The 288,358-nt window shown below is 39.7% G+C and overlaps 3 protein-coding genes across 7 annotated transcripts; all 3 read right to left on the bottom strand.

Annotated features, from left to right (window-relative positions):
- Positions 1-5,162: 5,162 nt before the first annotated feature.
- On the bottom strand, positions 5,163-14,638 carry otx1 (orthodenticle homeobox 1). Of its 2 annotated transcripts, XM_059323857.1 has the most exons (5): positions 14,555-14,638; positions 12,345-12,903; positions 9,562-9,751; positions 8,523-8,674; positions 5,163-6,977 (listed from the first exon to the last, which is right to left on the bottom strand). In XM_059323857.1, the coding sequence occupies exons 3-5, from the start codon at positions 9,656-9,658 to the stop codon at positions 6,228-6,230; spliced, it is 999 nt and encodes a 332-aa protein (XP_059179840.1). In that variant the 5' UTR covers positions 9,659-9,751; positions 12,345-12,903; positions 14,555-14,638; the 3' UTR covers positions 5,163-6,227. The 2 variants fall into 2 exon arrangements, with proteins under 2 accessions (XP_059179840.1, XP_059179841.1); XM_059323858.1 differs by lacking the exons at positions 12,345-12,903; positions 14,555-14,638 and adding an exon at positions 11,569-11,897.
- A 1,838-nt stretch (positions 14,639-16,476) lies between these two features.
- ehbp1 (EH domain binding protein 1) lies at positions 16,477-168,693 on the bottom strand. 2 transcript variants are annotated; one of them, XM_059358967.1, is made up of 26 exons: positions 167,883-168,693; positions 167,297-167,773; positions 152,064-152,121; positions 151,870-151,965; positions 147,887-147,940; positions 126,191-126,372; positions 124,720-124,859; positions 122,836-122,949; positions 121,076-121,213; positions 119,661-119,925; positions 117,004-117,244; positions 99,021-99,199; positions 97,589-97,637; positions 89,452-90,252; positions 87,704-87,745; positions 87,276-87,422; positions 72,350-72,500; positions 68,585-68,842; positions 65,060-65,214; positions 58,987-59,125; positions 58,475-58,575; positions 54,657-54,780; positions 29,305-29,404; positions 28,175-28,248; positions 18,024-18,138; positions 16,477-17,631 (listed from the first exon to the last, which is right to left on the bottom strand). In XM_059358967.1, exons 2-26 carry the CDS (start codon positions 167,398-167,400, stop codon positions 17,541-17,543), a joined length of 3,918 nt encoding a protein of 1,305 aa, XP_059214950.1. In that variant the 5' UTR covers positions 167,401-167,773; positions 167,883-168,693; the 3' UTR covers positions 16,477-17,540. The 2 variants fall into 2 exon arrangements, with proteins under 2 accessions (XP_059214950.1, XP_059214951.1); XM_059358968.1 differs by lacking the exons at positions 68,585-68,842; positions 122,836-122,949 and having other exon boundaries at positions 168,353-168,693.
- A 28,822-nt stretch (positions 168,694-197,515) lies between these two features.
- Positions 197,516-224,148, bottom strand: b3gnt2b (UDP-GlcNAc:betaGal beta-1,3-N-acetylglucosaminyltransferase 2b). 3 transcript variants are annotated; one of them, XM_059359312.1, is made up of 3 exons: positions 223,885-224,148; positions 209,876-209,958; positions 197,516-202,449 (listed from the first exon to the last, which is right to left on the bottom strand). In XM_059359312.1, the coding sequence occupies exon 3, from the start codon at positions 202,422-202,424 to the stop codon at positions 201,231-201,233; it is 1,194 nt and encodes a 397-aa protein (XP_059215295.1). In that variant the 5' UTR covers positions 202,425-202,449; positions 209,876-209,958; positions 223,885-224,148; the 3' UTR covers positions 197,516-201,230. The 3 variants fall into 3 exon arrangements, with proteins under 3 accessions (XP_059215295.1, XP_059215294.1, XP_059215293.1); XM_059359311.1 differs by having other exon boundaries at positions 209,939-210,038; XM_059359310.1 differs by having other exon boundaries at positions 209,876-210,038.
- Positions 224,149-288,358: the final 64,210 nt, after the last annotated feature.

Below are 288,358 nucleotides of genomic sequence, written 5' to 3' on the forward strand. Positions count from 1 at the left end.
TCGGAGTACTGCTTCAACTCTAATAATATGAAATCAGGACTTTCCTGCAGAAGAAAATGAACTAAAGAATCTGGACCTCACAGAGAGACGATGTGTCCTCTGCTCAACTTAACCCTGCAGTATGTAAACCCACGAGGAATGTCATGAATGCTCTTAGTGCCTCGGTGGTATCGGAGGGATGACTAACCTGCTTTCACTCCACCTGGACCCAACTGTGAAATCCCCTCATAGGAACCAATGGCACTCTCACCTTCTTTATGTGTGGATGACAGATTCAAGAGGTTGTTGCCGGCTTTATTATGTATATGTTGGACCAGGAAATGCCTTAAAAATGTACAAAATAGACGGGAAGATCTGGAGCTTTATGTGCCCAGAGTTGATACTAAACAAAACAAGATGCGAGAAGAAGAAAAAACCGGAGCCGGTGCCCTGGACTCCACCCATGTCGGTGTACAGTTGACCCCAGATTAACCTCGCAGGTAAATATAATCCTCCTCTGTATCACCTCGCGCTCCTCGTACCGCCCTATGAGCACACAGGGATGCCAAGGTCTGGCGACAGTCAACAGCCAATGAAAGACAAGTTTGTCTGTTCCTGTCCTGCATGGAAATAGAGGCAAACAGTCCCAGCATGCAGGCGGCTATCAGTGCATCTGCTGGTCCCTTCCAATCTCTTTTCTCTCACATACACACTTTAACTTAACAAATACACAAGGTTTCTGTGTCTTTATCTGTCTTGTCTGTCTCTGTTTTCTAGATATAAATCACAACCACTCATGCAAAAAAAAAAAAAAAATTGTCCAGCTCAGTTCCAGTTCATCTCCTGGACAAGTGTGAACAAAATGTCAACAGTTTCCAGTCCAGCCACATTCAGAAAGCGTCAGCGGAGCAGGCGAGAGGCCAAAAGGTCAACAGCTGACAACAGGCGACGCGCTGCGATCGATCGTCCTATTGAACAGAGAGTGAAAACCCTCAACTCGAGTTAAAACAACACTCATCACACACTCCTGCACACAAGTCATGAACTGCTCTAGTAACATGCTTTTTAAAAAATTAAGTATCAGCTGTTTCCTGGAGTGCAGCTGCAGGAAAACCCTTTATATATTTAATCAGATTTTATATTTAGAGGCTTTAATGAAATGCTGATAAAAGTGATTACCTTTAATTCCTGCTTAAATCATCAAATTGGAAGATTTTACTTTCTCTAAACACAGTATCCTCAAAAAAAACCATGCTGCTTGAACTCTGTGTTCACTCAAAAAATGTGTTGAACAAAAGCAGAAACTATTTGAGTATTGGATTATATCATCATCTTGTAAACCTTTTTAAGGTAGAGGTGAATCTGATAAAAACACACACTACTATTTGATACACTACTAGTATTAAAAACAAACTCTATAACTATTCAAAACAGCTGCAAAAAGTAATGAATAGTTAATATTGTTATTACTATTCTCACGTTTTACATTGCAGGACTAGATGTTCTTTGTTGTTATAATCGCTTTTAGTACACTAGATGCTTTTGAATGTATAATTAATGGAGATTGTATAATTTTATACACATGGTACTGAAAAGAGTATTGAAATATTGTTGCTTTTGACAACCTTTGTGTCAACACATGTTTTTTTTGTACTTTTAAAATCTGATCAGGAAACAAAACAACCTGATGAATCAGGGTAGAAGTAGAGTCTGAGAACAAAATTGTGTGTTTTTCTTTGTGATAAAATGTTTCGTGCATCTGTTTTTGTTTTCATCTCCTACATCTCCACAGAAGGTTGATAAATATTTCTGTACAGTTTGTTCAAGATCTTTTGTTGATACCTGTTGATTTGAACTGCAACGATTAGTCGACTAATCAATTAGTCAATATGACAGGAAAAGAATTGGCAACTACTGTGATCTGAAGTAATTGTTAAAGTACTTTTTCATGCAAAAAATTGTTTCTTACTCTTTTTATAACCGATATTAAATTAAATATCTTTGGTTCTTTTAGACTTTGTGAAACTGGGATAGACATTTTACTATTTTGTGACATTGTATGGACCATTGAACAAATAAATAAATAATAAAAACAATCTTTAGCTGCAGTCCTATTGTTGATTCAAGGTGTATTTTAATCCTTTACATTGTAGTGAAGTCACTGGAGGTAAATGAAGCTGTGGTGTGTATCAATTTGTAAATTATTATGAGTGCAATCTCAAAAATATTTTTATTTCAATAGAACTATTGTTCTACATTGGCATAAATCATTATTTAAAAATGCATGAAGTATTATGTGTAAAAAATGTGTTTTCAGGTTGTTTTCTTTTATAATGAGGATGTTGCTCTTTGTTGTGAAGTTAATTGTAGCTGTTTAGAGTTTGTTTTGCCTCAAATTAGGTTTAATTCGTCTTTATCAAATTTTCCATTGTTTTTCTATTATATTCTATCTATATTCTCTTATCTCTTCGGGGGTTATATTTTGTCTAACCCTGACAGTAAATACTTAACATCCAACAGCAGCTAAAGCATGTTACAAAAGTTAAGTAAGGTGAAGCTGATCTTTTAACTTTTAAGGGTAAAACATGTTAGATGCAAATAAGCTGTCGAAGTATTTGAATAAAAGAAACTGTTTGCTGCACAAACAGCTGCAGGAAACCGCGATGAGAATTAAATTATTTACCTGCTGAAAAGTAGTCGGTCATGCGGTTCAAAGTATTACAGGGTATTTAACTCTTTAAACACTTTTAAGTGCAGCTTTATTTTGCATAAATAATACATTTTGCCTTATTTTTCTTTTGTACACACTTTTGTAGTTTGGTGCACTTTCTTCCTACATGCTGTAAACATCAGCCAAATCCTTCACAATAAAAGCCCATTTAAACAGTGAGCAGGATTACATATATTTCCAAGAGTATTTTAGCCTTTAAGTTTATTTCGTGTGAAGGCCTGACCTTCTCTCATCCCTGCTTTCATCGTTATTTATCTCCAGAATAGGCCTGTCTTCACAAGCCAGCAAGAAAATCTGCGTTTTGTTGTATTTTTCTACTTTCATTAACATTTTTCTTTTTAATTATCTAACTCGTGTCCTCCTGCATGTGTGTCTACAGCTTCACATCCTCTGAGGAAACATAAAATAACGGATCTGTCCTCCTTTCTTTCAGAAACGCTTCCACCGTTTGAAGGTGAGCAGCTGTCTCCTCACAGACCTGTGTGTCTCTCTCTCAAACCTTAAACAATCCCACAAGATTTTGGTCGCAAATGTTTGTTTGATGCAAATCCGAACAAATCCGCCGCTGTCCGTGGACACTCGCTGCGGTGTTTGCGCGTCTTGGCGCAAACATGTTTAATGTCCTGGTCGGCAGATATTTATTCAGCTGCTGCGAGATTCATTTACATAAAGAGAGAGAGAGAGAGGGGAGGGAGGGAGAACAGACGCTGGCTGCAGCTGAAACAGGCTCTGCACAGGCAGCGAGAGGCCTGCGACATGTATCGACCACTGATCAGCTGATCAGGTTGTCATCTGAGGGATTATCGACAGGATATATGACAGTGGTGCCCACATTTTAGGCTTTAAAATGGCAAAGTTTAGACCCCTCACTACAGGCTGCAGTTTGACATTGTTTTATTTGGAGGATTTGAAATGACCGATGCCATTAAAAAAAAAAGATTAATTTTGCGGTTTTTTTTCTCCTAACGATCAGTTAATCATCTAAACATTTTTTAGCTTGAATTATTTCTACACAATGCTATGATGAGCTGTATTAAAGTCCCGGAAAATTAAAATAGGGCCTATTTATTTAAAAGCACAATGTTTCTCAATGATTAGCTGTTTAAACCCCTGAAAGATAAAAGCACTTAAGTTGTCATATTTCTGTATGATGAGCTGTTATAAAAGTGAAATTATTTATTTAAAATATTTCTATAGAATTTTAAGTGTTTTAAAGCCCCGAAAGTAAAACTAAATGTATCAAATACATTTAAAAAAAAAAACGAGAACGTGTTTCCTTTTCTTGTGAGCCTTTCTGAAATGATTAGTTGATTAATCGATTAGTCATGCACAGAAAAATAACTAATAACAAATATATCTTGCTTTTCTTATGTGATATAGTGAATATTTGGGGGGTTGGATTAGTTTGGTTATTTTATTTTATTTTTACATTTTATAGGCTAACCTATATGCAAAACAATGATGATTCTTAACGGAAAAGGTTTTTATAATCAAAGTATAATATGCCCTAATATAATGCCCTTTATCTTGACCCCGAGTCTAATAAAGTTTTAGGATTTAATCAGAATAAATAGTTATCTGCAGCCCTCATTGGAACATATATAATAAATAGTGTCCGACTGTTATTCGAAATCATTTTTTAAAAAACCTCTTAATTAAAACAACAGCAGCTTCTCTTTTTGGGGGTAATTTCTTTTCTTGCACAAGGACGTCATTTTTTTTTTTTTAATCGGGGCATTTTAATTTGCATGCAACTTTCCTCTCTGCTCTGTGCGGCCTTCACTGCTCAAAAACATGCTCGTCCAAAACAACCTTGCCAGAAAACTGACGCGATATTTTCTTTTAGCCCCCACACCCCTCCTCTTCCTCTTTTATAATGCGTTTATGCCTGCGAGCTTCACACACACACACACACGCACACGCACACGCACTTACATCTGACCCCCTAACCTGGCCCCACCTACGTAATTACCGCATCAGAGGCAGTGAAATTCCTGCAGGTTATTTTGGAGAAACCAACTCAGGGCGCAGGAGTAATTATCACGCCATTACAGCGCTGCATTCAATTACGCCTCGATCAAATGTCTCCCGGCTCAATATTTAGGGCTTTTTAACGCCGCAGTTTAAAAAGACACTTGGTCTCCCTAAAGCGAGGGGAGATGTTAGTGTTTCAATTTAAGTCAGAGACAGAGAGGATTAAAACTGGCTGCTCTCTAAAATGGAAATGCGGGGCCTACACGCGTTCACGGCTTGTATTAATTATGGGCTAATTTGCATTTACCCCGTTATAATTAGGGAAAAAAACATTCAACAAGCTTTTAAATAAAAGTGTGACTAATTCAAATGAGAGAAAACAGCAATCTGGAGTGTAATTTGCTGGTGTACATGCATCTAAAAAAAAAAAAATAATAATAAAGTTGACTCCCTGTTGGGAGAAACTGAGACAGGAAAATAAATATGACTTAACGGATCTTTATTGGATGAACATGTATGTAAGGGTGGTTCGCCTTTAAAGATACATTCAACATCTTACTTTCATTTTGGAGCACATTTTTCCTCTCCAAAAAATAAAAATGCTCTGACTCCAATATCAAGCCAAGTGCTGCGGTTCAAACATGTCCAATATCACGACAATGCCCAAGAGAGGAGGTCTGCTTTGAAAATGTATAGAGGTTAGAATAATAATATCCGGAAAACAAACTGTAACCTGGACAAAACGCCCAGAATAGTTCTGCATCTATAGTTTTTAGATTTAGAGTTTTCCCTCCCAAGACATTTCAATTTTTAAAACAACGTATATAAAAGCTGAACTTTATGGCCAATTTTTGTTCTCTTTGGAATATTTGGAAAGATTTACATACAGGTTTTTCTTTTTTTTCTTTTTTTTACTCCCAAAGTGGTAATAAACAATTTCAAATTCAGAAAAAAAACACCAACTAAACATGGTCACTGTAACTGACCCAAATACATATTTACATATTTCAGCCCCTCGACGTAGCTGACTAAAAATCTCTGTCATCCTAAAATAACAAATTTCAGAAATAAAAACTATACAGGATTTGATTGGGTTGGAGGTAAAGAGGGCACACTGCAGGCAGTTCCTGTCGGTGCACCAGAGGGGAAAATATTCCTCCCATCCAGAGAGCCAGAGAGCTGGTGGTCAAAGGAGTTTGGTTGAAATGACTTTTTTTTGTAGTTTTGAAAAACAGTTTGGTTTTCTTAAGGTCATCCAAGAATGAGCGTCTTAAAAACCCATCGTCAGGAAACTGCTCCTGATGTTTCTCTTCTCTTCAGGGACTGTTTCTCTTCTTTTTTAATTTTTTAATTTTAAAAAGATGTGGAGGACGAGAGGGAAGAAAAACAAAGTCCGATTGCTGAGCATTCCTGCTGCTATCTTGTTTATATGGTTCATAAACTCTTTTTTTGTCTTTAAAAACAAGCAATATGCTAATCTGGAACGTAAAAGAGGGAGCAGACGAGCAGGGAGGGAAGGAAGGAAGGGGGGAAAAAAGCCTGATCACAAGACTTGGAACCTCCAGGAGGCCTGGTCTTTGTAGTCCAAGCAGTCTGTGGTGTTAAAGTTGAGCTTCCACGAGGAGGCTGCAGTCTGCTCTTTGTAATCCAGGCAGTCAGAGGAGTTGAAGGCCAGGCTGGAGCCGCCGTAGGCCTGGTGGTGGTGGTGATGGTGGTGGTGGCCCGACGACTGGCTGATGTGGTGGTGCGGGTGGCCTGACATGGAGGAGGCCGTCATGGGGCTGAGCTGGTGGGGGTGGTGGTGGGAGTGCATGGGGGCCAGGTAGGAGCCGCAGTCCACCCCGCTGAAGTAAGAGCTGGACGGGGCGGGGTAGCCTTGGCCGTAGCCTGGCGTCTGGTTATATGACATGGGATAGGAGGTGGCGGCGGCGGCGGAGCCTGACATTGAACGCTGCATACAGGAGGCGTTAGAAGGGGGTCCTGGCTCGGGGAGCGGGGCCACTGCGGGAGCAGGAGCATTTCCAGGGGAGATAGCCGGGCTCCAGATGGAGGAGACGGTGCTGATGGAGGTAGAGGTACTGCTGAGTGCCACCGGGCCCGTGTGATTGGTGGAGGAGGACGAGGACGAGGATGAGCCCGTGCTGGAGACGGCAGGAGGCGTGAACTGGCCGCTGCTCTCAGAGCCGGTGCTCTCCCGGGCAGGGGAAGACTTCTTCTTGGGCGGCCTGGCTTTGGCACTGCTGCCGCTCTGCTGCTGCTGGCGACACTTGGCCCTCCGGTTCTTGAACCACACCTACAACCGAGAGCCAGAAGTTAGCAACCACAAACAACACAGCATTTCATACAAAAAAAAGAAAGAAAAAAAAAAAAAGAGATACTCCCAGGGCCATGCTGGGAGTACATTATGGAGGAAAATTGAGGGTTATTAGCCATCAAGGTTCATTTCCACCCCGGCCCCTTGGCTCGGACCAGCCAGGGGTCTAATTTCATACCTGGTAGACGGCTCTAAGATAACAGGCTATTGGGTTTCACCACACAGTAGGGTAACTCTAGAGCACAGAGAGGGTAGGATCATGTAGAGCATTTTGTTTCACACACACATTCTGAGAATAACTCAAATTGTGTGTGAGAGAGGCCTGCCTTGGTTTTCCCCTAATGCCTCTCAAGAGCAGTATTTGTCCAACATCGTAGTACACCAGTGAGTTGTTTGGTGAGTATTTGCAGTCTTATTCCTCGCCTCTTCAGTACAGATCCCACATTTCAGATCAAATTACAGAGCCCGCAGTAAGGTTGCATTAAAATAATAATGAAATAACGACCTGATCCACGTGAAAAATAAGCTTTTCTAATCTGAAATGCAGTTTTGTTTACATCAATGTGTACAAACTGTTTAATCTGATGGATCAATGTGTGAATAAATGGTTAATAGAGATTATATAAATAACCACGACACTTGAACGCAACCATCCCGCTAAACTGCCCCTCTTCACCGTTCAGCGTACTAACGCGTTACAGTTACTTTACTAGTAACTAATTAATGTAACCAAACCAGTCTGTTTCATTACAATAACAGTCATAATCATAACATTATAAAAATAGATCAATATGTCCCTCATAATTCTCTTCAAAATCACTGAAACAGTGAGCCAAAGTTGAGACCTAAAATCTTACCATTTATTTCTCTTATGGATTAATTATACAATCTTCCAGTTATATTGCACAATAAATGTTTTTGGTAATATTAAATAGTAGCTATAAATACCACAAAAATATGAATATTAACCGGATTTATCGATGATATTTGACGCACAAGTCATTTAACCCCAGCTAGCCAACAGTTAAGTTAGCTAACGTTAATAACAGTTAATTGGCTTCAACACAGACAGCAACGGTCAAACTAAACGAACATTTAAATCCGCGTTTTAAACTATTTTTTTGCTCTTAAAAAGTGTAAAAAGCCAAGAAATAAATCTCAACTATAACACGTTGTTTAATAACAAGTAGTTAAATACTTTCGAGTAACAAGTGTCACACAACCTGACAGCAACAAACGCTTAATGTTATAACGTCAATAGGAAGAAACGAGGTTCAACTTCTCGTTTGACAAACGTTGTTTTTAACTTGTAGGCTTTTAATAGATGATAAAAGGTTTTCAGCATTATAATGATTTGGTTATTCTGTGGTGAAAAAGAAGCATTTCTGCATAAAAATGGTGTGTGTTTCATGTTATCTAATATCATAATTCATCGTCATAGAGTTCATATGTATCCGGTGTTAACCGTTGGCTGGTGTGTGTGTGTGTGTGTGTGTTGCCGAGTCTTAATGCTCCGTGTCCCACCTGGACTCTGGACTCCGGCAGGTTGATCTTCAGCGCCACCTCCTCCCGCATGAAGATGTCCGGGTAGCGGGTTTTGGCGAACAGAGCCTCCAGGACGTCGAGCTGAGAGCGGGTGAAGGTTGTCCGCTCCCGTCGCTGCTTCCTGGGGGTCGCTGGAGGAAAGAAACCGACACGGAGAGAAGAAAGAAAACACCGGAGAAACGTTAATAAACTGACAATTTATAAAGAAAGCATTTCAAGATTATTTTAAATATCAATTAAAGGTGTCTAGTAAAGACCATTATTGAAAAGTTATGTAGCCTATATAGCCTATTTTTTGCTGTCGTTTCATTGTAAAAATAAATAAAAGGGAATTTAACACTTTATTTTCTTTATTTTTACATTGATAAAAAGCTTGAGCAGCTAATAAAAGGCCTATTTTATTTTTTATTGTCAACTGGGCCAAAATAAAAATAAATAAATAAATAGGCCTACTGCTCCTTTGGACGATAAAGCCAATTTAAATATCTTATCTGAATGTGTAGCATACCATTTACTTTATAATGCCAATGCAAGTACACATTATACCTCACTTACACTGGTCAAATGCATTAATGTGAAGAAAATATATATACAATTTAACTTTAACCTTTCTGCTCTTTCATAAGTATTAAACCAAAGGCCCATTTATTTTTCCTTTTAAAATTTGAATAAGAAAATGAAAGTAGAAGCAAACCCAGTTTAAATCACTTTAATACATACATACTAGCCTAGTTATTTTATAATGTCAAATTATAGTACACATTAGCCTACACATCATACTTGCACTGGTCAACTTGATTTTATATTTATTTTATAGGGTATACATTTTGTTTTTTGTTGTTGTAACCTATTTAAACGATTTATTATTATTAAAACTGCTTAATGGAGTCATTACATAAATATCTTAATATTTTGCTAATTTTATTCATGATGGCTGGAGCTCTCAAAGTTCAAAAACTGGGTGCCTTCCGGTTTAAAAAGGTGTGAAAGTACATTAAAGTGTGTGTTGGTCTCGTACATGGGTAGCCCACTGAGGGGTGCAGCAGGTCCATGGCAGCGCCGCTGAGCCCCAGGCCGTTGACGCCGTAGGGGGGCTGTTTGAGGTAGGACATCATGCTACAGGCGGTCACTGCTCCACCCAGCTCAGGCCAGTGGTTCGGTTTCCCCCGATGCTGCAGCTTGACGGGACAGGGGGCCGATCCAAGTCACTGCACACAGGAGAGAATATTAGAAAAACATCTATAAAAAAGGACGAAGGAAGGGCAAAAAGCTTTGATGCAACAGCACATTTTTTATTCTTAAAAAAGTGAGAAAGTATGTGTAAAATGCATGACACTTATTATAAATTAGCTTTTGTGTTATACTTTTTAAAATCTCGCTCCATTTTCCGATTTATTCTAACTGAAACAAAACATTAAATATTAAAGAAGCATCGTTACATAAAGTTTCCAATAAATCATGTTATTATTTAGTGGCAGTGGGATGTAAAGGCGTGAATTAGTGGACGATAAACTGGTCATTTAGGAGGAGAGACGCACATTAAATCCCTTCAGGAATATTGGGTTGTTTTTATTGAGAGGATAACCGGGGTCAAACGGCTCCAACTCACGACCCCAGCGGAGGGAAATAAGAGCCGCAAACTGACAGCTTTTCATCTACACACCAGACTCCTTTTACATTTTAACTAACTCAAATCAATTGAGATTGCAAATAAAACACATAAGAAACTGATGCAGGCATTTGTAAAAACGCTATCTGAAAAAATAAATTGTTTCCATTTGTGTTTGTCTGTTTTGTTATTTATTTTTATTGACCAATAAACCATCTCCTACCTGCTGAATATCTATAATAATTCTTAGTAGGCTATTTTAAATTAAATTAAATTAATTAAATTATTTTTAAAATAATACGTTTTCAATTGTGGTAAAACCTGCGAACTTTTCTGCTTTTACATGAGAAAAAAAATCGAAATCCTCTTTCTCAAACAGTAATTAATAATTAAATCAATATAGGCGGCCTCCGTTATGTAATGCAACATTTACATGGCCAATCCTTAGTGTGACTTAGTAAAAAAAAAAGTCACTTTTAAAGTCAAAAATTAAATGCTGAAAGAGGAATTTAAAAAAGAAATCTCATCTTTTTTAGATTGTTAAAAAAAACAACAACAGCAGAATTATCAATTGTTCTCACTATAGCATAATCAATATATTTAATAATAAAATAGCCTAGTGTAAAGTTAAACACTAGTTTTTAAACCCGTAGCCTCCTGCATAAAATGTGTGTGTTTGGTGTGTGTGTATGTGTGTGTCTGTGTGAAGGCCTGCACTTACACACACAGAGACGTGTTTAAAAAAAAATGTGGATGGATTATGGATGTGGTTTGATAATCTATAAAAAAAATCACAGCTGCTGTTGTCTGAAGTCTTTCTGTCCTCGGTCATTCTGTTTGTTTCGGGTCGTCAGACTTTGTGTGTATTTTGACCACAAAACAGGCTCCTGTGGCTCCTCAGAGCTGCTGAAACTATACTCAGTCCACAGCAGAATACAAACACACTAAATAAAACAACTCTGCCTGGAACTTAATTTATACTATTCTCTAGAATAAGATTTGAGGAATCAATTTGACTTTTTGTGGGATAAATTAGCCGAAGTCTTCCTTAAATGTGCAAGTTTCCTTCTTTTTTAACGCTCAGGAGAAAAAGAACCAAACTCCATTGGAAAAACATTAAATTCTTTTTCCACTTCTTTGTTTTAACCAGATCCAAATACGAATGATACATTAATAAATTCTGTAAAGCACAGCTATGATTTTAATCCCTTTCTTTTACTTGTATTTAGCCTGTTTAATTACAGTGTATGTACTTTTTGTTGTTTGTTTCTTTGTTTCTCTCAGTAAATACGCCTGAATTTAAGATAACATTTAGGTCGAAATGAACAAACATCTCCTCAGCAAATGCAGAAAATAAAACAAGTTTATCTCAATCCACTAATTCAACAATCAACAACTGTTAAAGATAACATTTACCTGCATTTACATTCAGAAAACTCTAATAATCCTGGTGTAGGTTTGAAAGAGTGAAATCTATTTTTATAAGCTGATTTCAAAGTTTGATTTTTACCTCTAAGTGAAGAATTACCTTACAGAAAAAAACACCCTGCAGTTTAAGGCGTGTGAATTAAATTAGTGTCTCTGAAGAGGAGATTATTTTAACAATGAGCTCCTAACTGACCAAACCAAACCTGAACTACCCAAACGTGTATTCCAGCGGCTTGTTTAAACCGCATTTCCAGCCCTGCCAGGCCGGAGTGAAAAGGCGAGATCTCGGTGCAAATGAACTCAATTAGAATTTAGATTAGACCTCCGGGGAGAGAGCGTTTCAGAAGGGCTCTTATCAGCAAAATAAATTAACAAAAACCAAAACACGCCTCTCCAATTATCTACTAAGTGCTTCAAACGCTTTAATGGCCAATTGCTCTCAAATAAAAAAAAACTCGCAGGAATGAATTGGAATAGAAATATGAAAATTATCTATTCCGGAGGAAGTTGACTCAATTTATCCAGTGCAGGTCGAAGTCCTCCACGGTGCGGATTAATTGATATATCCACTAAAAAATGCACAAACGAGCAGTGGTGCAAATTGAAATCATTCACTCCGCATGTCACAGTGAAAATGCGTTCATAAAAAGTGACTTTTCTGTCGCTTTTAGCTGCTCCTGTTCACAGTTTTGTAGCTCGGAGTTAAAAGTGTGCGCACATTTAAAAATAATCCACTTTATATGAGTAAATACATGAAACTTTACCTTGTTTTTTCTCCTCTTCCCTTCTCCCGAGCTCTCGGAGCCACAAGAGGCGAGCAGCAGTAAAATTATCCAGCAGTAGGAAGTCTGCAGGGCACAAAACTCAAACAGCGGCAGACTCGCTCAAAAACAAACAACAACAGTGTGCAAAACCGCGCAGCATCACGGAGAAAAACACGCAGTGATCAACACGCGGGCGTCACCGCGGTCCTCGGTGCGGTTCCGGGTGTTTTTGCAGCCAAATAAATCAAACTCATTTGCTTTCAGGGGGCTTGTCGCTGTCTGTCAGAGTGTTAAGGTGATTTCTAATGGAGACGGATGGAGATTGATCACCTTCTCTCCGCCCTGCGCCTCTATGAGCGGAGGACACCTGCGGATCCGCCTCCTGCAGCCAATCGGCGCGCGTCCCCGGGCTGACGGACGGCGGGGGCGGCCTATGGGCGCGCAGAGGCTGCCGGGAGAGCCCACTCCCACTTACACCCCCCTCCTCCTCTCGATCCCAGTCCCGAGACCAGACGAACCAAAGAGAGGTTTTTTAAAAAGATGGAAATGTTTCTCAGGCCTGCAGGAGAAATAAGAGAGTGTGCGTAAAATAAGATATTTTACAGGAAGAGTTTCTTATTTTATTACCTTCACGCAGCTCAAAAGAACACTGGCTGCATCTAATCATGTCAGAAAAATAAATCTGTACTTTTCCTCCATCTACTTTCTTCTAAAAGATTTGCAAAAAGCCTAAAGTCGTGTTTTATTTGCGTAAAATCATAAAATCCGGTGTTAAATTGAATAAAAATCACATGTTTAGAAATAAATAAAATAGCTGTTCTTAGGCTTAAAAATGTTTGAAAGGGTGTTTAGTTTGACAGAAAGCAGAAAGCTGCATTTAGTTATTAGCACCCGTAAAAACATTTCCTGAAAGGCCTGAAAAGCTTCAGCAGCTTTTTTTATTTATTAATGCTGCTATTATTACTGTTAATTCCTCTCAGATTATATTTCGTCGCTTTAAAAATGTGAGAAGTAAAATTAAAAGGAGGAAGTTAAATTTATCCATTTTGATTTTATTGTGAAACACCCCCCTCCTCTTGCTCTCTCTCTCTCTCCCTCTCTCTCTCTTCACACACACACACACACACACACACACACACCAGTCCTCATGAATATTAATGAGGTCTAATCCCCATTTAGAATTACATTTGAGGATGGTTGACGTAAAGTTTAATAGGGATAGACCTCAAACTCAGTGCGGAGGAAAAAGAAGAATCCGCAGAAGAAGAAAACCAAAAAGCTGCGGTCACTGAAATCCTGCACTTTATATGTCGCTGTCTTTAAATGTGTTAAAACGCACAAAACATTTTCTTTTCTGTTTTTTGTGTGTGTCAGTGAGGGTCGTGGTGATGCAGCTCGGTTTATCCTTTGTGCATCTCTGCAAAAAAAAAAAAAAACTTGTGTAAGTGAGGCCTGAGCTGAAAGCGAGCTAATGTTCAGAGAGAGAAGCTGCACGGATGGAAATTACATTTTTTTTTTTTTTTACGTGTGTGTGTGTGTGTGTGAGAGGAGGAGAATCAAAGTGGAGGCCTCAAAAAGACTTAAAAGTCATCGACGAGAGCACTTTGACAGAGAAACTTAGACATCAATAGTGGATGTGTGGAGGCCTGTAGTGATGCTACTTTAAAGGGCGCCTGAACGCACCAAAATGCACGTAAACGCACCTTAATATCCATGTTTTTACGCACGGAGGCCAAAATAAAACGCAAAAATAAGCGAAAAGTGACAGTGAAGTGTGTACAGATGTATGACTGAGGTGATATGAAGACAGGTGACGCTCAGAGAGAAGATGCGTCGTAAAGAGATGCTTTTTAAGGTTAATTGATTTGTGTTGCCCAGCTGCTGACTGGAGGTCAAACACTTTTACGCACCTTTTTTCCCCATTTATTTCCACCACATCTGAAGTCCGAGCAGTCAGAGAGGGCCCGTGGAGGGTCTGACCAAAAATACCACCAACCCCTCCTCTACTCTACACACACACACACACACACACAGCTAAATTATGCAAAAAGGCCATTCAACAAATATGGCCCTCACAACACAAAAGAGTCGGGTTATTCTGACATTTCCCCTACATTTCTTGTTTTTTTTTTCTCTTCTTCCTCTCTCGATGTGAGTAAGACCCCGAGATAAACCCCTGAACAAGTATCAAGTTATCAAGTTGCACCAACCTTTTGTAATAAGAGTATTTTGTCTAATCCCAAATTGCAGTTGAATTTTCTTAATGCTGAGCTGGTAAAGCCTGGGATTAGGCGGCGAGGAGAGGAGGGGGAAAAGTTTTGTCCCTTCAGCCGGCAGGATTGGAAGCGGGGATCTGCGGGGATGTTGTCGGTGCTTATTAAAACGATGATGCATAAAACACAGTGCTGTAGGAGCCCCGGCGCTGCACGCAGAGACCCGGGCTCCCTCAGGTGCAGTTTTTTGGACGGCGGCGGGGGAAAAGGAAGTAATGCAAGAGGCCGAGCGGCGCTCAGCACCTGTGAGGTGAGGCCAGGAGACATCAAAGCTCAGGAGATAATCCATTCAGTTGAAGGATCCTCAGCTGCACAGCAGCGCCGAGGCACCGCCGTCTTTTACGCAGCGCGTCGCTCTTTATTCACCGAAAAATAGGAAACTGACTCCAAATGTTTTTCACTCCTGCTTGATCAGGAGCATTAAAGACGCCCGAGTGATGCTGCGGAGGTAAGATAGCTCTCCACCTGTCATTTTAGTCTGCATTGTTTTAAAAGAAAAATGTTAAAATATTGCATTTATCTGCTGAAATGATTTTATTATGCCTTAGGCAAACATGTAGTGATTTTAAATGAAGGAAATCAGTTTTGTGGATTTAAAAGAGGAAGAACGTCAACACTTTTAGTCAAATTCAGGAGTTGAAGTCAAGTTTTACACATGAACATTTCTAAAATAAATCAGTTTCTAAAAGAATATAGAAACTATTTATATAACAACGTTTAATCTATGTAGAAGTGATAGGTGTTGTGATTAATATTAAAGGTTTCCCACACACACACACACACACCCACACACACACACCGAGGGAAAAAAACCGTCCTTCACAGTTTTGGCTCTTCGCTTTTTCTCCTGCAGATTACAGACCCCTCGTGATAAATGCTGCTATAATACAAACTAAAACAAAGCGCCTCGGGGGACGTAGAGTGCGTAATGTGCACGTACAGTCCGGTCCCAAGCAGAGAAGAAACGAATCAGCAAATTAATTTGAAAGTATTAGAAAGGCCGGGGAGGACGTCTCCTGTCACAACCTATTTTCCTGCTTTAATCGGGGATGGGAGGCTGCCCGCAGGGATGGTGCGGAGGTTCAGCCGCAGACATTCTTTTTTTATTTCATGTTATTTTTTTTATTTTTTTTTTTTTATCGCAGGGACATTGTTAAATCTTTAATTTGGCATCAAAGAAGTCGTGCAAGAAAAGGGTACATTTGATGTGGTGAAGTATTTTTTCCTGCACCTAAAAACAGTTTTTCAGTCTCTCCATCGTCTCCTGGTTGCGGGTGACCGAGCCTCTCCAGCTCTGCCCCCCGTCTCCAGAGCGCACAGAAGCGGCCCAAAGAGAGAGAGGAAGGGGGAAAAAAACATCTGCTCGGTACAAAGTGATTTCTCTAATCTTCCTCGGAGGAACCTGCTCAGCACCGACCTCAAACAAAAAAAAAAAGCCGAACGCCAATTTTAATTTATAAACACGCACAAGTCGCAGGGGAATTGAACAGAGCGCCGAATAATAAGCATTGCTAAACGCAACGCTCGCTGCTGAATGCAGTGATAGGGGCCACTTATGTGCAAGCGCTGCAGCCAAAGGCGTGCATTCATTTCAATAAGTTTTAACGTGAAAAGAAAATCAGGAATATGGTCTGGATCATGTGGGATTGCAGGTTAAATTGACAAACTGAATAAAAAGTATTGAGATGACAAGTTTTTAGAAGTGTGTGTCCAATAAAATAAATAAAAAACACGTTAAAACACCGATTGCATTAAAAGTATTCAACTCCGACATATTAAAACAATTAAGAAAAAGTGTCCAAATCATTTCAAATTAAAACCATGCTGCTTTAAAATACAGGCCACACACTGCCTTTGTGGAGTATGAAATCATAAGGACTTTATTATTGAAGACTTGGGTTATGACACTGGAATAAATAAACAGATAAATGTTCAACACGTAAAGGACAACTGCACCAGATGTGGAGCTCTAAGTGATGCACGTGGAAGCATATTTCTCTTCTTCAGTATACAATAAATAGAAACCAAAAAGTTGTTGAGCAAAAATGCACATGAAACGTGATGGTAGATTCACTTATTACAAGCAGCATAAAAGGACAAACGGCAATAAATAATATATATATTTCTTGTTTTTGACTGCATGAATCCTGAAAAAAAAAGGAAAGAAAAGAGGATTTTGGAAGCTATTGGTCAAAGCAGTGATGACAATATACAACTTGAGATATTTTTTTGTTTTTAAACTTGGTGTTTCTTTTGGTAAACTTCTTTCAAGCCAAGACAATAAAAAAAGCAATAGGAAAAGTTAAGATTTATGCAAGATTTATGAATGCGCCCCCCCTCCCCTTTTAAGATATTTTACAAGTAAAAACTCTAGAATGAAATAATTAAAAGATACACAATCAAGTAATGAAGTAGCTTGAAAAGACTGATATTATAACGACTCTTTTTTTTTCCTTTTTAAAAGTCCAACTGAAACATCATCTCCTCAACATGATGAGAAAAAAAATCCCCCCCACTAAAACCCAGTTTGTGCTGTACCTCACACCGACTGTTCTCCACATTCAGACAGAGAAGGCTGTGCTGCTGCTGCTGCTTCAGAACATGCAAATATCACACAGGGTTTGCTCTCCTCTCTTACATATTTATATTACATACAAGTACCGTTCCTGGTAAACAAAAAGGAGAATTAAAATAAAAACATCGTATATAAGTGGGATAGTTTTGAGTCAGTATAAAGTTGGTGCAAAGGCATCACTGGGCCTCTGAACTCGGCCCGAAACAACAACCACATCAGGATCCAAATAACTGATAGAAATGTCTAGGAAAGCCACTATGAAATAATAATAATAATAATATTCATAATAATAATGATACATTTCTTTTATCGGCTACATTTGTTGGTTGTGTTTTTCTGACTTGACAATCATTGAAGCACACACTTCTCCTCTTTCTTGGCCATCTTTCCTTTGTTCTGCTCCAGCGTCCTCTCCAGGTGCTCGTCCTCCTCCTCGGCCCTGCGGAGGGCAAAGGTCAAAAGGTCAGATGTGTCGAGGGGAAAGCGGGGAGGAGGAGGTGGAGGGTAGGTACACACGCACACACACAGGTAACATAGTCGGTGCCACGGCAGCCACCGCAGTGCCGCCTGTGGCGTGGCCTAGCGCCAGGGGCCGAGCTCCGACCTTTCACCCGCCTGGCACCCTGTTGGTGGGCAGGGCCGGCAATCTGGACGGGATCCCGCCCATGCAGGTGTGCAGAACGCAGGACAACTGGAACGCGACATGCTTTGACTATGTATACGGCTTCTTGTTGGACCTGAACAGTCGCACAATCTCACCAAAAGGAGGCTGGAAATACTCAGACTTTTCATTTTAGAGTGTGGCTTTTTCTTGGATTGTGGGTAACTTACTGTTTCTCCTGAGCGTCCAGGTCCCTGACCAGCGCGTCCCGTTTGTTCACCAGTATGACCAGCTCATCCAGCAGCAGCTGCTCTCGTCTCTTCTGGGCCTCTGTCTTCTGCCAGTCTGCAACAACAACACAGGAACAAACTGCTTCAGAACAGGACTAACTGAGGACTGTTTTTATTCTAAACACGGGACGAGAAGTTTTATTTTTTGTCCTGCCGGGAACTTGTCATCTTCCAGTTCAAGCAGAATGTAAAACATTCCTACAAAGAGTTACCTTTGGATCCTCCAGGAATAGAAATGTTCCTCTAATCAAACTGTTTCTAACACTCTGGACATGGCTTCTCAACAGGTAAATTGAGCCACTTTAAAGGACTACAGAGCTTCAACATGACGGACAGGTGGTCTGATCTTCTTATTAACCTGTGGAGACCACTGCCATCCATGTACGGACGAGTGTGTAGATGCGAAGTGTAAACACACTCTGGCAGATTGTGTGTGTGATGATGTGTTTCCCAGAGCAAACACACTTGAAGGTTATTGTCATGTTAATGCACAGAGATATGTGAAGAATCCCAAAGGAGAGTCCTCAATCATAATTTAATGATTTTGTTGTCACTTAAAAATAATTTTATCACCCCTTACTTAAAGTGACAACCATATTTATTTATCATTTAGCTACATTTTATTGGATAAAGGTTGAGTAAAATGATTTTGTTTATAAAAAAAAAATACTCATGGTCTAAAATCTTTCATACAAACACCTAAAAGTCAAGCCAAACAGTTTGTTCTTCAGCTAAATAAATAAATAAACAAACAAACAAACAAACAAACAAACAGGTGAGCCCCTGACTCTCCTCTCTCAGTTCTCCAGGGTCTTTGCAGGAAGGGGCCCCACAGGGCCCCACAGGGTCCAGGTGGGACCCCGATCCAAATCCCCTCAGCCTCTCCCTGGAGGGGAGGAGGGGGGGAGCTGCCCACAGGAGAGCACTCACTCCCCCTGGGGCTCAAATATCCGCCTGGCGCCCTTGGCTCCACATTCACCCAACACCGGGGGCAGCAAGCCTCCCTCCCTCCCTCACCCCCCTCCCTCACCCTCAAAAAGTGCTTAGACAAATACATGATTAGAGTAATTTCTTAGTGTGTAAACCAGCATTTTTTACATCATGGAAAATCATTACATGCGCACAAATTAGATTAAAGTAAACTTTATTGTTACTTCTCTGATTATTTTGCAGCTGAAGGAGAAGCAGGAAATCTCCAGCTCGGTGTGAGAATGTGTCCCCCTCAAAAATCCCTCCATCGTTTCATATATAAAAAAGCGCTCTATCCCAGAGAGAATTAAAACACAGCGGAGACGAGTGCAACTTCTGTTGGAGCGTAGGCAACTTCACCCCTCTATCAATATTTAACTGCCTATTGATTCGAGAATAAAAGGAATGTTGTAAAATGTCACTCCCAAAATAAGTGTAGCTTTATTAAAAATAAATATCGCCCCCCTTCTCATTGAGTCAAATTGCGGCAGTCAGGCTGTGTGTGTGTGTGTGTGTGTGTGTGTGTCACGCTGGGCCCAGTGTGTTTGTCCTGAAAGGTCTGCGCTCTCTTCATTGGCCCCGCTCGTCCCTTTGAAGTCGACCACAGAGCGAAATGAACACAGTCCCAATATTTGGCTCTCTACGTTCCTCTCTTCTCTTTCTTTCCCCTCTATTTTATTCTCAGGGAAGCAAATTTACTCTCCTCAGGCTTTGTGTGGGAGTCGACAAATACTTTATAATAACTGCCAAATATGTCCAAACATGTTTCTGAAGTGTTTTTGTTTCTTTCAGACAAAAGGTTAGCCCAGGATACGGAGAAATTAAGTGCGTCAAGTGTAGAAAAAGAAGAAGAAAAGCAGATGAGTCAGCGTGTGAGTCATCATCTTTTGATAATTGTGAGACAGGAATGTGTGTGTGCATCCATTTCCGCCATAACTCTGCACTCTCTCCCACAATCCTCTCTCTCAAAAAGGCCGGCCCACAAAAAAAAGCTTCCCTCAAAAACACAGAGAGGTATGCAAAAAAAAAAAAAAATCCTTCCTCTTGATCCTGCCCTCCTTATCCTTCAGAGCACATCTTAGCCAAAAAGCCAAAGTCCTGGTTGAGGGCTGGAGTTGGAGCGGGTTGTGGGGGGGGGGCACACTGCTGTCAATCACATGTCACAGAGTCCCGCCCCTCTCATTAGGAAGGTAAACAATAAAGAGAGCCGATGAGAGACGTGACCACGCAACACCAGAGCAGGGCAGGCTGGGTAACCAGACACCCAGGAACAAACAAAACACCCTGCAGCCACTCAGAAACCCCCCAGTGTACGTAAACCCCGCCTCCCTCATGAGAGAGAGAGAGAGAGAGAGAGAGAGAGAGAGAGAGAGAGAGAGGGAGGGAGAGAGAGGTTAAAGACTTGAAGGAGTGTGTACAACTCACATGGTGGGTGCGTATTCAGATAACCCTCGCCGTGCAAGCCAACGGTAACCATGTGAGTCTGCACAAGGCACACAAGAATGCGCTGGTTCAAATCCCCATGAACCCCTCCTCCGCCCAGTCTCTCTGACGCTAAATTTATTCAAGAGAGCAAACTGCTCCAAAGCCCCGTTCTCTCAAAGCGAGGAGAGGCCGTCTTACGTGCATCCATCTGTCTGTCTCTCCCTCTATTTCCTGTCTCACAACAATGTGACATCAAAAGGATTTGATCCACAGCTTCATATCTGAAGAGGAAACGTTCCCCGGAGACTGCAGACATTTACAAACTTATTCCCCCCTTCTTCTTCTTCGTTTGTCGTCCTCTCTGCTCTGCTCTCTCCACCTCTTGTTCTGGTGTAAAAGGCCTCCAAAAGCTGGTTTTGGCCGAAGTCCAAGTGGAGTCAAGAGACAAAAAGTGTCACCAGAGGAGAAGAAAGTGGACAGGCGGGGCGAGGGGGGCAAAATTGGCTGATAAATAAAAACTATCTTTACAGCAGCCAGGATGACAACAACAGTTTGATTGAATTCCTTATTATAGGCAAAAGTGTTAAAAACCGGAAGAACAGATACATTTTAATTTATCCTATACTGAACTTATTATGACTGATTGTATTTTGCATTTAAATGTTTCCACTAACAAGTATTGCGTTTGTTTTTAAAAGCCTGATTTTCTTCTTCAGAGACATAGCCACAAATATTGCCTCCTGCTGTAAACATGCACTCGTACACAAAATATGTATAAATCTGAAGTGAGAAATAGTCCCCAACAAATGCACTACAGGGTTGAGCTGATTTAGGAAACATCTGAGCTGATTTTAAAGATTTATGTCTTCAGTTCAGTAGAAGCAGATGACAACTGCAGACAGAAACATGTTGCCATCAGACAGAGCTCTTTTTTCAGGCTTCAAATGTGAGGCGCATCATGTCACCATATCACTCGCCTCTTAATTTAGTTAATTAGACAAGTACTCAATAAATGCAAGTGGCATCAGTCCGTTTTCTGCTCTGATTTCAAGCTTTTCAACTCAAGGTGTTTAGGTCGCTCCTGCAATAACGTGAGGCGCACAGAGCGGAATAATGCAAGGCATTCAAAAAGCAGCAAGCAAAATGCTTTACTGTGATTAAACACAATAATAAAAACTCACCATAAGTTGCCAATAAGCAGCCTGTCTAATTGGGGACTTAGGTGATGTGAGTGTTGATATTTTCATTGAAATTCTATAGAATACCACTAGCTTTACCTTTTAATTCCAGGACACTGAACCGTCAATACTGTCAATAACTTCAAATCTCTGGAAATAACTTCAAATCTCTGGAAAAAGGGATGACAGGTTGCTTTGTATTCTGAAACATAGATCAAGAATGTGTCAGATGCTCTTGAAAAAAAGGCAACAATACAAGAAAAAAAATCAAACGAGGAAAAAGCTATTAAAAAGCTTTCATCAAGTGACTAAATATTTAAAAAACAACAAGTTTTAACCTCTTGGTCTCCATAAGAGCTTTCAACAAGACAAACAGGACTTTGGTTTAAAGATGGTTGTTTTATTTGTTATGATTTAGGCACAATAAATATTTCTTATTAATTAATTCCTCATATGATACTTTCTCTTGCCGTACTTACTTTTTTAAAAAGTATTCACTTAAAATCTTTAAATAATCTCCTGTTGAAGTAACTACCTTGGTTATCCACCTTCCAAACTTTTTAAAGAGACAGTTTAGCCCTTAAAAGAAGAAGTTAATTAATGAGACTCTGAGCAAGCAGGACACCCAGTTGTAACTTTTTAAAATGCCGGCAGATCCAGAAAGAAACTGAAGCATTAATCTAAAACAAAACACACATCTGTTCCACCGTATGTTACAATAACTGGCATATAATATCATGTTAGCTACACTACAGGAGGCACTCTGAAAATACTTTAAGTCTTCCGGTGGAGCGACAGCAACATTAACTACTTTTACTTTTGTTTTTGTGTCACGTGAATGAAGCAGCACAAACAAACAAGCTCACTTAAATATATTTTTAAAACATGTTATTTTGCTAAATATCCCCGCAAAACTCTGACAACTCGTGGAACGAAGCTACTTGTTATCGGCGGTTCCAGTCAACTAGCAACCCTGAAAGAGTTGGCGACATCATCAAAAGTCGCCCATGTGATAGGATTCCACAGTGCACCTAATCAATCAGGGTCTGTAGCGCGCCGCCCCGATGTGTTACAAAGCCCAAATAGATTTACAAATGGGAAGTGTGTGTGTGTGTGTGTGTTTGTGTGTGTGTGTCGGGGGTGTGGAGAGGGATAAGCTCCTGCATAGGATTACATATTGATTTTAAACATATAAAAAAGCTTATCATATCAAACCGTAACAGGAAAAACTCTGGGACCCGGCTATGCATAAATCCCTTTTAGATGGCGAGAGGGCGTCCACTTTAAAACACACACAGACACAGACACACACACAGACACACACACACACACACAGACACAGACACACACACACACACACACACACACACACACACACACACACACACACAGGCCCTCGAAGAGAGCCAAGACACAGTCTTGTGTGTGTGCATACATAGGTGTGAATCGGTAAGCAGATAAAGAGGGCATAGTGGATCAATTTTGTGGCAGGGAGATGAGAGTGTGGCATACAGATGGCATTTTCCCGCCTGGCATCACACCAACAAGTTTACAAGGGAGGTGGTTATCACAGAGCATGCTCATAAACAACATCAACACCAGCCCGAAAGCCTCCACCGTCCCCCAACTGTTTCATTCTGCAACAGCTGCACATTTAATAAAACTCTGAAAACTTTCTTTAACATCATGATGCTGGAGAAACACGTGACTTTATGCTATTGTACTTTTTCCTTTTCCTTTAATCCTGACTGTCCATGGTCTCTTTGGAGCTGTGGCCTCTATGGTGATTAAGCAATATGTTGTCCATTACTCTATTCAGTTTTCTTCCTTGATCAACTGTCTTGGAAATGGTATGGGGAGATTTACATGCTAGATAAAATAAACATTAAAACGTTCTTTGAGTTGAGCTACTTAGCAAACACAAATATGGGACTTTGATTTTCAAGTTTTTCAAAGTTATGTTTCATTTTCTTGATTAAAGAGTGAGTAAAATTATCTTAGTTTATGACAACATAATTTTACACAAACACCTAAAAGTCAAAGCTAAAGAGTTTTTTCCTCAGCTAAATACATGAACAAACAGAGGAGCCCTTGACTCTCCTTTCTCTATCTAAGAATATAGTATTTTTTTCCTCACAATTAAGTAGGATTTATTAAATGATATAAGACCCATGCAACATGCTAAATACTTCCTGTTAATATATTCAAATTAATCTTATTTTCATATATGCATACCATTACCATAAAGGTTAAAAAACAGGGGCTCTACCGCTTTAGCTGCAGCTTCTCTGACCAACAAAATGCAAGTGACAGCCGGCCTGATCAGCGGCTTTTGAAGAACTTGAATATTTTTTTACAGCTTTGTTTTGTTGTCAGACGTTGATCGGTTGCTGATATAACTAAAGCAAATAATGCACTCATATGAAAGATAATCAGCCCACTTAAAAAATAATGCTATAACTAAACAGGATTAAGGGACATTAATTCAACCTCAAATACCAAGTTTATTTTTGACTCTTTCTCTCAGATAGTCTTATAGGTGGACTGGGCTCCCCCCCAAAATAATGGCTGAAGAAACACTTGTGTGCCACTGAATAAACCTTTCTCGATTTGTTTGATCCTGACTGTAATGCTCAGAGTTTTTAATGAGACAGAACAGGAACTATTTACACTGAGATCAAGACCTCTCTGTTAATGTGATGCCCAGTACTATATTTTTATTAGTATTTGCTCTCTACCTCTATTATTTTTAGATAACATCTCAATTGGAGTTGATGCTAACTGTTTGGATCAAAACTGCAGCAAAATAACTTATAAAGAGTATTACTGCCATTTAGTAATCATGAAATGTTTTATAGCAACCACTTTAAGATAACTTCCTCTCTGCGTCTACATCTCCACCTCTGAAGTATTTTCCTCTACGTGTGACTTCTATAGGTGTTTGAAATCCCTGCTTTATCATGACACCTAAAATAACTGTTAAGATCTTCTAAGTCATGAAAAAAAAGCTAAGAAAAGTTTTGAAGAATTTGTTCTTTAGCAGAATATCAGCTTCAGAGTTGATTTCAGAGGAATCCTCTCCTCCTGACTCCTCTTTCCAGCTCAAAGCACTTTTCGTCTTTCTTCCCCTCGTCCTCTCATCCTCCCTCTCATGTGCCTGAGTGTCATGCAGCTCAAGTCAGCAATACAAATGTAGAATGAAACGTCATGAGTCAAACTTTTTTTCTTTCTCTCTGTTCTGGTCTCCAGCATCAAACGGAGACTTTGGCCAAGCAGCTAAACCAGCTGGCAGTTAACTATAAATTATTGAAACACTCAACTTTTTTTAAAGATACAATGATTGCAATTTTGTTGGCTGATTCAAATTTTTTCAAAGCCTCACCTGCTGATTCCATATTTTAATGATTACAATTTTCTTTTGTTTCTAAAAGTTGACTGTGGTGGTTAATGCACACAGGAGGAAATCTCGCAGAAGAGAGATCTCCGGCACTCTGTCCTTCAATAAACATTAAATCATTTGACTATTAAATAACTTACATTTTCTCCAAAATTTACACCTTCTTACTCTCTCTTACTCTCACTCAAACAAATCTCAAAAGCAAAGTACTCTGGGTTTTAATTGCAATATATTCCAGTTCATCCGTCATTGAAATGAGAATAGCCGTTCCACCAAAAGGTCTGTTCACTTTAAGTGAGCCTGAATCGATGTTGCTCATTTCTAAGCTACTCCCTTCACTTACAACAGCTGGTCTTGCAGGAAGACACAAGAACTTGGCTTGTTTTGCTCCTTGAGGAGCTGCAGCGTTCATTCACTGACACAAATCCTAAACTATACACACATTGCACTGCTACGTTCACAGCTATAAAGCTACTGCTAACATCATATTCACTGTCATAAATGCATGCAATTCAGAAGTGGTATGTTGTGTGTCTATGCCACTTTTTGCACTACTACTACTACTACTACTACAACAAATCATCTGATATAAAAGACTGAAGGGCGGGTCAGCTAAAAATTGGCTGTTTTAGAACCTGCAGATTAATTGCAGCATCTTTAGATTATCTTTATGTCAGTGTTTAGAAAAATCATCCATGTCAGCTGCAACTGGACATAAGTCTTATCAGTCTTTATACCAATAGATATATACAGGAACTGTTAGCTTTGTTAGCCACATAGCAGTAGCACAAACTGACCTGGGCCAGTGTTGCCAACTATTTTCCAATAAAAGTAGTTAGCACAGTGGACGTCATCACTAATTTGCATATTGTTGACATAACCGTGCATCATTTTCACCAAGCTTAGTTGCTGTGTTGGTTAAATGTCTACCTGCTCACAGCACAAAGGAGAAAAAGAAAGCATCAGGCTGTTGGCAGAGGAGCGGTGGACTGTAATCACTCTGAGCAGTATGTATGGGAATTCATTTTAATCATATTTTTCTCACTTTTTCCCTGATGGTCTGAATAAGTTGCTACATATGTGGGTTTTTTAGAAATAAAGTTGCTTAAAAGGTCTAAAAAGTTGCAAAATCTAGTTGGCAACACTGACAGATGGTGTGTGTGCGTGTGTATGTGCGTATGATGAAGACTGAGGTCCAACATGTGACTATCTTCTGAGAGGAAGATATAGAGGGAGAGTAGTGTGTGTCTGTGCCATTAAAAGGTATATATTTTTCTCAGCAGGTGTTTGTGTGTGCGTGTGTCAGGGCAGTTGTATCTTAGTGATGTGTGTGTGTGTTTTTCCCCCCTTTGCTCTGACTTGCAGTGCATCTCTCTCTCTCTCTGTGTCATCGACTGGCCAACCAAATCAGCAATTACTCGCACGCCCGACCATCGCTCAATGGACCTGCCCAAGCACCAAATAAGAGCTGGGGAGATGGGCAGCAAACACACACACACACACACACACACACACACACACACACACACACACAGTCACAAATGTACACACATAAAAAAAGAAAGTGGACACACAAACACACCTGTAAGATGTAAACACACAGATGCAGAGCAACAGATCCTCTCACACACACATGGCTCTCTTCCCAGCAGCTCAGAACTATCTGTGGCTGCTACAGAAAGGTAGAGCCTGTGAATGTTAAGTGCCTCCCTTAGGGAGGAAAATAAGGCCGGCTGATAAGTTAGTCAGCTGCAAATCCAACAAGTCCACATGAAGGCAGAGAGAAGCGTGGTGACACGACACACACCACCTCTCCACCTCGCCTCACACACTATCGCTGCTCTCTCACCTGCACGCACACACACAGGATACACATCCAATATATAGAAAGAAATATGCACTCACCAAGGCACCAAGAAACTTACACACACACATAGACAGGAAGACAAAAGCTGACTTGAACACACACTTCAGCTCAATAGAATTAACAAACACACACCAGCATATGAACCAGAGAAACTGAAAAACCTCCCATTTGACTCGAGCTGCAGCTCAATAAATATAAATAAATAAAACGGCCGTGTGAAGACAGAAGAAATCAACCTGGACGCAGACAGCGTGGCGCCGTCTGCAGCTCCTGCTTCGCTTCGCATGTCTGCTCCCCCTTCCCTCCCCTCAGCCCCCTCCTGGCCCACCTCCTTTTTTGCTAATTACAATTGATTTATTATGGACCAGGTAGCTTATCAGGTGCCCGGTGAAATTACAATGGGTGTCCGAAGGCTGTGAGGAGAAAGGAGGGTGTTGGGGAAGGGGGGGTGGGGGTGGTCAATGTCGAATAGCAAAATCAATTAGCATTGATTGGCAAAAGGTTCATTTTGCCAAAGAGGACGCAGTCGAAGGGGATTAAACTTCCCTGGCCCCCTGACAACTTTGATACGACACAATGGCTGCTTTTCTGGCTGCGGTATAGTTAACAAGCTTTCAATAATATAACCGCATCTCTCTCTTTTTTTTTTTTTTCTAACCTCGCAAACCGTCTCTCAACGTGGCTGTGGCTGGATTTCAAATCAGGCATCGGCTAGTCGGGGTCCAGCTAGGAAACAGATAGCATTGATCAAGTATCAGGGAGTGAAATCCCTTTGCAAGCTCGCATCTTAATCCTCATCAAGGAGCCAACGCAGAATTCAAATCATCCTGCTTCAGGCTCTCGATGAAGGCTGGCCCAACAGCCGACAAAGAAAAGGCTCATTAAAACCATACAGGTGGAGAAAGAAGGATCACCTCACAGTAGCGTTACCTTCTCTTTATCATCAGTAAATGTAAAAATAGACCTCAACTGTTGATTTTTGTCTTCTCTAGTGGACTTCTTGTTAGCCTAGAAGCATTTTCAGCAACAAAATATAATATGAAAAGTGACATATTAACAGATTGTTGGTAAATTTGCTTCACACAGTTGAGAGTTTGATATTTAAACACTGCAGGAAAGATGTTGTCTGTAAAACAGAGAGGAGAGATGACACATCTCTACCAGCTGATACTGGCAGACCATATTATATCCCAAGACCTCCTGAGAGTGTGTTTGTGTGTGTGTGTGTGTGTGTGTGTGTGTGTGTGTGTCTTACCCTCGATGGCCAGCATGGCTCTCAGCTCTCTGTTCAGCAGTTCGAAGCGTCTCTCCAGATCGTGCTCTTTCTCCCTGTGGCAAGTTAGAAAGACAGAGAGAGAGAGAAGAGCGAAAAAACACACACACAGAACAAAGTTCATCAATATGTTAATGACTAAATCATTAAGCACTTAAAGAAACCTGCAATAAACATCGATTCAGCTACTCGCCTGAACCTTCTCTGGCTTCGCATTAATCTACTGCACATAACTGATACACATACTGCACTCACACAGCCCTGGGTGAATGTGTTTAAAAAGGGCGATATAAAGAGAGAAGAAAGGTGGTGAAAATGCATAATAAACAGAGCAACGAGGTGGATAAAAAAGCAGGAAAAAAAAACAATGAAATAAATGTGCATCTATGGACACGTGTGTTCTACATGTGTGTATGTACAAGTAAATTTGATGTATGTGTGTGTGCAGCACAAATTAAATTCTTCCCTCTTTCAGCCATATTAAAAAATGAGCTTATTCCGTCCCTAATAGAATTTGTCCTTCACAGGCGCCTTTTCTTTTCGCCTCCACAAAGAGGGAACAGAAAGGGCTAATAATCAGCCCTTCTGTCAATTGGCCACTTTAAAAGCCTCCCCTTTCCCACGATATAATGTGATTATGAATACTTCAATCTCTCACTCCACTCACACACTTTGAAATCCCAACAGCCGCAAATGAAGAAGAAGAAAAAAAAAAGGCAGCGTGCATGTGTATGTATGTGTGTCTCCACCTGTCGCAGCTGACCACATACAAAGAGACTAGCGATGGAGTGATGATCGCCACATTTCTATTGATTTCATATCCCGTCCACATGTAAATCAATGAGCGGATAGACAGAGGGGTGAATGGAGTGGAGAGTACACTCCCACCCCCGCATAGCTTTGACAAGCTAGATCTGATGCTCCAGTAGAGGTATGATGTTTGCAGGTTTTTAATGCTTCTTAGTGCACAAAAGATAGAGAAAAACAATGATGTCTACTTGGCTTTAAAGCAGAGGGTTGTGCTAATTAGCATAATATTAAATGAGCTGTATATGGAGGTCACTGGCTGGACAGAAAGATGAGAAAAACATGTCAAAACACAAGATACATACAGCAGAGAGAGCTGGTTCTGTCGCCTGATGAGTGCGTTCTTCTTGTTGACCAACATGAACCACTCTTGCATCATGGCCTCCTCCTCCTCCTTGTTGTTGCCTGGAAAAAAGCACACAAACACAGAAAAACAAGCAGGGTTACACACATTGTACTACACAGTTTCAACGAGCTGTTATTCCTAAATTGTTTCATTGCACCCTTTTAGACAGATGCTAAAAGACAAATAAATGTCAAACAAACAATGAGTGTCATGTTAAACCTTTCTCTGTGTCTTTAAATGACACATTTTGAGCAGACACATGTGAAAGAGATGATGCAGATAGATGACTCAGTTGAGTCTTCTTGCCTCTGGAGAATCAGCATGACCACAATATATTTATGTGTGTGTGTAAATACACTGCTCTCGCTTATGTTCCTTGTGTAAACATTCGCATACTTCACACCGTGTCTTCACAACGTCAATACGGCTTCAACCGGGGCGGGATTAACTCAGCGATTACCGTCGAGCGCCTTTACAGAGTGGAGCCTCTCACTGTAGGGCAAAACATATCCCACCAATCACTCAGCGGGCCATCAAAAAAAAAAAAAAAACATGTCTGTGGTACTCTGCGACGCTTTAAGAGTAATACCTGCTCAACACACGGAGAGCTAGCAAGGCTCAGATGCATGGCTAATGTAAGCTTCACCCACGCCTGGGGCTAAAGCTCTGTGCTGTAACTTACTTACAGGGTACAATGGGATGCGCAAAACTGATACTGACAAAGCACACTGAATGGAAACCTTTAAATGTTAGCCACAAGAACAGCCTCCACGGGTCATGTTTGACCTGGAGTAAAGACTGGAAGAGGACCTTACATCTATCTGCTGCCTCAGAATACTGAAATCTGACCATTATGATGATTTTAATATAATTGAGACTATTGTTTCAGTGCGTTATTCTGCAGTAGTAAAACTCTGTGCCGAAAGTCCATTCAGTATGAGGAGAAAAAAAAGTTGTATAATGATATACAGGTCTTTCAATGCAGAGACTAGCATGAAAAACATAAGTAATTCAAGTTTTGTGGTGCTGAGAAATGCTATTTAACATGGGTAAGGTTGGTAAAGGGCAGCAGATTATCCCTTTGTTTTCAAATATGATCTGTTGACGAACACAAAAATACTGGTTTGGTATCAATAAGATAAAATATTAGGTTGAATTATTTTATATCTAGTTTATGTATTAAACTTACTGGTTTGGACCTTCTTAATGTATTAATATTCTCCAATAACTAATTACAGAATACAATACAACCTGACAAATGATTTGAGTCTTTCCAGATTAATTACAAAGTCAAAGTAATTTAAGGGATGGATAGCAGAGTAAATACCTGTCACAAGATGTTAGTGTTTGGCTTGAGCTTTAAAATGTAATTTAAATGTTTGTTTTTGTTTTGGTATTCATTTTTATGGGTTTTTCTTCCTTTCTCTCCATCACTGTGTAAATAAACTCTGCTGCGGTCAGTTCACTTAGCACTGTTTATGTCTGGAATTGGAATATAAGCTTTGTGGCACTGGAGGCCATTTAAACAGCGACAGCAGCATTAATCTGACACTCAGTGCGTCTGTGAAGAGAAGAAATGGATGAAAACAGAGGACGCCAGATGAAAGATCGTCTTAGAGCTTATGTTATTATCTCTCGCTGTTTTTTTCTCCCTTTCTCAAGAGGAAGGTTTAATAGCTGGGAAGCTACGACAGGCATCATAACAGAATTAACACTAAGAAGACGTTTCATAACACTTATTTATTAATTGGGGGTCCTCTGCATAATAAGACAGGCATGGAAGAAATATGTGCACGCCAGGTTCTGTTTTTTTGACATATAAAAGCATTGCAGGGATAATTTCTTTAATTTATTCTCTCTAAATTGTGTCTTTTTCACTCATTTCTGATGGATTCAATGATTTAGTGTATTAAGCTTATTCTACTCATTGTTTTATTGTAAAACTACAGATTTAAAACAATAGGTTTGGTGCTTTAGGGTGCATAAATGACTGATTCAGCTGCTCAGGACAGGAGGAAACCGGTCTAACATACACACCATCACTCATTGCAGAGGAGAGGGAGTGTTGGGCCACTGCGTCACTGACGACAAAAGGCAGGCGCGTGGATGTGTGCGCGGACACCGGTGAGTGTGTGGACATTTGTGATACTCTGAGCCAGCAGATGTATGTAATTTCATTTAGGAGGGTGGATCGGGGAGGGGGGGAAGAGAGTGAGAGAGAGAGGAAGAAAAAAAGCGAATGAAAGAAAGCTTCAGGATTTAGCGGAATCGGGGGCTCGTGGATTACTGTAGTCAACTTTGAAACGGACGACACTCGGAGGGGGGATAAAGCCGGCGCTGACAGGTCATTGTGCTGCCTCGAAGTCAAATAAAACAAGCAAATAATAATGGCAAATATTAAGCTCCTGTGACATTGTGGCGAGGCGGGCTGGAAGACGAGGGGGGATTATAAAGCTATATCCCCCACCGCTAGCCAGCCAGCAGCTACCAGCCAACCACCAGCCGCATTTTATGAAAGGAGGGAGGGGAGGTGAAGGGAAGAAGAGAAAGGAAAGGAGGATAGGAAAGAGAGAGGCAGGGAGGTCAGAGGAAAGGTTAGGAGGGAAGAACGGGTATAAGGAAGGAGAAAGAGTGGGAAGGAGGCGAAAATGATGAAAGTGGAAGACGAAGGAGGGAGTGACTGAGAGAATAAGGGCAAGCAGGTGAGCGATTTCAAAGCCAAGACAGAAAGGAGGGGATGGAGGGATGAAGGGAGGACGAGTGGCGCAGGTCGCTCGACAGCTGCTCAGCATCCTCCTCCCTTCACTCAACCTCTCCAGAGATGAACTCTGACCTCCAGATACTACCTGACTCTTAAAGAGACAGACTAGTGTGTGCAGCTTTTTATGACCAAATCGAGTCACAGTTACTGGGTCTACGGTTTATGTTTGAGAGCTGAAACTCTTTAATAAACACTTAAATCAAATATAAGACATAATTTATATTAGATTGTAGAAAACTTTATGATACATCTGTAGGAGAGGCATTGAAAAAATATCTTTTGATCCAGTAAAAAACATTTAATTTGGTTCCTGCTACAATCCAATGCTTGAATGATGTTTTTACTAAGACTGCACCAAAATATTCGCAACCTGCTAAATCTTTTTGTCTTTTTTGTCTGTATAATGTCAGAACAAAGTAAGAAATTGCCATATCAATTTCACACATAGGCTAATTTCCAAATCACAATAATAGACCAAAATCAAATAAATTCAAATTATAAACTGCTACTTAAAAATAAACTGCTACTTAAAAAAAATCCTCACATGTATGAAGCTGGAACAAAATATTTGTCATTTTTGTTTGACAGGCCGTTTAAACAACATCACAACTGTTTTCTTTCTAAACTAATCAATCAGTCAACAAATTATTGCTTCAACACCCAAGTTAACACAACAGCACTTTGGTCAACTGATTTTGTTTTTAATAATGCTTTTAAATTGGATAATGCAAGCATGAAGCGGCCAGGAAAGTTAGGCAACATACATCTTAGTTTTATACATGGAGATTATTAATGAGGAGCTGTACTCATGAATGAAGGCTTGAAAGCAGGGTTCATGGTTTAATTCCCACTGGGATAACCTTTTTTTCTATAAATGTATCCACTTGCTGCACTGTAATGAGTGCGCCCACCAAATGGCATATGTTAAGAGTGACAACAACAGAGAAAAAACTGGTCAACGTCTGTGTTGTATGAAGACAAATGGTGTAAATATCCCTGGCAAGCACTGCTGACACTGTGTCTGTGAATCCAGCCTTGGCTCTGAGAAGCTGTGGATCCATGCTGGCTCTCAGGGGGCCATCTTGGATCAAAGCATCTGGCGGTTTGGCAGGTTGCATTCTGGGTCTTGCTGCTTGCCTTACACGCCATTTCTCAGTGCTCAACACAGAGCAGGGCAGAGCAAAAAACACAAAAAACAGGCCAAAATCTACTGAGACTGAGGCAATAAGTTTGGCATCAATACAATGTTTGATCAGGACATCAAAGGATTAGTGAAATATGTCTGATGGAGATACACAGGATTTCCCTACCTAGAGGAAACTTTATCGTCATTAATATCATGTTTAGTGTTACCTCAGCTATTAATGTGGCTGTTATGGTGAGAAACACACAAGATACAATCAACCCAAACACACACACACACACACACACACACACACACACACACACACACACACACACACAGCCAAGATACAACTGATACACACATCCTGACAACCCCTCTATCTGATTGCCTGTCTCCCTCTTCTCTTGTTTCACTCTCTCTGTCTCGCAAACACAGCCAAGATACAATGACACGAGCTGCTGTGTGCGCAGGGAAACTCTTATCCTTAGGGAATGAAGAAACGCTGGTTAGCAAGGGTCAATGTGTGTTTGCATGCATCCACAAGAGGCAGAGAGAGGAGAGAGAGAGAGAGAGAGAGAGTAAGAAATAAAAGAAGGACCAGAGAGAAGGGAAAGACGGGGTGAAAAGACAGCATGAGACTCTATAGCCAAATAAGATTAAGATAGCTATCTTGGCCACTGTTCCATTCAGTGAAGATAGGAATAATGAAACCCACCCTGAGGTGGTCAAACTGCTGCTGCTGCTGGTGGCCTGCGCTGGTTTTTAATTAAGTGTATAATGCTGCTATGCCAGGTCTCACTAAATGCATGCAAAGAGTAGTTTTAGTGAGTAAATACTCTTGTAAATGGACTCTTTCATTTGCTATGATGCCTGCAGTTGCCAGACATAAAAAGAGCAATATGTTTTGTTTGTGGAGCAGGTAGAGAACCCCCATTTATAGATTATTATAGACAGTTTGATGCCAGCTAGAGCTGCAGCTGTTTGCCAATTAATCAATTAGTAGTTCAACAGACGAGGTGGCAACTATTTTGATAATTAGGTAATCATATTAGTATTTTTTTGAAAAAAATGTACTGGTGTCAAGTATCTTAAATGTAAGAATTGGATGCTTTTCTTTGTCATAAATGATAATAAACGTAATAGCTTTGGATTTTTGGATGGTTGGTCAGATAAAGCATATCACCACCTTGTGCTCTGGAAACACAGAGCTTGTTTCACTATTTTTTTTGACAAAAGGACAGATTAACATATTCCCAAATGCTATCTGACATTTAATTGACAAAACAACTTCTAAGTGGATTGAGAATTTAATGGGTAGACTAATAGATTATGACAATAAAGGTTAGTTAAAGCCTAGTGCTAACACTACAGGTGTGTCACTTAGTGCATTCTTGTGTACAGACTTCATTGTTGTTTGTTGACTAAAGCAGCCAACAAAATAATCACTGTACTTAGGCTGCAATAATTAATTACTTTCACTATCAATTTGCTGATAATTATTTGCTTATTTGACCTTTTAATATCTGAAATGTCAGAAAGTGGTGAAAAATGCCTCCTTATAATTCCCCAGAGGCCAAATATGCATCTTCAAATTGCTTTTTGTTTGAGAGCAACAATCCAAAATCCACGTGTTCAGTTTACATGTATACAAAAAGAGAAAGATTTTTTTAAAACTGGAAATAGCAAAATATTGCCATGTTTTTTTCTGAAAAACAAAGAACGAAAATCACTTAAATGAGTAACTGATTAAAAAAATTGGTTGTCAAGTAATTTTCTGTCATTCAGTAAATCAATAAATTACTAATTTGAAGAGAGCATTAGTCAATTAGTCAATATGGGGGGCCAAGACTTTGACCTTCCAGTTACGGGGCAGCCTTGCGACCATTAGAACATAAAGCCCCTTATGGACGACAGGTTTTTGTTTAATTATTAGGCAATACGGTCACTGGATAAGCAGGAAATCCTACACTTGTCTTCACAAGAGAAACTTCTTGTGTCTTTGCCTTGAAGGAGGGAGCTCAGCTAACAGGGGGAAATGAATGAGACAGAAAGAGAAAAACATTAAAAGCTGTGATCACAGCACGTTCATCTCATTTCTTATCCCACCATTTTGCCATTTAATCCAATAGCTGCTAATCCAATTTGTCTATCGGACATGTAAAAAGGCGGGGAGGAGGAGGAGAAAGAAGGAGAGGAGGAGGAGGAGGGAGAGGGAGGACGCAGAGCTGAACTTCTCTTCTGTGTCCAAGTCACTTTCTGAATTGCTGTTTATTTAGGGACGAGCCGCACTTGTGTCTCTCCCATCGCTCTCTCCATCCGAGCGTCAAGCCCGTCTGATATCAGCGGGGATCAGGGAAGATGAAAGCCAAAGACGCATGAAAGGAAATGTGGAAAAAGACGGAATAAAAAGAACAGGATGAACATTGTTTCCTGTGATTAGGTAAGAGCTCGTTAAAAGGCTGTCACTGCAGCGATGTGAATATGCATGACAGGGGCCGGCCTAATCAGAGAGGTCTGTGGTGAGGACCGGAGGGGGGAATTGTGTGTAAGTAGCCTACTGAAGACTTGATTTAATTAATGTGAGTAGAGGAGTGTCTTGTTAGGCACACAGGGAGACAGAGAGTGTCGCTTGTAAGAAGAAGAAATTCAGCTTCAGCCATAAAACATCATCATCATAAGTAGCTGTGATTCTTTCATGCTGGAGATTTTCAGTCAAAAACACATTTACGCTAATTTAATAAACCCTTTTCTCTTTTCTTCATCTTTCTACCAATGTTACACTCTAAAAAACAGGAAAACATTTTTGAAAAGCTCTTATTCAGATTGATAGACACTGAGTGCAACAATTGCTGCAATTTCCAACTTAGCAACGTTACAACACTTGTGATGTGTGTCAGAATCAAACCTCCCACCTCAAACTCCCCCACAACCTCCTCTTCATTTCACATGTGATTCCTCCTGCTCTCTCCTCTTCTATTCTGCTCTCTACTGGAGTGGTGCTGAGGGCTATTTTTTCCGGGGGGAGGCTTGTTCGAGGCCTTTTTAGCCGCCCCTCAATGGCACAATGGTCTCAGCGTATAGAGCAGATTCCTGCTTTATTGAACCTGTGTATAATGTCCGCTGAATGGAACACATTAACCGATTCACACTCACCTCTTTGCCTCCCTCCCTCCCCCCTTCCCCTTGGATAGAAAAAGGAGAAAAGTAAAATAAGAAAGAGAAAAAAGAAAAAACCTTCTCTCACACTGAGGCACAATAAGTGCCTTTTCCACTGGTGTCATTTGTCAACCACTGCTTGCTTTAGAACCTACAAAAAGAGGTGGAGGTAGGGGGCAGAATCTGAGGCGGGGTATGACTAGCAGAGGGATGAATTGAGTCTTTTTCATAATCATAAGTGGTGCTGCATAATTATTTGTTTCTAATTACAAAGTGCATTAATGGTGGAGGTCCATTTCTCAGTCAGTATGAAAAAAGAAACGGGCCAACATGCAGGGCGGCTGAATTAATCATGTTTGATCTTGTGTAATGGTTTTCGTTTCTGTAATCAATAATCACAGGAAGTCAACATGGGTTGAATGCTAAGGTATTGAAGTAGAATGCAGATATAAAATGCCCAATAATAAAAAGTCACTGACACCAAAATAAGGGTTTGAAGTTAACACCTGTTGAGGTGGTTAAATAAAACATTTGTCTTGGATAAAACAGGTTCAGCTGCAAATTCCTAAGAGATATCAAATCTTAAGAAAGATTAAAAATGACGGTGGCTGGTAAATTCAGTATCGCTTACCTCAGCCAGGGAGGTATTTGTGTTGCATTCATGTGCTGTTGTATAAAGAAATTAAGAAAAATATGTTTCTTGCCATATTTCATGGCTCACAAGTTCTGTTTCCCATTATCTTTATCGTCACACAAATATCAGCATGTTGTTTGAATGCCCCAGGTAATAAAATCCAACACAAGTTCTTTGTAGAACCCACACATTACGACATGCACACACCAGCATCGGAAGAACCCCTTGGAAATGGGACCATCCGAGGAACATGGGAATGCACCATTTCCTTGGTGGAGGTTTGTGCCATTCTAGTATACTACTTAATTGTTTTGCCAAATGTGTTTTTGAGAAAAGGTATAGTCAAAGTCACTGCTGCTAATATCATGATGACGTACAAAAGTTTTCCAGTGAATGACTGCTCTGTGAGTTCTGGAGCTGCATCATTGGGGAAGTACAGTGTGGATAATGGGCTTATAAAAGGAGAAACTCTGGCACCTGAGACTGAGGTTTGCATCCTGAATCTTGCCTATAGTTTTAGGCCTCAGATGCACTTTGGGAAATATTGTGGTTTTAAGTTAGATATTAAAAAATGAACAGGTCATGTCTTGTGCTTCAAATCAGTGTCGACCTTTTCAATTTCAAACGAAGGCCACAATCTGTCTCTAAAACTAATCAAGTACACTACACATAACCATGTTAATCATGATTAAACTGATAAAAGGAAAAACAATGAAATATGAATGTGAATTTTGCAGATACATTGTTTAAAATGTTTCTGCATTATGTGAATAAAATTGAATTTATCTAAAATAAATATCTCTTACTTGAAATAAGTTTAATAAGACTTTTCTAAGAGACAGGGCTGGACAAAACGCCTGCATTTTTGTGTCAGTAAGTAATTTCTTCATTTCCACACAGAAACAAATGATCATGATCGCTATTGTTGCTTGAAATATAAATAATTTTGGCTGTTCTCATGCAGCCCTGATCATGAGCGCTGTTTCAAGGGGAGATGAACTATGCACGGTAGGATTGCCAAAAGCCTTTTTTAATGAGCAGGAGAGAGTACATATTCAGCTCCTATCATCTCACTGTTTGAACATTTGTGTTCAGAGACCATGTTAAACACAGATGATAGGTTTGTCCTGCTAATATGTTTCCTCCTCTTATCCTCCTCTTTCCTAAACACACACGCCTCCACGCTCTCCTCTGCTAACTCTCTCTATGTCTACAGAACCCCCCCCCCACACACACACACACACATACATACACACACCCTTTGGCAAACACGTTTGACCTCAGAGCTAACAGTAGAGCAACCTCCAGACACCTCTCATTGCTCCACCTTAGAGGTTAAGAAGAGGTGGGGGGCTCGGGCAAACAGAGTTCACATAATAGACTCACTCTGGAGAAATGTTCATATTGGGAGTCTCCACTTGGTGCACACACACAGACACACACTTTCTGTTGCTTGTACAGAGAGGTGAAGACTGTATTTGCATAAGAGAAGTCCTTCATGCAGCCTTTTTTCTCTTATTTACCCCTTCTTCTCTTTCACCTTCAATATGTCTTGTTTTATTTAATTTAATTAAATATATGTTTCAGCTGATTATTTGACTAATATAAGGGGTCTAAAATGAGGTCAGATTAGAACAAAACAAATGCCTTTTTTCTGGAGTTTTTTGTTTGTCTAGCAGAACCAGCTAAGCTGTGACAATCACACAAATACAATCCTCCTCTCCTCCTCAGCTCAACCCCCACATCCCCCCCCCCCCCCCCCCTCTCCTCTTGCCCCACTCCATCAAATTGTGTTTTTGCTACAAATCAATAAACATTATCAGAGAGTGGCAGACTATGGGCTGGTGGAGGCAGGCTCTGTCTGTTAAAGCCTAGACCGCCCTGTCTCTATCACAGCCTGGGTGAGAAAGGCCAGGAGGAAACACAAAACACACACAGGAAAGGTAGACAACACAAACATACATGTAGCAGGGACTTTTCATGAACATAAGATGGAAGCAGAATACACACAGACACAGAAATAGACATGCTAGCCGATCAAACGTGAGTGTTTGATGCATGTGTAGACCTACAGTGAGCGTTTTCTCACACACAGACAGTAGAAAACAATCAAAGTGAGCAGAGTGGAAAAGAAAAGAACAGCACTGAGAAGCACTGAGGTGTTTAACAATAATCCGAACAGTACAGCGCGGGCTGTTTTGACCATGCCACTCAATAAGAAATTAAAAGGAAAAAAAAATCAGAGTCAATGACGCCAACAGCGACTTTAAACACTACCTACCCCATTAGGCCGCTGTATCACAGCTCTATGCTTGTCAGCTCGCTTTAGCTTTAGCGTCAGAAATCCCCGCTCTCTCCAACGCTCTACAAGAACCATTTAACTGAGCCCTAAATAAGATGATTTTCAACCTGTTCCCACTTAGCTTTGGGCTGGAAAAGGAAAATCAGGGGGCCTGCCATACAACATTTCTCAATTACCTTTCTCATTATTGTCACCAGTGTTCATTACTACTATTATCATCCTTCCTTTTCTCTTGCACCCCCACTTTAGGCTAGCTTAGGCCGGCGTGGTTTTCGTGTGAAGGGAAGGAGAGCTGCAGAATCGAGAGCTTTTCACGAGGCCAGAGCACTTCAGGTAATTAATATAGCAAGAGGGGGCAGAGAAGAGGAGATGGAGAATATGTGAGTGTATGTTCGCCTGTGTGTGTTTTTGCTGAAACGCCTGATTGGGGAGCTCACCTGCCGATACCCCCTAAAAGGTATTTCATTAGCGAGCCTTTTACCATACAAGCAGAGGAACAAAGCCTCGGTTACGCCAGTCTCCACTCCAACTCAACGGGGCCCTCCAGGAGGCCTGTAGCTGTGTGTGGGAAGAGCAAAGACGAGTGGAGGAGCAGAGAGGAGAGGCGAGGAGAGGCTATCCCCGTTCATAATCTCATGACAAAAGGCAAAAAGGCATCATCCTATTAACAGCGTGATCTTCACCAGCTCATGCTAGCTCCTTTCCACAGGGGGCTCTCTTTTATTATTAAGGTGAGTGGGTGATAGGGAGCAGGAAAGGCGCCTGGCGCCTCCCTATTAGCCCTGGGACAAGAGTAGGTATGGAGGGGGAGAGGAGAGAGGAGAGACCCCATGCTAGGGTCTTGCTTGGTGCCTTTTTTCTATTCTTTTCCTTATGAGAGCCTTTGCTCGGACCTTTGGGGGCTGACTTCTATTAGGCTTCAGTGATACAACACAAAATCAAACACCTCAACACCTCAGTAGTGATGCTCACAGGGAAAACATCTTCAGCTCCACCGGTTTAAACTCATTTGATTCACATTACTCCTCAGCACGACTACATCTGTTCACATGTCAGCGGGTCAGTCATTACGGGTATTCTTACTTTAAATACGGTGAAAGCTGCAGCATTACCTACTCTACATTCAGTTTTTGTGTTTTGATCTTATGATGAAGTCGTCCAAGTGAAAAAATGGTTCAGATAACATTTTTGATGGGTGGTGTACACATTAATAATTAAAGGTGCCCATCCAGACAGTTTAAAGTATGTAAAAATACTCTTTGAAGAGGAGCTGGGGACACATCTACTCTTTCTCCTTCATTGAAATATCCTGGATCTTGCCTGCGCCACAACCACCACCGATTCTTGCGCTAGGTTGACCAGTGAAAGAGCATTGTTAGCTGTCTATTTTCTCCAATAGAATAAACAGTGATTCAGCCCTACATTTTGCATCCTTTATGTTGGTTATTAGCTTGTTAACTTGTAACCATCAGTGGCTGTTAGAAACATACAGTAATCTCTTGTGTGTTTTGTACTAACAAGTTTGCTCTTTCAGGTTCCTTTTTCTGGCATTTGATGCCAAAGTAATGAAATACCTAATATAGCTTGCCCTGTATACGTTTGAATCTCAAATTTAGCACAGATATCTCCTCCTTCAGTAGAGGAATGTGAAAATACCTCTCTAGTGATACATTTTGCATATATTGAAGTCTGCATAGTTAAGGTTAGACATTTATAAGGACAAACATAAAAATATATATTTTTTACATAACGATTAGATAAATATACTGAATAACAATGTTGATAAATTCACTCCACTCCTACTTCTCTGCTGCTTGCTTTTTTACTTAAGAAAGTAAAGACTACATGTGTAATCATACATCTCAGTTTTTGGATTTCTTAGATGACTTCAACAGGTATTAAAGTTGAGGGAAGAAGCTTGAAGTTGTGTCTTTGTATTAAGCTGGGTTTCCAACAGCAGCATTGCTAAAATAGTCAGAGTGTGTGTGTGTGTGTGTGTGAGTGAGAGAGAGAGAGAGAGAGAGAGAGAGACCAGTGAGAGGAAGAGAGATTAGTCTGTTTTTCTGTTTGAGTGTTTTGTCTTCAGCTCAGTGGGGGTGCTTGCCTCTAGCCTCAGGTTACACAGGGGAATTGTGGGAAAAAAAAGTAGCCTGAGCTGTGTTTGTGAATGACAGCCATGTTGGCTTGGCGCCAAAACGTGCTGAAGAATTCAATGTAAAATATCATCAATAAATGTAATTTTGCTTCCATTTATTCCTTACATGCTATCTTTATTTACTTTGTTGCTGTTTATTGTTTGAATATCTCTATATTACCATATATATTTTCCTTGTGCATAGCGTGGAGGGGGCTACAGCTTCATTTCATTGTGCAATCCTGTTTCATTTAGGCAACCCCCTGCTCAGACTATGAACCATAGATAGCACCTTTAAAGTAGATCAGGAGGAGCAACAAGTCTACAACAGGCAGATTCTTCATTTTTATCATCAATTAAAAAAAGCTAAAGAGAGATGGATAACTTCCAACAACAAAAGGTAAGATAGCATCCAACAGTTAACTAGTAAAATATCTGATAAATTGACCAACAGCTACACAGTACTGTACTAGACATCTTCTTACTTAAGGTAATTAAGATAATTGTTCATTATTTATTTCAAGGGGCAGTCTCCAGGGATGAAAAATGAAGCTAAAGAGGAGGTGTTCAAAAGTTTCTTGGAATGACCACTTGAGTCTGGCTCCAAAGCAGATCAATCCCCAAAGAACCATACGATAAAACACCAAACTTTACAGCAGAAATAAACGTTTACAGCCTTTTACAAAAAAAAGGTCTCTATAGGTAATTGTCACAAAGTGTACTGATTTTTTTTATATATAACTCATGCATAAGTATTGCAAAATCAAGGGTGTGTCAGCTTTGAGTGAGAGATGGGTGCCATCACAGGAGGCTTCTTTGCCCATTTTTGGATTAGCTGTTAGTAAATTACGAGTCAGGCACGGCAACAGGAGCAACCCACATTGAGATCTTTAGAAACCTGTGTGAGACGTCACAGAGACTACAACCAGATTTTAAACAGTCTATGGTTTATATATGTGTGCACAGGTTTGCATTGCAACAATGCAACAACACCAACTGCTCACACAGGTACAATTTACAATTTACATAAATGTTACATGCTTCAGGGATTCAAGTTGCTTTTAAAACATGTAAATGTGTGAATGCCTATTACTGCAAAGCACACATGTTCACTCACTTGCATAAAGGTCATAATTTAGCTAATTTAGTGTGATAGAGAGAACTTTGAGGGACCTTTAAAAGGTATGTCAAAGTACAGATACTGGAGAGATGCACTCCCTCCAACTCCACGGGCTTACAACCTGCCACACACACACACACACACACACCTCCTCTCATCATCATCATCGTCCTCCATTCTCCTCTGTAGCCCAGTAAAAAGCCTGTGATGACCTGGGTGTGTAGCTTATTAACCTCCCCATCAGTTCTTATCAGCCAATGAATAGCCCAGTCATCTGCCCCTCCTCCTGAATCTAAGGGTGAAAAATTTCTCCTCACGTCAGGGCTATAATTCAATCCACACACAAATCATTTAGGGTCCGCACACACACTCGCGCACACCAAACACACACACAGAGGGAAGGGGATCAGTGGTAACATTTTGTCAACCTTGGTCCTGGTGGCCTTCCAAGACCGGCGTGGACCAGATGTTACTGAAATTATCTACAATTGGAGGAAACAACAGAAAGGGGTGTACATGGTTTGTGCGTGTGTTCACGTGTGTGTACTTGTGTGCCTGCTTGCATGCCTGTGTGTGTGTGTGTGTGTGAGGGCCAGAATAAATTAATGGCTGATTTCTCCCCTTGCTTTGATGGCATTAAGAGCCCTCTTCTTCTCAATGTGCCGCGTTAAATGCTTTTCTCTCCTTCTCTCTTTCCCTCCGTCTCTCCCTTCTTTTTTTTTTGACAAGCAGGGCCACCCAGCTGAAAGCAACTGATGCAAAACCCCGAAGTAATCCCCCCCTCCATCCACCACTGCCACCACCACCACCCCTCCCGCTATCTTTAGTCTTTGACACAGTAGCCATTATCTGTGGGATTTAGTTAAACCAAACCTTCATGTATTTGTTAGGCCCTGGGTTCGTTTTCTCTTCTGACTGCTCTGCTTGAGTGTGGCCGGGCTGGGGGGAGTGTTTCTTTTTTTTTTATTTTACATAATCAGTACAGCTAGCAGGAAACACATGAAGAGGGGGTCTGCAATGCCATCTAGCTGGATTCTGCGCAGAACATTTAAGTCTCAGCTGAAATGTGTAACCTTGTTTGTTTTTCTACAAGTTGCAACACAATAATTTTGATTGCCCTGAATAACGCAAATGCTGCAGATTGATATATTGGTTTTTCTAGATACTTGTGTATATGTTGTCCCATGTGCACTGTTAAGAAAACTTTTTGTACAGAACACTGCAGAAATTATGCTTGGGGTGATTAAAAAATGGTGTCATTATCGCATAGTTTGTCCAACAGAGAGCTGGAAAAATAGGCAGTACGGTTTGGGAAAGAAGGTGATATTATTGACAATGTTATACATTATACGTGCAATGAATAATAATGGTAAACATATTTTAAGAAAGATATTTGTTTTCTAAGAAAGGAAGAAGAGTCCCATTTGTGCTAAAATGGTGCAAGATCATCATAAAAAAGGTCTAATTTCATTCGAGCTCAGTAATTTATTATATCGGCAGCCATATTGGTAATAGGTAAAATTTTTCTCTTCTAAAATCTGTATCAGCCTCAAAAATCCCTTGTGAGTTGGGTCTAGTATGATGTACTTGTTCTTCCTTAGTACCAGAATAATTAATGCAATCGTACATATGAAGCAGGTAAGAGAAAAATACCTAAAAAAAAGACATTAACATTAAATTTAATGTATAAAATTCTTTGACAAAAACACAGTCGACATCAATTTAATACAATTGTAATTATAAAAAGAGTTTGAATCCCATGCAGTTAAACTGAGAATATTTAAAACTAGTGACATCTAAACTAAACTAAAAATGTCACACTAAATAAAATGGAAATAGTTATGTGAGATAAAGGTGGCAATTTATCAACCTATATAGTCCATAGTTTTAACCTGAAAGCAAAAGCAACAAAGACAGGCAACAACCTGTGTTTAGCCTCTGCTTACTTCCAGATTGTGGCTTGTTGTTTCTTTAAACTTGTTTCTATAAAAGCATGCTAAACACTGAGGCCTTCCTCTCTGACAGATGCAGCTCCAGAGCTAAAAGCAGTGTTATGGAATCACTGTTGAAATGTGCAGATAAGCCAGGGCTCGGTGGGGCTAAGCTAAGGTTAAGCCAGGTGGTTTAGCTCCCTGAGTATGTGTTTACACACACACTGAGGTGTGAACCATTTGGGGGAGCTTAGAGGGGCGGAGAAACATGAGTTGATTTAGTGCTAGGGTAAACCTTAGTACCTGTTGATGGTGTTAATTGGGACGGCTTAACACAAACATCAGCATACATCTGTAGATCCGAGCCAGGATTCAGATTCAACATACTTTAAGGGAATACACATGGGTAAAGTAGGGCTATGTAACAAATCGCAGTTTTAGTTGACGAGCACAAGGCAGATGGTCACATTGTGGTCTGTTAACTTATTAATTAATTCATACAGATATGTCATGATTCAAATTAAATAATTGTCAACTTTTGATTATTGCATGTGTTTAAATTTCCTATATGTTTGCACAAACTTTTAACATTAAGAAACTCTGGCTCAGTTTGCTAAATAAGAAAGTGTTGAGGAACTTCAGTAATAATATGTTTTCTTTGGAAAGCTCATACATTAGTACTCTATTTTACAATTGTTTATAAATGTATTTTTTTAAAAGGCATTACTACCTCAGTTAAATACAGGGTCACACACACAGTTTGGAAAATGCTTAACTTTAACCGCTATGTTTTTCAGGTTAGAAATATGCTTCAATTTGAATATACTCTTTGAAAAATGCTTAATTTTCAGCTGAATCTGGTGTTTCTCATGTCAACAAATTGTTTGTTAATATTTGTAATTACACAATGCCCTCGTTATATTTGTGAGTTGTCTACTGGTGTCTCACAGCAGACAAAACATACAAAAAAATGAACACGCTGTAAAGTGACAATATTGATTGATATATATGGATTGATTCTATTGATTACGGAGTATAAAGGAATTGTCTTTCACAATTGTATTTATAGTAACAAATGAGATGTGATGATAAAGGCTTTGAGAGTGTGGAAATCTTTGGTTTAGGTACCTTAAAGTGCTTGAATTTTACTCTTAAAAAGATGTGCAGACATTTAATTTAAAGGCAGTTCTATTTATTTGGAAAAGAGTGAGAGACAAGAGGGTAGAGACATTTCTGAATGAAGAAACTGTGAGTGAGTGTATGTGAGAGAGAGAAAGAGAGAGAGAGCATTGATAACACCCAGTGGAGGACCCCCACCTCCCCTCAACCTGCTGACAGACAGCTGCAATCTTTTTAGCATAAGTGGCTCCGCCTGCTCCATTAGCAAAGAGAAGGAGGGTGTGTGTGTGTGTGAGAGAGGCGGAGGGGAGAGCTCGACCCCCCTTGGGGTAGATGTTAGAACAAATTTGAGGGGTGTCATATTACACGCCTTGTGACAAGAGGCAGAGGGGAGGTGAACGATGAATTTGCTTGATGAATTAATTTGTGGACGAGTAATGGCTCTGCTAACAACATTAGTCATCCTTCTTACATCTCTGTGCTGCGATTCACTAGTTTCTCCCCGTCGTCTCTCTTTCTGTGACACAATCATTGCATCCTGTCCTTCTTCATCTTTTCTCCCTCCTTCCTCTCTGAGGTTTGCTTAAGGGCATCAGCTCTCCCATTACTAATATATTTGGGTAAAAAACATTAAATCTTTAAGGTAAAGAAGAATTAAGTTATCTGTTTTTTCTGTAATAAATTTCCTGATTTACATTGTCCCTGATGTGTTTGCAAATGTGTCAAATAAATCCTTTCCATCTGATATAGCGTTACATTAAAACCAAACACCAGGCTGTTACCGCCACTGGCCCTGACTCAAGCTTTGATTCAATACACAAATGCAAAATTGCTGTGTTTAAATAGATATTTAAATGGAAATGTATTGGGAAAGACAGCTGTTGGTATTTGTAGCCTGGAGTGCTCATTACAATGGGAAATGGGGAGGAGTGTGTATGAGGGGGGGTGATGACAACGGTAGCATGGCGAGCAGCTGTGTTAGCAAGTGAATGGTGTAATTACTGGCCAAACCTCTGTCATTAACCTGCATTGTCGAGTGCCACCACATCCGTTACCATAAGAAAGCCTTGATTAATTGACTGCAAGGTTGAAATTCAATTATGCTTTTGGGTCGCAGATTGTTAACTAACTAATAATCAACCACATTAAAAAAAACAAACAACAAAAAAAGAATAAATATCCCTGGAGTATCTGAGCTACATACGAATAATTTCCCTTTCAATTTTAACTGTAAGAGATGGGAGGAAGATAAAATTTACATTAACAAACATTAAGATGGAGCCAAACGTGGATTAAAACATGACAGCTTCACTTCAAAACAACAAATTAACTGTTAAGATGCACAAAAACAAGACAATCAAACAAACATAAAACCCGCACTGTTTTATTTTTCCGATTTATTTGATTGTGTGCATCACAGTTCTGCTTCAGAGTGTGTGTAGCTGCAGAACATGCCCTCTGTGTGTGTGCGAACATATTGTTAATGTGTAACTTGTGTATGTGTATATTCTGTGTTTGCATGCGCGTGTCTGTGACGATGTGTTTGGCAGCTTGCAGCGCGGTTTGTTGGACCGGCTGCTGCATGGGGTGTCAGGCAGAGCGGCGTCTGATGAAAGCATTGGCGGGATGCTCCAATAAAGAGCAGATTATCATAAGCGGCCATTGTCCACCTCCCGATTCTTTTCCAACAACCCTCCCCACTTACTCACCCCTCTGCTGAAAATGTTAATCGGCCCCTATCGCTGGCAGGCTGAGGGAAGGAGGAGTGCCTGGCCCAGTCGGAGCAACTCTAACTGATTTAGAGGAAGCGTCGAAAATTATTAACAGAGAAGAAAAGCAGAAAATCATAAAGGACGAAGAATGTAAAAGATAATAATGATAATAATTCCAGCTGTAGTTTACAAACAAATTTAACTTGCTTGCACCCCTCCCCTCTATCCGAACAGACTGCCTCCCCTCCCTCCCACCCGTTGACTCCATCCACCCAGCTCGTTTTATCTGAAGATTCTCAGACAATGCCTAGAGGATCCCGTTCCCTAATCTTCCCAAAAATCCCCCTTTCATCCCCACTGTTAAAGAATGTATGAAAGGCTGACACCGAGCGGGAGAAAAGAAGGGGGAGAAAGAAAGAAAGAAAAAAAAGAAGCAGTGCACATCTGGGAGTGAGGGGTGGTGTCACTGTGCTGGACTACAGGAGGGGGGGGGGGTGGGGGGAGTGGGCAGAAAGCGCAGGGGAGGCAGGAGCTCAGCATTGGTCGCTTGTGCAGTGTCCTTGCAAGTTGACTAATTAAATTGTTTTGCTGCTCAAACATTCAAATGGCCGAGGAGATTAAGGGCATGAGCAGGAATGGGAGTGTATATGTGTGTGGGTGGGGTGGGGGTGTTAATCTGTGTTCTGACCCAGTTGAACCTTGGAGTCACACTCACTCACTCACACACACAGACACACACACACACATTTTCACGCAAAACAAAAAGCTCAAATCCTTTGTTTTGTCCCCTCAAAGGCAAGAAAAAGGCAATGGGATTTTAAAGGAGTGATCCCTAGATTTCTTTTCTTCTCCCATAGGGGCGAACGGTGCATTTGCTCCTGAAGTGAATTCAAGATGACCACAAACACATTCCACTGTGGTCTGACACAAAACCATTCGATTGAAAGTGAGTGCTCTTTTCGTAACCCTGACAACAACAACAAGAAAATGACCACAGGCTTCAAAAAGAAGGAGACGCATCTTCTTTTGGCCGTGTCTATCTCAGTTGCCATGAGCTTAGCTTACGAATTGGGCCTGTGATTATGGATAAACAACAGACGCAATCTCTCTGCTCGACAATTTCAATCACAATTCATGCGGCGGACAAGCCTTCAGCGTAGCCTGTGCTTATTCTCAAGTCTACCTTTATTGGAAGATTCAGGAGGAGAGTCGTGATTGAAGCTTACTTGACTCAAAAGGGCACTGAAGAACATTTTCTTACACACCAACAGGAAACAACAGAGGAAAAGAGGAGTTTTAAAATGTAGCACCTTAAAAACAAAGTGAACGTTGATTAAAGCCAACAACCAAAACCTCTCTCCCTCCATCTTTCAGTCTGTGAACTGGGGAGGGTATTATAGTCTAAACACTTTTTCTTCTGTCAGTGCTGAAAGATTAGACTGGTTATCCCATTAAAGTTGGTAAAATGCCATTCTTGTGTCTTTAAGCTCTCGTATAGGAGGTCAAGACGAGTCTGCCTGCGCTTACAAGGCGGGCACGGATGTAATCTGCCCAAAGTTACAATAATTAATGTTAAGCTTCTTCAGCAATACGTTTGTGAAAGAACTGGCTCTGATAATATACTTAAAGCTGCGCACGCTGTTTGTGTTGCCGCAACGAGACAAGGCAGGGCTTGATGTGCATGCGTATTTAAGAGTGTGTGTGTGTGTGTGTGTGTGTGTGAGTCCTTATGCCACTCACGTAGCCCAGCTTAAATCTTTAGTCAAACTATAAGATGATGCTGCCACAATGCTGGATTAGGACGACAGGCATGGGAAAAAGAGCGAGAGGCCGGCTCACTTCATGCTAAGGAAATACAAACTTAACACACAATGATGCCTGCACCCCATCAGGGACACTCTGAGGGACATGTGAACAAGCCTGAAAAATAGCTTTAAAAGAAATTGAAAAGCAATAGAAGAAAATATCAGAGTAATATTTCTATAACTGTCATGAAGGACGGCAATAAAATATATCAGAGTAGTGATATTAAATCACTTAATCCCTGAAAATAGCAAATAAAACAATTAGATAAATCAAAATCTGCCTGCAGGCCTTAGCATGGATGGCTGTCACTTAGAGCCACAGGTTGACGTTTAAGCCGTTCCGCAATCCTCCACACAATCACACACCAAGTCGAGGCCAGCAGCCCGTTCCAACATGACGGCATTGACAGTCCGTTCTGTCCCTTTCTCAGATACTGAGGGGGATAGGCTGCATGTGTAAAGTACATTAAGCTCTTGCTGGATCCCTCCTTGTGCCATTCTCCTTTCGTCGACTCGCAGACACAAAGGCAGATTAAAGGAGCGCGCGCCATAAAAACCCTGTGTCAATCTTATCGGCTTCGAGTGCAATTTTTAAACATATGTTAATCTGGGAAAGCTAAAACTCATTCTCTGCTCTCTCTGCTTGTTTATCTCTTATCAAATGCGCAGTAGGTGAGAGGCAGCTTTGCGGTGCGGCTAAGTGCCATTATTTGGATAATTGCGTCCATTGTTGCAGGTTATATAGCTATTTGAAATGGGAGGTGTGTGTAAATAGGTGCAGGGGCCAGGTAGGGGGTGGTTTAGATATATTCAAACAGGGGCCAGGGGATTTTCTGCGAAGGCTACAAGATGCATTTGAATGCTTCTTCATACCTCAAGCTGAATTTTCAATAAGGAGTGTTTGATATATTTTTCTGTGTAACAATACCTTTAGAAAACCAACAATGCCAAGGTCAGATGCATTACATGCATCAGTAGAAGCACAATAACGATGAATAGCATCTATTCTGATTAAAATTAGCATAGCAATAAAACACATATTAAGACGCCATCAAAAGTTTTTAATCTCTGCAAGCTGTGAACAAAGGTTGCATGATAGTTAAACAAAAGTTTTATGCAATGAAAGACAGCCATGTGACAATAGTCTAGTATATATAATGAATATGCCGCTTCTGATGAAATGCACTAATATTCTTCTGATATAACCAATAAACATGTATAAATATTTGTCTGTTGCAGGAGGTGAACGTTCTCCTAATGTTGCATGTGTGAAGGACAGTGCTCCCAGTGGTGCAAGAATAACAAGTTCATTAGTCGAGGGGGGGCGCCGCAGGAATTCAAATTCCCCCCCGACCCGGGCCTGGCTTCTGATTGGCTGGCTGCGTCGGCATGGCGAGACTCATTAGAGCCCAGCAGTAATTAAGAGTTGTTAGAAAGTGAATTCTCCAACCGCAGATTAGAAAATTAAACTATTTACTGATTACATATTAATAGAAGACAACAATGGCGCTTGCCATAAGCTTGGAAGGCAACCAAGGAATAAATCTGTGTACTTAATTACCATAAACAATGGGGGCATAGAAATGGAGTTTTATGCACACTCCCTCCTGTAATGTGTCTGATATCAGAAGACACTTGACAATTCTTGTTCAATTATCTCTATTATTTAATGTGCTGTGAACTGCCTCTGAGTAAATAAATTAACCACCCCAATTACTTGGGATTCATCTGGGGAGGGCCGCGGCGTAATAGAAAATGCTGCAGAAAGCTGCATTGTGCCCAAACCAGGGGGAGAGAAGGAGAGGGGGGGAAGAGACGGGTGTGTGGAAAAGAAGGGAGAGCAGGGATGAGAGAAAGGAGAAAGAAATAGAGATTCACAGGGATAAAAAAGGAATAAAGCAAAGAGAAAGTGATGCACAGAAGCAGAAGAGTAGAAGGAATGGGAGAAAGAGACAAAGAAAGACAAAAAAAAAGCACAAACATTTTTAAAAGTATAGGGATTAGTTAACTTAAAACAAGAGGAATTTAAAAAATAAGGATTACTTAAGACTTTTTCCTTGTGGGGAACATTATACATGCATTTATAAGCTGAATGACAAACTGTACTTAGAGGACAGAGGGTAAAAAAAGGATGAGAGAATGACAAAGCAGAAGAATGTGATATCAAAGCAGGGAATATTGAGGACCAGCAGAGCACAGTGGATCTTCCCAGGCTTTCTGCTGGTGGAGCAGAGAGATGAACAATCAGTCATGGGTCAGTCGGTCTGTCTGTTCACATCTGCACATCAGTCCTGCAGCGCTGTGCGCTACCACAGCACCACTGCACACTGAGCTCACCCAAACCTACCTCAAGAGGTCTGAATCATATGATCATATGCACTGCCATGGCATCCACCCTGCTTAGAGAGTCTAGTACCAAACTGTGTACAGTTCTGGGTATAATTTATACTGCATACACATTATTCACTTCTAAATGGTCAATATGACAATAGTTAATTCCTTAGAATATACCAAAATCTAAAGCACTGCTAACCTCTAAGTTAATTTGTTTCGGAAGAGATCTCCAAATCTCTCAGCACACGAACAGTCGCTGTGACATCCAGCCTTCACTGTACCTCCATTTTCCTGATTATCTTTTGTAGAGATCACATCTTAACTCAAGCCCAATTAAAATACTGGGAAGTGGTGTTATTTCTGTCCAAACTTTTCTCAAAAAAAGCCCCGCTCTTTTTAACAGCTGTCCCTGGTAGAAACACAAAGCTCTATTTCTGCTGACACCTGTCTTATTTGACAGGTGATGTTGTTTTAATGCATCAACTTGTCCAGAACTACAGTGTCTTGAGTGTGTGCTGCTACTGCGTTTGAAAATGTGGGGGTTGCATTATTGAGAGTGTTGGTGTTTTGGCTTACTTCAAACTGAGACAAAACTCTAGTAGAGGAAGTTGATACAGATTAGCGTTGGATTTCATAACCAGGTATCAGTCGACACAGGTGAATAATGGAGGAATAATGTGTCCCCTCAAACATGCATACTAATGTCAATCTTGTTATGTTGCTAAAAAGCCCAAATTGGTGATTAGTTCTGATGAACTTTATTCAATTCATCATGACATGCATACTGTCCAAGGGAAGACCTCATCAAGATTGAAATAAAATAACATTCAGTGAAATGTCCTTAATTGCACTGTGACTTTTCAAGTCCCTTAATTGACTTGGACATCTAATTAAATGACGGTGAAATAATAAGGGACCCCTGGATATATCATCTGGCCTTTTAAAACTGCGGCTGGCAGAGTAATAAATATCAACATTTGCTGGTAGCTGGTGGTAATTTCTCACCATGTCCCCTGGAAAAGTGCAGGCACCAGTCAGATGTGATCGATCAATACCGGATGTTTTGCTTACAGCCAATCAGCCGCAACTTCAATCAGACATTCTGGAGTCCAGAGGAAAATATCTATCATCTATGACAGCCTATAGAAAGGTGACCTCAGTTGCTGAGGTGATAAAGGTTACTTTAGTTACCACCTGTCACTGGCGCATCTCGCTCTGATGCCTGCAGACCTTGGCCTAAAGGCACAATCCATAACCTATTGGATGAGTCTCTGGGATAAGTGCTGCAAAATGAGATATGGAAACAGAAATGCACTTTAAGGAAGTGAGCAAGGCGCTCAACATGTAGCGACTTTTCTTTTCATTTGCTGCTACGCAATGTGGAATCAGGAGCAACCTGAGTGTGCATGTTTTTATTAAGTAATGACCCCTAAATTATGACTGATGCCTCACACAGGACCTAATAGGCTAACTGTACATGTCTCATTGCTGTTGATGATAAATATAAGCTGCTCTGACCAAATGTAGCACTTGACAAACGTAGGAGGTTTATAGTACATAATACACGCTATATCACCCATTTATATAGCACTGCATCAGCCAGTAGTCTGTGTTGACTTGTGGAAACCACAATTTCCTGATTTCATTCCCCACTGATGTTATAAGGGGGTGAAAAGCAACCAAGGTGAATTTCTCTTCCTGATCCTTTTATTATTTTGTCCTCGCCTCGCCTGTTGTCACCCTCTTCCTTTTCTAGTGAATCACATTTTTCAGGAGGGGACCGCAGGTATATTTATTTATATAACTATATAAAGAGAAATCTTTATGGCTGAAGGTGTTTGGAAGTAAATAACGTGGCGTCTTGCTGGCTAGCGGCTGGTTTATCAGTGGGTGAAGAAGAAGAAGGAAAACCAGCCCTTCAGATTGACACAATGGCATGCGCTCCGACAGGGGAAGAGGGCACGGAGGCAGGGAGGGAGGCGAAAAGGAGGAAAGCGAACACAACAAACGGAGGAGAGATAGTCTCGATATCAGGACCCAAATGGGATGGGTAAGGTGAGCGCAAATCCCACCTCCCCAGTTTCCTTTTCTAAAAACCTCCTCTTCTATCCTCCCCTGTGTTGCTTTTTTAGGATTTTGGGGGCTAAATCCACCAAGGTGGCCACTGATATATCAGAAAAAAGCATGAGAGCTGCTACTAAATTACTACAGCAAATACTGTAGCTACACTTTTGCAAAATTTTACACTTCCTGGAAACACATTTTTTCTCTCTCCAGCAGCATTCTTGGGTGAGGAATGGGATGGTTTAGTATCACAAATGGGATGCTATTCTCCAATTTCAGTTAGGGACTTAACGGAGCCAAGGCCCCTCTTTTGGCTCGGCACACTGTCTCATGTCTTAACAAGGCTTTACCCCCGGCCAAATCTTAAATAAAAACCTTCCGAATCTGGCTCTGTATGCCAAACCAGATTGCACTTTGTATGCGCAAGTGTGTGAGCATTTGTGTGTGTCTGTTGTGGATTTGTGAACTGTGTCAGTGCTCATGTTGTGTTGCCTCGTGTTTTTTTTTTAAAATTTTTTTTTACATTTCTTTGCCTCTCCCTCTCACCTCCCTTTAACTCACCCCCGTCTTTCCTTATACAGCATATCAATGAAGGCCAGATATGTACTAGGGGAAGGAGGGTGCATGCGTGTGTATGTGTGTAGCCGTGCATGGCTGAGCGCACTGTTCAATAGTGTGCAGGCTGGCTGGCTGGGGCCGCGGCTGGCAAACGGCTGCAGCGGAGACTTCGGCTGGGGCTCCGCTATCGCACCCAGTTATCGTTTCCCCCATGAAGGGCTCCCTTATCACCCCAGCCCAGAGAGGTCTCCCTTCTTCTCCCATCCCCGAGACACACTCCTACTCTCCCTCCCCACCCACCCTTCCCCTCCCTTTTCCACCTCCTCCTCCACCCTCACACCCCCCCATCCCCTCCTTTCATATCCACCCAGCGCTCCGTCGTGCAACATTCAACCGAAAGGGGGGGAGAGGGGGGGCTTCAAAGATTCTCTCTCACACAAACGCACACATAAATACACACACACACAAACTCCCTGAGTGTACATGCGTGTGTATGTGCGTGCGTACGCTCAATTTGCCAAAACAGTTTTTCCAGTGTAATTGGGCTTGGGGTACCTGTGTCCATGAGATAGCGCAGCCTCTTCTCCACGCGAGCTGCTCGGGCGTCTATGTGCCTCTGCTCGCTCTCCAGCGCAGACAGCTCCCCAACCACATACTGACTGGTGTCTTTGAACGCCTTCTGTCAACCAGAGAGAGAGAGAGAAAGAGAGGGAGAGAGAAGGAGAGAGAGAATGGTTATGAGAGAAAAGGAAGAGTAGTGCGATATTGCATTAAACAGAGACAGAGAAAAAGGGATAGAGGGATGAGACAGAATGAGGGAGAATAGAGAAGTACAGAGAAGGAATGAAGCAAAAAGGTAAAGCAGAGGAAGAAAAAAAGGAGAAGGGACCAGAATGAAAAAAGAAATGAAAAGTGGAGATATAAAGCAAAGGGAGGAGGAGAGTGAAAATGTATGTACAAATCTTTCATCCACAAAACAAAAGGGAATTCTGCCAGAGAAGAGTTTACTTTCACAATAAGAGACAAAAACAAACAGCGAATGACAAACTGTTGCTGCCTCTTCTGTTGTCTGAGCTTTCTTTGGTATTTTTGAATTCCTCTCTCATATTTTCAAAACCACATTATGGCAAAATGAGCAGTAAAGCTTTAAATACCTCATCAGAGTAGTGTAATAGAAGCTTTATTTACACCAGACTACCAAGTAAGCACCTGCACATTTTAACACTGGCTGTGTAACTAATAAAAAATGTTTGTTTTCCAAGTTCAAAGCTCAAGCAAAGTAAATTATATGTCTGAATCATGAATAAACTAATTAGATTACCTTAACAATGAGACTAAACAAGTTGAACACTTAAAAAAAAAGCCACCTCAGTCTTCTGAAATCTCACTTATTCCAAATAATGAATATGACATGCCTATGTGCTAAGGCATTAGTCGTATATGTAATCTTTTCCTTTTAACTCCTTAACATAAACGTGTGGTGAATTAAAGGTTAATAATCAATCAGGAAGGACTGACTTAAGAGGCAGCAGCCAAAATAAACAGGAGATAAAAAGCTTGAGGCGACAGGAGTTAACTTATACTTCCTTCACATCAAGGTATGCAACACTTTTACTGTACAGAAAATCACTCCTGCATCAAAGGCTCTGATCATGACTGACATTGATGCAGTTTATCCAGCCGTGATGATTAATTGATGATAAATTAATCATGTTAATCTCTTATAGCAGTGAGCTCTTGAGCCAGGTGTAGTCTTCACATCGGTCTCTATGTGTTGAATTGCCAAATATCTTTTGTATTATTATCTCTGTGAATTGCACATATTTGCTCTTTAAATTTCACATTCCTGCACAAAATATTTAAAAAACAAATTCACATATGCTTCTTGACTTTTGCAGTACTTGCTTTTTATCTTCTTCTTTTTCTATTACTTTTTTATTGTCATGCACCAAAAATACTGGGGCTGTCATCTCTCAATGAGTTTTAGCCCTTCATCTTTGATTGCTGATTTTAAAGAAGTGGACACCCCTAGTGTGGTAAGTCCTTAGTGGTCCTGTACACTTTAATTAAACATTTAAAAAAAAAAAAATTTTTGGAAGAAATTCAAATCAATTATTTAAAACCTCTGTGTTTGTCTCACATGACAGGTTTCAAAAGTGGTTAAAAAAGGTAAAGGAAAATCAATATCTAGAGCAGGGGTAGGCAACCTGCGGCTCCTTAGCCACATGTGGCTCTTCAGGCCATCTGCAGTGGCTCCCTGTGGCTGTGACAAAAAAAATTATATGAGATAAAACTCTATTATAATTTTCATTTATAATTGGTGGACGTCCAAATCAATCTGTAATCTTTATTGTAAAAATGTGTAATTATATACAGTATTAACATTGTTTTTAAACATTTATGTCAACTGTTTATCATTGCTTACGAAAGCCTACGGTCCAGCGTATCTCCTGAGATATGCACTTGGGTCTTTGCTGCATTCTGACAAAATCATATTAATAAATGCTCATTATGACCTATTAGTAATGTTGATAGGCTAATTAAGACATTTTAGTTTTTTCTTTCTTGTAAGGCTAAAAATAAGGTTTGCGGCTCCATTCTGAATTTTTTAGTCTATATTTGGCCAACAATTGCACTTTTGTTCGTAAAGGTTGCCGACCCCTGATCTAGAGAGACAACGGCATCAGTGGGAGAGCTTCTTAAACTGCGAAAATGTCACATACATGATGTAACAAGTTGTCTTTAATACTTAATTCTGCAATGTAATCTTCTGCAGGTTTGGAGTCTCTATAGTCCCTCAAACTAAACCTCACATTCAGCTCTCCTCACCTACACATACACACTCTGTCATTTCAGATAAGTCTTGCTTGCAACCTCTCATACACACAAACATCAGCTACTTCATAACTATACATACATAGTCACACACACACACACACACACACACACACACACACACCCATCACACTATAACCATATGCACTTAATACACACTCTATTTCTGACCCCTCTTCACCTCTGTCTCCCGTCTGCTTGCTATTCTCCAGAGAAACTCCTCTGAGTGAGGAAAATGTTTATTCAAATTCACTACTGAGGATGCATCCGAAAAAATATCTCCATTTTATTGCTGATGCACTTCATTTTTCTTAATGGGAAGGAGAACTAGTGAGCAGGAGAGAGAGAGAGAGAGGGGGGGGAGAGAGAGAGAGAGAGAAAGTTTTTTTTTCATTCCACCCAGGCCAGCACTTTTTCTGTACTCTCCCAAATGTGTGAGTGTGTCGCTCTGTGCACGTGTGATTTGTGCATGCGTGTGTGTGTGTGTTGATTCCCAGCACCCCCCCCCCCCCCCCCCCCTCCCTCCTCCTCCTTGCGCGCTCTCGCTCTATCACCATATTTTTCCTTGGCAAATCAATTTTACACATGATCAGCCCACTCCCCTTGCCGCGCTCGGCCCAGCCGTAATTAAGAGGAGGGAAATTACCATATATATTATATTAATGCAAACATCATTCAGCAGGTAATTCTTGGCTGATCGGGATAATGGAAAGGTTGAACACCCATTAACCCTGGGGCCCAGGCACTGGGAGGAGGAGGGTGTGTGTGTGAGTGTGTGTGTGCACATGGGACTGGGGTGGAGGGTGCAGGGTCGAGGGTAGGAGCGGGCTGCTTGCGAAGAGAGATTCACCCCGTGGTCTCCAGTGGCACAGTTACTCACATACACACTCAATGAAATAATAGCACTCTTATAAACACACTCTTATGTACACACAAGTTCAAACACAGGCTAAGAAGAGAGCGTAAGTGTGTGTGTGTACACTTGAAGGACATGTAAGCACACACAACTTCTTTGCAGACACACACACACACACACACATCTCTAAATGGCAGCTGATATCTTCCATTGTAATAATTAAAATGGCAGTTTGTTAGATCAATACTTGGGTGTCTCTGTGGAGAAGAGAGGACAGTAGAGAGAGAGGAAAAGTGTGTGTGTGTATGAGGATGAGTGATAGACAAGGTGAAGAGGAGGAGGGAAATTTAAGCAGAAGAGCTCAGTGATAGATTTATCTAAGACAAGACAGGAGAGACAGAAAAAGCTGACTAACAGGGAATAAAAAAAGGCCAAGTAGGAGAAATATTAAGGGATACAACCTCCTACCTCACCCATAGTCCCTAATGCTCCTATTTGACAAGCTCACCACAAACCTTCATAAAGCTACAGCTGCAGGCAAAGTAGACCAAACGGAAGCTGGTGGCCATGACCAAACAGAAGCTGAATCACACAGTTGTAGAGTATCATGGCACTAACTCATATTCTTGCCCTTTCTGGTAGTTGTTGTTAAGTATGATTTAGGAGAAAGAAAATGACAAACCTCCTCTTCAAATGGCCTGCGAATATCAAGGTCTGTCGGTGATCCTCTGTCCTCCTCAGCCCTCTTCAGATCCTCAGGAATAGACTTTTGCCTCTTCACCTCTGGTGAGATGATGGACATGAAGGAGGTTGAAGGGGGAAAAAAGGAAATACAGACAATCACACTGAGATGGACATAGAAGTTGAGCTTTACTTCGGATTTACCTTTGTTGTGTCATTGATATATGATAGCATATAAATGTTGTTTAACATGTTTAAGAGTGCAAGGTGGTTAGCGGAGTTGGTGAAGTTCCTGCCTCAACCATAATTCAATACAAGAATTGTAATTACAAGACTTTTTACTGGAGCTGTTTATTGTTCAGAGAATCAAAGGTAGACCTTGGACCGACTTGATCTTTCACACATGTTGCACTCAATGTATGCGAGTGAAGTGTCGCAGTGTGCAAACATACCTCCCTGAGTAAATACTATATGCATTGTGTGTGTGCACGTTTGTGTTGCATTGTCCCTCACCTGGTCTGCTCTCCACATACTGGCTGAAGGACTTCAGCTGGGTTTTTCTGACTGCAGAATCCTTGTTGAAGACTACGGGGCTACGCAACCTCTCTGTCGCTCTGCGCAGCCGCTCCGCTCGTAACTCCTCAGCGTTATTCTGTCAAACACAGAGAAAATGTGGACAAATGTTGCTTAATGTTGGTGCTACATGTCACAGAAATATAATGGAGGGCTTTCAACAGTATTAAATTAAGGCAAGAGTACTTCTATAGTTGCTCTAAAACCTTGGAACACCAAAGAAGGTTAGGGTGATATGCAAAGAGATAGCACACTGTCAAATCAGCCACAGATTGTGTGTTTTTTCTCAACATGCAACTTCAAGAAATGCACAAAGACAGTAAAACTAAACAAAGGGTGTTGTAAAAAGATTAAAAGAAAATTAGCAGTGAACCCTTAAACACAAATTGAGAAGTTGGTCAAACTTCAAATTATTGATTTTAAAAAACAATGTCAACGATTAGTATGCAGCCTCTCCACATCTCGTCTATTATTCTGTCAGCCTCTACCAGCCACTTAGATCTGCTCTCAGGCTTTTATTAGGCAGCCGTTTCAGGATTTCACAGCTGCTCTGTGATTATTGTGACCAAACACACACTCAGACACACACGCACCCCATTAGTGCACATGTAAACATGTGTGGGCAAACACGCTTACTGACAGGCCATGAGATGAATCTGGTAGAAGTTGATATGTTAGCTACATTGTGGTTTGCTTGAATACCTCTCTTCACACACACACTCACTCTCACACACACATACACACACTCATTCCCTCCCTCACTCATGAAAGAGACAAAAAGCAGGCAATTAACTTGACTTTCAACAAAACCCAGAGCCAGAAAATATATTCAGATTATGCAAAATGCAAAAAAACGCTATTGTTTTCAAAGTGAACATGTGTTAAAAAGCTACACGCTCGCTTCTTCCACTATCAAAAACGGCGTGCAGAAATGCTTTATTACCAGGCCTCCAAATATGCCAAGCCGAGTGGAAAAGAAACCGACTCCGGGTAAGATTGACGTTGTGGCAACGCTAATAAGACGGCGAAACGTGTAATAAAGTCGACAATTAGGGCAAACATGTTCCACTGCTTGAGACGGAGGGAGATAGTCAAGCAGCGTGTGCAGAGCGAGGAAACTAATAGAGACAGTGTGGGCGGGGAACGAGCCGTAGACGGGGAGTTGTTAGTTTAGCTTCAGATTATTGACTTTCAAAAACAATGTCAGCAATTAGTCTGTTAGTCTCACAGCTTTGTCTATTAGTCTGTCAGATTCCACCAGCCTCTTAAAACCTCATGTCAATTCAAATCAAGGGAATTTATTTATGAAGTGCTGTATACAAAATGCCCAATTAAAGATTTTAAAACATAACGCCAGAGCTTGGGTGTGTGAAAGTACTACTGTTTGTGTTTGTGTGTGTGTGTGTGTGTGTGTGTGTGTGTGTGTGTGTGTGTGTGTGTGTGTGTGCAGCCAAACCCCTAAGGCAGACAGATTTAAATGACTGATTGCAGGAAATGTGAGAAGGGAAACACTGGCAGATAAAGGAATTCTCTCCATCTCCCAATGAACAAAATTTTGTTGTTCAGCTCCAAATTAATGTTTGGTTGTCATCAAAGCTAAAGCTGCAGAATACAATTCTGGAGAAAAGATAGTTGTTTGCCGACTCTCATCGAAGGTCGTCAGATATCGACACTTTGGGTTTGTGTTCTGCCCCTCCCTCTTAAGAAAATGTTAAATGCCAGAGGTGTGCTTCCTCTGAGTGAACTGGGTGCTCTTGTAACTTTACATCATATAACAACATAACAACATATAACAAGCCTTTATCAGATAAATATAAGGGTCATCCTCTTCTTGCAGTGAATGCCAGGTACACTTTGTGGAAATGTATACATTTGAGATGAGAGAATATATGCAAAGACAGCTTTAATTAAAGGAATAAAAAGTAAAGTGTGTGTACTTAAAGCAATGGGAGTGTGATTCCAATCCAGCCAGCAACTCAACAAAGTACTCATTTCACCATAAATTGATATGGACAGTAGTCTATCAAGTTACTGAATTTATGAATATTAAGTTTGCAGGAAAAGTGTAACAGACACTGATAATTGGATGTCAAGGATTTACTGGATTAATGTGGCCGTCCTTGTCATATAGTCAGGAAAAAGTATTTAAAAAAACAACAACATTTTTGTATGTTGTCTGGTGAAAAACTGCAAGCCCTTGCAATATCTACAGGAACTGTTGATTTAGCAAAAGAGTAAATCCCTGGGGAGACTGATTAGGACACTGGCCGCATCTGTCCAATTATTACTTATTGTTTAAACGGTTGTGAATCTGACATGTTCACCAGAGGTTGAACAGCACTGCTTGAGAGTTAAAGCAGCTGCCACTTTACACCCAGACACATAAACACACCAATGTGATAATGAACACCAAAGACAACACCTCTATCTCTCAATGCTGTCTTAACAAACACACACACACACACACACACACACACACACACACGTCTCCCTGTTACACGCTGGGACAGGCAGATATTGGGGTGTCCCCTCCCTCCCTCCCTCCTGTTTTTTTTTTTTAACTCTTTCACTCTTCCTCTTTATCTCTTATCGCTGCCATCGTTGCAGTGGTGATTCAGTGCTTTTGGTGTGTGCGTGTCTGTGAATGTGCATGCAGGGGGCTGCGTGACTAACGTTGCAGTCTGCTGAGCGTCGCATGCCCTTATCGTGCGCTATGAGGCTGCGCATACACACAATCATTAATGAGACTGAGGGTGTGTATGTATGCGTGTGTGTGTCTGTCTGTCTGTGATGTTCCTGCAGGTCGTTCCACCCGCCTGAAGGACTTTTGGGACACCCAATCCTCTTGGGACCATACAGTTTTTTTTTTTTTTTTTTAAAAGGACAGAAGAAGTCATACAACTGAACTAACTAAACTCAAACACATTTATGTTTATGTAAAAAGCTTCCATTACGAAATAACTGATTTAGTTTCGTAGTTTTGAATTGACTATATCCATTTCATTGATTCATTGACTATATTCGCATTAGTGAAATAAATGGCACTAACATGGGGAACATTAGAGAGGTAGTTAGGTATTAGTAATGGCTAATGTATATAACAACGGTGTTGCAACATTAAAACTGCGTACAATCATGTACACTATCCATCTATCTAAAAAGATTTCTGCCTGAAATCTGACATTGTGCATGAGAGCGTGAAGATAATTTCTTTAAACTCTGTCGTTTATGATGTTTTCACATTTTTTGGCACCCCTTGTGACTCTGTCATTCATCTTTAATTTTCAAGCAACTTTGACCATTATAGTTCACTCAGCTGGGCTGTAAACTGATTTTTTAATACCAGAAATTTCAGCCTCTGTTAAAATTATCTTTAAGTTGTTGGTATTGTCCAATAAATCAATCAAACACTTGATCAATTATGAGCATTTCATGATATGTTACATAAAAATTTGACCTGTTGCACCTTCAATCCAACAGTTAATCCTGATTTTTGCTATTGTGCAAACCATTCATATTCTTAACAAGATGGTGATAATTAGTAAGATTAGATGACACTGTTGTTCATCAGCTCACTAATATTTAGATATTATTTGAAACAAAAACAAGAAACAGTTGCACCAGTGACAAAATCTCTAGTTTTAAGTCAGGGGTTGTTTAGAAATACAATTCAGTTCTGTTGATAAATAGGATTAATTGTTAAATCTGTTGATTCTGTACATTGCTTATTAGCATACATATTTGTAGCATATTGGCTCTCATAATAAAGCACGTATTAATGCCTTAGTCATGTCACAGTCTGTGACAAACAAAATTATTTTAAAGTTACTTGGACTTGAATAACGGAGTGAGAATAACTATTCTTGCGGTACTACCACCACCTCATAAGCTTATCATGATTGTTATTCATGCATATCTTCTTCCTTCCTCCCTAACTATAAATAAGTAGGGGTTTGAACGATAAACCGATGCGACCGGATATACGGTTTAACAAGTGAGAGATACGGCTGCGTCGGTAGCAGCCTCCTCAATCGATACCAATAAGCCATGAATTGCTAGATGAATCAGTTGTAGAGTCATGGATCGGGTATCGTGAGACTTTGAATCGGTTGGCGGCTTCACACAACAACGTGAGAGCTGAAGCTGCCCGCAAAACGGTTCTCGCGCAAGTCTATGGGTCTCTCTGGTCTCTCCCAAGTCTCTTATTTTGCATCCGTTCACTTACGTCTTAGTCCCGCCCACCGGGGATGCATGGAGAGACGCAGGGAAGCGAAGCGAGGAGAGAGGAGAAGTTTTAAGAGATATGAGACATCCATCCCTCTGAAGCGTCATATGAAGGGACGTCCGTTTCTAATGACGGCGGCAGCGGGTCACAGCTGGATCAGCTGTCAATCACTTTAACAACTGTAGACATGCACTAATAATAATAATAAGTGTTTTCTCTGTTTAACAAACAGCTGCACATGAATAACAAGCTGTATTGTGTATTTCTACTGTGAACTGTGTCCTGCTCAGGGGCACAGGAATGCCTTTATATAATATAATTTTTTATTATTATTTGTGTCTGTATATAGACGATCCTGGTGATAAATTAATTATTTAATATCCCAGAACATTACACACTCAGTAATGATCAGCCTTCACGTGGGACTGAATGGAAATGACAAATGATGACAGACTCTACTGTTTTTTTAAAACTTGAATTAATATCCATAAAAAATCTGATTGGGGGAAATAACAGATCATGAAAGGAAAAAAAGCTTCTAGAACGATTTTTCTTTACATTATTATAAATGTAGAAAGACGTTTGTTGTCTTTTTGTTGTTCAGAGCCACAATAAAACATATTTTTAACTCCATTGGGAATCAGAAGATAAATGAAATGTAAAACTTGTGAGTGACACACTATAAAATATCTACAACAAATATTAACCATAGAATCAAATCAAATCGATTCGTATTGAATCGTTCTGTAATAAAAGTATATGTGCAGATGAGCAACACTATCAATAAGCAGTAAATAGTGTGTTGTATTGAAGAAAAACTCTAAGTTAATGACCTGTTAGTTGTACAATACGGTCATGCAGAATAAGCCATTAATAACATCTTTACAATGACTAGAGAGCCAATTTGGTACTAACATGCACACTGATAAGCAAGAAGTTAATGCTGAATATGTGTACCAGTCTTACCATTATTTCTATAAATGAAGTGGCTTTATGTTCACCTACACACATACATACAGCTGATCTGTAAGGTGCTGACCGCTGAGTTCACTGTCACTGTTCATTGAAACATATCAGGTGAACCAAATCACTGAATGTCCACAATGTTTGGTAATGTGTTTTGGATAGGTGTCAACCAAATGTCCAGTCTGCTTCTGTCCAGGTCAAATGGTGACACACGTACGCACTCCTCTGGCCATAAAGGACTAAGCCTTTTAGGCTTTGAACACAAGAGGGTGTTTATGTGAATCGATGATCAAAGACACCCTGTGTTGCCATAAGCACAGAGGGTTTCACATGTACTGACAGCCACACACACACACACTCACCTTATTCCACTTGACATTCAAAATCAATTAAACAGATGTTAAGACTAGCCGACTACTTCTTGTTGACTCAGTATTCACATCAGAAGACAGACACATCTAGCAGCAACAACCCCCCTTCTCCACGGACACACACAGCTGTCTGAAAAGGTCATAGTCAATACAAGGGGACTGTGACATGTTATGTAGAGCATTATGATGCCAGTGTGTGTATTTTGTGGCTTTAGACGGACTCATATGGACACGAGAGGGATCAGCTATGGTCTTACATGAAGTGGTCCAACTGACTGATGTGTACACAGGGTCAACTGGGTCAATCGGACCTGATTGATTGGACTGAACCTTTGATGGAGTGGAGAGAAAGGCGGGAGAGACAGAAAAATACAGAGAGAATGATAAAAGGAAGGAGAGATGGAGAGAAAGAAAGGAAACGAAGTGATGAGTGAGGTGAGTATGTGCGTACCTCCAATCCTTCTGCAGGGCTGACTGGCGAGGTGGAGGAGGCAGTTGGTGAGGATGAAGAGGAGGTGGAGGACGGGGATGAAGGGGAGGCGACTCTTCTTGGGCTGACCTCCACTAGCTTCTTCAGCTTCAGATCCACGTGCTTACTGTTTGGACCTGGAGAGAGAGAAAACGAATAATGAGTAAAAACAGTGTATACATAAAAAATACAACAAAATGTAAAAGTGTAAAACAAACAAACAAGCACAGCATTTCACATACAGTACACACAAACTACAAAATTGAACAGTGAAGGAGGGACAACATATTTAGCATTCATGCACACACACGCATACACTAGGGAAAAGCCATTGATAAGGAACATATACACACAAACTGAGTGGTAAGGGATGATGTGTGAGAACGATAGAGATCTGGACAGACTCAGCAGCCTGGGTCCTGTTTGCACTGCAGAGGGATGCTGAGTGTACACGGCAGTAACCACAGGATAACACAGCGAAAAAGGGAAAACCAGTTACCTAATGAACTGGCCTATTTTTTATTTTTTCCGTTACACCAAAATCTATTTTTCAACAAATCTTGCTATTTTTGTATTAAAATCATCAGTATTTCCAACCAGGTTGTCTTGTGTCAGAACCATAAACAAACTTTGCACAAATATTTGTTTCTTTGTTGTTTTAAGGTTAAAAACTCCTTCCTAAAAAAGATCTGATGATCCACTTTTTAGGAGCCAAAATATTTTCACATCAATGCTGAAATAATCTCCTTTATAGCACCTTTCACATTCATTTTCACCAAAACTATACTGCAGTTCTCTTGCTCACTCCCTCCTCTCATTCCATCTGTCAAACCTAACCTCCTCCCTCCCTTTCCCTCCATGCATCTCTAATTTGCTCTCTCTATTTTTCTATCCTTCCTTCTGGTCCTTTACTCCCTGCTCCCTCAGTCTTTCTCTCTCTGCCTTCCAGTAGCTGCAAACAGCTTTATTTTCCAGGGAAAAATATGGTAACCACAGCTCCCCTGCCAGGCCAGACCACTGCACTGAAGAAGATGAAAGAACAGGAGGGTAACCGTTTCATGTGTCACCTCCCTCCGTGACACACACACACACACACACACACACACACACACACACACACACACACACACACACACACACACACACACACACACACACACACACACACACACACACACACACACACACACACACACACACACACACACACACACACACACACACACACACACACACACACACACACACACACACACACACGCATATATATCTCGTATGATGCATGCATACAGATGCAAACACAAGACACACATTTTTGAACTTTGTTCCAAACACACAAACAAACAGAAGGACATAGAGGAGGATGGTGTATGACCTGGGCTGCAGGAAAGTGATGACAGAGGGGGAAACATTTATAGGATAATGTGTGGTATCAGCTACTTTAGTTCTACAATCACCGCCATCCGTTTCTTTAAAAACTACATACAAATTTCCACAAACAAAGAACAAAAGAGAGAGAGGAAAAAAAAGTGCAGAGATACTGCACTTCAAAGCCGGAGGACGCATTTGTCTGTTTTCATGTTTGTTTCTTCTGCTCCTTCACTGTACTCTCACCTATCTCACATCGGCAGGAAATTGAGGAAGCAAATAAAATAAATTAAATACAAAACAAAGTAATTAGTTTACCTCTGAAGATTTGAGCGAATGCTTTCCTGAAGATATGATTTTATTTTTGTCTGGGGAGCACTTTTCAGAGTTTATTAATTACTACTTAAAGAAGTTTCTAATGAAAGAAAATAGAAAAAAACACCGCCAACAATATGGCAGCATACTGTATACTGTAAGTTTATTCCTGCTGAGTGAAGCACCAATGAGTAGGACGCAATGGTCAGAGGGGCAAATAAGTGGAGCGGTGATCGTTTTCTATTAATTTAGAAAATGTTGGATTAATTTTAAAAAATCAAAAACATCTAGAGTTTCTGTTGCTTTCTGCCTTAATTAATGGTAGTAATTGGATGTAAATCCAGTTCTAGGAGTATTATAACTGCAGGAAAAGAAACAGGGTGTGGGACAGGCAAGAGATTTGATGAGATTAGTTTATAAAATGTATATAAAATTTTTTTTTAAAAACACTTGAAGTTGCCTGCATTCTGCAAGTATGTTTCCACAGTTACAGATTTTAACCATTACTATGATGGTCTGAGACCAATTTTTAGTTAATATCTAGTTATTGCGGTTTTCCCATGTTTAAGTAATCTGTTCACACCAAGGTTATAAAAATTTGGGATTTTTCATTAGTTTTAGTTTTAATTTCGTTGTGAATTTTTGTTTTCAAATTCAGTTAGTTTTTAGAGTGAGTTTGCTAGTTTTAGTTTAGTTTTCGAAAATGCTTAGTTTTAGTTAAGCTTTTCATTAGTTTTAGTGTTAGTTTTTTTTGTAATGGGCTATGTGTTGGGTGCGAGATTCAAAGAGGTCATAATAAATTTAGCCTTTATTTCCTTTGGTTTATCCATCTCAGCTTCAATAAGGTTATTAACTCTTACAGTTCTGGGTGTTTTGAATTTTGGTTCGAGTGTAGACATCCCATTCTCAGTAAACACTCAGTTGCACTTTTGCCATAATAACTAAACGGTTTACGCTATCGGAAAAATTCAGATGTTTTCTAAAAGCTGAGAAGTTGCTCTTTACAGCCAATATGGTGTCATTACGATAATTTAACTTGCGCCTCTCCCGGAAGCCCACAAAAGAATACACACAATCAGATGTGGAGAAAAAGAAATACTGGATCATGTATGAAAAGAGTTGACAAAGACCAAAACGAAGGACATTTTCACTATAATTTTAGTTAGTTTTAGTCAGTTTTGTAACAACACAAGTTAGTTATTGTTTTTTTAAAAACTCTAGTTTTTATTTTTATTTCAGTTAACGAAAATGTTTTTTCAATTCTAGTTCTCCTTATTTCCTTAGTTTTCGTTAACTATAATAACCTTGGTTCACACTGATATATGCTAATAAAATAACATTGATTTTGTAAGAAAGTCAAAATGATAAACAATGCCAGGCTACTTTACTTTTGAAAGTCTAGCTCATACAGTGTCCGCTTAAAAACAAATACTGGCTCTTGGACAAATGTAGCTAATGACCCCTGAAATAGAGGACAGGCCGACAGATGGCATGCACTTATGTGAGTGACAAAACAAGCGTGTGAGTGTAAGTGAATAGGAAAGTGAATAAGTGAGCAGGTAATGATTAGATCGGACCGCTGCCAGCCTGTTCAAATTTTGATGAGGGAAGTTTAGACTACATGACTGGTCTTCAGTAAATGCTTGCATTGCATTAAGAAGGTGTGCTTACTGGGTGGCTTAGTTAAGGAAGGGTATCGCAAAAAGAAAAAATGGCAAGTGATTGGGGTATGTATGAGAGAACTGAAGGTAAATGTGTTAGTTAGAAAAAGGCAAACAAGACAGTAAACCATGCAGCACCACACAGCTACAGCCAGGGATTTACCCAGAGAGGTTAGATCAGAGCCGGGGTTAGTAAACTCCAGGGGTGTGAGGGTGCTGGAGGTGGCTGGCAGAAAGGCCTCCATTTGCAGTGGGTTAGTAACCAGTGCAGATGCAGATGTGGCAGCAACAGAATCATCATCATCTTCATTATCGCCACCTTCACCAAAATGGAGCTGCTCTTCGTCAGCCCTCCCCTCCTCCTCATCCTCACCCCTGTCACCATCATCCTCATGATGACTTCGCACTCCATCCAAAACATCTGTGGGAGCGGAGGGAAGGAAATGTGGAAGTGAAACAGGAAATGAAAGAGAGAGAAGTAAAGAGACAGGTGTTAAAGGAATAAAAGGCCCAAATGAAAACACAGTGATGAGTGCAGAAAGAAAATCTTGGTTAGTTTGTGTTAACAGTAATCTGTGAGAAGAAGACCCGGGTGACCTGATTTAATAATCCTTTTTTAACATGTTTAATTCATCATAACATTCCAGTAGACTTGATGGGATGACACCCGTTTGCAAATAAATCGTCACCTTCACATGTAGTGCCCTCATTAGAACTAGGGAACTTGTCTGTGCAGGATTTTTGCATTTAAATGTGTGCAACTAGTAAATAAATCTTCTAACTAAATTCATGGTATGAAAAGGCAGCAGAGTCCACTTGAGAGACAAGTAGGGATCTTGATTGATTGGTGTCTGTCTGTCAGTGGGTTAATGTGCATCAGCGAACAAATATCTGACACACAAAGTGAAACCGAGACCTCTGTTTAATTCCCCTCATTCAAAGATCGGTTGCCTGCCTTTCTTGTTTCAGATAAAAGAGGTAGGGCAAACAAAAACCACAAAAACATGAAAGCACATATTCCATTAAGTCTCCTGAGGGGCTCAATAGAAACAACAGTGTCTCCACATTAGGAACAAAAGAAAAAACATGTTAGAAGAAACTCAAATGGAGACCTGAGCAGCTCTAGCTGCATGGATAACCCACCATGGATTAAAACAAAACAATCAGTAAACAGCGTCTGACATTGCAGGCTCCCTCCTCTGCTATTTACTATTTGGTGGGTAGAGAGACGGAGAACAAAGAGAGAAGGAGAGAATCAAAATAACAGCATTTCCTGTTTCTTTTTTTTTTTCTAATTTGCTAGCTGCGATGCGAAGCGTGCTCACAAGCACTGTTCCTGCGTGGCTGGCTGGGGCCTAATTAATGGGAGGCCATGGTGATGGAGTTTGGAAAGTTTCTTTACGGGCAGACACTTGGAGGGGGCAGCCTGAGCTGCATTAAAGGACCGTGAATGGTGTTGAGGGGAGAGAGGGAGAAATAAAGAAAGAAAGAGAGAGAGAGAGAAAGAGAGAGAGAGGGAGAGAGAGAGAGAGAGAGAGAGATAGAGAGAGAGAGAGAGAGAGAGAGAGAGAGAGGGAGAGAGAGTGTGTGGGGGCTAGGATTAGCCGTTCTGCTCGGCAGGCCTTGTGTATCACAGCCAACAGCATTTCTCTCTTCTCCTCACCTCCTCCTCCTCCTCTCTCGTTCCGTTCTTTCCTCCAACTCCATTTTTAATGAGATCAACAATTAGTTCAATTCAGAAAAGCTGAAAGTGCAAATAAATCGAGTGCTGCCATCCCTCTGCCTCACTGTCTTCTGTTGGTTCACCAAACAAGTCGCTGATCTCACTTCTAGTTGCTTTGGATTTATAAGTTCTTGCTTTTGCTTGCTCACCTCAGGAACTCCCAAGTCTATTTCTGTCTATATGTTCCTGTCACCAGAGCTGCAATGATTAGTTATTTAATCAACTAGTTGACTGACAGAAAAATGATTGGCAAATATTTTCATGATTGATTCATCCTTTAAGTGATTTTTCAAGGAAAAATGAAAAACAATCTTGTGTTCCAGCTCCTGAATTGTGAGTATCATCAACTTTTCACTGTTTCATATAATTGTTATTCATTCACAAAGAGGAGATTGCTGCTGTGATCATGGCACCATAATTTGTGAATAACTTGCAACTACTATCATCCATAGCAAAAGATCTTGCACTATTGATATTACAGCACAAAAAGTGGCGCGGCGCCACTTGGCTAGCACTTAGCTTAGCCCAGTTCATTCATTAGGATCCAAACAGATGGACAGTTAGAAGCGACCAAACTCCTCCACGTTTTCCCTATTTAAATACAGCTACACGAGTAGTTAAACGACCAAGTATGGCGACACAAAATAAAACGTGGCGCTTTTCGAATCGGATAAAAAGGAGAACTATAATGTATGGCGGAATAGCACTTGGGAGCACTTCGACTCGGCGCAGTAATATCATCACTCCTGAAAAATCTTCTCCCCTCAGGAGTGATGATATTACTGCGCCGAGTCGAAGTGCTCCCAAGTGCTATTCCGCCATACATTATAGTTCTCCTTTTTATCCGCTTCAAAAAGCGCCACGTTTTATTTTGTGTCGCCATACTTGGTCGTTTAACTACTCATGTAGCTGTATTTAAATAGGGAAAACGTGGAGGAGTTTGGTCGCTTCTAACTGTCCATCTGTTTGGATCCTAATGAATGAACTGGGCTAATCTAAGTGCTAGCCAAGTGGCGCCACGCGCCAGGGCAATTGAGTGCACGCATTGAGACGCAAGAGGTCTGTATCAACTCGTCTTACTTGACCGAATAACATGTTTTAATATGAAAAAACGGTGGAGTGTTCCTTTAAAGATGTTGTCCTATGAGGTGCAGAGGCATTACTCTAAAGAGAAACTGAAGTTGGGATTTAAGATCCCAGTCTGTCAGTGCTGTTGGTGCGCTTTAGTTACCAGCCAACTCTCTGAAGACGATAATAATTTCACTGTAGTTGTGTGTGGCTATTAGTGCTGATCTTTGTGAAGTGGGCTGTTTCAATGAGGCTCATTTGCATAGAAAATGGCATATTTTACAATAAATGTTTGCATATTACCTCATTAATGAAAATAATCTTCTCTTGGTAAACTTATATATCCACTTTATCTCTCCTCTCTCAACAAACAAGAAGCAATGTCTCAATGTTTAGCGGCCGCGTCGCTGCTTCTTCTTGGTCTCAGTTAAACTACTCATACTACTTTCTAAACTTTTCAGACTCCTTGTCACCTTCTACACTCTTCACCTTTCATTTGCATGCAGTGCACTTAATCTACCTGAATAGAACAACCAAAAGAGGGGTGTAATGTGGAGGACCCTGAAACAAATGACTGCAGTGTCCTAATAATGGTCATTATCGTAATAACCCCAATTTCAAGGAAATGGAAAGCAGTGGGAAATGTACATGGCAGTATTTGCTACCCCTGCAAGCCATTATTAGAAGTGTTTGTTATTTTGAGCATAATTTGGCTGCACAATGTGTTGTGTTGATTAACAATTACTGGGCGAACGAGACGAGGGAGGAGTCGCAGGGTAAATTGCTGCTCTGGATATGAGGGTGGTGCATTTTAGACCCGTGGCCGTTGTCAAATGGCATTTTGTTTTTCTCTGAGGATTAGACAGAACCCCTTTAGAGAGCATAATGGAAATGTGTGAGTCGTAGCATGTGTGGATGAAGAAAGTGAGTGAATGTCAAAAGCTGTGTGACTTTTCTTTTGTAATGAGTATTAGTGAGATTTATGATTGTTAAGTGAATGCGTTAATAAAAGGCCTCATCATCAAACTCTGGAAGTATTTTCATGAAAAAAAAGTGAATGCTGTGTGTCCATAAAGGATGTGTTCTTGTTTTCTTCTGCTAACTTGTGTGTGTGTTTGTGTTGAGGTGTGTGCTGACCTCCAGCAGGGCTAGCCTTGCTGCCCTTGCCTCTGTCAGTGCTAGACACGTCCAGCAGGCTCATGTCAGACATCTTGACTCCGGATCGAGCCTCAGCTATCAGCTGCCTGGCTCGCTCTCTCAGCTGTCTCCGCCGCTCTGCATCCCGCTCCTGCAGACACACACACAAAAAGAAAAAGGATTTCAGTGACTCTTGTACAGGTAAATGTTATGAGAGAAATTGTTATGAAAGATAATTGTAGATTTAGTTTTACAAAACTAGGATTATTAATTTCCTTTAATGTTGGGCATTTGCAGACACAGAGTCTGATCTTAAAGGTTGATTAAATAGTTATCAACCTTATAGCTGTAGCCTTTTAACTTATTTCCCCCTTAATTTCCACGGGCAATTTGAAACAAATTGTTATAACCTCAGAAATGGCACATAGCTGCTGCAAAACTGTAAATCCAACCAGCTTAAATGATTGATACAATATGAATACAAGTCTAATAGGGACTCCTAAAACTAAAATACATGACATTTCAGCTAGAGAGAAGAAGCATCACTCTGGTGGAGATGTTGAAACCACAGAAACAATCAGTCTAGTACAGTGGTGTTGCATAGTGATGCTTCTTTTACTTCATAAACAATCTTTGAGTACAGGCGATTTAATTTTGTTGGGCTTTATTTCAGCAGATAACCCATTAATATGCCTAGATCCCTGATGATTATAAAATTTCACAGTATTACTTTATGACTAATTTGTGAATGCACACTGTATACAGACAAAACACTGTACTTATTCATTTACACACACATCATAATAACGCCTTTATACTAAAAAAACATAACAATTTTTGTTATCAAAATAGTTGTGCACATCTTGGTGCATTATGTTGTTAGGAGTGTATAGATACACACACAAACATCATCTTGGCACTAGACATACAGTATTGAGCCGTCACCATCAGAGTAGTGGCAGAAATGCCATTTTCAGGCCGATCCAATCTGATCCTGCTGATAGCAAGGGGCGCCACACACACACTCACACACTTACAGAGCAGACAGGAAAACGTTGATGATGTCAACAGACAAACACTTAACTGATGACGACCAGACCAAGTACACACTCATGCACAGGCCATAAGTAAATACCATGTATCCATCTAACCCCAGGTAGAGCTACAAAAAGATTCAGCTTATTTGGATAAGATTTATAATGTGTTTTACAGACAAATAAGGGACAAAAAAAGCTAAAAACAACAAATACAAACAAGTATTTAATTCAAAGCTGTTTTGAAAAGCAGATGGGTCAGAGGTATGAGAGGGCATACTGATTCAAAAAGAACACAGGCTGTTTAGTGGTGATATTTTTAAGACTGGAGTTGTGGCAGCTGAAGAGTAATTCACTGCAGAAGTCACTCCTGGATAGTGAAAAAATACTGTTTTGAATCCAGTCTGTATGATTTAAGCCTCTGTGACAAAAACAACAGAAGTTAAGGGGCACACAAACTAACAAACCCAACACAAACTCTACCTTGCACTTGTCTCAACCCAAGAACAAACAAACACACACCTACACACTCTACAACTCCCCCTCCAAAACATACACAACCCCATATGACCCAAGGGAGAGTGAAGCTGCATTTCTCTGTCACTGTTCTCCCTCCCTGTGGTTTCCTGTTAATCAGGCTTCTCCATATTGAGGCAGGGGTTTTAGGGCTGGCCTATTGAAGCCGCCCATTTATCCATTAACAAAACAAGCAGCGCCAGCTAATGAGCTACATCTCTCCATTTCCATGTCAATTGTTTGTTTGTAGCCATTGTTAGGCTGGGACAATAGGGCTGTATTGTAAATGACAGCAACCCTAATGCACTCTGTGTATGTGTGTGTGTGTGTGTGTGTGTGTGTGTGTGTGTGAGTGAGTGAGTGAGTGAGAGAGAGAGAGAGAGACCCAAGGGGATGCCCACAGGGAGAAGAGAACACACCTTAGAGAGAGACTGATAAAGAGAGGGAGAGGGAGAGACAAAAAGAGAGATAAAGAGTAAGGAGGGGGGCGAGGAGAAACGGGTGTTTGATACTGCTTGCAGAAGAGTTTTTAGCATGACAACACTTTTTTTCCCTACTTTCATTCATTTCCAGCAGTAAAGGAGGTAGATTATTATTTAAAAGTAGGAGTCAGTATCCTAAAACTTTCCCTTTTTTATCACTTTAGCAAATTAGTACTTGCAAATGCCTTGAAGGACAAAACAAAAATCGACTAAATCTTTTTCGACAATTGTTCAAAACAATTGACAAATGATTTAACAATTATGCCTGAAAATCAAAATTAAAGGTGAAGCATCACCACTTTATTACATGTAGTACGCACAACACCAACAGAGAGTGGCAAAGAACTTTGGGGTCAATAAAACTTATTATGGACTTGATTAATTTCACTGTAAGTTATTAACACAAACAGCCAATAAACAGGCTAAAATATAAGATCAGGACTGTATATAAATCCTTTCTTTTGACCAATAATATAGCTAATTATAATCAGTGGAACAGTTGGGAATACAAATTATGTGACATGGGAACAGGATTTAAATAAAAAAAACACAGAGGATCTATGATTGACCCCTGTAGAACACCACAAGACATGCAATACTTGCAATATTGTTTCTATTGATAAGAAAATACAAATCAATCAATTGATCAATTTCGATCGATCGATCAAATTCTCTAAATGAATGGAAAACAAGACTGACCTCTGAGGAACAACACAAGAAATAATAGGTGGAAGATTGTATTCAGGAGACAGTGGTAACAAGTTCAATTGCAAGACCACCTCAGAATGGGTTAAGATGAAGGTCAGTGTAAAATAAAAATAGGTGATGAGGTCTCATGAGTCAATTGGTCTCTTTGAGTTGCATTTTCTGTTCAGGTTCCTAATGGCAGCCCAGAGTGGGATTAATCATTGGGTCAAATGCCTGCAATAGTACTGCTAGATTGCGTCAATTTGTCACCCCATAAAAATGAATTCTGCCTTTCCTGCTTTATACTTGCTGTGTTGTTTTCTTTAGCATTTATTTTTCTCCATCCTCACTTCTCTCTTTCTCACTATGTTTTCTATGCAGGTGTCTTCCTGCTTTTATAAATGCAATATGATAACCAGTAATGTCACTGATGGCCTTCTGGCTATGGACTAGTTCTGATATCCAATCTGGCCTTTACAGATATGGATACAACTACCAATTTAAGTGTGCCTGTGTGTTGTGTGTGTGTGTGTGTGTGTGTGTGTGTGTGTGTGTGTGTGTGTGTGTGTGTGTGCGTCTCACACACACACTGCTCAGGCTCCAACACACTCCAAAACATCCCACTGCATTATTGTTGTCGGCCATTTTGGGGACAGGAAATGGGAAATTGACTTTGCCTATCCAGAGGCTAGGATTAACGCTATAGAAAAATGCATCTGACTAGCGCCTAGCTCAGTCAGTTACAGAGCTGCTGATTAGAAAATATGAGAATGTGTTTGGAAGGAGAGACGAGCAGAGAGGAGAGGCTTTTTGTTGTGTAAAGGACAATGTGTGCCATGATCTAGGATCAGATCTTTCTGTGGCCAAGTATACTTGTGTGCATGTGTTTTTTTAAAACTGGAGTATGTGTCCTTTTGTAGTTGTGTCACAAAAAGCAGAATAGATCTAAGTCCATGAACTAGTTTTCATCAAGCAAAAAACACTTTGCAAGTGCAGTCAGCACCCACGGGGTTTGCCCCTGTGGGCTCCGACTCTGCATTGTGTCCAACTTCCTTATTATTAACATTATTTTGAGCTCTTTAAAATCTCAGATTTGATATCAGCCCAACTGTTACCAACTCTGTTGAGTATGAGTATTTGTTCTGAAGGAACATGATATGTCAGAACTTTTTTAGTTCATAGTGGAGACTTGTTGACCAAGTGGTGATGAAATGCCATCTAGTGGACATTGTGCTAAAACGAAGAGATGCTTACGCTTCCTATTTCCATCTTGGAAAGTGTTGATGGATATTATATTTAAGAAGGAAAATTAACACACACAGCCTTTTTATTTAGCAGCACAGGACACTAACAATCAGTGGATGTGAAAGCCATGGGGACCAAACTTTGAAAAAAAGCAGAATGCACAAATCCAACCAGCCACGTCGTTACATGATCAAAGCCAGGAGGAGAGAAAGCGTGTCAGCTGGTGGTCAGTGGGTGGCTCTGCTTCAAGAATGGAGACTCAAGAGGAGAAGAGACTTTTCCTTTTTAAATGGCGACAGCAAGAACAATTGTGTACTGTGTCTTCCATTGACTGCTGGGAACCTCCAGGGGAAGAGAGGCTAAACGGTTGAGTGCGATGCTGAGACAGAGGGCTCCTCTGTGGGCTTGGCGTCGGGGTGAGGACCCCTCTCCGCTCTGGAAGCTCTTTTTGAGCAGGGGGAGCAGGTTGTCGCCTTGGTTGCTCTTTTCTGGGCAAGTAGAAAGAGGGAGGGAGGGCACGCACCACTAGTCATGTACAGAGACCTGGCGTGGGCACAGAGTGATGCCACACACACACACACACACACACACACACACACACACACAGACACACACACAGACACACACACACACACACACACACACACACACACACACACACAATCTAAAAGGGTTTGCCAACCTCCCAGATAGCCAGCCAGTCTGGCAGCCAGTCATGCAGCTCCAGACATTTGTCATGACAGGCTAATTCACAGTCAAGAGGTGCTTTAGGTCTCTATCTTGTCCAGGCACACACAGACACATATACAAGCTAAAGAGCTACAGAACAAACACACAAAACCAATCACATAGCTTTGTAATCACACACTCGAAAACATTGTTTCAAATGCCAGAATGATGATCCAGACACGATGCAGGCGCAGGTAGAACTTCATTTAAAGCCATCCTCCCACATCAAACACACAACTACACAACTCTCTTTAAGTATATTTGTTGTATTTGTTGTTTTTAATTGTGCTCTATAAATAGACTGTCCTAAACTCTTTACATTCCTCACTAATCGAATACAAGGTTTTTTTCAAACCATACCAACATTTGTCTATCTTCTGAAGATTTTTACCAGGAAAGTACATGAATATATCGTAGATCCCAACTAGACACGTAACATAGTATTTTAACTTTTTTCTGACAAATTAAACAGTCTCTTGCTACAGTGAAGAACTTCATATTGTGGATTTAAAGCTGTTGTAACTGAGGACATTTCCATTGCACTGCACAATATTGGTTATTAATTATTCAGGTTTTGAGGTGGGTATCACATGTGAGAATGAGGTAGTAATTATAAGTGTTTAGGCGTCATAACTCCTGTACCTGTAACAGGCAAATAGTTGAGTTACTTATTAACGATTATCTTTGGAAGATCACTGTTTTTATGGTAATGATAACCATTTATTACAATTACTTCTGCTGGTCTTCACATGGTGTCCCCAAGTCAGGTTGGGAATGAGGATTGATGGTAAGGTGGAAAAGATGAACAAACATTTTTTTTGTAGCAGGAAGCAAAGGGTTTATGGGAAATGTTGTCTTTAGTTTGAAAACCTCTACAGTGGCCTCTAATTGACTCAAAAATGTGTGCGTGTACCACAAGGCTATACAATGAATACAACAATGCAAGCATATTTAAAAATATTACATCTATTAAATTTAGGAATTTATTACTTTCTAAAGCCACCATTGCTAAAATTTGGGGGGGAAAGAGAGAGACATAGTGCAAGGCAAAGAGAGGGAGAAAAAGAGAGGGAGAGAGAGAGAGGAGCTTATCGGCTGGCTCCAGACGGAGTGCGCGGATCAATGGGCGTGCGAGGCCCACAGCGATCAATGCATTTGATAAAGAATTAAAGAAGAGCCACTGTACATGGCTATCAAAGAACCAGGACACGGCCTAATTATGATTCGACGGGTGCGTGCCCATGATAGGGGTCTGTGGGAGTGTGTGTGTGTGTCTGTGTGTTACATGTACATAAATATAAATCTGTGAGATGTCAGTGTGGAAGTGGTGTAAAAGTGCAGGCTGTGTACCTGTGTGTCAGTATACATGGATGTGTGTGTATGTGTCAGGGTTTTAATACAAGTGTGTATCTGTAGGGTCAGACTGTGTAGGTTTTTCTCTTTTTCTGGGCAGAGGTGTCATGTTGCTGTAGTTTGTGGTTATGAGTGTATGTGTGTGTGTGTGTGTGTGTGTGTGTGTGTGTGTGTGTGTGTGTGTGTGTGTTTGTGTGTAATGTGCGTGTCTCTATATGTTTATGAGTATCAAGTGACTGGGATTATTCTAAATGAAACAGTTTTTAAAACGGGGATCAGTCATAAAAAAATGTAATGAAGTTGCTTTTTTGTATTTTTATTGCATAATTTTTTGTGTTATATGGGTTCTTACACGTATGAGTTTCCCTGTTCAGTGTCCTGTGTTTATTAAAAATAAATGTGCTATTTATATGTTGTTGGTTCATGCTATCGACTTGTCCCTAATAATATAAACCATGAATATAAATAATATTTTGAAACTGCAGCATATAAAAGGGCACTGTGCCAAACACATCAAATAGTGTGTACTGTACAGAGAAAATTGTTTGTATTTGTAAGAATAAAACAAATATTGATTTGCTGAATGTGTGTCACACATTTACAGAACAAAAAGTATGTGCATGCTTTATGAAGCTGACATTTTTTCAGCAAATAAATTTGTTTATGACTTGACGCAGGGTCTGTGTTCACTGTGTATGTGTGTGTGCTTAACAAGGGCAATTGTACTGTAGGACAGGTAGAACAGGTAGAGTGAAACATGGAGACGACTCAACACACACACAAAAGTCAAAGGGGTTCGTCATTCAGACAGGCAAGCAAGATGGGAAGGTTTTGCCCTTTAAATAGACAGGATAATTACTGGCAGAGAGAGAAAGGCAGGCAGAAAGAAAGAGACAGAGAACATGAGCTGAAATTTGTGACGGCAGCAGACAAACACAGGTAACCTGTAACTACACAAGAGGCTTTATAAGTAAAAAAGGGGCAGTCAGTGTGTTTCAAGGGCTTAATTCTACAATGAGTTCTGAAAAAATAATACTCTGATATTGTTAGGTGCTATATGGGTCAGTAAAATCAGAATCAGAATCATACAGAGACATTTTCATAAGTAGTTCCTACTTTTGAGGATGAATAAATTGGTTTTAAACTATTATTATTTTTGAAAGTTTTCCAAAAACCTTTTTCAGGTGAATCAAAAACTTTACCTTCATCTCAGCCCCAGGAACCAAATACAAGTTTGGTTCATGGGCAACAGTTCCTGCCCACCCCACCCGGGACATATTTTCCAACAGCCCAGGAACTATCTAAACTAAAAATTATTTTAATGATATTGATATTTAAATGAAAGTTTTGTAGTCAATTTCTTAAATATTTAAGAAAATGAGCACACATGAGAAGCTAAACTCAACCCTATATCCTCATTGTATCAAATGTAAGGGTTGGAATGGTTACTGTATTGGTATCAAACCATCACTGTCCGGTGCACGCTGCTGCATAAAAAACACACAATATTTAGATTGCAGGTAACGTGGAACCAAAGTTCACAAGTGCAAGTTCTGCATGGGAACTTTTTCATGTAGTCGGTATGCAACATATGCCGACCACAGCAAGTGGATTGAGTCAGTCACTGTATGGCGAGCATGAATGAAATGCTGGAGCTTTTATGACCCGTCTGTGGTTAATGCATAACCCAAATCAATGTGGTTATGTGTTAAAGCACAAAACAATGTCTCTTTTATCTGTAATTTTCCTAATGTTCTCACCTCTTCAGACACAGTGGAAATGCAAATAAAAATGCACAACAGCGGGCATCCCGGCGGCACACCTGGTAGAGCGCATACCACAGAGGCCTTGTCCTCTGTCCCGCTCCCGATCAATAAAGCCTTAAAAATGGCCAAACAATATCTTTTAAAAAATGCACAACAGCAACATTTAGTTTCTCGATTCCTGAGTAAAGTTTTGAGCTATTTAGTTTAATGTCCAACACTCAGATGTATGTACATGCACATGCATACACTTGTGAACAGATTTTAACATCAAATCAATGCTAACCTCTTTCTCACAAAGACACACATGGATAGTAGGGGTGCACCGATCGGCGCCGATTTCCTTAATTTTGCGGGATCGGCCGAATCTTTTACGTCAAACCGATCTTATCTACCTCGGAGGCCGGCTCGTTAAGAAGAGCCGCCGTTAGCGGCAGTTAGCTACAGCTAGCTCTGTAGCAGTACAGTGTGTATGTGCTGCTGCTGCAGGAGGTGTTCACTTAGCGATCTCTGTTTGTTTACAACAAGCTCCGGCACTGTTTCTTCTTCTACAGTTTGGCATCTAGTGCGCCACACTGTATAATCAAATGCTACGCTGCCCCCGTGTGGAAGGCACCAGTAATACAACTTTTTTTCCTTCCAGATATGATGAACTATTCGATTTTTTTAATTTAATGACTATTCGAATATTCGAAAATCGATGCCCATCCCCAGTTGTATGTATGTTGTACCCATAACGAAACCAACGACACTTTATTTATGGTTGCAGTTCTTTTGTTAGTATGTCCTGTAAATTGTTGCTATTTATTTTAAGTTCAGTATTTTATTAACTACCCCAGACATTGTGATTTCCTTTATTTGTTAAAGAAAAATACTGCTGTGTTATTGTTTTCAATAAAATACGATTCAAACATTGAAGGTTCAGTTAGTTCAGAGTTATAAAAAAATCGGTATCAGCCAAAATCGGAATCGGCAGGTCAGGCTTTTTAAAAATCGGTGATTGGCCAGAAAATTGCAATCGGTGCACCCCTAATGGATAGAGTTATTTAATTAGACTTAAGGTGGTGGGAAAAGTGAGATTATTCTCTCCTCCATATTTCTCCCACAAAGAAAAAGAGAGAGATGAGGGCTGCAGGGTGGACATGAAAAACATTTGACACTTCCACTTGGTCAAACGTGAACATGAGGCATGTGATAACTTGACAAAGAGAGAAGGAAAGACAGAGAGGTACATGTGTTCAGAAGAGTTATGCAAGTGTGTGTGTGTGCGTGTGTTACAACTTTCCTCTCTGATGGCTTGATCAGCTCTTGCAATGCAATTGAGAGAGCTGTCTTTCCCCTGCTCACACACACACACACACACACACACACACACACACACACACACACACACACACACACACACACACACACACACACACACACACACACACACACACACACACACACACACACACACACACACACACACACACACACTCAATTTAGAGTCTGCCTTTGATCTCCACTCCAGCCAATTCAGCCACGACACATACCCACACACACGCACACAGACAGTCCAAAGAAACTGCCCAGCAAACTATTTAGTTTCATTAGGGGCAGAATCTTCAAAAAGAAGAGAGAGAGCAAGAGAAAAGGAGGGGGGTTGAAGGAAGAAGAGGAAAGAAAAAAAGGGAGAGCTGGGAGAAGAAAGGGACGGCAGCCACATTAAAATGAGACCTGGAGAAAAACTATTACTGCTGGGAGAAAGTTGAAAAGGAGAGAGGACAGGAGGAGGAGGAGGGGGGAGTAAAGGACAAAGTGTGGACAAAAAAGCAGAGCGCACACTTGCATATTTGCATTTTCAAAATAGACATTTTTTTTATATGCTGCAAAGCTAGCCATTCACTGGTGGCCTTTTCAATTATGTATTAAAGCTTTTATTTTCCGAACAGAAACATTCTGCAGTGAGAATTTGTGTATTCTAGAATTGTAAAATTATCAAATTCTTAAAGGATTATGTTAGATTAAATCTGAAAGCAGAGTATATATTCTCACAGTAGCCAGGTCTCCATCCCAATTCATCTTTTTTAAACCAAATTTCCAAACATAGGCCAAAAGAAAATGAGAATGAATGCTTGTTTCCATCCAGGGCTGTTATGAAATTATTAGGGGTTGCTTAATCAAGATTAAGAGTAGGTTTCAACCATTGTGGTGATAGAATGTGCAACAAGATGAAGTAATTTAAAAGAGCACCAGTTGAACCTCAAACGGTGAAAAACAAGATATAGGAAACTGGATGGAAATATGACATTTGTGTTTGTTTCATGTATAAATGTGAGGAAGGTTACATCAGATTGGTGTGGAGCAATGTGGAAACTGTTATGCTGATATCATCTGTCTCTTCTCAGACAAGCATAAAAATGTTGTTATTTTTGCATTATATTTCCAGATTTTATTTTATTATAAATTTTCAGCATTTTCAGTCAGGATTTTTTGATATGTAAATATGTATGTATATATAAACACATGGATGGAGAGCTTTGCATTCTCAGTTGCAATTTGAACTAATATAGTGTGCTTTTGGATTTCAAAAAATATGACATTTAGTTATAATAAAAAGAAAATGACATTATTATAAGTACACCCAACTCTCCACACTCACATTAAACTCCTGTTTCTTTGTTTTGAGAAGCTGGCTGCCTCAATGTGCCACCTTCCAAAGTTCACAAAGTTCACCTTTTCACTTGTCCAGTGTTTAGCAATTAAGGCCAACAGTCAGGTAACAAGTAGCCTGTTACCAATGAGAATAACTTCTCACTTTTTGGGAACCTTTAGGAATGCCGAGGTTCAGCCAGAGGGCTTTGTTTTGGCCACTAGTGACACAAATGAAAGAGAGTGAAAGAGAGAGGAGAAAATTAGGACATGAATGCAGTCAAGTCAGGATCAGAGGACAGACAGCAGATGGGAGTAGATGACAACACCCCCAGGTCACAACAGCAGAGACCCAGGAGTCCCCTCCACTTCTAAAGAGGAGGAGAGGGGGGCGACGGAGGGGAAAAGGGAGGAGGGGGTGGCTGGGGTACTGGTCGGCAAAAATCAAACGGGACCCAATTATAGGAATCACAACGAGTCAGTGAGCAGGGGAACTCTCTTACCTGGAAAACACCAAGGCATGTGCGTGCACTCTCGATCGCATACCACAAGCACACGCACTCTCCCACACACACACACACACACACACATTCAGAAGAATGCAAAAGTGCTAAATAATTGCACATATTTTTGCAAGGAAACACACAGGAGTGTATGGTGGTGTGTCCGCATGCACACAAACACATACACACATGCTTCTCCCAAACCTAGTGTGGATCCTGATAATTAGCCTGGCCAGGCCGGTGTGAAATTACTGTTCTCATCTGCTAATGGATGAGAAGACCTGAAGCGAATAGACACAGACACATAGACACACACAGACACACACATGCACACACACACACACACACACACGCATACACTCCATTAAAATAATAACAGTGGGAAAGACTAAAAGAAAGAAACAAAAATTGGGACGTCTACAATAAGAATAAAACGAGAATAAAGTCCTGCATGAGATATTTTTAGTAAAGCTCATTAATAACAAATCTGGCTGCTATGCGAGTAGGGTTGGTGACATTACAACATTACAACCCAGTACGCTAACTATGATGACGAGGAGGAGGGCTCAAAACTATTAGTAGTACTGTCCATCTATTAGAGACCACAAAGATCAGGACAGAGAGGAAGACAGAATGGCGACATCAGGAGCACAAGATGTGGCAGAAAAACAGAGAACTACAAACAACACAGTAAAAGACAGTGAGGGGGAAAAGAGGAAGAACATACTGGAGAAAAGAATAGATAGACAGAGAGTTGACAGAGAGAGAAAGAGAGAAAGTGACGGAGAAGACAGGAAGGGAGAGGAAGAGAGAAAACTGAACCTGTGACCTTAGATGAAAGAACCAGTCACTGTGGGCTACAATTAGGGATGGCAGGAGGGAGAGCATAGGTCAGGAGAACAGGGCTACACACAGACATACACACACACACACTGCAAACAAGTATCCAACATATTGTTCTGCTTCGAGCTACATTTATATTAATGGCAGTCACTGTAGCCATTGATGTGCAGGTAGTTAAACCTCACATACAGCACAGACCTCTAACCGTTGTCAATACAGTACAGTGACACAAATGTAGTCGTACAACAGTTTCTATGTGTTCTTGTTATATCACATTTAGTGTGAGCTTTTAGAGTGAGTTGCAATGACCAACAGTAGAAATAAAGCCTGATTTCTTAGATCACCAATATTACAATAAAGCAAAGATTATAGTAGCAAAACCTGGTTCTATTACTACACTCTAAATATAAAGATGATACAAGAAAAATCACAGGAAAATAGAAATAAAACACTATACTGTTATCAGTATGTATCTGTTAAGGTTGTCAACAATGATCCCATGTGTATAATACAATATAACCTCTATTAATCATACATTTCATGCCTTAGTATAAATTCTGGTATTTTGACAACCTTTATATCTGTTGAACCCTTCCTTGGATTGTTTAAATGTTGAAACACTACTGCAAAGTGCATTATTTCCTCAGGTTTTGAACATTGATAAGAGTAACAATTTCCAGATAGTCCAACTTTCTCAGCAATTTGTGTTAAGGAGTTTTATGAGAAAAATGAACAATCACAACCCTGATTCCAAAAAAGTTGGACATTTGCCTAGAATGCAAATAAAGCAGTGCAAAAATTTTCAATATTCCAGCAAATTGTATAAACAGTATATTTTATGTTCAAAAGAATAACCTGAATTCTGATTTGATGCATTTTGATTTTATTTATTTTTAACACAGCAAGTAACTTCAATCAGGCTTGTATTATGCAACTAAAAACTATCCTGTTCATCAATTTATTGACAGACCAATAATCCTGTGGCATAAAAACTTTCACAGCTTTGAATAAAATATTATTTTAGTAAACAGATATCAAACTAACTGATTTGTTGTTTGCTCTATGAATGCTAAGCCCCCAAAACAGCTAATGTAGCCCCCTCCTCTCCCTCTGCCCAAATCATTGTGTTGCCCCCACATTAGCCACTTCCCTGCAGAATGAAGCCTGCTTTAATTGAATTAAATTATACCTTATGCATGCTAAACCGCAAAGCACCTACTTAGACGGATGGAGAGTTAAATGGGAAAAGGCTTGGGCCTCTCCAGCTGATAACATGGAGAGACACACACACACACACACGCTAATCAAAACAAGACATCAAGTAATCTAATCTGAATCACTAACAATTATCAGCACATTGGCCTCGAGGCCAGTCGTATTCCTTTGATCAATGTTTTCTATTAAAAAAAGTGTAAACAATTCAATATCTTCCTCTTGCCCCTCCTCCTTTCCCTCCTTCCTTTATGCATGGCAGCGGTGTGTGTGTGTGTGTGTGTGTGTGTGTGAGGGGGTTATTAACCAATTGTCCTTGGAAATGAGTAAGGAAATCAGGAGGAGAGGGAGAGAGAAAGAGCAGAGGGTTGGGTCTGGCTACTTGAAGGAGCTAATCTAAGTGAAGTCAGCCATCTTGCCGCACAACAAGGGACAGAAGAGGACCTTTTTTTTGTCGCTAAGGAAATATATATCGGCACTGCGACAGCTTTAAAAAACTCTTTTAATTTGCTTTCTTTCTCTGAAGACTTTTAACGCCACCAGTCCTTAGAAGTCCCTCATTTATTTTCACAGATTATGCCAAAATGGTTATTCCTGTGGCCTGCACGCAGACATGAACACACACATTTGCATGCCTACACACAGACAAACACTGGCAACACACTTATGCACATAAGCACACGTACACACACACACACACACACACACACACACACACACAAACACACACTCTGTAAAAACCATCTAATTCAAGGGCATATATCTCTTTAAGGATTCAGGCAGCAAACGCAGGGGCATGCGGCTGCTGCCTTTTAGATATTTCATTACCAAAGGGTATTTATTTCATTTTACCCTTAAATCCGTTGTCGTCACAATTCTCACAAGACCATATTTTTTTCTTACCCCCCTTTCCTTTCTCTGAAACATTTGGAAACGTCACTGAGGATTTGACAACAGTGCTTTCCCAGGGTAACTCCTGGTCCATCAGTGTGCCCCCCCTCCCTCCCCAGTATATTATGTTCAGTGGAGCGTGCTCAGTTCAGAGCTGGCAATTTCACTCACGTCTTCTCTAGTCTAGTTTGCTTCGGAACAGCGATTCCCACCACCCCTTTACCATGAATGTACTTTTGCTGACAGGTGTTTGTGTACAACATTTACTCAGTGTTCAGGGAAATTGAGGGGGCAGCAAATTTGGTTGGGATGTCATAAAAATTGTGCAGAGTTGAGATGACCAAGGAGAGGGACTGAAAGAGAGAAATGTTTAAAGAGAGAAGAGGGAGCGAGGGAGTCCATCCACATTTCGGATTTTCTTACTGACACGTTGAGGTTGCGACGTTCAGCAGTCCATAAGAGAGTCTGAGCAGAAGTTAATAAGGAAAAGTCTTCTCTCCTTCTTAAAGCCTTTTCATAAAGTGTTCAACAAAGTGGACTGCCAGAGGATGAGACAGTGTGGACAGGCTTTTCCAGCATGTTGCAAGTGTAGCGAGCAGCGAAAAGAGAACTGTGGAAAGTGGCAGGAGGGTGTTGAAGAGGCTGGTGGTCACTCTATTAGTTAGCACACTGAGGCGATGCTGTACAACACTCCAGTGCACGGAGCAAAGAGGCAAGGACAGACAATTCACACTGAGGACAGCCTGTACTTACAACACACAGAGGAGGTCAGAGAGATCTGCCCCCTCCTCAGAAACCTAAAGACCCAGGCTGACCCAAACTGCGCGGGAGGTCAATTTTGTGGTCATTTAAAACGTGACAGTGTCAGAAGAAGCAGTATCAATGGTTTTTGTCCCAGTGAAGTACACAAACACACACACGCACACGCACACACACACACACACACACACGCACACACACACACACACACACACACCGACACACACACGCCCACGCACACACGCACGCACACACACACCAACAGTTTGACTTACATCACAGACGTTTGTTGGCCTGTTTGCAGCATTGACGGCTGAGTTGGGGACGCTCTTGTTGCCAGCCTTCATCGCAGCATCTCTGCGGGCCTGCTCTAGGAGGAGTCTGGCTCTCTCTTTCAGCTCCTCCTGACGAGACAGTACCTTCTGTGTGCAACGAAAGAGCACAAGCGTGAAATTCAAATGACTGGGTTCAGTTCATTTCTAGTAAAACTGCATCTTAATAAGATGTTCTTTTTTTCAGTAAATCATTTCTTTTAAGCACACATGATGGATGCAAGTAATGAGCGCTTGTGACTCTACTTATTCTTTCCCACTTCTGCCAGATAGGAAAGCATTTTTTGATTACTTAAATATGGACATATGAGCATGTTTGTTTCACATATGTAGCCTCATTAGCCTTATTCTCTTAAAAAAATTGTACTGACCTTCTCAGCAGGAGGACTTGATACAGGGGCAGGCGTTGGCTCCTTTCAAAGAGAAATTACAGTATTAACTACAGGTTTGTTGCCAAAAAACAAAAAACTGTAACACCTCTGGTTTTGCAGTTACAGGTTCTAAATTAAGAATGTTGTTGACTTTGAATTACAAAAATTCACTTTGTCAAAGTCCATGCATATCATCAGACAGTCTACTAGCTGTTGCTTGTGTGTGTGTACGCTGAAAAAGAGGAATGGCAAATCTCATTCAACTTTCAATAATATTTCTCCAGAATCGCAGGCTCCACCTTTAATTTGTGTGAGCTAGTAAAATAACATGCCCTAAGCATTCGAGTTTCCTCCTTGTACAGTGAGCAGGTGGAGAACTAGGAATAGTGGACCCAAATGTAGGAGCTGGGCATATCCTCCATGATATACAGTACAGGGGCTGCACTTTGGCATAACGGGGTGAGCCTACAAGCCAGGCTCACAGCCCTGTCTGGGTCCAGTGGTGTGGAGAGCATGACGGCTTTGACAAGAAAGCAAAACACACCTAGCTTAGAATTTTATCTGCGAGGTAATCCTGGCTGTATTATAAGGGGGTAAAAAGAGGGCAAACAGAGCTTTTACATTTGACTTAGACAGAGGAAGCTGTTTATAACACTGAAACATGTTTATCCCTTCAACAAGTCAAATCTTGCCCGGGTGCAGGCGAGGATGCATCCCGCTAACTTGATAACAGCAGATCAAAATGGGGTGTCATAGCTGTCATAACCCCCCTGCTGCCCCCCGCCTGCCCCGTGACCTTTCGACTTGTAAACAGGAAGCCGTAATCTGGGGTTAACCAACGCAGGCTCCAATGTATTCTATGTGTGTTTGTGTGTGTGACCGTGTGCGCACACGCATTAAGGTGCGTGCCAGTGCGTGTGTGAGACGAGATGAGGTGTGCTCTGCGCAAAGCGTCGCCACGCCTGAGCAGTCACGGCACCAACTGCCATCAACTGAAGGGATGAGAAATATAATGAAAAATATAATGAAATGTCAAAGCAGGGGGTTCTCCTGGGTGCCTTCTATAGTCGCCACATGTTAAGGGCCCCGGCCGCGATTCGTCTGGGTCTCTGCAACGAGACAGGCGACGACAACATCTAATGCAGAAGGGGAGAATTTCGGGACGGTCATCGCTGCAGTGGCATCAACGAGGTCGGGATTTGAAGCTTAGCGAGTGCCAGGAGGGAATGAATGTTCACCACATCCTCTGTCTTATGACTGATGTAGCAGTGAAAGTTTCAATCAAAGCCAGGGTGCAAGGATAAAAACTTGAACAATCCATTTAAGGACCAGGCAGGTACCTGCAGGTATACGCTGTCAGAATCTTAATACCTGACTTAAGTAGCAAGACGTGAATTAGTCTACATCATACAGACTGATCCGGAGGTTGTTTAAGATACAGGATTTATAATTAGCTGCAAGATAGTTATAGTTTAATATATCCCCGACTAACCTTTGAAGGACATGTTTAACTATATTCAAAACGCTGAAAATATTCCAACAGTGATTAATCAAACATAAGAAATAAAAAAATGTCAATTATTCAGCCTGTTAAAAAAGTGATGTCAGCCCTTACAAAATTATTAAAGCACTTTGACAGAAAGGAACTTCTCTACTTTAGTAATATCAATTTTTGTAGCACTCTGGAGCGTATCTATACATGTTCAATGTGTGTCTACCTTAATGATGTTGTTTGTCTGGGTGTTTACCTGTTTGGGAGGCGTGTCTGTGTGGTTGACTGGAGTGGAGCTGGTGTCTGAGGCGGGTTCAGACTCCGAGTGACGCAGGCTGGCCCTCTTCTTCTTTATGAGGTCAGCATCCCTGTTATAGGAGAAGCCTAGTTTCTGGTGGGGCGGGGAGGCCCCTCTCCTGGTTGGGGACCCTGGGTCCGTACTTCCCTCCCTTCTCTCCTCTCCCGCCTCATTGCTCTGCTGTCTTTCCTTCTCCATCTCTCTCTCCACTCTCTGTGGTAACTCACTAAGGTCTAAAGTTTTGGCTTTGAGTAGACTCCCCCTGTCCTCAGAGCTCGACGGTGTCACGTGTGTCGAGTCTGTTGCCAAGGCGGCTAATGCTGTGCGTGGCGATGGGACCGGAGGGGAGGACAGCAAAGACCCTGCTGCTGACAAGCTGGCCACTCCTACGTCGGCCTTCCAACCCGGCTCCATCACCTCCTCCTCGGCGGCTTTAGTGCCGTTAGATTCAGTGTTAATACCACTAGCAGATTCAGTAGGCTCAGATTGAGCCTGGCGGTGCTGCACGTCGTTGAGTTCAGCATAGAACTTGTCCTGACCTATGGAGGCGTTTGTATCCGTTTCAAAGTCGCCCACCTTGTAGGTGCTGCGGCTGCTGTTGGCCTCTATCTGCACCACGTTGAGTTCCTCACCGGAGAAGTGGGCCCGGATCTGGTACAGGTACGTCATAACTGTTAGCTTGTCAGGAATGGCGAGGAGGACCATGTCTGACGGTTCCAGGAGACGGGAGATACCCAGGCTCGCAAAACCATCATATGCCTGCAAAAAAAGGAAAAAACTTTTAATTACAGACTCATACAACACCACATAACCGCTGTCATGCTATGAGGAGTGCATACCTCCAAAATTAGGAAAAACAGAGAGTTTCACTGTTTGAAAAATGGATGGGATGGAAGGCCAACAATGGTTGATAAGATAGGAGAAGTCTGGTTTCTTTTTCAGAGATTGGCTGTATTTGGTGCATGGTGCATTGCATGCATGATCCATGTGTGTATGTGCTCATGTGTGTTTGTGAGTGAGAGACATCTTTGGCATGACTGCTGACAGGTCATGTCAGGGATGGTTGTCCCCGATAAGAGACGCAGATACCCCAAGACAGAGCGCTTAATCCCAAAGTGTGTGTGTGTACGAATGTGTGTCCTTATCGCTCCTCTACATCAACCTGCCCACGCTCTCCGTCACGCGTGTAATTGGTCTGATTAGAGTCTGATGAGAAAATACAGGTTTGATTATCAAGCGACACACGAAACCCAATCCCCCATCACCAGATAGACTGAGACAGAGAGACAGAGAGAGAGAAGGGATGAAAACCATTATCGCAGCCAATGACAGGTAAATAAATAGATTAACAGCGTACACGCACACACACGCACGCACACACACGCTACCTCCGTTCCTGCGCACACACACATAACCTCCCCATCCATCTCTCCCAGGTATCACAGCTTGTATCTGGGCTGCTTGATAGTGTTGATCTAATTCCAACCTGTTGCAGCCCTCGTTTGTTTCACTGCCTCCGTTAGATCTCCCCAGTCTATCAATCTCTCCCTCTTTCTCTCCTAGTCCCTCTCTGAATTCCAAACCCTTCTCCATGAGTTTTTTAACCTTTATTTACACCAGGGTGATGAAGAGCCTGTTTACTCTTTTTTTCAACCCTGTCCTTCTCTTTCCTACCTATTGACATTTTCTTACCTTTATTTATCTTAAGAAGGGTCTATTGAGCATTCTTGCATTCATCAAAAACATCTGGAGCTTCCTTATGAAAGTACTGCCTCCAAGTGACGGACCCTGAGAAACTTTTTGACTGGGTTTGACAAGATATTAACTATGTTGTTGACAGGTAAAGGTTTGCTAAAACACCTAGCAAACAAATGTATAAATGTGTAATCAGATATCAAGTGCTTTTTCTTACTCGCTAACCAAAGAAACATATGAGCATTATGCAATCTGCCAGAGGTCATGTCCTGTGGTTTTAACAGTAGGAAAGTATAAATGATGAATTTAAAATGCTTTTTATTTAACAGTATAAATTGAGCTTTATGCAACACTGCACCTGGTTGGTTATTTAGATGTTTTATTAAGTGGTAAGTGAACGAGGAAGTGATTTTGTGCACAGCTCAGAAAACCCATTTCACTGAAGTAAATCTTTTTTCTCCAATTATATTTGTTTCTAACTGGTGACATGAGAACAGAAGGAGAGAAATTGAGACTAAAAAAGTGGTTTAACCGAGAGATGTTTCTCAATTTACAATCAATTATGATGTCTTTTGTTAGGAAGAGCCTTTTTCACTCTCACCTCTTTTGTCCCTCTCTATTGATGGAAAGTATGTGTTTGTGCTTGCAGAGACAAGGCAGGAAGAAAGAACTGACGGCGGGAAAAAAAGAAAAGAGAGAACAGAGAGGAGTTTGCCTTTACAGCGAGCCTGTTTAAGTTTCCCCCCTCCTTGCCCTGACAGAAAGGGAGTGTGAAAGAAAAAAGAAAGAGAGAACAGAAAGAAAAAGAATATGGGGAATAAGAAGGCCTGATTGGGTTTCTAACACGTATTCAGGGGAGCAAAGTGTGCTTACATTGTTCCCCTCTTGCCCAGGGTAGGCTGTGAAAGAGAGCGACAACTTTGCTGCTCAATAGGGACAGAATGAAAGAATGAAAGAAAAGAGTGAGAGTGAGAGAGAATGTGAGAGCTATAAGAGGAGGAAGGAGGGAGGGAGGCTCTCGAGCTGGGTTTTGTTTCAGGGTCGGTGTAAGTCTTGACATGCGCTACAGTCTTTTTGACCTCTGTGTCATGATTTATTCTTTCCATATCTTCTCTTATAGCTTGACAGGCACTGATCACCTCATACTGAGACAACCGGGGGAAGAGCTGTTGTTTTTAGGTGAATTGTTTCCTGCGGTATTGTTTGTGCCCACTACAGTTGAATGATAAGGCTGGCATTATTATATATCTTTGTTATTGTCAACAAATCCCAGTAAAACACCAAAATCAGCAGTGGTTTGGTTTGTCTGAATACTTTTTCAGCTTCTTAACCTGTTGGTGGCACAACAGTAATGGAGCTCTTTGGCACAGAGTAATAAGATATATCAGGCTTTGGCTACACAGACAAATACAATAAGAATAAGACATAAGACAATAAGAAAAACATATCCGGATATATCCTCAGAGCTTCAGTTAATCTTTTTTCATTAGGGTAAAAAATAAAGGATATTTAGCAATTTTTTTCCTAATCACAAACTTGATTACTTAAATTGCATTTATGATTTATGATGGAGCATATGCCGGACAGCTGGCAATAATGGAATACTGCTGTTTATATGATTGTTTATGGTGTTTTAATGAAGTCATATCATAACTTTGTTCCTTTCCCCTTTTCCTTACTGCAATCAGTTTGTTTAAGGCTATGTCTTTTTGTTTGTATGTTTGTCAGCACGATTACAAGATAGCATGGGCCAAGGAACAACCGATTGAATTTAAGAGTGGACATGGGGGCGATCATGGGGCTGATATTTTTACTTTTTTTTTACATTTCAAGTTAGAGCATCTGTGCTGCATTTATGTGATGTCGGAATAATCGGAAAAATTAGTTCCCCGTCATATTTTGTCATACTGATTTGTTCCCTTTGCCCTTTGATGTCACATAAATACTGGAAACAATAAAAAAAAAACACATCTTTGTAGCGTATATGTTGTTTTCATATTAAGACTTGAAGACCATGAACCCACTGAAGTCGAAGAACGATTTCCCAATTCAAAAGACAGGACCATCTAAGTGGCATGTGAATGCACCATTGGTCATGAAATCCTTATCAAAAAACTATTACAAATGTTAATGATTTCCACCATACCAGCCAGACCTACTGCTTTGTTGATCATATTTCAGCAAGCCTGTCAATAGAATTGGTCTTCTGTTTTTCTAAGCACTGTCTGATTAGCAACATTTTTATGTCGTTTATCATGTATTTTAGGAAAATATCTGGTTTTCTCACTTTCCATCATCCAGCTGACAAAGCTTTTGGTTTGGACTAAATGTCACTGTTTCCTGCCCCGGGCCGCTGCTCCCCCTCCACTCCCTCTCAGTGACTGACAGCTATCTATCGTTGTCAATCATCAACGCCCCCTCCCCTCAGCCCAACCCACGGTTGTGCTCAGGGAGCTTTAGCCTGGTGCTTGGTGCTACACTATCAGATGGCATGACAAATGACTTCTCCTTGGCCTCATTACACACACATGCACGCGCACACACACACAAACACACATTGACAAAACAGACAAGACGGAGGAGTAAGCGGTCTAAACAAACAGGTGATCTCCACATTCTAACTCCTCAAATGAAGATGTGGACACACACACACACACACACACACACACACACACAATGATCCACAGACTGTCATATATACACATATTCATTGATAACAGATCATTTCAAAGGCTGTAAGTGTTCTGAATATTCACTTCTCTCTCTCTCTCTTTTCTAACCACCCCCCAATATTGATTGTCCTTATCTGTCATAATTCAGCACAGTCTGAGCTCATTGCAATCACTCTTCACAGATAGACTGTGAAAGGAGGAGGGGGCATGTCTATCAACCCGCCATGAAAAGCAGAGATAGTTGTCGTTTCTATAACATTTCCATTTCTGCAGTCCATTCAATAAATTCTATACATTCTAATAACTCCTCATAAAGCAATTCTGTATAACATTGTGGGTGGGAAAGAAGTCTCTTTTCATCAGCCCCTTCAGTCTGATCTTCATACATTCAATCCTTTCTCTCATTTTTCTCCTTTTCCTCGCTTGCGCTTTGGCAAACCTCAACCTGCCACACTATGCTGTTCTAGCCTGTGCCTGACATGAGTGCTTTCTCTTAGTTTTCAGCTAAAAGGGACCAAACTAAGGTGAGAGGATGGGTCAGGCTGAGAACGGAGGACTCTTTGCATGGCCACCTATACCTGTAACGTGACTGCACCTGGTTCCTGGCTACACTGTGCGAAGTTATTGCTAATGAATTAGCTTTATTAATTTGAGGTTAACCACAAACTAGTCCACAGCTATTTAAATGTACACAATGCCAAGTATATGCGTTACTACACCTCTATCCTGACTGACAGGCTGCTTTGGTAATGACTTTGTGACTGAATCAAAAGATAGTCATCTAAAAACCACCCTGCTTTATTGTCTATTTTTCTTAAAATGGGACTATAATTTACAAAGTGAACATCACACCACACTGAGGAGACTAGTGATTGAGACCATAAACACATTAGGAAAATGTTTACAGAGGTAATAAATCAACTAAGAAGTAGTCATTTTTAATAGAATCTGACTTCTATTTGCAGTCGGTGGAGTCGCCCCCTGTTTGTTTCAGGCACTTGCACAGTGGCTTCACTTTTCAGACCCAGATGCTCTGTCCACTTCTTTGCAGTCTATGTGAGCACCCTTCTCTTGTTCAACACCTTTTGGGTGCTACATGACACCACACGATGCATTACTCCTCTTTCATTTCGCCTGAACCCACTGAGCTTTCACAATCACTGCCACCTACAACACAGACTATAATTCATGCACAATAACGGCATATGGCACATCTGGAAACATACCAGCAACACCCATAGTGTAAAAATCCCAATGACATCACATCTCACATGCAAAGAAAATCAGTTTGCATGCAGATTTGATTATCACTGTACCAGAACCAACATAAAGTGGCACACATGGTCACAGCTGGGAAAACACAACACTCATCAACCACAAATACTAATCAGACATTAACTGGCTGCTAACTTTACAAACCGATGATGTTTAAATGTTGTCACTGCTGATAAAGGTACACACTCTGTCTCTGACTGTGTTTCTGTCTATTAAGAAAACAAGTGCAACAGGAATCCTAATTGGCCAATCCAACACACATTCATGTCAGGTGTTGTCAGGACACATGATGTGAGCAGCTTTTTGATGGTCTCCTTATTTAATATTTCACAAAATGCATCATTCTATTCATGAAGCGTTCAAAAGTGTTTGGAGTCAAATGTGTCTATGAAATGCGTTCTGGCTGCTAATTTTTTGGTTTGTTTACTCGTTTGTGGTGAAGCCGACAATATAAACAGCCATATTTCATACTTTTTGTAATGCATTAAACCTATTTACGAGTGTGTAAATCAAGTAAAAAGACAGAAAATATGACATCCAATTTTCATTTTCATAACGTTGGTTAAACAGAAAAAATGGCACTCCACAATTCAACTTGTCCACAATGAACAATATAGACATACAGTACATTCGCTAGCTACTGCATTATTTAGCATATTCCCAATCTTGCTTATATACCCAACATCTTGAGCGCTTTGGCAAGAGGTTGCAGTTAGCGGATATCTACCTACAGTATGTTTCCTCTGTGCACTGCAAAGGAACAGCTTGCTCGGCCAAATGTACATCAGCAGCTGGTGTAGATCTTTACAGAGTAGCTGGTCGCAGAGTGTAGGGTACAGTGCTGCAGCTATTCACCAGCTATCACCTTCTACGGCATATTCCCATATTACTTATATCTAGCCAATTTCTTCAGGGCTACTTGAGCACCTGGAGGGGGGTGAGGGGCAGTTAGCAGATATGGGATTGGGTCTCTCCCTCTGCCTCCACTGTGGTTATTGTCAACAGGGTAGCATTCATGCCTAACAGGGCCACCAGAGGTTATCGCTGAGCCAGAGTGTGTATGAGAAGAGGAAATCAAGCTGCAGGAACCCGACGCATATCGTTCTGTGTAGCCCTCGGGGCCAAAGAGGGGACAGGGCCTCTGTGTGTGTGTGTAGTCGCAGATTGAAAGGGGAAAAACAGCATTTGTGTGTTCAGAAAAAGTAAATGTGCGCGCGAAGAGCCAGAGGGACAGAGGGGAAGATGGCGATGTGTGTATGTGTGCACCTCAAACTGTGAATGTGCAGGTAGGATGACATAGGGAACAGCTTGAATGGGTTATTCAGTTGAGCTTTTGGAGTGAATATTTGGTTGTTGGTTAAAGGGATGTTAACAATTCACAGTTTAACCATTAATCAACGATAAGTATTTTTACCAAACAATTAGAAAAAGATATACATTATTAATATAAGTAAATACAACTCAATGGGGCTACAAGTGCAACCAAATGCCTTTTATCTGAGTAGGCTGCGTGTCTCTATGTTGCTATGTAGCTTTCCGTCTTGAGCGCCAGCCCGCAATTGGACGTGAAAAACTACAAACTAAGCAACTTGCTAGTGAAGTGGCAAGATCTATGTGACACATTATAATTATTATATTGATGAAAACTGGCGGATAAATTGGCCGTCCTACTAACACAGTCTTTCTGGCAGACTCATAACAAACAACTGATAACTGTCTTGGGCATGTAAACTGCAAATTCTAATCAATTGTTTGTTGTGTCATTTTACAGACCAAACAGCTAATCGATTAATCAAAAAGTTAATCAACCAATTAATTGCAGCCTTAATTGTTGCTGCATGTGTCCATGACAATGCGCACAGCAGTCTGGAAAGAAAACTCTCTGCCAGCCTGGCTGTTATTTATCAATTAACATCGGTCAGAAAAAAAAGGCCAAATTAGCATCCTTAGTTGGTTTATTTGTTAGTAGAGGAGAGGAATGAAACAAAAGAGTTATCTCCTAGCGAACATGGATAACAGTTTCCAATAAACACAAACATACCCCCTCCTGCACACTCCTTTACACACAAACAAAACAGTCTAATCAACACAAAATAATATGCTCTTATTATATACACACTTAGCAGAGGCAGTTTGGTAAGCTCCCAGCAGGCAGCTGAGCTAAGATACCATCTCACCTCTGCCAGGTGACTGAGTTATGGCCGTGTAGACACATCACAGCAGGGTGAACGTCTTAGGAACACTGTCATTATAACATTCTGGCTGTTGTGAATATGTGTAATTGTGCATTTGTCTGCCTTTAGGTGTGTTTTCAATGCCCCCTCCCCAAACCGTGAAGCACACGTACAGACAATATCTAGGGATTAATGGCAGATCTCTAAATAAGGCCAAATGGAGATGTGGATGGGAGGGAGCTAAGTGGTGTGAAGGGCCCAGCGGTGGCTGCCTCTTACCTTTTTGTTGTTTTCTTTAATATCCTGAGGATTGAGCGACTTGTAGTCTCTGGAAGAACAGTGGGGAGGGTCGGAGAGGAGGCAGGCAGAGAAAAAAAAGAGAGAGAGAGAAAATGGGAGACAGAGAGAGATAGTGGAGAAAGAGGTGCGTTTAAATATGCGTCACATGTAATGGCATTAGAACTGTAACATGCAATTTCATAGCAGTGCAATCAACAGAACTAATAGAGTGGAAAATATGTAAAAATAACACACCGGAGTGCAAAAGCACACATGCATGAACACACACACACACGCACACACGTGTACACAGTGCACGGTTTAGATGAATTATCTTCATGTCTGCTCTCCTGATGGGGCTGCAGGTTTTCCATACGTTTTACTTTTGAGTGTTAAATGCTCACATTGAACTAAACATTTAAGGAATCTCACACACAGACTGAACACTTCAAATGTTCCCAAAGCACACACACATAAACAAGAACAACCAGATAAGTGATGGCAGCAAACATGCCACTCTGTATTCAAATATGTAAATGGCAAATGAGGTCCTGTGTACTTAAATATGTACACATCTGTCCTTTTAATCAAACACTTGGGATGATGGATATAAGGACACGTCATGATGACAGGTAACTGTGCAAATATGATAGCAACTTACTTAATGAGAACATAAAAGACTTTGACTCTGTCAGGGATAGTATAGATATTTTCGAGGTGGGGTTGTATTGGGTACATTGTCAATGACTAATCTGCAATAAATGGCGTTCAGCATGCCCCCATTTTGGGGAAGTAAGGGGAAGTACCAACACAAAAGCTAAGCAATGTATGAGTAAACTATATTTAGAATGCTTTACCTTGCCGTCAGACAGCCCGTTCTGACGAGAAACTGAAGCCATTATCTATGCTCTCCTCAAAGGCGCCAGACTCCTATAAAAAACCCCAGTAATTTTACCTTGCAGAACACAGGAATTGTTGGACTAGCGCTGCCTCTTTGACTTTGGTGTATTAAAGCATTCAGATTCACCAAAGTCACACAATAACACAAACTAACCGATCGAGGCAGCAGCAACTCCTGTGTTCAGCAAGGTAGAATTACTGTTTTTGTCAATGGAGTCTGGTGTCTTTGAAGAGAGCAAAGACAGATAAAATGGCTTCAGTTCCTCGTTGGAAAGGGCTGTCCGACGACAATTTAAAGTGGTGAAAATATTCTAAATATATAATGTGCACATAAACTGATGTTAATTTTTTGGTGGGTCATCTACTATAGATAATACACTGACAATGCATAAGTACATTATACAACCCCACTTCAAAATGTCTAAATTATTCATTTAAAGATTGTGTTTTCAACCAAATTTGACCCACTGGTCTTAATTCTAGTCCTAATATTGTGAGAGAAGCGTTGGGTAAATGTTTGCGTGGTTCATACATATTATCTGGTCTGAAGTGGTGCAGCAGGGCACAGAAGGCCAGGCCATTCCTCCAGGATGTGGTGAAGTTGGTGATCTTCACCCCGCGGTAGTTCTTTGTGACCTCGCGGCACCAGACCAGCAGAGACTGGCTGGCGTTGGGCTTTCCTCCCAGAACTGGGCTCGGGACAGGGCTGGGCTGCAGGCAGAAGGGAAGGAGGAGAAATGAGAAAAAGGTTTTGAATTTGGTATGAAATATGCCACCTTCACAATTGGAAATGCATCGATGCAACATGTTGATATCCACTTCATAAATTGGGGCTGTTTTTTTGGGTCACACAAGGACAATAAACATCAATAATGATTGTTAAAAATCTATACTGCACATTCATTTTCTAAGGCATTCTAATATAAAACATAAATGGCTTCAATGTGTTTCTCAACTGGTATAAAAAATGACTACACCAGTTCTGCAAACCCTTGGTACTTTGCACAAAAGCTTGTCCACATTTCCGACCTCCACCTCCTCCATGTCTGAGCTCCTTTCATTATTTATTTCTCAATAAAATGCTTTACTTAGCAACCTTCACCCATCCAATTAGCTTGCTATACTGACATACAATGAGCCCTCATGAGCACGTTCGCATACACACGCAGACACACACCATACTGAAGGGTCACGCACAAAGCAGCGTATGACCGTGGATAATGTAAACATCTTATTAATTAGCTCCGCCTTTGAAGTCTTATCTGGGTCGAAAGCTTTCACCATTAGGAGCCTTTCCTCTCCCAGACTCCAAATCCCACAAATCCTTGGTGGCGTGGAGACACTGGTCTTCCTCTGACGTCCAGCAGAACCAATGCTATTCTGATTATTCAGCTGGCTATTCACTAATCTGGTTATGGAGCGACAGATATGGGCTAATTCTCTCTGATCATTTTTGAGAGAAACTGAGAAAAATGTCATTGAGATTTGATTAAATTCATTAGAGGCCAGTGATTAAAAAAAAAAAGACTGACATGTGTTCAAATAATACTGTTATGTGCAAGACAATGATATTAACATGTGAATACTAAGACATATTTTCTTAATTGCATGACAGTGTGTTTATGCAGAAGTTTCATCAAGCTTGAATTTAACTTTTGAAGGTATTAATATGAATAATATAACGTAATTTGTTGAATTGAACCATATCGAATACTTTCTATTCAGTTAAAACAACTGAACCAACTACCAGAGTCTGCAAATGTCAGATACTGCAGGTAATGTATACCCTTTCAACAAGAAAGATACTTTCTTGTACAATATTAGCTAAGATGACAACAGCAATATGTAAATGCTCTCACAGCACCGTGATAAAGCTCAAAGCACGAGATGGGAACAGAAGTAAAACCTTTACTTAACCTTTAGCAGTGAAAAGTGAATGAGGAGATGTTGGTTTTACTAAACAGTCATATTGACCACCATAACGAGTTAACCCAGTTTTGAAGACACACAGTGAAGACCTGGAGAAAACACAGCTCACTACAATGAGACTGACTGAGTCTCAGCCCCTGACGAGGCTTGTGGTGGCCGACCAACCCCCTCTGTTGGTGGTTTTCCGCTACTGCAAGACCAGGAGAGCTACAGACTGAGGGAAGAAAAGACTTAGCACAAATGTCTTTAAGCCTTTTACAGAACTCATGACAACTTGCAAAATGTTATTTAGGGGTGAGGAAACAAAAGAGTTTCATTTGGAAAGTTGAAAGTGATGATCACTCTGAAGAGAGATGTTTTCAAGCTTAAAGCTGAGACAAACAACTGAAGTGTACAAATAAACTTAAACCTAATGTTAAGATTGTCTGAACCAAAACTGAACACAATTTTTTTAAGCTTGTGACAACATTACACATATCACACTTTAGATGTGCAACTGTGCACAATATTAGTAATTGGTTGGTAATGTCAAGAGGCATAAACAAAAAAAAAGGAAATATTTGTGAGTTAGCTGTAGTCCATAAGCACCTGGATGTCTCTTACTTTTCTATTGTTGTAGTTTAACCTGTGACCACAAGCCTGGAGCCTGCTGAGGTGCCACAAGGGCCAAATCAGATGAAAGAGACCGGAGGCCATCTCTAATAGCAACTCCTAACCTTTGTACCAGTGAGTGTGAGTGTGTGTGTGTGTGTGTGTGTGTGTGTGTGTGTGTTTGTGTGTGTATCTGAGGGTATCTGTGTGTGTGTGTGTGTGAGTCACGCGGGCCCCTACGGCAGTCTCAGTACAGGGAGACGGTAGCGGGAGCCTGAGGGGCGGACACTTGACATTTCCGGCTCATCTCTAAAAGTGGGCCTTAACCTTTCCCCGCAGCTTCTCCAGACACGTTTTAGGCAGCCTCGACAATGCCTGCGTGCCACTCAAACAAACGGAAGAAAGAGATAAAAAGTCAGAAAGTCAATACCGATTATAACCACGGTCGCACCTACTATATGTGGATAAGGAGAGGCATTGTTTTTGACCTCATCAAAACATTTTGTCTCTTTAAAAAAATATGTCACTTAGAACTATTCAAAATAAGAGACTTATAAAAATATAAACATTAATCAACATTTTTTACATACAGGAACTAAACAAAACTTGTTCCTCCAGTTGTCTTTTGCCACTTTTTTTTAATGCGTCAGAGTGTGTGTGTGTGTGTTGTTTTAGAGTGGAGTGGTCTTCCTCCAGGCCTTCCCTTTCTGCTTTTTCAAGTGACGGTTGAAAGTAGCCGTCTAATTTGAGCGCTCTAATTACCTGGGATTAGAGACCAGGTGCTATTAAAGCAATTAGACACACAGCACACTCCAGTGCCGAAGACCCTGCACCCTAGCCGGCGGAAAACACATACACGCACACAAATACACACCTGCGTGACACAGCCAGTGGAAAGAAAACACATACATTAGCCAGTGGGATACACAGACTTTAGGGCTCACTCTCATACACATCCACCTATCGACAGTTAGGTGTCTTAGCCAACAGAAAACAAACAAACACAAATTAACATGCGCAATAATTTGCATACACTACATATTTCAATTAATTATATATGGAAGAGAAGTGGAGGATAGTGTGTCATTCACTTAACTTTTGGTGCTTTAAAAACCTCTGTTAAACTAAACGAAATGTGTCACTTTAAAAATGATTCTTTTCTTCCTTCCTGAAAAATGAGTTTTTAGAAGTGACGGCAGCATGACAAGCAGTGACCCCACGCTCATCACAACCTCAACTGATGTAATTTTCTCAATCGGCAGCCCAGACTGTTCCATTACGCTCTTTCCAGATAAAGGTTTACAAATGCATCTACGCACTCCAGCTCTCATATCCATCAAATATTGAACAAATACCATATCTTCTTTTACAGGAACTGGCTGCATTTCCTTAAGACACAAACACGGGAGGAGTGAAATTTTCATGAGGAACAGAAATGCACCCTGACTTATCAAACAGTTTGCTGTCTTGCCTAAAGGAAGGTGTGCGCATGTATGCATTGTGTGTGTGTGTGTGTGTGTGTGTGTTGTGTGCGTGTATGTTTGTCTTTTATCTGTCTGTGTGAATGTCACTGGATGTGTGTGTGCAACACTGACACAGCCATGTAGCTAGCTCGGCTCGAGGGTAGGATTAGCGGAGAGCATTGCCTCGGCCCACAAACATTCCATATTAAAAAATGAAAAGGCAACCTTCATTACTATCAGTGGCACATAACCTCCCCTCTTCCTCCTTCTCTGCTACTATTATACACAGCCCTAACAGCCTGGGTGAAAAATACAAGCCACTGACAAGAGATTCCATTATTCCTGATGCCTCAGTGTCAACAACATACATCCGACGGGGCAAAGAAAGAAAAAAAAAATGGAAGAAGGGAAAAAGGATGTGAGAGAGAAAGAAGGGGGGGTTAAGCTCACTACAATGCCTGAATGACAAGATAGGAAGGAAACCTGGGAATGGAAGCATCCAGGTTCCTCCTGGTGCTGGTGTCAGGAGGATTTTGGTGTCAGCAATGTGATTTTGGGGAGGGTGGGATGTGACTTGAGATCTGGAATCACGGGTAAAAGCAGATGAACCATGATATGGAAAATTAGAAAATTGTCACAGGTCGATCTTAGGACTTAAGAAAAAGAACAATTCTGCAGCGAGGTTGGAAATTGTTGCATTCAGAGTTGGGCAATATGCCAGTATCTACCGTACTTTATGAGTGCAGAACTAATCTAAAATGCTTTTAAAAGCAACTCAAAAGCGACTTAGTGCGAGCTGAACAGCACTATACTACGTGCAAATCCCTCTTCAGCAACATTATGGCGAGGATTTGCTAGAGAACATATAAGTTAAGTTTTAAACACTTGCAGCATATTTTGATTTGAAGCTTACGATATAATACATATCATGATATACTGCATGAATGCAATGCAATGTATCATGATTTTTAAATCTCTCATTACATTTTAAAATCCGACCTTTTTTTATGCAGTCAGATTAGTGGGATCTACATTTATCACGCATCCTGTAACACATCTTTTTGTGAATCTGGCTAAAAATCTTTGCATGTAAAAGTAGTTTTGAGAATCAATACAGTTTCACAAAACATAATATCACAATACCCAAGTGTATCGATATTTTCTAACAACATATGCTTTACATATTGTACATATTATTGTAATATATTGTATATTACATTAGAATGTCAAAGATGATGACAAAATAATTAAAATATATTTATCTTTGCAGGGATTTTTTTTTTAAACTTACTCATCAATTTCAGCAACCGAATAGTTGAGTTGGAAAGACGATTTAACTGTGTGGATAATTGCAAACTTTGGGGTCAGATTTTTTTTTTTAGACGGTCTACTTCTGGGGGGAAACAATGAAGATGGACAAATGTAAACAAAAGTCACACAGCATTATACACAATGAAATGACTTGTGTGTGAAGGCGATTAAAACTGGCCTTTCAGAATCATAAAAAAGATACAAGTGAAATGCTTTAAGTGGCAGCTTTGTCTCTCCCTGTGGGGCAAAACGCTTCAATGGAAACTTAACTGGCCTCAACCCAATGACATAAACCCACGACTCTGTGGAGAGAAAAGAGCTTCCGTGTCTCTCCAATCTCACTTTCATGGCTTCAAAGCAGTGTCAGAGAGTGTCAGATTTGAGGAGGTGTTGAATCTCATACTCTTTAAAACTTGTAATCCGCTCAAGGAGCCTACGGCAAAAAGAAGAAGTCCATAGACACACACACACATTGCAAAGCACACATAAACACACAGAACAGACAGACTTGAAATGACAACAGGATCTACAGTAGAAAGGCTCACATACTGTATATGCATACACACTCAAATTCTAATATACTGATACTGAATTGAAAGCAGACAGTACAAAAACTTGCAGACATATTGTTTGGATAGACAGTTTAGAAAAGGTAGGCAAACAAAAAAACACTCAGCTCTTATCCAAGATGTACACACACACTTGAAAACATTAATACCTGTTCACATTTAAGAGGATAAAGGTTAGTGCACTTAAGTGGCCTGTCCATCGTGCTCCTGAAAGCTCTCATCTGATTGGCTGAGCTCCAACTACGAATACGCTCAATTACTTAATTGCACCTTCAATCAAAACAAGCAATTTGTTTAATCTGGGCTTTCTGCGTCCGACGTGTTCACATTAGAAAAAGACAGAGCGAGAAAGAAGAGTGATCGCCTCGCGTCATCTTACCCATGAAATTATGCTTTGGATTTCAAAACGTTGCCTGCATGAGAGCGGAGGGGAGGGAGCAAAGTCCAATCAAAAGTTCAATTATGTAAATGGAGATGTGGAGTGGATGGAACAATAGGGGAAAGGGGGGGAGCACAAAAGGCAGGAACAGGAGAGGGGAACGAATGTAGCGTGAAAAATAATACACATTAACATACAAAGGATATATCGCATTACTGTTGTAATCACACCGAGGAGGGGCTCCTTCCAAAGAGAGCCGTGAGAGAAAGTGTGTGTGCACGTATGTGTGACTGTGCATGTAGACACTGTTTAGTTAAGTCAGGCATTATGTGTGTGAACAGGTGGAGAGAGAATGATAACCCTTTACACCTGAGAGCTCGCAGGAAGGTTCAACATACTGCTACTGTTGAGCAAGGCACTCGGTTGCTCTGCCACCTCACCAGAAAATATTGGGAACATTTGTTCCACAATTTTTTAACAAATCTTCACACCATGGGTTTGTGTAATATCACTAAATATGTAAATACATTCATCATGTTGATGATGGGGGGTTGCTAGTGATTCACTCGAAGCAGATATGCTTCCCATCTAGCAGTGAACCTGCAGGCCAAGACAGAGGGCCTTTCGGCAGTTGGCTACTGAGATGTAAAATGCAAAAATCAGGAAAAGCGGTTTCCTTTTCCAGGACCATTTTGCTTCCAAGGCCTATTCTGCTCCAAAGGCATAACCATGCAAAGCAGCAAAAAAAAAGATGCAGAACAGGAGAGGACAGACAAGTCTTTGAAATTGAAATAAAAACCATTCAATGAAAAAAAAAAAACACATCATGAAATAACACAGTTTGGAGGAGGCAGCAGACAAAGGAGTGACTGTGCCAGCTTGCAGTGTGCCCACCCGCCCGCTTGCACGGCTAACGTGTAACACAGGGGCATAATGCGGTGTAAGCGCTGGCTTTAGCTTGTCATGGAAACGGCAGTAGCATTACCCACACTCACGCCTCTGCAAATTAGCTTTGGCTGGGGAGAAAAAGACACGCAGGGTGGGGAGGTTTGGGATTGAGTGTGTGTATCTGTGTGTGTGCGGTAAGTAAATGGGTGGGGGTCGATGGTAAAAAAGCTCAAATCTAGGGACAAAATAAGACAACATCACTGATGGTAAAAATGTTCAAGACTACCCTTCCTGACTCCTTCTCCGGTATTTCTCTCCTTTGGGCTACACAGATCCAGCAGGAGAGATTACAAACTCCTTCTGGGCCAGTCGCTTCTTCTCCTCATCCACTACTCACAACATGAGGTCTCAACTACATTTTTTAAAAGTGCCATTGTCAACAGTTCAGAGTGAGAGTTCAAAGCCTCACTTGCCTCTTCCTGCACTTCTTTTTTATGGCAACACCATCAGTCAGTCTTTGCTACTGTGTCACACTCCACCTAACTGGTATTCATGATATGCAGCAATACATATGAAGTTTTTATGCATATTATAAATAAATATACAGATATTAAGAAAAAGGCTTGACATTTAAGTTTTGATGTTGATGCATAACACACTTCCGAAAAAAGTTCTTGAAAAGAGACAAACAGCAACTCCGCACCTGAGGTGATGCAGATGCCTTTTCTGGACCACCAAGAAAAAGACCAGCTTACACAAAAGTTGGAGTTCCCCATATTCTGATATTTATGGTAAACGCACTGAAATGGCCAACGATATGCATGAGACTATGTCCGATATTCACTGATGAATGCATGAATGGAAATGAGATTAACACAGTTGACTGAGGGTGAAATACTACACTTGGTTAGTAACTTGCATGCAAAACAGTGACTGTGTCTGATCCACTGTTAGGTCCAATTAGCTTTTTTTTGCAAATTTCACAGTGAGGAAATATACATCAACTGATAAAGAAGAGGTTGAAGAACAGAAATGCCAAAGATATCTTTCGCTATTATGCCCAAAAAGTACTGACAGAGATTGCTTTAAACTTTCGGATAGGAACACTCTTGGCCTTACAATTCCAGTATTTGTCGCAATTATTTTTTATAGAGCTGCCACATTTCAAATGATATGTTTATGTATATATAAAGCTGTTGTTAACTCTGACTGTTGCATGCTTTCATGAAATATGCATTTCAATCATGAATATGCATCTCTAATATGTGAATTTTAAAACCTGCATTTTAAAGAACCCAGAAAAGGAGTCGAAAGACCACCCATGTCCTCACGTCCTCATCTTCCTCAGATAAATAAATAAGCTTTGAGAAATGAGAGAGCAGGATGAAGAGAAAGAGGGGGCGGCTCTTATAAATCTATAACGTATTAATCTCCTTTAACTGCCATCTTCAACAAACAAATTAGTGGTGCAATGGATTCAGAGATCAGCTGTGCTGATAACACTGCCATTTATCAATTAATCTAAGCCTGGGCAGGGAAAACTCATTAAGGGGGCCACTTTAGGAATTATGTTCTGCAGGTAAAGAGGCTGACTGAGTGCGTGTGTGTATGAGATGTGTGTGTGTGTGTGTGTGTGTGTGTGTAAGGGGGTCTTGACACAGCAGTTGTGCAACCCCCCCACTACAGGCTGCCATTGTCCGGCGCAGCGTGGGCTCTAAAGTGATGAGAGGGGTGATAGCATAGCCAATTAAAATGAACATAATTACAAAGTCACCCCTTTGACTCCTGATCAGAATACACATGCATCCACACACACACACACACACACACACACACACACACACACAGAGGAAGGGTGTGGTGGAGGAAAATGCCACACAGGCAGAGAAAGAGAGGGAGGAGTATGACAAGAGCATCCGGAAAGAGTGGCAGGAGGAATCGATAAAGAAAGTAAAGAGACAAAGAGAAGGAAAAGAACATGTGAATACCTGAGAATCTTTAGTTTATACTGTGCCACTGATACTTAACAGTTGGTTATAAAATTTGGTGGATAATGTTGTCCTGTTGCACACATTGTCATCAACATATCTGATGTGTTGACCACTTTTGATCAATGTCTCATGCACAACCATTCCTAATATATTGTCATGCACTAAACTGAGGGACAAATAAAAAACTTTGGCCTTCTGATGATGCCAAATGAAAGTTAGGGGATCACCAAAGATGTTCAGATTCTTTCTCCCATAGTTATTCACTGTTAATTAGTATTGGACCAACAGAATGACCAACCAATGAACAGATTAGCCATTTCTACAACAATTATTAGCTTAGCAAAATATTTAAACACATACTACTGTGCTTTGTTTGACCTCTTTTTAATGTCAGATGAATAAAAATGGGAGTCAGCCTTGAATTCAAAGTGGTAGCTAACCACCTTTAGCTACTAACTGGGGTACTAAAAGGCGCTTTCAGTGGTCTGGTCTGAGTCAGATGGTGACTTGGAGCTTTTTCAGCTTGGTTTGGTTTCTTTTCACACAAAGAAAAATTTAAGTGACCCGAAATTGCATCACTAAAAAACTCCATGAGAACTTTCACTTAGACCCAAGATGTGTAAAGGAGAAAAGTAAATACAGGAAGAAGGAGCTGTGGTCTGGACTTTGCCACTGGACTTTGGTGCATAGTTCTGTGAGAGAAACATAGCTATGCTGTTCTGCATCTAGCTGCTACATTTTGCATGCTTTGCAGAATGTAAAGCACACCTGGATACAGGAGTCGTTTAGCTCAATCTTGCAGAGTACACCTGGTAGTTTGGTTGGATATAACTGTGATAATTAAAAATCCAATCCAAACCAAGACCTTCTTGATCTGTTTGTTGAGTGTGATTGTTGTGTTCACACCTGCCCACAAAAAACACACCAACGTCGCAACCACTCCAGGGTTCAATTCAACCAAACTAAACAAGTGTGCAGACCAACTGTACCTTCTGATTATCACCAAGACAAGACCCATGATCAAATCTTGAGCTCCAACGAGGATGCTCAATTAAAAGCCAAGAGAATGATCCCACTCAGTGATCGACGAGTTAAACAGTGAACCTGCCACTTAGTATTTCCTATAGCACATAAGAGCACACACCTGCATACCATAACAGCCCAAAAGAGGGGGTGCTGGAGGGCTTTATAAAGAGGCAATTAAAGCCTTATCATTTCTTCACTCGCTCTCCTTTCCTCAAACAGAGTGCGCACACAGACACACACATCGTTTAAACACACGCACACAATTTGAAAGACAAATCACTCAGACTAATTCATAAGGTACTTCTAAGGTCCTTTTTAAATTACGGAGAACGGTTGGTTTAATTCAATTAAAATGTAGCAGGGGCCACTTAAGGATGACAGAAGTAAGGTATGGCATGACTAAGTGAGCGCGATTTTCAAGAATGTGCGGGGGGTCTTAGACCTTCTCAGGGTCGAAGCAGTTTTCAAGTGCATGGACTTCTATCTCCTCACCCGAAGCCCCCTTAAACCTCACCCCAAAACCATGGATCTTTCTGGGTTTAAGCCCACACACACCTGGAGGACCAAGGCAGATTAAGACCAGATTAAGATAAAGTTACCCCTTCTTCGGCCGCTATGTCATTCAAACCCCTGGCCTCTTTGGCCACTGGATAGAAGGACACACAAGACAAAAAGGTTTGGTTCATTCATATATACACACACAGAGGCACGCACACACAAAAGACTTTCTGGTCATCCTCATAAGCCCTATTAGTCTGCTATAGAGCCTCTCATAGCAGACATCAATCACGGAGGGATTAGTCAATTCCCTCTCTAAATGAGTGGCGAGGGAAACCTCCCTTCAACTCTAAAGAAGGTCTCTCTCTTTCAGAGATTACACAGCGATTTGTTTTCATTTTGTTCCATCTTCATCGTTTTCTGTTTGACTTGCTTTTCATTTCTCTCTCTCTTGCTCTGCGTCTCCCTCGTTCTCTCCTGCTTGCAGCTTGTGAGGTAATCCTTGGCAGATAAAACTAAGGAGGACTTACCAAAGGCAGATTACAAGCGGCGCTTTGCGGAAGGCCCTTTTACACCAGTCGGCGCGGGTATTGAGGAGAGTGAGCTCTTCGCAGTGCTTAACTTGTGAACTCGACATGCACCCAACAGAGGAAGAGGTGGAAAAATGATAGCCGCATTACAGTAACTGGATCAAAATATATCCCTCACAACACACACAAGATTGCACATTAGTACACACGACACACATGCTTCTTCTTTCGTGGCAACCGTGGATAAAATTGAATTCAGAAAAGTCCCTGAATACATATTAATGATAGATTTCTGTTTATCGTGTTAAAATTAAATCAAAGTCTGTCCTGTGAGACTTCAGGATAAACATCAATTCCTATCTTAGGTCCGAGAGGGGATCAACTCCTCTTTTTGCAAAGTCTTCAAAACAACTTTTCATCTTTCTCTCAGAGTTAGTTGATAGTTTAACGATTCAGGTATCACTTGGCCATTTCCACTTCATATCTACTAAACAGGAAAACCTAAAACTTACCCTTACACAACCTGACCCAGAAGATTACCTTATCTAAACATCCCCTTAAACTTTTTTCATTCAGTAGTCAGTAATATCTCATACCTTTCTGCTAAACTTGATGACAGCGATGCCCTGCAGCATGAAACAACAACAGGAAGCCCAATGATTGGACCTTAACTGCATGTCAGGAGAAACTGGGTCTCCTCTCTCCCACAAGATCCAATAACAGACCATTCAGGGACTGCAAATAAGAGTTGGGTTGGGGTCCACACTGGGAAAAAGCAGACATTGAGAGGTACTGACTTAGCTTTACTCCTCTTAAGGATTATTCTCCTAATATTACAAAGCTTATGGAAAGGCCAATGTGGCCAAGGGGAGCCTGTGATCTCAGAAACGGACTGCTATGTTTCCCTGCTTGCACTGATTTTGGGTTCTAAAATGTAGTAGACACAGCTCTCCTCTGACACTTTACTTCAACCCAACAATATATAGTTGCTATACAAATCACACTGGTCATCTTATATGTACTTTTAACTTTTTTACTATAACCATTAAAATATGTAACATTTGTGCATTAAAATGTCTTAAACTGGTCATTGGTTGGGTTGGGATATGTACTTACATTATCCCAAATGTTTAAAAAAATGCTCAACGCGAAATAAATCTCATAAGTTAGCAAGTTAATGTTATGTTATATTACCTGCAGGTGTTTCATTATAATGAAACATTACGAGACTAAATGCACCATGAATAAAACATTAATATATTAACTCCTCTTAAACGGTCATGTCAGATAGATTTTCACGCCACTTCTTCTTCTTTTGTTAATGTCTTTATTGAAAGACGCCTAGAGAGAGAATGTTGCCCTAATAATGCACCATAAGCGCAAAAAATGTCTATATTCATCATTCCTTCACTTATTCCTTTACCAATGTGAGCAGATTTTTAGCTTGTGATGGTGTTCTTTTTTAAAGTCAATTTTGTCGTGACAAAAATGCTTCAAAATACATGATTATATATAGGATTAATTCATTGTGCATTTTTTCTTTTAATGTAGATGAGACACAGAGTTGGTAAGAACCTCTGCTCTATCATACGACACATCATTTTCAAATTTCCAAATCCTGAAAGGTATTACGTATTTGAAAGTTACATGTAAAGTGTATTTAACCACTGTTGAAAACCATAAAGCTGAAATACTTTCTTTATGTACTACACCTTAGACTTGTTTAAGGTATGCGAAAGTTATCAGAGAAGATGGAATAACTTTGGGCCGGATATGATGATAACAAGACGAGAGACCTTGGACTGGGCAAAGATCAGAGGACCAGAGATGACTGTCCTTGTCTCTTGGGCTCCCCTCCGTCCTCCAAAAACATTCCCTCAGTCGTCACGTCAACCTCAGTAACACTTTGCTGTGCGGATGTGGTCCTCTCCTGCCACGAACCCCGGTGAAAGCTAATTAAGAAATATCGCAGCCTTCTGCGAACTCAATTAAATAATGTTAATTTATTCTAATTTCAATTTGGAGGTAGTCTGAACTGAAGGAGGGGGCTGTGAAAACAAAGTCTGGGAGAGGAAGGAGAGCTCTGGCCTCTGCCTCCCCCCCGGCACAGGAGCTCCCACAACCTGCAAAACTCCATTTAATTTGAACCCTTTGATTAACATAAGTAATCACACAAGCCCTTCAACTGAAGGGGAGAAAGAAAACATACCTCTAGTGTTGGTTCACTTTCTCATCTCTGGAATGAATGAGTGTGTAAAAAGGGAAAGTGGTAAAGACATCTTATTTGATTATGGTAGTTTGTTACCTTAGTGAGATCTACAAATTACAAGAAATAGCTAAAAAAGTTTACCCAAACGATTTTGCTTATTAGTAGTAACCTCTATTTTATTCAGTTCTAGGATCTACATGTATTGTCAGACCAACTAAAACTTCAAGCTGAAGACGGCTTACTCTTTCTTCGAGTAAATATTAAGATAATATAGAACTTTTTTGTCCAAACTTTTGCTCTCAGACATATGCCAGCTTCCAACTTTTCTTTATATGAAAATAAGGCAAATAATTCATGAAGCGGAAACTTGATAAAAATCCAAAGATCAGAGCATCTAAGTGTAGAGCGGTCTGACTGCGGAATAGAGATGGAGATGAAACAAAAAGGAGGAGCAGGGGATCACTGAATTACTGGGAGGGGTGAAATCAGCCCCGGGGAAAAGAGATGGACTGAATCAGACCAGACAGAGCTCACAACCCGCCCAACAGGAACTCCCTCTGTTCATTTACATTAATCCCACAGACGTTTCCATCCTTCCAGCTCCTTCACAGATGCTAAACTTAAACTTGTCGCCTTTGAGGATCTATATCTCCTAGACAGGAGAATGGGCAGATACACTGGCATGAAAGACATGAAGCATCTAATGAGAGACTGCACCACTTTCACCAACTGGAAGACAGATTTTAGATATTAACAAAACAACTAAAAATAATAAACATACCGTATGTATATTCAAAGATGATAGGGGCATTTGTCAATACTCAAAGGTGAAATCGTCAAGGTTTAAGATCTGCATCACCTTCTCTTTACAATAACCACTAGAGAGTTATCCAGAGCAAGGCATTTAATCTTTGGTTGAGCTGCTAACTGGTCAACTGTCGGGCTTTATGGTTTGTGTATTTGTACCAAACCATCACGGTACTGGGCTCATGGTTCAGTGAACAAAGCCGGCAAAAGTAGGCAGAATACATGGTATGTAGATTGAGTTACCTCATGCTGAACCAAAGTTCACAAGTGCAAGATATGCCCAGAAACTTTTACCCGTATGCAGTAAGCAATATGTACTGAGGTTAGTACAACAAACTGACTAGCTTACAAGTCAGTCACACTATGGCGAGCTCGTATGACATGCCAGAGCTGAAGACCCGCCTGCGGGTTCCTTGTCCCCTACAACTGCACAGAGAGAGGGGGTTGTGTTTAAGACGAGGAAGGTGTGTCAGTGCTGCTCCACTGTTGTAGGGGATGTGAATGGAACCACATCCAACATTCAATGGCATCACCCAGATGTGTGAATCACTGGGATGGTAAGTGTTTGGGTAGTATGAATTTTTACATATATAAGGTGGAATTAACTGTAACATCCTAATGCACAAGCTTTATATTGTATTACTCTATTTATTTTGTATTTTCAGTTTCAAAGCATAAGAGATGCTTTTATAGCCTATTGTGACTGTTTCTTCAGTGTTCGAACAGTGTTATACACAAGAGTTAGAATGTTCCTTATTTTTATAACGAAAATAGTTTAGCAAAGTTGCCAGTGGAAAATGTTGCCTCAGTCCACAGGAGGAAGACTGTCTTTCTTTGAGACTTGCATTACTGTTTGATCAAAATAAATGAAAAAGACACAGATCCTAGTGCATTTGTTAGGTTATTTACCACTGAACTGAACTCACAACGAACTGTGACTCATAAACTGAGATATGAACCAAACTGTGAATTTTGTGTAATGATAGATCCCTAATAGATGATTATTCAAAGAACGCATTTAAGCCAGACTGTGCTGTCTTAAACATCAGGAGATGAGCTCACACTGAGAACAACTGCACCTACCATCATCTGTTGTTAGAAGGAAAACAACAACAGGAGAACCAAATATTTTTTTATTTATTTTTTTTAAACAAGCAACTGTATGTTAAGTTTCCTGGACATAGTGGAGAAGAAAACAAAATGCTTCTGGAAACTCCATAAATGCTGCAGGTTGTAGATCTACATTTACATCTGTAGACTCTGCATGCTTAATGTAAATTTGCCAAGCATTGGTTTCACAAGTCCCCCAGGAATGTGTGAAGAGGAAACACCCCAACAACTGGTAACCCACATGTTTCAATAAATGCATTTGAATTGTTCAGTATTGCCATCCTTCGCTGTCCATAAATTTGCTAGTGCTGAACGTATGTTCCGCGGGCAGAAATCCAGAGCGTTGAGCTCTTGTTAGAGCTTAATGTAAATCCAATCCATATGTGTAATACCTGTGTATAGAGTAAGTGGGTGCATACCATATGTCCTGTAGATGTCCCGATTCTTCACAGGCTGGCATTGAAGTGGGCGGTTTTAATGAAATGACAAGGAGGATAAAACTACATCTAAAAGATAAAGTTTAATGCTAAATCTCCTGATGAATTCCTACATGACAAGGGAACGAGAGTTTAGCTAAGCCCAAACTATTCATTGATAGTATATAATATATACACACATATATTTTACTGGCTCACATCATAATATCTCCATGATACATATTCCCTTCCCACATATTTCCTCTCTGCTTCTGTACATTGTTCTTATCTTGAAAGAAAACTACACATCTTTCATGCTAGAGCTATTTTTCTTTAAATTCCTATCTTTTCAATGTAAGTCTACGATCGTGGGAATATTGCTTAAACACTAAGGCTCAGACGCTTACAGTCTTTACTATTTGTAAGGTATAACTGTTGTGATCAGGCAGTTAAAGCTTATGTTACCTTTGCACTGGATAAATTTGTAAAATCGAAATGGAATTCAATGCTAAGAGGACATGCTAATCTCCTCTAGGTTAGCAAAGACAAGATTTAATTTAACAAAACATGTATGAGACATTTCATACCCTTTAGGGCAGGTTGTAAATGCATAACTGAGTATGGGGGCTTTCAATATATCAATTTCTATTCACATTCTGAGATTAGGCCTAGTTGTCTGCGTGTGTGTGTGTGTTTATCTTGGTCCTACATACCAATTGCCAACATGAATAGTTGGTATAAATAAATATAAATGGGGAATACACACCTTGAAACCTCTAATAAGAAAGGAGGTAGAGGTTAGCTGTGTTTTGGGGGAAGGTTAAAACTGCCCCGGTACATACTCACTGAACTGAGCCTTAGGCGTGCTAGAAACTATAAGAACAGATACATACATACATGCGAGCACAAGAAGCACACATCTATACTCTGCACACGTTCATAGTGTGATGATGTGTTGGTTTCGTCTTGGCCTCTCATAGTGGGAATGTCTCCTCTTAATCCTCTCTGACTTCATACATTCAAAGGTCATCTCACACCCTACACATGGCTGAGGCGTGTGTGTGTTTGTGTGTCATAATGCTTGGTGTGAATAAGAAAGAGAAACCTATTCACACTCACTGTATATGTCAACAAACCCTGTAGGCCTATCCTTGTTTACTGTGAACATCCTATCTCTCCTTCTGCTATTCCCTGGCCATCTTCCTTCTCTTCCCCCCACTGTTCTCCTTTCCTCTACCCTTCACTATCTTCCACCTATTCTCCTTCGCTGCACCCCCTTCTCTTCACTCCTTCACCCACAATTCATTCTTTGCGTCCCCCCCTCCCTCCTCCCCAAGCTCCAGAGGCAGGGGCATCTCTTGGCGAAGTGTGGCCCACCACAGGCCACTGGCTTTGGGTAATTAAAGTGGTTTAGGCCCCCTCACCCACGGTCACAGGCAACTGCAGCTGGGTGATAAAGGCACTGTGCCATAATTACATGGACGGCCAGCATCACCGCCCAGCTACACTAAAACAGTCAGCTAGCCAGCTGCATGTGGAGGAGGGACCTGTGTGTGTCTGTGTGTGTATAAGTAACTGTATAGAGTGTGTTTGCATGTGAGTGTGTGGGTGTGTGTGTGCGCACAGGGGGTCAACACCCCCTTGTGATCGCTCTGCTGTAGTTAAGCCCCCTGTGTTTAAGCCCCACATAGGCTCATTGAGCCCCTACACACACACACTCATTTTTAACCCCCACCCATCCCCACACACCCCCAGCCAATCATTCCCCACCAGTGGTCTGACTCCTGCCGTGAGTGTGTGTGACCATCAGCCATTTAATTAGACCCAGCCATGATTTACCTAATTTAAATAAATAAATAAACATACGAAAACACCCCAATAAACAAATACCTATATTCAAATGAGGAGCTGGGGAGTTTCATGAGCATAAAGAATGGGGCAGAAGATGGGATTGTGCAAGCGGAAAAAAAGCTAATGTAAGGACCACTGGATGTGGACACACAAGCGCAAACACACATACACGTACAGAATGCTTCAAGTCACTTACTTATTATAGCACGTGCTACAAAGAAGGAGTCAGAACGAAGAATAAGTGAGAAGTCAGAAGACTTACCCAGAGCTGTGGATTTCTGGGATTTTAGTGTTAAGTAACAGAATGCATCAAATTTAGAAAGAGTCTGTTACAAAAACATTTCCTAGTTGTAGTAACATTTGATGTCTTGTCTTTGTACTGTATTCAGTTGAATAAGTGCAGATCATTGCATTCTGTTTTTATTTTATTTTTTCCACAGCGTCCCAATCGGGGTTGTAATTAAAAACATGGTCATCTAACAAACATTTCTGAAGGGTAGAGGGTAAGTTATAAATCCTTCTTTATAAGTCTATGTGATAGTGAATTCACAAAGTTGTTCAAATTTCACTGTGGATTCCAGAGGATCTCTTTTAGAGAACAATTAATGTTTAAAGCATTTAACTTGGCCCATTGTTCAACTATTAATCGTCAATTTAGGACGGGGTATCAAACATCAATGTTTTTTTGGCACCAAACAATTTGTGTCAATAGTGGCGAGTGTCAATAAAGAGATGGAGGTTTCTTATAGCATTATTAAGTTAGTTAATAAAAGGATTAAAGTTAATTTCCTCAAACATCCCAACTTACTACACAAGGACTAGACTGCAACAAAGTGCTGAGACTGCAAGACTGCATTTTATTTTAGCGCTTTTCAAATGTTTTTGTTATCATATGCATCTGTGTGCCTGTCTTGGGGATTTATTAGATTCAAGTGAAGCCGGTTTACCTTGGGGGAAGAGGAGGCCAGCTCTCTCACTGCTGCGACTGGGCTGGGCCCGACTGGCAGGGCTCTCTCTCTGTCTGGGCCAGCGCTGGGTTTGGGAGCTGGCGGACTGGGGCCGAGGCCAGGGCTGGAACTTGGGGGTGGGGGAGCCCTTCTTTTCTGGCCGCTGCCAACATCCAGGGAGGGGCTGCCAGCGGGGGGCTGCACAGGGCTCGATGTCCTTGGCTCGTAGAATGGGTTAGATCTGAGAAAGGAAGGAAGCAGACAAGAGCAAGATAAGACAAAAAAGCTGTCAGAAAGTGCATGCTTCTTACACAGACTGCAATATTTCTTTTTAATTAAAGTTATGGTAATGTGCACACATAGGAGTGTGAAATTATTAGGATTAATTCAACCTTTTGCCTTAACGACCAACAGTGTTTGTTAACAATTCAACTAAACTGTCGAAATATACCAAAAAATGTCATGCAGATTTATATATAACAAAACAAACAGAGAAGTGAATCAGCAGAGGCCCCACGATACAATTTTATCCTGATACTTGAGTCACGATATGATATTATTGCGAATTTAAGCATTTTGCAATATTGTGAGTATTGTGATAAGAATTGTTTTTCCAAATAAGAAAAAATTCTCAGTCTCTTCATCTCGCTTCAGTCCAGTATTATATATATATATATATATATATATGACAAGAACGTGAGATGTTTGAGTATTAAAACATTATTATAAATATTCCTATTAATAATATTTTGATCATCAGCACTATTTAAACTCCTATTTTGCTCTAACTGACCATTGTTAATTAAACATGAGGAAATTGGAACATGGAAATGAGAGTTTGGTGCATAACAATGACCAACACACATAAGTGGTAAGGTAATAGAAGACGCAGGTGCACTGAGGTCAGGCCTGCATGACCTCATATCCTTACTACCTAAGGTGGACTACTGACAGACAGACAGGCATGAGCACAACGACATACACACACACACACACACACTCAAGCATGCACTAAAGACACACACACACACAGGCACTCTTACACACATACCAGAGTGTTATCAATATACAGGCATGCTTGTGGCACTGAAAGCAGGGGCACGGCCTTGAGACAATCACTCAACATGCAACAAGCTACCCTAAACAAACAAGAGAATTGGATGGAGTGGGTTGGAGGGGGTGAGAGCGAGAGTGAGAAAGAAAAAAAGCTGATTGACTAGGTATCTGTCTGAAAGAGAAGGTTAGAGCTACTTGGTGTCTTTCTTACTGCAGAGCGATACGGAGAGGGAAAAAAAAGAAGGGAAGTGAAGAAAAGAAAGGCAGGCAGGCCTATAGAGCAGCTTTAACAGACCAGCACTGGCTAAAAGACATGTGAAAGGGCTCCAGTCAAAACACTGTGCTGCCCTCTTGAACTTTCTATTCTGCCGAGAACTGCTCCTGGTGCAAGAGACGAAGCAAAAGAAACATGCCAGTCAATAACCTGTCTGTCTTTATACAGCAGAGAAGACTAAAACATATGGGTAACTGTGTGACAGCTTCGCTCAACAGCCAAAACCTACTAGTTTACATTTACAATTTAGGCACGGCCACTTGTCTGCAGAGGTCGTCTGTGCAGAAAGAGCCGCAGAGAAAGATATTTTTGTTTCTTAGTCACTTGCACTTACAACCACACAAACTTGCTGAGGTAGTAAGACCCCTTCTGTGACAGCATGGTTCCTTTTACTCTCATGCCATACTTTTTCAAAGCTCAGATGTGACAACCAGTTCTGCTGTCACTGATTGACCGATTGATTATGCTTTTTTAGATAGGAGTTTGTCATATAGTAATGTTATATTCAATCATGTAAAATATTACATAATATACATAATAATACATAAAAAGTATCTGGGAACTCGTCACTGAACTTAACTGGCAGTGTCCATAAACTGAAGTGATGTAAAATTGGAAAGGAGGGGAGGAAGGAATGCAGGATTAAACACGAAGGATGTGAAATAAAAATGAGCAGAGTCTCGGGAGGAAGTTAAGGAGGATGGCGAGGAGAGACAGTATGGGGCAACAAGTTGATATGGGGGAAAGGGAAGGAGGGAACGACAGCGGAGGGAAAGGAGGGAGACAAGGTTAAAGAATGCAGTGAAACAACAGGGCCCTTGTTCCCGTTGAAAGAGCTGCCTCGTCACTCTACCCTGATGGGAGGGCTTCAAGTACCCCTCTATAAGGAGGGGTCTTGCACAACTTTGCCTGCCAACAGTAACCAAGCTGAGCAGCCTCAGTCCTCCCAGACTGCTTTTTACTCACGGGTTCCTCACGGACATGGAAACCTTGTCAGCAGACCTAAAGTTTAGGAAAGTTTGTTTCTCCAAAGCCCTCTAGCAAACAGTATAACACACTTCTACCCTGACATAGACAAAGGTTAACTGCACTGTAGACATAAAGCCAGGGGCTTCAGGTCTTTTCTGCCAAAATTGGTCAAATGCAAATCAAAGTGGTAAAAAAATACAAGACAAAACATGCAAGGTGTACACTCTTTCCTAAATGCCACACTGTCAACTGATATATATGGCATGTCATGGTTCAGGTAGTTCACCCTTTAATGTGTCAGCTGATTAAAAAGGTTAGAAGATGCAGAATGGGACACAATGAAGAAATAAAGTCTTACTCATCAAGCTCCTCCTCTTCGTTGTGGGAGGTGTCGGCGTATAAGTACTTGCTCATGTCGACAGGCCGAACTCCTTTCCTCTGCCTGGGCTTGGGGGGTTCTGGGTCTGGCTGGAGGTCCATATCCTGTTCAGGCTCATCGAAAGGGTTTCCAGGGGTTTCGTCTGTCTCAGGTTCATCCGGGTCATCGAACGGATTCATGGAGTCCTGATCATAGAAGGAATCCTCATCAACCCGCTGCCTTAAGACCGGCTGGGCAGGGGGCTCTGTTTGGCACAGAGGAGAGAGCACTGACTGCATGTACAACAAATAAAACAGTCACAATAACTCAATAGCATCTTTTTATTTGACAAGAGCTTTGGTAGCTGGTCACCCCACTGGGTTAGAGAGTGGAGGGGAGTCAAACTAATGTGACAGTAGTCCTGGTAACCAGTTAAACATTATGTACTTTGATGCCCATTTGCTCTCTAATATTGTTGTTCCTTATAAAGAATTAGTTGTACAACAAATCAATCACCTGACATGCATGTATATAAGAAATGCTACTGAATGAAAAGTAGCAACCCTACCATCCCCGTAAAAATGCTTCAATACTGGTAACATGATCAGGATTTCACAAAAGAGATCTGTGAGAATTTATGTAAAAAACATGTGCACAAGAGAGCAAAATCCTAAACTCATACAGACAAAAGGGTCCCGATTAAACAAGCAAACAAGCATCAAAGTAGGAGCTTTATGTGTGTGGGAGAATGCCACTCGAAAACAAATAATCCATACTAATACACCTGGCTACTCAGGTGATCAGACAACAATATTGGTTTAGCTGTCTGACTGAAAGCAACGAAGCCTCCATGCTATAGTTACACATGAGGACACACATTCAAGGTATGTGCACATCTAAAACATTCAACTTCCATCACCTGCCATTTTACAGACAGTCTTTAAAATAAACACTTTCATTGTGGTGACCATAGACTAAAAAAAAACCGTTTTACTGAGTTTTGCATTTTGAAAGTTGCCAACTTGGCCTTTTTGAAGCAAGACATAAGTTTCAGTATTGTTTAGACTTCAACTTTTTGGGATTCTAGCGCCAACATTTTTTTGGGAATCAGATTTTTGGAACCAGTTCTCAGTGCCTAAATCTAGCCAGAAGTAACCATATTTGAATAAGAAAGTGAAAATAGGGAGAACAAGTTACCAGCTAATTCTAGCTCAAGACTGTGAAGGGGTGAAAGTTCTAAGATAAAAGACACCCAAAAACAAATTACACAGCTATTTACTTGTCAATCAAGAGCCACACCTTAAAAGTATACCAGGTGGTGGCATGCTTGATACGATCAAAGCCTAAAACCAACCGGAATTACTGACAGCATCCATCTACCACAGTATAGTCAGACTAAATATGTTTTTACATACCATCCTCGTCAGGATCACCAAACGGATTGAGGTGGTTGGGATGAAGGTCGTCATCAGGATCATCAAAGGGATTTGAGCCCATGGCAGGAGATGCTTCCTGATCCTCGTCTTCCAGGAAGTTCAGCTTGTTGATGAGCTCTGTTGCCACAGTGTCAAACATAAAGTCATGTACACAAACAACAGAGTAAAGAGTAAAAAAAATAACAGCCACAAAACAATACACATCCCAAAATTAAATGAATACAAACATTCACAAACCCAAATGCACCAATATCTGCACTTTGGAGTGAACCATGAGCATAAAGACCATTCAGTCTTGTGCCTAAACTTCTCTGTGCTCCTCCACCACCCTCAGCTCACTTCAATGCATGTCCAGCAGTGGCATTCTGGGACAATTTGTGTGGTATGGAGGGTTACTGTGGGAGACGGTAAAGGCAGTGGAAAGTTGCTATAGAGATCTTGGGTGGAAAGTCGGAGAATTGTCCACTTTATCTTCATCATCCTCACTGTAGTTCAATTGCATGGTGCCAGGGTGTGGGTCAGTATGAAAAGAGTGTAAATGTGTGTGAAGTAGATGCCAAGAAGTGCTGCTAAGCACTATGTGACAATCTGAAAAAGTGCTGTGTGCATGTGAGTGTGTTTCCCCTGGTCTATATATGTTAGGGCGGCTATGTGAAGTGGTGGTAGCTGATAAGAGGTCCAGCATTTTTACTGGCCTCTTATTGACAACATTCATGACCCATTTTAGACCATGGAAAGTGCACGTGTGCGAGTGTGTATTTACATGTGTGGGGAACTGGGAGGTGCAAGTAGAGTAACTTGAGAATAACCCAACCCCCAAAACCCTTAATATAATGCCGATGTTCTACTATCTTAATGTTTTTCAACAGGATGGTAAAGCACGGCTTAATTCAACCAGACTTGTTTATTTCTATTAAGTTGTATAAGTTGTATATAGTTCCTGGTACTTATTTTGGGTACCACCTTGGTCCACGTTCCAAGGAAGCTGAGCAGCTTCACTATGGCAATCAGCTGAGAAACCTGCCTACATTGACCGGGTACTATCTGTAGAGGGAAAACTAAATGGAGAAAAACCTGGTACCAAAAGTGAATTTAGTTGAGTCGAGGTAAGCCAAAATATATTGTGGAAAAGAGGCATAAGTCAATAATGGATTACTTTGGCGCTTTGAAGCATCTCACCAGCTCAAAGTTCAATGAGAATACCACAGATCTAGTACAAAGTTAAATTGAAAACAAGGACACTTGATTCCAATTTGAAAACAAAGCAAAACATTTTTAGTCTTCTTGGAAGGATTTTTTTTGGTGTAAAAACAATTTGCTTTGATGCCATTAACCTGGCCTGGTTCACTACCAATTGCAGTAAAAGAATGGGGAAGGCAACACTGTAAAAAAAACAACAAAGAATAGAAACCAAAAGGATAAACACCAACTGATGTGTTCACAACACCTTGTACATCACATCACCACATGGACCGAGATAAATTCTAAAACCACATAACCACAACACGACCACAATACCAATGTCAAGGAGGATCGGGGGATGGGGGCGTTTGAGTCAAAGAGAGAGAGAGTAAGAGAGAAACACAAAAAGAGAGGAAAGCTGGATAGGGAAGGATTAAGAAAAATAAATAAATGGACAGAAATGGTGGTAATGAATGGTAGTGTAGAGGTGACACATCGATGAAAGAGGGAGTCAGGAACACAGGATGAGAGAAGTGAAAGAAAGGTGAAAAAAAGACCTTGGGAGGAAGCGGCAGGCTTAGCGGTTGCTTTGCGTGCTCGCTTAAGGACACCATCATCATCATCATCATCCCCATGTAAGCAGCTGAGGGCATTCAACTGGTTTACTATCTCTGTAAACGACAGGGCCATACAGGAAGGGAGGAAGGAAGAATAGCAATGAACAAGGCAAAATTACACATCCCATCGAGAAATATCCACACACACTCAAACACATAAAAGTGCCATTTTTACTTCATGTATTTGTTCCTCTAGAATTTCATTGAGAGATTAAACACATTTTTTCAGTTTCTTTTTTACCTCCAAAAAACAATTGATTTTTTAAGTCCTTTGTAGTGCAAAACAAAAAGTCTGACTAAAGATCAAATAAAACTGGTTTTGGACTTTCCCTTAAACCAGTACCTCTTCACTGTTCTGTCACTAAAATGTGAAACATCTCACTGATCGCAGCGCGAGGTAGGTTATTTAGGTTAGTCGCACTGCCTTTGTACCTAATAGTGACACTTAATATTTTGCAAATTGCATTCATCTTATCAGCTTGACCATTTCTATGAAAAAAACACCAACTTCCTCCTCTATGTTAATCTCTATGTAACACAGGTAGACACGCATCTTCCTCTGTAGTAGCGTATTTGGCCACAGGAGAAAAGAAATCAATGTTAATATAAAGCCGTTATTGGTCACATTTCTAAATCATGAAGGCAAAAGTTCATCCCAAATTGTATCCGGTGCACACTTTAGACCTTTAATGTTTGCAGTGTTATAGCATTGGCAAAGAAGCTATCCTGCTGTCCTGAGGCTGTACTTATTTGATGTGCGTACACGCATATAAAAGCATCTTAAATTTTACACTGATATTTTGCTTGCTGGGTAGCACGTCCAACACACACACGTACACAAAAATACAAACATGCTCTAATTCACAAAGGATACATCAAAAAAATATATATTCATGATGTACAATCCCTTTTTAGGTTTAATTTATATATATATATATATATATATATATATATATATATATATATATATATATATATATATATATATATATATATATATTTATTTTTTACAAATTGTGAGTAAAAGGGAAAAAAAAGAGAAGATATGCTTTGGGTGGGTGTGCATTGGTTAGCCTAGTGTTTGTACTGCTGATGGCTGGCTTGTTGGGTAGGTAGCATTGAGGGAAAGAATATGATAGCAGGGAGTTTTGGCAGCTTGGCCAGACCTTTGATTCAGAGAAGCACGCTAGCGAAGCATCGCTGTAGGCGCTCAATGCATATACATATAAATGAGACAAAGAGCAGGGAAGGGAAAAGAAAGCAGAGAAGGCATGAAGCTTAACATAAAGGAAAGTTGGATTAAGCAAAGCAGGAAGCACAAGGGCCCCTACATTAGACCACAGAATGAATCCAAAACATGTATGTATAGAAGGAAGCAAGACACTGTCGGTTGACTATCCACCAACATAGGCAGAAAGCAAGAAACAGAGTAATGAGCATAGCAGGAGAGTAAAGCCTAAGCATTAGAAAATAACCAGAAGCAGACAAAAAAAACTGTAAATCAAACCCAGGAATTTATAATTGTATGTATGTAAGCATGCACACTTACAGCAACAGAAACTTAGACAAAATATATAAATAAAGAAGCAAAGTTGATGCCCCACTGAAGCCTTTGTTATTCTGGTCTGGGTGATTATTCAGGAGGGTTGGAGATTTTATTTCCCAAGCAGTCAGAGAATGGCAAAAGTTTGACATGCCAAGTTGCTGATTCCAGCAAAGCAGGTATCTGGGTTACTTTAACCAAATACTTTACCTCTGATCTTACAAAACCATATATCTGTAACCTGTCAAAGAAATAAAAAGTTTTTTTGTGTCAGTTTTTACCTGTGATCTTGGCAGCCTTCTCCTCCTGGTTAACTCTGTTCTCCTCGTCCTCTTCATTCTCCTCCTCAAAGTCGTCCAGGTTGCCGATGTCTGCCTGCTTCATGCTCATCAGACTGGCCAGGCTTTGCATGTCCTCATCACTGGACCATGATAAAAACAGAATACACACAGAAACTCATGTTCATAAGCACTCAAGACAATTGCATATAATACACATGTAATGGTAAAATCAAGGCCACCTGCACATTTTTATGGTATGGCATGTTTTAAATAGATTAACAAATCCCAGAAATAAAAAGAGAGAAAACATAATGCATGAATAGATGAATGAATAAATGAAAATCCATTTGTGACAGAGAAACACACACACACGCAGCCAAGAGCTAGAATAACACACAAGGATAATCATAGCTCTCCAACCTTTACCTTTTGTCACCTCGATCACCACTCATTTTTTTCACTTTAGACTTCTATCTTTAATTTACTGTCATAATCACCTTATATTTTACTCCAGCTTTACTTTCTTTTCTTTTGTCTCTCATTTCAACCTCTCTCCCCTCACTCTTACCCATCCACCCATTGTCTCTTATTTTCCCCCCACCACCACTTAGTTCACAGACGCATCATCGTCTACAGTATTCCTCGTATTTTATGTAGTCCTGTGTACTCCGCCTCAGCCCCTCAACACCACCGCTCCATCATAATCAATGTATTCTCCTCTCTGTTCTTTGTGTTTGGTGTTTCCCAGGCCCAGAGGCTCATTTGAACTGGTGTGATTGAGTTTGTTTGTGTGTGGTCGACATCATTCCCCGAAGGGTTAACAAGGGTTACGCGCCATCGACCCGCCGCCCGCGCCACAACAAAGGCCTTGTTGCTCTGCTCCCGCTCTATGTGTGTGTGTCTGTGCCTCTGTCTTTAAATGAAAGTTGCTGCTATCACATTAGAATGTATAACAAATGGCAAACATCCTGATTGAGGGTGTGTGTCCTCAAATGAAAGTTGGTGATATCAAAGATGAATATTTGAGAATGATTGAGAAGCTGCAGAAACTGAGTGTGTGTGTGTGTGTGTGTGTGTGTGTGTGTGTGTGTCTTTAAGTCAAACTTTGTGCAATCAAAGAATATAAGACCGAGTGAGAAATGTGGGTACATTGTTATGTGCATAAATTATCTGTGTGTATATGCTATACACATTTTAATTTCAATATATGGGTACACATTCAATAGAACACACACACACACACACACACACACACACACACACACACACACACACACACACACACACACACACACACAAATCAGCTTAGTGATTCCTTAAAGAGTCAAGGACATCACTTCTGGTACATTTATTATACAAAAGCCTGCATAAAACCCAGATAATAGCACAATCAAAAGCGACTATTCAGGTAAGTTTACACCTCAGGAAAAGCCAACTCTTAGAAATGGTGATACACAGGACCAAGACTTACGTAGCCTTTCCCTCACGGAGGAAGATGCAAGAGAGGGAGAACTGCAGCGTGGCTGACACCACCTTCTTCGACAAGGGCTTGAACTTGAGTTTGACATCCGTCTGTGTGGGCATTGGACTTGCGTACTGTTTCATGTTTATACTGCTGGTGGCCAGGGCCTTCCTCCGCCCTGATGGAGACTCCTGCAGAGGGATGAAGATGAAGCACAGGTGAATATATGGCCATATTACTTCATTAACACTGAATAATATTGACACTGGAGACAAATGGAGAACAAAAAGAAAAGGCAGCAAAAAAAGGGATTTTAATTTAATATCAAGATGTTCTGCAAGACCTCATTTATTTTGTTTAATTTGTGTTCACTGTTTGACCTCCTTCTTTGGGGAATAAATATTTAAGGTTCAGTGAAGGTTCAGTAATTTTAACACAAGATACTTTCCTCATTACTAATTACTGGTGATAGGGAAGCCACGGAAGGACATTTCCCCACCAGTTAATAAACTGTCAACTCAACACTCAACATTTACGATTACACTTTTACATGAAAAGATATGTGTAGATGACGCTCAACATCTGCGGAGCTCTTACTTTGATGTCCACACTTTCATCACATGATAAAAATAAACGTGACTCCTGGTACTCTGTGCTGCTGCTGCTGCACTCCCAGTTTAATGGTAGCACCCATTTTCCGACTCATAAGTAATAAAAAACAAACAAATTTGACAGATAAAAGGGGTTTACTTTTATTTGATGATACATATAAATAAATGTTACATATAAATATAAAAACTATATAATTAGAGTGCAATCAGTGTGCCGGAACACTGTGTAAATAATAATAAAGTGTATTTGGTCACTGTTGGTTTGGTAAATCCAGAACAAGCTAAAATCTGTGCCCTCCTGTGTCCCTCATTGTAAATTCAGTTGTGAAATCCTTCCTGATATTTCCTATCAAAGGTCCATGCTGAAGCCATTTCTGCTGCACTTCTTTTCAGAGATGTGCTCTGGGCCAGGGGCTAGCAGTCAAATTGGAATTTGGGAATATGCCACAGACCAGGTGATAAGAGTTATGGAATCAGTGACAGGGGCCTGTGTGTCTGCGTGTGTGCGTCTCTCTGTGTATGTGTGTGTGTGGACGCATGCAAGCCGCTCACCAGAGGACGGTGTGTGAAAAATAAGAACTACCAGGAAGCCTTGTCACTGACTGCTAGATATGGAAACTAAACAGTTGGGGATGTTCTAGCCTTTTGTCTGCCCCCCTCTCTCCCTCCAACAAAAACTGATGGGTTTTGTCTGCTGCAAGTCTGGCTATGGGAGCACCACGCTGTCAGTGAATAACAGACTGGTTCACCTCCTTGCTGTGTTGATACCACTCACATACCATTTCCCCCTTTTCTGTTTTGCCCCCTCTGTTTTTACAGATTCTGTTGTTGTGATGGGAAGCCCGCCACATTTTCCTGTTTAACTGATATGTGTTAAGGATCAGACACTGGTTTACACGTCCCTTCACAGGCCATGTGGAATGAGAGCAGCAGGCAGTGGTAGCACATACGCTCGCTCTCTTTAAATCCATCTGCGCTTCCTTTTTTGTCTCTATTTCACTGCACTGATGTCTAAAAACAGCCTATGTCACTGTACACACACACACCTACCTACATTACACATTATTATACCGCAGAAAAATACCTTCTTGTCTGAGCTGTGAATAGAGCCCTGAGGATTCATCCTCTCATGCTCACAATGCCGAACAAAGCAGAGCAGCTAGCTCTCTTTCACACAACACCAGTTTGAGAGCACATATACATATACACATACACTCTGGCGTATTCGGTAGATAAAGCGATACAAGCTCTTTACATTGCCTGGTTCCTGATGTCTTTACACATAAAAACACACACACACACACACCTCAGAGGTTTTGGCTCTGTGGGGAAAACTCAATCTCAGCCTTATCGCTGAGGACCGCAGGGTATTCATTCATACACACACATATCCACACAGAGTTGGTATCAGTACAGAGTGGTAAAGCTATTGGTAATATAGTGAGAAACTATGTAAGCTCCAAATAGGGGCTAGAAATCTTTGGACAAGCCAACATGTATCAACATGGCATGTGAATACTATTGAGACTTCAATTCTCACTATTCATAATCACTAAAATCATTATCAGCATGTGTGCTACATTCAAATTATGAAAAAAAATCTACTCATCGTGGTTGAAAAAAGTCAAGAAGCAGACAAAATGAATAGTGCAAGTTGTCAATTCTATTCCTGAACCAGCTGAACCATACAAACTGCCGATGGGTTTGAAAGGCATGTTAAAATTGCAAAAATTACACGTATTTCTGTACAAACTTTTTCCTTAATTTTCCCCCATTCATTTCCGACAGTTTTCGATTAAATCACATGATGAAGCTTCTATCAGGAAATTAACAGCCAAATCTAATAGTGATATTTCACCAAATGCATATCTCATTGAAAAGTTTTATGTAAAATACATCTTTTAAGAAATATTCATCTTATAATGGTTATCCTGCATTTCAGACATTGGGGTATTCCATAATTCTAGCCATTATTGTGCAAATTCCACAGAGGAGCAGGACGTGTATAATGCAGTGATAAATGAGGCTACAGAGAGTAAAATAAGGCCCTGCGACTGCTGGGGTTCGGAGGGTCAAATCATCGGAGCATAACATGTGATTAATAATGTGATCAATACCTTTGCCAATCAATTTAAACTCAAAGTTATGTCTACCTGCAAAAAGAAAAGTCATAATCTAGCACAACCAAAAACTTCCAGTTGACATGTGAGGTCAGAATCAGTTTGTCAATGAAAGCTGATAATGATGATGATGATGTGAATTAAAACAAGTCGAGGAAACTCTGGGATTATTGGGAGCTTCTTTGTAAGTGTATTTGTACGAGAAGTAAAACCTAAAATTGTTCTGGCAGAAATGATCAAAATCAGTTTCTCTAAGCTCTATCCCTCTGTTTCTATCCTGCCTTTCCATACATCTCATCCAACCCTCCTATCCTTCAATCTCTCTCCACCTTTCCCACCTCGCTCCTTGCTCAGACCAATAATTAAATGAAGAAACTACAGAAGACAACGACCGACTGACTAGCGAGCCACTTGACATTTTGCGCTGACATTTGAGCCTTGTCTCTTTAGCTGGGTTAGCTGGGGAACATAATGACGTACCATCGCCCCACCACCAATCCCAGCTTGTCCAAAGACCAGCTCATCAGGAGAAGGGAAAGATGGGAAAAAGAACTCTCCACTTCCTATCTCTCTGCAGATTACACCCTGGCTATTATACTAAGCTAATAGTGCATGTAGATACGTTATGAATGAATTTGCTAAATGCACCAAACACTTAAGAAGGGGGATTTAGCAAAAAAAAAAAAGAGGATGAGGAGGAGAAGGGGGAGAGGGATCTTGAAAATAGGAAATACTTAAGGATATGCAAATACCCCGGCGAAAGAATGGAATAACCATTTCAACAGATTTGAGTAGGGACAGCAAACAATGGAAATCTGCTCTATTTCCCCGGATGCTACTTGTCAATCAATGTGTGTGTGCATGTGAGTGTGTGTGTGTTTGAGAAAAAGTGAGGAGGGGAGGGGCGGGGGTAGCTGGGATTAGGGTGCCTGGGAGGTTGTGACAATGTGTAAAATGAAAGGGAAGGACAATACAGAAGTTTAATTTATTAAAGAGAGGATAGGACTATCAATATGCTCTCTCTTTCTGAACCCAGAGAATGACTAAATACCTGAGTGTGTGTGTGTGTGTGTGTGTGTGTGTGTGTGTGTGTGTGTAAAGGGGACACAGCGGTAGAGAGAGAAAAAGAAGGAGAGGGAAAGAGAGAGGATAGAAAGGAGGAGGGAGGGGTGATGGCTATATGCTGCCCCCTAGTTGCATCTCAGTTCAACTGCAGAGCATTATTTAAGACCAACAGTTAGCTCTGACTTACAGTTGTGTACCAGGCTCACAAAACCAGGCCACATGTGAGAAGAGACATGGCCATTCAAATCTTAAAAATCTGCATACAATTACTCTGCAGTGACTTATTTCATAAATGACAATAAACTACTTAAATTCAAGAAGAATGTATTTGTGTTAGTGTACCAGTCCCTCTCCCCTGGTGCCAGCTGGCCCCGGATCGATCCACAGATGCTCCCATGGTGGGGGGGCAGGGGTCAGGGCAGGAGGGGTGCCCGGGGGTCCTGCTGAATCCCTCTGCCCCAAAATGCCAATGGGACGGGCCGAAAGGAAGGAGGGGTGGAGATCCTTTTGTCACTGAGAGATGGATTAATTAGGCTGAGTGCTAAAAGAACCTGGCTTTTTTTGTATAGGCCTGGTCTGACACACACACATGCACATGCAGTGTTAGCACATGATGAATAAAAAGAATAACACACACACACACACACACACACACACACACACATACACCAATCAGCTAATGGCTTTTTAACACAGGTCACCAGTCAATTGGTTTCCTATTTTAATGGTCGATGCTCCATATTGATCCATATACTACCATTTTTACGAACAATTCACACACCAACATTATCTTTTCCTAGCCTGACAAAGTCACCAAATTTCTGTCGTGACTGGAGCAACCTCAAATATTATTTTTAATTTCAGACTGTTCGTGAAAACTTATATGTCAGGTACAAGTGATTTGTCAATAGCTGAAGTGAGTGTGTGCCAATGTTTTGTATACTGCTGAGGAAAATACAAGATAAAAACATGGCTCTGGTATCACAACTATGATAAGTGATGAATCACTGGTTCCACGTCAAGCAGATGATAATCTGATTTAAGCCTGCTGCCGCAAAACAAAACAATCCTAAACTGGATGAAGGGGACAAGCTGAGGTCACTTAGAGAGAGGCGAAGCCCCTCCCCTTCCAATGGACCACAATGGGACCTTACTACTTAAGAATATGTACAGTAGTTAATGGGAAGTCAAATGTAATGACTACACACCCCAAAGTCACTTAAGTAACTCTCTCACCGTTCCCTGTGTGTTTTGAACTGAGATGTACTCACACAAGCAATAAACCTTGCTCGTTCTTTCACTTCACGGCTGATAAAAGGCCAGGAGGTGCTGGATAGCTAGCAAGCACTAAAATGTAGCTTGACATATACTGTGAGAGTGTTTTCATACAAAACTAAATGTAACCACAAGAAAACTACAACAAACTGAGACTTTCTTGACTTAAATTATCATTTAAATTGACAAGCATCACAAAATGATTTGTCTCTTGCCATAGACTACCTTACATATTTTTTTCCAAAATAAAGTACCATGAGTCCACTGAAAAGGGAGGGACAAACTATATTGAGACTGCACATGAGGAAAGTCACAGTTGTTTTACTCTACAATGAACTGCCATTGTGTATAATTTCTTTGACATCAGCAAGAGTATGGTATGGTCTTTATATCTCTTCTTCCTCTTTTGTTAACAAAACTTCCACCTCAGAGCCGATAAAATAAAAATATTTGCTTCAAATATTCCACTCCGAACAAAAGTGTACACCAGCCTTTGTAATTTGTATTCACGCGGATCAGAAAAAATAAAAGCCAAACTCAATTTACCCTATAGAATAACCCTGAGGTAGCACCGATTAGCCCTTCGCCCCAACACCCAAAATCAGCTGGCTCTGGTTGAATTCAGCAGTCAGCAGATTGGAGGTGGGGGGGCACAGTGCTATTCCTCTCGCCTCAAGGTCACAGTTATTGGAAATGGAGACATCCAATGTGCTCACATCTCTCTTTGAATCCGCACACAATGGAGTGATTCCTCTGTGTCAATTTGGCCTCCCCTGATAACTGATAAGGCAGGCCTTTTTACATACCACCTATGAATACCGCACTATAGGCGTTATAGACACACACACATACACACACACACACTCAGATTAAGACCAATTTATTCATCTGCTACTATTATATGTGAGGATTTATTTTTTTTCCCCGAGCAGTGTGTATTTTTAAAGGCAACAATGGACATAAAAGGCATGCAATACTATCACTGCGGTTATGTGAATTACAATAACAATGGTTTTAATAATGGAATGAACTGTGCAAATGGCTTTTATGTGTATTGTCACACGGAGACACACACACACACACACACACCCACACAGTCTCGCCTCCACATACACTGACACACAAGAAAAGAAGCACCACAGGATTTCTCTTCACTAGAACCACCTTGTGGATCAGATTTAACTTAAATCTCCCAAAATGGGAACATCTTTCACTGACCACCACCTCGTCCCCAGGGGGCGTGAACAACAAAAAACGACAAGGTTGACAAACAGTCGAGAGAAAGTGAGAGAAGTAAGAGAGCATAGAGAGAAGATTAGTCACAACAAGAGCAGGATTAGGCTTGTTTTAAAGGAAAAGGGCTGCAGATTACAGCACAGTGTGTGCTGTAGTTTTAGCTGAATATGGTTTAAAATGACACAGAGCTCCAGACATGGAGTCATTTTTGTTTAACACGAAGAAAACTGGATATGGGACAGATGGTATGTGCCTACTGCCAGATCGACAGGAACAGTCATGTAGGCCTACAATTCATTCACAGTCATACAACTACAGTGCACCAAAAACTGGGGAAAATCATGCTTAGGTGTTCCAGAAAAACATCTTCACATCAACTACCAGTTCAGCAGCCTAAGAGTGCCAATTCTGAGTATGACCTCTGATCTAATTGTAAAGAGGGCTACATTTAAAAAAGTATTTTCTTTGATCAAAGTAGTTATACACTTTAATTAAAATGCAGATTTACAAATCATCCCATCTTTTACCGAAAACACACCAGCATTTTTATGTTTGATATAACAGTATATTTTTGCATTAAATAAATTAAATAAACAAAATGTTGCACTTTTTTTTGCTAAAATCCAATGATGGTCACCTGAAAGGCATTACGGAGGCAGTGGAAATCCAACTATTATGCTTTAAGGCATCACATTGTAACACTTGTTTGTTTAATTCATTTCAACTGAATTTTTAACAGATTATATCTCCTGCTTCTAAAGGCAATACTCTGCATTTACCAGGAAGGGGGACTCCTTTCATCACACATATTGATGATCAGTCAAAGGACAAAATATAATCAAGTGTGTGTGCATAAGAGACAGAAAAAAGAAAGGTTGAGAGAGAGAGAGAGAGAGAGAGAGAGAGAGAGAGAGAGAGAGAGAGAGAGAGAGAGAACACACACAACACAGCTGTTGGTTGTTTATGTTTTTATTTTTTATTTTATTTTTTTCTTCTTTTTTTTTTTTGCTGGGACAGTTAGATTGTATAAATTATATGTTGATTGTAATTTAATGATTGTAAATATTGCTTTCTTTTATTGTTATTAGTTTTTCTTTTCATCTAAAATGAATAACAGAATTATAATAATTTATTGTAAATATTGCTTTCCTTATCTTGTTATCTTTTTTTCTGATGCTTGCTTTGGCAATATATACATTGTTATGTCATGCCAATAAAGCCAATTGAATTGAGAGAGAGTGAGAGTGAGAGTGAGAGTGAGAGTGAGAGTGAGAGTGAGAGTGAGAGTGAGAGAGAGAGAGAGAGAGAGAGAGAGAGAGAGAGAGAGATGCCTTTAATGCAGTGTTGCTTCAGATAGCAGCAGATGAAAGGAGAGTCACAAACCAACCAGCCCTTAAAAGGTCTAATCCTAACTGGGAGAGGAGAGTGTTTTATTGGTAGCTAACCTCTTGGTAGATTGCAAGCCAAACACACAAAAATACACTGAAAAACTGCAGTATGCCAGAAGTTCAACAACTTAATGAAACCTCCAGATATAAAAACTGGTTGAACGATGGCCGTACAACCACAAAAAATAATCTGACTTCCTTCATACTCCCTCAGCCTAAACAAACATATTTTTGACAGGTTGTAAAGATTAAACCCATTAGAAAATTGGCAAAAAAGCAATGTTGCTGGGACAGGGATTACAGAAAACACAAGACATATTTATAAGGTACATATTTAATGCATATAATAACACGAGAGCCTTAAAAACCATTGTGCAGCATGGACATGAAGCACAAAGACATAAAAACCTCTTTTGAATGAGATATGATGAATTTATATAAACACTGAGGCAGCAACTTACAATTTGATTATCATTTAATTTATTGTTTTATTATTTAAGATGAACTGTTTAGTGAACACAGTGTCAGAAAAAAAGTGACCCAAGTGATAGTGAAAAAATAAGAAGAAGAAACAGCAAATCCACAATCCTGAGAAGCTAAAATCAGCAAATGTGTTGCATCTAAATGACAATTAATTTATTATCACAACTGTTGCAGATTGACCAGTTGTTATAGTGAAATCCACAATTTTCATTAAGTTATTTTAATTAGTCTACATCATAATTCATAACCAGCAAAAATGCTTAGATGGACACCAAGCCTGTATCTGTATCCTGTCTTATTCCCTTCATTTCAGTCCCTCCCACCCTGCCTGCCTGTCTCTCGTCTTATCAGTTTGTCCAGGGTGCCCTCCTCTCTTCGACTCTCCGGGTCTTTCTTTTGGGTGGCCCTCAGTGCCCCCCACACATACTCAGACCCAGAGCATGCACTTCAGACAGGGGGCTAATGGGAAAATAAATTACCAGCAGGCAAAAGCCCTGGCTCTGCACTTCTGCTGGAGAGAGAGAAAGGGACACAGGGGTTTGGAAAGAAGGGGGGGTTGGTCAAGGAATGGAAAGAGAGAAGGGTAGAGAAGACTAAAATGAAACACAGAGAGGGGGATAGCAGGGAGACTGATGGAAAGAAAAGTAGTGAGAGGGGAAAAGATGGCAAAAATGAGGGAGACGGGTGATGGGAGAAAGAAAGACAGAGCTGAGAGGAGGAGGGAGGGAGAGAGTGAGAGATAGGTCGACAGGATTATAGCAGGAGTTCATCCCTGGTCTATGAAGTGCCTGCTCATCACTTTTCCTACCATTTCACCATCTCTGGTCATCATAGAGGCCTAAAATGGCCAATAACATCACCACACACACACACATGTGCATAGACACAACCACACACCCAGCCACTGAGCCAATACCCCCAGCTACTGTATCTGGGATTGATTACTCCTCCTGTATGAAGCAGCAGTTCAGATATCAGGACGGCAGATTCACCATGGCAGCGGACATCGGTGGAAGTGTGTTCAGCAAAATCAAGTTAAGTCAAGTCAAGTCAAAGTTTATTTATAGAGCACATTTAAAAACAACCTCAGTTGACCAAAGTGCTGTACAGTTATTAAAATAGAATAAATCATACACAACTGGGTATAAATAAAAACAATAAAAACAATAAAATACTAAAAAACAGTAAAAACAATAGAAATCAGTCTTCATGTGTGTACATGTAGAAAGTTGGACAGATTTGGGCACCTGAAAGATGGTTGTGTGTGTGTGTGTGTGTGTGTGTGCGTGCGTGCATGCGTGCAACAAAATGAATGACGAAGATGGCTGCCCACAAGTTCTTGTCACTTTCATGACATTATACAGCACACACTTGCAGAAAACTCACTTTCATACAATGAAAGTCAGAAAATAACATCCACCTTGTACAAAATAATGACGATAGTGGCTTTTAGTCATAGAACAGTTATGAAAATTGCTAGAACGTGATTTACAAGCTGCAAAGACATTCTGGCTTCTGACAACTCGACTGTTTTTGTGCGAGTTGCCCAGTGTTGGAGACATATCAGCTGTAGAGATGTCTGTCTTCTCTTGAATTCAATGGGACACTTTAAAAAAAGACATACATAACAAGGTCTGTGGATTATCTTGAGTAACCAGATCAAGATATATGGAAAGAGACATACTGAGTTATCCAAATGTATTTTTTCAGTGCACAAGTGAAGAGTCATGTAGTCCCATTACATTTGAAGGAAGGCAGACAGCTATTCACCTGATCTTCACAAATGGGCAACTCACAACAAAACAACCTAGAGTGATAAATAGCAATACAACTAAGACAAAAATGTGTATTTTTGAGCGGTAAACTTTCCCTTTAATTTAAAAAGGTAGACAGTTACTATGACATGCAACTAAAATAATGATACATTCCCTACATTCCTAACAAAGATCTGTGATATCCCTCCCATCTTGATGTAGCGTCACTACCAGATAACAGAGAGGAAAATTCTATGAAGCTCATGGTATTGGATGATAAAACTCCTAACGAGATCTCAGTCGAAATCCTCTATATTTCAGAGATATCAAATGATGATTTCCAAGTAAAGACAACATAGGGATTTTTGGGAATCAGAATCTCTGCATCCATTCAATTCTCACGTTAAAGATCTGTTTGTTTTAGCTGTTGTCGGCAGGCTGCTGAGATCTGACAGAGCTATGATAGGGCCCTAATCCAGAGCAAAGCTGATTTGCTTAAGGGGGAGGGGGGGTTAAGATGGCCTGTGACAAGAAACAATTGCCCCAAGTGAGAGTCTGCCTCTCTCCCACCCTGCTCCATGACAAAGGTGTACTCTCCATGCTAAGTGACAAATCTGGGGAGACAAAGAGCATTAGCAGGGTGATGCTCTGCTTCAGTGCCTCTGATTGTGGCCAACTCAAAGAGAATCTAATATGGATTTTAAAAAGAGGAGAGGGAGAGATTAGAATGAAAGAGAAACAATGAACACCTTCTACCAAGGGGGAATTAGTGGAGGGATTGGATAAGGAGCTGGTGTGCCTTAGTGTGTGTGCATGTGTGTATGTGTGCGCATGGGTGAGCGGTTGTTCTTTGAAATTTCTTTTCTGCAAAAGAACAATGGGGTTCCCCAATTCTGTTTATGTGCATTTACATGTGAGACACACTCACAAAAACACAAACGGCTCCCTCTCATATCCAAGTGTGCACGTTGTGAATGAGCCATTTAGTCTAGGATCATTTTCGGAGTGACTTAGGCCTAGTCCAGATGTACGCAAGTATCTTTTAAAACGTTTCAGCCTTTCATTCACACGCAAACCTAATTTTTCAGGTCTCTAAAAACTGACCTTTTGTAAAATTCTGTCCAGGAAGATGATGTTCTGAAACTCATTTTTTCACTTTTGGTGCATTGTTAGGGAGTTTTGGGTTTCTTTCATGTTTCTAATTGGCCAACATCATCTTCTTCTTCTTTACATGACTGGCCAACATGGCTTTAGGGTTATAGGGGCCTATGGCCTATGGGTTTGGCATGCTGTTGACGGCGCTTTAATTGTTCTTTTGCATATTCATTTAGATGGAGATTTTTTTTTTTCAAACAATGCTTGTGTGGATGGGATTTTTATTTTTGCTTTTTTGAGAAACGGGGAAAATCCTTTTTTCAAAAATATCCACATTAGTGTGAAGTAGGCCTTAGAAATGGATAAAAAGGAGCAACCTTTAATTAACAGATTTATAAATGACTCATAACAAAAGAGCATTAAGGAGCTTAATAAAATGCATACATTGTTATTTTGTGTTTATCTGTAATAATTTTTCTCTACTGTTTCACCTTTGCTTAAAGGAGCATTTCTAGCCATATTTTGAGAAGTGGCACACCAGATATGAGCACCTTTGTCACAGTGGACACGTGCCGCTCATCACATCTCATCAACACCCATGGGTTTACACCTTTACTACAAGACACCTCAAATTCCTGACCCCTTCCTCTCTGGGTGCGGTACTCCAAGTACAGATTTATATCCCAAACAGAGACAGAGACATGTTTGGGGATCAGTCTAACTGTCAGTGGCTGGCTTAGCGCTGGCATCAGAGCACATCACAAGACCCTATTCATTGCCACTTAGCAGAACAGTCGCCTCAGTTTGCCAGTAACCGTGTGTGTGTGTGTGTGTGTGTGTGTGTGTGTGTGTGTGTGTGTGTGTGTGTGTGTTCACTCCCTAAAATGCTCATACACAAACACATAGTCGCACGTAGTCACTGTGAGCGGATCTTGACGAGATAATGTCAAACGAGTCACCCTACAAACAAGTTTAACCTAAGTTCATCACAAACCTCTCCACACATATTCATTCATCACCACCCACACACACACACACCGCACATATCTACTGAGCCAACGACCCGCCCACGCAGACCCAGCGGGTCAAGCTTGTGGATAAACAGGGGGATTTGCAGAGGGCAGTGTTTTGCGGGCCACACAGGCCTGTCTCCATCGCGAGCAGCCATCTTAAGTCGTACAGAGGAAAAATAAATAACCGAGAGATGGAGATAATAACTGTTCCACTGTCATTGTCCGCTTTGCGAGAACTACCTGACCACCCATCATCGCCATGTAAGACATGACACCAAAACAAGGTGAGATGAGGATGAAGACGGATGCGGAAGAGTCTGATTAGAGCTGACCGAGAAGGACAGGGTGTGAAGCCAAAAAGTGATAGAGGACGACCTCAGATGACTGATAACAGAGGGGTGTGGCAGCCAAAATGTACAACTAAGCGCCTCTGATGAGATATCAGGACTCTAGGTCTCAAAAATTATTTTTTGCCTTATTTTTGACATATAAATTATTTTGATGACTTATATATATATTTTATATTTATATTAATGTTCTTCAACTTGAGGGACTAGATGTGTTGGATGCACATAAGGTAATGAGTGATATCGCTTTAAAAAACAAACAGCACACCTTGAACAAATAGCATATCACCCTACCTCCTTCCTCACCACTTTGTCTCCCTCTCCTCCTCTTAGTAATTCCTCACTTCACTGTTGGCTCAAGGCTCATTTTACACCAACCCTCCCAAAAAACCTGATACAGTAGACACCTCTGCTGATCCTTGCCAGTATGTGTGTTTGTAGGCGATTGTGTGTATGTGTGTGTTTATGAGTGCTTGGGTGTGTGAGACAGTGTGTGTCTTCTAGGTCAGCTCAGGGACAGGAGGCAGTAACAAAAGGAGGAGGTACAGCCTGTTTCCTAGACTGGCTCAAGCCTGTACACAGTGAGTTGGCAACCCCCTACCGGACATGCTTAGTCTCTGGGACCAGAGCCATCATCACACTATAACAAAAATGAGCTTCCTTACCATTAATATCTAGTCCCTGACTTTTTGCATAAATGTTTGTCATTTAAGACTTCTGACTGTTGACAAAGTATACTTCAGGAAAGAGTGGGGGATAGCATGTTATAAAGGCTGCCAGATTAATCAAACTACGGATATTGAGATTATTTGGTGTGTGTCATAAACCTACCAAAACCTTAAAATTGTGTTGGCACAAACTTCATTAAAACACGTAATTAGTTCAATACATGATTTTTGCTACATTCAAGTCCTGTCTGATTAGACTGTAACTCACAAATTCCTTTACTGGCAAGGATGGCATTACACAAACAAATCTGGATGCACGGAGAGTATATTAGTATTAGCTTGCAGTGCACAACAGACACAACAAATCTTGTTAGTAATGGACTGCCAGCAGGTAGGTCTTGCCATCTACTCCTGATACATTCCCCTTTTTTGGCCAACCAATCACAATATCTCACCTTGTTTTGGCTTGTTACAGTAGCCCCCCCATCATTATCCATTTAAGTTTTGCCAAAATATTGAACACATGGTATAATCTGCAGTTTGTAACATCAACATCTCGAGTCATAACACACACACCAACTTAGGCTGTTAGGTCTGTCATGTGAGGACCACACAGGTGGGAATTCGGATGTTTCCCAAGTGATTCTTGTGTTTTGATGTTTATTTTGGGGTCAAACGTCACACTGTATGAGGCAAAACAAAACCTGTTTGGGCTGGTTTAAACTCTGCATGTGTGCGTATGTGCTAAAAATGTGTCTGTGTCTGAGTGTGTCTGTGTGTGAGGTTATATACTGTATGTGTACACAAAGCGTGAGCATGTGTTTGTGCCTATGTGTGTATGAAAGAGACACTGTGTGTAAGACAGTGTTCATATGACTGTGTGTGTTTGCTGTAGTGTCTGGTGACATCTGCTGCGTTGTTGGCTGGGAGCGGGGCGCAGCGGGCTGCAGGAGCCTCAGACTAAGGAGATGAAAGCCGAGGTCACAACCTGGACCAGTGGGACAAGACACACTCACTCACACAACACACAAACACAAAGTCACACATGCAAATGTAAAGACATACACAGACTGTATGCACGTGGCACCTACACACTGCAGACATGTGCCTTTCACACACATTCACACACAGCATGCGGGGGGCATAGAAGAACAAGGACGAGAGACGTCAATAAACAGGGTAAAGATAAAACAGTTAAGCAGACAAAACAAGATGAGGAGAGACTAAACACAAAGCTACAAACACACAAATAGAGAGACGGTATGAAAAAGATGATGCAAGCACAGAAGCAGAGCCTCACATCATCAGGGGCAACAGTATAATCAGTTAATTAACAAACACATGCATGTATGCATGTAAGCAAAAACACACACACACAAACACACTCACAGAAGATATGGTGTGTGCCAGTCGATAGTGTGCCAAAAGCTGAACAGAGCAGGGTGTGCTTGTGCATGTGTGTACATGCATGTATGTGCTAAAAGAAACACATGATTTAATATATTAAAAAGGTACATCTGGTAAAAGGGAAATATCAATATATACTGTCCTTTTATTTTTCATGTAGTCAATTTATCTCTTAATCTATAAAATGTATGAAAATAATTAAAATGTCCTAACACAAGTTCCAAGTGATTCAATTTTGTTTTCCTGGTTTGTCTGGCCACCAGTTAAAATCCCAAAAATATTTAATTAACAATGATAGAAAACAGAGAAAAATTAGGCAGATTCTCACGTTAAGAAGCGGTATTATGGACTAATCCACTGGGTTTGTACCCACACACCAAATAAAGAAATACACAGTCACTGTCACACACAAACAGGACACCTGCACAGAGATGTAGTTAGAGACACACACACACACCTCATGGTGGTAGTAGCAGTTAGTCAGCAGACCAGCCATGTGATGGGGTGGTGTGGTGTGGATTAAGGGGGCCAATAAGCCTATTAGGGCGACAGGAGGGACCACCCGGCCTCCACAGCCACCTACAACCCACTAACACACACAGAGAGCACCCTAACGCATAAAAGACTGAAGACACACTCAAATACATAGTTTTCCAGACAGGCAGTTTCTCACCAGACGCCAACATACACACCAACATACACACCCACACACACACACCTTTTACATTGTTTTATTTTTTGCTGGGAGCTTAATTCAGTGGAGTAATTTGCTCCACATTGTGTGTGTGTCATTTTCTTATTCAGCCCATAATACTGTATGTGCTTCAATGAACAAAAATAATACATTTTAGCTGAGTAGTGGCAGGAAATGGCAGCATTTAGAGTTGTAATAGTTATGTGTGTGTGTATGTGTGTGTGTGTGTGTGTGTGTGTGTGATTGCTCTTCTAGTGCGAGCTTGCTGTGCATTTGTGGTTGTGTGTATGTGTTGCGTAGGGAGGGGTCCAGGCATGGGGGGGTAATCACTAGCATCTGTTGCCTCTCCTCAGGGCGATTAATTAGATTAAATTAATTTGGAAAGCGTGTGTGAATGTGTCATCCCATACTAAGAACCCCCCCCCCCCCCCCCCCGCCTTTCTCCAGTGACACACACACAATCACACTAATTTACATCCTTCCAGCTTTTAACTATAAAGCATATTTTGTTCAAAATTAACACTGTGAGCACAAATGAATAACATGAGCGGAGACACGCGCTCTTCTTTCTAACACAATAAATTAGGCCTTTTGAGTTCTCCAAACTATTTAAGAAATGGGAAACGAGCAAAGGTGAAAACTTTGGAGACACATGCGTGAACACGAGCGCAAATTAATCCCAATTTGTCGGCCTCGGCACGGGAGAAACTTTTGGGATTTCATACTTCATACCAGCTTTTGTCACCTTTGCGTGAATAGCCAAGGGCTGAAATAATTGTGTTTTTCTTCCCCGAGGCCCAGTCAGTGCTCACAAGCCACTGGCCTACGTAATGTGTTCCAGGCAGTGAGAGGGGAGGGGTGGGGAGCAATATACACACCATGGCTATGGGTACAATACAGAGAGTGTGTGTGTATGTGTGTGTGTGTGTGTGTGTGTGTGTGTGTGTAAAGGTGATGGCAGTAGGTCGGCCTCTGTGTGTGTGTGTGTGTGTGTGTGTGTGTCTGTGTGCTGTGGTTTTTCACTGTGTGTGCGGTGAGATGACTATGTGACAGTGTGTGACTGTATGAGTGTGCATGAGTGGGAGGAATGTGGCGTGGAAATGGCCTTAATGGAGTTGGATGTGGTCCACAATAGACAGGACATCTCCTCAGAGAGAGGACTGAAAGGGAGAAAGAGACAGAGAGGAAAAGAGATAGAAAAGGAAGAAGAAGAACGACTTGACCAAAAGGGTGACAGAAACATTTCCAGAAGGCGTAATAAAATAAATCTCTAAATATATTATACATAGTCAAGTAAGTCAAACGTTGAGGGCTTTTCACACTGCATATCCTTGGCCCTGGACTAAAAGTTGACCCTGGGATAACTTTGGACAAAATGTCTTGATAACAATATAGCATGTTTTTCTGCTAATTCACTATATAATTACTCCATAAGACATAACCACATAGTGAATATTTTTGTATACTTCATACTAAATGCTAACAAACAGTGCCTCTTAGGTTCACTCCAGCTGAAATGCACCCATTTGCAAGGATCAGAACTTAAGGGTGGTCCAAATGACGCATATATTGTCATTACACATCTCTGTGGTTAGTTTTCGAGATATTGCAATAAAACGACAAAGAAAAATCTATTCTATAAATGTCCACTAGACACGGGCAGGGATCCAATGAGGTAAGGTTAGTACCTTCTTATAATAATCATGCTGCTGTTAAGGTGGGATTTTTCGGGTAGTTGATCAAGTTAGTTGTGTTGCTTTGTGGCCAAGGCATGTTTCTATGCATACAATTCTTGTTTAATATCACTTCCTCTACATCTGAAATACTGAGTACTACTGAGTTCCACTTTGTCTGTCTGCTCTCTGTTGTATATTACTCCTCTACTCTGAAATGAAGCTGCAACATAAAGTTAAGACGCAAAATCATCTTGATCACCCCCTGGTGGCTGGCGGTTTGTTTAGGAAGCACATGATTTATTATGCAGCACAGTTTTCTATGAGTGGAACATATATTTTCAATGTCAGTATCACAGTCAATCATTTCATCCAATGGTGGGAAGCCAAAATCTTGATTGAGACTAATATTAGGGTAATGGTGCAGTCCTTTCTGTACACGCTGTATTAAAATGGACAGTTTTCGTGCCATTCCTTCCTTTGGATGTCAAAACATTATATGTAATTAAAACCAAGAAAAGGTTAGTATTCACCAGGTTATTTACCATTTTTGTATGTGTGACACATCGTCTCCCCTTTATGAAGCAAAAAAACTAATTCAGCATTAAAAGCCATAGGTCCTTAAAGTGGCTATTTCAGAACCGATATTTTAAATGTGGAAACATGCAGCGGACAGGCTGTCAAACAGTGTAAAAGGTGATTTGGCAGAGCAGCCATAGATTTGGAAATTCCTTCTTTTCTGAGTGACATTGATGTAATGTGAGTGAAAAAAGGTGAAGTGTGACTTGGAGGGAGAAAGATGGGGGTGGGGGAGGAGGGAGAGTGGGCTTTGGAGTGTGTATCACTGTATATTCAATGTATTCAGACATGATAGCTTCTTGCTTTAAATACAACATTCTTGTGTGTGTATGTGTGTGTGTGTGTGTGTGTGTTATTTAAATCCCCCCACAAAGCTTTGAAGATGAGGGAAGTTGGTCTACCATCTCCAGCTTTGGTTGATATGCAAACGCAGAGAGAATACACACAGACATACATACACACATTAACCCTCAATGCACATACACACACAAAAGAGCCTGTCAGCACAATGCCTTCAAATATAGCTGTCCAATCTTTTGACTCTCAATTTGCCCACCTTTTTGATAATACGCGCCTATTTGAAAAAAGGTGAAAGGCAAGGGTAGCATGCAATTTAGAGATACTACTGTGTAGCCATTTACAGCCTGCCACCTCTCTCTCCATCGCTTTCTCTTCTTCGCTTTCTCCCTCTCCATCTTTTGATTATGCGATTCGCCTTGGCAGACGAACAAATAGAGGAGAGAAAAGGTAGTGTTTGACACTGCCATTTTCAATGACAAAATACAATCAAACCAGGGCCAGTAATTCGACGGGGAGGGATTAGCCTCGTGCGAGGTTGGGCCCCCAGATTAAGACGAAGCCACAGCGCGGGGATCTTGAATTTCATCATCCCCGGCGCTCGGGCACAATGGCGTATTCTTCCCCTTTCTCCTCCGCCGTCTGATGAGGGGTCAGGAGAACTCACCTCTCCTCTTCTTCTGTTCCTCCTGCTCAGAGCAGCACTCAGTACCGCATTCATTCATCCCTCCTGACTTTATATTAGCTGAGATACCTGAAAGGTGGGGGTGGTGTGTTGGTGTGTGAGCAGGGGGATCTGAGCTGTCTATACACTCATGCACACACAAGCAAACTCCGAAGAAAATATGATCAGACATACAAAAAGATCTAATATATGGTCACAGTTATTGCTTTTGTCACACATGCAACACAAACATTCCTCTCCTACTGACCCACACTAACACTAAAGGTGATCCAACAGATTTATCAGTGAGTATTTGAAGAGGGCTTTTCAGAGACCTAAGCATAGACTGCCCTCTTGTGGTCAATTTATATAACTGCTTATTATTTGCTCATCTGCTCTGTTAATGGTGAGAAACCAGGAATCACCAGCACTAGACTTGACTGAGACCTTCCGTAAGTTTGGTTCATGCCCGAAACATATACAGTTTAGTTAAGAAGCTTCACAACAAGTCCGGACAAGTATGTATCATCTATGCAAAGAAAAGAACTTTACAGTTCTACTAACCTTCTTAACCCTTAAACCAATTTTCATATGTAGTTCTCTTTCTGTCTCACATTAGGATTTATGGTAATAGTACTCTGTGATTCAACAACTGCAGGTAACAGCCGAGCACCAATCAGTTTCAAATAGGAAACAGGAAAAAAATGTCTCAAGAGATTTGTTGTTTTTATAGGTATGTATAATTTGCATCAAGTGAGCACTGGTCATCTGGTGGTCCCTGGTTCATTAACATATTGTATGATGAGAAGAGTTTCTTCCGCAAATAGTAGACATCCTTTCAAAATGTTAATGATACAAAAACCGATCAATGCATAACATACCTTCAAACTAAAATCCCACCATTAGTCTTTTTTTTGTGTGCCATCATTTCATCATTGCCCTCCCTCTACAGTTTCTGAGACTATAAGGTTGCATTCTCCCCCTCCTCCCTCCTTCCTCCCCTCATCTGTGCTCTCCATTCCTGCTGTCAGGGCGCTGCTGTGGCTTTGATCTTTCTGTCATTAGTCAGGTATGCAGAGACACAGGGAAACCCACAAACTTGTCTTTTTCTTTCCCTTTCTTGCTCTCTTTCTGTTTTCTCCCACGCTCTGGCCAGAGAACACCGGCTGACCTGCTTGTCTTCTCAGCTTTCTATCAAAGAGAGAAAGGTAAAGCAGTTCCTGCTGTCGTTCCTTTGAGCTTGACGTGTACAGAAAGTGACAGTGGCAAAGCACTCAGCCAGCTTTCCTCTTTTCTACCTACATTCTTAAAAAAAAGGAGGTCAGAGGTCTATCCTTGTTGATCACTAGTGATGTCCCCCTCTCTCAGGAGTCAAAAAGTTTACACATCAGAGTATTCAGACATTGGCATCAGCTGCTTTGACTATTCTATAAAGATTTATTTGCTCATGAGAAGAGTTTTGAAGATAAATTCTTGCTAAACTTCTATCTCTCTTTGACCCAACAGCTAACATTTTCTTAAAACACAGTAAATATATTACAAAATATTGTACCACAGCTAGAACTTTAAAACCAAACCCCTAAAAAACAAGGTTTCCATCTCAGCAAAAACAAAGTCAGAGAAGGTATCAACTATTTTTGGAATGATATTATTGACTTTGTCTATTTCAGCAAGTTTGGCAACACAGGTCAAGGCTTGCCTTTCTCAGGAACATGAAACTTGCAAAACATGTGACAAACATGCTGAAGACTTCATTTGTGATCTTTTAAACTAGCTTCTTCAAAACCTTCGCCAACGCAAACAAATGTGAGCACCAGATAGAGACACTTGAATGCCTCAGGAACTGCACTTAAAGGTCACACTGTCCCTGTATTAGTGTCAGTGTATAACCAGCAAGGCTATGGTTATATAAAGGAGTTTCTCAAACAAGCCAGACTTATTTTTGTTAGAATGACTCATTTTCCGTTTATACAGTTCCATAAAGTAAATTCAGCATCGTTGAAACTCCTTATTATGACAAAAATTGTGCTGGGAAACTAGTGGTGGAATTTGCTTTATGGAACTGGATCAGCTGAAATGAGTAAGATTATCCGAAAGACTGGTTTATTTGGTGAACTCACTTTATGGAACAATCCAGGATGAGCACCAGTGTCAGCAAGGACCCACCCTGCTGAAGTGAGTCACTATCAGATGGAAAGCACAGCTTTTTTGCTAATCTTGACCTCTGATCTCACAGAGCAAAATAAATCATCATTTCTTTCACAATTAGTTGAATGACACTAAGATGTGCTATTACATTTTCCTCTGAAGTCACTCTGATTCTAATTGATATTTGTTTAAGAGTTTCGGAGACACCACATCACGGCACTAACACAGAAAGTACTAGTCATACATTTCTGACTAACTACACATTTCTACTAAAGGCTATGTAAGGCCAAAATGTAGGTACAAAGGCCTCATTTGTCCAACATTTCCACTTTGTTTATGCACACCATGTTACAGAACAGCCTCCAACGGATGTTACACAGCAAATCACTTGTTAACACCAAGTTTCCAGTTTCCTGGCCAAAAGGTACATGTGGAAATGGTCTCTCCTTTCCTCTCATTATTTCCAAATATTCCCCTACCTCTTCCCTCAATCTATCTCTCCCAACTTTTGAAATTACATAATTGATTTTTCTCTCTTCTTCTTCTTCTCCTTCCCAGTCTATTCCTTACAAACAACCAGTCATACTTTCCTTTGCTTCCATGACCTTAAACAGTCATGAAACCGATATAACACAAAAGGGTAAGAAACTGACTGCTGCATTATAAAAAATTGCAGTTTAAGAAATAAATATAATATTAAATAAATGGATACATAACATACATACTCCCAACAGTCGTTGGTAGTTGATTTACAACTCAATATTGCACAAGCACACCTAAAGACTGCCTCAGGATGTGGCCTATAAATGACACTCCACAACTCCACAACTTTCTCTTCACAACAAGAGAAATGCAGGCGGTTACTACCATAAACACACATGCACACACATTCCACACACGCCTGAGCTAAACAATCATTGTGGTTGCGCATGTTTGCCAACATGATGCATGCCAGAACTTGTAATGTGAGTGCTACCATCCACAATGAAGAGAGAAGCATGTAATAGCACAGTCTGACCACATGGTGGCAACAGTTGCATATGTAATGCAAAGAGGATTTACCAAGAAAATTGCTGAGAATGCGGAATTATGTGTTTGGTGCCAAGTAAAACAAGACAGTCATCAATAATAACTGTCCAGGTGCCTCTGAGTAAGGCACCCAATGACACAGTACTCATTTTTACTTACATTTTCAATGACAAACGTCCACTCTTTGTCTTCAAACTCCTCTGCATGGGGGTCCTGCAAGAGCAATAAAAAGAGCAATGCTAAAATACACAATATCCAGTGAATTCGAGCAGACTGCAACCACATAAAGATCATATGATACAGCATTAAAACTATGCTTCAAAAATGCTTTATAATTTCAAAAAGCTGAAGATTTTAATTTGGGTCATAACTGTGCCAAAAAGCTGTGACACAGAAAACTCAGTTCATGATTGACAGCTCATCTGCTCTGCCAGTGCTCTCTATACTCACTTTATTCACCCACTGACCTGGTTTGTCTGCCCTCATTCTTTTTGTAATGCATGTGTTGAATGTTTTGAATTAATGAGGTAACTTTTAATTACATGATAATGAGCTAATTACTTTTGCCTGGTCGTGACAACTGTGGACTGTCTGTGTATATTCAGCAGTCAGTATACTAGTTGTACCAAGCTGCAACTTTCTGGCAACAGAGTGTATTTCTGTATATGCTGGGCTGATCTGAAATTCATTTTGTGTGTGTATCTGTGTTTTAGCTCTGGATTTTAATCATAAAGTAGATTTCCGTTTATGAGCAAGAAAACTTCAAAACACTAGAAGATTAAACATCCATGAACCATGAAATGAGACCACAAAAGTATAAAAACTACAGATGTTTCTGTCTGTCTGCACCAGCTCATCTCTCTGTTGATATACTGTACTTCTGTCTCTGCCTTGTCTCACTTCCTGCCTGTTCAGCTGTGAGATGATGAGAGGAGACAGTAATGGAGGCAGCAAGACAGCAGGCAGCCCTGTCTTACTGCGCTTGCACAGACGACCTTCACTGCCCTTCAGGAGTGGTTACGGAAGCACATACATACACACAACAACAAATCACTGCTTGACACACAAAGACATGCAAATGTAAAGCAATCAACCCCCTTCATTTGCACACACACTACTTCACACAAACAATGCACGCTTAAGCCAGAGCAGTAACACAGATATGCAAATAGCAATAATGAAACAATTAAAAACATTAAATCATTGCTTACATAAATACTTTTGGGGTCACAATTAAAACAAGCTATTTTTACATCAATTTGATCTCTGGCAATATGAGATAGACATTTGCTGTTGCTCATACTGTTGTTGTAAATGTCTGCCTTTCAGAGACAAAATGATTCATCAATAAAATCAATATTAAGTATAATCGTTTGTTGCAGCCCCACTACTACACCTACACAAACACATGCACTGACAGCCTTTCTGTCTGAGTGTGCCTGTGACACACCCCAGGAAATCAATATTCCTGCAGTCTGGCAACCCAGCCAAACACAACACCCACATGGACACAAACACAGAGAGCAAGTCATACAGCTGCCTCATCCTTCTATTATTATTTTTACTGATACATAAACTGCTTCTAAAAGCCAGCAGAGCCTGACATTATCAGCCAGCTCAGATTTCTCTCAGTTTATGGTGCAGTATTTTACTGTTGCCTGTAAATGTAAGATGCAGACAGTATACATCCTTTTATCTACATACAAACATATAATTTTCATTTACATGTTTTAATATTAATGTTATATTAAGCTTTTATACGTTTGGAAAATGCAGATGTGTAAAACTTCACAAGCAAAGTGCTTCAGTGAGGATTGGCTGGCACTGAGTGCCCACCCTGCTTTCTCCGTTATGATTGATTCTGCCTCAAGAACGAGCAGTCAGAGCGCTGCCCAGTTAAGTTACATATTAATTTCAGTATTTTCTTGCCATCTACAAAGTTCAGCTCAGGCTGGTTGATGTACATCTCCCAGAGGTTCAAACTGCAATACTGCTGAGCTCAGCTGTTTTCACTGCAGAGCTTCAGGCAAGACAGAGCTTTGAGAGCATTTCTAAATCACTAAGAGCGTATGCTTTAACCTTCAGTCGACACACTGCAGAAATATCTATATTCTGAGTTGTTAGACTTTAACAGATTTAGACTGGCTTCAAGTTGTATTTTTTTTTATAATAAAAGGGACACTTGAGCAATAGATATTGTACAGCCATAAAGTTTGGAGACTCAAAACATGTCATTTCAATTTCATTTTTTATGCAGGCTTTCCCTCATAAAATGTAGTATAACCCTACTTATGTCATCAGAGACACAGGAAGACATTATACAGCTATTTTAAACAAGCTGAGTAGGTCTCTTTGTGATGAATGAACGGGATGTTTATTTGTTAAACTGCCAGTCCCTTTAAATCAGTGTCCCTTTAAAAATGACCAGCAAAATTATTCACTGGATCAGCTGGAGTAGACAAAAAAAAAGACTGAAAGCTTGAAGATAGCAGAGGAAATGTGATTTGATTTGTGGCTTTATCAAACAGATGTGGGTGAACTGTGCCTTCAGTGGCATTGCTTTGTGGCTCATTACAAAAACAGCTTTATTACTTCCTCTGGGACAGGAAGTGGGCCCAGAATAGAAAGACACTGCACAGCAGTGCTAGACAAGCATGAGGCTAGAAAATGGAACCAGTGCACATGACAGTTCAACCTTTTTTATCATGTGTACTTTCACTACATTGTTGTTGTGTAATTAATTGGTAATGTAAACATCACTGACCAAAAAGTAAGAAGCTACACAAAGCAGAGACAGGTATGTAGTTATTTGTGGCAGGAGGTCTAGTTGAGATACTGAGATAGGTAACAAGACACTAAGCTCTGAGTCAGCCTGTCAGCACAGAGGCCCAGCATGTTTAAGTAAGCCAGCACACTGACAGTCTGTACAACTGTGTCATTTACACACAGACCTGTATTACTATAAAGGATCTTTTGGTTATAAAAAAAAGCGTCCAAATTCCTTTTACGCATAGATCCAAACATATAAACATCAATGGTCTCTGCAGACTCCATTTAGAAAGAATTTCTAATCTTGACACTTAATATTATTGATCTTATACACATTGTGCTGCTTTTGGGTTTCACCAAGTAACAACCCCAATTAAAACTATATATCCATCCATCCGTCCATCCATTTTCCTCCGCTTATCCGGGGCCGGGTCGCGGCGGCAGCAGGCTAAGCAGGGCATTCCAGACGTCCCTCTCCCCAGCCAGAACGTCCAGCTCCTCCTGGGGGACCCCGAGGCGTTCCCAGGCCAGGAGAGAGATGTAATCCCTCCACCGTGTTCTGGGTCTTCCCCGTCCTACCAGTTGGACGTGCCCGGAACACCTCTAACGGGAGGCGCCCGGGAGGCATCCTTACCAGATGCCCAAACCACCTCAGCTGACTCCTTTCGACGCGAAGCTCCCTCCAGATGTCTGAGCTCCTCACCCTATCTCTAAGGCTGAGCCCAGCCACCCTACGGAGGAAACTCATTTCAGCCGCTTGTATTCGCGATCTTGCTTTTTGGGTCACTACCCAAAGTTCATGACCATAGGTGAGGGTTGGAACATAGATGGACCGGTAAATCGAGAGCTTTGCCTTCCGGCTCAGCTCCTTCTTCACCACGATGGTCCGGTATAACGCCCGCATCACTGCCGACGCCGCGCCAAACCGCCTGTCCATCTCTCGCTCTGTTCTACCCTCACTCATGAACAAGACCCCGAGATACTTGAACTCCTTCGCTTGAGGCAGTACCTCTCTCCCCACCCAGAGGGGGCCGTCCACCATTTTCCGGCAGAGAACCATGGCCTCAGACTTGGAGGTGCTAACTCTCATCCCAACCGATTCGCACTCGGCTGCCAACCGCCCCAACGAGTGCTGTATATTTTATATTTAAGCTGATACTTTTAAGTCTGTAAATAAAAACATTTAAAAACTCAGTTTTTATTAACACATAGCCTCCTAACACAAAAAGTCAACAACTAGTGCCAATTTTTCTAAATCTGAGGAACGGTAAGAGTGGGCAATCCCTGCCATGAAGACACGCTCAATAAACAACCAAAGTCCTACAGTACATAGAAATGCTTGTCTCAGTGCTAATTAAACAGCTGTAGCCTACCTTAAACAGAGTGACAGTGATCTCAATGTTCTCTGGTACAGGCCACACCACCACTCCTCTGTAGGGGTTTTTGATGCCAGGCTGCCAGCTGTGGGACTGCAATACAGTGGGGCAAAAGAACAAATTTGCATGTGAGAAATGTTCATTGTTTTATTGTTCCTTTATTTTGACAATGCCACTCATTTAATACAAACCTTGGAAGATTTCCGCCGACTTCGGCGTGTCCACACCACCACCAATTTGTCTGGTTGCCTGTGAGGAAAAGAGAAAAGACTGATGAGTGAAAATGGCAAAGGTATTAATTAATTATTCCACCCATGTCTCTGTCTCCATCTTCCTATACATCAACATGTTGAGGCTGTCAGTCCAATTGATCAGCTTGTATCTTAATGCCCGATTAGCCTATTGCTGTACAGACACACACAAGCCAACAACAACACATACACACACCTGCATAGCTACTCATTGTATGAATAAATCATGAGACACAGCTAAACCCTGGCCTTGTCTCCGTGGACTGCAGCATACACAACAGGGCGCACGCACGCACGCACGCACGCACGCACGCACGCACGCACGCACGCACGCACACGGTTAGTGTGACAGCGGGAAAAATGGAAGGACACCAAGAGAGTTACAACAACCTAACCCAGTCCAGGTCATTCACACTTTACTGCCTACCGACAGGAGAGACAGTGTACTATGACTGTCACAAATTAATTAAATAAAATTGCAGAACATGAAACAGAAAATGAGTCAGACAACATAGTTATAAAGTGTAGGGAAAGGTGACACAAAACACAATCTTTACATCACTTTCATAGTATATTTAAACAAAAACAACTGCAGGTTGTTTAAACAGAATATCTGCAGTAGGGTGATAATTGACACTCAAGGTGTACATCTGTGTCATATATTAGACGTGAGAATACAAGAGAGTTTTGCATAGTGCATAGCCTAAGCATGTTCAGTGCAGCAGTCATGGTCCACTCTGCTGCTATATCTGCACATCCATCATGATCAAGTAAGTAAATAACTTAAAATATCTCTGGTAGACAACTGTTAATATTAACAGACACATTTAAAAGCACAATTATTTAATTGTAAATAAACTGACAAGCTACTTCACCTTGATGTGAAAATAACAAATAGGCAATAGTTCTCATGACATTTGGATGATTTGTTTCTATTTTTTAACTTGTACATCATTATTTATATTCAATTTTCAAATTGTATTTTATATCACAATCAAATGTGAAGTGTCACATCCCTGGAAAAAAGACGTTAAACTGGTTTGTAAATAAGGATTTAAAATTCACTTGTCACTCTGGCTGATTGACAGGGCTCAGCAGGCTGGTATGCCGCTTAACCAGGAACATCTTTAAATGCATGGTGCAGACTCTTAAGACCATTTCATAACATCTTAGTTAGTGATAGTAACTATGTAGGAAAAAACTTAGTTGATTATCCCTTTAATTATCTATATACAGTCTGATATACAGCCAAATGCCTTATAGTCAGCCCAAGAACTCATCTAAAACAGAGCCAGTGGAACTAGCTAGTGAGCAAGTTGGCAAGTCTGGACCTGCCTGCCTGTCACTCCTTGTGATATTGTAAAAGTGTGTTTGTGTGAGTTGCTAAAATGTTACATTTCTATATTAAAAGTACTACTTATTTAAAACATTTAATCTTTATATTTTAATACGGAACCTCTGGGTAAGTGTTAGCCCAATGGTGAGCTTATTAAGCAGATCAGACATCAGCCATGACGTAAACCAAGCAGCCAGGACCTGACCCTGCCTTAAAGTAAAGTGCCTTCATAGAAAATACATTTCTAAATCTTAGATGAAATCAGGCTTCAGCTTTTGGTCATAGAGGACAGAGTGGCACAGTTAGCAGATGCCATGCCAGATATTGTCAGTCAAATAGAGTGTCTAGGTTTAAGTCCTTGTTTTGGCAAGTATCGGTCCCACGCTCTAGAGCTGTCCAGCTACCAAGCTGACGCTCTGTTACTGAGCCTGACCTCTGACTTCACAACGGAGAAAAGAAAGGGAGCAAATTGCCCCTGAGGGATCAATTAGAATTTCTTTATTCTATTTTCTGTTAGAATCAGTCCAATAAATCGTCCAAGAAAGTATTAGCTTATTACAGTCATGTTGGTATTGGTCTATAGGTAAAAATAAATTGAAATACAGGAATGTTAAAACATATGGATCAAATAATTTAGTAACAGCCTCTCCATTACACAAATTATGCACTAGTGGTTAGCATTCTTGCCTCACAGCAAAAGGGTCGCCAGAACGACTCCGACCTGGGGCTCTTCTGTGTGGAGTTTGCATGTTCTCCCCCTGTCAGCGTGGGTTCTCACCAGGTACTCCAGCTTTCTCCCACAGTCCAAAAACATGCAGCTCAGGTTTAATTGGTGACTCTACATTGCCTGTGTGAATGTGAGCGTGATTGTCTGTCTCTACTTGTCAGCCCTGTGATAGTCTAGCAACCTTTCCAGGGTGTACCCCAAATGCGGATAAGTGGTTTAAAGGTAATAATAAAAATATATTCCTCTATCAATGGGTTTCTGATATAGCTGTTTGTGTGCACATACTCAAGTCTTAAGCATAGCAAGCACAATACTTCGTTTATGAGTGCATGGGCCCTTATGTTAAAGAGTCCTGCAGAACAACAGCAAAGCAGCCAGTCCATGAAAATAATGACTGGCTGTGTGACACTGAGAGAGAAGACAGAGAAGAAAGGGAAAAGGGGGAGAAGGACGAAAACAGAAAGACAGAGAGGGAAGGAAAGAGGAGGAGTGAGCGGGAAAAGAGAGGAGAGGAGAGAAGGAGAATGACAGGCAACAATTTCAGCCTCGAGGAGAGGCCTCACATAGAGAAGCTATTGTCTGACAACACAGGCCATATCAGAGAGCATGCAGACACACACTAAATATCACCCCTTTTAGTCCCTTTGTACCGTACTCACTGTACTATGACAAAAATGTAAACCATTCATCTGCAGGCTAAGTGATTTTTTCACACTTTGTTCAGCTTCAGGCCTGCATGTTCTCTCTGTGTTTAACAGGAATCAGTGAGCCATCAGAGAGGAATGAAGAAGAAAGAAATGCGGTGAAGATGTACGATCAGTGATGGAGAGTTATGAAAAAAGTGTGAATTCATCATGACGTGTGTTCAGCAGCTCTCACTCATATATATAATGCCATTTTAACATTAAGACCTTCTGTTTACTGGCCTACGGAAAGGTGCTGACATTATCCAGTCATTTTATCGTATGGGTTTTACTGAAAATAGAAGACACAAAAGTCTTTTTATATTTCAGTATTTATTTGCTCTAGTGAGTGTGAGCTCCTCCTGCATTTATCAAAAATCATGAATACTCAGATTACCTCCGAATGACCAAAAAAGCAACATATTTAACTCTCAGGAGATGGAACAACCATTGCCTTTCCCTTTCTCTCTTCTAAGGTGAAGTAAGGAGGGGCCAGTGCCAGCGAGAAAATTCTAAATGCGAGAAATTTGGTGAATGTGGCAAGCTTGCCTAGATCACTTGTACAAGCCACTTAAGAATAAATGATGAACGATGACAACAAGAATCCCTGATAGTGTGTGTATTTGCGTGGGCTGAAGAGAGAGATAGAGAGAGAGGGCAGACAGGAGTGAAAGTGGGTCAGTAAGCTCAGCAGGAGACGAGATGAGAGCCCTCTGACATTGACATAAAACCCAGATAAACCCTCCTACATTTACATTTAAGGCATTTAGCTGCAGCTCTCATCCAGAGAAACCTGCAATTAGTGAGCATGAAGGGTTCAATGTTTTCTCAAAGACATTTTAGCATCACAGCAGGTGAGAAAGACAGTAACAATAATTTGTCTATATACGCAACTAGTTATGGGCTATTTTCCATGCAGATCTTTTTAATTGGCATTTTGCTTTTAAAGCTGCACAGTGCCTTGAATTGTATTGTCTTACTGATAACCCCACTCCTTGGTTTTAGTGCAATCCGGCTGCAATTGGCTGATGTACAATTAAATCACAACCTTTTCTCCAGTCTAAACTCTTCAGTCAGTTCCATGCTGCTTGAATGTATTTTTTTAAGTGTGTGTTACACCTTGTCTACTCTAGCTGTGCAGTGGACCTCAGCATCTCAGCAGCGACTGCAGTTCTTCATCAGTGTCTACACTGTACCAGCTCAGCTACAGTACTGCTAAGCACTCTGAAGCATGATGTCAGCACTTACAGCTCAATACAAAATCATGTGCTTATGGACACAAGTATAAAAAAAAACTTGAGTTCAAAGACGCTTTGGGCTGCATTTACACACAAAGGCAGGCGGGTTTTTGCACTTTAAAAAAAAGTTAATTTGTTCCATCAGGTGGATGTCAGAAGAAAGACATGGCTGAAAAGTGTCCATTCAACTAACAATTTAGCCAGGTGTGCTTTTGGTAAAACGCTTGAGGTTCTGTGAGCATATCCATCCGCCTGCATGAATGGAAGTGGAGGGTGCGTCAGGATGTTGCAGCTGCCCTATCTTTCCTGTAGGCAGAAAGGAACCACTTCACATTTGATATGATGGTCACCAGACCAGCATTGCACACATACACACACAAACAAAAAAAATGAACGCATAGCAGGAGGATTCAGTTTAGTTCAGCAGCACAACAATTAAATTATAACCAAGGGATGAGCACAGAGACAACATTTTTTTTAAAACACTATAAAAGACAGCAGCTGCCCTGCACATTCAGTCTGTTCATACAAAGTAAAATCCCTCAGGACTTGTGTTAAGAGTCATATTAAAAAGCTAAACTAATTGCGATATATATGTGGTAACATTCATTTAAGGCACAAAAAAGATGATACTAGTCAGAATTTTTCTCATCAGTAACAGAAAGTAAATAAACTGTCAGGTGTATTAAAAGGTAGTAATTTAATGGCACTCCAAGTCTGTAAGCTCTAAGGTGTATGATCTCAGTCTAATAAGGATTCATTGTCAGTCTCAATGCTCAACTTTCTATGCTTGCAGGGTGTGTTTGTCTGAGGGAGGTATGAGCTATAACGATTGATCAAAATGGTGTGTAGGAATTAGGAGGACAGTCAGGGTAAGAGGGAAGGAAAATACATGATAAGTATGTGTGTGTGAGCATCTTTGTGAAAGCGGATACAGTATCATTCTAGCTAAATGCTGACATACTCAGAAGAAGAGCTTTAAAGTCTGCAGACAGACTTCATGTCTACCTGTCAATCACAGGCATTAGGAGTGAGGGAAATGTAGATTTGCAATGCATACTACAACGTGCAATACATACTACAATGTAGATTTGCAATGCATACTACAACAGACACTGCTGCAACACATACAAGCACACCAACACACGTAATCTACTACAGACTGACTCACTGCACTAATCTTTGGGATCTCCAGTGCTAGACAGGCAGCTTATTACCAAAGATGCAGTCAAAATGAAGTAAATGACACACTGACAGTCAAAAAACCTTCATAATAATGTTTACTCAGAAACCTAACAGCCCCATCATGAAAAGCTGAGCTAAAAATGTTATTTTTTATACCTGACCTACTTGGCAGTTTCTGATTCAGCAAACAAGAGGATGGTTGAGAGTGGGATGTGCCAAATGAAAGAAAGGGAAAAGGAGGAAACGAAGAGGGATGACTGCTCTCACTTTGGTGTGTCATCAGTCAGACTGTGGCCTTACAATCAAAACAGATGTAGCAGTGCAGACACAATCTGTGGGACTGTCACACATAGGGGTGCAAACAATTAATCGATTATCGATTAATTATCGATAAGAAATTACTCGATTAAAATAAATTACTTGCAATTAATTGCGTTTTGAACCCGTAATTCCCCGCTAGTCCGTGTGAGTGCGCGCTTGACGCTAGACGTACTTGTCAGCAGTCCTACTCACAGAGAGCATGTCAGTGAGGCATACGGCTAACAATTTAGCTGAGAAGTTAAAACAGGCTGTGGAAACATGGGGTCTCACCGGGCGTGTGGTTGCTTGTGTACACGACAATGCACGGAACATCGTCTCGGCAAAAAGTCCCACGCGAGTCAACTGGCACTCAGTTCCATGTTTCGCCCACACACTGCAGCTGGCCATTAACGACGGCTTCGTTACCTACATTAACCGTGTCATTGTAGCTGCTAGCAGACTCGTACAACACTTCAATCACAGAAATCCAGCAAACAAAGCGCTCGCAGCAAAACAGTTACAAATGCAGCTGCCGTCTCATAAACTCATCCAATCCTGTAAAACCAGGTGGAATTCAGTCAGTGACATGTTTAACAGACTGACACAGCAGCGGTGGGCCGCGTCTGCCGTACTCTCAGACCGCACAGTGACCAAACTCACAGACGCCAGGACACTGGAGCTGCGAGATGAATATTGGCAATTGATGGAGGATGTGGCGCCAGTTAAATAGAGCTACGACAATCCAGTCCTGGTCTACTAATGTTATTGTGATATTGTCACATTTCCCAGTTTAAGGGGGATTATAAATGCTGCTAATCGTCCACATGTGACACTGTATTTACTTTTCTGATATTGATGATTCTGATATTTTCTATGCAGAATATGTTTGATATTCTATCAAAATCTTATTCCCTGCCCTCAAGTGAGCCCAGAATAAATCTTTGATTAAGGAATATGATTTGCATTTTTCTTTATATCATAAGGAAGATATCATTTTATGTCATGTATACAGTAGGGAGATTCAGGTTCTCAGAAAAATTGCCGCTTATCAATTAATCGATCATCGATCGATAAGATGAAACAACTATCGATTAATGAATTACTCGATAATTTGCATCCCTAGTCACACACCCCAGATAGCCTTATACACACACCACATCCACAAACCTACACATACTAGGCAGGACATGAATAAGGCAAATTATGACTTTTAAATCTTCATTAGGTATGAATAATGCAATCTTAGCAGGGTGAAATAGGCAAGGTAGGAAGCATTTCTAAAAACCGGTCCTATCCACTATCCACATTATTCAATTTTCTTTATCTGAATTCTTCAGCAATGTTTTCTCTTATTTGATCATTTTTTCACAGTCAATTTACTTGTTCAACAAATTGGAATATGTTGAGGAAAAAAAACATAATTTCAACTGGTCTTCAAGAAGGACAAAAATCTGCGTGTATTTGCATTTATGTGTGATTGTGACAGAGGTCTTCCAGTCTACACCATAGGTCTACACTGACAGCCCCTTGCCCTCCAGTTATAGAACAGTCAATCAGTGTGTATGTGGCAACCAGGAGCTGGTTCAATGACACAGAGTTAATGCTGTAACCACTAACGCCAGACACAAGTGTCTGGAGTGAAAGCTGAAGCACCCTCACTAATCAGTTATTGTGGCTATTTGCATGCATGTGTACTTTATTATTGTAATTACAGCTGGATGTGTGGAACAGTTTCTCTCTAACTGTTAAATTATGTTAAATCGCATAACATTTACCAGGCTTTGAATATGCAAATTTTCTGAAAATTGCATTATTATATTTTCCTGGATCCAAACATTTGAAAAGGTCAGACAGACTGGCAACAAGCATGAGCTTTATAGATTAGAGTCTGACCATTATTAGGGGCCATCATTTTTCCAAATTTGACCTTTCTTCCATATGCTTTATGGTCGTATTTGAAGATGTCCAACTCTAATTTAACTCATTTTACCAGTCACATTGCCCTGCAAGACTCAGCTGTGTCATAACTCTTCTGATGAATGCAGTATCTGATGTGATAAATGATCTAGTAAAAAAAGCTACATGGTGGAGTATGAATTGGGACTGCACAACATTTTTCCAGACATTTGCGTAAGACTTCATTATTCCCAGTGAGGACGTGAAGACATCAAGCGTGAAGACTTTATTTTGAAGCTGCTGCATTTTTTATTCAGTAAGCAGCCTGGTTTGTTTCAGGTCAGGTGCATGTTATTTTCAAGAAGTCTGCTTAAAAGGATAGTTGCATTAAGACACTCCTAACAGAGTTCAACTGCAAAGATAAACCAACTGGAGGTCAAGTGTTGCCAATTATGGAGCTGCAATGGCTGAGGAAAAAATCACGGAAGAGCAGGTTACAAACAATGGAGGCAGAGAAGAGGGAACTGTCAAGTCTAAGTGGTGATGACTGACAGCCAGGAGAAGAAAATTTAATGTTTCTTTCCTGACATGACTGGCCTATTGGGTGAAGGGTAAAACTCTCTCCACAGAAAGATTTTGAAAGCTTCTGAAAAATAAAACTGTAAATGCTCTCTGCTGAGATTGTGAAGGAGAATTCTGAAACAATATTTGATTAAAAAAAATAATGGCCATTGTCTACATTTTGAGAAAAAAAATAACTGATTGACCTCATAACTTATGAAGTCAATATGTCAACTGCTACAAGACAAGTGTACACATTGAGAATGGTATGAATCTTTTCATCCTGTTGCTTTAGTTTACTGGCTTTCATTCCTCCCTTATCATTAGATTTCTGCAGTGGTGGGGAGTACACATACACTGTATGCCTGAAAAAAGTCTCTAACATGGCAACCTTTTTTTTCAAATCCTTCTACAGCTTAACTCTCATGAGAACAAAAGAAGGCAGATAATCAAAGTGAAACTCCCATGATTGCCCCTACATATCTATTAAGATCACAAGTGGGGACAATGATTGAGTCTACGTCCCTGACTAAATGAATGTTAAAAATAGAAGGAACTGAGTTCAGAAGGCAATTTGATACAAATAAAAATGAGTAACAGCAGTAGTCCACATACATCTTACTTCCACAAAACAATACATCCAAATTGAAGATTCAGGAAAAGCAGAGTGGGAATCATTTAGATCGTGTGTTTGAGAGAATCTCTAAAATAAAGAAGGGTATGATAGGACGCTGTCTTTCAGTAGGGTAAATGAGATAATCAAAATCTTCCCCCCCCTTACAACTACTCTCCGTACACCAGCTTGCCAACAGCCCTAGGGAGAAACTGACACAGTAGGAATCACAACCATCATGTGCCCAAAAGCATCAGCAGCTTAGAAACAAGGAGTCCTGGTGCGGAGAGCAACATCCATTTCTTAAGGCAATGATACATGAGCAGTCAGGCGACTGTGGCTTCAGCAGAAATGTTAATTACTCATAAAAGTTAGTTGAAGAAAAATTATTTATAACAGAAAATTAGCTTTTATGGTTGTTTGCTGGCAAACAAAACTTCATTTTGTTTTTAATTCCTTTTCCCTTTTTCCATTTCTTTCATTTCAACATTGAGCCAGCAGCCTCATCGAGCATATTCAGCAGTTTGCTGCTTGTGGCTGGGAACATCTACAGAAGGAAGTGTGATGTGACCTTTAGCCCACACAAATTACAGTACTAACTTTGGTATGCATGGGTCTGCAGAAGGATTATAGTGCTGGTCTACCAAAGGGGGTGTGATAAATTACCACCACTCTGACCACAAAGTGATCAATCAGGAGCTCCGAACTTTTCTAAAACTCCAGAGGGCGGGCCGGGTACGATACGAATTTAGTGGTCTGCAGAGACCACATCTCTGCTTCACAAAATAGGAGTGGGGGAGAAATCTTTATTACTACAAGAGAAGGAAACAAATGTTTAAGCTTCAGCTGGTTGTACATCCTAAATTCCACCTGCACCAACAACATATTTGTGGCTTCTCCATCCTGACACACAATATGCATTTATCAGCCTTGCAGATACTGCTGCACCCTTCTGCAGTCTGATTAATGATGAGCAGTCTCCGGGGCCATGTGTTTCTCTGCCTGACAGCAGTAGAGACAGACACACCAGCACAGTTTTCATCACATTTAACACACCATTGACTGCTTCACAACCCTGCAATGTTTCATGCCTCTTGGTGTGTGTGTGTGTGTGTGTGTGTGTGTGTGTGTGTGGGAGGGGGCGTGTAAATGCCTGTTTGTGTCCATAATTGCAGCACAGAACAACTACACTTGGGCGGATTCCACTGCAAAGCAGTTAAACTGACATTATCAGAAGGAGAGAAAGACATGAGAGGAGGCAGAGAAAGGGAGATCAAGAAACAAAGGAGGAGAGGGAGAAGGAGGAGAGATAACAGACAGAAGAAAATGGAAAGAGGAGCATTAATGATAGTGTGAGAGCTGCCCCAGATGACAGCAGTGGGCTCGCTGCACGATAACAATTACAGAATCACAGGAGGAGGAGATGAGGAGCTGAAAGCTGTACTGAGAGGATAAAACAATCCGCAGAACTAAATAAGCAGCAAATGCTATAATTAAGGAAGTGATAAGCAAGCACACAAATTAGAACAACTCAAGTATCAACAATGAAAACACATGTTTGTGTTCGCCCCAGTTTTGGCATTTTACTGGCATCAGTTTAGTTCAAACTGCCAAAAACATTCAAGCATAGACCCTTGGGCAAAACATACCAAATCAGACTACACTGAAACACAAGGAGATGTAAGCATTTCAATCATTATTTTCTCCAAAACCTCATAGCCAAGGATAACACAAATTGTATGGTTTCACCCAGAATTTCTGCACAACAGAAACAACTGCATCATACTATAAGCTGGCAGTGAAAACATCTCCAGGTGCCAAACAGATACTCAGGAATGTGTCAAGGCCTTCGAATTTGAATAGAATGGAGAGCCACGTCAGACCAAGTTGGCAGGAAGATGTTTCTCTGGCAGAGACATGATGGGCGATTGCCATAATACACACATGCTCAACAGAAGACAGCATGTCACAGCCTGACACACGCTGGTCACTTCCACTGAAAAAGTGAGCCATTACTCAACTGACAGCCTGATGCTTGCACGATGCTATCCAGGGTAGACATTTATTTACACATGTCTGCACTCTAGTCTTTTAGCAATGCTTTTATTACGTGACAATGAGTAAGCAAGTAGAAATTCAGTGTTTTGCTCAAAAAAACACATGGAATGGGATCATGCTGGTTACTAATAATTTTAAACATATAATAATAACTATCCACTTGAGTTGAGAGGGAGTGAGTGCGTGTGTTCACTCCTTCAACCCGTGTAACGGCTGGTGTGTGTGTGTGTGTGTGTGTGTGTGTGTGTGTGTGTGTGTGTGTGTGCGCCTTCAGGGTTTTTGAACAATCCTTGATTGATATGAGGAAATCTACCCTCACTGTCTTGTCATGTGGCAGCAGGGGAAGAAGTCCTGATTAGCCACGCTTGCATGTAGCCAGATAGAATTACCATGTAATCAATAGCGTCTCTGTGTTGTTTCCAGCGTATAACTGTCATATCCTTGCCACGCGTTTCAACAGCTGTCGGCTGCAATGACACTTGTTGGCTTATGACTATGTTTTCAAACTATATTTTAACCAGAAAGGTTGACTAGCAACACATTTTTGCTCAAAAGCACCAGCCTCAGGGGAAAACTAACAAAGTGAGTGAGGGCTTCATTCAAGTTAAGTTCACACTGAGTTGCTGTTCGTTGTCGGGGTTGCACCCTCTTAACAGTAGCTGGGAGATCGAAACGTGCACCTCACCTATCTGAGTGCTTGAACCAACAACTTTCTGGTTACAAGCTTATAATCCGAGACATTATGATTAAGCCCAGTAAACATGATATAGAAAAGCACTGCACAACAGCTAAGAACAGAAACCAGCAGAGAACAGAAGAGGTTTCACACAGGATACAATCCTTTCTGTTGACAACTTGTTGCACAGGAGGGGGTTTGTATGATCTTTTCAAGCTGCAGGGCTTGAAACCAGGACTCACCCACTTATCAGTGACGAGAAAACCTTGCTGCATGACTGATGAACTTTGTTCCTCACTAAGCCAACATTGTAAGTACATTTTTTAGTCCAAGTTTTGACACCTTAATTTGCCACAAGACAGCATGATGCATCTGTCCCACTTAGCAATCAGAAAAAACTACCTTCAAGACAAACAACCAACAAACAAAGCTAAATGACAAATAAGGTCCTTCGATACAGTTATAAAAAGGTGCAAGAGAGAATGACAAAAACAAAGAAAAAACTTCTCTTTAGCTAAGTACATAACAGCAGCAGTGGCAGAAGGAGTAACATATTAAGCAATCAAAGCAGACAGACCTTGCACTGCCCCATCATACTAGTATGTGTTTAGAATATTTGCTTATGCCTTAATGAAAATGCATTACTCTTAGTCAAGCAAACAGCAGCAAAAATTAATGTTCACCGGATATTGTCTTTTTGTCAACTCACCTATGTTGATAATGATACAGAATGAATATACACATGATAGGTAGCAGGATATTTGCTTCGCTAGTTCGCTTTGTGTCGCCAGTGACCCATGGTCAGTCACATTAGTTGAGATAAACAAAAACGTGGGGTTACTAATTTCAAACTAATGCCAAAAAAAGCTTATCTTAAAACAGTCCAGCACCTACTTTAAAGTTCAGTTTTACAACTTGGATATGTGACCTATTCCATCCATATTATGACTTTATAGTATATGTCATTGTAAATCACCTTAAAAGTACAATTCCTGAGAGTAATTGTTCTGTAAATTCTTTTTTTTTTTTTATTCATATCCAGTTTATCCATTTTTACAGAGGTTAAACTATAATTTAAAAACATACTACTTAGCATGTACCAAAGAGGTCTGATTTCTAACCCTGAGCTGCATGATCATAATTACCTGCTACAGATTAAAGGCAACAGAAAATACTGTTCACTTTTCATCAAAGACATGATCAGGTTTCAAAGGGACCGTGCTGCAACGCTGTGAATGGTGCTTCATTTCACTGGCAAACACAAACACTGAACTCATTAATGTTTTAATGGTTGGTCTGAATTGATTCTGGAGTCTGAAATGGGTGTGTGTGAGTGGAATGCTAACTCCCTCTGCTCCACAGAGGAGTGGACTACAGCAAGTAGGGCAGCGGATAAAGACTCCAAATTACTTCACAAACATAGATGTATAAGATAATGAGGAACACCCATAATCCTGGGCTCCTGGTCTGTCACCACTGTCCCTCTAAAAATGTGATTTTAAGCTTGTAGAAAAAGAAAATGTAAAAGGGAAAAATAACCTGAAATCTCTCTAAAGTGGTGAAATCATTGATTTGCTAGTAGCCAAAAAACTCTCTAACAGACTGCCTCTGTCAACAATTCAACAAGCTAGTTTAGCCACCGATAAGGGGATAAGTGCAAGTGCTACTAGCACTACCACAAAAACTATGATCCAAGCTTCAGGAGAGACGTATGAAAATGTGAACCTTTAACCCCATGTTTAAACGATATCACATCACCCTTTTCTCTCTGGTGGTCGACTTAAATCCACCTTTGAATTGATATCCAACATGGTCAAACAGCATGTTGTATGAACTAGTTCTTATGACGTATACCTTGGCCCTAAGGCATGAGACACACAAATGAAGAACCACACACAGAGCAGACCCTTGAACTTCTTGTCTACCAATTGTTTGAAAAATTCTAAATTATCTAGACTTTAGAGATTATTCTACTGAGCCTTTGAGTGTCAGCCAAGTGTGCTAAAATGCTTTCACATTTCATACAATGTGCATTGAAAAGCCCCCATACCTTTATGTATGGGCACACATAAGTGTTCTACCATTCTTCCTGTTATTGATGACAGAAATGAAAGGGCTGTAGGTTTTCAAAAATCACTTCTGAAGGTTTCAGGATTTCATTTGAGCTCTGGGGACTGTTTCCAGTCTGCGTAGATGGAAAGTTTCCACTGCAACAATAACATACCGTACTGATGAAGTCCAAGGAAGGCAGAAAGTGTACGCCAATGCTTTCTCACACACTCTGAGCCAGGCGTGCACACATACACACGATCGAAGACAAGCAGGGAACCTGAGGCAGCCACATTTTGGATGTAAATGCAGACATTTTATGCAGTAAACCTGACATTTAAGATGAGTGGTAGCATCACACACTGGCTAGTAGCAACTGAATTTGGCATGATCTAACTGACACAAAGACAGACTTTTTATTTGAAGAACAAAAACTGAGCACCTACTAATGCATCTCAAAGGGCTGCTAATTTTAGATTTTATTTCTTGTCTCTGTTATTACAAACTACTAATGATGAGGACTAAATTGGTTGAAAATAAATGGCTATATATACACACATATTTCTTCTACTCAATACCATAAAAGAGTCCTGCTCGGATGCAAAACAATGCGCATTACCAAGTGTGCTGAGCCCACCCACCCTTTTCTCTGGGAAGAGATGTACATTTTTCTCATTCCATTCTCCAACACGTTAACATCTGTCCCAGGTCTAAGCTCTGTGGGGCTGTGTTAGTCACGCCTACGGCAAGCCGCTTGAGAATCCATGTCTGCAGGCTACATCTTTACTTTACAAGTCCCCGCTTTTCACTCATTACAGGACACATACCTGCAGGCTCAGGTAGCATACATCCACCTATCACCACATACTTCTAACAACACACCCAATAGCTCCTCTACCTCCATACAATGTATAGTATTTGTACTTATATAGTTTGTACTTTCATACATAGTGGTTGAAGCCATGAGAAAAGATGCTACACTACCTTTTGTATATTATAGAAGTGTGCTGATATTGGCTGTCATTGTTTACAGCTCTAAACCTCTAAGTGAGTGTCATTTTCTTAGTGTTAAAATGCTCTTCATTTGTCATTAAGGACTTGATTTGTAGATTAAATTTATGACTCTTGACATTTGCAATACTTGTTTTTCGTTATGCACCAACATACCAAGGCAAATTCCTTGAATGAAAAAAAAAGTTAATGGCAATAAAGGTAAACCTTATCCTTCTTCCACTACTTTTGCAAATAGAATTGACATTTGTAAAAAGTGTAAGGTACACAGAGAAAATTGTGCTATGACAATACTGACAAGGGTGATTTTCCCCAAGTCTGCAGATCATCGTTTCAGTACATATACTATGAATGACAATGCAACTAAGCTTCTGTGATGTTTTAGCTTTAAAAGAACAATAGCAGAAAAATGATCTCACTGTTTCTCTACTTCCAGTGAGATCAGAAGTCAAAATCAGATTCCCTATAGCATCACTGGAGCTGGTAGGTGTTTGGTGGATGGCTTAAGACATTTTAGGAGTGCGGGGGCAGCTTGAACCCAGCCCTTCAGGTTGAAGGAAGGGAAATCTTTCCGCTTGCCTTCCTCTTTTCATGACTCAAACCAAACAGATTCAACATTGGTGCATAAGGAAAAAAAAGCATAGCAATTTTACAAGGCAGCCGGGCCCCTCCCAGCATGCAGACATGCCTGCACACCAAGGAGACTGAATGTGTGTGTGTCTGTGTGTGAGTTATGGCTAACAGGAACGAGCTTGGCATTCCAGCACACACAGAGACACACAGTTTTCATGGGGCTTAAATGACAGCACTGCGGTTGACTGTTTTTCCCAAAAAACTCACCATTTCTTAGTGCATTCCACCATCAGTTCCTGATAGGAAGCCACGAACTGGAATTTGGATGCATGCTTCCCCACACGTTGCAGTCTCTTCCAAACCGAGGCCATGTTTCTTTGGGAGCGGGTAGTTTTAGTGTACCTATCCCGTCCTGGACTTCCTTCTTTGGGCTTCCTTCGCACGAATTAACGCTAATGTTTATAGGAATATGAGCACTTCCAACCCACCTTGACACATAATTAATGTTTTACCGGAATCACATTTAAAAAAAGAAAAAAAGGAGATAAGTCCGCACATCCAGTCGTGGCTACTGGTCTTTAAAAACTGACTGATACATCCAAATGTAAGGAATCACTGCAGCAGTGGGCGAGATTTGATCTGACGGCGCGCATGATGTTTGTGAAGAAATCTACTCCATAATTTTGAAAGGCATGATGAGTAATCCACTTGGTATTGATATAATATTTCCATCTGGTGATCGTCCTGAAAAAGAAAGGAGAAGGGCACAGTCAATAGAGCAGCAGAGAGACTGTAAAGCCCCGGCATTAAGAAGTATCCTCGCTGGTTTCTAACGCTAAGTAACTCCACTAACCGAAACAGGGATGCTTCGTCCGTCAAACCGCTTTTCTGTTCCCCTCGGTTAAAGCACCATGGATGTTAAAACAATCCAGTTTATCTACATCGCCGACACAACACTTTGTTCATGTCTCAGACTGTGTTGAGGACTTCTGCTGCCAGCACGGCGTGCCGGGGGGCTATTTACTGGCGTGGCAAGCTAACTTGGGGATGTTTGATTATAAAAATATGAACCTATGTATTGAAACATTGACAGACAAGCAATGACATTGCATTAAAATTAGTCGTGTTAACCACCGAGTCTACAAAAACTGCACACAAAGAGACCACCATAAATCTGAGTGTGAAATGAACATTTTGTAAACATGTGATATCTGGTGGAATGTCTCTGAATCCAGGGAATAGTCTGAGCCGGAATGATTCAGCTGGCTAGGCTAGCGATTTAACATGCGAAACTAGGTTAACTGTGTCTGTTATGACACTCACCTTACTGCAATATTATCCAACGCATTATTCGTTAAATGGTGTTAAGAGATGGCGTGCGTCGCCCGCTTCGCAAGCTAATTATCGCCTCTGTGCAGCAGTACCGACAGCAGCCATACAGCTAGCTAGCCTGCTAGCGTCCACGGCTAGCCATCACAACACCGCACGAGCGGAAACCGTTGCTTGCCACTTGACACATTTGCTCCACAGGTAAGAGCAAAAAGCTCCGGGACTCGGAGCTTGAATCAAAAACGGGATTTATTTCAGCTTGTCTTCGAAAAACAAAGTTAAACAAAAGTATCCCAACCCCGAGCAGCAAAGTAGTCCAACTGTTACTGATAGTTTGACCGCTCTGCTCCTCCGGAGAGCGTAAAGGTAGCCAACGGTTCAAAACATTTCCGGTCGGGGCTTTAAAAATAAAATTTTAACTGAATAGTTACCCAATAGAAATGTGGATATATATGTGTTATTTATTTATTTTTTAAACTTCTCTTTATTGTTTTTTTTTTCTTTCGTTCACATACAAAAATAAAGAAGGTACATGTTCATCTATGCTTGAAATCAATACGAAAGAACAGTATGATAGTGGAAAAATGAAAGCAATATTAAAATTAAAAAACAAATAAACAAAAACCCAGGTGGAGTCAAATAAAATATCAAAACAATAATAAGGTTTACAAATAAAAGAAAGAGATTTAAATAGTAATAATACAACTTGGAGGATGTCAAGTTTTCTAAAAATGTACAGTTGTTAATTTTACAATAGTCCATAAATGGCTGTCATATTGTGTAAAAGGTATTTATCTTACCTCTCAGGGTGAATATATGTGATATTTTATTCGGAATCTAAATGTAGGCTAATATAATATTATAGCGGCTGATTGGGAAATAATACTCCTTTCGTTCTAACCGTGATACATTTGTTTTATTTTGAAGACTAATCTTTGCGCTTCCGGTTAAGGTTCTATGTTTGTAAGTGTAGCTTGACGCCGCTATCGCCTCTCCATCATTTCGCCTGCCGCCTGGGTGACTGAAGGTTGAAGAAACGCCCACGGACATCAGCCATTGGTGGGATTTTTGTGCCATTTACACACTGTTTACTGATTCATGAGGCATTTCTGGGTTGTTGCTATCACACTGGTCAAATCCAGCATCCTCCAAAGATATTTGGATCCTTTTCTGTGTAGATAAACGTGCCCCCTGACTCCAAAAAGTCCATCAAAGATAGGTTAAAAAACTATTTGTTGTTTATTAAATCCCCCTAGCACAACGCTAAAAAATTAAATTATATAGTTTTTAAATGAATAAAACCTGGCAGTTATGATTAGGTATTCTTTCTTAAACAAAACAACAGTCTACCTGGCAGAAAAATAAAACACTGTATTTATTCCACCAGGACACTCTAATATCAAAGCTCAGCCCCTCAGGCTAGTGCTAATGAGGATGAGACTTCCACTTCCTGGCCCTGTCACATTAATAAGTGAGTGTTAACCTTGTACTCTTGCATGCCAGGGGGCCTTTTTCACATGTTGAGGGGAAATAAAACACCTACCATCCATCAGAAATCAATACCCCCTCCTCTACAGTCACACACACATTGCTCGCTGGTTGTAACCAAATGCTTGTAAATGCATAGCAGGGGGAAGCAGCACTGCTTAGGGAAAGTCAATATGAGGCAGATTAATTTAATCTCAAAAGAAGATATCAATGTCATAACAGGAAATTGATATTGTATCCCTTTTATATGTTGCTCAGGGTTTTAAGCTGCAAAGAAAGATGGTGGCTTTATTATTTTTTCTCTTTTTTGTTTGTTTGAAGGGGGCTGGATGGAGAGAGAGCCAGCGGAATATAAAGTAGCACAGTGCCAGTGTTTCTGTTGAGCACGTTTCATAGTTATAAACATTCACCCAGGAGCTATATCTGCTTTTTTTTATGAACCCATAATTTTCATCTCAATATCTAGAACACAGAACAATAGAAAATCTGCTTTGTAGGTTGTTGTTCTGAATTCGGGTCAGCCTAAAAAAATCACAGGAAAGGTTTTTTATTTTATTTTTTTATTTTAGCTCTAAGGTCATATAAGATCTACTATGTAAGCAAAATGTTACTTTATGGATTTTCACAGAAATTACTTGTCACTTTTCAGACATTTACTTACAAAGCACTGATATTTCTGATTATAACACCCTAAATTTTACATGATACAAAATATATGCATATCTTAATTATGTTGTGTTGTTAAAATATAAATTATAGACAGGGTTCTTTGGGATCGTCATGTCTATCTTACCGTCACAACACAAAGCAGTATTTCAGGTCAGCTTTCATTCAGATACGTATTAGTTAACTGAGAACATGTCGGGGTTTAGGGTCAGAGCCGATTTGACAGCAGGGGGCCTGCTGATCCTGCTGCTCCGTGTCGCCTGTTTACATTTTACTCTGACAGATTACAGGGAGCCTCCCTCCATGCGTCAAGGAATGCTTTAATGTGACAAATGACCCAGTGCTAAATGAAGCTTTGTGTGTCTGCCCACATGTCAGAAGAGGCCTCATTTCATACATAACAGAGGAGGAGGACGGGTCTGCCAGTGTGTGTGTCTGTGTGAAAGAAAGAGTGCATTATAGATGGTCAGTGAGAGAGAGTAGCAAAGGTCAAGTACAGTCCTGTATGCCTCCCAACTCCTGACACCTCCTTTCTTCTTGTGTGTTTGCATCCTTGTGTTGCAAAATTATGATTTTTATGTTTCCATTTTTATGCTGCTTTATTGGCTTACTTGTTGGGGGGAAAACAGAGGGAGGAAGATATTCATAATCTCACAGCAAAAGCAATTTAATTTTTTTAACTTTAATTCTGCACCAGGGAATAATTTCATGTGCAAATAGATTCTTCTCGGTCTAAAACACAAAAATGGAGCTGCAGCACAGAAGAATCTCCATACCCCCCAACTGAGATTTGCCCTATTTGGCCAAAATATATTCTGTTTCCTGATACTGTCACTTCACCAGTCACAGGAGTCAGCAGTGAGTGAACACTTTATCAAACATGATTAATGGTTACCTGATTTATTGGAGTTAAAAATGGGTAGTCATCTGGTAAAATTTTGACTCTTGATTTGTGTGGTTTTTTGCCAATTTTGTCTGGTTTGACAAACAATTTAATTACTTACCAGATGTTCCCAATCCATGTGGTAAGAAAGCAGCTACTCCTGCTGTTATTCTCAACACAAATGCTTTTCAAATACTATGAAGCACACTCCAACTTTGCCTTTATCAGTAGTAGAGTAATTCTTTTTATATTGATCGTGCTGGCGGTGATATTGTCTCCAACTGACTGCACAACAAGAGTAAAACTTTCACACCTACCTTCTCTCTACTCTCCCTCTGTGGAGAGCCAACAAAAACACGTCCTACAGGATCAGAGCCAGCACTTGAGGCGCAGAGGCTCTGGCGTTTGGTGTGAGAGCACTTGAAAAGACCTGTTAACAAAGCAGAGTCCTTTAGATATAAGCCAAGTGAGGCTGCACCACTTCAGTGGAGCACAGATAGCCAAAAGAATCACTGCTGACACAGAGCCTTTTAGCTTTAATTTACCACTTTCAGTTGTGATCAACACACTTTGTAAGAACATTTTTTAGCCTCTTTTAGCTTTCTCACTGTTGATTGTAGCTCATATGCAGTACAGGTATTGTTCCCAAGAATGAAAGTGCTGCAGGGATGATGTAGCCTGATTTTGACCCTTTTTTTTTTTTTTAGTTTGCATCAGCCTTGTTCTTAACAAAAAAAGTCAACATGATTTTTCCATTATTTTTTGGATTGTTGCAGAAAATCAGCTCTGTGGCAAACAAAAAATTATAATTTAGAAAGTTTGGTCTGCAAGATAACCACTTTTATGATTTTGAAAGTGTAAATGCATCCTCAGAAGTAAAAAGTTATTAGGCTGTAATAAACTATGCCACAGTCACATAACTTCTTGAATTGATCCAACTGTGAACTGCCTATTTCCTTCTGTGTAGAAAATATATATATATATATATATATATATATATATATATATATATATATATATATATATATATATATATATATATATTTGTCTATGCCATAGAGGTCCATTGGTGTCCAAAAACATTATGAAACACATCAATGAGCCACACATGTGCAGTATGTATTCATCCTGAAAATAGCTGAAAATAGTCCCCCACCAAAAGAAAACAACAACTTTTTTACACTTGTTTAAGTAACGTTTGCTAAAAACACACATACAGTGCCCAGCTGTGTTTCCTTTTTTCTTTTTTTTATATTAAAGGTCTAGTATAGTAGGGTAATTGGAAAGTATTGAAAAAAAATTAAAACAATCTGATTTATGGGACATAAAGATATATAAGATACCTCCAGCCTTATCTTTTAACACACAGGAAGTAGTCTGGTATTTGTTATTACGATGGATAAGGAAAACTCCATGAAATCTATATCCCCCATCTATCAACAAGACAAAATCAAAAAACCTAAGTGAATATTCCTGATTATATCTTCACAGAGGTAGCTTGGGTCGTCCTATTTTCTTCCTTCCACAGATTCCTATTTGTGCTTGTGCTCCTATAGAAATGTGAGTGCCACGCTCACAGTGACAGATAAGCATCTTCTGCTTTGATGTGCACCATCTTGACTCATGGTAGCGTGTCGGGTGGTATCTGCTGCTCGCTGCTCAGTTACAGGAAGCCTGTCCGTTTCCGGGTGGATGACTGGATTTACAGAAGGATGAAGGGCGTGGTGATTTCCTCTTGGATCGCTGCCAGCAAAGACAACAACTGGGTTAAATCTGGATTTGATTTTTATGATATTTGGTTGCATATTTCATGATGCAAATGTAGTTAAGCAGCTATTTCCTTCCTTCCTCTATCACCTGTGTGCCAGGTCGGCTTCTTGTTCTGCTGGTGTGTGATAACGGCAACAACAGAGCTGATTTCAGTCAAAGCAGCAATGATTAGTCATTTAATGGATCAATAGAAAATCAATTAACCTGTTAACACATCTGGATCTTCTAAGATCCTACCTTCATTCATTTCTATGCATTTGTCCATTGAGAATCTGCTTTTATTTTTCTATATGTTTGCTAAACATGTATGAGTGCTTTGGTTGGAAGGGATTAACAACTTTTTTGATAATCTATTAATATTTTAAGTAATGTTACAAGCAAAAATGCCAAATATTTGATGGTTCACGGTTCTCAAATATAATAATTATTTTTTAAGATTGATTTTCTTTGCCTTACATATTAGCAAATTGAATATTTGGAGTTTTGGACAGTTGGTTGGACAAAAGAGGCACTTAAAAAATGATACATCAGGCTGTTCTGTTTTCTTTTTATAGACCAACTATTAGTTGATAAATCAAGAAAATACCTGGCAGGTTAAAGGGAGACTTCACCCTTGAAATGACCATTTGTATATTAATTACGCACCCTGGGTTACCTTGAATTATTGAAGAATATTATTCGATGGCATTTTTCTTGCATGTCTTGTATTTTCGCAAAAATATTGTAGTGGTAAGAGACAGTAGTGGTTTAAATGTATTAAATAATATGATTTTGGTGAAAATGCATAAGATTGGGGCGTGAATGACACTTGGATTATAGTGCACAAGTTGTGTGAGAGTCTGTAAATTTGATGTCTTGATATAGTTTTGCTGTTGTCCATTTACTTAATTTCTTTAAGGATTTAAGTATAGATAGATAGATAGATAGATAGATAGATAGATAGATAGATAGATAGATAGATAGATAGATAGATAGATAGATAGATAGATAGATAGATAGATAGATATACTTTATTTATCCCAAGCTGGGAAATTACAGTGTAGCAGCAGCATTACACACATAGACAATAACAACACAATTAAGTAAAAAGAACCTAGGCATACTTCAAGCAATAAAATATAAAAATACAATAAAAATACAATAAAATATAAAGTGTCTAAAGAAGGAGTAGAATAGAATTCCAGTGCAGAATAAATATGAATATACAGTATAAAAATGTTGGTGCTATGAAACAAATAAGGTGCAATGAACAGTGTGCATAAAAACACATAAAGTGCATAGACTGTATGTAATGAACCAGGTTATTATTTGTTATTGTACAGTGTGATGGCATGTGGCAGGAAAGATTTTTTGTATCTGTCCCTATGACAGCGGAGCTGGAGCAGCCTGTGAGAGAAGGTGCTCCGCTGTCTTTCTACTGTGTGATGGAGAGGGTGCTGATCATTGTCCATGATGGCCAGCAGTTTGTTCAGTGTTCTCCTCTCCACCACAGTCTCAAAAGTCTCCAGCCTGAGACCAAGTACAGAGCCAGCCTTCTTGATAATTTTATCAAGTCTGTTGGTGTCGCTGGCTCTGATGCTGCTGCCCCAACACACAGCAGCAAAGAAAATGGCGCTGGCAACAACGGACTGGTAAAAGATCTCCAACATCTTGCTGCACACATTGAAGGATCTCAGCTTCCTCAGGAAATAGAGTCTGCTCATCCCCTTCTTGTACACAGCCTCTGTGTTAGATTTCCAGTCCAGTCTGTTGCCGATCACCACTCCGAGGTATTTGTAGTCCTCCACCTCCTCCACCACCTCCCCCCTGATCAGAAGTGGCTGTGGAAGCATCTTCTTCCTCCTGAAGTCAACCACCATCTCTCTGGTCTTTGTGACGTTCAGCTTCAGGTGATTCTGTTCGGACCACTCTACAAATCTGTCCACCAGTGTCCTGTACTCACCCTCCTCTCCCTCTCTTATACACCCGACAACAGCTGAGTCGTCAGAAAACTTCTGCAGGTGACATGACTCAGAGTTGTACTGAAAGTCAGTGGTGTATAAGGTGAAGAGGAAGGGAGAAAGCACAGTTCCCTGCGGAGCTCCTGTATCACTGACCACCACATCAGACAGGACACTGCCCAGACGGACAAACTGTGGCCTGCCTGTCAGGTAGTCAGTAATCCAGGAGATCCTAGAGTCGTCGACACCCATCCCCCGCAGCTTCTCACCCAACAGCAGAGGTTGAATGGTGTTGAAAGCACTGGAGAAATCAAAGAATGTGATCCTCACAGTGCTTCCTCCACCATCCAGATGCAAATGGGCTCGTTGCAGCAGGTAGATGACAGCATCGTCGACTCCTAAATGGGGCTGGTAGGCAAATTGCAAGGGGTCCAGAAACGTCCTCACCTGTGGCCTCAGCTGGGCCAAGACCAGTCCTGGAGGCATGCAAGAAAAATAAAGTTTTCTTCAAGAATTCAAGGTAAAACAGGGTGAGTAATTGATGTACAAATGGTCACTTTAAGGGTGAAGTATTCTTTAAAACAATAATGAAAAGAGGCATTTGTTGCAGCCCCAGTTGAAGGCCTTTTTTAGTTAAATAAGCTCATTAACACTTAATACTTACATTATTAAAAGCAGCATTGCATTGAACTTTGCATGTCAGGGTCCATACAAGGAATCAATTCAATGATAAACATCAGCTCATTAACTATCATACATCTGCCCAAGAACCTCACGATGCTGCTCTGCCTGAACTCTTTGTGAACTGTAAGATTTCTCAACAGTCAGTTTCTCAGAATCAAAAAGCAAAGAGTTCTCCCTAGAGGATTCAGTTTACATTGACATACAGCACTTGTAAATGCAGGAATCCATCAAAGGCAGAGCGACATCTCCATCAACAGCAACCCAGACACAGGTGCAAACATAAAAAAAAAATGCCAAAAAGCATCGTTCACTGAAAGCAACACGCTCACACCTGCTCTCTAATGGGCTGCCAAACCACAAAGGAGAGACAAAGGTAATTTCCCAACTGAGGTAGAGTTAGGTGAGACAGGTGGAGGGAAGTAGAGTACATCAAAATGTAATTTACCATCACTAGGAAACACCTGCAATGAATAGAACATCACAAAATGGACATTTAACAGTTTAAAAGTGGATCAGAGGCTGGATTTGTACATTTATGGAGACATTATGTCACACTACTGTGGTCAGAGCACCTCTATCTATCTGCTCCATCACTCTGAAATTAGAATTAAATTAATCTGGTTTGCTGAGGAATAGCTTTTCAGGGAGAGCAAATTACCCATTAATACTCATCTGGGGCGGTTATCACATCCATGTCTGTGTGAAATTAAACCCACATTTAACCAGGGAGAGCTCGGACTGTGCACAAACTGTGCAGCGATCCCTGGTTTTTGAAGAATCACTTTTCCTCCAGAGAAACACGGTGCTGATTACATATGGCCTGCTAGCTGCTGATAGTGAAAGCCAATACATCACATTCACATTTTTATGCTGACTGTGAGAGCGGCACAGATATGTGGTGGCCTCCGAATTGCTCAACAATGATTACAAAATAAATGTTTACTCAAGCTGTCATGGTTTAAAATCCCATCATCTGCTGAGTGCAGAGGATCTGAATTATTTCAATGACCTGCAGTGAGGAGTTCAAGGCGCTTATTTTTCTTCTTTAACTGACAAAAATCCATAACGGGTCGACACATTTTGTGGCATCAGTCCTCAAATGATTGGAACAGTCGTGCATTTGTTTTCTTTTAAACGAATCACAGTATTCAATGTTTCAGCAGTTGTGGAAGAAACAAAGTATATTAACTCAAGTGCTGTACCCCAGTAAGAATTTCAGGTATTTGTACTTCACTTGGATATTTTAATCTTATTCTACTCTCTAGTCCACTATAACTGAGACAAATATACTTTTTACTCCACGACAATAATTTGTTACTATTTATTTTACAAATTATTTTATAATTTATTTTAGTATTTTTTTATTTATTATTTGACAAATTATTTTTTTATTTTTTACTACTTATTTTAAAAATGGTTTATTTTTGTAATTATGTATTTTACAAATAAATATGTATTATTATACAAATTGTAATTATTACTTAATTAATTTTACAATTATTTTTTAAATTAATTTTTTTTTCTAAATTGCCTTTTTGATTGATTACTGGAAAAATAATTGGCAACTATTTTGATAATTCAAAGAATGTTTTTTAAACAAAATAAATATAAAGCTTCTCAAATATGAGGATTTGGTGCTTTTCCTTTCAATTTGTTTAAATAACTGTTAATTGATCAAATTGATTTGATTTGTTCTCCATTTAGTACTTTTACTTTAATACTTAAATTACATATTCCTGTTTGTACTAACATACTTTTACTTGAGTAACATTTTTAGATATAGGACTTTTGCTTGTAATATTCATAACATAATAATATTTCTAAAGTTTGGTATTAGTAATTTAACTTTTTTCCCCCCAAAGGAGCAGAATGCTTCCGTTCCACTGTGAATCAGCACAAAGAAAGATACAGGATGGACTTTATTGCTCAAACAGGGTAAAACAAGTGTCATCTGGCTTGAAGATGTAGATTTAATGTTGAAAATAAAGTTATTCTCAGGGTGTTTCTGCCATTAAACAAATTGTAAACCATCCAGACTTTCTGAGATTCATAGAAGAAGAGGAGAAGGGTAAGAGAAAGGCCTGAAATATAAATGTAAATGTGTGAATGCACAGCAGTATGAAGGTGGAAAATATACCATGCACGCCCTGTTAACCTCCCCGACAAAAAGGGAACAAGCCAGAGAGATGTCACTAGATCAGCACACTGCTGCGAGATCATTAGCTAACAAGCGTCAGCCAGTATCAGCTCACTGAATGAACAGTGACAGTCGAGCAGACGAGTCACTCTCCAGTTACTCTCCCCAAGAGAGAGCTCTCCTCTTCCATTCACACAACCTGAACAAAGGCTAAATTAGTCCCTGGATGGCTGTCTTGGGGCTTTTTTGTGAACCCAGTCAGACGGGGTTGAACACAGAATGACTTCCTTGTGAGCTCCACCACCAGCCTGGATGAGACACTTCCGCCTGCCTATTTAAATAGCTGGTTAATTAGCAGCAGGGTGGCTGGATCAAGTCATTAAAGGGTTCACTGCAGGAAGTAATTCATCAACACCCCAGGGCTTGTTTAATATGCTGAAATCAATATTGCCTGTGCTTCTCTTTGGTGTTCCTTATTGGTTCTGTTTACTCGTGGAACAGGAGCTGATCTGCTCCAGTATTAGAGGCACACTTTCAGGATGTTCTCTGTGCTGTACAGCCTAATTCATCATCGCCTTTTCACCACTAATTACCTCGGACAAATGTTCTGCTGTTGCATCGGAGAGAACATTTCATGGCAGGAGCTCTTTTTTTTATATTCAGGCCAACTTTTCTGAGAGAAAGGTCAAACTGGTCTTTGTCCTTTGTCCTCTCTGAAATAAGCTTTAACCTCCCGTTGTTCAGACAATCCTCCTGGAACAATTGGTGTAATTCTTCATAACTATTTGGGCTTGAAGGACGGGATGCACCAGATACTGCAAGGTTTCTTTTCTTTTTCCAGACAAAGTAAAGCAGTAAAGCTACTGTGAGTAGAAAACCATTTTTCTTTGTTTTGACTTTTTTTTCGAGTAACGGCTAAATTACCGCACTGCCATCATCATCATCATCGTCTTCACAGCGGTTTTGGTTGCTCAGTAAAGGCAGGCATAACAACTGTACAACCTCCTCAGCATCTTGGATAAAAGGATGAAAGCAGCATTGGTGGTGTTGGCTGGCTCTTGGGACGTCAATCAGTTCACTACTTTTTGTCCTGATTAAAATATCACAACAAAAATTGAATGGTCCCCAGAGGACAAAGCCTTTTAGCGTCATTGATCCTCTGACTTATCCTCCAGCAGGTCAAAATGTTCAGTTTCCATTGAAATACTTCCACATCTACTGGATGAACTGGCTCAACATTTTGTACAGACGTTCCTGGTCCTCCAGGGAATTAATACTTTTTAATTAACGTTTTTTTGTCTTCAACTGTGTCCAGTAGGTGTGCAAGGATGTATGATTTTTTCCCCCCTCACCCTAACCAAGTAGTTTTGTGACAACAAATAACTTATTTTTTGTTGAACTTGACAACCATGTTTTCAAAACTGCAATCCAGTGCCTCAGTGTGTTTTTCCTTCCCCCAAAGCTTCATTACCACATTGGGAGAGAATGAGAACAGGTTGCAGTGGTTCAAAAACATCAAGATTCAACATATCTAAGGTTTGCTCAAGAGTACATTGTCAACATTTATTGTGGCAACCCAGTGAAATGCTCGACAACTGTTGGATGCATTGTCATTAAATTTGGTAAACAAGTTCAAGTCAACAAGTCCTCTAAACCATACGACCACATATATAATTTGTTCCTACCCTTAAATACAACCCACAGGAGTGTTTCTAAAAAAAAAAAAAGATCAACGTGTCCTCATACCCAAATATGTCACCGGTTTTCATCCCAACTCGTCACATACTGACGTTTAGTCTCGGCCCACCGTGTCTGATACGGATGCATTTATCTCAAAGTGTGCCTCAGTACTGTACAGCCTCACAGAGCTGCAAGCATGGCTGTAACCTTGTTACTGTGTACTGTATATGCTGTCCTTTTTGCAACTCTCTTCTGATTAAGTGTGTTTTTCCAGCAGCAGACAGAAGCAGTTTGTGAACAATAAACAGAAGACGAGCTGGATTGTTAACATCTGAGTGTCTTTGTTTTCGTGGTTTATCATTGTTCCTTAATCAAAGTCATGTTTCCACAGTGAGGACAGTTTGTTTACAGCCCTCTTCCACTTAAATGAGCCGGTTCATGTGTGACAGGTCAGGTCAACTTCCTCTAAAGCACAAAATAAAATGACATTTCAGAGCGGAAAAACGTGACACTTTGACAAATACCTTGCATTAACGTTAGCTATTAGGGGCTAATCTGAAAATGCATCCAGATGTGAAGACTTTAGTTGACACTACAAGGATTTCAGTGCTTGTTAACCCTTTGATGCACAACACCCCTTCTAATGCACAACATGGGTCAAAAATTACCCGAATTAATTTCCCATGTTATTTAATGCTTGCTGTGTGTTTCTGTGCTCTATCTTTTGATATCAACTTATTTTATGATTGAATATTCCAATAATTCTTTAAATATCTTGTTTTTGATAACAACAGACCATTACATTTACATTTTGCTTCTCATACTCAGCCAAGAAAGTTAGCTAAGTAGTTCGCTTAACAAGCTACTTAGCCAAGAAGTTAGCTAAGTAGTTCGCTTAACAAGCTACTTAGCCAAGAAGTTAGCTAAGTAGTTAGCTTATCAAGCTAATTAGCTAATTACTTAGCCAAGAAGTTAGCTAAGTAGTTCGCTTAACAAGCTAACAAGCTCCATTTATCATTGAACTCTGACACTGCAGAGAGATTCTGCAGCGGCAATAGAAGTCAAATGCTTCTGGAGGTGACACAAAGTTTTTATTAAAGACCCCATGAGGTGCAAAACATAGCAACAGAGGTGAGAAACACATGAATTAGATGCTGGTTGTGTTTATATATTGCTTGGTACAGGTGGCTGCATGCTTTTTTTCTCTTGTTGAACTGAGCCAAATATTAAGACTCCTGTTTCTTTTTCTCCCTCCTGCTGCTCGTCAAAGACCTTAAAGTTTCCCCCTTGTGCCATCAAACAAATAAGAGCAGTTCCTGTCTGTATAGCATTCGCTGTAAAGCATTCAGACAGAAAGCAGACGGTGATTTATAATGCTGAGCTGAGGGAAAACAAATTATGTCTGAGCTGCAAATCAAAGGGAAGGGATACGAAGCAGCAGATCTGCCCCTGTTCCCTCGTTTCACAACAGTTGTGAAATACTGTGTGTCAGCTTGTGTTTTGAGGAACAGTTGCTTTGTCAGGTCATAAGTTCACTGTGAAAAATGTCTCTGATAGTTTCATGTCATACTTCAGATTAAAGTTTGTATTCACATTTTTCATGACTTCCCTCATGAATACTTAGTAAGGCTTTCATCGTCCCATCTACAAGCTTGATGATGAGTTTTGTATTTGGAAATGAAAGAAAGTAGAAATAAGTAAATAAAAAAACAAAAATAGGAGTGAGGAAAGAAGACTTTAGTGACTGAAGTTTCTTAAAGTATTTTTTGTTTGAGATACAACATGACTAACTTAACTTTTAGGGCTGTGATTTAAATGTATTTTCATGTTTAAATTAGATGCTTGTTATGTTCTTGATTAATTAATGATTCGTTTGACCTATTATTACCGATTATGACTTCCTGAAGCTCAGGGTAAAGAGTTCAAATGCCTTGCTTTGTTCGACCAACAGTCTAAACCCAACAGATCACATTTAAGTATCTGATAAGGCAAATAAAAGCAGCATCACCTCCCAATTTAAAGGCTAGAACTGGAGACATTTTTCCTCTTTTCCACTTATATATTTAAATACTTTTATATTCTTTTTGTATATTGACTTTTCTATTTTTCAAATTTTCTATTTAAGCTGTTCTCTTTTGGCTGATGTACTTGCCTTAATCTATATCTATATTTCAATACTTTGTTTTGTTTGTTCTTTTGCCCCAATGCACAACAGCGCTTTTACTTGTGGCAAAAACAAACAAAAAAGCAATTCTGATTCTGATATTTTATAAAAATATTTACTTGTTTTCTGTCAAACAACAAAAAGAAGAAAAAGAAATAAAGACTGCTTTAAGAAACTTGGTGTTGGTGATGAGTCTTCATCAGGGCTTCAGGTAACTGACTTTCACAACACTTTACCTGTTGTTGTGCAACTATAAAACACATAGTTACTGATACAGGCCTCAACATCTATAATAAAGTTTGAGTTGCAGATAAAGATGTGATGATTCAGCAGATACACTGATGAGCGCTCATAATAAACAATATATTTCAGAACACCTTGCTGACTCGCTAACGCAGCTCATGAAACTCTTCTTGCTTCTATTGTGCACAGTCTGCAGAAAGTGAAAAGTTTCTGAGCTCACTCTGTCTCCCCTCTCTCACACACTGAGATTGGCACTGGGATAATTGATTTGTTCTGGAGTTTATTATCAAGAGTTTTTCTCTCTGGCTGTCCAAACATATTGAAGGCAGGAGCGAGGGGTGGAAGACTTTATAGTGCTGGTGGTCTTTCCACACAGACAGAAAGCAAAGAATTTCATGACGGGGAAGAAAAACAGATTGACAGAAAAAAGGGGAAGGAGGAGAATGCAACAAATATCCAGTTTGATTATAATATAAGAAGTGTTTCATTAAAGAAATTAAGACCAAAAATAAGAGCATAAAAATTGGAAAAGAGAGCGTGGAGTCCCCTTCACTGCCCTCGAGCGAGACACTCAACCCAGAAACTGCTCATCAAACTTCCTTTGATGAGGTTTAAAATAAAAAAAGCAGAAGAATGAAGAAAAGTAGCTGCATCAGGAAGAAAAAAAGGAGGAGAAAGGGAGAAAGTGCAGCAGTGGGAAGCCTAATATTCTCCTCGGTTGATCTCCAGTGTGCCGCAGATCTTGCTGGCCCACTCATTGCTTGCAGGTGCAATAACACAGACTGATCCAGTGCCGGGGTCGGGGGTTCAGCGGCTCCCAGAAAAGATATTTCGACACCCCTCTCCTCCCTCTTCTCTGGAAAAACAGCAGCTCTGCTAGTAAAATGTCTCATATCTCCGTCTCTATCTGCCACTATAAAGACACTGACATCAGCCATTAGGAGATGAGCCCTGATACAGCTTCCATCAGAGTCCTGTTTTATTATCGCTTTTATGGCTTTTATGTTGCATTAAATCATGTTGAGTGTCCTGGACTTGAAGCCACACAATTGCGAATATATCATCTTTTGACAGGCCATGTTTAAAAAAACATTTTGGAATCTAATATTAGCAAAGTGGAGGTTTAAACTCCATGGTTGTAGTGCTTCAAGTTGCAGATATGAGGAGATTATTAATAATATTTTGACATGTTATTGATCTCTGGAGGGAATTTCTCTCCTCCACTGCAGGTCAGAGGTCAGAGAGCAGATTTAGGGGTTTATTGTCTTGCTTTGAAATGATTCAGCTGCATAAATGCATAAATGCTTTCTCATAGGGATTACAGTTTTGCATAGCAAGACCACTTCTCCAGACTGCTGTGTCAGCACCAAAGAGGATAAAAAGAGAATGCACCGAGGTCAATGGCATCATATCATTACAACACACCGCAGTGTGACCCAGACGGTGCTAGAAAATAAAGTGATAGTTGCCACTCAGGAGCTGTTTGGGTGTACACCCTTAACTGTGTGTATGACACTCACCCAGCTTCTCGTTAAGTCCAATATTAACTATATTTGTAGTACAAAGAGCGCAAAGGTCCATTTAGGGGGTCAAACAAACCCCTGACTTTGACCCAGGAGGCCGAAGTTTGTCTCCTGTATAAAATCAAGAGTCAGCCAAAATTCCAATAAAAATTTTTACGCTTAGCTTGAGGTGGTGTTTCTTCACCGAAAAATAGTAAAAGCGCTAAATGGGATATGGAAACACTTTTTTCAGAATCACTCACATGACTGATTAGCTGTTTATGCTCTGCCAGAAAACCCAAAAGAAAAAGAAAATAGCTAAATTTTCTCTTGCGGGTGGCCAAACCCTAATCCTGTCCGATTAGTTACCTCTTTTTTGTTGTTTTTTCTCTCTATTTCTTCTACTGTCTACTGACAGATTAGCCTACAGTAATACATTACATTGCCATCTTCTGACCAAATTTATGCAGCTTTGTTTATTTGTTTTAAACCAGTTGATAGAAACATACCTAATTCGTATTGTTCACAATGTAAACCTGCACAACTGCATCCTGTAGTTCAATGTAAAAGTAATTGTTTTTAAAGCCCAAACCTGTTCTTTATTTCCTATGCATACAGTAGTTTAGTTTGAAAAGCAATGATGCATGTACGTAGGTAGCAGAAACTGACACATTGTTCCTGAAATCAGGGATGAGTCAGTGAGTCTGACTAGATTACAGTTTGTAGAATAACAGTTAAGAATGCATGCAAGTTTCTGTACTTTGCATACTCTTCCTTGTTATTTTCTACAGCAACATGCAAGATGACAATATTTCTCTGCCTTAATAAAATAAAGGCTACAGTTAGTAAAGAGGGAAAATGTGTCAAATCAATTCTGTAGATCTCAAATTTTATCACTGCAGTCAAAGTCTCGGAGGCATGAGGGATTGAAAAGTGTCTCAGATCAGATGAGAAGATAATTGTTTTAAACTGAAGAGAGGGGAAATTCAAACCACATGGGGGCTTGACTCGGGGTCATCGTGGCACTCATTTCACATCTGGGTTCACAGGCCAAAGAGAGACAGATGTTATGAATTAAGATACTTGCAACTATAGTGATGTTTTTGGCAAATAAGCTCAGACTTCGACCTATGGACTGTATGCATAACAGAGTATGTGGTTCTTTATTGAGATGATGTGAAATTAAGACTTCTTCCCAGCAGGAATGCAGAGATTATGTGTTCTTATTGGTCCATGGATTATTGGTTATTGGAGTTTTATAGCCAAAAATTTCACAAAAATAATACAACTTTGTTTTTGGGAAAGACATGGACATGGATCATTAGTTCAGGGTGTTTTCTTTCTGCTTCAGCAAAAAGACTACAGGCTACAGAGCAATGACACACTGCCTGTTTAACTCTATTATATGTTTGTAGGTAATATTGTTAACATTGTTGTCTTGTCGAGACACAAATCCTTTAAAGCAGCACTTAGTGAGCTGCTAATTCTGCCGACTTGCTCTGCGCTCCTGTGAGAATCGAGCATTTGAAGTGCTGCGAACAACACACCAACAAAATTATGTTCAGCAAACACAGAGGCCTCCTGAGTAACTCAATCAGAATAATTCAATTCATTATGTCTCTAAACAGACTGCTCCGTCGTAAGTGAATTTAAAACAGTTTACACAACATAACTAACAGACGGATGACACAAAATTTAGACAAAGCTGCCTCAGTGTCACTCCACAGCAGGTAATATCAAACTGAAACAAATAGGAAACTTGAATACTGAATATAAAAACTTGCACATTTGTTTACCTGAACAAGGTCCATTTAAGCCATAAATTCTCGGTGTCTGTATTGATTTGATTCTATAAATGTGAACATATTATTATGACGTTTCTGTGCTGCATTTCTTAGATTTTGTGTTGTTGAAGTTTCTATTCATATATTTATTATCACCGGACAATCCAATCTTTCTTCTGTATAAAAAGTCAACTCATATATAAGAAATAGACTATAGCCACCATCAATTCACCCATTGGTTTGTGGGCTACTGTTTTATTTTTGTGGCATTTTGACCGTAGCCATTTGGATTTTTGGAGCTGAAAGTCATATGAAGTGATCATATGTAGATGAAAGGGTGGAGATTACCATAACGCTAGCTGCTAGTTTGGTAAGCACGGTGTATTCACAGTCTACCTTTTAGTACAACCAAGTACTGAACAAGACAGTTTTAGAGGTCCAAAAGTAACTTTTATGAGTTGAATACACACTTGCTGTGTGATGTAAAAAAAAAAAAAAAAGTATTAATTATTCACAGCTTTAAGCCTTAACATAATTTAAACAGGTTATATAAAAATTAACCCCCCATACAGTTGTCATGAACAGGTACCAGGCTGTAAACATGCTAAATTCAATGTAAAGTCGTGAATTTTAACATGGCAGTCAATAAGGACTGGCTCCCCTTTGGAGCCGGCCTCAGGTGGCCATTCAATGAAACTGCAGTTTTGGGCATTTCTACTTGTAAAAACTTTGAAAAAGAAGTGGATGTAGCTCTGTCTCTGTACGTTAAAACCACAATACAGAGTCACAATTATGTCCATTTACATTTGTGAATGTAAAAACGTTTTATTGTAGACGACGTTTAAACAAAGACAACAACGTCTGAAAAATGTCATGCGCCCAAGTTGTATTTTCAAGTCATTTTTGTGAAAATCTCTTGCATTGAAACGCCTGAATCATAGGCCAACAGCTGAATCACGTCTACTGCATCCTCCTTCAGATGGTTGGTGTTTTTATGCAGGAAAATTCACAATTTACTTACAGCTCCAGTGACATTTAAAAGGAATGATCACAGAGGAGGTGGTGTAGGTGACAGACGCTGGCTTCACTGTGACATTTAACCAACATTTCTTCTGTTTGAGCAGGTTTTAGAGGAATGTGTAACACTGGAATTAAACCCCACAGGTCAGCTTAATAGGATCGTCAGAGATCCAGGAATGAAGAGGAGCAGGGAGATGAAGAGGGAGAGACACAACAGTCAGGGTTCAGGTTAAAATCAGTTTTTCCATTTGGGATTCTGTGCCACCACTTACTGCCCTGTCTTCTGCTTTTACTGAGGGAGATAAAGATACAGCTCGCTTTACTGTGTTTGTTTGGTTTGATACAGTGAGAAGGCTGTTTGACGCAGGTGAGAGTGAAATGGTATGACAAGCAGTCCTCACACCCTGCAGGTCAGATCATCTGAGGGAACAAGAGGAAAGACGAGAAGGGAGAAACTCAGTGAGATAATAAACAGAAGGGAGCTAAAGTAGTTGGAAGAATTTAACTTGATTTAGCAGAAGAGGAGAGTATGTGATAAAAAAATGTAAGAGTATGAGTCAGTAATGTATGAGTCTAATCATCAATAAATATGAAAGTGTAGAAAGGAAATTAAAGATGCTGTGATAAGCAAACCATCACGAGTCAACTTTGCCCCAAAATCATCTAAAGGAATAAAAAAAAAGGACCAGTTAATCAAACATTGATCAGCCAGGAGCAGAAATGTCAGGTCTTGAAATTTACAGCTCTCATTTGGAACAAAAACTCCACACAGATCCATCCAAAACATTCCCATCAATCCACTGGAGTCAACCTTAGAAATTATGTTTATATACTACAAATCTGCAACAGCAAATACAGTCCGAAAGCTGAAAAACAACTTGGAATGTATAAGTATAATATCAACTGGCAACATGCTGCAGTTCATTTGTTGCTGTTCAGACAATATCCACTCCTGGACTCAAGGGAGGGGCAGAAAAAGTCACAAAAGTGCCCTCTTGGAGGCCTCCATTGTAAATAAAATATGATAAAGTACACCACGGTGCCCTTCCAAAAGAGAAAACCTGAGGAAGTGGTCCCTGTAAAGATGCTTTCACTCCTTAAACAGTCATGGAAGAAATTATTAGACCACCCTTTTTTTTTTTTTTTTTTTTTTTTTTTTCAAATTCTGGTTTGTTTTACTGCCTGGTACAACTAAAGGTACATTTATTTGGACAAATATAATGAAAACAACAAAAATGGCACAATTAAAGAACTGATATCTAGCCATTTTCCATGGTTTTGTTTTCTTGATAATGATTTTGGTTATTATCAAGAAAACCATTGAAAATGTCTAGATATCAGCTCTTAAATTTAGCTTTTTTGTTGTTATCATTATATTTGTCCAAAAGAAATATACCTTTAGTTGTACCAGGCAGTAAAATTGAGAGAAAAAGGAATTGAAGAAAAAGGGTGGTCTAATAACTTTTTCCATGACTGTATAAGGTCCATTGAATGAGCTGATAACAGTCTTATGGACCTACTATGGAGCAGACCACTACTAACCCATGACTATGAGGAGGATAACTGCTGATAATGGCAATCACTTGCTTGAAAGCGTCCAAACTGGTTTGTGGTCTCACTTTTCTAAAGAAAAAAAGTCTGCAGTAAATGGAAGCACAGACACTTGATGCAGCAAACAAAAAGCTAAAAAAAACTTCCCTGTCAACATAAACCACACAGGTTTCTTACCACTGATTGAAAACCAACACGAGTACTGTATAGTGAACACCTCCGTGAAGATTTATACAGATGTGCCTGTAAAAGTTAGTTTTTTTGGGAAACTTTCACTGGGACTCAAACCAGCCTCGAAACTGGACCAAACAGCAGATAAAGAGGCTAAATCATGTCTTTCAAAGATAATTATTGTCTAAATTTGTGTCTATTTATGTTCCATAAAGCATTATTTTCCTGGATTACCAATTTCACACCTCTAATTGATTCAGAAGCTTATTCTGTTCGGTAGAAATTTGACACTTTGCGAACATACAAACGCCTTCTCAGCCCTGCCAGGGAAATAAATAATAAAGTAGGATTTGTGTTATATGTTTGCAGCCAAAAAACAAACTCTCAATGCTCTCTCTACTCCTAAATCTCATTATTATTTGAAACCACCACAATTCAAGAGGACAGCAGCAGCAGCAGCAGCAGCAGCAGGGGGAGAAGGAGGAGGAGGTGGGGGCTGCTGCAGCAGGCAACATTTCACCTGCACCTCTAGAGAAATACGTGTAACCTGGATGGGTGCGTGTTCACATGCTCTGGTGAAATTAATTCTTGTGCTATTATCTTCAGTATTAATGATAGAAAAAGTGTCTGACATGCAGTATAACAGCACTCCTCTGCAGTGTAGGTGCAGATCTTCCTCCTCCTGTGTGCTGCAGCAGGGTGGAGTCGTGTCAGAAGCACATTGTTAGTCTGCACGCCGCTGCAGTGACACTCTGAATTGCAATCTCTGCATTTTGATATTCTTTCTTCCAAGAGTCGGAGCGATGATTTCCTCAGCTACGACTCTCCAGGGGCGATCTGCTCCACTCTTACCATCATTTCCCTCCTCACAATTCTTACTTTTCCTCCACTCTCTGCGTCTTTGTAATGACTATTTCTCTTTTTTCTCCCCCGCTGTTCTTCCTCATGCCACATTTCCAATTCTTCATAATTCCTTCTTCTTGTGTTTCTTTTCCGTGTTGCCTCCTTTTTTTATTCCCTCCCTTCATCTTTTCCCCACAGGATGCAGAGAATTAGAGCACAACTTCCTCCCTGTGAAACCCAGACTGGAGAAGCTGTAAGCTACATGATCATTAAAACCAGGAGGTGGATCATCCATCATAACTCCCTCCACCTCCAGGACACAGTTTCAGCGCTGTGTTGCAGTAAATTGCCCCTCTTTCCCTCCTTCGGTGAGCAGAAAGTGCTTCATGTTGATGTAGAATCAGATACAATTCAGTCGACAGTGTTGGATAAACAGTGCGTCTCAGGGGTTTGTGTTTAAGCACGGTCGTTATTTTTATTACTGTAATCAGTGGTTCTTTAGCAAAGTCTTTCTTTTTGCTTGACAATTACTTTTTTATTGAGAGAAAAGAGAAAATGTAGCAGTATATATCTCAGACTTACTATTGTAGCAGGTTCATTGTTTAAGTGTTTCTTTACTGGAAATAAGTGCAGAATATTCTACTAAATCTTTTTTATATTTTTAGTCGTAGTTTGTTTCTTTTATATGTATAACATATATATTTGTGGCAATCTATTCCCACTGCATATTTATTCATTTGCACTGGACTTTCTTGGTATTTTGCTCACTGTGCACATTTAAACCATCACATAGACCCTTAGTTGTATATATTTCTTTGTTTTTGCAAATCATCAAATGATGTTTTCATGTATTCAGTGTTTTACAACAGTTTTTCATTGTCTTTCCTTGCTAATCCTATTTTTTTTTTAATTTCTTCTGGCTCCTGACAAGACAATGCAGCTTTATATGTGTCGCACATTGCATACACAATTGCAATTCAAAGTGCTTTATAGAGAAAGTAGATGTAAATCACAATACAGAACAGAGTTAAAATAATACAAGAAAGATAAAAGGATTAAAAAAACATAGTAATATAACTTTTATCTCACATATCCAAATCAATACGTTCTTATTTTTGTGTGGTGGATCTGTTATTCTTTTAGCCTCTTCCTCTGAAGCCGTGTGACTAAAGACTCATCTCCTGATCTTGCCCAATATCGACACAACAGGTTGCTTGCCCTCTGGATAGTCTCACAGTTTGATCTTATCTGTGTCAAGCTGCAGCTCACAAGCTGGCTGCACAATGACAAATTCCTTGTATACACATACTTTGTGACACATACTTAAAATTTGCATTAATGCTGTAACCCTAAATATTTCAGTTCTTTTGGATTTTATCAATTTGGCGACATCTATAGTTACTGGTAGTAATGACAGTGAGGCCTTTGGATAATCCAAAATATCAGTGACACTGATTATAATAGGTCCAGTGGCTGTTTTTAATGCTATTTTTCAATTTTATTTACAACTGTATAAGAAAGAGAAGGCCAAAAAACTATAACACAGAATATTGTGGCTGAAAAACCATTACCTGTCATATTGTGGCATTTAAACACAAACAAACATTTCCTGCATTTTGGTGATTTAGTTAGAAAGCTGCAGGTTTGGATCGGAGCAGTGACTCACTGCCTCCATGTCACATCCTTCTCCAGCTCTCTGTGACCGACTGTTTCCTCCACTTCGCTTGTTCCAGTTCTGGAAAATAAAAATTTCCAAAGTCCTTGGTTGTAGGAATACAGTAATGAAACACAGTTTGTACATTAAAAGAAGTTTCTGAAATCAAAGCAGTTTCTCAATATGTCAAACTTTTGCTTCAAAGCTTTTCTGAATGTACATGATATACATGCAAGTATAAAAAGATGCAAGACAAAATATATCTTTTGCATCAATGTGTGCACTGCTAGTATAATTTCTCACTCTAAATTTGGTTTCACAAAGGCTTGAAAATGTCCTTTTATTTCCTCCAAGTGCTGCAGGACTGATCCAGAGTCTGAAATGTGATTAATGTCGGCTCACTTCCTTCAACAAAGTGCTGCAGGATACAGAAACATGCAGCCTGAAGGATTCAACGTGCTCTTTTTATCTGCAGGCCCCAGTTGATGCCAGAGGCTTTGAGTCGCCTCTACAAGCTTTTAAAAATAAATGCTGTGTTTGCATATGTGTGTGTGTGTGTGTCAGATAGGAGGTGGGAAAAAGAGACAGAGAAGGTGTCTCTGTGTGTTTGTGGCAGACAATAAGGTGCTGCTGCTTCAGTTCCACAGAGAGATAACATTCATTTGGATGACAGATGAGGAAGTGAAACCTCCTGAGACCTTGAAGTAGCTCATCAGTGTGTGTGTGTGTGTGTGTGTGAAGGAGAATCACTGCTTACATCAATTTCCGAGAATTTATACTCCAGTTTATCATCCCGGCTTCCTGGCAGCGTGCTGATGATGTCACCAGTGAGTCAGGATGTGGTCAGATTTTTAGATTGTTATCCAATCAAGTCCAGGCCCATAATTAGCTGAGTGAGCAGAAGCCGGTTCAATATACTTTTGGGGATTTAAAATGTTCTCATTGTGATTTTCTAGACTGCTCTTAAAGCAATGACAAGGATTTTTAATTGGTCGTGAAATGTCAGTTTAATACTTCTGCTTCTTAATGACCTACAGAAGGAAACAAGGCATTCAGCAAGGAGATTTATTTACATTTTTCCAGGCAAAGTTTGGCTATAAATAGTATGTTAGCCAGTTAAAAGGAAGCAGGAGGAGAAATTTTTTATTGACCTTATGTTTGTTGTTATGGTTCATACTGGGGCAGGATCAGCAAACACACAAAGAAAAGAACTGAACAAAGAACTTAAAGGGACATTAGTCATGTTTCCATCAAGTTTCTCTGCACATTTTGAGATTTGCATGAGAAAAGATTGATGGAAAGACCAAAATTGGAAAAAACTTAAAAAAAAAAACATTCGCTTGAGTTGTTTTTTTGTCTTTCTTGAAAAAATAGTTAATGTACTTATGTACGATTTTTGGAAATACGTTTTGACGTAATAAACATTTAACTCACATGACTGATCAGCTGTTTCCTTTGACGTGAAAGAACAATTATAAGTTACCCAACTGAATCTAATTCCTGAAGACCTATTTTCTCTCATGGGGGGCTAAAGTTGTCTTCCACTGTTTACTGATGGATTAACCTACAGCAATACATGACACTGCCATCTTCTGACCAAAGTATGTTTATGCAGCTTTGTTTATTCGCTCTAAACCAGTTGATGGAAATATCCCTAATTCACATTTTCTTCAATGCAACATTTCAAAATTTTGCTTAAATATTCAATTAGACTTCAATGGAAACACATAATTTGAGTTTAATGGAAACACAGTTAGTGATAGAGCAAAAACACAACCGAGTCAAGCTGAGGTGGAGGGCTGAAGGTGATGAAGCAAGGCAGCCAGGTAGCAGTGATCTAGAGGGTAGGTGATCCTGAGCATGAAGGGGAAGGTATTAGTCGGGCAGGCAACACGAGAAGGTAATCACAAGAAAACACTGAAGGTTAGTAACTACCGGTGTAATCAGTACAATCTGGAGAAGATTGAGTGAAAGGTCAGGATTCTTATACTGCAGCTGATAATCAGATGAGAGGCAGGTGTGTCAGCAGGGAGGAGTTGATGAGCTGAGTGGAGACTGAACCACACACACACACACACACACACACACACACACACAGATACAGACAGAGGGGAAAACACCAGAGAACACTGGGAAACTGAGGCTTAAGCCCCAGACCATAATAATTGCAGGATTTTAAAGGATACAACACTGATCCTGAATTGGCTCTCTTCCTCCTCACAGGTTTATAATATGTCTATTTAATTTATGAAGTGTATTGCAAGAGACGATTTAACATCAATATGTGAATCTGGCACAATCGTCTTATTACAATTTTTATTCTTACATGGCCACAAATAGACAGATTACCTCAATGCTATGCATCCTGCAAACATCTGTGTTAAAAAAACATCAACTAAAAATAGTTTTAATAATAACTTGTGTCTTTATTTCACTTGTTTCCAAAACAATTGCACACACTACTCACACACTTCCAAAACGAGGCGTTGTGCTCATGGAAAAACTAGAAGACAAAACTACTTTTGTCCAGAGGGGGCGCCAAAATTAACGCAAAATGAAAGTTCCTTCAAGTTGCTTTAACCTTTAACCTTTAAAATTCTGAAAATGAATGAATATCACATTTGGTAGTTATGATCAGGGCTGAAGTTGGTTAAAGTATCTGACTGAGTGACAGTAGAAAATGATATTCATATCTTCTTTTATGGCAGTTAAATTAGGACACCAGCACCATTTTTATGGAGTCAGACACAAAAGTTAAGCAACACATTTCCAACTTTTTAACAAAATGAATGTTCCCAAACTTAATACAAATAAATATTCTATTGTCAATTAAATTAGTTGATGAATAAATCAAATGAAATCCAAACAACAGCTAATGGAAGAGTGGAAACTGAGTTAGAGCAGAGAGAAAGGTCTTTCACGTTGCTGACAAAGTGAAACTGTACTGAGCTCAACATTAAACATTCAAAGCTTTTAGTAAAATGTGTTGGAAATCATTCTGCTGGAACAGAAAATGGAAAAGAGCTCAGTGGTGAGAATGACTCAGCTGTCGCTCTCTGCTTTAGTCTCATTTTCAAAAACCTGGATCAGAGAGCAGCTACAAATTAATCCAGTGTGTTTGTTTTTATCCTGCAGAGAGGAGCAGGTGGGTGGGGTTTGTTATGCAGCCAGAAGCTTCAGGTGTCATCAGTGACAGAGGTGGAGAATAAAAAAAAACTTCTGCTGCTTTCTTTTGACAATCAGAGCTTCCTACAGCAGAGGCTGTGTGCCCTGTGTTCTTTCCAGCTCTGGTCTGTTTCCAACAAGAGAATGAAGAACAAGAATGGACCTTTTTGTTTCTGACCATCTGAACATCATCAGCAGCAGTGAAAGTAAATTGGTATGTTTTACTGAAACATTCACCAAAGGGAGTTTTTTTTCCTCCAACTTGGGATCCAATTAAAATGTACTTGAAGTTTTATACAAAGACTCAGATTGAAAGATGCATTTGAACCAAGATGATAATTCTCATAAAGCACTGCTGGCACTTTCTCCCAACTCGCCAGAAGCTTAGAGAAAATGATGTTTAGGAATAGTGTGGAGGTCAGCTCAGGGTGGATGGGTCAAACTAACCCCAGACTTTGACCCAGGAGGCCAGTTTTCATGTCCCGTGTGAAACCAAGAGTCAGTGTTGTTATCTGGAGTCAACCTGAGTAACTGTATCGGAGTAAGTGTGTAAGTATACTGTTTTAAAGCCCAACTCTTATCTTTTACCCCAACCTTAGTAAAGTGCTTCTATTGCCTAAATTTAACCATTTTCTGTGAACATGGAAGTTTGTTTTGAAAAGCTACTATGCATGTCACTAACAGAAAGTGACCCCAACATGTCCAAAACCAAAACAAAGGGGTTCTGTGTGGTCAGCATCATACACTAGGGGCGTGATAAAGTGTCGTTATCTGCTGAGCTGGGATGAGAATGTGTTGGCACTGCAGACCTTCACCTGAGCTGTAAACTCATGACTTGAGACCTGGGCTTAAGTCTGACTTCAGGCAAGAAAACTAGGACTTTAAACCAGACATGTGACTTATCATCATGTGAGTCATTAGGTCCAAGCCTCAAGCAAGTCCAAGTCATTTGATCTTGGGCAAGTCAAGTCAAGACAGGTCCTTAGTTAAGGTGAGTCCAGTCCCAAGACAAGTAAGAACATAAAACTGCAAACAGAAACGGTAACATCCAAATCCACTGATCCTGATTATATTGCATCAAAATCCATTACATGGAAGACATTTTTATTGCCCAGGCTATAAGTGCTTCTTGTGGGTATTTCCAGTGGTTGAACTGACTCAAATAAGCTGCAGTGCTCCATGTTACTGGTAATAAAATATGTCCCCCTGTGCAAAGGCGTGGCTCATTAATTTGTTTTTAATAGTTTCTGAATGATAAAGAAGCACTGTGTTGCAAAGGAATAAGACAGAAAGGACACAACATAAGCAGGGACTTTTTAAAAGGGGTCATATATTCAATATGTATTTAATAAATGTTCTTTATAGTTTAATTCTAATGTGCATTCATGCCGTTTTCAGAATAAATCTGTGCCAACAGGACGAAACAGTGGAGTCTAAACGGAAAAGGAAACAATGCCGGAAATCTAAAAATACACGAAAAACCAGGATGCCACTCCAGTCACTGTGACAGCTGTGAAGATTCAGGTTTTGAATCGTCTACGACATAGATACTCTTCTGTGCACGTTTCACTGTGAGGTGATGCACACCGTATTAAGTTTTAAAACAGTGAAACAGATCAAGACACAGATGTTTCACTTTAGTTTTACGAGTAAAATGCCTCTTTGTCTCTTTGGCTGAGACTGTTTCACAAAGTGGACTCTCCTGGCAAAGAAGAAAAACTATTTAAACAGAGTTGAAGCCCCCCCAAAAACCCACGTCTTCTAAAATCTCCTTAAAAGGTCTTTGGATCATTATCAGTGAGATAATAGGACAAAATGAGTGTCTGGAGAAAACACACACACTGTACATCCCTCCTCTCTTTTTCTCTCCCACACCTTCACCCCACGAGGACTGCAATCACCTCAGGAATATGGTTGCCATTGCAACCGAGTCCCATCCCTTCCCCTGATCCCCGTGTGAAGATGCTGAGGGTAAACACCCGTGAGAGGAAAGGGCAACGAGTTTGTCTCTGGGAAAATAAAAGCTAGTAAGCTTCTGCTGCTGCTGATCAGATTAAAGTATTTCTTTGACTCAGTCCCACCAAATTTATACACATCACATGTACTTTGTCAGAATTTCCATAAAGCCTCCATTATGTGGAATATTTAAACCAAAGTGGTTGTAGCAAAAAAGACACTGTAAATCAGTTGTAAGCAACAAACATAAAACTCTCCTTCTGCAGCTGTACCTGTAGTTTGAAGTGAATCATTAGTCATAAGTGACCGTATTTAGCTTTCATAATTTGTGGTAAATCATAAACAAGTTAATGGATATTTAAATGTACACATTGGCTTGGATATGCATTGCTATGCCATAAAGCATACCCTGCTTTATCGTCTATTTTATCCAAATGGGTAAACCATCATTTACTAAATGGACATTGTGCTAAATTGAAGAAGACTTGAAACTAATGATGGGGCCATACATTTACTCTGAAAAGGTTTACTGAGGTAATAATTCGAGTGAGAAATACAAAAATACAATCAGACTTATTTTTAAAAAACACTGTTTTCGCTCCTGCTGGCTGTTAAAAAGAATGCAGCCTTAAGGCATTGGATTCACTTTCCAAGCAAGGATGCTACATCCACTTCTTTTATACATGTTATAGAAATATCTTGGAAAATATGCGATGAAGGCAATGTCATTTTGCACACACAAAATGTTCTTATTCTACTTAGGATGACTTGTAACAATTTTGATGAATGCTTCACATTTGGTTTATGATTAAATACCTGCACAACTACTGACCATTGGCCTCATGTGTACATTGTGTTTAGTCCTAAGTAGCAAATGCTAAACTAAGAACATGAAAAACATTACATATGCAAAACATCACTCTGTAGCCTTGTCATTGTGAACTTATCAGCATTTCTATAATAACAGAGCTGCTAAGAAAACAGTACAAGACCTGTTAATAATCAACGTGTGGAAATGTCAGGGCCCAGGCAGTTTATACACTGCTGCCCTCTGCTGTTAAGATACTTTCACTGCATGAGCCAACATGAATGAATGAATGCACATTCAACCCGTTTATGTCCAGTTCCTTCACTTAAATCCCTGTCTAGTATTTAAATTTGCTGAAAGGCTTTAGTCATTTATGATTTTAAAAGCTTACAAGCCAATAAACGTTGGTCATACCTGGCTAAGTGGCTGCTCAGTGATGTAAAAATAAGAAAAAAAAAGGTTATTCTAATTAAGTTTATTGTGACTGAGATGGACATTGATATTTTGGCATCATTATTCTTATTGTCTGTATAATAAAATTACCAGGGTGTGATTTTTTTCTGAGGATCTTAACTGAGAAAAAAAATACAATTTTTACAAGTCTGTAGTGTCAGATTTGTAGGGCAGGACATCTCTGCAGCACCATAATACTCATATAGTTCATGTTCATTGACTTTAAAACTTTTTTCTTTCAACAAATATTGTGCCTTCTGAAATTTGGATATTCATATTACAATTTTGATAAAATGCCACGTAACTGTGCAGCCTTAGTCACATTTTTACAATGTTTAAAAAAAGAAGAAAGGTCTTCTGTGACACTACTTGAATGGTATTGATGCAATAATCAGTAATCACTGAGGAACTTAGTCCAAAACACAAAGTTTTAAATTTTAGTTGATTTCAAAATTAAGTTGAATCTTAAAAACAAGCTTTTCCTTAAGAATGCATGTGATAGCAGAAGAGAACAAAGAAAATTCAACTTGTTAGATGACTTTTATAAAAAAAAGTATAGATAAAAACATGCATTTCACAAAAACAGTGAATAAACAAATTGACTTTTGTCACATAATTTATTTGTATTACAATAAAAATGCATAGAACAGTATATACAAAACCAGCAAAATATAACTTTATTGAAATCATCAAGTCAATCTAGGTATTAAAAAAAAAAAGCGATCGCGCTTTAACGTGGTTGAAGTATAATCTTTCACGTACAGTACATACAAACATCAGGCACAGATTTGGTAATCATCTCGGACTAGTGCAGGTGTAACACAGTAAGGATGAAATGTGTACAAGTACTCTGAAACACTTGTAAATATGAGTTACAGGCTTGTGAAAGCAACGCTTCATCCAAGGTTTTCTCTCTGGGTGAGACCGATATTTGATACAATGCCCAAACACAGGCTGATCATTTCTCCCTGTCGTGTTGACTAATACATCACCCTGTGTATCACAATGCTGGAGCTGGAGAAACAGTTACATTTCACTGCATATTGATGGTAATATGATGCCTATTTTTTTTTATTTATTTTTTTTACACCCAATATCTTACTTTCATGCCTTGAAAAATAACACCAACCTACACAGCTGGCTATTGAAACCAGAGCAACACTGACTGTCCAAACACACAGCAAAGTTGTGCGTGTAAAAAAAAAAGAAGAAAAAAAGAAAAAAAAAAAAGAAGGAAAAAGTCAAAAACTGTGAAGCAAAATTACAAATTATCCGCAGTGAGGGATAAAGGTTTTAAATTCCAACATAAAAACCAACATCAGTGTGTACAATACCTTATCAGCAATTATCAGAAAAGTTACAATGATAAAAATAAGTCATAACTTTTTTAAAGCATGTAAACATTTCAAGTAGCCACAAACTGTGTGCAGAATGTAACCTATTATTGGTATGTGAGCTGTGGGACACCACAAAGAAGATGTTGAGGATGCTTTGACTTAAATATTTCAGAAAGGTGGAATAACCTCCACTCGGTCCTCTGCATCCGTTTTGTCTCTTTAGTGTTTGTTTTCTGAGTGACATGAAGGGTATTTAAAATAGTGTCCAGTAAATTGGTAATTCCATAAAAATTACAAATTACAATATCTCACTGTGATTGTCTTAATATTTTCTGTTTTAATTGTGTGAAAAAACCCTCAACTACCTGGCACAAATGTAGGCTAAAAGTAACCACATGACAGTGACACAAACAGTAAAACGGAGAGATAAAGTTGCTGCAAGTGACGATTTGGAGCATCTGAAGAGTCAAAGAGTGACATAATGAACAGATGGTTAAAATCTGAAAAAATAAATTAGGTTGTGGATGACAGTTTTGGGTCATGGAGTCGACTGAGTAAAGCTCTTCATCTCAACAAGCTAAAGATTGCCACCCTGACCAGCAGGGGGAGCTCTAACAGAGGCACAGAAACATTTCCCTCAGATCCAGAGTGTGACAACCAGGTTAGGGGTCAGACTTAAACTTAGCCTAGCAATACACATACATTTTAGTATAACAGAACTACATTTAATATGACAAAATTATAAGGATGTCCTACTGCATCTGGTAACATTTTGCAGCATGCTTTTCTAGTTATTCTGACCCATAATCAGCTGCACTGCATGTACAAGCAAGAGGGTCAAAGTTAAAGACACAATGGGGCTCATGCAAGAACCACTGAACAGATTTGTTCTCAAGTGGCTCGTGTGGATGATTTAGGAGAACTTGCACCAATTTTCTCACAATTTAACAGGAGGTTCAGATCATATTAAAGGAGTTATGCACAGTTTCTACCTAATGGCTTGCATATTTTATAACTTTGAAGCCATTTTAAGTTATTACTTATGATAAAGTAAGAGAAAGTTATTCTTGCATATGACCCACAGTTATTATGAAACAGTATGTTCCAATTGTCTGCAAACAGCATGCAATAGAACACACTTTGTAAGGGTAGCTGCAGTATGTACTATAAGTAAAAAGTATGCGTTTTGGAAGGCATAATTATTGTCTGTTCTGTAATATACATGTAAATACTGAAAAAAAAATCCACTTTTTGACCTGAAATTAATCAAAGTGGGTTGACCCTAAACCTGGGTAAATATATACATTCATGTAACACACTTATCTGACCTTTTCCAAATAAAAAGACATTCTCTAACATCACAAAGGTGGATCTGAAGACTGAAGAATGTGTCTGTGTCTCACATACTGACAGAAAATGAACAATATGCGATACAAATGCAAATAAAATATGTGCAGCACTTCTCTCATAAAGTGAGTAGAAGACTAAAGCTATACAGTAGTGAGCTGAGCGATAACCTCCAAATTATATTCAAATTTTCATCAACAATAAAGTCCTGAAAAGAAGTTAAAACATTAAGAAATCATTTCCCCATTAACACATCTGTAACATTTTGAAATGAAGCCTTTGAAATGACCAGTGAATATCGCAGGGACAATTTGTCAAGTAATGAAAGCTCATGAAAGTTCCACCTTTGTTTGTGATTCACTGTAAAGCAACATTTAACAGCATTCAACAAAACAGCTGCAGCTACTCACGAGGCAAGTTATAGCAAGTTTTTCTGACATAAGCTTGATGCTGGCAGCATGAAATAACATATTATGTCTGTGGAAATGCACTTAGGGTTCATGTGAGCAGTTTGTCTTTGTGTGTAAAGTGAGAACCTGAAGCAGAATTAGACAGCATTTGGATTTCTCCACCCATGTCAAAACCAAGCCCAGACCTGCTGAGCTGTACAGAGCTGGACTCACATTCCTGTTTCCTGAAAGCAAAGTGTGTATTCACTCCAACAAAACACCAGATTTCAAAGCTTTAGGGACGATTTAAGGTTTTGTTGTAACATGATTTATCTGGCAGTTAAAAAAAACAAAGACACATTACACCAATTATGGGAACATTGGATTTTAGAGAAACTAAATAGTGAATTTAAGGTAAGTTTTTTCAACAACGTATAAATAGTTTGCACATGCTAAACAAAACACGAGTTCTTTATGAAGAGAAACTGGTTTGAGTTGGAGCGAGTCACAAGTAAATACTTTAGGGAGTGTGGTTGGGAATAGCAGCACAAACTAAGCCTCCAGCAACAATTACTAGGAAGTGTTCACCAGGAAGCTCCTTTAAAGCTAGCAGCAAATAACTGCTGCATGTTGGAACCACTGGACTGGTTGTTGTTCACTCACAAGTGAAGTGTACATCGCCGTTTTATTTATTTTTGAAAGGCTTAGACACTCAAGAGTGCTGAAAACATGATTTTTCTCATCACGGTTAATAACGGGATGCAGTTTTTTCCTTGATCAAACAACACAGAGAGTTCCAGGTGGACACATCCCAGTTCTTAGTCTCCTTGTTTATATAATACAGCATTGAGACGCTCCATCACAGAGCCGACACACAGTGTTAAAGCATTATAAAGGCCATATAAATAGTTGTGATATAAATATGTGCACGCAGAGAAAGACACGGTCACTTTGGGTGAAGCTCGTTCAGACAGTAAAGCAGGGTTAGCTTGTCTATGGAAGTCTGACATCAAGTCAAAATACTATGGTGGTCATTTTGAAAACCTAAATTTCAGAAGTGCAGTGCATCAACTTCTCCAAGCTGAGGCTCCAAGTGACCATTATAATAATATCTAAACTTAAAGCTGCCAACTCTTACGCCATGACCCTGTTTAAAAATTAAATATTCGTCACTTTGACCTTTTGGGAACGACCTAAAAATGTTCGTTTCTGTCACAAACTGCCTGCTCTAGAAGTGTCACTGGCAGGTCAGGTCAGGGCTGCTGAGCCAGGCCCAGATCTGGATCATCTCCTGCGGGGTCCTCGGGTGAACAAGCATTAAACTCTTGTAGGCGCAGGGGTTCGACCGGTACTTCTCCTCTATGTTAAAAGTCCTGAAGCCTTTGTGCTTTTCTGGGGCCAATCCTAGCTTCCTAAGACACATACCCGTGTAGACATCGTCTATCGGGTAGAGCGCCACGTGTTGTGACACATTGTGCAGGCGAGCGGCGATGTCACCAGAGTAAAGGTACCCACCTCCTCCTGCATACGGAGGGTACGTCCCGGTGTACATGCTCTCTGGGATGAAGTATTTGACTTTCTTGTCTCGGTGGGGCCCCGCGTTGGAGATCAAGTCACCTACAAATAGGTCCCTGGCTTTGGGCTCCGAGAGGCCCTTGAGGAAGTCCAGGATGCGGTAGGTGTTGACAAAGACGTCGTCGTCACCTTTGAAGATGAAGCGAGCACCGGAGCAACGAGTCTGAATCCACTCCAGGAACAGAACTTCCTTAACAGTCAAATTGAAGAAGGAATCCCTATAATCCCACTGGATGATGTCTTTATGGCGGGCACTCTCATAGTGCAGCATCCCGGATAGATCCGGGTGGTGGTCCCCAGCTGAGGCGTTGCCGAGAAGGAAGATAGTAATCACTGTCTGATTGGCTATAACGCCCGCCCGTCCCCAGGACTGACGGATGGCTTGGCGGCGGTCAAAGTGCGGTGCCAGGGACTTGACGGCCAGGAGCAGGAACGGCGGCTCCTTACAGATGTCGGGCTGGTCCACCATGATCGGGTAGGAGCGGCAGTGCATGTAAATCAGGAAGTCCTTGAAGCGGCCCGGTAGGGAGTTGTAGTCTTTCACCTGAGTGGTAACCCTGAGGTTAGGCTGGCAGGGGTCAGAGGTCATACTGGTGTCATTAAGCCAGTCGGGCATATCTGCGGTGCTGTGGTTAGCCGACAGAACGGGATTGTGCTGAAGGTCCAGAATCTGTTGCTGGCGGTTCCAGTAAGCAGAGCTGGGAACCAGTTTGGTCCAGAATGGTTTGGAGGGGATCTGGATTTTGTGACGGCTGTTTTTGTCTTGGCTGCTGTGTCGGGTGATGATGATGAAGATGAAAAGGTTGACCATCATCACGGTCACCACAAGCTTCAGCCTTCTCCGCAGCAGCGCCATGACAGCGTCCTGCACCCGTCACCACCTGAGCAGAAACACACACACATAAGAAATAAAGATGTTAAAGATAGGGGAAAACTGGACTCTGTACTGGGCTGAATGTGTTATTTCGTATTCAAAGTTTGTGTAGTTAGATACAGAAAAAACCTGATGTCCCCACATGTAATGACCAATGTGTCAGGGCTTATTTTCTTCATAATATAGTTATATGGTGCATATGTCAATAGCATCAATAAAAAAAGAAAAACACTACAAAATATACAACTTAACCCATTGACACCGGGAAAGCATTACTGCATTTCTACCATTAAGACCGGGAGCGCTGTTGCGTTATTCTACCATGAAGGCCGGGACAGCGGATATGTCATTTTGTAGTATTTGTATTTTTTTCCACCTATTTTCGGTCTCTTGGCCAGTGAAATGCATCAGAACATGATCAGAATACATGCGGGAGTGTCGCAATGCAACATTGGACTTTTCCAGAACTTTGAAATCATGACGGAAGACGACTATAGCGGAGGAGCTCAGCAGTAAGTGACGGAAACAGCGCCGATCATTTAATTGCTGATCCGGACTTTGAACCCTCGGAACCAATCGACCGGGATTTATGGATGAGGAATATGTTTTTAGACTACATATTTTCACCAAAGAACAGACAGATTTGTGGCCATCTGGAGATAATAATAATATTATTAATAATATATTAATATTAATAATAATAATAGGCTAATTGATTGTGATAATCATATAAGAAATCATGACTGTTTATGTCTTATATTACATTATGCATCGTTGAGTACCCTGAAAAGTGCAATATATAAAATGTATTATTATTATTATTATTATTATTTTTTTTTTTTTTTAGAGTAGGCTAATGAGAACTATGTCTTGTTCTTCCAGTGGTCAAATCATGTTTGCATCTTGCTAATGGGCATGTATTAGTATTATGCATAGGATTTTTTATTATTACATTTGCTGAGTTTGTTGGTTTTTTTTTAAAATGTATTGAAGGTTTGGACAAATAAACTCAACTTCGTATGAAAGCCACGGGTATAAGCTCTCAAATACTTTTTGAATTTCATTTTTATCTGCTACAGAGGCTGAAAAATCTATTATTTAGTAGGGGTTGAATTTCCAGAAAAACTTCAGGTTTTAGGGGGTCATTTGAAAATCGCCCATAGGTTTTCCAGGCATTTTTTTCCAGGGGCTTTAGGCCTTAATGGGTTAACATTAAACACGAGTGTAACACAGGCAAAGAAAAGGTCCAACAAAAGAGCAGATTAACAGCTCATCAGTTAAAAAACTGCAGTAGAGTGCAGATCTCCACCAGGTGTGTCTACTGAATTCTTCTAGTTCAGCAGCGGCTTTTCCTAAATTTTTAACTGATGAGCTGTTAATCTGCTCTTTTATCCCTTGAAAATCTGAAAATGTGTCCCTTCCAGTAGAGCCATGCACAGAACTTTTTCATAATCCCATTTCCACTGGATTTTGACCATGACTGCCTGCCCCTGCAGTGTGTGTCTGCTCCCACACACAGCCCTGCAGAACAGAGATGAGCTCCTCATCTCATTCTTCTGTTTCCCAATGGTTTTAGTGATATTTGCGTTGTAGTGAAACAGCGCCACTGCCAGTGCATTACTAACGGTTCAGGCGGAGAGTGGTACAGCAGCATGGGAGATGGGAGTGAGGATTCAGCAGTCAATGACAGTAGTCACAAAAAGAGCCACAAAAACTTAAAGTAACCCGTCGCTCCAGACATTTACAATTACAAATGTAAGCATAAATAAAAGTACACTACAATGTGGCTTTTGTGTAAACTGCATGTGCACCTGATTCAAACAGTAACAAATACATTTTGATCTTTCTGTAACTTTAAAAATATAACTAAGGAGAACTGAAAAAGCCAGTGACAGTGATGGATCACTACTGAATTAAATGTGGCTGTAAACGTGTTTGTAGTAGATGTTGCATGCAACCAAGCATTTTAAGAGCTTGGCCAGTCTTGAGAGAAACTGCTGATGGAAAAATCAATTGATTTTTCAGGGTGATGATCATGTGCTTTCCATTCCAGGAGAAAACAAGATAGCCATCATCTGTTCTTATGGTAAGTTAGAAGAAGCATAATTGGGAAGTGTGTAGATTTGTTACTTATCTGATTGGAACATCTCCGCACCAGTTCAGTTTTAACAAACCACAAGACCACTGTGACACAAGGTCATGTTAAGTGCTATGGAAATGTCATTTTGTTTTTTTTGATATCTGATCTCTGAAACTCCTGGAAGAAACTTCAGCAAACGCTGAAATGTTTGTGCATCTTCGCAACAGCTAGTGTAGCCTCAGAAGGGTGTTGCTTGCAAAACAGGGCTTAAAGCCAGTCAACTACAAGTCAATTCACAAATCCCTTTCTCTCAGCTATTGCTCCCCTGCAGTCCCACTAAACCGTCTGTCTCTGTGATTGTTTTCACCTACTGTGCAACATTAAGGACAGAAGTCTGCAAATCAACAACCAGCAGATGTCAGGTTACCCAGTAGTCCGCCCTTGTTCATGTGTGCACTGATATTATCACAATCACTGCCTAGGATTTCTGGCTACACTCCAAACTAAATACAATATAACAATTATCCATCATAAAACAATTCACCTGATCTCTGTTATACTGTAACAAAGCACACTTGTTAGTCATTTGCACTGCAGCATACAGCGATGTGTTTTGCTATGGGTTTATGACATGTTGTTTACTTAATTTCAGTAATATAATGGCAGAGGACATTTTCAATAAAGCTGTTTGAAGATGTATTTTCACCTTGGGTTTTCCCCCGTTTTGGCCAGCTTCAATTGAACCAAAAAAAGAAATGTGGATAACATGTGAGTAAAGGTTTTTAGCAGACAATACAGCCTTTCAGGAGGTTTGAGTCTGCATCAGGTTTCTGCTTTGGCACTCACACATCCTCGTTGATAACATTCTCCTTCCCATGTCTCAGTTTCTTTTCCTGCTCAAAATGCTTGTATTCTCCCTCACTTTCTGGACCTTCCATTGCCTGTTTCTTCCTCCTTTTTGTGTGGCCAGCAAGGCAGCTACATTGACTTTATGCCTGCTCAAACTCACTGTAGGGTTTTCTTTAGGCTACTGATAAACTCGGCTTTGAAATTTTCTTGGTAAACTTTTGGCCAGATGATCAGGAAACATGACTGAAATTAGTTGGCAGTAGAGCGATGACAGGAAACAAAGGGAGACAGAGAAGGGATCAAGTGATGAAGATCCAGAACCAACCTGGCAACTAAATGACCAACCAGGCAACAGGACACCCAAATTCAACCTTCCAATTCAAATTACAAGGCTGAAAACATCAACTACACAACTACACATTTTATATGAATGAATGTATGAGTATGAAAAACACTTTGAAGCCAATAAAAAAAAAGGATGACTGGAGTGGATGCTGATAAAAAAATAAAATAAATGGCAGTTAGTAAGGAGCTCAGGCTCTGAAACCGAGCCAACAGGCCAGAGGGTGAGCTCTGAAAGCCAAAAGTCTCAGCATCTGGGAAATATTATGCTCATTTCAGTCAACTCCGTGTCACAAAAAGGAAGAAAAAAAAAAACACAGCCCTGCTGGCAGCTCTGTGAGTGAAACTTTGAGCTAAATGTCAAAATCAGCATCTTCATTGGGAACCCATCCAATAGATATTTCACTCAAAATCACAAATGTCAACCTTAATCGTGGCACTAGAGGAAAGTCTGAATCACCAATAAGTCATCAAACACCTGGGATATTTCAGTTTGGTGCAGGTCTTAAGTTCTTCATCAAAAATAATCTTGAATCTCAAATCAATATCTTTTCATCAAGTAACTGACTAACTGCCTCATGATTGTGGCGATGGAGCAACTGACTGTGCAGCGTTGGAAATCTGACTGATTAGTATCATGATGCAAAGAAAAAGTAAAGAAAGAAATTCAACACAGCATTACAGGGCTATATGTTTAGAAGACATTTTCAGTTTCTGCTCTCTAATACTTATTTTAAGTATCAATAAAACTAATTTAAAACAGACAAGTTGAAATGATGACCTGACTCATGCTTCAGTGGCTTTATCTTTCTCTGATCTGCTGCCTGTATCCTCCCTGCCTCTGTATCGTGTTGCTCTCGGCTTCCTAGCAACAGCTCTGCACTGCTGTGCTCCTGTTTACTCTCGGTCCCTTGTTAACCCCCTTTTTTCATCACCTACCTGCCCTCTCCTGTCCTCCCTCCTTGTTCCTGCCTTCTCTTGAGTTTTGCTCATATTTACGTGAAAACAGTGCAAAAGGCGAGTCTCATCCTTGCAGGATGATGATACTTAATCCTGAAGTTATATCGGTGTTCTTTTACTAACAAGGACAAGCACAGACACAGCCTTCTCTCTTTGGAACCCCCTCCTTTCTCTCTCTCTTTATCTCATGGATGATTAAGCTTTCCTGTCCTCTGCATCCCCATACAAACAAGGAGACTTCTGGGAAATGAGTGGGTGGAGGAAGAACAACATGTTGACAAGACCCCAGCTTCCGGACGTCTAATTAAGCATCAGTAGCGCGAGGCTAAACATACACCTACCTGCATCAGGCTGATGGAACATCTGTGCATGGTTAGAAGGCGTTTGTTTCAAATGTAATGTGTTAACCAGGGTGCTGGAGCTGATTCGCCCATCAGTGGATCAGATTGGGCGTTGTTTACTACGTTTATGTAAACTGTATATAATCTTGAGAATTATTCCAAACACATTCCAGTTTAATGCTACAGAACAGAGCAGCTTTATGATTCGAGGACTCCCATCAGTTAAGTTGGAGGGATTTTCCCTCCAAAATGGAAATGCCAGCTCATTTCCATTTTTTTGCTGCTGTGGTTTACACTTAGGCTTTCTTTGTGTAAATTCTGCAAAAACTAAAATGTTGCACGAAGATGTTCTTTATACCAATAGCCTATACAAGAACAGATTTAGATTCAGAGCACTAGGGATGAATCAGAGTCCTAAAATGTATTTCAGGAATGCACAATTGATGATAAAAAAATGATATTAGTATAAAATTAAGAATTTTCAATTCATAAATATGTCTTAATTATTATAGACCAAGATTACAGAAACAGTTAAATTGCTATTGATTATTTTGTTCAAAAACACAACATGTTTATCGACCTAGAGTGACTTTCGGTATGAATCAAGCCTCCTTCCTGTCTTCTGTCCTGTTACAGATACAGATAATTTTGTTGTTGAGCCAATACAAATGCAGATACAGATCTGTACATCTCTACAGAGCATCCACGTGGTTCCCCAAGAAAAGATTTTATAGGCAAAAATGGTCCTGACAGGATTTTGTAGTGGCCCGATTGCTCGTAAATTACACAACCTGGAAGAAGGAGAAAGTGGTGCCTCTGTTCAGGGGAATATCTTTGTCCCACTGTATTTTTTTTTACTGTATGGAGACTAATTGTTTGTAACATATGCAGTAATGCATGGCAATAATAATAATAATATATATATTATAATAATAATATTGTATGAGAAAGGGAGATCAGATAGAGGAAAACAAAGGCCAAGAGAGGTAAAACCATCACAACAAAAAGCATAACAACCATCTTAATCTAGCTCTGTCCACTCTGACTATGATGATGATGATTTGGGGTATGATAATATGAAAATGCTACATTTGTTACATGTTCATCAGTACAAAAAGTGTGAGTTACTTTTATGTGATGCTTAGTGGGTTTTGCAAAGATTAAACCTTCTCTAGCCATCTATGGATTTATAGTTTTACTAAATCCACCTTTATTAACTATTTCCGTTGTACAGTCTATGGCTTCATTCACTTCAAGTCCACACAACTCACTGGCAGTTCAGTGCTGAAATGAGACGTTCAGTAAAGAACTATACACACTATCAGAAGCTGCAGAAATCAGATATTAAACAAATATTTTTTAAATAATTCAATATAAAATGAACATCCTGTATCAAAGTGGATTAGATTCAGATTCAATCCAATTATAAATTTAGCGGCCTCCTCATGCAGGCCTTACGTGAAGCCTAAGATATTCCTGCCTACGGAATACACAAGTACCAACCAGAATGAATCTAAAAGCTTCATGATTGAAATGTTGGAATTAGGATGTTTTAAGATGGGGATTTATTTATTTATTTCACAGGTGAATAAGCCACTGAATGTGTCTCTGCAGGAGAATGTTGATTGATAGTCTTTATTTAGCATGTGGTTATCCTAATTATTTTACATTAAATAACTAATTTAGTGTAGTATATTATAGTTATAATGTTATGTATCATAAATAAATAAAAAGTGCAAGCTGAATTTCTTTGATAATTTGTTTTTTACAAATTGGAATAAAAAGGAATCTTGTGTCTGGGAGCTGCATGTGCTCTACATACTTAACCATTTACATTTTTACAACCTCCACACTCTCTTGCTTTTTGGGGTTCAAAGGGTTAAAGTGAATATTCTCCTTCTTTTGGTTGCGGTTTTACATCATGTGACAACCCCGCCTCTTTTTGCTGCAGGCTGGCTGCTGTGTTCTGTGTTGTATAGGCAAAGCGTGGTCAGGCCATTGTTAATTAGCAACACACGGGCTTGGTGTTATATAACATGAAAATAAAAAAAAACAAAAAAACATGAATATGGTCTCTTATAAAGCATTGGCTATTCTTCATTCATGCAAACACACTGGTACTACTGACTTATTGACTGCCACCTTGTAATCTTCGGTCATTAGTTTAAGTGAATGGTTTCTGTACTGTAAATTTCCATATGTCATGGCTTTTGAGGCAGCCATTACAACCATGAATCATAACTTAACATTATGCAGTAATTGTATCCAGGGAAAAAGGCTGAATAAAAGCAGAGATCAACAAACCAATTTCGTTTCATGTGTTATCTAAAAATGTATTTATTTATTTATGTTTTTACTATTTGCATGGCAACAACAGCAGAACAGATGGACTTCATTGCTGTTTTCAGTTTCATTGATCAGCACAATCAGCTCTGTGGCACACTGATTACATCTGGCAGAAATTTACTGGACAATGCCAGGCTGTGTTTAACTATGTGGTCTCCACCTGATAAAAGGTTCAGTGAGGTAAAGCATCTCACCTGTGCGGGGGAGGGGTGTGAGACTGCAGAAAACAATGGCTGTGGCAGATTAAAAAGGGTTGTGTGTCTGCATGTCCCCGAGATAAAGCAGATCTAAAAGGAGTTTCCAGGGCTCAGTTTGGACACATTTAGATAATTATTTAGGCAGTCAGGCTCCGATGAAATGAAGGAATAAGCATATTTTTGTGAACACAACGTTCCATATTTGACCATCTTCACACAAATTGAATATCATTCAAATTTGAAACAAACAGAAATTGTAGCACTTTAAAGGAGACATAAAAAAGGCAGTGTTTTTAAAGGTGTGAGTGCACATCTTACCTGTGCAGGTCAGAGGGCCTCCTCAGCTTGTGTTGTCTTGGTGTCTCCTCTCAGCTCTCTTACCCCATACTTAGCGCCGCCCTCTGGGGAACAGCAGCCAATGTGGAAGAAGGATCAGGAAGGGAGAAAGTCAAGAAGAAGAAGATGAGGTGGTGAGTCAAACCTGGAACCAAATAGAACAATCAGTGTGTCAACAGCTGTAAAGAGCTTAGCTTGAGGAAAATTACAAGACAAATATTAACAACATGAGAAGCCCCCTCTGTTCACGGTCACATGTGGAAAAGCAAATATGTACAAAAGAGAGGGAATGTAGCACTGAACAATAGAAGATGCGCAAGTGAACCAACATCAACAATTTTTATCAGCAGGAAGTAGAGAATGTGAAAAATGTGTCTTGGATTTAAGTGAAGGCCTATATTTTGAAGACCAGCCGAGCGTGGCATCATGCAGAATTTCAAAACAATTGAAGGTTTCTGCTTCTCAAATGTTATGGATTTGTTGCTTTTTTAATTTGTCATACGTAGTAGTGAACTGAATATCCATGGGCTTTGCAATGTTAGGCAGACAAAACAAGACATTTGAAGACCTCACACTTGGCTGTGCGATATTATAGCTCACTGTTGTCAGCAAAAAAAAAAAAAAAAAAAAAAATCTACAAATTTATGGATAATGAGGATACTCATTGGTTGTGTTCCTAACTCCTATAAGCGTAGGAATGAACAACGTGCAAAAAGAGCAAAAGAGCAATGGACACTGACTATAATGGAGTCTGGCTTCAGTTGGATTAAATTGATACAGACTTATAATTTAATTTACTAATTTAACAACAAAAACTATCCAGTTCCTTCTAGTTTACATGGCTGCTGTGGAAATGTTTGGTCTGACTGTACAGTAACAAAACAGTTGACATCTCAGTGTTTTACATGACTCAATGGAAGCCTCATGTCTGGGGCTTCAGCAGAAAGGGTATACATGGTGAGTGAATAAAGTTTCTCCAGGAGATTCTGGCAAAGGAAATCAGGTTTCTCTAATGCCCATAGCAATTGCAGAAAACCAGGTTTCTCATTTACATGACGATAATGTTTAAGAAATCTGATTTTAGCAGAAACACGACTGGAGCCTGGATATTGAAGTGCATGTTAATGTTATGACTGACAGTAGAGTCCATATAGGCACAGGAGGAATAAAGACAACAAAACCTCATATTTTACAAAAGGGTAACATTCAAGACACAAAACAGACACCGTTCCTATATATAAAGTATACAATGCTGACAATTCTTGAGGCTGCCTTGCTTGAGGTAAGCCATGAAGAATTGCTGCATTCAATTGGGGACACAGAGATGTTCTTCCCACCATAGATACTGCTCTAATAGTTGTTTTCAGAGATTTTCATTAGTTTGCAGACATTTGTGCTCGCCCATGTCTTTTTCCCTCCCCAGGCTTTAGATCTCTTTCTGTTTGAGCCTCTCTTACTCATGTAGACATGCTGCTGCATGCACAATTGTTCTGCTCATCATCCATTGGGGAACTGATGGGTGAGCAGACGAGGGAAGAGTTAGTCCCTTGAAACAGATCGTCATGTGTAGTTTGGAACCATTTTGGATTCAGGGAAAGTGATCTTTAGAAAAAATGACATGCAAGAGATATGTGTGCACCACAAAGAAACACAACTAACTTGTTCCACCACCAGAAAAACACCAAAAAATATGATATGATAAATGCATGGAGGCCAAGTGGAACAATGTTTCTTGTGTTACTGAATGTCGGTCCTTGTTCAGACACTGTACACTGTGTTCACTGATGCACTGGATTGAGGTGAAGAAGAACCTTATTTTAAGTCTTATTTTGATACAAAAATCTGTACCTTAACAGGAATTTAGCACAATATGAAATTGAAAGCAGTGGTCTGTCTATTTAAATGTGAATAATAATAAAAAATATACTGTCCCTATATTCAGTTGTAAGAAATAATTAGGATCTCAATATTGGACAAAACAATTGCAGTTATTATTTTCACTGGGCTAGACAGGAGGACTGCAGATCATTTTTGCTAACTCTACTTGACTTGTACACCTTGTTCACGTTTGAAAAGCCAACTATTTTCTGAGCTGCTGTGATTAAATAAAAACAACTGTGTTAACCGGGTACACATTGCTGGTAAACTCCCATCTAAAGCATGTATTTTAAGCCCGACTGAAACCAAGTACAAATATCCCTTTTGTTTATATGCAATGCTAGTGACTCTTGTCAAAGGAATGTAAAACAGTAAGGAGTAATAACATGGACGGCAAGTTTGTTAAACAAGCATGATCCAGTCAAGCACCAAACAACCATCAGATAAATCAGAATGGTCAAACACTGGCAACACATTAATAAAATCTTTCATCTTTAGCTTTCGCTAAAGACACTGATGTGGAAAGCTCCCTATCCACACATGACTGGGTTTGTTAATCATTAAACCACTGGCTCTACTTGTTAGATATAAAGGGTCAGCAGATAATGGGTGCTCACTGTGTGCTGTTAACGTACAAACTGTTTGAAATATTCACTTAAACATTATCCAACAAATGTAAAGGAAAGAGGAGCGGCAGAATGAATCAATGGAATGTCTCTATAGTTTCTGAATACACTCAAATCTATACATGTACTTTAGAGTTCACTCTTTTGTGCTTATTCATGTATAAAAAAAAGTGCTTTACAGTTTGACTTGCTCAGAGACTTTACAAATGTATTTCCTGGATTGTACATTTTTTATGACAATTAAATGTCACATAGATTTTTTAATAGTATCATTACTTTTAACAGCCTTTGATGTCAGTGTCTGAAGAGACCAAATAATTATACTAATCTTCATTGGTGATTACTTGTAGTCACTTAATTTACAACATACTTATCTAAGCAAATTAAAAAACATACGTCCCTATTAAGAGCAGAGCTAGACCAACAATTAGGGCAGGTTGATTTTAGTTGCAGATGTAACGCCATTGGTGTACATGTTGGACAAAATGTAAGAACTTGCAGTACAGAAATTACAAACTAAGATTGAAGTAATTAAGAAAAAGTGTCATACACACTTTACATACATACATAGTTTGTCCAGCAGAGAGCAAAGACACATTTATTTTTCAACTGTGAAATGCCTCACTAATTATTTATCCTGGTTACAGTTCTTCTTCAAAAAAATGTAAGGATCCATATCAAGATCGTTATTAAGGTTTAAAAAATGACGGACAACACATTTTTAAAAGTCCCACATATTAATACCCGCTTCAGAAATCCAGCCTCGGCCAACTTCAGACACTCACTAATATTGATTAAACATCCTGCAAAATCACTACCTGCCGCAAAGAATTAAAAAGAAATGTTAAAGGCGTGCAAGTTTCATGACATCTCAAATGATTTCTGGGTTGTCTCACAGCCACAGGGCCCTTATAACTGCTTTGGATAAAAGTACAACACAGCAGCTCTTAACTGGAAATAAGATTCTGGTTCAAGGTCATGCTAACTGGCATTTCTGCTCCCAGCTGAGAATATAACTATTGAAGCAGCACTGATTAGTACAGCTTGGTTTTATTTTGGCCAATCATTAATGAGAGGTCACAATATTAGAGAAATGCTGAATTCCTTTTCAAAAAACGGTATGCTAAAAGGCTACACAAGTACACAGGTGTGTCCTTTGCACTAATCAGTTAATATCTCCAGTTTGTGGTTAGCTCCTGAGCACACATTAGCTGCAATAAAACCTGCACAAGTTAACTAATGTGAAAAAGGTCAGCAGGGCAGAGCATGTGAAGCCAGCACACGCTCATATTGCTGAGTGCTCTGTATGTGTGTGTGTGTGTGTGTGTGATAGCAGATAAATAGGCAGCAGACCAGTGTCAACCACTGAGGTCACATCAGGTCTCTGGACAAAGTTCACCTCTAAACTGACAGAGGGGAATCAGTCAGAGGACACAAAAAGGAGGGACAAATGATAAACCAAAACGCCTAAACAGTCAGCCTTTAACCATTTATCTGTGAGCAATTCCCTCTAACAAAAGTCTTAACTAGTGTTTGGTATCAAGACCTGGCTCTGAATTGCGACACTATAAGAAAACCAGAGAGTGTATATTTCAGTTCAACTTGATCTACTTCACTCATGTTCTACTTCCACGGTCGAGTTTAATGAGACGTCTTATACCAAGCAATAGAAGGAAAGCCAACCACGCCGTGCTAAAAATGCATCTGCTTGAAATGCTGCCAGCCTAAATGTGTCCTTCAAATGACGTATGGATATTTACAAAGGGATCTTGGTGACAAAAACAAAGCAGAATCATTATGAACATGTTTACTCAAAGAAGGTTGATTTCATGCAAGGGGATACATAAGACATTTAACTACTCAGTTCACAAACTCTTGTTTTGAAGAGTATGTTGCATATATAAGTCATTGCCATTTTATATTTTTAATTGCTGCATTGCCATTTCATGCATTACATAAAGCACTTTCTGTATGAATCATGCTATGTTAATAATTTCCATTCTGAATCTGTGTAGATTTTAACTACCAAAGAGATATTTTCAAGCTCTACTTGACCAAGGTCTGAAGAATATAAGAGGATGTTACCGCATGGGGGAATGTGGGCCTAATAGCAACATAGTGCGAATAGGGAGCACCATAAATAGCCTGAGGGCTGAAACCAGGAGAGGTGTCGTCTGAGCTGGAGTCTGCCCACCAAATATCGACAGTCAACATAAGTATTCACAAAGGGCTAAAGGTCCCACTTCAGCTTTTACAGTTAGTCACAGACACGTGGGCTTGAATGATGATTTTCCTGGCTTGGTTATGGTTGTTTTAGGCTTTTTAGTCAGAGGCACAAAACAGGATCTGGATGAACATTTTATGTATGAGGATTCTGATATGTCTCTTTAAAACCAAAACATTTAGTTGCTTTGACTGATAGTGGAGGTCAGGTTAGCGATGACTCAGTGTGCCTACAGCTGATTGTGTCTTCCTCTGAGACACTTCAGCAGCATACAGTGCTTTAAAGATACAATTCACATGACGGCCTGAACCTGGATCCCCTGGCTGGTGGATGGTACAGCCAAAACAACCCAGGCAAACTTAGTTATAATGTCAATCTTCTAATGTACTTTCTAAACGACAGATCTTTAAAGCGAAAAATAATGATTTATAAAATAGTAGAGTGGTGGAATAAAAAGAAACATAAATCAGCTAACAATAATCCTAACACACACACGGACGCTGACATACACACACTTAAAATAGAACGGAATTTCTAATTATCAACAAATACTTGTCACTCCGACTCTGCATGCGAAAGGTCACCTCTCTCTGTGGCGTGACTCGTTCACTCACACTCAACGTAATCTAAACTTAAAGATGTGTGTGTGAGTGTGTGTGTCTGCGTACGTGTGTGACTGGACAGACAAACACTGTTGCCGTCCATGTCAAAGCTCAGTTAATGCATTACATAAAACATGCCAGGTTTAATCCCGACACATGGCTCACAGTGTGACCTGATGAGAAATGACATTGTGTACATATCTCAGGCTGCAAAATGAATTGTACTATATATTGTCATGATTATACTTTCCAAGATTAGTAACTGTAGAGCAGTCATCTACAACAAAGATTGAGATTACAAATAATAGCATTATAAGCAGCGTTTCACCCATGAATGCAATGGCATTAGAGTTACAACCTAAACATATTCACCTTTTGACAGTATTGAATTACCTACTGCACAATCCCATCTGTTTATAATCTACAACCAATTTATATGGGTCATAATATGGGATATAACTGGATGTCCCAGTAGAGCTGCTTAGAATAATCTCAAGCCCCTGCCATCACCAGGTACCACATTATTGAGAACTATTTTCTTGTGTTAAAGTAGATATAGGAAGCAGTTGTTTGTGTACACAGTTAGCAAATATGGAGAAACATTCTCGACATCTGGCAAATGTAAGTGCAGTATTTATAATTTGTTTAACCCTTCTATAGTCTCCACCAGCTCCTGTGACAAATCTTAATATGTTCACCAGCTAATCGCTAACTTGGTTTACAGTAAACCTGAAGGAGGTTATTTCTTCTTCTTTTTAAAATATTAAAAAGCAGCCAATTTGATAAATTATTAGTTAGATATCTAATCCTATGTGAATGCTGCTGACAACATGCAACACAACTGTGCTTTTTTTGGATGATAAACAAACTACCAAAAGCACAAAAGAAAGAATTCTGGCCTTATTCTTATTCCAGAGTGCAGATTTAAGATTAAGTGGATTGAAAAAAAAGCCTCACTGCATTTGTTGATGATGTGGTTGTCTATCCTTTTAGTGGAAAATGGCAGAATGCAATTAATGAAAGCAGTTATTACCGGAAGGCAAAGAATTCACCAGAGAAAGACTGTCTCAGGGCATCTGAGTGCATCTTAAGAAGAAAAAAAAAAGAACCACAAGACAACATAAGAAGATTGCTTATATAATAATGCCAGGCAGTCTAAGAAGTATGTTTCAGTTAGCAAAACAACACACCACTGCAGTAGCTTTGTTTACAGTAATAATGAATGCTGAGGGAGGAAAGTGATGTAGTATTTTGACAGCAACTCCCAAGATGAATCATATTCAGTAAATGACACACTGACAAGTGAACTGAGAGTTTTTTTTGTGTTTTCTCAGTTCCATTAATGTATTTTATTTTGTAAGTCAATGTGAGGGAAATGTATCCATGTTAAGGCCCCTGGATGAGTTTGGTTTTTTAGCTCGTCTATATACAACATTTAGCACCTTCCAAACTTAAAAACAGCTGCCAGCAAATATTACAAACCCACCCTTTTCTGGTTTTCCTGATAACCCTAAAAATGTCTATTTTACGTCACAACATTGAGTGAACGCTGTGTCAGCCACACCCACCTCACCCTAAACACTTCCCTTCTTCTAACATGACAAAATGAGCTGCACACATGACCACATTTCAAAACAGGATACTGAAGTGTCTATGTGGTGCAGCAAGACTCTTAACACACTGTGTCCTTGCAACTGCGTTATCTCAACTAAGATCAAAATCACATTAAGATAATTAGATTATAATTTTCCCGAGGCATTACATTTGAGTGTTTGTAATTGAATGAAGGAAAGAGGAAAGTTAACTCACAGATGATGAGGAGCCATGCATAACCTTGACCTCAAACAACCTGCAAATTCTATAAACTAGTGCAGTGCCTATTCAAAACCTGCATGTTCCGAACAGGCTAATTGCTTGGCCTCAGCTATGACTGCTTCAAGCTTTCTTGAGAACCATGGCTTTTCTGGAAACAAAGTGTTCATTCTGAAAGTTACATTGATGATGCTTGAAATGATAATGTTGGTTTCAATGTCTTGCATAACCATTGTGTCTCTCTTCTCATCAGTTTTTAAACATACTGTAGTGTGCAATGCAGTAGCCAACATGCTGTTTGGCAGTCTCACAGTTAATATAGGTCTCGTCTCAATACAATACAAAGTGTGCACATAACACACTAATTAATAAATATGTCCCATAGATCTCAAGCGCTTGCACCAAACACTGCACTTCCTTAGATCCTCTGCAATACACCTGCAGTGTGAAGTCGACCAGATGAACGGTTGTCAAGATAATCAAAGGAAAAACAAATAAATATAAAGAGACTCTTCCATTGAAGAGTAAGGAAGCTCCTGTGAAACATCAGAGAACTGGAATATCTGACTTTATGTCTGGATTATGAACTACAAACGGCTAAATAAGTAGCCCATATTACACATCCTTAAGGACTGTGGGCAGGAAGAGGGTGTGGGGAAGAGAGAAAGGAAGGGTGCAGACAATAGTGCAAGCAAGGTAACAGAACACTGACGTCCTAGTCTTTTTTCTGAACGTGTTTAACAGTTTAACAAATTTCTACTAACTTTCTTGTGTTGTATTAGTAACTTCTGTTTAAAGACTCAACACATCTGCGTTGAGTGATTCCAATATGTCATAGTGAAGTAATGCGGTTGTGAAATTGTTGGGTGACAAACTAGTTCCTCTGTTCCTCTGACTGTATTCTATCCTCTTTTGTGCGTGTAACCTTAACCCCTGACATGTCGCCAAACTCCAAACAGTCATATCCTGTTGCACAAACGCTGAGGGTTGCCTCATTGATCCATCTCATTGTAATCTCTGCAGGACAGTTAACAGAAGCGGGTGTCCAATTAGGCACTAGGCTTGTCACAGACACATTTTCCCAATGAGAATTTAACAAACCATAATCTGGAGTTGCTCATAACCAAAACTTTTACATTACAATTTCCAGCAGGTCTGTCTTCAAAGCTTATCTATTACCCAAGTATGTTTCCTTTCTACTCATTTTGCTAGTGTATTGGAAAGTGACTGAACAACACTTTTTCCCCGACTGATGAAAATCAAAATGCTGGGTTCCTCCGGTATTACAAAAGAAAACAACAAGAGACACTTTTTGAACACTTACCAAACAACAGATTGATAGGGGAAGATCCCAGATCAAGTAAAAAGCAAAGAGGGCTGCAGATTTCCTTAATTTTGCGGGATCGGCGATTGGCCGATTCTTTTACCTCAAACCGATCTTATCTAGCATCTTATCTACCTTGATAATAACCCCCCACAGGCAAAGCAGTGCTCCCAACTTTGTAGCTAAAGCAGCGACTTAGTAACTGTTTTTAAAGAAAGCGACTAGAGACAAATCCAGCGACTCCTTACTCTTCTTAACGAGCCGCTAACGATTGTTAAGAAGAGCCGCCGTTAGCGGCAGTTAGTTACAGTTAGCTGTGTAGCAGTACAGTGTGTATGTGCTGCTGCTACAGGAGGTGTTCACTTAGCGATCACTGTTTGTTACAACAAGCAGCGGACACTGTGCACAGTTAGTGAAGCCGGTTAATTCACAATCACTATGTTTATGATCAGCGGAGACACTGTGCTCAATTAGCCATGCTGCTTTCAGCTGCTGACGTTGTGCAGTTAACGACGGTGAAAACCATACATCACCTCCAGAGTCTCTAAATCCCTCTGGGGGCTAACTTTTCCCGCCGTGGAAAACAGCCTCTCCTCCGTTTGTTTCTTCTTCTACAGCTTGGCATGTAGCCCGCCACACTGTATCATCAAATGCTACGCTGCCCCCTTGCGGAAGGCACCAGTAATACAACTTTTTTCCCCTTCCAGATATGATGAACTATTCGATTTTTTATGATTTAATGACTATTCGAATATTCAAAAATTGATGCCCATCCCTAGTTGTATGTATGTTGTACTATAACGAAAGCAAAAACTCAGGACACTTTATTTATGGTTGCAGTTCTTCTGTTAGTTTGTCCTGTAAATTGTTGCCATTTATTTTAAGTTCAATATTTTATTAACTACCCCAGACATTGTGATTTCCTTTATTTGTTAAAGAAATATACTACTGTGTTATTGTTTTTCAATTAAATAAGATTCAAACATTGAAGGCAGGTCAGGTTTTTTAAAAATTGGTGATTGGCCAGAAAATTGCAATCGGTGCACCCCTACTGCAGTGCTAGCTTTGTAGACTCTGTGGGTTGAAGGGATCCACCCATAGACCATGTGTTAACCACATACTGTTACACATAGAATTATTGGAAGCTTTAGTTTGCTCAGTGTGCTGAATACATACAAGGTACTGCTTACATAAAGGCTGTGTGTGTTGGCCATTATAGGGCATTACTGGTGTCAGTTTATATCTTCCTCTTAATGCCTATGAAGAGTTTAAAACCACTGACTTATTTGCCATAGTCAGGAGCTACTGCTGTCTGTAAAATGACTAACATTATGGATTAGTTGTTTCCATGCAGCAGTATATCCCTGTAAGCTGGTTTTTAATGGACCTCGGAAAACAGCTTCAGTCAAGCACTTTAATAGCAGCGGCTGCATCTGACTTGGAAAATACACATTGGGGTGGAGACTCCTTATAGATATTATTGGTGATAAAGAAAACTAAACAACCTCTTTTGAGCAAGAATGAAATTGGTATGGGCGGGTCATATACGAGTTTCTATTTTGTTTTGCATTAATCTGATTATCTATCAGAGCAGTCATTCCTCATTTCTATACTCCCTGAGTGAAACATTTAGCAAGATGAACAAGTTAATAGATGGATTAAGAAGAGGAGAGTATGGGTGAAATCATAAATAAACCATTACACATCACTGTGACAAGCATATCAAGTAGACACTGCATCATCAAGTATTGCTTCAGACTTCTGTCAACTATACTGCCACATTTTCTTACAATTACCTTTGCCATTTCATGAACAGAGAGATTGTGACAATGATGGTGGTAATGCAGGACATGAAAACTCCTTCAAAGATTATCAAAGAATACCAAAAGGAACAATTGAGATGGTTGACAATGGAATGTTTTTTTGTAAACCAATGCTATGTCTGTATATAGCCAGGCTTTTTATGTTGTTGCTAAACGTTTAGCAACATATATATATATATATATATATATATATATATATATATATATATATAAATATATATATATATATATATATAAATATATATATATACATACACACACACACACACACACACACACACACATATATATATATATATATACACACACACACACACACACACACACACACACACACACACACACACACACACACTTTGCTGTTCTATATAACAAAGACAATGCATGTTTTGTTAGCAGATTTGTTAAGTGAGCCTACTTAGAGCTGGAAGTAATCAGGAGCTCAGGCTTGCAGCCAGGTAAACGCATTAACTCTGCAAACTTGGAATACTTGATACCTTTTAGGCATCAACCCAAATAATCCAGCACCAAGTAGTATCAGTAGCATTTAATCCTTTAGATATTCAGATCTATAATTAGCTAAGTTCACATTTAATTTAAATGATGGGTATTGAATGATAAAAAGGCATAAAATCAAGTACTCTATTGGTATCACTTTAAGGGGGCTGGTATTGCTCCTGGCATCATTGTTTCTTAACCGATACCTAGCCCTAATGAGGTATCAGCAGAGTAAAGTGTTGCATCCCATGCAAAATAGTACTTATGGGCTTTGTGACAGTTTCTCTAAACAGGACAGTGCATATTTCTGTGTCAACATGAATGACAGTGTGGTTATAGTACAGACCTGATGGGATTTCCCCATAATTAGCAGCACCCATGGGCAGCTCCAGATCTCCCAGTTGGGAAGTTCTGAATTACTGACCTTGAAATGAGTGGAAGGCTGGTGAAGAGCCAGGCCTTTAAATCAGCTGCAGCCCTCAAACCAAAAATACAGGACTTCATTCAACAGTTTAGAAAACTAAATTCCTTTGAATATTCTGCAACTAAAGAAGTGTGTTTTCTGCTATTATTTAAATTGACACACATCCATCAGATAAATAGTCGACCTGACTTTGACATTTCTGTTCTTGAACATATTAGGAAGAAACTCTACGCCTTATGTAGATGTGGTATTACTCATCCCTGTTACTCTCCACATCCCTGGAAGCTGTTAGTCAGCCACTGACAGGAATGTGTGGAATATTAACAAGGGGAGGTTCAATAGGTGGCACGGATTTTGTAAGAGGAATACCTGAGAGTGGGTAGAGAAAATGTCCTTTATGTAAAAAGGACACAGATTTGATTTAATCAACAGGTGGATGCACATCCCATGACGGTCAACGTGTCCTTGAGCAGTGGAACTGGAGCTTGTGACGGCTCACAATCTCTCACTATCTCTACCAATGCAACTTCATACTGCAAATGAGCAACAAATTAGAGCTCTAAATATCTCAACCACCAAACATGGTCTTTCCTAAAATCTCAAGTCACAAATACACATAATTTTTAACTTTTATCTGATGCATCCTATCAAATTATATAAATCCTGTACGTACATACTGGACTGTATTGCATGACAAGCTACTAGGAATGCAGGGCAGGGACAAGATACACAGGTACACAAATGTGCTGCATTTGAGAGTCACAGTAAAATACTGGAGTCATTATTATGAATAGAACTGTGCAGAGCATAAAGCTTTAAGTGCATAATGAAACCAACGTAGTATATCTTGGATTCTTGTGGATTGTGATGGAAAAGTTGGGTCAAACCATGGCATAAGCCAATCATTTCTTCCAAAAAGTCATATTTTCCATACAAAACCGTATAAAAATTAAGACTATAATCAATCCAAAAAAGAGGCCCATGTAAAATACAGCGTATGTGAATGCTCTTTGAAAACAATTTGCTTCATAATGTTCACTGCCTGGTCAAAATTCAACTGGATAAAGGCTACTCATCCAAAGAGTGTGGTTTGGACTTTTCTGTCTAAACATAGCAGGGCTACAGTGCTGACACACACACACACACACAGACACACATCTGTGCAACTCTGGAAAATGTTGCTCATGTGATTAAAAACTTTTATCTTGGGAAGCACATATGGCATCAGAGAGCGAGAATAGAGGATAGACTGAGAAGAGGAGAAAAAAAGTTTAGACTACTTCTAATTCTGCAATATGAAGTTTTCCAATTTTGAAATGTAGGTTACTAGAAATGAACGACAACAAACAGTCACACAAAAGCACCATTCAGAAAATATTCTCTCAGTTATCTCCTTCAAATATTGGATCAATGCTGGCCTGCTTATCTGCCTCAAACATATAATATTTGTTTGTGTTGGAGTCTCTAAGGTTTCAGGGACACTTGGCACTTCTGTGTTTTTACACCGAGCAGGGCAGCAACTAATGATTATTTTCATTACTGATTTGTAGGTTAATTTAACCCTAAATTTATGACATTTTGGTGCAAAATTATTATGATAACTATGGAAAATGCCTGTAACATGTTCAAAGGACCAGAGTGTGAGATATATTTGTACTTTAACAGTAATACAAATTAAAAATAGATATAGTATTTCAATTTTGGGGCTTAAATAAGAAACAATGCTTCTATAAATTTAAGAATGTGTAACTTGCTTTTGGTTTTCAAAAGTTTTTTCATGGTTACAAAGTATTTTATTGGCAGAATCCTTTTTTTATTTTTGGAGGGCATCTTAAATTGATAATAACATAGAGTAAACATATTTAAGCAGTGTGCTTCTGCCTGTATCTTTTCAGTAAGTATTTAACTCTCATACTTAATTCAATCACTTTGTTTTGTCTAGACAGTTTACTGATCGTAAACTCCAATGTAAAGAGTTCGTACACCTTTTCCAAGGTCAAATTCAAGCACTTTCAAGGTCCATTTTCAAGCTTTTCCAGCATCTTACAGCTGTGGTAAATTACATATTTATTCGAATACATACATACTGAAAATTATCATTTTACGTTTTCATTTCAGGTTCTCCAACTAATTATATTTTTATTCTATAGGATTTTGTTGTTACAGAAACGGAAAATACACTTTTAAGCACTTTATCCAAAATTCAAGCACTTTTCAAACCTTGAAAACACAACATTAAAATTCAAGCATTTTCAAGGGTTTCAAGCACCTGTACGAACCCTGAATGTATATGTTGATTACGGTCTGCTTTTTGCATTGTCTAGTAATAAAATACTATCACCACTTAAAAATATTCAGTTTATTTTCCGTCTTACCGACACATTTTTTTTGAAAGCCGAAACGTGTTACATTTTAGAGACTGAAGCCGGTGAGTGTTTGTTATTTTGGCTTTATGAGTGTTTTTTAACGATTACTCGATCATCTGAATTGTTGATTACCTTCAATGTTACTGCTTTTACGTTGCTGTATCGTGTTTCCAACCACAGGAGCTTTTAGCTGTAGTCCACTTTTTTTTTTTTTAACTAGAAATCTTCCGAATGAGAGTAAACAAGCAAACAAATTAAAACCACATACGATCTAAATAACCGTTAGAGCTGACGTTTACTCTCCTGGTTAGTTAACTTGTGTGAGCCGTTAGATTGCCGCCTGTGATATGAACGTAGTTTCTCCTTTAAAGTCCTGACAGAGAGCTCCTCCGGGACACGCTAAGGTTAACTCACTTGTTTTCAGGCGTCCTTCGGTGCCCCAACAATGGCGGAAAAGTTAAATAAATCCATGCGACTTTTTCTTTTCGGCGGCTTAAAAAGGAGGAAAAAAAGAGAAACCCGTCTTCTTTATTGTTTTACTGCGAGTTGCTCCTCTTCTCGCTCCGCCAACGGCTGAAGACTCGCCAGTTAAAAGGACCGACTCCTTCTTTCAACGGTTTCAGCCGTGATGATGACGCGCTGCTCGCTCAGGGGCGGGGCGAGGCTCTCTCACGAGCTCGCGCACACAGATAGAGAAAAACCGGTTTAGATTGCTTCTTTTAAAGGTGAGCTGGGTGATCCAGTTTTTATTTATTTATTTATTTATTTATTTTAAAGTGATAGGCTGGGAGATAACAGAATACAATATATGTTTATGTATTAAAAAAAACACAAAAATACAGTTCAAATTGTTGTATTGTGAATACAGTTAGACCACTGTCTGTAAAAATAGATCACTTGATAGGATTATAGGTTTATTTGTATGTTTGTCAGCAGGATTACAGAAAAACTACTGGCCCAATTTTCATGAAACTTGATGGAAGGGTTGTTGCATGGGCAGAGGAAGAACCTTTTAATAAATAATTCTGGGCAGAAACACAAATTATTTTCCACTTTAACCTTGGCAGAGGTCTGCACTCTCCAAGTGCCCTTCTAAAATAAGGATTCAGTTTTGCACACACACATTGAAACAGCGAGCAGTGAATTTGTCCTCTGCATTTAACCCATCCTTTACACACCAGTGAACACACACTCCATGCTAGGAGCAGTGGGCAGTACATTTTTACCCCACAGGAGCAGAAATGGGGCATACATTTGGTAATTTATTAATTACGTGCTAAGTGTTGAAAGGGTTATTTTTATTTTTATTTCATTGAGTTCACTTCTTATGTGAAAAACACAACCTCACAAATATCCTTTATAGATGGCATTAGTAACTACTTTTACTTACTTACTTTTAGGTCAAACATCAGCTCTCTTCTTTTAAAGGAACAGTTTAACATTAAGGGGACAATGTCTAGTTCACTTGCCCTGCCAAGAGTTCGATGAGAGGATTGATACCGCTCTCATGTCTGTGCATTAGCTATGGAGCCTGGACAAGACTTATCCCTCCAGTCATTTAGGCATATTTGTTTTAACAATGATCGGGCTGACAAGCCCATTGTGTCTTTGTTTGATAAATTAATAGCAAACACAGTGACTGTCATCAGTCTGTAAACAGAGAAAGGCCTGCTACACTTGTCACATATCAGTGGGAGTAGCCCTTTTCAATACCTAAGGCATCTGTCATATTAATTCAATTCACTCTGAATTCAAAATCAGTAGTAGCTGGTTATTAAACATAGAGCAAATAAAAGAGAAGTGGAGAAATATTGAGTCAGATCAGACATTCTTCTTACTGGTTAGGCAAGGAGGTCCGGTTTAGCCTGTTTTATCCATCAAGTGAGTAATTCTAAGCATGTCCCCATCTCAATCAAACATGCGTTCCATCACCCTTACTGTGCCAATTCATTGTTTCATTTTTGTCTTGTTTGTTTTTGTTTTGTCAGATACTTCAACAGCAGAACTGAAGGGCCCAAACAAGAGGCACCCAGATGGCAGTTTGAGGTATGTGTTGTGTGTGTGTGATGGGTGTGGGGTCTCCAAACAGCAGGGGGCCAGTCCCAAGGCTGTCCTCTCTTAATGACCCAGGCCAAGACAAAAGGGGTCTGCTGTGTGCAGGACTGGAGGCTCTATATCCCTCTGTGTACCAGACCCACAGCTGGTCACCCTTTGGACACAATAAACAACCAGTCTGTGCTCATAAATAATAATCTCAGGGTCCACATATGATTAATTGTGCCTCATACTCTCTGAAGTCTGACTAAAAGTTGTTTTTTAACTGTTCTCTTCTCTCCCCAAACTGCTTAACAAACCCAAGGAGATCAGAGTTTGGTTTCAAACTCATGTTGAATAATGGCTGCAACTCAAGATCTTTCCTTCTGATAGTATGACTTAAAAATTACCCTCAAACAACAAAAAGTTGTTGCGGTGCAATAACAAAGTTGTGAAAATGTCTGTGGCGACTGACTTATTGTTCTTTTCATAAAGCCAGGTTCACATGTCCCAATATATTCTTGCCTTCAATTGGTCAAACATGCCATTGTTGTTTTTTCTTTTTTTTTACTATAACATATTTGATTTGCTCCTTATATAGAAAATCAATATACTGGAAATGAACGAGTGCTGGTAAGTCAAATGGAAATAACAGTCTTTTTCCATTTTGCCTCACAGGCTCCTCCGGGCAGCTCCTCCTCATTAATGCTCCAGCTGCAATAAACACATACTATGTACAGCAGCCATTTACAGTAAGTGTTATATTCCACAGTACTGTCAAGAACATGCAACATTAAGTTTCATTTTGATGTTTACTCCACGGCTAAAAGGACAAGACTGTGATATAGTCTATATATTTTTCCTATTGTCAACAAATGTTCAGGCAGGTTATTGGGCAAAGACTACCAACACTGCTCACATGGCTCTGATATGTGCTGTTAAAGGCTGTTTCGATCAGTCAAATTGAGAAAAAACAATGGATACTTTTATGCCTCATAAATCGTTGCACATAAAATGGAGGTATAGAAAAACCCAGTGAGTAGCCTGATACCAGTGGTGTGTGCATATTCATATTTTAAATATAAATATATAAAAAGACAGTAATTCTTAATCGCATTTTCTCACCTGACTGGAAACAAGTCTGCAGTCATTCAATGCTACTTTGGTTCTGATTTCATGGACCAAAGGCACACAAAACAGTTATAATCCTCCAGACTCTTGTATACTTTAATCTGGTTTGCCATGTAGCAGAAGGTCTAGACAATGAGATAATTTGTCCTGGGCACAATCTGTCAAGTTATTAGAAAACTCGAATCGCAGCCAATATGAGTTTCAGTTTTCAGGCAATACCTACTGAGTGCAAGTTCATTCAACCCGGTTATTCGTTTCAGTCTATTTCTAATTTGTGCTGTATATGAATTTATCACTTGCTGCCCTCCATTTAAATTTGTTATAGTCATGTGATTGAATGCTATATATTGTCTTTATCATTGTCTGTATAGCCAGAATCTGTTATAACAGCCTGAAGTGCTTTGCCATAAAGCTCCTTTGTTGTCTGAAAAATATTAAAAACACATCAGTGAGCCACACTGTTGAACTGGAGGACATGTTTTCCACATGCACCATCATGCTGCTATACATATGGACTAGTTCATCAAATGTGCATTAATCCCCTGTTGAAAAGAGTCCCCAACAAATGCACTCCTTCCTTCTGAATTTTAAAAACTAGAGTGCCCAGTTGTTTTAGTAAGTAACTGAGTCTTTAAAAAAAACCCTATATATTTGTGACTTGATTTTAAAGTTTTATGTCACCACCAAAAAAACAATGCAAAAGTATATTCTGAAATGAATGTAAAAGTGCAAAGAGAAAACCATGTTGGCCTCAAGCAGCAGTCTAATGCATTTCTTCCATTTGGCCTGCCGGATATTTCCAGCATTTCCTCCTACTGGCAGAATAAATCAATATATATTGTATTCATATTTTAAAGATTAATAAGGATATGATGAATCACCATCACTTCAAGTGAACAAATTATATTTAGTCATAGTTGCCCTGAATCTAATTGCCTCTGACAGGTAATTGCCTCATTTTTCTCAGAGATTGCTGTCATACACATGAATACATGCATGCATGTGGTCCACACCCTGCTGTGGGTTAGGGTTAATTGGCTCTCATACATTAGAGCCTTCCACTAATCACTGTGTCATCAGAACAGAGGGCAGGGTGCTAATCCTGGCTAACAAGACAGGATAGGATGACCAGCACAGCGGCGGGTGTGAGGGACCCCGCAGATAACCAGGACTCAGGTGTCTCTTCCGTCAAACTACCAGAGACTCAGGTGGTCAGTGAGGCGTTGTTAGCTGTGTATGTGATCACCCAAGGGTGGCACTTCTACCACTGCTGCCAACCAGCTGCTCATGTATCGGGGTTTAATCAAAGTGGGACTAATATATATTCTGTTGTTAATGAAGAGAGTATGAAAGGGTCGCTGCACACAACTGAACTGCATTCATTTTTAAGTTGTATGAAGTTTACTTACTTTAAGTTTGCACACATCAGCAGTGACTGACATTAGATACAACATGGAACAAATGATGTGAGCATGACTGATAATTTGCATAATAAAGACTTCAGTAGCCACACCACATAAAACATTATTTACTGTCACCATTTTCATTTCATTATTCAGAATATACAGTTTGAAACACAAATCCTTGGATTGGATTCCACAGTCCAGTTTACAGCTACACACGAACACACACTCGCACACACACGCGCACACACACACACACACACACACACACACATACACACAGCTTCCGGTGCCGACGTTGATTTAGAAATAGGAAGCAATACAATATGAACTATAGTAACACTCAACTATGTGTAAGTTTGATTGCACAGTGGTTAAAACAGTCAGAAACAGGCTGAGAAATTAAATTTAAGCAGTTAATATAAGCAGTTGAGTAGTACCCCTGGCCTTCACCAAAACTAACAATGTGCTTACAAATAGTGACACGACAATACACTCAGAGATAAGTGAAATGGACAGTTTAAGTTGGGTAAGTAAGCAATTTCCTGTCCCCTGTAAAACAAGCTCCCGGGATTGCGTGATTAAAAAAAGCAAAAAACGAAACACGAAATAGTGATTTGCAGTAATGATAAATACCACAATTTTTTTCTGGTCACTGGTTTGTGCAACCCTCAGAGTCAGATATGCATGCTGTATGTGCCCCTCTATGTCAGTTTTGGATGTGTCAGTTTCTGCTCATTACATGAAAAGTGACTTTCCCAAAAAACACTTCTGTGTTCACAGAAAACAGTTACATTTAAGCATTAAAACTACTTCATAAAAGTTTGAAAAAAAGATTGGAAATAAAAACTACTACCTGACTTAAATACTGGACACAGTTATGTTGGTGAAATAATCAACATAGAACATGATAGAATTATGTATTTTTGTACAAAAGTTACAGGTTTACCTAAATTAACAACATTTTCTCGCACAGGTTTGTCTGAGCACCACTTCTGCTGGCCCTAAATAGACTTTCATGCTCTATTATATTATGTTTGTTGCTCTGTCCATCTTTTAATAAGGACACATTTGCTTTGGAGTTAATGGGAATCAGAGTGTGTCTCATATAGACACCAAAGACACTCTGCTCTGTCCTTATCTGACACAGACTGAGATCTGATAAGTGAGAAGATAAAAGTTTGACAGACATTTCTATGACCTCACAATGACCCATATCTGATCTTTTGAGGGGGATTATAGTCATAACTGATAACTGATAGATTATCCAGTGTTGAAGTAACGTTTTATAAAATGAAATGTTAAACACTGAGCTGGAGATAGTGTGTTGAAGCCCTTTGTTTACAAAATAAAATAGTTATTGTGACAACATGAGATAACAATGCAGAAGTTGAATCAGCACCAAACATGTTGGCACACATGAGTAATTTCCTGGCTTTTTTTCATTCTACAACAATGTGAAGAATGATGGCTGACATTATGTGCACCTCCTGTAGAGGAAATCAAGACTTGCTGCTCAGAAGTGACACTGAGCTATTTTTGGCTGCATAGACACATACTGAAGAAACTGTATGCTTAGCTTTGTAACCTGTGTCCTGACCTCAAATATCACACGATGCTTGACAACATATCAAGTCTTTCTACACGCTACATTTTTACAGCAGTAAATCCCTTCTGCAGATTAAATAAGGCTTAAGGCACCCAAAGTGTTCAATATTAAACAAATAAACAACTTTTTTTAATCCTGTCTGTTTTTATAATAAAAATAACTTTTTTTCATTTTTTTTTTCATGATGCCTGATTCACATGACAGTGGTTTTACTGCCCAGACAGAGAATCACGTGTTATTAGAAAATGGATGATAAAGCAACACGAGTTGCGTTTTTAATGATTTTACAAATTGTTGGCTTATTTTTAGATCATTCATATGATCACTTGTGTCATACTGTCTTTTTATTCATTTATTAATTAAAACTAAAAGGAAGAGTTAACACAAATTGTAAACATGGATGTCACAGAATCACACAGGGGGATTGAGGTCATGTAAACCACAACAAACTGCCGTTGGAGGCATGCAAGTTTATGGTGGGAAATTCCTGAGACATCTCTGAGCAGCAGACACATTGTTCTTCTGGGTCATACTGCAGAGAGAGCTCTTAATCATCTATGACATCTGTAAGGTCACACACGCACATAAACAGTCACAGACATTTAAGATACATCCTGTAACCATTTATTAAACACACAAAGAGCAGTCTGAAGGTCTAAAGGGAGACATTATTTGTGCAACAGGTGAGAGTCATGGGAAAATACTTTAGATAAGGCTGCACAACCAATGGCTCATATAAACCTTCACACTCAGGCCAGCAGCCATGCAATGTGACCCAGTGCTGCTTCTAGGCCATGTTGGATTTTATATGATAATGCACAAGCACACAGTGTTAAACCAAGTACTTTGTGGTCGAAGCAGAAGGCTGAAGGCGCTGAAAGGTGGAAATGTGCTACAGCAGAGTCTTGTGGTATACAGGCCTATAGCTCTCAGGGTCAGCTCCTCTTTACCTCACCTGGCAGGAGTTAACATTCAGTTTAACATTAACACAGTTAACAAAACTGTATACTTTACAGTGTGATTCCAGGATAGTTTAGAGTCAATATGTTTGTTTCAAAGTAGATTTTAGCACATTCAGCTGTCCCTTTGCATTGGGGAGGATAACTTAAAAAGAAGACTCCTAAGACTCCAGTTCCAGAAGGACCAAGTCATTAGTTTAATCATTAAATCAAGGTAAACTCATGAACAGGTTTGCATAATTTCTTACCTAGACTGCTGCATGATTTGTATGATCTCCTGCAAAATGTGACACATGACGAGTGCTGTTCTACATGAGAAATGCCACTATTCTATGGTGAGGAAAAAGGGACAGAGAAAGGCTTAGAAAACATGACTTCCAGGCATACTGTATCTTTCAACAACGGGACACGAACACCGGCCTCCACCTTTACCCACCTGAAAGGTGACCTACATGACCCACGTTTATAACTTCCTCTGGCTGCAGCATTAACAACGCTGAACTGTTGCTGGGTTTGTATGCATGTGAATAAAAAAAAGCACATCCAAACTAAATGTAACCTCCAGAGGAAGAAATGTGGTTTAAATGATAAACGTGCTAAATCCTTAAAATTCTTGTTCCATTTTCCTCTACAGTAACTCTGGATGTAAGGGGAGGGGTGTTTGAAATTCTTTGTCATTTGTCTTCTCGAAGTTCCTCTTGGAGCAACAATAGTAGCTTTGTAGCTTGTTGCCCAGATCCTGGCAGCGATGTCCTTGGGTCCTGTGACTTTGGGTCCCGGGTGTCTGTCTGTTCGTTCCTCTAACACAATCCGAGCCCTCTTCTGCTGCGATTGGTGCGGGGCAGATCAGAAGGCTGCCTGACCACATATCACTGATCAAACCGTTCGGATAATAATAATAATAATAATAATAATAATAATAATAATAATAATAATACTACACTCAAAGACGCTTAACAGGCAATAGGGATGGACAGGACAGGAAGACAGGGATGGAAGAATTAGCCATCAACCCGTCTGTACATATACATAAACATACATACAATAAACTTCAGATGGGAATAAAATGTAAACTGACCTGCATCTACGGGCTGATAATACACTATTAAATCTGAGCTGCTACCTGTAAACTCTCTCTGGCCCAAGTGGGGCACTGACTTACACAGGGGTGGCATGAAGTCTGTCACACGTTGGAATAACATTTTTACCCCTTCTGTCTCGACTATTACATCTACTTTAACCCTTAAGGACCCTTTTTTTAATCTTTTGTGGGTGGGAAGTGGATCTTTAGGGGGAGATAGCAGGTCAGCTGTAGATGCCACATAAAAGTGGTCTACATCACAAAAGCCTACATCTTCTGAAAGCTCCAGGTCTCTAATTTGTGGCTGTAAAGTTTCATTAGGGTGTGATTATGCTAGAGGTCACAGCAGCTCATTTTATACAGCGAGGTCCAGTTTCACGAAATGCTCTCACTGCACTGAAATGGCTACTATGGGGACTTTCATCATCATTAATGAATAAAATTAGGCTCATTGAATTGAAGAGTCTCAGCTCTTCATTCATAACCAATGTATGCAATTCACAGGTTGTTTGGTGATGAAGTATGCAGAAATATTCAAATGCAATAAGTGGAAATAACACATTTGTACTGCATGAAGAAACTGCATGCTTTTTGCCTCAGACTGCATGTGACTGTAAAAAAAAGACAAGCCCACTATAAAGTGGGCTTGTCTGTAAAGATGAGACTTGTAGGTACCCCAGTACCCATTTTCATTCAGATATCTTGAGGTCAGAGGACAAGGGACCCCTTTGAAAATAACAATGATTCTCCTCAGTAAAGAGGACATTACAGTTCACTACTGTTCAGGTACCTGCATGAACACTCTATACATTGTTTTTTTTGCTTCAGGACTTCAGTTAAGATCTGAGACATAAACTGTGCCAAAAGAACAAGTAGAGGTCAAGAGTGACTTTACTGCTAAAAAATGCACAAATTGTTACCTCAATAATATGAATTATGTCAAGCTAACTGTATCAGGACATCTGCATCATAGTAGGAATGTAATATTGGCCTATAGAGAGCAATTGACAGGACTTCAGTATCTATAAATGGACATGCTGTTATGGGAATGAACATGCTGCTCAGCTGGACTCTGTGTGTGTGCATGACAGTGAGGAGATTATTAGCCAAGGCCAATATGTGAAGCAAAAGCGTGTTTCCAGAGTCAAATTGTTAATCATTTGCTGTGACAGCAGCTACTGTAGATAGTTTCAGCAGTGTGCGGTCTGCACAGGATGTTCTGACTGCAGCAGCTATCACATCAGCATCAGATTTGATAGAGTTCTTCATTTTTAACAAGGTGTATTTAGCATCATGTGTTTTCACCACAGACTAACAGAGAACCGAGCCGTGTTTCCGGATTATTTGTGCTGTGGGTTTCACATCTCTTTAACGCTAAAATAGCATTTCAAACTGGAAAGGAAGAACTCATGATTGAACTTGCTTTACATTTGACCCACAGGGTCATGGGACACAATTAGATGTCCCAATACGTGTGGAACTTCTCATGACTTGACTTTTAAAGTGCATGGTGTGTGTATGCGTGTCTGTCTTCCCCCCCATTGTTGCACACATCCTCTGTGGTCAGGCGGGGCGGAATGAAGCACTGAGGAGGCAGAAATGAAACAGAAAAGAAAAAGCAAGTGAGTGGGGCGTTTTTATTTTACATTCAGACAGATGGAGGATGCTCCACAACAGATGCTAAATGCAGCACTCATGACTCATCATATTTCTGTTTATTTCTCTCTTCATTATGATTTAATACTGCAGTGTCATTCTATAAAGCTTACTCTATGCATTCGACAAAAGAAAAAAAAACAAAAAAACAATCAAGAAACCCCCTCATTTCACTTGCAGCCATTAGTGACTCATCCTTTCAGATCCTGTTTAATCCCAGCTAACAGGGGAGCTGCATTGAAATGTGATCGTTCAGTGATAATGCTTTAAATGATGCCTGTCTCATATTACACAGACGGACAAAGATGGAGAGGTTAGAAGAGACCACATGGTGCGTCACGCCTCAATGAACAACAGTGACTCATACGTTTATAGTTTGTCTAAGCCTGCTGTGAAGTGTGTTGTACAACATAAGAGTTATATTCACTTAAATTGCATATATAACACAAGGATACCTTCTAATGAATATGGGACATAGGCAGAAATTAAAGCCAAATATTCACAATTTAAATATTTAAAAGTTAATTTATTATAATTTTTAATAGTTTTTTTTAAAGTATGTTTATTTTTTTTTATCTGTATATTTTGTCTATTTGTCTATTTTTTTGTTTTAGTTTCTTTCATCTCTATATTTTCTTTTTTTCTACTATATACATTCAAGGAACAAATTATTAGACCACCCTTGTTTTCTTCTATTTCTTGTTCACTTTAATGCCTGGTACAACTAAAGGTACATTTTGTTTGGACAAATATAATGATGACAAAAAAGCTCATAAGAGTTTAATTTAAAAGCTGATATCAAGACATTTTCCATGGTTTTCTTGTTAATGATTTTGGTTATTATCAAGAAAACCATGGAAAATGGCTCCACATCAGCTCTTAATTAATTATTAATTATTAAACTCTTATGAGCTATTTTTGATGTTATCATTATATGTATATATAACAAAAATACCTTTAGTTGTACCAGGCATTAAAATTAACAAGATTGAAGAAAAAAACTGGTCTAATATTTTTTTTCCCATGACTGCATACTAATTATTTCTTCTATTCTTCTATTCTTAGTAGCGAAACCAAAGGGTTATTTACAAAAATGCAAAAAATTTGAACCAGGATTGTTTTGTAAATCACATTTTACTGCATGCCAGATGCAAATTGAGCACTGATGTATAGAGCCTACGAGTGTTCTTCATTTGGATAGGGAAATGTGTATTGTGTGTATTTTAGGTAGGAGATTTGAGTGTTTGCATATTTGCAGTGCTTTCTGTTTTGTGCACTGGTAGGAAGGAGGAACAGTTTCCATCAAGTTGTAGGGATTCCTGGAGGGTAATCGGAAGATTACTGTGCCAGTAAATTGTTTCTTCGTTACAAAGCAGAATGGAATTTCTTACACTTTATCTAAGTCGTGCTGTAGCAAAGTTGAGTTCATGGCAACAGTGATCAAACACAGAAACATAGAAACAGTTTCCCTTTAAAATTGTGCACATATTCTGAATTCTGAATTCTGAATATTGGTATAATAAGATAAGACAATATATTCATTTATTAGTGCCACAAAAGGGACATTTTCAGTGTTACAGCAGAAGTTTACCTCTTTCTATGATACTATGATTTAGTATTGACAGATAAAGCATATATTTTCTCAAAACTTTATTCATCAATCTTTTCCAAACAGATCACAATGAAAAGAAATAACATTTAGCAGAGAACTGTGTCTGCAAACCAAATTATTCAAACTATATGGGTGACTGAGTAGAAGTAAGCATCAATAAAATAATAATAAATAGAAAACAAGCATTAAACACTAGAAGAAATATAAAAGTATTAACAAATTAAACAAGAGGAAATAGACAAAATATTTATATCGCACAGAGAAAATGAAAATACATGGTGTTGTACATGTTTATAAAGAAGACTGTATTTAGTAAGTCTGTATTTTCAGGTCATGTTGTCCAATTTATAAAAATGGATTTTTAAATGTAAGGTTTTCTTTAGTAGAAACACTTTCTTTAGAGTTGGCTGTTTCTTTGAGGAAACATGCAGCAACACTTGAATTCAAACTGTTGCTGCCATTAGAATTCCTCAGCGTCGAGGAAATGCCAAAGACACCACCTACTGAAATCCCCACGCCGAACGCCCCTGTTTGTATCTGCGGTCTCCCCACTCTTCTCAAAGCCATGTAATTATCCATGATGGGCCTTCCACCACGGTTCACACATGTTTTTTGGAATGTAATTCAGAGACGAAGAAGGAGCGAGATGGAGATGGATGATTTTCATATCTTAAGTTTAATTCTAGGCCTAAAATATGTGACTTTTTAAGTGCGTATAATTCTGTTTGGTAACAATAAAACATTTCAATCACATTTTTCTAGTGAGAGAAAAAAACAAAACAGGAATGTAATTTAGAATTCCGGTGAAAAAAAACCCACCCAGTATATTTTTATTTTTAATTAAATAAATAGAGAGAGTTTGAGTGGAATAATAATGTCAGTGCAATGTACCAAGTGTATTCATGTGAGTCTTTGTTCCTGCTGTTGTCTGTGATACAGACTCACACGGGGATAAGAAAGCAAATCAGCTCCACTGCCCCCCTTCTTCTTCCACACCTGAGCAGCCACCAGAGAACACACAGCAACAGCTCTGTTTCCCCTGTGTGTGTGTGTGTGTGTGTGTGTGTGTGTAGTAGGGATGTACCTGAATCTAAATACGTTACACAAATACTCCAACGGAAACAGGTAATTTTTTCTATCCAGACCTGCTCATTTTTATTCAGCATCAGCCATTGTGTTTCTTGGAATGATCAAAAGCAGAGTGGAAGTATACTTTATAACTAATGATATGCCAATATTATGATTATTTAAAGGTGTAAACATTGCATTGCATGTAATAATTATCTTATTTGCCCGATTTAACGTGACTTCCAGTATAAACTTTGCCCAATTTCAGTCTTCTATCTGAATACAGATTTGGTTGGTTGGAAGAATACAGACACAGATGCAGATAATGACATCTTTGTGCCTTTGTTAACTTTAGCATACAATCTGAATACAAGAGTGTGTGGGTGGTGAGAGTGGTTGGGCTTGAATGGCACTTTATTCCATATTTAGCCTTCCACTTAACAACAAACACACTTCGGTTAGTTTTTTTTACAACCTGGCTCTTATCTTTTTGGTTTTGGATCACTTGTTGTAGTCATGAAAACATTTTCCGCACTAAAAGAACACAAACAGTCAGATCACTGAGGCTGTGAACAAATCTGCTTTGTTTGATAAGATATTTTCTTATTATTATGAAATAAAAATAAATCAGCTTAATTATACATTTTAACTGCAGTTATTATGTTTCTAAACTCCTGATTAATCCCTCACCACTCAACACATAAAACTAAACCTCTGTTACATAGTAAACTGATAATATAATACATAATAATTGCCTTCAAACCTTACAAATGTAGTTTCACATGCAACTGAACACAGCACGATGTAGTGACAGTAGCTACATTTTACAGCTGTCAGCAAGTCCTCAACAAAAACAAACATTTAGTCATTATCTAAACATTATTCCTACAAACTAAACTCAACAGCTTTTGATTCTGTCTCCCTGTGAGAACATTTGGTTCTTATAGCGCGAGCCTAAATGTACACAAACATGTAGAGACTTGCCTTTTCTCTCTCTCAGGGGTTAATGTGTACATGTATATCTTTCAGTCATTCAGTCATTTTGCAATTTTGTTTTCAGCACAGTAAAAAGGTGCTGTACTCCTCTGTGTACCTGTGTTGATTTTATTAAGATCGGTGAATGACTATATATTTGCCTGAGACCTCACAGTTATGGAGGTAACATGATGCAACACAGCCCAAGAACAGCGCTATGGCCATATTATATGTCACTGCATCCTCTGTGTGCAGGAGCTCAGTCTATAAATCTGCTTTGAATATACAGTGAGAGGACCGGACAAACCAGTCTGGGATATACAACTGCCACTTGTTTTTTTCCTCTTTGTTCCTAATGGGTATTCATGTCCATGTAGTGTGAAACACACTTTAAAAGAAAGAATGTGTCTGAAACCATAATAATCTATTTGTAACCTCTCAAACATGTATATGCCCAAGTATAGGAAAGGACTGAAATGGAAAAAGGCGAGAGTTGCTTTTCCATGAACTTGGAGCGAATACTTTATATAAATATGACAAACTCTATTCTATTACAGTTTAAATTAGTGGTATTCTGAATACACTTATTGTCTTTTTAAAATGGATTTCTAAGGGATTACTTACCTACATGTTCTTCTTTGGTTTGTTGATTTGTGTGTCTGTTTGTCTGCTGGATTATGGAAAAACTACTTTGCTGACATGAAAAGTGAAGGACGGAGCAAGAAAGAACCCATTAAATATTTTGAGATGGATCACGGGTGGATACACAATTTACTCTGAGATAGAGCATGGTCTTGGCGGAGGTCTGCCAAGTTAATTTAAGGCACACATTTCCCATGAACAGATTTAAAATAGTCAGTAAGAAGATAACTAAATTAAACTTATTCCGCTGAAACTGCCATCAAAGCCAGGAAGATGCCAGCACCAAACTTTTGGAAATTCTCCCTCTGTTTGATGAATGTAGATAATTGACTTTGTCAGCTTTGGAAACATGATCAAAAGTCTTTTCAAATGTTTTGCGCTAATATATTTCCTGGCAGTACTTTACTCATGGGATTAATGCTGCTAATTAGTGACAATGTCATCATGCCCCAAATCGTGTCCTGAGAAACACTGGCTTTTGTGAAAAAAAGAAAAGAAAATCAGAATATTTGTGGAGTTGTGGGTTCATGCTGAAACACTTGTGGAAACAGCAACAGAAGAAAAGTGAGAAAGGAAAGTTTGGTCACCAGACAGGAATGTGTTATTTAAAAGGGGAAGAACAAGTAGAGAGTAAGAAAAAATTATCACCTGGTCCACTTTTTGTGACCTTTCTGCAACTGTATTTGCCTGTTATCATTTAGAAATTTGAAGCCAACATGAGCATGATGCTGCAGAAAGGCCCTGCATACTTTTCAATAAAATGCTGACTCTGGGGAACAACGGTAATGCTAGAGAGAAGCCCGGCTTCACTTGCCATAATGCTGTGTAGTAAAACACTGGCTTGCTAATGTATCCTGCTGGTGAGGGAGTGCCCGTCCTTGACTGTAATCCATCTACTCCTATGCTGACATGGAGGTCGAGGAGGGTGACGAGGCTGCAGCCTGCAGGGCACACAGGTGGACTGGTACTTGGAAAGTTGACAGGTTGAATCCCAAGAAAGGGTGAAGCGGGAGTGAGTAACAGGATCAGCAGTAACCATGTTGGCATTATCTTTATGAACACATCAGCACACAAATGTTAGCATTTAGCTTAAAGCAAGTACTGCATCAACAAGCTGCTAGAATGGAAGTCAGAGAATTGACACTATGTGAAGGCTGTGTGTTGAGAAATAAAGCATCAGTTAATTCAATAATTCATTCACTAATTCATTAATTCATTATCCTTAACCACTTATTCTAACTCAGGTTGTGGAGAGCTAGAGCCAAACCCAGCTGACATTGGGTGAGAGGCTGGGACATAGAGACAGACAACCGTTCATGCTCTCATTCACTCCTACGGGCAACTAGACCTAAGATGCATGTCTTTGCTCCGTGGGAGGAAGTTGGAGGATGCGGAGAGAACATGCAAACTACAAGCCGGATGATCCCACTGACACAGTAAAACAAAAAAAGATTTGGTGTGGAAGAAAAACCTTCCCATGATCATAACAAAGTGGTTTTAGTTGTATAACTTTAATCATGCATTGTTGGTCATGTGGTTTGATGAGATTTGTCCATCCATCCAATTTCTACCATTTATCTGGAATGCTAGGCAAGGTATTCCAGACGTCCCTCACCCCAGCAATATTTTCCATCTCTTCTCAAGCCAGACAAGGTATATAATCTCTCCAGTGTGTTCTAGGTCTTCCTCATGACCTCTTCTAAGTTAGACAAGCCTAGAAAACCTCCATCAGAAGGGGTCTTGGTCAGATGCCCCAATCACATCAACTTGGCCCTTACAGTGCGAAGGAGCAGCGGCTCTACTCCAAGCTCCCTCCAGATGTGTGAGCTCCTCACCCTATCTCTGAGACTGAGCGCAGACACCCTACAGAGGAAAATCATTTCAGCCACTTGTATCCAGGATGTCATTCTTTAGGTCTCTACCCAAAGCTCATGATCACTGATGAGGGTTGGAATGTAGATGGACTGGTAAATTGAGAGTTTCCGACTCAGCTCCGTCTTCACCAATATATTCTGGTCAGGTTTGCTCGAATCTATTACGGTAAGTATTGCAGCCGTTCAGCATGGTCTCCTAAAAATTACTTTCTCATACAGATGTCAATTACAGTCTGTTTAAGGGAAGCTTATTTTCTCTCAGTTATATCTGTTTTTGATATATCACAGATAAGGAGGAGGTTGGGAGGGATGGACAAACCAAAACAGGATTTTAACCCAAGGAGCCGTTTTCGTGTCCTGTGTGAAACCAAACGCAAATGTTGACTTATTTACGCAACATCCATAATTATTTTAATAAGAACATGTTTAATACTGCCACTATCATATGGGAGATTTAGTTGTATGGGAACCTGAATTTTTTTTGATGAATTGCTTGAGTGAACAAATACCATATTAAGCACTTTGCATTTTCATTTTCCTAATTAAATCCCTTTTTTAAAATTGTTTTATTTTATTTTTTTACAAAATTTCAACTTTAAATCACTTGTGAAAAAAGTACCTCGTGTACTGTGTGAAAATACTGTTGCAAAACCAGGTGAAGCATTAAACCATGACTACATACAGGTGCCATAACATCTGTGAAGTGACGTGAAGTGAGGCTCTGAGTCAGAATAATTTCACTGGGCAGCCCCTTAGTCTGTGTTCAAAGAGAGTACAATGAACATCATCCCTGTTCTCAGGAAATGAAAGCACCACAATAATGTAAAAAAAAGGTTCTCTGATACTGCTGGCAGTTTAAAACCACAGGATGAGCATGAAACCATTTCCGTCTTGAACGTTTTCACAAAACTTGTTTTTACTCAGAAACGAAATTCAAGTTACAGTGAATTCCCGTATGTGTTACACTGAAGTTGCGTGTCTTTGTTACTACAAGTTGTAAAGGGAAGTGAGCACTATACAGTTAAAAGTGGTGGAGGGATTTCCTGTGGTAAATAACTCATTTTTGCTTTTGACATGATGTGTGCACAAAACCCTTTTTTTTTTTTGGTTTGGTTTGGAAGCTTTCGTGACAAGATGAGTTAAAAGAAGGTGCTACTGTAATAAGAAGGAAGAATCCATTAATTAATAATGAATGCTTTCACTATGATTCTATCCAAGTATTTAAATTGTACTTTAGACTTTTACACTTTCAAGAGAGCATATTATTGCTGTACTGCTCTGCAGCTAAACATATTTTAGCCACCTAAAAATGTACTATTTAAAAAAACATCAACATCACACTATATTTAGAATATTTCCGCCATTTGACCTTGCCATCAAACAGCACTTTCCATTAGGGAACTTAACCCGTTATTTTGTTATTTTCAAAGTCACCAGACTCCGTTGACAAAAACAGCATTTTTTCTCAGCAGAACAATACATTTGCTGGCCTAGATGTTGTCTCGATCAGTTACTTTGTTAATGTTATGAGGCATTTTTGAACTCTTCTGGAGACTCCCTGAGAGTAACTCCCCTATGAGGACTACCTTACCTGCAAGGATTCCTCAAAAGGACCTTCTAAGAACTGCGATTGTTCCTATTCTTGTGGTGCAGACACAATAAAAAGTAAGGTCTTGGAGCTATGAATTCGAAATCTGGTCCGAAAACGTCTATTGTGACTTTCAGATCCATGGTAGAGTGTTCTGTGCAGGGATTTCACATTATTTATTAAGCATTTAAAAAACCCAAAAAAGAATACAGGTGGAATTGACCTGTAAGCATGACCAAGAGTGTTCTTGAACTTTAATCATATGTTTATTAATGTTAACATAAACCTTAGTAATCATCTCACACAACCCTAATGTTTTCCTAACCTTAACGCCATAACCTAACCAAACCAAGTGTTAACCCTGTAGAGCTAAATAATACTCTGTGAACTGACCCTTTAATGGGTGTAAATCTATTTAAAATACACTTTAAAGCAGATAGGAAAAAGCAACAATGGCCCAGCTTGTTTAATACATCTGACAATAATCGTCCTGGTGGCCAGTTAGCACGAGATGACACAAGCCAGGCACGGCAGACGAACTGTATGCGACAGATTAATAAGCGTCCAGTTTGGTCGTGCGTCGCCCCAGACTTTGTGGCTCTGCCAGCGACGCACAGCGAGGAGCCAGGCAGTCTAATCAGAGCAGGAACAGAACAGTCAGATTGTGTTTTAGAGATTAGAGGTAGAGATGAGAGGAGCAGCTCGACTGGACCACAGCTTGAAACACCGCTGGAACAACATCAAGGTCCTTTTGTCAAGAGCCACAAACACAACAGAGCTGCAGGCAAATGCTGTGTACACTCTGAGTGCACGTGCACACACACACACACACACACACACACACACACAGACACACACACACATTCCCGAAGAATTTTAAATCAAACCGCTGCCTCTAATGGGCCACTTCCTCTGCAGTTAAACCAAAGCCTCTCTCTCCCTCTGAGTTATCAACATGGCTGTGGGTGTGTCTGAGTAGAGTGTGTATCGGGACATCACAGGAGGAGCTAAACTGTGTTACTCCACATTCACAGAATATAAGCTCACAGGACATCAAGGCAGAGATGTTTCAGTCATTGTAGATGATAAAAAAATTAATCCTTTCATTTTGACTGTTACATAATGCCAGTAGCGTAGTGTTTAACAATGGTGCACTATAAAGTACTGTGTGATGTAACAGGAAAAAGGTTTTTATGTTTGCATACTGTAGAGTGGTGTGTTTTTTCTATTACATGTATCTTAGGGTCTCCATTCAACATTTAAACCTTTCTTCAATGAACAAACTGTCATCTTTTACAGCATGATTTGTATGATAACCTACAAAATGTGACAAGAGATGATTGCTGTTTTTAACATGTTTTCATCTGCAAATGTGTGATGATTGCTTTTAAACGCTTAATTAGGTTAGGCACCAAAACCTCAGATTACACTGTTAGCTCTGTCCCCACTGTTGCCATTTATAGGACAGTTTGCGGTAGCGCTGACCCCGTTAGCTGATAGTTGCCAGCTCAGCCACCACAATGTTGTGAGCTGTGTGCAGCCAAACAATATGCTTGAATCCTCGTAAAGAGCCTCGTAAAGATTAGGTTAAAAGAAGTACTTCTGGACATATCTTCAAACAATGGGACACCTGAAGTTCTTGGTTGGTTGTGATAACACCCAGAGTTAGCAGCAGATAAAGCCTCATTTGTACATTTAAACATGACATTTCAGAAAACTTGTAATACAAAAAAAAATTGTCTTAATGTAAAGTCGCTGATTAAGTCACTTATTCAATGTTTTGCTGTGAGACGATTAAATTAGATGCGAAGATTTATTCCTACATAATCTGCCGGACTATTTCTTTCAAGGGAGCAGTTACTTCCAGAAGTCTTGTTGTTACCATGATGTTGCCTGGCAATCAGCCGAGTATCCAAAAAAGTCGCTGCTCCCTGCCAGGAAATAGTCCCAGGAGTAAGAAGTGAATTTGCTGGAGAACAGCTGATGTGTTTTTACTTTTCTTTGCTTTGGATAAACAGTGAGTATCATCGGCTTGTTGCTGTTTTGGTTTTTTTTTATGCTTATGAAGCATCTTAACAGAATGAAGAATGTTGTAATTATAACTAACTTCTGAATAATTATTACTCAAAGTAATGACCGTGACTTTCACATGCTCTGCTTTGGGGCCAAGGGACTGAAAAATATAAACACTGAACACTTCCGAGCTCTTGTCTTCATTGCATTGTGAGGGCCATTCAAGGAGGCAAATTCAAGATATATAAACAAAAGCTGTGCAGAGCACATTCCTGGTAAAATATGGGAGAGAAAAAGTATGAGGACAAACACACTCCCGGCTGATACATCTGTATCTGACCCCCACTCTTGTTGGGACGAGCTACTGTGATGCCTATAAAAGGGAACAGGAATCACTGTCTTTCTACTCTGGAAAGGCCGAAAACGGAGATGGAAGAGCCCCTCTCTTTCTCTCTTTCTTTATACAGACCGACTACGGTGACAGAGAAGCCTTTGTCTCTCTCTGTAATTTATTTGACATGGCTGCTAAACAGATTTAAAGCTGATTATTGTGTATGTAAACACACTCATAGCTCAAACTGAACAAAGCATGAAGACAGGGTCACTTTCATTGCACTGTTACATGTATGTTTGAATGAATGCAAGTGGAAAATAGCCGAAAAAAACAGCAGAAAGTTCTGATCAGGACCCAAAATCACTTCATAATAGTCCCCCAGCTGAATATCCAGCACTGAGAGGTTGCTGTCTTTCTTTTTCATTTTGCTGATTATCATATAGGACTGATCTTTGTCAGATTTTATACAAACAAACATTTGGTGCGTCAGAGAAAGTCTTTGTGGCAGCACCAGGAAGTTCCTTGACATCCTCCGAGATCATATTCTTCATATCTTCACATGTTTATATGTGTATGTTTTATCATAATATTGCCATCCTGGCTTTTAATATTGTAATGTTGCTATTTTGGTCTCTTCTGTACACACAGCATCCATCACATGTCTCTACTAGAAGAGAGACCTCTCATCTGTTGCTCGTCTTGAGGTTTCTTGCATTTTTTTTGCCCATTAAAGGGGTTTTCTAAGGTTCTAAGGATAGAAGCAGTCATATGTTGTTCAGACTGTAAAAGCTCTTGAGACAAATGTCCTTTGTGATATTCATCTATATAAATAATATTCACATGACAAATTTGTGTACCACTAAAACCTTTCTCTTAGAATATTTACTGTTTAATTAAGATGCAATTCATGACAAAATGCAAGTTTTGGATGTATAGGCAGGGTTCGTACACATTTTTAGCAATGGTTTTCCATAACTTTTCAATGACTTCTCCATAACCTTTCAATTAATTTTCAAGACCAAAAAATAAACGAATTTCAGTCCGACCACTGTAGTCGGTGCCTCTAAATCAAACCACTGACACATTTTGATACACCTTGCTATGTTTTAATTGCAACTTGAACTCTTATTAACACACATTTACATGGATTAAAGTAAAAAAAAAAAACATGTTCCAGGTTATTTTCCTTATTATTTCAGGTAAACCTTTTATATATTCTGACTGCTGAGAGGACCTTCACAGCTTCTCTCAGTTTCCTTTCCTTTTGTTTGTTAACGAGCCACGGGCTGTTAATAGCTAACGGCCTAACAGTTAGCTCTGTAGCAGTACAGTGTGTATGTGCTAACAGGCTAACAGTTAGCTCTGTAGCCGTACAGTGTGTTTGTGCTGCTGCTGCAGGAGGTGTTCACTTAGCGATCTTTGTTTGTTTACAACAAGCTGCGGACACTCTGTACACAGTTAGCGATGTTGGTTAATTTACCATCACTATGTTGATTATTATAATTAGCCATGCTGCTTTGTTTATGATCAGCTGCTGACATTGTGCAGAGTTAGTGACAGTGGCCACATTTGCGTCTCCCGCGTACGTGATTACGGATCACGGTCGAAACTCTCAGGTCTGAGCAGCTCACGGCTCTGCTCCGCCATTCTAAAAATAGCTAGCTAATAAATAGCTAAAACAATTAAAGGTAACATAGGCTCTCCTAAAACTAACTTTTCCAAACCTTACAGATGATTTTATTTTTCAATAACTTCTCAAGGACCTAGAAATTGCATTTTCAATTTCCATAACTTTTCCAGGTTTGACCATACGAACCCTGTATAGGGAAATGAAACATGATGACATGCTTATGTTTAAGATTTTGTGTGTAGTTCATTGGGAAAACTTTATTAACCATAGGAGATAAAAACCAAAAGCAAAGTTTTAATGATTTGAACTATAACTTAGATATAAAAGTCACTTCACTTCCTGCTATGCACTCTTGCTTTGACTCAATTATTTCTGGTTCCCTAATTGTAATGTTACTGCAGCCATATATTTATACTATGTATGTGTGCTTATGGCAAAAAGTGCTGCACATGACAAAAAAGAGAAACTAGAAAAGTGCACTAGGTAGAGTGAGAAGTGTTGAGAATCTCCCTCAAAGTATAGCTCTGATCAATTGAACTCCATCCAGAAAAAACAAGCAATTTAAAATGTGTTTGCTTGTTGTGTTGCGGAACAACATTACGAAGCATGAAATTTGACTTTTTACACATCTGCATCATGTTGTAGTTAATACGGCATATCTTTAATCCGTTTATTGCAATTAAATCATGGCAATCGGTTTACCAGTGTAGAAGCAACGTACAGACAGTCAGCCAGATGCAGTTCCTGGAGAAGTTGTGTGTACCTCCTTATGATATTATTAATCCAGATATGATGGTACAAAACAGCAGAACTTGTTACTTCCACAATAGACGATGATGTGAAATAATGCTGACATTTATTATATTAGTGCGTCTTGTGCAAGTAATGTAAATAAACACGGATGAAGTCCTCCTGTCAAACTCCATCAATATGTCAAAATAAAAAGCAAGAGGTTCTGCAATGCACCCGTGTTGCATTGCCCCAAATATGACCTGCAGCAGATGAGGTAAGGCTTGTTTTTAGCTTATTGCCAAAAATGGATATGGTACGCAACCAAAGCAGTGGTTGATCACTTGCATCCCCTACATACTGGAGGAGTGAAAAGTCAGCATGATGATATATAACAGTCACTAAAACAGGTTTATCAAGAATTGTGTATCACCTCAACTATGAGAGGTTCTTAAATGTTCATAAATGTATAAATGGAAAAGAAATTGTGCTGATTGGTAAAAGAGACAGTGACAGACAGACAGACATACAGACAGACGGACGGCTGGACACATGATCTCCATCCCTCCATCCCTTTGCCTTGTGGAGATAATAAAGCAAATCCTGTATAATTGCAATATTAGATGTATGACAATGAATCTTTGTGTTATCTTTTGTTGAGCATGTGTTGATAACATTATACAATGATTCAGATAAAAATAATGAGTAACACAAAGTGCTTTGTACCAAAGAGCACACAGATGTACTAGTTCCTCTAATCCTCTTGTTTTAGTAACTGTTCTTTCAGTAATTTAACCACCCTGTTCCCCTTCTGATAGTCTGCCTGTCTGCTCAGGTTGAAAAGGTTACTTACCGCTGGTTTCACCACAGCTCTGTCCGTTTTACTTCCAAAAATCATCAGATAGTTTCTATTCGCATGATCTGCGATGTTTAAAATACGAAAATAGGCTGAACACAAGCACAAGATGAAAATAAACCCACATGAAGTTTAGGTCAGCTACAGAAGCTGCTTCATGCTGCATCTTAGAATTTCACACAATGACAAACTGTATAAAGGCTGCTGTCTTCTTTCCTTTTTACTGAATGTTTTGGATCAGAGTTTTTTTTCTTGATAATTCACAGATGTTGAGGTTGGAAATTGTTTTTGGGTTATAAACCCACATGTAGGTTAAAGAAGAAATGCAGAACCCACGAACAGAAAAACAGTCTTTTGCAGAGTGCAGCTACATTATTGCTGCAGTGAATTCTTCAGCATCTCCATTTTCAACCCTTTTATCATTGCATGTCTGTTCAAATCAGCCAACTATTTGCAAAAGAGTTAGCATGTTATAATCATTTTGTTCTCTTTCAGAAAGCTTTGAACCAGGTAAAAATAACGGCTGAGCTGATAACGCTGCAGTCTCCAGCAGTGGAGTGTCCACATATTTTTGACATGTGTGGCTCAGGTGGGTTGACTTCTCCTTCGATTATTCAATAGTTCCACTTCCCCTCGTCCACTTTCCCTCAGCCTGTGGCATTACATAACTGCAATATGTCCCACGAAGGCCTCCTGGAGAGCAGAGAGAAAGTGGACGAGTACTGCTCTAAGTTTTATTTTCTAGCCATTCTATCTCACTTTTTATGTTCATAATATGTATGAACATAACAAAAGGCTTGCAGAATCATTCACTTCTTTTTAATCTAACTAATTATTCTAGATTTGCTTTTATGTGATGTTTTTGCCTTTTTCACCCCCCTGTTTTATTGTCTTTTTCGCATCTACTGTGTCTTTGTGTATTTTCTGATAAATATTACTTGTGCATTTGCCTGCTGTCTGCTATTATTTTTGCGTCTTTGCCTTCCTTGAACATAACATTCAATCTGTGGTTTGCAGAAACGTACACACATTTATTCAGGCGACAGTGTTTTTCCTGGCCTGCAGCATTATTGTCCTTGAGCATTGGTGGATCAGAATGGGAAAGACAAAATAATATTAAAAAAGCATGCAACTAAAAATACAATTATGATAAAGAATACCAAAAGACTGCAGTTTTCTCTAATTAAAGTGATGAGATGTATATTATGCGTGTAAGTCAACCCTAAGAACAAGAGTAACCTCAATAGACCAGAATGCACTGCAGCTAAAATACATCCTGTCCCTCTCTCTTTCTTGCTTTTGTTACTAGTATCACCTTGTTATGTTTAACCACCAACCAAAACCCCAACAGGGTTATGTTTGCTCTCTGAGGGCTGCTGAAAGGCATTCTGGGTAATGTGGGAAAGAGCCATCGAAGCAGAGATAAAGCAGATAAACCAGATATTGTAAACACTTCCTCCCCAAGAAGAATTTCTGGAATGCATCTACCATCACAGATAAGACATGAGACAATGGATGCACTATATAATACGTTGTTCTCAAACACCTTAAAAATGTCCGTTCTGTTCCTGACCAGACTGACAGCCTGGGCGCTGTAAGTCGTCTGCTGAGATGTGAGCAGGGACAGTCACAGTGTGTTGGTACAGTAAAGGTCACATGGATCATGTATCTTAACTTACAGTGTGTTCCTCTTTGGTGGAATGGCTTCAAAAACAACATTTACAACATGTGACATGTTAACTCCCTGCAGTCACTGAGAGTATGTTCATTCAGATTAGTATATGGCATGCAGATCAGATGCAGACCGTGTCTTCATTAGACGCTGTGGTAGTGTGGCTGAAAACATGAGAACGCTGTTATTTTCTGACATCCTGCAGTAAACACACACACACACACACACACACACACACACACACACACACACACACACACACACACACACACACACACACACACACACACACACACACACACAGTACATGAAATTTATGATGAACTTAATTTGGTGGCTATAAATTCTTGAAAGCTGTATGAAAAAAGTTATTGTATTTGATTATATTTGGGGGCATTTTATGGCTTTATTAGAAAGCTGTTGTGGAGTTATGACAGGAAACAAGAAGGAGAGATAGAGATGCAGCAAACCTTTAAATTAAAGGGTGCCACTCAAGTTTGCATATTGTGTTTGATTAGCTTCTTAAATTAGCTCATGATTTGGTGTAACATTCTCAATGTGGTCAAAAGTGTGTAGACAGCCAAACATTTCAGCTCTATGCATGACTGTCAAATGTCTGAGAACAAAGAAATGTACAGCAACTTATCCTCATACAACAGTTTGTATGATATGAAATATATGTACATATACGTTCTGTTTGATGACAGTTGCTGTTTTAAATATGTGAAGGTCACTGTTTTAAACATGTTTAACATTGTGAGACAGAACTAGTTGATTAAGTTTAGGCAACATGCGAATGCATTTTTTGCACACAGTCACAAAGGTTATGCAAAAAGTGTTGATAATGTGACGTAAAAGCGTTACCTATCAATGTATGGAATTCATTTTCAACTTCAACTTCAACTAATGTTGGTTACACAGGGGACATTAACACTGATCTCCTTGGTCAAAGTACTTTTTTCACTCTTTATACTGAATCACCTCACTTCCCCTTTTCTCATGTCGTTATCGCCTGAAAAAATGTTTTTTGCATTTTACATTTCTGGAAATCGCAGATAACATTAAATCTTTTTCTTGATCTATCTTTTTCCTCCTTTCTCGTGACAGCTGCAGCTTTAAACATACTGCAAAACCTTGAAGGTCACTACACGTTGTAAACAAGTTTAGATGGCGGCTGTTTTAAACACTTTGAAATCACTGTGGTTAAAGTAGGGCACCGACATCACTTGGTGAAGGTAAAAATAACAGGGTTAAAAATGCTTATTCCAAAAACAAAACAGGCCTCGAGCAACGGTCTCTCTGTGTTGAAAGTCTTGGGTTGGTTGGTCCGATCCACTCAACGGCGGACTATGTGGCTTTTAAAATCATATTGCTACAACAGAAACGTTGCAGATTAATGCATCTTTGGTTTGAAGGAATGTAAAATGCCAACTCTTTTGGCTGGCAACTGGAGTGAATGTCAAAATGAGTCCTAATAAGCTGCCCCTCCTTTTACGTGAGTTACATACAAACAGTGCATTACTTCTCATAGGTATTTCTACATCAGTGAATGAGAACAACCTGTACACAGATTTTATAATTCACCTATTTCTGCATCCCATTACGTCTGTCTTTAGGGCGGTAGCTGTTTTTCTGAGCCTTATATTTAGGCTGCAATCAGCCTCTCATGGCCGTGAAACAGAAGTGGTTTTAAGGAACTTAATGAGCAGGGCTTGTTGACAGGAGGGTGGAGTATCCCTCTCAAAAACAAACAGGTTGTGAAGTGCTGCTGTGAAGTGGGAGGTGAGCAGCCGAGAGAGAGAGCCACTCCACGTCTATGTCAGTGTTTGCTCCTGTAGAGGGGCTAAATGTCATTCAGGGCCCACATGGTTTTTGAGTTCAGGTACTTCATGAGTGAGAGTGTCCACCTACGCTTGTTTCTGTGTCATCACATGCAACTTGTTGTACCATGTGTGTGTATGACGTGAGGTATGATGAGGTGGATTGAGGTGAAGGGGATTTCCTGGTGAACTCAGGCCACTTCTGGGGAAGTTATGGTTGTTCTGCTTCTCAGCAAAAGTGCTGTGGCTGTGAGGGTCCTGACAGAGAATCAGGTCTCGTCTCTGCAGCTTCATGGAGGGAGCTGGATCGTTTGGCTCCACTCCCCCCTCAGAGCCGTTCAAAAGAACAGCTCATGTTGTTGTTTTTTGTTTATTTTTAAAAGTCTTTAGTAAAGCAATCACTGAGATAATGATAATTGGATCAAATTCAAACCTAGACATCCTGCCAATATAATTCCATATTGCATGTGTGTTTGCTATACAACATGTAACAGTAAATACAGTACAAAACAAACAAAAAAACTAAACACTACATGTGACTTCCTGGTCATTACCTAAGAAATAAATATGCAAGATTCTTCATCTGCAACACATTGAAATATATTTGGTCATTATGGTCGAAAAGTGAAATATGTCAGAGGTTATTTAAAAATAACAAACTACTAATGAAATAGTATGATTCATAGATAATCACACAACTCTCATAATCATGCACAGGTGCATGATTATGTGTATAAAGTTGATTTGAAGTTCATGCTTATCTTTTCTGAGTAAACATTTGTCTTACATTCCTATATTACTCTGAAAAACATAATTCAAAACTGCTCACAATTGCTGGGACTAATCTAGGGAGAGAAATGGTTCACACTTAAACAGATTCCAAAGGTTTTATAACTGGGATATCTGCAATACTTTACGTTTTTTTTCATTAATGCTAAATGTCTGCTATCATTTTCTTTGGGTATGAATTCATCTTGCTACAACAAAGAGCAAGATTATATGTATTTTTAAGTTGCATACTTTTATGTCCCCGAGTGGTCTAGGACATGAGCAGAGTAAAAATAAAATTCAACTGAGGAATTAGGAAACAAGGAAACTGAAGTACGAGCATAAGGTGAGGTTTTTTATCAACAGTGAAATGAAAATACTACAAAGGAAAATATATCAGAGCACTAACTACTTTAAAAAAGAAAGCAACACTTAATAAAGACAAGCACTGGAGTAAACAAATGCAACAAAAAACTGAGCATGAACATAACATGAAGTGCAAGACTGAACAGACTCTCTTCCTTCCCCCACAAAGGAAATAAGTTTGGCCCCACTGACGTTGGCTGTATCCAAATGTTAGGGAAGGATCCTCAAACGGCTGAATTTGAAGAATACTACGTCATAAACATTCGCCGAAGGACTGTCCCAATGTCCAGGATCCTCCAGAGGACAGAGTCCTTCTTCTGCCCAAATTCCAAGGATGCATGTGTGTTTCCTCCATGCGCCCCGAGCACCCATAAAGCATTGCACACAGAGATTTAAAAATGGCGAGCAAAGAAACAGCAACACCAGCAGTGCAATATGAATTTAAATATATAAGTATTTTCAGTTTACACTGAATATTTATTATCACATCAATTACAAAACTTCTGTTCAAAGTCAAGCAAACCATATCCATAAACAAATGCCAGAATATTTAGCTAAAAGATAATAAATATCATCTTGATACATTGCCAGTTAAGTTAATTAATGCCGTCTCAGTCGGCTAAAGTTATAAATTGTGCGAAGTGCAAAGTTAATACGTTGCTATGCCATTCAGAAGGTTATACATTTCTTTATTGTGTTTACAGGGACCAGCAGTCCTTTATTATCCCTTATTGTTATTCATAGATAACTGTTATTGTACTGTAATGTAAAATAAAAAATAAAAAATCACAGAACACATTTGCAGGGTGAATTATGCGCCACTGCTTTTATGAAACTAAGTAGTGGCCAAATTAAGCCAGGATCAGTGAAATATTCGGGCTTAATCCACTTTGTGGCTTTTATTTGCTAAATCGTGGAGATTCAACCTTAAAGCATCTTCTTTTATTTCCACAAATATGTGTCAGAGTGCTGATTGCAAAGCCACATCCATGTCATGAACTGGTTTTGAAATTTAAGCAGGACGTCCAATTACGCAATGATGCACACCTGCACACTCTGAAGGCTGTCCCAGTGAAAGGGAGGACTCTGGCCTCGCCTCTGGAGGACCCGACTCCGAAGGAAGGATCCTACCAAGACAGTATCCCTGACATTGGGATACAGCCCCTGTCTGCAGCTTTTTGTACTGCAGGTCCTGATCAGTGATGAGCCACAGCTGTCTGCAGCCACTCACCGCAGCTGTGAGGCAGGACAGCAGCACCTGCAGGAGACACAGGGGAGAAGAGCAGACACACAAACACCATGGCACGTAACAAACACCTGAGACAGACTTTCTATAATTCTACAGTGTCATTTAGCAGACGCTTTTATCCAAAGCGACGTACAAATGAGAGTAATACAACACAAGCAAAGAAGAAGTCAAGAAACATAGCAAGAGTAAGTGCCGTGGGTTAAGTTTGAGTCCATTAGGACACAAGTGCTTTTAGGTTGCTGAGTGGTCAGTGCGATACTTGTCGTAGTCGTCAGTGTAGATCAAGAGTGAAGGTGTTCATTAAAGAGTTGGTCTTCAGTCTCTTCTTAAAGATTGAGAAGGACTCAGCGGAACAGATGGAGTTTGGAAGTTGGTTCCACCACTGGGGAACTACCGAGGAGAAGAGTCTGGTTTGAGAGGCAGAGGCCTTCATCGGTGGAGGAGCCAGACGTCTTTCACTCGAGGAGAGTAGTGGGCGGGAGGGTTTGTGAATCTGAACAAAGGAGTTCCGATAAGAAGGGGCTGTGCCCGTTGCTATTTTGTAGGCAAGAGACAAGGCTTTGAATTTGATGCGGGATGTGACCGTCCGGGAGCCAGTGCAGAGAGATGAGGAGCAGAGTGACATGTGCTCTCCTGGGCTGGTTGAAGACCAGACGTGCAGCTGCGTTCTGGATCATCTGCAGAGGTTTGGTGGTGCAGCAGGAGGATCTGCCAGTAGAGAGTTGCAGTAGTCTAAACAGGATAACACAAGGGCCTGAACCAGGAGTTGTGTCGAATGCTCGGTCAGATAGGGTCTGATTTTCCTGATGTTGTACAGGGCGAATTGACAAGATCGCTGCTGTCTCATGCACCTCACACGGTTTTGAAAAGCATTTAGAAAAAGTCACCACCAATAAAGAAAATACACTTTGAACCATCCAAAACAGAAGTTACAAAGAGTTTTACTTCTTTTAATTTTCTTGGGAGGCTCTTTATAGCATCAAGCTGACAACCTTAATGAAAATCTCTTATCATAAGCTAAACTATGTTGTTAAAGCGAATCTGTAGACATATTAAAAATAGTAGCGCCTTAAATTGTGAGTCATGTAGCTGATGATTTTGGGGTGTATTTGCTCCAAAGTGCCAAAGAGAAACAAACTGAAGAAAACAAACAAACTTTTTGGATTTATAAAGCATTTCATGATATTAAGAGTGAATCAGGGTGAAATTACAAACCCTTCAGATATTTGGTAACTTAGTAAACCATCATTTACCATCAAGCGGAGCAGAGCAGAACTGTGGCTCTGTGAGGCTCGCTGCTCTGTGTGGCGGAGGACGGCCAAGCTTGTGATGACTGTTTACTCAGCCCCACTCCGACCGAACACTGCCACCATTCATCCCACGCCAACACACTGAGCAGCCCAGTGGAAAAACTGGACACACACATGCAGCAGACATACAATGTCCCACAATGTCAGAAATCTGTCACGTTACGGTAATGTTTACCATCTTTGTACGGAACACGGATGATAGGATTAATATTTATGTATCAAACAACTGAACCAGCAGACTCTTGATGCACAGTGGAAATATATATTTATACATAAATCCAATGTTTTCTTAAAAGGCCTAAAGCTTTCAGATTTTTAGATCCCTTCAACTTTGAGTCATATCTCCAACTGGACTGACAAATCAGTAGAACAAAAGTTTTATTAATGGAGAAATATGGTTGTTCTTGATCTGCCCTGATGTTGTAATTGGTGTGTTCTTACCTATACCCTCCAATATCCTGGTGACCTTTCAGAGGTGCATGCTGGGATATGCTGGATCTCACCAGTGGCATGCAGCCCACAACAGGTAGAATTTGTTGCATGCACAAGGGGGGCCTGTACCTGGGAGGAAGTGGCGGAAATGTTCGGTGATCAGAGAGCAAAGTGTTCTGATAACTGCAGGAGTCTAAATGAAAATACTGTAACTCCAGAAACTACAATGTGAAATGGAAAAATACCCATAAGAAATAGTAAAAAACACTTAAACACAACGATATAATACCTGCCAATAAAAACAGTTACAATATTACATATTTCTTTATTATTTGAATTTGAATAATGATTGCAGGCATCCACACATGCATGTACATATACTGTAAATACTTTACATTTAAAATTAAAGGAACTTTAACGTACATTAAATAGAAAAGCTGAAGCTTCTTATTGCTTCAAAGGAATGGAAACATAAGCAAATAGTGCAACAGCGCCACCATGTGGACATATCTGTCTTGCATCTTTGAATGCCAGTGATGATTGTGAACTGATAGTAAGTCTCCGTTCCTGCTGAAATAAACACATGGGACATGGGACATATGAACATTTTTCTCTGATCCATTACTTTTTAAGCCTATGTACTTATCTCTCTCAGGAACAAAGAAAGTAATAATCTGATGATGTAAATAAAGTACACAATAATGTGCTAACCTGGGATTAGAGTGCAGAGAAACGTAATTAATGGTGAAGAAAGGCCTCCAGCAACAACTTATACAGATTGCAGGAACCAGATTTTGATGTATAGAATTATGAATCATGGATTTTTTAAAGTTATGAGCCTGCAGGTTTCCCCTCCTAATGTGGTGGGTTTATAACATTCCTACATAATCATAAAGTTACTTTATTGTATGATATATACTTACAATTGAATGGGATTCCCCTAATGCTGTTGTTCCCAACTTGGTTGTTAGGCCCAAAGATAAATCAATAGTTGTTGCATTATTTTTTTGAATGCATGAGAGAGAAAAAATATGTTTTGGTCTTTTTATTTAGCTTTTGTCTTCAAATACTGGATATATTTGCCCTTTACCATTACTAAAAATTATAAAAAACAAAATCGGATAAGGAAAGATTTATTCTTTTACTTTTAAGCTCATGAATAAGCTCTGCTCAAAAACCTGTGATTGGGGATTAAAAGTAGATATTTCTTTATTTTAAGGGGTCTCAAACAAAGAAAGGCAATCATTTTTTTTTGCTTTAGTGACTTTGAAATATCACCCTGTCTCTTTAGTTCTCTGTCTCCTGCTGTCTCAGGCTCTTAGGTAGATGGACAGGAGATGAAATAGAGGGAGACAGGAGACAGATGGGGAGCAGTGTTGTGGCACGAGGTGAAGACTTGTACTGACAGTGAGGAGAAACCTAAGTAAACCAATTAACACAGTTGGCTTTGGTGTCTCCTCCCTCAACAGCTTCAGCTGTCAAATCCCCCCAAAATCTCCCAACTAAAGTGACGCCAGACTTCACTTCACTTGATCTCTGCCAAAGTATTTAGAAGCAAAAGTTTAAGTGTAAGTGAACTCTTGTAGATAATCACTATAATATTCTTACAGGACACAGAAACACATAAAACTGCCCATTTAGAATATTTTACTTGGGGTTTGAGTCCGTTTAAAAGCTTGAAACATCAATGTTAGATTCAGAACAATGCTTAGCTTTCACTTTTTCACCACCAGCTGCCACAGAACATGAGCTCAATATCACAAAAAGACTTCCAAGATGAAGTTCAACTCACTTCAAGTGACTTCACTTAGACTTGAGTAGTGCCAGGATTGCAGCAAAAGGGGAAAGTTCCCTATTTCAACACATGCATGACAAGATCAATGCACGTGTTTTGGATATATTTATATCTATATCTTGAATAATTGAGTACTCGACAATTTGATTTAAGGAGTTTGTTGTTGAAAAAAAGGATCTTTCCACATGGAACTTGGGAGCAGTGACTTGGTCCCACCATTAAAGCTGTAATTCAGATTTTGTCTTACTGAAACATATCTTTTTTTCTAACTGAAGTTGGTTGTTATTATAAGTAGGGGAAAACAACCATTATATTTCTTGAAATGATTGAAACAGTATGAGGATGGGGAAATAAACTAAACAATTATTTGTCTCTATATTTCCTTAAGTCTAGCTATATTGGCTATTGCTACCAGTTTTATATACATATATACTTCTATTTATTTCTATTGGATGTAGTGGAATCAAACTTTGCTTTGGGGATCAATAATGTAGTTCTGATTCTGATTTATATTATTATCTAAATCAATTCTGATGCTTGATATAACGTGACTTCTGGTATGAACCACGCCCAGTTTTGGTCGTCTATCCGACAACAGGTCCAGAGAGAGATAATTTTGTTGGTCAAACAGAGAGATAATGACGTCTCTATATACCTCTAATGTCATACAAACTGTAAGTCATCCTTATGGTGTCTTTTCACTTCCTCGTCTGCAGTCCTGCAGAGCTTTTTGCAAACTGCAACAGCTGCAGGTTGTTTTGAGCACTCATGTTGTATTTAGGAAAGTTAATCTGTAAATCAGATTGGGAGCATCCTAACAGACATCTATGTGACTTTGAATCATGTCTTCAAGTGAAAAGCCACTCGGCCATATGGACCATCTGGCCCACTGCTCCCCTGACCACTGTAAAATCACTACTCCTCCTGATGATAAGAGGATAAAGCTTTCAGTCTGTGTGTGTGTGTGTGTGTGTGTGTGTGTGTGTCAGTAAGTTGTTTGCTAATCTTTGTGTCCTGTTCTGACTTACCCATGCTTAACAGAGTGGTCAGTCAGTGTGCAGACTGAGAGAACACACAGACGCTCTGCTCTGCTTCAGGTTTGTCAGGAAGTTCTTGTTTTTTGAAGAATAAATAGGAAGATGGCAGTGATGTACCGATCAACATCTCTGGAAAACAAGGAAATAATGGCTCTGTATGGAGGGGAGAAAGACCAATACTTCACAGATGAGGACTGCACCAGTGAGGTGGGGTTTTAAAGATAATTAAACTACATTTAAAAACCTGCTATCAGACAGGAAAAAGATCTCCAACATATATTTCTTGCAGTTGTAAAAATGAATCTGAGCAAGTGGGACTTTTTCAGATTCTTCATTGAGTCTTGTATGTTAGCTACAACTTATTCATTTCATGCAAAGTGAGAGTATTTAATATATTGGTAAAAAGTACTAATATCACACTGCAAAATTACTCCACTACAAGTTAAAGTCCTGCAATTAAAAATTACTTCAGTAAAAGTACAAAAGTATCAGCATCAAAACGTACTTAAAGTATCAAAAATAAAAGTTCTCGTTATGCAGAATGGACCCACTGAAATTGTTAAATACACTATTGGATTATTATTATTATTGATGCGTGTATGTAAGCAGCATTTTAGTATTGCCATGGCAGGTATAATTTTAATTACTTTATATACTGTTATGTGGTTTTAATGTGTGTAATAATTTTATACTGATCATATTTTTTCTTGGTAAATCTCAACCTGAAAAGTAACTAAAGCTGTCAGCTAAATGTAGTGGAGTAAAAAATACAACATTTGCCTCAAAAACGTAGTGGAGCAGAAATTTAAAGCTACAAATGTGGAAAGTAAGTACCTCAAAATTTTAACTAAGTTCAGTACTTGAGTAAATGTTCTGAGCTACATTCCACCACTGAAGTAAGCTAATATATTTACATTAAAACAAACCGTTTTAATGTTGGAATTATGTTTAAATAAATGGCAGTATATTTCTTAAATAGGGAAAATAATGACAAGTGATTTAAGTAAAGAAGAAGAAGTGTAGAAGTAATTTATCTAACCACAATAAACATATGCCACGCTGAGACAGTTTCTCAGAAAACAGACTGATAGCTCGTTGCACTTTCAGATGTATATAAATAATGATGGAAATCCCCTTGTTGAGTATTTTCTGTTAACCCACAACCACTGTTGTTGCATGAAACAGGTACTTTAAAAACAACAACACATAATGACTTTTCCTTAAATTGTGTGCTTCTGAAGGAACTTAGCTAATCCTTTTAACACCTCATGTGAGAAAAGTGCAACACAGTAAGTCTGTTATCTCATCATCTTTATTCAGCTTTATAATGCTTACTACTGTAAAAATAAACATTAGGAGGCAGCTGTGCCACCACAGAATGGCTTAATACTCAAACACAAGAGTCACATTACATTATTATTATGTTACTGACACTGGAGGCTTTCACCACAACAGCACTGTGTCTGAAACCTTTCAGGAATATGATCTGGATTTAGAGTGCAGGGAAGAAGGAAGAGGTGGCAGAAGCACTCGCAAGTCTCTGTCCCTGGAGATTTACGGTCTGCAGAGGGAGCAGCACATCGTCTTCTCCAACCAGGAGTACTACAGGAGGCTGGAGGAGCTGAAGAGCGCCCACCTGAGGAACATGGCCGAGCTGGAGAGGATGTACATTAGCCAGGGCAGAGAGGTGCACCGAGAGGAAGAGGACGGAGGACTGGGGAGAAGACAGAGTAGAGAGGACAGACTGTCCATCAGGTTGTTAGACGTTAATACCAAACTGCTTTTAAATTTCTGTGTTTTATGGAGATTGAAAAGCTGCAGAGCCACAGCCCAGAAGTCACTGAGTGAAAGTCCAAAAAGATGTCAACTAGACACCAAAGTTCAAACAAGACTAAATTCTGTAAAAAACAAAACAAAACATAAAATAATATAAAGCACAACTTAATAAAATAAAATAAATAAAACTTTTCTATGTGCTATCCACAGTATATATCATATACCTGCAACCAGATTATATTTATATTTATAATACTATATTTGATAGTGTAGCAGATTAATGCCTTTTAAGTCAATATTCGATAAATAAATAAATAAATAAATAAATAAATAAATAAATAAATAAATAAATAAATAAATAAAATAAATTATAATATTAAATATTAAATTATTATTATAAAATAAAAATCTCCTGAAATATTTAGAAGTAGGTCTTCAAATATGTATATATATCCTCATCCATTTGTTTCAGGCTTTATTTCTTAGACATATTTATTTATTTATTTAATATTGACCTTAATGGCATTACATAGACTAAAGGTACACTAAAATGTGTACACACTTTTCCTGATTTATGCAAAAGAAGCAGGTATACAAATATATACAGTACAGAGAAACAAGAAGTCAGTTGTTATAATTATACAAACTACAAAAGACAGCTACAGCTGATTATATTGGAGTATAGCTTCACAATGAAAGATAGCCACCGAACTACTGTTATACATAACCTTGATGAAAGTTACCCCCCTTTTTTACAAGTAAATTTAGCCATTTTCAACCTAGAAATCCTGGCATCATATCATAAAAGGTGATTTGATAGTGTAGGGGATTTCTTAAACAACAGTTTGATGACTAATGTTGGCTGTTCTGCAGAAGTTTCAGTACAAAGCAAAAGTTTGTTAGAAAGGTCAGAGGTTGCAACATTCTCCACAGGGGCTTGCAAAATGTATCTTGTTGTGACATATTTATTAGTGTCTTTATCTAGTGTTCTATAACATTAATTAGACCATAAAGAGGCATTCACGCCTACTTCTTCTGATAGAAACACCACAACACCTACATAATTCTGAACATTATTGTTGTCTGTATTGCGTCCATGTAGTGGCGCTGTTGTTAAAAGTGTCCCTTGTTTAGAGTGTAAGAACAGATACTCATTTTGACTCCCTTTCTGATATATTATCTCTGCACCTTGCAGCAGCGGCCCAGCCAGGAAACTCCAAAGGATCAACTCCCAGGAGGAGCTGGACTTCCATGACACATCCAGCGGTTCGGACCAATCAGAGCACAGTGGAGCAGACAGCATGGGGGAACTGGAGCTGGACAATCCAAGAAGGATTTCAGGCCAGGAGCGAACCTTTGGGAGGTTGGTTGGAGAAGTTGCAGACATGTTCTTTAATTTTGAAGCTTTGTAGTTGATCTTTTGTTGTCAGTTCAGATTAATTGCACTATCCTGTGACATAATATTCTCTTTTATTTTCTCAGAGGCTTCCTGCCGAGCCCAGAAAAGATGACTTCCCAGAAGCATTTTCGCTTCCAGCCCAAGGCCTCCTATCCGAAGTCGCAGGGAATAGTGTCCCATCAAAATGGGGTCAGGGTCAGGTCAAACTTCAAGGTCACCGTGCCCAAACCCTTCCAGATGATGCTGAGAGAGGAGGAGAGGAAGAGGCACAAGGTGCGGACTCGCTCAGAGATCGAACTGGAGAACACGCTGCTGAGACGGGAGCTGGAGGAGCTCCAGGAATGCCAGAAAAAGTTCCGGGCATCACCAGCACCAGCGCACATACATCTCCCTCTCTACGACATCATCAGCCGTCGCACCCGTCAGCGATCCGACCGGAGCAGGAGCTGCAGCAATAACAGTAACCGGGACACCAGAGGTCACCAGGCCTCTGCTGCTGCTGCCGCTGCTTCCTCACAGCCTTTCAATTTCCTGGAGAGGGAGAGAAGGAAGAGAGAGGCGAAGATTGTGGCAGAGCTGGGGAAGCTGGGACCGAAAGAGGAGCGACAGGCCTTCAAGGCGAGGCCCATGCCGAGCTCAGTGTACGGAACCAAACACAGAGCGGACACCAAGACCACAAGACGCCGGTTACAAACCATCTGCACGATGGAGAGGGAGGCAACAGAGGGCCAAAGTGATCCAGACCTGGAGCTGGAAGTGGTCCACTCCAAGTCGGACACCTCTCCTGACTCGTGTAAGCCCCGGAGATGTCCGTCCTCCAAGCCGGTGAAGAAGCAGATAGAGCTGTCCATTGAGATGGTGAAGGAGAGGGAGTGGTCCCACACTGATGACATCAACCCGCCTCTGCAACCAGCAGGCCCTGAGCCTCTGCTGTCTGACAGCTGCATCAGTGTGTGAGAGACGGTGTTGAAAAATCACAGAAAGACAGCAAAAACAGTATCTACATATAAGCTGATTTTTTTGTAGATTAGTTTGATTCTGTAACTGGGGGAGACAGGGTCCAACATCACCATCTAGACTTCTCTCCTCTGTAGTTCCCCAGGGGTGGAACGAGTTACCAGACTCTGGTCTGCTGAGTCCCTCTCAATCTTTAAGAAGAGACCAAAGACCCAGCTTTTTTGTGAACACCATCACATGGACATGGATGATGGGGACGGCACCTCCGCCCTATTGGACTCAAACTTAACCCCATGACACTTATTCTTACACTTACTAGACTACTACACTAACTAGATCTTTGCTCATGTTGTATAAACTCTCAGATTTACGTCACTTTAGATGAAAGCATCTGCAAAATCAAGTTGTAACATTGTAAGTTAACAGTACTCTAATCCAAGCATCACTACAAAGTTCAATAGAGCCGCTTTATGTATCATATGTCCTGTAGAAAGTAATCTGTCGTTTTCATAATAAACATTTGAGTTATTTTTGAAGTGTCATGGTTCCAGTCAGCCACACCGGGTGTTGTCTGCGTGCGTCCCTTTGTGTTTCTTTCCACTCTTGTGTGTGTGGAGGCCATGGCTTCCCTGGTTCCCCTCCACTTCAGAGTCCACAACTGTTTCTCATCATCACCCTGGTCTAACCACTAATTTCAACCCATGGTATTTGTTCACTCTCGGCTCAAATTATTCTCTAGCTTGTTAAAGGAAACTTTTTCTAGCTTGTTCTTGTGACTTTTTCCCCCTCATGTTTTTCCCTGAAACTCATCCTGTGCTTTCCTCCTCTCTTTCCAGTACCTCTGTGGACTCTAAAGCTGATCCACCATACCTACTGTCTGATCAGTGGCCATATCCTCCATTACTCTGCTCCACAGTGCATGTTGCCTGTCCTCCCTCTACAAACAAATAAATCTTCTTCATATCTGCCATTTGCCTCTGCCTCTGCTCCTGGGTCTAGTTCTAACACCAAACCTTAACATGAAGTTCTTAAAAGGTACATTAATGGCCCATATAGCACTCATCACCCAGAGTTTCCTTTACATATTCACACAAACTCCCACGCATGGATCGAACCAGCACAGTCAGAGATACCCTGTGGAGACTTTTATAAATGTAATTAGTCTTCAGTGACTTGTCTTACATATATGGACTATTGATTTTATGCAATAATACTAACAGCTAATAACACCAACAGATTTAATGTTGGAATTATATTTTAATAGGTTGCAGTATCTTTAAAAAGTGATACAGTACATGACATTTACTTAACCATGGCACATGTATGTCATGACTTCCTTCTGCTAGCCCACATCCTCACCTCAGGTCTACAGCCGAAATATTTGCTTCCATTTCAAGCAACTTTGGTTGCATTTCAGACTCAGTGCATTGCAAAAAAACACATTATTGACATGACTTTTTGTTTAACTTCATGTGGTGGAACTTAACTAAGTAAATTTCCTCAAGTAGGGCTACATGGTGACGTAGTGGTTAGCACCAGTTCGCCAGTTCGACTGTGGCACTTCTGTGTGGAGTTTGCATGTTCTCCTCGTGCTTCCTCCCATGGTCCAAAAACATGCAGCTTAGGTTTAATTGGTGACTCTAAATAGTTCATAGGTGTGTATGAGAGTGTGAATGGTTGTCTGTCTCTATGTGTCAGCCCTGCCATAGTCTGGCTGAGTGTTTTGGCTACGCCCACTAGTTAGTTCACTTCGGCCTCTGTTCCCATACAGGTACTTCTGTTGTGGCTAACCAACGTTCAAATGTGACATAAATAGTTCTGCGACACTTATGTGATTATTAAGCGACGATTTTGACCGTGACGTCAGTGATGCGACGCTGACAACAGACCGACGCGGCAAGTCCAAACAGTCGAGACATCAACATGGAGGGAGACGAGACGGTTTCTTGTTCTCGATTCTCTCGTCTCAGTCTGCTCTGCTTATTTCTTTAAAAATGGCGCAGTTATGTTGTGGTTGTGTCGAGTTGTACTAATGTCATATCAGACTAGTTATTAGCAGCTCAGTAGCAGGTCAGAAAACTACCCGAGGGAGGTACTTTCTGAGCTGCTACCTGAGCCACTAACGATGAAGTTGGGTGGATCTTGGGCGGATCCTCTCTCCCAAGCCACACCCATAGCGGCTCACAAGAGGGAAAGTACCTAATGGAAATGTGCCTAATGTCACCTGGGATCGGCTCCAGCCCCCCGTGACCTGAGTGCGGATTAGCGGTTAAGTGATTTTGAATTTTCTAAAGTGCTGGACAATTTTAAGGAACATACATTACTTGAGTACTTCCCTTTTACGTAACTTTATACCTCTACTTGTGATGGGAAATTACCTCACCTTTATTAAGTTTAAGTCACATGTTTTGTCTTTGCAGGATATTTTTAGTATTAGTCACATGAAATATGACATGAAACCTTTCTTTGATCATGTATTCACATGATCAAAGAAAGGAAAGGTAAGGTATCATGCATGGCAGTGCACACTTGGTTTGTTTTACTTGCTTATCCTATTTGTGTAGGATGACTCCTGAATCTCTCGCCTAAATCTGAATTTAAATATGTATGTGAGCCAAAAGTATGTTTTTTTTTTTGTTTTGTTTTTGTCATGTATGTGTTCCTGTTTTGTCTTTTGAAAATTTAATAAACACATATTTAAAAAAAAAAAAAGTCAGTGAGCCAACCCACTGTGCAAAAATCCAAGTTAAAATGAGATAAAAGCTTGTGCGCAAGAACATGTGGCTGAATACTTAAGTTAATTTAAGTAAAGGATCTGATTTCTTCTTCCACCTTTCACAAGCAGATAGAAAATGCCTATAAAAACCTAAGCATAGAAATTAAAAAAGGACAGCTATTGACATTTTAATGTGAGGAGCAGCAGGTGGAGTAGTGTCAGAAGCATGCTAGCCTGCCTTTTTCTCTTTCAACTGAACTGTTGGATGTTCAGTTCTCTAATGCCTGTGTAAGTTATTAGTGGACCCAGCTCGATAGGAGAGCTTGACTTTACAAATCCTACACTGTACTTTCATGTTGTCACAAATGTCAAAATGCATCCAAATGCTACTTCTTTTTTTAACTTTCACTCATCTTTGCACCACACTCCTCTCTCGTCTTCACTCCTCCCTCTTTTCTCTGCATCTCCCTAGCCTCTTCCTCCTGTCACGGCTCAGCGCTGCCACCCGGTATGATCCCTGTCAACCTCACATGATTGGTTCGCACAGCCGTTATTACTTGCATGCACAGGTGACACACCCGTAGTCAGTGTCCGCAGCACCCACAGCCAGGTACTTTCCTTAAGGAGAGAAAAAAAGAAAAAAGAAGAAAGGCTCGCTGACGGACGTGAGGCGGCTCCCATCGGCTCTTTTAACCGGCTCTTTCGCGACTGACACATCACTAACTTACAGCTGTACGACGCACCGTCACTGGGCTGAAACTTTCCCCAGGCATGAAGCGTAATATCTGAAGGGGGGAGAGAGCTGACCGGACAAAACAGACGCAGTACACACACGTGTAACCTGCAGCAACACCGCTCCCTCGTTTGAAGGGAAGCTTTACTGCGGCATTATCGTGAAGAAGACAGCAGAGCCTCGGATTACATAAAGTTTGGTGAAGCAACAGCAGCAGCGGCAGGATGCTGGGGTGTGTGGTTCTCTGTAAGTAATAGCCTCTAACCTGTTATTTAATTAACGAAGCCATACAGCCCAGAGCGAGCATAGAGAGTGATTCAGATTAATTTAGCCTATCTGGTTTATTGCATCACCGGGTGGTGTGAATCATAATCTGCTCAGAAAGGCGTTTAAATGATCAGAGCATGCCGCACGTTTTAAGCACAGATTATTCTGTAGTTAGGCTAGAGGAAGGACATTTATGGTGGACTGTATACATCAGAAATAAAGAACTTATGTTATGATTATTTCCATACTGGACTAGCCTATTGCATCAGCATTCCATACTGCCTCCAAACGCCTTCACTGGCTCCCTATACAGCACCAAACTCACTTCAAGATCGTGCCCATCACCTACGAAGCCCTCAACAACATCGGCCCCCCAACCAGCCTATACAGTTTACTATATTCTATATATCGTCACACTGTTAAAATAGTCGCCTCAGTCATTTTTTGTCAAAATTTTTTGTGTGTGCCTAAATCATCTCCTCATGACGCCGGCCACCTATGGTAAAATCGCCTACATCCTCAGTTGATCAGATCATGTGATTTTACCCCTTTAAGATAAGAACCCAGCAAAGAAGAGCTAGAGGGAGATTGTTTAGTTATCAATTTGGTTTATCAGTGTTTTATTGTTGACACTAATATTGGTAACACTTTACTCCAAGTTGTCTACATAAGAGTGACATGAGCGTGTCATAAACATGACATGGGATGTGTCATGAACATTAATGACACTTTGAAGTAACATTAATACTCATGATACTTGTCATGTCATGTTTCTGACAGGCTTGTGTGACTCTTATGTAGACACCTTCAAAATAAAGTGTTACCATATCTTGCTTAAGTCACAAAGGCATGTTCAAAAAATTGCCTAAGTCATTTATTTCTCTTAAATCACATAATTTACACACAGTGTTATTACTATGCCATTAGCCATCCTTTGTTACATCATTTTTGAGTGGAATGATCAACAAATGTCATATGTTACACTTTTGGTGAAGTTTTTTGTGTTTCCTGCAAAACTTGAAACAATGAGTTAGGCGATTATTTTTTACAGGTTGACGATATATGCAGTATAAATCCTCAATCATTATTATTATTATTAGTATTATTATTAATATTATTATTATTAATAATAATATTATCCTATTATTAACCATAGTTTTTTGGACAAATGAACACCATGCAGAAAAAAAGGAAATTACTGTGATCCTGTTCAACATTCCTTGTGAGTTAGTGGGATTGTCTCCTGCATGTTTAAAATGTTAACATCCAGTATTACAGGTAACAGAATACTCTCGGGTAAGGTGGGCATCTCAGTCACAGCCTAATAATGCTCACACGGTCTTCACCTATATGAGCAAAAGTGTAATGCAATATGTGTATTCAGTCTTTGTCTAATTGTAGACTTTTCTTCCCCCAGTTGTCCTTTTGAATCTGGTCGGCGCTCAGGACATTTCCTGTAATGTTACTCATGAAGGTGGAAAGACACTCTATAGTGTCCCGGACTTCAAGGCCAGCGGCTGCCATTACTGTTGGACCAACAGCACTGTAAGTTATATGAAAAATGAAACATGTTTTCTGTGTTAACCCTCTGAACCCCAAGGCCGTCTCAGGGTGCTTTTTTGTGCACTTTTTACATTTTACAAACTGTGTCCTGCTCCTCTATGGAATCAGCACAATCATGGTTAGAAGTGTGAACAATTCATTGAATTTCTCTTATAATAAAAAAAAAAAGTGAATAAATGGAATCGATTTTTACAGAACTTTTCCAAGTGCCCACATGTGTCACAAATATTGAAAAAAAAATGTAGTCTCCACATGCTATACATATTGAATTATTTGAATTATTACAACCTCTACTTGCAACCTCTCCTGTCCTCTCCTCTCTGCTCTGTGTCAACAGATTTTCAGTGAATATTTGTCACGTGACCGTTCATCTCAGTAGAATCAATCATGGCTTTCATGGCTTTCTTTCCTATCTGTTCAAAGACTGTCGGAAACGATAATGGTCTTATGTTATTAGTCACACCTGTGTTTTGACATGTAAAACTGTCTAAACTAGTTTGTAAAGCTTTTATGATGTTCTTGTCGATTTCAGAACCATGTGCTGGCCAATCACAAGGACAGCGTCGATGAGAAGGTGTTGAAGAAAAGCGACCGCACTCTTCTTCTCCATGAGTGCTCAGAGCAGATCCAGTACACTCGCGACTGCCTCTCTGAGGTATCAAACTAACTTTACACTTTAAAATATGCAGAGATACAAAACAGAGCAAGTTAGTCTGAACTGTGTGAGAGAATAATAGTAATAATAATATTGGTTATGTGTGATGAAAAGATTTAAGTATCACATTTGTACATTACACATTAGTGTTGTGATAAGTTCCTTAGCAGAGTTACTGACACTTAGAATGAAACTTAATTTCTTTCTGCTTAGGGAATGAAACACATGGCAATCTGCACCAGTGAGTATATTACCCATCATACATTGCTTCATATGTTTCATGTTTTCCCCTTCATGTAATTTTTTAAGTACAACTGTACATTTTTTTTCAAGCGTTCTGAAGTCATTTTTTTTTTCATTTACAGCCAACTGCAGTGGAATCGCAGGACTTCAGAACAAAGGAGGTAGGAACTAAAATAAATTCAGCTAATTATATTGTAGTTTATATTAGTACAAGAGTGAAGAGCTATGATATAACACCGACTTAAAGATAAGATCAGACCAAAACAGATATGTGAACTGAGGGGAAAGAGCAAAGTGTGAATGAAATCTGTTCGTGTGTCACTTCTTCCTGTTGACTTCGTGTGACTGAGGCGTGTGAGTCATTTCACCACATCAAGTGCTCATTCACACTTTCATTCCTTCATACCATTGATAAATACAGAATAACATTTACTCTTGTTACTCTTAACAAAGTTGTATTTTGAAAAATCTTTGAATCTTTTTTTTAACCTCAACTAATGTACTTTTAACATTAACCTTGTGTTGTCTTAACTTGCTGTATACACCACTTGTCCAAAGGGTAAAAAATCCTTCACTAAACCCCTAAAATAAAGCAGCTTGATTGCATTTTGAAACCCGAAGTCTGTTTTGCATGAAGAAATAACCTGTTATTCAGTGCACATTTTGTGAATATTTAGTTTTTTTCCTCTTCACAGTGCAGAAAGGCTGTTTAATAAGTGGCATCCACTCGTTTTTATTACAACACACTTGTTGTAATTGTTTTCTTTACTATAGCATTGGTTTATATTTGTATTGGGTTACTGGGGTGGGGTTACTGTCATCTACAGCAAATTTTATAGCTTCTGACTGCATTCCCCATTAGTAAACAATGCTTTCAAGAAAATGTCTTGTTTGTATTTTGTCTGTGAACTTCAGTCAGGTGTGGGGTTGTGAGGGGAGATGCGCAAGAAAGTATCGTTTTCTCCTGAGTTAATCAGCAGCACACATAAGGCGTGTTTCCACTGTGTACTTTTTGGCTCTGCCCACTAGTTAGTTCCCCTCGGCCTCTGTTCCCATACAGGTACTTTTGCAACTTTGTCGCTATATTTAGCGACTATCCAGACCCCTCTAGCGACTTCTTTCTGGTGTTATTGGAGACTTTTGGAGACTCATTCGTCAGCAGAGCAGGAGCTGTTAACCCCTCAGCGTCCAGTTTGCACGAGTCTTCAAATGAATCATACATACGCCAAATCGCTGCCTCAACTGTATCCAATCAGCGTCGACTAGTTAGTTTCAGAAGGCTCAATTAGGCTCAGAAAGTACCTACCCAGGGCTACTAACTGGTGAAGTTGGGCAGATCCTCTCTCCCAAGCCACACCCAAAGCGGCTCACTAGAGGGAAAAGTACCTAATGGAAACGTGCCTACTTTTTTTCATGTTGGGATCATTCTTGGAAAAGAAATTGAATTTCAAGTTGAAAAAGGATCATTAAGGGGGTTTCCTAATTTGTTAAACATAGTGTCGGGTCATTTTTGACCCATAAGACAACACAAGGGTTAAGGTTTGGCAAGATTGCAAGCCAATAGAAAGAAACGAGTGGGTGAGATTAGGAGCAAATTCCCTGGGCTGGTGCCAGTTGTGACAAAGACAAGACAGCACGGGTTAAAAAATGTTTTGGCTTGGGGGAAAGTTTGGGCTTATCCTGATGGCTTTTTGGATCTGCCTCATAAATGAAGAAGAGGTGAAAGGAGAGGCACTGGTGAGAAAAAATCAGTGTCTGAGTTTCTAGGAGCTGTGAGAACAGTCTGAGGCTCAGCTTAACAGACAAATAACACACACGTGGCTGGCATGGTCTGCTGCGCTCTAAATGGTGAGCAACGGATGTTTGGGTGACTCAGCGTGGACTGCACACATGATCTAGCAGTTTGTGCAAATGACACAAGGCAAAAATTTGCTTAGCTGTCTTACTACACCTTGCACATACTTATTATTAGACTTATTTGCTTTCTTGCTGAAAGTTAGATGCAAAGATCTATGTCTATATGGCTTCTTGTTTTGTACTTCTTATTGATATTTCATGTATATCAAAATGTTTCCTGCTTGGTTAACTGTCAGACGACACTGTTCTCTTGGCAGGAAGCCACGGCCACCTCTGGATTGCGGCCGCTGTGATACTGCTGCTGCTGCTTGGGCTGCTGGTGTTCCTGTACTGCAAGTTCAAAGATCATGTTTGCAGGTACTTATAGCCTCACTGTATTACATGAAACTCACCTTCCTCATCTAGCATGTTTTTTAATGCTTTGTTTTTGTTGAAGATGTCTCAAGGAGAAGAAAGACGACTACAAGGAGGTTCAGAATGAGCAGAAGGTGTAGAAAGATGTTTTTATTTTCACTTTTTCACTTTCCATTTAATCTGCTCGAGTGGTGTCATGCTTTGATTTATGCCTTCCATTTTTTAAAACCCCTCAAATCCACCTCTGCACTATTGTATATCAAAGCCATACATTATAAACTTATTAAGCAAACACTTTATTAAGCCAACTATACTGGCAATATAAGCTTCCCTTTTCTCTTTAATTTCCTCACATCTAAGCTAAAACCAAAGCCAGCTGCCTCCTTTTTTTTTGTATGACTAATAATGCCTCTGTCTTTTGGCCAAGTTAATTGATGATTTTTAATAGTTTTCAGAGTTTTTACCTGTATCTCTTTTATTTTCATTCTCCCTCCATGAATTATGTGGTCATAGATCTGAGACCTTTGCAACACTGAAGTCCTTCAGTTAGAATGTTTTTATTGCAAACAAAGCATCAGTATTTTAACAGTCTCAGCCATGATAATATTTGCACCGCTATGAGTCATGAATTGGTGCACAGATGAATTCGGCTGTGGAAGCTGACAGACTCTTTGCGGCACCAGTGAGTGCACTTTGAGACCAATGCTCAGTTACTTTACCTGTATCATGAAGCAAGATCAGCTTAGCTCACCCAATGAAAGCCAGACTAACATGGATTCATCAATCCATTTTTGAGTAGTTTTTTTTATTCTTATAAATCACCATAAGAATCACTGAATACTTATCATTATAGGCCTTTGAGATAGAACTGTGATACCAAAAGTGATGGTGATATCTACATAAACAGTGGGGCTAAGGCTATACATATGTGATCAATGTTTTTGTTTTTTTCCTTTTTGTCTCATGAACTGTTATATGTCACACATTAACTTATTATTATTTCTGATAAGAATATTTGTAATTTACTGAGCTAATTAAGTGTACAGATACAGTTGGTATACTATTTATTTCCAACTATGAACTATGATTAGTTTAGAAGTCACGCTTTACAACCAGAGTGGACACAAAAAAAATAATTTTACTGCCATATAAAAATATATATTGCTCTTTATTGCTTGATAAGGCTAAGGCTTGCTTTGTGATACAGGCTACAGGTTCACTCAGGACCCCCATATTTGTTTGAACATTATGCTTCCGGAGCACAGCTACCACTTTTACCTCAACCTAAAGCCTTAAAAACTTCGGGGAATCACACATTCTCTTTAGTTAAATCCCCAGTGTGTGAGTAAAGCACAAATATATATATATATATATACATACATATATATATATATATATATATATATATATATATATATATATATATATATATATATATATATATTAAACATGTATTGGCCATTTCATAAGGTACACCTTGTTAGAACAGGTTAGACCAAGTTTTGGTGTCAGAATTCCCTTCATTCCTTGTAACATAGACTCAACAAGGTGCTGGAAACATTCCTCAGTAATCTTAGTCCACATGATAACTGTGTGATGCTGTCGGCTACCAATAAATGATTCCAATATCTCGGTTGGGACCCAGTGAACTGAACAATGTATTGGTCAAGAAACTGGAGTTTTGTGACCAATATCCTGCTGCAAGTAGAAAAAAAAAATCTGTCCACAGTGGACATTAGACTGATGGGCGTTTGTTGTTGACCATAATGTGCTTAGCTGGTACTAAGGGCTTCAAAATATGCCAAGGAAATAATCCCTTCACTGTTACAGCAGCAGCAGTCTGAACCTGAAATACATGTTGCTGCGTGATTGACTGATAAGATATTCGTATTAAACGGGTGTACCTAAATAAGTGGCCGGTTTATTTATATTTTCAGATTCTATTCTCAATTTACTGAGAAATTATTGAATCACTTAGTAATGATAGTAAAAACAATAGTTATTAAGATGCTTATTTATATTTATATCCATATTTTATACATTTGATAAATGTGTACATTACTGCTCAAAAGTTTGGAATCGCTGCCTCAAAAGCTTGATTTTGGTCCTGTCAGATGTGTTGTTAAAAGTCCTTTTTACAAATATATTTAATTTTGCATGATGGTTTGTTTTGTACATGGAGAACAAAACACTGTTTCATGGTTCAACCAAATTGATAACTGAGTGGGCAGAATCTTTGATCTGTGTGCAGAGTTAAATCAGTTTTCTGTTTCAGTGTCAGGCTTCATATAAGCATTATTGTGCACATGAAAGCCAAAGTGTTATTCACAAGCTATTCTTCAATAGAAGTAGGTTAGTTGACAGGTTAGCGGTTTTGGAAAATTAAACTGGCGAGGAAGAAAAGTTGACAAAAGCTGATATTTAGAGAGAGTAATGATCGAGGGTCAGTGACGCTTTTGTACTGGAAAATACTTTTTTTTTTCAAAGTGCCAGCGCTGTCATGCAACACTGTGGAACAAAACAGAAGTTTTAATCATTTAATTCTTCTTCTTCTGCCTCCAAAACTATTTCCAATGTAAATAATACATTAAGGTTGGGCCCAAATTAAAACATATGGTGAGTTATCACAATGGATGATGATGTTGTCAGCACAAGTCATCCAAACTGCACAAAAAAACCCACTACAGGGCCTATATCCACCATTAAGAATCATCATCATCTCACCAGAAATGATTGCATTACATAGATTTAACATTTGAATTAGTTTGAACATATTCTACTGTAGATTCGTTGATGTGACATCTCTAGTTTGCACCTCCAGCTGCACTCATGTTTCAGAATTGTTACTTTTATACTATAATAGACTATAATACATTGCTATCCTAACAGAGACATAACAACAGTGTAATTCAAACAGCCATTATTGAAAGAAAGTAGAAAAACATCAATGTAAGGTGATTCCAAACTTTTAAACAGCAGTGTCTAAATATAAAACATACACATGGGGTGTATTGCATTGTACTGTGAGAATATTTTGTCCTATTATTAAAATATGTGTACATTAAGTGTTCATCTGCTATCTTTCACCAAAGCATGCACTGTATCAGAGCTCTTCCATTTGGTTTACCTTTGTATCTTTTGAAGAAAAAATAAAGACCTATTGTTCATTAAAAAGACAGCGCAGGTGTGTTCTGTTATCTGAGTGTGTGTGTGTGTGTGTATGGGGGGTGGGTGGAGGGGGGTTGACGAGTCTTGTGACAAGAGGTGAGTCATATAAAGGAACAGCGCTCTCACAGCACGTAGACACATTTTTGGCCTCAGCACAGGAAGTGTTGGAGGGTAAGAATTATTAGATCCCATCAGCTTTTTCACAGGGGAGGCCTATTGCTTGGTACATTAAAGCTAAACCACAAACTGCTGTAACATGACACCAGTCTTTTCTCACTGTACAGATAGATTGTGAATTAGGTTTAAGAAAATAAGCAGGAGTCCATGTGTTTATCAGTATCCACAGGACTCACCATCAGTAAACCAAAAACCAAGGTCATGAGCATAAACCATACAACAGACATGCAATAAACCTGGACAGAGAGGCATTGGAAGAGGTGGACACATTCACATTCCTTGGGGAGCACTGTGGGGAAGGACGGAGGCAGCGAAGAAGACATACAAACAAGAATATGGAAGGCAGGAACAGCATTTTAAACACCTCCACAAAAAACAAACTCCACATCTTCAACTCAAATGTAACAGCAGTATTATTTTATAGGTCAGAAACATAGAGAACCACTAAAGCAACAACCATTCAACTCCAAACCTTTATAAACAGGTGCTTACAAAAAATCCTCGAAACCTACTGTCAAAGTCAAACTCATGTGTTTCATGGCTGAAACCTAAAGCAGTGTGATTTACTGGAAACGCCATGTGTCTGTGTCTTCAAACATAGCACATGACTTGTTGAAAACAGGCTGGGCTAGAGCAGGAAGTAGGAAGTAGGAAGCACAAACTCTGTCATTGGGGTGCACTTATATAGTGCTTTTATCTCAAAGCGCTTTACACTACACTCTACGCTCATTCACCCGTTCACACACACATTCATACTGGTGGCCGAGGCTACCAGGGCACACTGGTGCCACCTGCCACCATTAGGAATTCATTCATGCACCGATGAACGCAGCATCGGGAGCAATTTGGGGTTCAGTGTCTTGCTCAAGGATACTTGATACTTGACATGTAGGCTGCCATGGTCAGGGATCGACCGGCACTACCAACTGAGCCACAACCGCCCCGTCATTCAGTCATTCAAAGTGCCCTCAGGATCAAACTGGTGATGACTATAATGATATAATATATATATAATCCCGGAAACTTCAGAAAATGACCATATTTGGAAGACAGTTCCTGTCACAACTGGTGACTGCAATGTCCTGAGCAATAGTTTGTGCTGATGATTTGGCAATGTCATATTGTCTTTTGTTTCGAGAACCACCCAGCTTAGTGTGAGAAATAACATTTATCCAAAACTACAAAGTAGCAAAGCAGTTTTTCTGCCTCTGATAAGGAGCTTTATTGACATGTAAAAAATAGTTTAGAGGGTCAAATTATGTCCAAGAAGCTTTTCTCTCCAACAGAAACAATTCGCTGTAGCTACAAAAAAAGTTCTGTTCAAAAAGTTTAAAGGGATAGTTTGGATTTGTTAGAGGGCAGTTGTATGAGAAAATTATCCATTGCCTGCATTGCATTTTTTTTTTTTTGCCTTGTAGAAGCAGACAGGAGTACTGGCACAGAAGCTAAGCAATACACTGCTGTGGACAGGGGCAGCAGCAGATAATTTTAGTCACCTAAAAAAAGGCCCACCTTAAAGGTCAATATCAGCTTAAATGTATGCTATATTTATAATATTTTAACTGCTTTATCTTACTGTCAAGTACTAAAGCAGTGATAGAAATCTGTGCTCTCCTCCTGTGGCCAAACAAACCCTTAATAAGCCAAAGTAACGTAAACTATACTGCCCTGCGAGATTAAATGATGTTTCTGTCAATAGAGTCTGGTGTAAACTTGAAAAGGTGTGAACAATGGCTTCAGATCCCCGTCAGTAAGGACTGTGTGGTGGCACGAGCAAAGCAGTGTAAGTATTTAAATGTCACATGCACATTAACTGAATTATTTAGGTGATGGAAAATGAGAAATGCATAGTCATCATGATTATCTGAGTCCGTATTTGTTCTATTATACTTTACTTTCAATTTCACATCTTGTGTTTTAATGGTTTCTATATTTAGATTTTTACATTTACACATGTGCATACTTATTATATCACTGTTCTGTATTGTATATTCATCCACACAAGAGGTATGTTCAATAAAGATTTTTTTTAAATGTGTCACACGCCTTTATTGACATGTAAAAAAATAGTTTAGAGGGTCAAATTATGTCCAAGAAGCTTTTCTCTCCAGCAGAAACAATTCGCTGTAGCTACAAAAAAGTTCTGTTCAAAAGGTTTAAAGGGATAGTTTGGATTTGTTAAAGGGCAGTTGTATGAGAAAATTATCCATTGCCTGCAGCAGCAGAACATTTTCACCGCTTTATCTTACTGTCAAGAACCAAAGCAGTGATAGACATCTGTGCTCTCCTCCTGTGGCCAAACAAACCATTTAATAAACCAAAGTAACATAAACTAACCAATGGACGAAGTGGTAGATCAGCAGCTCCCATGTTCTGCAAGGTTAAATGATTGTTTCTGTCAATGGAGTCTGGTGTAAACTTGAAAAAGCATGAACAACGGCTTCAGATCCCTGTTGGTAAGGACTGTGTGATGGCACGAGTAAAGCAGTATATTTAGATAGCACAGTATTTAAGTTTCATGTGCACATAAACTGAATTATCTAGTGATGGAAAATGAGAAATGCATAGTCATCATGACTATCTGAGTCGGTATTTGTTCCACATTTCAAAACCACCACTTAAAAATTGAAAAAAGTGTCAAAAAGCCCAACACACAACATTCACTCATGCACTAGTAATTAGGCAGTTAGAAGTTAAGATGTATAATACAAGGATTTAGAACAAAAATGTATGGCTTTCTGAAGTCAATTTCCATGCTGAATAATGCAAAAAGCACCATTTTTTGGGGGGTGGATACCATTGTTCAACGTGCATGCTGTTAAAGTAGGCATTTTTTTGAATATCGAGATAGATAAAAATGGTCAAAAAACCCTGCAGAATATTACATCAATACACCAAGACCTTCAGAAGAACATAGATAAATCCATGCTGTGATTTGGTTTCTAAAACTTTTGACATTTTGGAGATTTCTGTATCTTCAGCGATCTGATCAAAAGCACTTGTGTTGTGTAAACCGCAGAGAAGCCCCCATATTGTCAATATACCTAGGAAAGATATACATCCTCTGAATGTTCCAGGTCTCTCGTTTGTGGTTGGAAAGTTTCACAAGGCTGTGATTATCCTAGAGGTCACAGCAGCTCATTTTATACAGTGAGGTCAAGTTTAAAAAGTGCCCTCACTACAATGAAATGGTCACTATGGGGACTAACATCATCATACATTAATTAAATTGGGCTTAAAGTCTCAGCTTTCTAGTTATACCCAATTCAAGCAATTCCAAGACCGCTTAGGGACCCCAGTATGCAGAAATATTCAAATACAATAGGTGCAAAATAACACTTTTGTACTGCATGAGAGAAAAAAAAGCATTTCTTTTGTCCCAACAACATGAATACCTGAGAGAGACAGACAGATGTTCAAGCTGTTACTGCAGCTTAGAGCAAAAAAAACAGTAATAAAATTGAGTGAAAATTAGTGCTGTATGTTGTACAGTGGTAGCCAAGGCAATACCGATGAGTACACAAAAAAGAGGTTTCCTGAGAGGATGACTCACTAGTCACCTGATACTTCATTCAGAGTTTAGCGCGCGTGTGTGTGTTTGTGTGAGAAAGCTCAGAGGATGTGTAAAGGAGCCCTCCCTCAAGAAGTCTTGTGTCTTGTGAAGTAAAATTTCATGCATACTGTTTTAAATATCACTACTTATGTGTATCTGACTTTAATTCACCTATTCACAAACTCAGACATGTCATGTGCACAACAAGGTTAGAACATATGTTAAATATTCTCATGCAGGCAGACTCTCTACAGTTGTTTACTGTCACCACATATCTTCTCACATGTCTAAAGACGAGAAGGTGACTCATTTCATTGATCAAAGGGCACTTCCCTCCAGAGCTTCATTTAAACCACTTCCTTCGCTTGTTCAGTTCATGATCTGTTTGCAACAACACAGCTTTATGTAAATAATAAAAATGTTATTCATAATCAGCTATGGTCAAGATCCTTTTTTGTAAAACTGTGCATGAATGAATGGATATTCAAAGTGCCCAAAGGATCAAACTGGTTGTAGCTGGTGAGGACTATAATTAGCCAAGATGTTATCCCGGAAACTTCAGAAAATGACCATATTTGGAAGACAGTTCCTGTCACAAATGGTAACTGCAATGTGCTGAGCAATAGCAATGTGCTGATGATTTGGCAATGCCATATTGTCTTTTGTTTCGAGAACCACCCAGCTTAGTGTGGGAAATAACATTTCTCCAAACTACAAAGTAGCAAAGCAGTTTTTCTGCCTCTGATAAGGAGCTTTATTGACATGTAAACAGGGCCGGTTATTCCTACAGGCCACCAAGGCGGCTGCCTAGGGCGCCAAATTGGCAGGGGGCGCCCCCTTGTGGCGCCCTTAAGCATACATCTTTGTTTTAACAACATTGATTAACGAAACATTTTTTAAAAAGCATGGGCAATAAAACCCTCATTGAATTAAATGAACATGCCCCAACCCATATTTCGAATGAAAATGTAATATTATATTATATAAAATATGATACGTGCATGGGTGTCGTCACTCGTCATGACGATGCAGTTGCAAGTCACAAAACACTAGAACTAGATCACGCTAACGGTCGTAGAAGGTCAACTAGCAAAATGAAAAGGACCAAACTGTCTGGTGCACAGGGGCGAAAACGAAGAAAAGAGGAGGAGGAGAAGAAAGCACAGTATAGAGGTATGTATTTTCATCTCGGACATTAGTTCTAAAGTTTAATTAAAATTGTGTTTTCTTTATGTTTATTTTTATTGCATTTGTATGTCTACAATTTATTTATTTTCAGTCTTTGCCATTCTTAATTTGATGAAGATCTGTGTTTTCTTATTTATTTATTCGTATTTTCAATTCAGTTGTTGTTGGTAAAGTTCCAAAGTTTCTAAAAATAAAAATGTTCTGAGACCATTACCTTGCTTGTAGTTCATGTATCAAATATTAGTGTACAGCATAATACATATAACATAGTGTACCTATATCAGAATGAATACATGGAATGGATGTGGTTCGGGGTGGGACGGTGGGCGCGCAAAATCTCAATATCGCCTAGGGCAGCCAATGGGCTAGAACCGGCCCTGCATGTAAAAAAATAGTTTAGAGGGTCAAATTATGTCCAAGAAGAAATTATCCATTGCCTGCATTGCATTTTTTGCCTGGTAGAAGCAGACAGAAGTAATGGCACAGAAGCTAAGCAATACACTGCTGTGGACAGGGGCAGCAGCAGATAATTTTAGTCACCTAAAAAAAGGCCCACCTTAAAGGTCAATATCAGCTTAAATGCATGCTATATTTAGAATATTTTAACTGCTTTATCTTACTTTCAAGAACTAAAGCAGTGATAGAAATCTGTGCTCTCCTCCTGTGGCCAAACAAACCCTTAATAAGCCAAAGTAACGTAAACTATACTGCCCTGCGAGGTTAAATTATGTTTCTGTCAATAGAAACTTTAGGTGATGGAAAATGAGAAATGCATAGTCATCATGATTATCTGAGTCCGTATTTGTTCTACTGTACTTAACTTTCAATTTCACATCTTGTGTTTAAATGGTTTTTATATTTATATTTTTACATTTACACATGTGCATACTTATTATATCACTGTTCTGTATTGTATTTTCATCCACACAAGACGTATTTTCAATACAGATTTTTATTAAATGTGTCACACTCACACTGACACTTTGTCATCCTTTGTCATTGTCATCACCAATGTGTCATCCATTAGAGATTTGTGATGATTATAAGTTATTTTCAACATCTGTCTTAATTTATCCTGACTAATACTGAAGTAATATATGTTAATATTACTGTAATGTGCATGAAAGTGCTTAATGAATGTGTGAAAGATGGTTCAGTTGGCGATTTAACATGTTTAAACTTAGAGACCTAAGTATAATTGCAGTACATTTTAAGCCACATTTTGTAGCTTCTTCACGTGGTTTTATAGCATAATTACAAATATTCTTCACACAAGTAGGATAGTGTTCATGTAAATGCACTGTCTGCCACAGTGCATGTTTTATTATTCTACCACTGGGAGGCGCCAAATGCTTGAAATTCAAAACATTGTAGCTTGACATGGCACACTAAACAAATCAGTTTGTCAAGTTCTTACTTAAGGCTTATTTTAGAAATATCATGACAAGAAAATATCAATTATGCACCATGTGATCATGATCTTCCCATATGTATACCAAAATCCTCCAGATGTTTCATGCATTTAATTCCACAGGACACACATCTTAATATAGGTTAATGGATGCCTGAATGTGGAGAAACAAACAAAAACCCTACACCTCTAGACAATGTCAGAATACGTTTGCAGCAGGAAGTACCATGAATCTAATCCGGAACTCTTATCTTAGGTTGGGGATGTATGTATGATGAATCTTTTTGGATAATTTTCTTGATTGCATTTTACACTTCTAATTCAATAGATTTTTTGAGAACTATATAGTTACTTTTACAGTGGCCCAGATGGTCAAAGCACAATGACAAGTCTGTTGTGTTTTGTGACAACAGCAAAAGAGAAAACACAGCTGCCAACTTCTCTCCGACCATAGAGCATTTAAAAAGGCATTATAGTTTTTGTTAATTGCTTACATGGTGAAACTGAATGCTTAGACATATGAATCAAAACCATAACCTTTGTAATCATGTCTCGGCTTTCCAGTGATACCAATTCATACAATTTAATGACTGTTTAGGGACCCCTGTATGTAGAAATATTAAATGAGAACAGGGCAAAATAATATATTATAATGCATGAGAAAAACAATGCAGTTTTTGTCTTAAATTGTACGGGATTATCAAAGTGGGCATGTTTGTAAAGATGAGACTTGGGGGTACCTATAGAACCAATTTCATTCAGATATCTTGAGGTCAGAGGTTACAGGGACACTTTTAAAATTGCCATGGCAGTTTTTCCCTTGCTAAAAAATATCACCATATGGATGGTATTCAGTGGTGGAATGTAGCTAAGAACATTTACTCTAGTACTTCTATTTTACTTAAGTATTTCCATTTTATGCAGCTTTATACTTCTACTTTACTACATTTTGAGACAAATATTGTACTTTTTACTCCACTACATTTAGCTGCCAGCTTTAGTTACTTTTTAAGTCATGATTTAACATGAAAATCATCATCTATATTAAGTAGTTAAAATGAGCCCTACCTTGATAAAATGTAAATGCTGCTTATGTAAATTCATCAATAATAATAATAATAACAATAATAACAGTAATATATTGGGAATATATTTAACAATCTGAGTGGGTCCATTCTGCATAACAAGTACTTTTACTTTTGATACTTAAAGTACATTTTGATGCTGATACTTTATTTTTGTTGAAGTTTTGAATGCCAGTCTTTTACTTGAAGTGGAGTTATTTCACAATGTTATATTAGTACTTTTACTGAAGTAAGGGATCTGAATATTTCTTCCACCACTGATGGTATCAATGGATTCCTTAGAACTTCTAGTTTCATATGATAATAATATATCTCTAAAAGTGAGTACACTACAGCCACAGAAAGAAAATAAAAATCTGCATGCTGAGGGCTTGAAACTAAAGTGGGCCTCACAAAGGTGGAGGACACACACAAACACACAAAGGGTAAATCAATCCAAGGGTTTGACATTGGAGTCTCCCAGGAGCAGAAATATGTAGCACGTGAGAAGATAGTTCAGTAAAAGGGGTAAAGTGGTTGCTGGTGTTATTAGTCTGTACATCTTTAAAGTGAAGCTCAGCTCTCATCTGGACACAGAGACCCGTCGTCCTGCAGCCCTTTCTCCTGTTGCACCATCTCCTCCCTGCTGCCTGTCAATCACCCCCCGCTCCTGTCGAGGGCTGCAGCTGTCTGGCCCTTCACCGCCTCGGCTTACCCATCACCTCGCCTCAGGCAGCAAAACCAATTAGTGTCTGATAGTAAAGCAGAGACCTGCTCCCTAAACTTCTCCGCTCTGTTTTTATTTCCTCCTCTCTGTGGGCACAAAACAATCTCACCATTAACCCACGGCGTCACAGGTCAAGTGGAGAGATTTCACGAGGTACAATAATGTTTTTGTGCTTCGCTGTTCATGAAAAGTGAAAACTAAACCGCCTGTTAAATTCTGTTTGGGTTCCTTTGTGTTTTTGTGTTGTTTTTTTTAATATTTACTGACTACATTTTGCAGGCGTGGAAACATTAACATAACAAATAGTTTTTGCAGGCCCTCTAAACAGAGATGAAACCAAATAATAAGGGCCTCTTTGAATCTCTTTGTTTGCTTTATTTGCATTCATTTGATCCAAAATGCGCTTTATTCTTTCATGATGAGTCACTGTGAGTTTTTGCATCTAGCTGACAGAACAAGATCAGCTGCTGCGATTGTTTCCATTGCACAAAGCACAACACGGTTAGCAACAAAACCAAACATCATCCTCTAACGTCTGAATCATCTCATCAAAAGTTCCCACTCCTATTGTTGTGAGAGAAGCTCGCAATTAAGGCCAACCTATCTCGGAACATTTAAATTTCAAAAGGCTGAGGGGGAGTTTTGTTCACCTGCACTGATAACTTTGTTTTTCTCCCTCTGCGTCACTTTCTGTGTGACTGACAGCTAAGCAGCTTCAGGAGAAGACAGTCGGTCATCACTCTGAGATAAGGAGGCCTGGAGGTCATTCAGAGCGTCTGGAAGTAAACTATATCAGCTGTGATATCTATATCATTTGAACAGCTCGGTGGTTGTGAGTGGTAAGAAAAGGTTCATGGTTATAGTTTGTGATAATGACGTGATGTTTCAGACCCTGTTTCCATTGAGCAGCAACATCTGATCTGAGTGATCTGAACACAAGTGGACAACTCTCAGTCTGTGTGTTCTCACCTGGCAGTAACTGCGTCTCCACATGCGTTTTCAGTGACCACTTGTGATCCACTTCCCCGATCTGTATGTAAATTAACATGTACAGAGTTTCCGTTTGTGAAATACCAAATGCGTTGCTGTTTTTAACCTGCGGGGGGCAGCAGTGCCCCTCCCATGCCTAGTCGGCAAGATATGAAAAAAGAAAAGAAGAAGTAGTGGTAGTAGTAGTAGTAGTAGTAGTAGTTGTAGTAGTAGTAGTAGTAGTAGTAGTAGTAGTAGGGAAGAAGAAATCAAAACAATACATTCTTCTGCATGTTCGAGGTAAAACCACATCACTGAAGATGTTACACGCACTCAAAGTTTTTGTCTTGGGGCATGTGGAAATGTCCAGCCGAGTTGGAGAAAGCCAGCTCACCGCTGTTCAAATGAACCAATGAATACTTATTCAATCGGCAGGTGGCGGCAGTTGAGTAGGCGGTCCCTAATATGGACAAGAGTCACATACCCATTCTCACTGCTATCTGAATGTGGACACATGCGGACTGGCCCACATCCCAGTGTGGTTTTTGACATGCGATCTCTATGCGTCCTAACAGTGTTTTTTTTTAACCTGTATTTAAAGCTGTCCACTTGTGTTCAGATCACTCAGACCACATGTTACTGCTAAATGGAAACAGGGTCTCAGTGAGGGTGGTGAGAGGTGAAGGTTTTTTTTTTTTTAAATTATTAATAAACAACGTTTATTGGGTTTTGTAAATAGTGTCTAATATGTAAAGCATATTTTAACACCTGGGCTACACAGTGGTGTAAAGGTGTAAAGGGCTCTTCTGTGGAGATGGCATGTTCTTGCAATGTCACCAGGTCCTCCGGCTTCCTCCAACACTCAAAAAACTTGCACTTAGGTTTAATTGGTGACTCTAAATTGCCCGTAGGTGTGAATGAGAGTGTGATTGTCTGTCTCTATGTGTCAGCCCTGTGATAGTCTAGCGACCTGTCCAGGGTGACTCCGCCTCTCGCCCAATGTCAGCTGGGATCAGCTCCAGCCCCCCACGACCCGAGTGCGGATAAGCGATTAAGGATAATGAATGAGTGATGCATTTTAACATCTTCCCTAATTTAAACATCTAAAATTAAAAGCAAAATAATCAAAAAAATAATCGAAAAAATTCAATTTTCCTTAATAAATAAACACATTTCCCCGTTTCATTTTGTTAAAGAATGTCTAACACATGGAGGTCATTTCATTATCCATTAACAAAAGTGTCAAAATTCTCTAAAAAAACGTAATTTAAAAGAAACTAAATTAATAAGTTATTCATTATATTTCTAAAGAGTAAGTAGATATTTATATGAATTTATTAATGTTGTAAAAACGACAGTGGTGACAGGAAGCAGAACAAATATGGCCTCCGATACGGACCAGGCAGCAACAGTGTTTGAGTACTACTTGTTTCATAATACAGTTTTTTTTTTTTTTGGGCATTTTTACTGCTTCGTTGGATAGAGACAGATAGAAAGGGGGAGACAGAGGGGAAGACATGCAGCAAAGGGACCTCAGGCCGGATTCGAACCCGGGTCCGCTGCAGTAAGCACACGGCTTTCATGGTAAGCGCTCTACCAGTGTGAGCCACCGGGACACCCCTCATAATACAGTTTTCAATAAACTAAACAAATCTCTATTAAAATCTCTCTATGAATCTAAAAAAAAAAAAAAATGTATAATTGTTTTATCGTGACAAGATCATCATCAAATCATAAAGTTAAAGAAAAAATTTAAGTCAGACAGACATTTCCAGGTGACCATAATTACTAGGAAGAGAATTTTCTCCATCTTTTTCAGCACCTCAGTTTAATTCTTTGAGGGGAGGTCAATAAAAATGGCCAGACAAAACAAGAGAGCAAACTGTGCATGCTGAAAAAAAATAAACTAAAGATACTACTGTGAAATATCTACAAACGAAGCTCATACCCATGTCTCTGAAAATATGGCTGTACATATCTTTGTTTCCCTTCAGAGACCTGTACAAGGACCTAAAGATGCTTTAAGATTTTAATAAATAAAGTGCGAGGGAAGCCTCGTCATGGTCGATGGATTTCCTCTGAGCAAGAAATGAGTGCAGCATTTTATTAAAGGCAATTCATGCCTCTGTATTAATCAGGATGATTGAACTGTTCATGTCACTGACAAAGAAATTACATCCTGAACAACACATGATGAAGTAAAGATCACTACCTGGCTACAGAGCAGTTATCAGATAGTTTGCAATAGTGAGCCCTTTGTAAAAATGCAATCTGCAATTTACAGTATTCTCACTAACACTATTTATTGTTCTGTAGGGATTTTATGTCAAAGTTAATTTCATTCACTTTTAGGAAACATTGCTGTGGTTCATCGTGCAGTAAACAGTGTTTTGTGTAGTTTTGGGTTCAGATTTAATGCAAAAGTTATGTAGCTTGAAAGCTAGAAAGAGAGAAAAGGAAATCATTTTAATGCTATATGAGACGGCAGATAGAATTTTGTCATAGATCAAAGAGAGAGATGATGAGAAGGAAAAACACCACGCACACAGATGCAGAAGTAAATGGATTGGACAAAGTGAACAGGGGTTTGCAGGATGTCCTTAGCTGTTAAACAAAAGGCAGGTAATTTAAAAAGAATCAGGAGGCTGAATCACCATGGGGGAACCTCTCTGTGGTGGATAGAAAACAAAGAGAAAGTAACGATAAAGAGAGGAAGAGGCAGACAGACGGCGACAGAGAGAGAGAGGGAGATCAGAATTGTCAAGGCAGACAAAGGCAAAGAAGAACAAACAAACTTTCTTCTTTCACCTCTACTGTCTGTCTCTGTCCTTCTCGTCACAGCTCCCTTTCTTCTGCAAGCATGAAAAAGAAGAACGATGATACTTCTTTCAAAAGGTGCCAGAAATATATTCTGCGATGTTTCAACCCGAGCTCTTCATTAGGTAACTGATGTCTGAAAGGGTAAAAAATGAAACATTTTTATGCAGGATGATGTATCCTTCTTTTATTTGTTTGTTTTGATTCATTTGTAAACGGTGTCAGTGGGATAGTGTTCATCTTTCGTCCTGGCAGCTCTTCACACTTTGTGTCATTCATTCCTCAGCTTGCAGGATGTATGCTGCCTCAACCCTTGAGCATCAAGTTTAACATTAGAAACAGCACCAGCTTTAATCCCAAATCAGATTGCAAAATAATTCCTTCACACTCATGCTATGTCTGTTGTCGTTATCTAATTAGCATTCAAGGTCCTTTTTTTTTTTTTTTTTTTTGAGAATTTGGGGTTGTGGGCAGTGGATGTTTAGGGGGAGATAGCAGGTTATTAATTATTAATAAACGCCACATAGAAGTGGTGTACATCATCTGAAAGCGGTGAACCTGAAGATTAATCAAAATGAGATGCAGCTCAGCACTGTGTGTCAAGTTGTTCTGGTCAAAAATATCTAATAAAAATGACTTGAAGAATTAATTAATTATTTATTAAACCCTAGGGTCTATGGTGTATAAAGGGTCATAACATAATAGATGACTTTCTGAATTCCATTTTATGTTCAATTATGTCCCATAAGTTGTTGCAGCATTTTGCTACAGACATTTGGTGCTCAATAACTCTTAATTTTATTCATACCAAGAATGGATAAAAATGGTTCCTCCCACAGTCCAAAAACATGCACTTAGGTTTAATTGGTGATTCTAAATTGCCTGTAGGTGTGAAAGAGAGCATGATTGTCTGTCTCTGTGTGTCAGCCCTGTGACAGTCTGGCGACCTGTCCAGGGTGTATCCCGCTTCTCACCCAATGTCAGCTGGGATCGGCTCTAGCCCCCCGCAACCCAGTGTGGATAAGCGGAGAAGGATAATAAATGAATGAATGACGTCAGAGGTCACATGACCGCTTTGAAAATCGACAACTTGTCGATACATGGTATCCTGACATGCTTGGGTTCTATAGATCCCTTAGATATTTTAGTTTCATGTAATATCAGTATCTTTAGTATACTCCTAAAATTGAGCCCATTACGCCCACTCAACTTCTCACTTGATTTATTACCTCAGAATTTATTTTTAGGACAACACTATGGTCTCAATCACTAGTAAAAAATCTTCTTCAAGACACTTTGATGTTAATAGTGTAAATAATGGCCCCATTTAGAAGAAAATGATAAAGAATCATATAATTTTGGGTGTGACTACCTTTGATTGACAGGTCACTAATGAGGTGAGCCCTCATCAGGAGAAGCAAAGCAATGCGTATCCACAGCAACGTGGCAATAAAGTTATATATATATATAAAAGGACGTTTACCGATTTGGTCTCATAACTTTGACCCAGTCATTGTATTTTCACTTAATGACAGTTAATTTGAACGTTTTGTTCATTAAAAATGTCTTGTTCAGCATTTGGTTGGACTAACAGACACTCCAAGGAGTCGCTGTTCAGCTTTCAGGTAAGTAACATACACTTTGTTTTAGTTTTTTGCCAAAATGAACATCATTAATGCTGCAGTTAATGCTAAAATTAATTCAGGTTGAGGTGTAGAGAGGCTGTAGTCAGTGATCAGATCCCTCACGCTCCTCCACAGTCCAAATATGGTCTGCTCCCCGCATCAGAAACAAGATGGCAACGAGTGTAACGATGAACTAGATGCCTCAAACGGGCAGTCCACAAACCAATGGGTGACGTCATGGTGACTTTGTTCATTATCTATACAGTGTATGGTTTATTTACTGATCAGTGGTAGCGAAATTAACTGTATCTTATCTTATTTTCACTCTATGTAGTACCTCTTGCACTTGTAGAAAGTCAACAATATGAGTACAGTATTATATTTATTTAGACACCCTAGAAATAGGATATAATGAAATTAAAATCAGTACATGCATGTGTCTATTTATATAAATTGTGTGCGTACAATCTGACATAAACTGCAGAAACCATAAGCAGCTCTGTGTTTGCCTCAATGATGGCCTCTACTGTAGACAAGCTTCACACAGAGATGAAACAATCTGTTTCCCCAGAGCCTCCCGAAACACCACATTACTCCAAACTAATCAGCCGTTTACTTACTAATATCCCCACTGAAGGAGCAGCTCTCAGCTGATTAATGGGATTAATGGGATGCTGCGTTTAAGCTCGGTGATGTCTTTACAAAAGGATGAGACGGAAACAGACGAATGAACAATGTATCACCATCAATTACACATTTATTTTCAATTAGCCTCTCATACCTGCCTGTTTAGTTCATTACCTCTGCTGTAAACTATTGGAGCAAAGTGCTGAAAAAATATATGCATTCATTGAAATACAAAGAAATGCAATTAAGCAACAAAAACAAGCACATATTTTCAGCTTGCACAGGCACAGTTGCTGCCTGCCTGCCTACCGTTTATGAGCCATGAGACATGGACACAGTGCAGAAGGATTTGAGATATTTTTGGACTGAACAGCCATGTGACACAGAATAAGAAGCCAAACTATAATCTAAATGGCAGAATGAAAAAAAGGTCTATGGAAACAGGTTTCACACAGAGACGAAAAAATAGAAACCAGGCAACAACGACGAGTGCCACATAATCAACAAAGTGAGGATGAAGAAGGAGGAGGAGGAGGGTGAAGGCTGTGGTTTCATCTGAACCTGTGACACAACCAGCATTCTCTCTTCTTTTGGCAGTAAAACCACTTTCCCTCCCTCTACAAATAGAAGCACGGCATCAACAGACAACATATGGACAGATTCCAACAAGAATTCACAATGTAGAGAAGGTTAAGAAGTATTTATAGTGGAGAGACCAGGAGCTCGACTTCAGCTGAAGAAGACAGAAAATATCTGATCTCTACAATTTAAGTGTAAGTGAAAACATTAATGTATATATGAATGCACAGAACATTCAGCTTGTTAAACTCAAAGGTTTCTTTACATGCAGCTGCTCAGACATCCTGGCAAACAAACGTAAAGCCATAATTTGTTTCGTGTCTCTAACATAAAGCACAAAATGTATTTGTATCAGAAAACGGTATCAGTATGTCGGCCCCTGTGCTTGTTGGCCTGTTTCTCCTGCTGCTGCTCACTCTCAAGCCTGAGCAGCAGCAGTCAGTCAGTGTTGGGCAGACCTCTGATCAGCTTGTTTTGTGGCTTTTATTTTCATTTCTTTCTTTTGTTTTTACACCACCACAACACAATTATACCCATCCGCACCCGATACTACTGACTTTACACATTATTCTCACCAATCTCTTTATTGTTTAGATGTTTTTGGTTTAATAAATGGCTTTATTCTTTAGTGTGTCTCCCACTTTTTGTCCAGTCTTTGAGCCAGTGACAAATGGGGGCTTGTCAAATTTGACTATTTTCCAACCTTTTTCTTGTTTTTCCATGAAACATAGACGCTAAGGTTCTTGGTTGTCGACTTAATAAAACATAGACTTTCTTCCTCTTAAGGTGGAGTCTGTAATTTGGGAATAAAGTTTGTAAT

Source organism: Centropristis striata, chromosome 20, assembly GCF_030273125.1.
Source record: "Centropristis striata isolate RG_2023a ecotype Rhode Island chromosome 20, C.striata_1.0, whole genome shotgun sequence".
NCBI lineage: Eukaryota > Metazoa > Chordata > Actinopteri > Perciformes > Serranidae > Centropristis > Centropristis striata.

What these genes read in the sequence shown, in the direction of transcription:
- otx1 (XM_059323857.1), bottom strand. Translation starts at nt 9,658, where the DNA reads ATGATGTCCTACCTCAAACAGCCCCCCTACGGCGTCAACGGCCTGGGG. An exon ending in CCCCTCAGTGGGCTACCCAT is followed by an intron (nt 8,675 to 9,561) that starts GTACGAGACCAA and finishes TCTTTCCTCCAG; the next exon opens with CGACCCCCAGGAAGCAGCGA. An exon ending in TGCCGGAGTCCAGAGTCCAG is followed by an intron (nt 6,978 to 8,522) that starts GTGGGACACGGA and finishes TCTCGGTTGTAG; the next exon opens with GTGTGGTTCAAGAACCGGAG.
- ehbp1 (XM_059358967.1), bottom strand. Translation starts at nt 167,400, where the DNA reads ATGGCCTCGGTTTGGAAGAGACTGCAACGTGTGGGGAAGCATGCATCC. An exon ending in GAAGAGGAGGAGCTTGATGA is followed by an intron (nt 117,245 to 119,660) that starts GTAAGACTTTAT and finishes TTCCTTTCTCAG; the next exon opens with ATCTAACCCATTCTACGAGC. An exon ending in CAAGTCCTCCTGCTGAGAAG is followed by an intron (nt 87,423 to 87,703) that starts GTCAGTACAATT and finishes CGTTGCACACAG; the next exon opens with AAGGTACTGTCTCGTCAGGA.
- b3gnt2b (XM_059359312.1), bottom strand. Translation starts at nt 202,424, where the DNA reads ATGGCGCTGCTGCGGAGAAGGCTGAAGCTTGTGGTGACCGTGATGATG.